Source organism: Melospiza melodia, chromosome 1 (assembly GCF_035770615.1).
Source record: "Melospiza melodia melodia isolate bMelMel2 chromosome 1, bMelMel2.pri, whole genome shotgun sequence".
In the NCBI taxonomy this organism is placed as follows: Eukaryota; Metazoa; Chordata; class Aves; order Passeriformes; family Passerellidae; genus Melospiza; species Melospiza melodia.
This window is the reverse complement of record NC_086194.1, coordinates 145104651-145393008: the sequence shown is the minus strand read 5'-3', so window position 1 is coordinate 145393008 and position 288358 is coordinate 145104651. Positions and strand designations below refer to the sequence as shown.

General features: G+C 41.7%; 5 protein-coding genes and 1 long non-coding RNA gene across 11 annotated transcripts; 3 read left to right on the top strand and 3 right to left on the bottom strand.

The window, feature by feature from the left end:
* The first annotated feature begins 36460 nt into the window (after positions 1 to 36460).
* Positions 36461 to 39846, top strand: LOC134425873 (fatty acid-binding protein, adipocyte). The gene is made up of 4 exons (XM_063170894.1): positions 36461 to 36617; positions 37837 to 38009; positions 38228 to 38329; positions 39614 to 39846. Exons 1-4 carry the CDS (start codon positions 36545 to 36547, stop codon positions 39662 to 39664), a joined length of 399 nt encoding a protein of 132 aa, XP_063026964.1. The 5' UTR covers positions 36461 to 36544; the 3' UTR covers positions 39665 to 39846.
* A 6695-nt stretch (positions 39847 to 46541) lies between these two features.
* LOC134430456 (myelin P2 protein-like) lies at positions 46542 to 50638 on the top strand. The gene is made up of 4 exons (XM_063178153.1): positions 46542 to 46699; positions 48257 to 48429; positions 48690 to 48791; positions 50376 to 50638. Exons 1-4 carry the CDS (start codon positions 46627 to 46629, stop codon positions 50424 to 50426), a joined length of 399 nt encoding a protein of 132 aa, XP_063034223.1. The 5' UTR covers positions 46542 to 46626; the 3' UTR covers positions 50427 to 50638.
* A 60594-nt stretch (positions 50639 to 111232) lies between these two features.
* Positions 111233 to 116903, bottom strand: LOC134415681 (fatty acid-binding protein 5-like). The gene is given in 6 exon segments (XM_063151384.1): positions 111233 to 112162; positions 112301 to 112405; positions 113351 to 113523; positions 116230 to 116418; positions 116421 to 116549; positions 116798 to 116903. Coding segments are annotated over 6 exon segments (753 nt in total). The 3' UTR covers positions 111233 to 112111.
* Positions 116904 to 126672: 9769 nt separating this feature from the next.
* On the bottom strand, positions 126673 to 130700 carry MRPL53 (mitochondrial ribosomal protein L53). Its single transcript, XM_063170889.1, has 3 exons — positions 130576 to 130700; positions 128718 to 128830; positions 126673 to 127090 (listed from the first exon to the last, which is right to left on the bottom strand). The coding sequence occupies exons 1-3, from the start codon at positions 130662 to 130664 to the stop codon at positions 126963 to 126965; spliced, it is 330 nt and encodes a 109-aa protein (XP_063026959.1). The 5' UTR covers positions 130665 to 130700; the 3' UTR covers positions 126673 to 126962.
* Positions 130701 to 152560: 21860 nt separating this feature from the next.
* LOC134425860 (uncharacterized) lies at positions 152561 to 176857 on the bottom strand. Its single transcript, XR_010029788.1, has 5 exons — positions 176759 to 176857; positions 175690 to 175776; positions 169345 to 169861; positions 153999 to 154054; positions 152561 to 153205 (listed from the first exon to the last, which is right to left on the bottom strand). It is a non-coding gene; the product is annotated as an uncharacterized LOC134425860 (long non-coding RNA).
* Positions 176858 to 177194: 337 nt separating this feature from the next.
* On the top strand, positions 177195 to 283640 carry PAG1 (phosphoprotein membrane anchor with glycosphingolipid microdomains 1). 6 transcript variants are annotated; one of them, XM_063170829.1, is made up of 8 exons: positions 177195 to 177429; positions 240675 to 240739; positions 266034 to 266245; positions 268936 to 268987; positions 269522 to 269618; positions 272679 to 273268; positions 277715 to 277774; positions 279838 to 283640. In XM_063170829.1, exons 3-8 carry the CDS (start codon positions 266121 to 266123, stop codon positions 280186 to 280188), a joined length of 1275 nt encoding a protein of 424 aa, XP_063026899.1. In that variant the 5' UTR covers positions 177195 to 177429; positions 240675 to 240739; positions 266034 to 266120; the 3' UTR covers positions 280189 to 283640. The 6 variants fall into 6 exon arrangements, with proteins under 6 accessions (XP_063026899.1, XP_063026915.1, XP_063026921.1 ...); XM_063170845.1 differs by lacking the exon at positions 177195 to 177429 and adding an exon at positions 218764 to 218859; XM_063170851.1 differs by lacking the exon at positions 177195 to 177429 and adding an exon at positions 224278 to 224299.
* Positions 283641 to 288358: the final 4718 nt, after the last annotated feature.

Below are 288358 nucleotides of genomic sequence, written 5' to 3'. Positions count from 1 at the left end.
AAATAATAAAAACTCCCTTCATTTCTGCTTCATTATACTTGAAATTGTGGTTACAGTTCTCGACAGTCCTCCAGCAAAACACATTTAAAAGAGATTAATGGTTAATGTTATTAGAAATTCCTCTTTCAATATTTATTTAGTTCTAATTAGCAATGTAATAGCCCTGTAAAAGTAAATTTTCCCCCACTTCATCTGTGGACCTTGTTCAGCTCACTGTGTTGAAATGGAATTCATAATGACAAACTGTCATGGCAGAGGGAGGTAAAAAGCTTTGCTTCTGTAGGCACTGAGATGTTAATAGCAGTTTCCACTGAAAGGGAAGTGCAAGCCTGGACATAATGATTCCCATCAACAGTCATTTTGTGTGTCTGACACTGAAAAACACTGCTATTCTGTCAAATGAATCAATTAGTAGAGAAAATACGTTTTCCACAGTACACATTCCAGTTCTGTTAACTTCTCCTATCTTTTATTTACGTATCATGGAAAATTAATAACTAGTAGTTATTAGCCAGAAGTTATTAGTCAGAAGCATTTCTTTCTGCCAGTTGTACCTGCCAACTGTTAAGCCTAATACCTGAGATTTTAGGAAATGCCACTCCAATTCTATATTCAGTTAGTTCCTCCAGTTCAGCAGATTCTGTTATTAGTGTTTATTTCTTCTTCCCAAAGTTTTCATTGCAATCTTCAGTGCATCTCAACTGAAATCAAGTGGATTATGTCCCCATGTTAATCCAGAGTAGAGAGCTGATTGTCTAGAGGTTTTCATTTGTTGGTTTGTGTGTTTTTGTTGTTGGTTTTGTTTGGTTTGTTGTTTTTAATTCAAATGAAAGAATTATGGACAAAATATTCAAAGGATTGGAAGCAGAGAGAGAAATCACAACCCCATTCCCTGTCTCAAGTAAACATGTTCTTCACTGGAGTTCCTTAGGATGGGATACCCTCCTGTCTTCCCTTTTAGAATGACACAACTTCAAGAAGTGAAGAAAAAAACTTTTAAAAAGGATGCAAAAGTACATCTCTTGATTTACTTGAGATGAGCCCTAAATGCAGTTACTTCCAACTCCACATGTGGCTCTGTTCTAGAAGGGTCTGTACCTACACAGAGCCCTGTGGATCTGATGTAATCCATAGTAAAGCTTATATAGATTGAGCTTTCTGGAAACAGATATTTGCATGTCTTTAAAAAATAATTTTATTTTATCTGAGCATCCAGGAAAATAAGTTATTAGCCAGTTTTTCCACAAATATTTAAAGCTATTTATTTGGCTTAACTTTCACAAGAAAAGGCACCATCTGCACAGAAGATAAGAAAGTGGGAAAAACTCAGTTACAGTTTAACCTATAAAGAGCCTAATGATTTTCTAAAGTGGCATCAGTTACAATAAAAACCTCCAAATCCAATTACATCTACTGAGGTAATGTAGACAGCAAATCAAATAAAAGAAGACATTTTTCTGCTCTGTTCATCTTTACCTGAGCATGCTGATTAAAATATTTTTTTGTTTCATTTGAAGGCTTTTTTCTCCCCACTTGCTTCATATCTTTCAACATATGCATGATGACACACGGAGGCAGTGTCTCAGATGTGTGACTCTACCATTACAGTCTGTGAAAATTTATCCCTGGCATTTCCAAACGCAGTGCAGGATCTGTAAATCCACTCCCACCCTGCTTGTTGCAATCTCTTCTATCAATGACTTCAGAGACAGCATGAACTCAATGAACTCAGACAGCAACACCATCAACAGGATGCATTTAGTTTTGCAAAGGGCGTGTAAGGGAGGGTTGAGGGGGTGTCTTATGGTGGCAGAGACCTTTCAAGCTAATGATAGGACAATTTGCAATACCTTTCTGCCAGAAGGAAGATATTTTGGTAAACAGAAGATTCATGCAACAGAATTAGCTTGGCTTGGTTCAATTTTGGCTCTTAGTACACTGGCTTTTTAAAGCAAACACATTCACAGCAGGCATGTAGGTGGGCCTGAAGAGACATACAGCAGGTACTTTGTCACATTAAACCAGATTGTAGTTGATGCAATTTGAACTGATTAGGTGAGTGAAGGCAGGGGAGGGAACCTAGATGGGTGAGGTAGTTCTATGTGTAACTCCACTGATTTCATGTTGACACATTCAGGAGCCACGGAAATGACTCCTGGCAGCATGAGGAGAAAATGCTATGTTAAGCTACTAGATTCAATACATCTGTATTATACATATTTATTACCTAGCCAATATCCACATGCACGAAGAGAAAAAAAAAGAGGTTGGAAAAGTTAAATTTCCTGTAAAAATTCATGCATAATGAAATTTAAATGTTTAAACTTTTACTTGATAAATGTTAATTTAACTTGTACCCAATAATTTGCTTTTTTTGTGGCTAGGCTAGGAGACCTTGAGTCAAATACTTTCTTCTGATCACCACCAAAATGCTTTACATCCCTGAGCCGCCACTTTCAGCAGTGACAAACCAGCACCATGCCAGAGAGGAGGAGGTGGTTCTGGTAAACAGTTCCTTTTCCCCCAGCTTCTGGGGGACAAGTGTTCAGATCACCCACTGCTTCTGGCCTTGTGAATAGCTCAGTGCTCAGCAGCCAAACCCTGCAACACCACAGATCTGAGTGAAGAGAGCAGCCTCTTCTCAAACACCTTCAGTGGGTGACAAGCCATTTGATTAATGCGGCCTTGTTTTCCCTTTCTTGAAGCTCCTATGTGACCCTGTCTCTAGTGGGATGTTGCTGAGTTTTACAGCTTCATGTACATCCAGCAAAACATTTTGTCACATCCTTACCTGTAGGTCACTTGTATTCCCAATGGCAGCATGAAACATGCTTAGGGAAACTGAGCACATGCCTGGGAGCATGTCACAACCCAATGGGCTCTCTGGCTTGTGGGTGGGTGGGGATCATGACTGTGGTTTTTAGGACTCCATAATACATGAAAACATAGAGACTTTTATCCTCTAGATTTCTCTGCCTTATTATTGGTTAGCACAAATAGCCCAAAAAATCAACAACAGCAAGTGGATGTGATTAATAAAATGAAGATATACATATATCAAGCAATGAAAATGATGATAAGCAATCAATCACTAGTAGATATCTGACATCAGGCAGATAATAGCAGCAGCCAGTTGTGTAGTGGCAACAAAGGGAGTATAGGTTATTACAGGTTATTACAAACATAATTAGTGAATAGATTGCAATAGAATATTTCTATGGGTATATAGTACTGGCTAGTATCAAGTGAATTAGACAGATTTCAGAAGGGGCCAAACCATCCCAAAGGAGAGGAAAAACTGATCCCAGAGGGCTACCCAACCATCCCAGAGAGGGTAGGACAATCTCCCAAAACTGTGCCCAAGGGAGTACAGTGCAATAACTATTCAAAGTTCTCCATTTGGAGATGATCAGTGTCACTGAGCCTGGAGTCAGCCAGACATCCCTGGTGAGCAGTCAAGTGCTCACTGGAAGTTTCTGTGAGATTTAACCTGTTTGGGAAAGAAAAACAAGTGAAGTACAGGAAGTACTTAGAGACAGTGGATTCACTTTGGATGAAAATGTCTTTCAGATCATAGAGGCATAAGGGACTGTGGTTCATCACCACTCCAAGCAGCCAATAGATGCTGTGAAGTTCCATTTTTGCACATGTAGCAACCAAAAAATGATTTTACTGTTCCTGCTGTTTGCTGTTCCTTTAGAACCGTTTTATTTTCCCAGACTGTTTCCAGTCTTTCAGACAGTAAGTTGCTGTTACAGATTCTTATTTTGGGGCCTATCACTAGTGTCTCAGGATGTCTCTGGTTTACAGGTACACAGCTGTGCTTCAAATATGTCAGCTGCATTTCTCAAGCATGTCTCTCTTTCCCAAGCCTAGTACCCTGCATCACAGTTCCAGGCTGGCAGGCTTTCCTCTGTCAGTATTTTTCAGCAGAACATTTTCTTTTGCTCAGCAGTATTCATCCTGCCAGTTCATATCAGGACATGCAGAGATTTGAGGGTGCTGCTGGAGCAGAGCCCTCCCTCCCAGCAGGGAGCAGTGCACATGCTGAGCCTAAGGAGGCAACACTGACATTTCTTTTTAATAACTGGATCTGCTGAAGCTCTCTTGTTATGCTCACTCATTGTAGTTATTCTCTCCATGTTGCTACTGCTTCTCTTGATAAATGCCTGCATTTTGATATAGCCCTTTTTCTCCCACAACAAACCCTTTTTAATATTCTCTGCCATCAATGTTCATTCTTTAATTAACATCACCAGAGACTAATAGGTGTCTTAGCTATGCCACAGCAAAGCAAGAAGCTTTACCATGAACCACAACAGCAATGCTGGAGTTTAATTATGATTGCAGCTGCTGGAAATAAAGATAAAAGATACAGATGAATAGTGATCTTTACATACATCACAGATATTTGATGTGATAGAGGCTTTGATTCTCAAAGCTGTGAAAGTGCATTACTCCATGAATTAATGGGAGGGTTCTTCTCTTTCTAGAGTTAAGAAAAATTATTTTTATTGCATTTGCATTCAATTTTTTTTCTTCGATTGCTTCTAACTACCACAAAAAGGAAGGGAGAGAAGAGTCAGAGTCAACTACAATTGTTCATCCCTGACAAATGTAGTGGATTCAGTCTGAAAGAGAGTAGGTTTAGATTAGCTACAAGGAAGACATGCTTTACTGTGATGGGGGTGAGGTACTGGGACAGGTTGTCTGGAGAAGTTGTGGATGTCCCACCTCTGGAATTCTTCAAGGCCAGGTTGGATGAGACTTTGAGCCACCTAGGTCTAGAAGAAGGTGTCCCTGCCCATGACAGGGGTGTTGGAACCAGATGGTCTCCAGGGTCCCTTACAATCTAAACCATTCCATGATTTCATGTTTATTTAAAGTGTTATTACAGACCTCCAGTGACACAGACTCTGAAGGTGTTTCCTTCTCTTTGTGACACAATTAGAAATGTTCCTACCAATATCTAAGATAAATCTTTCTAACACTCAAGCTTATTACTTCTTGTTCCATTCCATGTGAGCACAGAAAACAAAAATTGTTCTTATATCAAGTAGAAAGCTGAATTTAACCTAACTGACGACCTTGTAGAAAAACAAGTCCTTCAATTTTGACAATGAATCATGAAGAATTACACTTTTGCTTTTGATTTTCTTCTGGTTTCATCCTCCTTAATACCCCTGTAGGAATATTGAAAGGGAGTGTCAAAAGGCCCTTTTAAAGTCAGGACAGATGGCATAATACTCCTTCCTGAACCGTAAGTGCAATTGTCCTTTTGAAGAAGAAAATGTTGAAATTACATAATTTGATCTCGACATATAATTTGGCAAGTAATAGAATTTTTTTTCAGCAACGAAATACTTCAAATTAGTTTTCTAATTGTTAATAAAGCCCATTATTCCCTATCTCCCCTCCAGTTCTTTTTTTCCTTTCCTGTATGTTCTCCACTGATGTTGCTTCAGTCTGTCTTTAAATGTCATTCTGAACAATTTATCAGCCATGCTGAAACATCAAACATACAAGAATTTTTCCTTCCAGGATCTCCCTATCCCATCCTTCACCTAGGCTGAAATCTTACACTGTTTGGACTTACATTAATTATGAGCAGACTTACAGACTGCTCATCATTCAACATTTTAAGCAAAAGCAAAAGAAACAACTGAATATTTTGGCCTTCTCCACATAAAGCTGTTTTGCAAGTGATGTAGAGGCCTTTCTGTTGCTTGGTTCTTCCCTTACTAAGGCTATTTAAAGCCAAATTTCTTGTTATTTGACATCTTCTTTCATGCCTTGGTCCTTTGGATACTGTCTGTAATTGCTCAAGCTCATTCTTCTTTTCCTGTAACTATGAACATGACCTCCTTTTCATTTCTTTTTCCTCTTGAATTTGAGGGCAGTGATGAAATGACAGGGAGGCAAGCTGCCTCTGTGTTCTGTCTGATTGTTTCTGGACCTGTCTTTCCTATTAATCCTTTCTGAGTGACAGCCATTCTTAGCTTAACCTTCTCTCTCATCAACTTCCCATTAAATTTTCAGGATGAACTATCTGAATTTACTCAAATATACCTTTTTTAATTCTGGTGTTTTGCTTTCCTAGTCTGCCTTTTCTTCACCTCTTAACTGTGAATTCTCTTTCTTTTGTCCACATTTTTGCAAGACAATTTCAATATCAGATTGTCTCTACTGGTTATTAAGTAATTTCCAGAGTTAAATTCATGACAACTGAAATTTAAACAACAGACATGAGAAAGTCTGTGAGAATTAGGCTCTAAAGTGCTCCTGAATGGCTGAATTAGAAATGTGCTTCCTTAATTAATTCAGCACACCTAGCAATACCACAGTCTGAAACTCCCTGGGGAAAAGTTTGCCGTAACCTACCATAATTAGATAAAATTTCTTTGATGAAGAGTATTAAGAAGGTTACATTAATTAATTGGTGCCCTGATCTCTAAAATGCAGGATAACATTTTTAAAAGCTGTCAATATCCCCTAACACATTAGTGGTATTGTAAGACTAAATTTAATTTACCAAGACACAAAAAGTTTTCAAATTTATAGTTCTTTTGCATGTTCTTAGGAAGACAATTTAAATTTAACTCCAGTTGTTTGCAGTAAATTCAAGTCCAGTTTTTTAACCCTCAGCACCTGTGTTTGTTAGTGCTTAACCATGAAGGAAGGGGGGTTTCTGCAATGGTCTCCATCCTGCAGCTCCATTTCTGGGCCCATTGGGATGGCCAGTGCAGCTCAGCCCCTGCTCTCAATGTCTGTGTCCCCCCAGACATTTTTCTGCCTGCCTTGTGGGTAGGCAAGGTCATGCTGAGCTCTCAAGTTTGGATCCACATGAAGGAAATGGAAGCTGCTGTTTTTCTTCAAAATGTAGCTAGATGGAAAACATTTTAAACACTCTGCAACAATCACCAAGAACTGGGATACGGGGTTTGTTCTTCTCTTTGTGGGAAAGGATTAAAACCGCCGTTGCTCACCTTCCAAAGGGTGTGTAACCGAGGGCAGGGGAGGCTCTGCTTCACCTGCTGAACTTGTTCCATTGTGTGGAAAAGTTAAAGCTGAGTGAGTCACAGAAAGTAAGCATGATTCCTGAGAGAGGCAGTTGGGCTGGAGGGTGATGCTCTTTCAGCCAAAGTTTGTGTTTGCATTTTACATGAAACAAATATTGCATAAAATATTGATGCAATCCTTGTGGCCGGACCCAAACCCACAGTTCCAAACTTCACTGTAAGAATCTAATTGCAATACTGTAAGTCACACTCTTGCTTTCCAGTGCAATTAAACTTTTTTTTTTCCATGTCAAGCAGGGCATTGCAAAACCGGAAAACTGTGAGCAACCTGAAGACAAGGCAACTGAGTGCAAATTGTGAGTCAGGACTCACTAGGCAAAAGAGGGCATTGAACCCAATTTTCCTCAGCTCAAATGAATGCTCCCCATCAGAGTGATTTCTAAAAAGAGTTTTTTCCTCCTGCCAGTCTGTGTTGATGAACAGGAGTGAGCTCTGCCCTTGCTGCTAAAGGAGGTGCCCCAGGTGAAAACTCAGAGCTGTGAAATCTGCATGGAGGGAAGCATCACTTCATAGCACTGCCTCAGCCATCGATGGCCCAGAGAGGGAGGAACTCTAGTAAAATGTCAGAGCTCAGCACTTCCAGCCACCTTGTTTGCATAACTCCCTGTCAGTTTACTGCTGCCCTGCTCAGATCCACGTACGTTTATACTCAGGTCTCTCTGGGTTAGTGCTTTCAAGATACACGAGTGTGTCACTCTCTTATTGCAGTTGTACAAGTGATAAATAAGAATATTACCTTTCTCTGATCATACTTCTTTCTTCTCTAAAGATAACTCTGTCTAAATTATGCATTAAGAAAATGACAGTATAGTTAAGCACTGGAATAAATTGCCTAAGGAAATCTGTGAAAATCTTTATCATAGGAGACGTTGACCAAGACATAAGACAATTATCTGCCAGTTGTAGGTAGTTTATCCAGTGTCTGGGTGGGAGGTAGAATGGCTGATCTGTGGAAGCTCTTTCCAGCCATAATTTTCTATGATTCAAACACCTCTGACTGTAAAGATTGCTTCACACCCTGTGTGTATAAAAGCCTCTTTATCTTGATAACAGCACTATATCCAAACTTACTATGTCATTTGCAGCTTCACACTATATAAAGCTTTATTTAGTGAAAACGGCATCTAAAACCTTTCCAGCACAAGGAAGCTAGCCCTATGTCCAGGCAGCAGATAAGTTGCACTGGAAAAAATGAATATATCTGTTGAGTTCTCAACAGTCTGCTGAATTGCCAGTGTAGGTAGAGGAATGCAGGCAATAAATGTTTACAGAAGAGACAACATGATGCAAATCCTGGAGGTGCTCTTACCATTTCTCCCAGGTGATTGATGTAGTCAAGGCTCGATCTGCCTCAACCATCACCAAGTGATCACGTGTCAGGAGCACAGGCGTGGAACCAGCAGAAGCTCCTGCTTTGCTTTCTGGTGACAAAAGGAAAATATTCTGGTCATGGAGAAAATATTCCAGGCAGTGTTTGAACACTTTTAACTAGCTGAGTCTAGACTGAGCATTCAGTATCCTGTTCATACAGTTTCAAAGCATCACCTTGTGTGTTTGCATGCTGCAACCCCCAGATCTCTCTGGTTAGGACCAAATCGCTCTGGTTACGACCATTAATTCCTCATTTGGAAATGCATTTCTTCAAATTCTGCTCATTTTCCTCACAGCCCGCTTCTCTTTCTAAACATAAATGGGTCACTAATTGCCTTTCCTCCTTCTTGCAAGTCTGTACATGGAAGACTTTTGGAGCTCTTTCTGCTTAAATGGTGTTGTATTTCTGCCAGAAGGATGACTAAGAAAACAAAGCCAAAGACTGTAACTATCCTCATAATCTGGTTTTACACATCTCAGAATAAAAGTATATTTTAAACTGGTTTCTGCAGAAGGATCAGCCACAGAGTCATATTGAAGTTTTTTTTGCTAGCCATTACTGAAAAGTGTGCTTAGCATTGACAGCAATAAAGAAGCACCAAGTTGGAAAAGACCATCTTACTCTGTTTGTTGGGGGAGGTCAGAAAAAGGCAACAAGAAGGATCAGGCACATGAAATACTTGGACTCTGAAGGAGGAAATTTGTTAAACAGAAATGAGAAAACTGAGGGCATATTTAGTATTACCTGAAATATTCAGGCAGCTTCTGCAAAAAGTAAAAGAATGAACATTCAGTGAAGACAGAACAAGAGATCATAGATTTAAACTGTAGCAAGAAAGATTAATTCTCATAAGAAAAAAAATCTTGGGAAATATCTACTTGCAAGTTGTTAAGAACAAGTAATGCAGATATCCATCAGAAATGCAGTGTTAGTGCTGATCCTTTTGGGGTCAAGGACCTCTCAAGGTCTTTCCAGACATATTGCCTGACTTCTATGATAATATACAAACAGATGCAGATTTGACAGGAGAAGTTAGCAACTGGAGGAAAATCCAGCTAAAAACTTTAGAAGATTTTGCCCCTTTTCTTTGCCACAGAGTATTGTAAGTCCCTGGGACAGTGTCTGACTATAAAAGGCAAACAAACATGGAAGCAGAAATTAAAATTTCTGCTTATATCATAAGTGTAAGGACACTTAGAAGCTGGAGACAGAATCTACTTTCATTCCTCTAGGGCTTGCTGCAGAGTTGGAAGATGTATAAATATTTATAGTAACAAGTAATAGTAGGCTTCTCCTCTGCAGTGGCAGCAGGAGGGAATGGAGAGGTTCTCTAATCATCGGTGTGCACCACTACTACAGCAGTCAAGATTCCAACATCTATTATGGCAACACCCTAGCTATTAATTATGGAGTTAGTTAAGCCTCTAACAAAATGGTAGAATTTAGGTCACATACAGAAAATCCTTGAACCGGCGTGTTGCATCAAATACAGGGACTTGGGTTTTGTCCAGATGAAAGCAGGAAAAGAATTGTTAGTACATGCAAGAAGGCAGCAAAAGGTGTCCCATTTGTTTCTGCAGCTTAGCTCATTGAGCTGTCAGATGTGAGCCATTGGGAAGAGAATGGAGCAGTTACACCACCTGGGCACTGAAGTTCATTCTTTGCTGCTGTTTGCACACTCAGCAAAAAGCCTGTGGTGGATTCAACTGGCTTGTTAGAACAAGACCTGCTGATTTCTGATCTCAGGTTTTTGGACATTCTGTCTCTACTCTCCGCTACATTTGCAGCAAAATGCAAGCAGCCCAGCCCAGGCATTTTGTAATACAACCATACTCTCTACCTGTTATGCAATGCTGGGAAAATATAAAGAGATGCTCTTGTAAAAAAAAGAAAATTGTCCAGAGTCATGCTGACCTGAACAAAATTTGAAATTAATTTTACAAGTATTCTGGAACAGCTGGACTGAGCTAAAAGGGCTCACGGGGGCTCACTGGGCAACTGGAGAAATGAGACCCAAGTTGCAAAGCAGGAACTGACCCACACCACAGAAATACAGGGGCACTCCTGGCTGGGATGCTGTGGTTTAACCCCAGCCAGCAGCCAAGCCCCACACAGCCACTCACTCACACCAGGGATCAGGACAGAATCAGAAGGGTAAAAGCTAGAAAACTCCTGGGTTGACATAAAGACAAAAAAAAGCCAAAAGCCATGCATACAAACAAGGCAAAACAAGGACTTAATTCACTGCTACTCATGGGCAAGCAGGTGTCCAGCCATCTCCAGGACCACAGGGCCCCACATGCATGACTTGGGAAGACAAATGACATCACCCCAAAGGTACCCCCCCTTTCCTTCTTCTCCCCTTCATTTTATATACTGACCATGATGCCATATGGTCTGGAATATCCCTTTGGTCCCCTGTCCTGGCCATGTCTCCTCCCAGCCTCCCAAGTACCTCCAGCTTCCTCACCAGTGTGGCGGTATGAAAAGAAGAAAAGGCTTTGGCTCTGTGCAAGCTTCACTCAGAAGTCACAAAAACATTTCTGTGTTATCAATGCTGTGTCCAGCATAAATTCAAAACACAGCCCCCTACCAGCCACTGTGAAGCAAATTAGCACCATGCCAGCCAAAACCAGCACACAGGGCGGCCAAAGTGTGTCCCAGCAGCTCCAGGGACCCTGACTCCAGCTGCCTGGAGCACAGTGTCTGGCCTCAGGTCTCCTTCCTTTAGAAGTCAGCAGAGATGGCAGGAGCAAAGAACAGGGGGAAAGGAAGGGTCATAGAGGCAGCACTCACAAAAGCCAGAACACAGAGATGAGACTAACTGAGCATGGTTGGAGGCAGCTCAAAGTAGACAAGGAGTGGAAGAATCCCCCCCCCTCCACAGCTCAGATGCTCAGATTTACCTGATTTTTACCCAGGTCAGGGAAAAGCTCATCCACACACAGTTAAAGACCAGTTCTTTTCTTGGAGTCAGAAAATTTCTTGCTTGTGCCAGACAACAGCTAATGAGGAATCTTGGATGTCCATATCTGGCATCGTTTGAAATGGGAAACCCTGGTTAAATTACTTTCTAGCCCTAATTTGGCATATCAAAGCCTCCTTTTAGGAGTGATGACCTAGTTGAAAAGCTGTAGGACATTGTGGAAGACATCTGTCTCAGCCCACCTCTGTGATGCTGTTCTGCTGTGTATGAAGCACATTTTGGAGCAAAAAAGGAGAGATAAAAAATACTGGTTAAGTTATTTGGGTCTCTGTTATTTTTAGAAAAATGTTTCTTCCTAAAAATGCTATTAAAATCTGTTGCTCCTAGCTACAGACTGTTTAGTTACAAGTGGGTGATACTGAATATGCTGGATGCTCAGTAGTATTAGTATGTAAGATGAAGGAAGAGATGCAGGTTTATAAGAGTCCCCTGAGTTCAGACCCTTCAATTTTCAGTGCTCTTAAAATGAATCATCATCAGTAATTTCCAAAGCAAATTACACCCAATTTCACTTTTATATGTATGTGCTCTGCTTGGATCAGGCAGCTCTCTCTCAGTATCATGGGTGTTATTCACACTGTTCTTAGAGGCCTTTCCCTGTCCAGGTATTTTATAATTCATCCACAGTGAGCCAGACCCTTTCTTTTGTTTTTCTCCTTGTTTCTGAATACCAACAATAATATAGTTGACAATAATATACATCTTGTTTATCAAGCTAAAGTAAACCCCTTTTTTCCTGCCTAAACCATCAGTCTGACAGCATAATTTGGCTTCATAAAAATCTGCTGCTTTCTTTTTATGGCTGCAGTGCAGCTATGCTAACTGTATTGCTAACTGCACTAAGCTTGTCCCCAGCTGAAGAATGTTTCATAAATTTTGTGCTTTCTTGGTTTAGAGGATTTTGTCTTCTCAAAACCCGGTCAGAAGCCAAAAAATTTACACTTACAACTTCTGTCTGAAAAGTGCATTTCTCACTCTCCTAGATGCAGAGAAATTCAGAATATTCTGAAGGCACAGAAGTAAATGAAAAAAAAACCAAACTATATGATGAAAATGTAGTTTATTTTAAGATAATTTCATTTTAGGGGATGATGAGAGAAGCAGAGAGGCAAGGGACTGGTTTGGGGTCTATTTTTTTTCTGTTTGTTGAGTGCTCTGCCACAGTTTGTCTCCAAAATGCAAAAATGCCTCCCCTTACTTGACAAAATTAGAGAGCAGTAGGTTGGACCCTGTAGTTTTACTTCTCATGCAGTAACAAACAGAAGGCAAAGTTTAAAGAGCCTGGGAATTGTTTTCCAAATAACCCACCCAGCTGTCTGTGTATATATGCACAATGTGTGAAGGTGAGACACCCTTTTGAATCTGTCATTGTGATGATATCAGAAAAGTATTGCTTTATCAGCAGTAACTCTAAGGTTTCTTGGATAGTGGGTCCATGAGATAATGGGCCCATGAAATTACAGGGCCTGTGGGTACAGTTTGTCTGGTCTGCTCACCATCTTCCCATTCCCAGCTCTGGATCTGGGATCTGTCCTGGGGAGAGCTCCTTCTGCAGCAGAGGCAGAGGCCCCCAGTGATGGGTGAAGGGAGAGGCACCATGCACGGCTCACACTGTGACTGTGACCTGGGAAAGACAGGAGGGGACGAGGTCCAGAGCCATGGCTCCCATGGCAATAGCACGGGTGGCCAATGCTTCTGGCACTCTTGGGAACTGTAGTTGTTCAGGCTGACCATACAGCCCGTGGCTTGGAACCTGTCCAGGTCCAGGAGCTGACACTGACAAGTAATTTCCTTTGAAGGGGCCATGTCCAGCCCTAATGCCTGGTGGGAAGCCCTTCAAACAGAAGTGAGCAATCCAGCTCACCTGGATCTTGCTACAGCTCATGGACACACTGACAAAACTGCAAGTTTTAAGCTCCTGTTTGAGTTTGTGTGATTTTGAGCAGAGGGCCTTTTGCCTCATGGGCAGCAGCCCACAGGGCTGATGTATCTGCAGTTCTGTGTACATCAAGGACTGAAAATCAAAGACAACTTTGGGAGAGCTGGTGGGCTCAGAAGTTAGTCCACTTTTTTCTTTTTACAGATCAGGTTTTCTGTAAACACTGTTGTCATCCTTGCAAACCCCACCACTCTCTTACACATCTCTGTGGGTTTGGATCAGCAGAAATTTAGAGTCCTCTGATGGTACAAGCCAGAGGAGACTAGGTCTCACATGATATGAGCAAAGCCATGGTCAGTCAGCCCTTCAACACCAACCTCTGATTAGCCACATCATAGAGAAATAAATATATATGTAAGGAAACTCAGTATAGTCAGTCTCCCATATTAAAAAAACTCAACAAAGAATGGTGACCTCATATGGCTAATTTTAAAGATAGATATTTTAAACTGATAAATTAGGTGCTATTTCTTTTCAGGTACACATCTTTAGTGGGATTTTGGTTTGGGCTTTTTTGTAGTCAGCAAAGCTATACAGTCAGATTTTAAATGAAAGCCTCTGTCTGCCATGGGACTTGAAGGAAGCTATGAATGAGAAATGCAGGTAAAACCATCAGCTGGAAACACTGATAGCAGAGTAGAGATATTCTGTGCAGAAAGTGTGGAGAATAACTCCAAAACTGATGGAATCAGAAAATGGTCACATTTTCAAGGAAAATAACAGTCTAAGGAAAGCTACAAGAAAGGTCAGATCTATTATAGTGCTTTGACTGGTTTTAAATGCTTTTCAAGACCATTTAATAATAGCACAGAATAACTCATATTGAGAAAAATAAGGTAAATGGCAGAAAACATCAACATCTGTGTCATAACAGAATTTCACATCTTTTACTGTGCAGGCAAGAAATGCTCTGATGTTGCACACAGCATAATACATCCTGTTTTGCTAGGAAGATAAATGTTAAGGTACTTTTTCCAACCTTTTTTTTCCTTTTCTTTTTTTTTTTAATCTTTTAGTTCGCAGCTGGTGACAAGGCTTCCAGAGCACAGTTATGCTCACCAAAGGTGCAGGCACACAGCAACAGGCTCTTTTCATCATCACTTCCTCTCAGGGCTTTGGCACAGCTTGGACTGCTTTTCTTAGCAAGGCACCTGCTGCGTTTAAAAACAAACAAACAAACAAACAAACAAACAAGCAAAATTTAATTTCTCTGGAAAGAAAATGCTGTGGCTGCAATCTCCCAGCCTTGCTGGTGCATCTGAGACTTTTATCAGCCAGCCCTGCCTGCACATGTGAGGCTCCCATCAGGTGCTGGAGGGTGCCTCTATTTCCCCAGATATGTTCCCAAGGGCAAACTGCTCACATCTTGTGAAGGTGTGGGGAGAGTATTTGGACTGTTATATCCTACTGGTGATAGACCAGTCTGTTACAGACTGTTTAAAGGGTCTCTTCTTTAATAACATGTTTTCACCGCATGACAAAGATTTATCCATCACTGGGTTTTGAACATCATTCAGTGTTTTTTATACATGAAGTCTATGACTCAGTTAAGGATTGATTCTAAAACTTCAAACTCAGAGTACTCTTCAATTTCCTCAGTGGGTTTCTAAATGATTCTCTGGGGTATGTTTTTGGGAGTAGAGCCTTGGGTGAAACATCAGCAAGTTGTCAAAATCCTTTTAATCCTATTCAGCAGAAGTAAACTAAAGAGGCTTTCATATTTGTGAGATGCCTTCATTTTTCTGAGTCTCAGTTCATTGAGAAGATCAGTATTTTAATCCTGCTTTACCTGGTACTGCTTTCTCTCTTAAGTAATTGTTTAGAAAAGGATTTAGAGAAAAGAAGATTAGGGAAATGGTAAGGGCACCAAGAGCTGGCCACCAGAAATAACACAGTGGTATCTTGAATAATTGGTCAGCATTAGTGCAGTGGGATGTGTCTCACTGGGACTGAGCTTCAAGGCACCTGAGTTTCCCAGGTCCTTTCATGGAGGGTCCTGAAGCAACAGATTTCAGCAGGAAATATTAATCTTAGGAGCTGTAATTGCTTATATCACTCTCTGTTGCTTATATCACTCTCCTGTTTTGAGCACAAGCCCCCTGTGGGTGTCCTCTTATTGCTCAGTGCACTGAGCAGAGGGCCACCCACCCTCACCCTCCCCAGGCTTGAGTCTAACAAAGCTTCCTAAATCTCCAGAGTGGTGGGTGGGCTATGTTCACCCACCATATCATGCCAAATTTTACACAATGACAGGTTTGGACTGTCTGAAAACTCTTCAAGGTGACTCCCAAGCAAAAAGTTTTCAGCTGTACTGTGTGATTATAAACAGCTCTGGAACCTGAATGTAACACACAGGGGAAAAAAGGTAATGTGACATTTTTTCTGAATGTCTGTAAATAGAGCCATTCGGAAATAAGAAATTACTTGGAGAAAACCTTTGCTTCCAAACCAACCTTAGTTTTTCCAATGGTTACATCCATTTCAGATCTGAAGAAAAATCTTATGAAAGTTGAACAAGGCTTATCTTTGTCCTCAACAATTTTAGTTGATTTAGATTACCAATAATAAAGATAGTACATCCCCATGGAAATAATCCACTCCAAAAAACATCAAAGTTTTTGGCTGAATTCTAAAATAATAATTTCTTTATTTTCATTCAGCAGACATTAAGTCTTTAACTCCTATGTGCCAGGTGACTTACATTAAGTGAAATAGTTAGAACCCAAATCATGATGATAGTAAAAGGTCCCAGAATGAGCAGCTGCTTCTAACACCAAGGGAGGACCTAAGCAATAGAAAGCACAAATGAGAATCTCAGCACATCCCTCTACCCAGAAAACTTATTTTTCCTTCAGTTCCTCTATTGGGATCTTACTCAGAGGTTAAACTATTCACGTTCTCAATGGCTATTGCAGAAAAGGCAGCACTAACAAGCACTGTGGTGCAAATTGTGGCATGGCCAGACAGCCTGCTGGAACCTGCTGCTCTCCCAGCCCTTGGATGCTGTAATGGAGAAGCAGGATCAAAAACGTGGCAGCAGCAGGAGGCAAGGGCAGTTGTTTAGTTAATATTTAAACATATATACAGCTTTCAGCCCTTGGCAACAGCATCTCCATCGATTTCACAGAGAAGTCTTTGAATACTGCCTGGATAGCTCTCAACTCATGTTCCTTCTCTGGAAGGAAGCTGTTTGGGCAGGGTTTCCCCCAACCACTCAGGCTATCTGAGTAGAATCCTTAATACTTGTCTTCTTTTCTGTTTGCTGACAACATACAGAAGTGATTTCACAGTTTCCCTACTCACAGCAGATACCTGAATCTCCTCACCTCCTTTTCAATGGCAATCACTCCCTCCCAGTGCCCCCAGACATTTCACCCCTGCTTTGTCTTTCAAAGGCTCCAGAAGAAGTCTTTTGTCATTGTATAATCAAGTTCTCAAAGGCACCAGTTCTTGTCCTTTGAACTCTCATTTGTTCCTCTGCTCTTTTCTTCAGCATCACTCTACAGTAACCTTAAGCCATCATCTGCCATATCTTACACCCAGATTCACTAAGCATCCCCATGTCTCCATCTGATATTTCCCCACTCTCTCCCTCTGATATTTCCTGCCTATTGCTGATGCTCAGCCAAGGATCAGAGCACTGAACATCCTTTGCCTCTGGGAAGCCATCCCAGCATCACCAGCCTCCCTGCAAAACTGCCAAGCCTCCTATCTAGACTTGGCCTCTTATGCCTTTGAGAATGGAGCAGAGGAGTGGGAAGCAGATGAAGATTGTTAATGGGGATTCAGACACAGCTGAATTGTTAATGGGAAAAGTGAAATACTGTGGGTTGAAGACTGAGATGTGAAAGTGAAGGGGTTGTGAATTGGATTCTGAGACACTTTCTCGCATCAGTTTTGCCTAAGTAGGTTGTGTCATCATTCACTAGAAAATTCTGGTTTTTATGTGTTACATGGATAGGATGTGACAGAGGGCAAATGAGTCTTCTTTGGATCATGATACTGAAACAGTCGTTTCTTTTTATCCTTCACCATACCCAGAAAGGTCATTGATCATCTTTTGGGACCTTGAGATCAACCTCCTGCAAAAAATTATTGTAATATATGAATGAACTTAATAAATTTTTATGTATATTTTTATATGCACATACACACATATATGTATACATACTTAAATATAGAATATATGGGAGTTTATATGTTATATTCTTTTTAAAAACTTATTGACAACACTTAGAAATAAGAAAAACAGGGATAGAAGAGAAAGGATGAAATGTTTACTAACCTATTGGCAAGAATAATGTAGCAATAACTATGAAGACACAGAATATCCATAGAATATCTTGTAGGCAAAGAATAATAGATTCAGCAAAGGGTGGAAGTGAAACCACAGGAAGTAACCTGTTTTGGGAGGTTTACATGGGCTGTGTACTCTCCTTCACTTGGAAGTGAATGCCAGCTCTCTGCTATCACATCCACTTACTAATAACCCATATGTCAGTCTTCTGACACAAACAGTTTTGGTTAAAAGTTGTATGTTTATCACAGAAATAGTGTTAAAAGGAAAGCTAAGTTTTAATACCTTAAGGATCATTTTTATTTTCCGCAAGAAAAAATGAAAAATATTTTTGATGGGAAACATCAAAACCTTAATCTAAAGGATGAAATTTTGCATCTAGAAGGCAAGAAATCAATGTTTAATGAAAATCCTTTTAAATAACATGAACACTTTAAAAAGAACCAACATTTGGAGGACATAGAAGATAAGAGCAGAGATACTTGTTCTTCATTTGGTAGAAACAAGTAAATTACTCAGAGAGAGGGGTGGGGGAGTGTTGAATTTAGTTGTTTTGATCTTTTTTTGCAATGTTCCTGCTTGCAATCTAATATAGAGACATTTACAACTAATCTCAGATGTCCTTTCTACCCTGAGATGTGTCTGTTCAGTAATAATTTTCCAAATCTGCTTCTGGGAAGTGTTCTCTGAACACCAAGCTGCCCCAGTTTAAGAACACAACTGCTTTTCATTCTTGAAAACTTTGTCTCACCTAGAGGCAAAATTTTAAGAGAATGTCTCTAGGGCATTGCAAGCAAGATTTTCCTGTGTTGGTCCTTCATTCAGGCTTGTCTTTGTAAGGCATGAAGTTTGAAGGATTATTTTGTCTCAGTTTTTATGAACTGTAAAATCAGTGACATTTCCAGGAGAAAAATACTTGCAAAATTATTCTCTGTAAAACACCTTTATCCAGCACTGAGTGAGCCAGAGAGATTGGGATCTAAATATACTAACAATGTTCAGGAGAAAATCTCATCAAACAACAGATATAATGGCACTTGCCATAGCAGGAATTATACATTATATATTTTATTTTTGCTCATCTCCCACTTTTGAGAAGCTCATGCCGGAAATAAATAAAAGGCAGATGTGATAGACCAGGCCCTGGAGATGGTTCTTAACAGCTTTCCACAAAGCACACAGAGCTATAAATGTTGCAAATATTTTTCATGAGATTGATCCGTTGGAGCTGTTTCAGCTTGCTCAATCTAATTAGCATCTCTGGGAAATCCTGGATTTTTCCTTCAGGCTTGTGGTTCATCTTCAGTTGGCTTGGGAGAGATTTTGATTGTGCAGGTGCATGGTCAGGTAGATGCAGCTGTCTGCACAATGTGGTGCTGGCTGGCAGGGTCGTTTCTGCAGGTGTGAACAGGCTCCAGTGTGAAGCAGAGCTGTCATGGCCCCCTTGTCAGGGAGCATTCCCACTTCTGCGTCTGCAGCATGCAGCGACTGTGGTGGCTTTGGCTGTTTTCTGCTTTGGACCACCCAGGCACCTCGGGTGCTAGTTCAGGATAAAGCCTCCTGTTTCTTTTAACATCAGGCAACCTGGCAGTAACTTAGCTGGTATCAACCCCCAGAATTGGCAGGATGCTGCATTTTGCTCTTTGCCAATACTTTATGGCTTCTACAGCTGCTGTCCTTTATTTCTGATACTCTGGCTTCTCTCATTCAAGATCACAGAATAAGCTGAGTTAGAAGGGACCCACAAGGATCATTGAGTCCAGCTCCTGGCCCTGCACAGGAGACCTCAAGAGTCACACCATGTGCCCAAGAGCATTGTACAAGCACATCTCGAACTCTGTGGGGCTTGGTGCTCTGACCTCTTCCCTATTCCAGTGCCCAATCACCCTCTGGGTGAAAAACCTTATCCTGATATTCAGCCTAAACCTCTGACATATCTTCAGGCTCCTGAGTCCTGTCGCTGGTCACCACAGAGGAGAGATCACTGTCTGTCCCTCCTCTTTCCCTCACTATGGAGTTACAGGCCGCAGTGAGGTCTCCTCTCAGTCTCCTCCAGCCAGAACAGCCCAAGTGACCTCAGCCCCTCTTCATTCAGCCTCCCCTCAAGGCCCTTCACCATCCTTGAGGCCATCCTTTGGATACTCTCTAATATTTAATGTTTTTCTTAGATTGTGGTGACCAAAACTGCCCCTGGCATTTGAGGTGAGGCCACCCCAGCTCAGAGCAGAGCGGGACAATCCCCACCCTTGCCTGGCTGGAGATGCTGTGCCTGATGCCCCCCAGGACATGGTTGGCCCACCTGGACTTTGTGATCCTTTCTCATTTCAGTATGAAATGGGATGGGATGCTTGTAAGGTGCATTTTCTGTATAGCAAGAAAATGTTCACAGATTCTTTTTTCATGTAAGCAGCATCTCAGATAACAAGATTCAACCAGCTGGAATATCATGTGACCTTTATTCTTCAGTTCTCTCTGGACTCTGAAAGAGTACTGCTAGAGAAATGAGTCAATAGTCAATCTGCCTCCCTCCTTAGTTTGTTCTCAGGCCTAATCCTCATTGGATGTTTAAGTCTTCTATTTCAGCTTGTCTGGTCATGAGCAACTTTGGCAGTAAATGGAGCTGATGGGCAGAATCAGCTCTAAGTGTCATTATGCTCATGGTTTTCTTTATGGAGTCAGTACATGTGCCAAAAACATGTATTCTTATTTGTGTTCAGTTCCCCATGTAGTGATCACTTTTTAGCACTATTTTATTTAACTATTTTATTTCACAACTGTGGGGTCAGGATCACATTCAACACATGTATAGGATATCCTACAAAGCACTTCTAAGACACCTATAAAAACAGCAGTGGACGGCAGTTGTGGAAAATGTCTTTCCTACTTAGCAAATAAAAGTCACTGACTTTAATAAATGATAAATCCTATCCTCAGCAGGAAATTAAACATTTCAGATGTTAAGAGCATTTCAAGATCACATGCTGTGAAATATTTGCATTTCCCATCAGTGCCAGTTTTCTATTTACAAGATATTCAATTCCACAGGATTTTGCTATTTTTTCTGGCAGAGATTACACAATTTAATTTTTTTCTTTATTTTTATTTTATTTTTGAGTGGTTTTATCCTCAAAGAAACCAGTCAGACTAACCTGACACAGCATGACAATCAGTGCTGAAAGGCATATGATTGCCATCAAAACAAAAAATGGCTTTAAAGCAATACAATCTTCTTCACACTGGGTAAGGAATTTAAACAAGCCACACTACATGACTGTACAATTGAAGTAAAAATGAAACATTTCCACTGAATTGCCCATATTTCCAGAAAACTGAGAAAAGACATGCAGCTTATCAGCAAGAACATTTGTAAAACCCAAATGCTTTTGGAAAAAAATACTGAAATGGAAATAGGTATCCTATGCAGAGGAGCAGACGTGAGTAAGGATTTTAATAAAAACATAAGGGATATGTTTTCTACATTAGATTCATAGAAGTTAAGGTGTTCCTCTGGCCAGACTTCTGTATTCCCTAAGTCATTCAACTTCACACAGTAGTTACTGCAAGTGGAATAGATAATTTGAATTTGATTAAAGGATGTCTTCTGGAGATGTGATGACAATGATGATGATGATGAAGAAAGTAACTGGTACTGACATGTAAACAAGATGCAGAGAAAATCTGTCAACCTTTATTAATCTCAATTGCTTAGGGAGTGTACCTAAATTCTATTTCTAACTTGTCCAGTTTCTGCTTAGAGACACAGTTGTTATGCCTCAGAGTGAGGAGCTGTATCACCATAACAGGAACCTTTTGCTGTGTGTTTGAGTGAAGGCAAGATGACCGTACTGCAGTCTGCTTCCTTCTCAGCCTCTGTTTCCATAAGCAGCTCCTCCCTGAGAGACACTTTCTATCTCAGGAAATTTGTGCAGCTCATTCTGCATCCAGCAGTCTCTATCCTGAAAAAGTATTGTACTCTCCTTAACACCTTCAATAATCATATTAGCCATTTGTCACATTTGTAACATTTGGTGTTAACACTTGGTGGTGTGGTCAAAATCCTTTACAAATGTGCCATTTTCCAGTATTCCATTTTTATGGATACTGCAGCACATTTTGTTTGTTACCAAATCCAGCTCATGCTGCACTACCAACACTTCATCTGTCATAATTTATCATTCTGAGAGTATTTGTGACAGGATTTATTGGCAAGGATTTTATTTCTATTTCCATTTTTAATAAAGCTATTATACTGAGCCAGTACTGCCTGCTGCCCAGCAATTTTACACTAAACCAGTTAAGTGATTGATCTGCAGCATACAGGTTGGATAATCACTCCTTGATTCTGCAAGACCAAAATCTGTGCAGGAAGGAGGTTTAATTTTCAGGAACTTATTCATGTTCCCTCTGTAGCCAATGGAAAAATTAATTTACTTCCACATGGATCCCGCAGTAGAATATACACCATTAGTGTATGGCCTGGACCTGAATGTCTCACTGCCCTTTGTCTGGAGCTGGAGCTTAGTGGACTAACTTGGCTAAGCTGACCAAGTAACTGTGAAATGGCTGAAATTAAGTGGTGTGAGCCCAAACCTCTGTGATTCAGTAGAACAGAAACATCATCCTAAGAAGCAAACAGTAAGTAGCACTGTAATCTCAAGCATCACTGCAGCATGAACAGGAGGCTTGTGATTACCTTTGCATTTCCTCTCAGCAATGTGTCTGTGGAGAGCAGGTCACCCAAACAGGTCCAGAAATAGGACAACACAAAGAACATAATCAAGAGACAGTCAGCAGAGGGGGCAGAAGCCTTTTCAGCCTCCAGTCCCGTGAGAAAGTGGCTCAGTGTGTGCCTTGTTGGCATGATCCATCTCCTCTGTGTGGCTGGGTCACACACCAGGAACAAGATCCACTGAAGGGCAAGTTTGAGGTAAACTAACATGATGGAGTCAATGAAAATTAGATGTACATTATGAACAACAGGGTGGCTGAGGGCTAGGATGCTTTCTTGTTCAGTCATTAGATATTGTTTCTTAAATACTGCAGCACTTGCCCAAAACTATGGAAATGATGTGCTATATTAAACCTTCTACTTCCACCAAAGGGAGTCACAGCGTATTTACTACTAATTTGAAGGCTATTTCTCAACTCTTCAGAAGAATATGATCAGCTTTTATTAAAAAATAACAAACTGAGGCAGGGAAGTGTTAAAGACCACATTCTTCTATTAGGAATAGTTCTTCATTCCCAAAAGTATATAAAATTCTTACAATCAGGACTCTTTGCAATATAATTATTATTCATTGTTGACTTAAATTTTGCATTGCTGAGATTATTTCATCTGCTGTACTATTTTAGCTCCCTGATGATTACGGGGATACAAAGAAGCAGTTAGACTAAGGTATCATCTGGATATTAAAATTGCAAAGACAAAGAGAAAGCATTGAAGGTCAAGGAAAGGATTTATGGCTTCATACACAGAAGACTGAATGCTGACCAGTGTTTAAGTATGATTGGAAAATTACACTTAGTGGTCATGAAGATTCTGATTCAATAGAAAAATGCTAATTACTAGGGACAGGGACAACCATAATTTGATAATCCTCAACTGCTCAAGTTGCGTTAATGCAAATGGATGAAAACCTTGAGTGCATCCAACTCTCATCATGGTTGTCATCGTGTAGAATGTACCTCACTTAGGATTTGAAATGAAGTTACAGAGCTTCACACAGGAGCACTCTAGCTTATTTACAATATATTGACTCAATTGACCGAGTATTCTTCTAGCATAGGCAATGACCCAAAAATGAGAGCATTTGTACTCTGTAAGGCGCCATTGAACCTCTGTTCTGTATAAAGAAGAATCCAAGGTGACTTGCTTTGTTATAGATACCCATTTTCTAGACATCCACATTTATCCAGGACACTCTCATCCAGGATAACAGTCAAATCATAGTAATCATAAAATATGAAATTATTAAGCAACATTTTAGCAACATTTAGGGTTAAATCCTCTATTTGACATAAGCTGCGGCCACAAGAACATAGTCCAAGTACAGATTGTTCTCTTGGTGGCCACAGAGCAGCTGGTGAACTGCCTGTATTGCAGCTCAGCAAATGACAACCTTGTGACTGAATTAATGTTATCTGCCTTTAATTATCACAGCTGAAGCTGAAGACCCAAACCAACAATTCCTCCTGGTTTACAGCTACATGCTACTACTGTGATAGTGGGACATGTAAACTTACAGAGACATTTATTTCAGTGTTTTGGGAAATGGATTGCTTTAAAAGTCCAAGTATTCTTGTGGGTAGATCTTGGATTTTAATCTGATAATGAGACTCTTTTACACATGCTGGTTTGTTGCAGCAATTATTGCACAGAGCTTCCAGTAAGAATGTCAGATACAAGCCAGTAGCTCATCTTTCCCAGATGCCAGAAGCTAAACGTTGCTTTGAAATAAATCCCTGGATAATCCCCCAAAATCACTTAATGATAAAATGTAAGGAGTAAGAACCTTCTTCTTTGTACTGTAGAAATAGTTTTTCAGGGAAGGGGAAAGGGTGTGGGGGATTAGCTTGGTCCCTCTAGATGGAAACACCTTCCACCATGTACTTGTTTCATTCTTTGGTGAGGCAAACAAATATGTGACATTTTTTTACTTGCTTGCCACAGAAAACTAACCTGATTTTCAGCTTTTTTCTGAGAAAGGAAATTGCTGCTTCCTCACCTATGTTAAAAGAATTCTATAAAGTCAGGAAAAGCAATAAAGTTATTTGATTTTAAAGGAAATATTATATCAAATTAGTAAAAGGAATAATTTTACCATTCTGTTAAGAAAAAAGAAAAAAGAAAAAAGAAAAAAGAAAAAAGAAAAAAGAAAAAAGAAAAAAGAAAAAAGAAAATTCAGGAGCCTTGCCTTGCCTTTTTCCACCTTCATATATTCATCCAATTAGGTTCCTCATTTGATAGGAATGTGAAGGGAGAAAAAAAGTCACCAATACTTGAAAGAGGGATGTGAATATCTGGGCCTGAGGAGAGGCAGCAAAGACAAAGGATTAAAAATACAAGGACTGCAGTTTAGAGACTAGAAACATAAGCAACTTTAAAAAATATAAGGAACTTTATAGCATGAAAAGTTGCTAATATACACGGAGAGGGATAATAATGCAACAGCTCTTTTCTGTTTTGCCTTTCCCTTTTCACAAACTTGAGTGAGAAACAATTAAGTCAGTTTTCATCAATCTTGCTGATGTAGCACTCTGGAGTCAGTGACTTTCCATTCATCTTGATGGCATCAACAAGCCCTAATTGAGGAGAGAGAGGCACTCTCCTCCCTGAGCACGCTGGTTCCTGGCAGCACTCTGGCCCTCTTGCTCACACCGTAAAGCAGGTCACACATTGCTGGAATACTGGGATCTGCTGGATCGCAGACAGACACATGTCAAGCTCAACAACCGCTCTTGTTTTTTTTCAAAAGAGAAAGGTTTGTCTGCCAGCTTTTTGTAATAGACGAAAGAAAAGAAGAGAGATAATTTTGTGTAATTTGCTCTCCAAAGAGGCTCATTAGTACTCTAGCCTGACAGGAAGCAGAAACTAGGTTTTGCTGTGTGAGACATTCTTTCTGCACAAGTTGTGTGAGGTGTTACTTTTGCCCAGGTTGCCCAAACACAGACCACTCTCTTGCCTAAAAACAGATTGAAAATTTTGCCATCCAGTAACAGAGATTTGAGTCATTGTGACTTTGAGTAGTACTAACCCAAACAATCCAAAGAGATTTATTTCAGTCTTCAGAATGAATGTTTTCTATCAATGTGCAACACAACTTTTCTTGTTCAAATGTGTTCCTTTGAACAATACAATCAAATTTGAAGGTAAAAGGAAAGGTGAGGCAGGATGCAGATCAGCTTGCCTCTGAAATGCACTAGAGAGAATTTGAGATTGAAGTATTCTGGTTGCACTTGACACTTTTCCAGAATGAACAGGAAAGCTGCCATTTCAGTATGAAGACTAAATTACATAGTTGGTAACAGCTCCTGGTGGTTGTTGCACAAGAGCACTCAGTAAGGTGTTTCCATGGATTATTTCAGTCATTCAGGCAATATTCAATTTTGAGACTTCAGCTGGCTGACATCACTGCAGACTCAAGCAACTAGAAGTCATTACCTCTTCTTACATGTTAAGCAAACTTTTAACCTGGAATTACCCTGGTGTGCTTGCAGACCTGAACTCCTTTTATCTCCAGTATGACATTAAATGACCCTTTTAGAATTAAACTGTTCTTTTAGTATGCAATTTTAATAATCTTGCATGTATCTTCATAATAGAAATATGGTGCAAGTAGAATCATAGCATCACAGAATCTTTAAGGCTGGAAAAGGTATGCAAGTTCATCACGACCAAGTGTTAACTAGGCATCACCATGTTCCCAACTAAACCATAGCCCCAAGTGCCACATCCTCTTTTTTTCTTGAACACATAAGTATAAACTAATCAGGATGGTGTTAATTCTATAACTTTTGGTGTTAATTCTATAACTTTAGAAACAAAATTCTGCTAAAGTAAAGTATTGATATATTTAACACCAGGTTTTTGTTATATACACCAGGAATTGAGGGAATCTTACCCATTTCAACTTAAGTAAATGTGAATTCAAAGGCTGCCTCTTCTAACTTATTCAGGTTGATTATGAATGTAGGAATTTTACTCTAGATTCCACACTTGCCCATCTGTGTATAAAAGATACAGGTTCCATCTGGATAAGACTTTACTTATGGCCTCATCCCAATAACTTTGAAACAGGAGAGACAGCTGGTGGGCATTGGGCACAGCGTGGCTAGCTGGGCAAGGGAGGGAACTGTCCCACTCTCCTCTGCACTGGGGCGCCCTCACCTCAAGTGCTGGGGGCAGTTTTGTATTAAAAAACCCATTATGGTATTAGAGAGCATCCAAAGGAGAGCAAAATGATGGTGAAGGGTCTGGAGAAGAAGCCAAATGAGGAGCAGCCGAGGTCACTTGTTCTGTTTAGGCTGGAGGAGGCTGCAGGGAGACCTCAGTGCAGTCTACAAGTTCTTTGTGAGGGAGAGAAGAAGGGCAGACACCGATCTCTTCTCTGGTGACCAGTGACAGGACCTGAGGGAATGTCCTGAAGTTGTGTCAGGGGAGGTTTGGGTTGCATATTAGAAAAAGGTTCTTCACCATGAGTTCTAGGGCACTGGAAAAGGCTCCCTAGGGAAGTGCTCACAGCACCAAGGCTGACAGAATTCAAGTGTTTGGACAATGCTCTCAGGCACATGGTGTGCAGGGCCAGGAGCTGGACTCAATGATCCTTGTGGTACCTTCCAACTCAGGATATTCTATCAGTCTGTGATTCTGTGAACAGCACTTCCAAGCGCCAGTGTGGATACTGGGTTCAGTGTCTTCTGCCTTGGTCTTAGAACTGGCTACCAAATGGAAATTATTTTTTTTTTTAACAGCTACCATAGCTAGGTTCTGTACCAGCAAATGTTCAGGAAACATATGGGTAATTTGCTGCACCAGTTGATAAAGCAGTCTCCAATATTTTCTGCTTCACAGAGCAGAAGATGTTATGCAGATGATCTAGATTAGATCATATTAGGCACATAGTGTTTTTATGGTGCCAAACAACTTGTTTGGTTATGTTTGGTTATACTAACCCAAGATTGAACTAGTGTGTTGACCTGGGCTGGTTTGGATTTAGTTGTAGCTAAGCACTTCCAAGAACTTCCAAGCACTTCCAAGCATATGACAAATGTGTACCATCACTAACCCTATGGAATCAGAGAGATGGTAGGAGTTTTCTTTGTTGTGTCAGTATGGTTGCAAGACACAGTAGCTTCAGTACTGTCCCAAATTGCACACCTTCTGACTGGCAGCAGGTAGTGTAATCATTATCCTGCTAGATACTTGCTGGAACTGGCAAATGAACCTCTCTGTCTTGACTCTCCAACATTGTGTTTTGCAGCCAAGTTCTTTTATTGCTAATGGGACCAAATGCTTAACTCTGTGTTGTCTGAGAAGTAGTTGCAAGGCAAGACAAGAATGATATAATGCTGTTTCCACTTCACAAAATGTATGTTTTATGGTGAGACAGTAAAAATCTGCAGGGGGTGAGATTGTAAAAATTATCTCCGATCCTTTCTAAAGAAAAAAAGAGTTCAGCTTAAGTAGACATCATGGTAATCAAGGAACCAAACCATGTAACGCCCTAGGTTTGCAGCTAAAAACTCTCTCTTAAACTGAACTTGGATTGATTGGCTGAGACCACTGGTATGAAGTTCAACAAGGCAAAATGCCAGGTGCTGCACATTAGTTACAACCACCCCAATGAGTACTACAGGCTGGGGGGAGAGTGGCAGGAGAGCAGTCCAGTGGAAAAGGACCTTGGGGTGCTGGTCAACAGCAGCTGAGCATGAGCCAGCTGCGCCCAGGGAGCAAGGGGACCAAAGGCCTGTACCAGCAATAGTGTGCCCAGTCAGGACAGTGACTGTTCCCATGTGTTGGGCACAGGTGAGGTCACATTTCAAGTACTTTCTTCAGTTTTGGGAGTTGAATCAATTGAATCCAACCTTTGACTGATCTCCACTTAGAGCATAGCACTAAATGCCATGTCAAGAGACCACTGGACATGGCATTTAGTGCTATGCCCTAAGTGGAGATCAGTCTAAGTTTGGACTCAATGATCTTGGAGGTCTTTTCCAGCCTAAATGATTCTGTGATCTGTGCTTCTGTGAGCTGTTATATAGGCAGAGGAAGAACTATATAAGAACTATAAGTAACAAAAACAGCTTAAAAAACCTTCCCTGTCTCTCACTCTCTGAGTATCAGGAGATGTAGCTTCAGCAGACACTTCAGGCCAAGGGAACTCACGCCTACATCCCCTACCTCCCACTTACACATTCAGTGTATCAGCTTTCTTGGGCAAAGCTCTTCCTCATGGAAGACTTGGGGACTGTGCCAATGACTGAACACAGTCATGCCTGAATTGGGGTGAGCAGTTTGAAGCAGAAATAGGTCAGGCACGAAATTAAAAATTACAGAAGAAATTTTCAGATACTTCAATCAATTTCAGCAAGTTTGTATTGGCTTACGAGAAGCTACATTAACAAAGCTAATGGAGAAAATACTGTTAGAACAGAGATATGTACAACCTAAAGCCATCTCAGACCATAAAAGCGCTTAAGTTGTGTTCAGCTTAAATAATTTGTCAGCAAGACTAAAATTATATCAGAGGATGAGGAATCTGCAGGGGCTGAGGAAGGAACAGTATCTGTTAAAAAAGCATGCATTTAGCCTCATGGCATGCATCTCCAATAGAGACATACAATTTGTCATGCCTGGTGGCTGTGATGGAATCCTCCAATGGGGAAAATGAGGGCAGAGGGAATTTAAAAGTAATTTTTGGGTTTCCAGGTAGCAGATTTAGAATCTTTGTGTACCAAAAATAGGACTTGTATATAGTTAGGTCTTTGGGCAAAAGAGCTGTAGGGACATTCATTGCCCACATCTGCTGATGATGGTGATGGGAGGGATGCAGCACATGTGGCAGCAAACTCCATCCTCCCTGTGCAAGCTGCTCTGTGCTTCTAGTCCCTCCACAGCATCTTAAACAAGGATCTGCATCACTACCTTAGATTAAGGAATGCATTTCACAGACACTCCGTTATTGGACATGCGATGTGAGTTTTCACATGTCAAACATGAACAACATTGACTAGTTCCTGGCAGGACAGCTGTCCAGAGCAGGAAGGGCAGGAATGATGGATTGCTTTCGAAAACCATAGCATTTCTTTGCTCAGAGATCCTTTTGATTCCCAATCTGTTATATCTGGTACAAGGTGAGATGAGATGAGATTGGCAGTGACAATGAGATCCAGCAGTGAGGCTGCAGTGAAGGCAGCTGCAAGAGGCCACTGGCCCAGGCAAGGCCAGAGGCTGGGCAGGAGCTGCTGCCCCTTCTCCCTCCCTCAGCTGGCAGCACCCGGGGGCAGCAGTCAGCTGCAGAGGATGGGAGGGAGATCTGCTGTGGAGAGCCAGAGAGCTGCCAGCCTCCACACCCTCCAGCTCTCACCACGCTGCAGGGAGAGGGCTGCTCTCCAGAAGGCTTCAACTCTGAAGGGAATTGCATATTTGGATTTTTAAACTTTTACTAGGTCTTTGGATGTGATCTAAATGCATGTGTAATAATAGAGAGCTTTCTGGCAATCCCAAGGAGGACTTCCCTGAAAGTTTCAGAGCAAGCTGTCAGATTGAAGGCTCAGGAAGCCGGGAACTGCAGCGTGCAGAAAGAAGACATGAATAATCAGGGCTGCCAAACCCATGCATATTTTACTCAGAGTGCAGGTTCAGCAGAGCTTAAATGTTTTGTACAGGGTATTTTTATTCTTGTTGAAATATTGCTCTTACACTTTGTTCTTTCTTTGCTGGGTTAGAAACAAGTGAAATTGTGGGAGTGTTCTTGATTCACAAGAGGGCAGCTGTTAAGAGAAGGACAACCACTGGTAGGAATAGCTTAAATTTACAAGATAATACATGTTACCAATACACACTACTCTCTCATCCCTGTCTGGAGATTTTTTTGTTCAGCTTGATGAAAAGGTTTAACAAGAAACAAACAAAACAGTGAGAGGTTTCTACATGCAGATTTGTATGGAAATTAAACAGGTGGTATTGCACGAGCTGCAGTAACAAGGCAGAGCAGGGATGGATTCCTCTTGGTTAGTCCCAAAGTAGATGTAACCAACAGTGTTATTGCTTTGTACAGATGGAGGCTTTGAGAGAGGGTTTCAGCTGGATGATCTGGGGTAATTCGGAAGAGCATCTGGGGAAGGACTACAAATGGATTTTCAGAATAGTATTAGCAAGTCTAGTCTTCTAGAAAGTCTTCAAATTGCTGGAAGAAACCCAAAAGTGCTTGGGAAACATACTACTTTCTTCATTTGCATCTCTGCTGCGATACCTAAATTTAGAGTGATGTTTAGGGATAAAAAAGTAAGAAAAGAAAAGCACCTTTTTATTTGGGGGGTAGAGGGGAAGAACAATAAGGATTTCTGTGCTCTGAGGTAAGTCCATGGACAAGACAAAGCAGGATTCAGAAAAAGGCCAGCTTTCATTTTACACCCTCAAGAGGAGGAGCCCTGATGTTAGATGCAAGACTTGTACCATACATCCAAAGAAGTTGGACAGATTTGATTATCAGAACAACCTTAGACAACCTTAAACTTGTTCTTTAGATCAGGGGAATCTGTAGGTAGTCAGAAACATGAAGCATCTGCAATGCCTACATTATAGCCAGCAAGTTAAGATCTCTCATGCAAATATTCATAAGTCAAGAAGTTAGATTTATCACTAATCCCACTATGGCATTTGCTGGATACAGGATATATGAGGTGGACCTCTGACATTTCAAATATTCTTATACAGAAATGTCCACATTATCTTCTGGAAGCCCATCACCTGCATGTCTGTGGTAGTTCGTGTACCCACATTTCTTCTCACTGCAATTAAATAAAACAACAAACCCAATATGCAAATACTTGTCCTTTTTTACTTTTTTTGGTATTCTGATATCCCTTTTACCTCTCAACCTGCAATTCATAAAATTCACACTGCCAACTGCCTTGCTCCAGGAATGAGTGACGTACATGTTAAAGGAGAGTATGAGAAGTCTAAGTTTTCCTTAGGAATAGCAATCACCACCTGTATGATCTAAAGATGTTTGAGAGCATATATTATACCCATGCCATCTTCTGAGAAAAGCCAGAATATCAGCTGTCTCTCAGGAGAAGGCAAGGGCCCAGAGGTTTGCTCTACCCTCCAGATATATCTGCATTTTTTCTTCATCTTTAAAAGGAAGCATCTTTAAAGCAAGTTCAGAAAACATAATTATTTGCACGTTAATGGAGTCAACCACCAGTTTTTTTCTGGGACTTGATCTTCTATGTCTCAGAGTTATGAGATTTCATTTCTGTTCTTAAAAGCTTTACCACAAACTTAGCTTAGTGTTTCAGAAACACCTTTCAAATATTTTTAATTTTCATAGTCCTGATTTCAGATTTTGGAAACCTATTTAAGGGTGTGGAGACTCACTGGTTGGCCTAAAGTTCAGGAAGAAATAAAAGAATCCAGAATCATGAAAAGCGAAGAAGCAGGTGCCAGGGCACACCAGCCTGAGGTCTCCAAATGTCACAGCCCAGCAGTTGGACTGGGTAGAATGGTGCCAATACTCACTCAAGGAAACAGCACATCTGTTGTTGCTGGCAAATCTGACTCCTTCAACAAAATGGCCATTTGCAATAGCACCCTCAGTTCTGAGTGAAGTCTGAAGCCACAGTCACAAGTGGGGGAGCATCAGCTTGGTGCTGGGCACTGAGCACAGGAAAAAGGATCTGATTTTTCTCCTGCTCACCTCCTTCCCCAAGGGAGAGAAAAATACCACTGAAAACCAATTGGCCTCTTGAACTTTCAAGAAATTTGAAGACTTTCTAGAAGACTAGACTTACTGATGCCAGTATTTTGTAAGGTCATTTTGTCACATTATGAGTACTGAAGCTTTAGTTATACCTTTTCCTGACTAAGCAGAAGTCCAAGGCAATTCACCTGTTTCAAATGTTAATCACAAATGAGAATAGCAGCTTTGTGAGCAGAGATAGCATTCCTTTACCTATTCTTGTCTGCTCCAGAATCAGATCACCTTTCTTGTACCCTGGGGCCTCAGAACAAATTCCCAGTCTGGTACCCAGCCAGACAAGCATTCAGAAAGGTTTTTCCTTTGCCTAAGTTGCAGCAGTATCAGAATGTGATATGGTCCCTCCTTCCTAACATGAGGCTGGGTATAGCCCCTCTTCTCTGTAGGTGTTACTGTGCCTGAACAGAAGGAAAAATCTCCATTGCTACAGCTTTGCCAGGAATACACATTTCTTCTTGCTATGAATATTGCCACATGTGCCAGTAACAATCCCATACAGAGGCCAGGTTCCTTTTAAGGAAGTGTCCAAGGGAAGTCATTGTCAATGTCATCAGCTGTGGGATCGAGCTTGGGTGTCTTTTCATGTTGGTTTTTATCCAAAGAGTAGCACAACTATGGAGACAGCTGTGTAAGCACAATACACTGCTGCTCATTGGTAGTCACCAGCTTGACATCCAGAGCACTCAAAGGAGTTTTACTCTGTTGCCCTCCTGGGGCAAGGAGGAACTTGAGGAAGAAGCCTCCTTGCAAACAGTCATAACTGTTAATTCTGCTTTTCACATTCGAGAGTAAGATGCGGTTTTACTTTGGCAATTCCATCCTTACATGAAGTACAGGGAAGGTTTAGCACAATGCTCAATTGAAAGGTCTCCTAAGTGGCAGATCTTCACTGCAGGAATAAACATCCTCTTTCTCACATACTCTAGTGGAAGAGGTCATTGCTCCTGCAAGCCCGAAAGAGCCAAAGAGAGGTTACTATTGTGCTTATTTTTGTAAAAAGCAGTTTATCTCAAGTAGATCTCCACCTTTGGTCTGAGTCACAAAGTAAAATTTAACCCATTGTTGCTACCTTCTCATCTACTGATTTCCCCCGTGGTTTTATGAAGTGCAACAGCTGCTGCTTTGCTGTTACCCTTCATAGAACCAAAAATTCTGTGATCACTTCAGCATATCCTGCATCAGGAACTATCCTCAAATGTCACAGCACCCCAAGACCACATTGCAGACAGTGTGTCATTGTTATTTGCAGACTTGAGCTGCATCAGCTCATATCAGGATTGAGAAATGAATTTTCTTTGTCAGCATTTCCTGTACTGGACCCTCACCAGCTTCCTTTTCTTGGTTTACCTCTTGACTGCTGTGGTTTCTTCAAAATTTCTGCTTATTTTGAAAGAGGTTTCTACACTTTTGAGGATGCCCTTGTTTCTGGCGGTATGAGATCAGATCAGTGTCAATAACCACGGAGCTGTTTAGCCAGATTGCCCAGCTCTTGCTGTCAAGACACTTCTGCAAGTGACATGAATCTCTTGCTTAAACTTCCAGGCTCACAAACCTCACAGATTTCTTCATGACCATTGAGAACTCCAGTCTTTATCAGCAGACTGCTTGCATTTGCCCCAGAGAGCAGGGCATGATTTGTCTTAGATGACATCAGTGCCATAAGTTTATCTCTTGGTACAGAAGTCTCTCCTGAGGGAAAGGATACCATTGGTAAGATACTTTCCAAGAGAGAGCCATAAGTGTTCTCCCAGATAGCTGCTTGTTGAAGTAAACATGCAAGTCAACCCACAAGCTGGCTTTCCTCTTGCATTTTTGAGTCATCACATTCACAAGATACCTACAAATAGCTCAGATTCACTTTAAATAAGTGCAAGTAATTGTGTGCCTGGGGAGGGTACACTTGTCTGCTCCAAATTGATTTGCATGGAAAGGTGCTTCTGCTCCCCCCAAAAACTCTTCCAAAATCACAAGCATTGCAGACAGCTGTTAACACCAAGGACCAATTTCCTCTCTGGACTGTAATCTTGAATTAAAGGTTCTATTCCCCCTCCAAACAGAGGAATGCTGGTTGTAGTAAGCTGCGCACAGAATAGTTTCCAAAAGGCAAGGAAAGCACAAGCAAGAGCTGACTTCAGCTGCGTCACATCCTTTCTATCTGACCCACTGCAACAATCCTCAGCTGGTACTTTCAGTTCTCATTATTTAAATGCTGGATTTGAGTTTTCATGTTCCTACCATCTGCTCACACACAATACAGAGCTTCTCAAGCCAATAATCTGAAGTAAAAATACCTCAAGATAACGACACAAACTTGAGAGACCTCAGAATTTCCTTTTAAAGAACACTTGAGCATGTGACATTCTGCAAAAACCAGCCAAGGAAGGCATCAGCTGCTTCATAAATAGAATATAGTTTTATTTAATTTGAGATTAGGCCAAAGTCAGTGAATGTGCAAAAAACTTTTAAAAGAATAGGCCAAATCTAAGATTAGATATTCTAGTCCCCACAGACTGACATCTTAAAGGGACAATGGGGTAACTAATTATACATGTAAAACATGCTCAGCTCTCAGAGCAATCCAGGCTGGGGACACACTGCCGAGGGAGAAGCCCTGCAGAAAAGGCTCTCAGGGTCCTGGTGGGCAGTGAGCTGAGACCTGGCAGCAGAAAGGTCAGAAGCATCCTGCCCTGTATGCCAGAAGCACAGCCCTCAGGAGCTGATGGAAGTGATTGTGCCCCTCATCTCTGCAGTCCTTAGGGTGTATTCAGCACCCAGTTTTGAGGTGTGTTCAGCAGAGGACCCACAGGATCCTCAGGGGTCTGGAGCACTTGCCCTGTGAGAAGAGGCTGTGAGGCTGAAGTGGCTCATCCTGGCTCAGCTTTGGGAGTGCTTACAAACAGCCCTCAGCCCCGTGGGAGAGTGACCCAGGAGCTGGAACCAGGCGGTGAATGGTGGGAGGATGAGAAATTGTGAATGAAAGCTGAAGGTAGAGAGGTTCAGAGAGAAGGTAAGGAGACCCTTTCCCCCTTGGCACAGCTGGGCAGGGGGGTGTATTGCCCAGGGAAACTGCTGGCTCCATGCTGGGAGTTTCCTGATCCACAAAAGGGCACAACTCTAAGCAGCCTGATGTGGGCTCAGAGGTGACCCTGCCTGAGTGGAAGGATGCACAGGAGACCTCCTCACTTCCCTTCCCTTACCAATGCCCCTATGATCTTGCAATCCTATATGAATAACTCTTCTATAGCACTGTTATTTACAAAGACAACAAGTAGAAAAATATGTGCTCCAAAATATCGATGCCTAGAAACCAGCACAGCAATTCCTGAAAATCCACTTAAACAGAATTTCAGGGGCTGGACCATGCACTTGTTAGCTGCTTTTTGTCATTGGAATAGCATGTTACAGAAAAAGGAAGGTCTAAGAACTTTCTTGACTGCTTTCTGATAGTTATTCTGTGAACTGAAGTATGACAGGATGTGTCAAGATGGATCTATTATGTCAGGCCTGTGCGCAACTTGCCTCAAACAAATTAATGCCTGAACAGCACAAGCAGAAAAGAAATTAAGTGTCCAGGGAATTTTGGTAAGGCAATACTAGAGCTTAGGTTCATGCCATAACTACTCAAAATGCTCATCATTAGGGCATGGTTTGTCTGAAGTCATGGGAGTAAAAGGGAGAGAAATCCTCTGTTTTGTTATTTTTCTTCTCACAGAACGCCATATCCCGTCTCCATTACATAAAAGCATATTACAGATATATTGTTAAATTGATTCAGGGGTTGCAAGGACAAGCAGGTCCCAATCAAGGAAGCAATTTTATTGCCTTAGCCTTCTATAACCCCTGCGTTCTCTCTTTGCATTCCACTTCTTCCTGTAGTTCTGTATTTCTCTAGAGGAAATTTCTGATTGCAGGGGTGCTGAAAGCAAGCTAAATTATCCCAATAAGCCTTTTGGATCTGAAAGTCTAGGAACTGAGCTCTGTCCATTTGATACAGTGGACTGAAATGAAAGAGTGGGGGTGAGAACATTAATTTTTGTATGTTGAGCTTGAGCCTCCCTTTTTATTCTGAGAGGTAATTTGATTTAATTATTTGCCTTTCAGGCAGAGTGTTCTTGAACGACAAAAATAATTAAATAAAAACAAGTGAGTGATCTTTGTGCTAGTAAGGGCATATGAATAATAGCACTATGACCCACTGGCAGAGGAGGGGAAGGGGAAGAAGAAAAACACTGGTCACTGGGACTCACTCTTCATTGGTCATCCCAGAGCATCATGTGGCCACGGCTCCTTTTTAAAGATAAGTGCTCTTCTCCTGGAGCTCATTATATTCTCCAGTCCTGCACTTCTGTTTGAACCTGTGGAAGGCATCTTTCTAGCCTGACAAGATGTGCGACCATTTTGTGGGCACCTGGAAACTCCTTTCCAGTGAAAACTTTGAGGACTATATGAAAGAACTGGGTGAGAATTGCTATTTCAACTTCTTGTATCTGGAACAGGGAAGGAATGCCAGTTTTGATCTTTACTCTTTACTTGCTTTTTCTGGCTGTGCTGTTTGTCAAGGGGGGTTTAATCCAGTATTTTGATCAGATAGTCTTAAACTGGAGAATTCGTCTGTTTCAATAAGTGGTGTTAAAATCCTAAAAAGCAGAAAAACTTTACTTGCTGGGAATAATTTCAGGTAAGTCAAGTCTATGCATGCTTTATTAGTAGTTTTATAAATGGAAGTAAAACACATCACTGGATTATTTTGTGTGAATTTGCTTTTATCCTTGGACATGCAAATTGGTGTGATGCTAGAAAGCAGCAAGTTCCCTAATGTCTATGAGCAACACACCTAAACAGCTTTAAAATGCTGCTGGATTAGGACACCAGTTAATTGCCATGGCTATTATATTAAATGAAACTCTGTAGCTGGCTCCAGTGGATATTAATAAAGACAATTGCATGGATTCATGTAGATACTTGCAAGATTTGATGTCTAACACTTTTCTCTAAAGGTGTAGACTTCTAACTTAGAATTAAAATTGGGATTTAAAAGGTTTCAACATTCTGTTAGTGTGGAGGAAGCAGGGGGTGACAGCTAAAAGCTGGGGGGATTATTTGCAGTTTAGGGGTAAAATACTTACTGTGACTTATCCTGACAGCTTTCAATGAGTGAGACTTGCACTCCTAATCTTTACTCCAGATTTTACTCAGGACATAGTACTTGCCAGCTATTTCTTAATCATTTCCTTACATTCAACCTACCCACTTGTAAATATAAAAAGCTTGGGTTTTTTTCCTTGTTTGTTTGTGTTGTTGCTTTTGTGGCTCAGAAACTGTTATATATTCCTGCTTATTTACATTTAGATACAATTAGCATACAATTTATTGTACAAGCTACTAAAATTATTCTGAGCAGGTCTATGTGCAAATATCTGGCATTCATATATAATCTCAGTCTTCAGAATATTACTTTTACTGTTTTGACAATGACAGAGAACTTCCTTACAGCAACCCACCCAACTTGGTCTATAGCAGAATCAAGTAAGATTTTAGAAAAGAATCTCTCTAAAATAGAATTATTAACACTCAGAAGACAATAGCAGAAAAATCACAGAGGGATTTTTTTTCCAACGTATAAGACAAAAAGATTGAGGAAAGATAAAAAATTCATAGTGCCCTATCTTATTTACAGGAGTGGGGTTTGCTACCAGGAAGATGGCTGGTGTGGCCAAGCCTAATGTAACTATCAGCATCAATGGTGATGTGATTACCATCAAAACAGAAAGTACCTTCAAAAACACAGAGGTCTCTTTCAAGCTGGGTGAAGAGTTTGATGAGACCACAGCAGATGACAGAAAAACAAAGGTGAGTCCCGAAATGGCATTTTGCAAATACATCTCTCAGAAGGGATGTGGGAGCAGCAGGGCAGAGCTGTGATTTTGAATCCAGTGCAGAAATGCTGCCTCCACAGGTAAGACTGCTGAGGGTGCTTTGTGCTTTGTGCTGTTTGGACCTGGAGAGTCTTCTCCTGAGACCAGAGCGCCCTGATAAAACAGCCACACTTTGTTTTTTCACTTTGGTAGAATGTCATAACCCTAGAGAATGGTGTGCTGAAGCAGGTGCAGAAGTGGGATGGAAAAGAGACTATCATAAAGAGAAAGGTGGTGGATGGGAACCTGGTGGTGGTAAGTTAATTTTTGTTACTTAATCGCTGAATTCAGTGTGCAGAATTCATGTTTAGCTGATGTATGCCTTTGGATTCAAACACAGGGAGGGAAAGCATCTGAGAGGGCTCTGTGCACTTGGTGAGAAGTCTCTCTGATTGAGCCTAGAGCGTAGGTTAAAACTGAAAAGTTGTTAAACTTATGGAATGGTATGAAGGTGCCTGTTCTCCATAGCAAGACATGGTTGGGACATGTAGGAAGAAAAACCCAACATCCTTATGAGGGAAACTTATATTTCAGAACCTTTAAGTCCTGGACAGTATAGAGGAAGCATTAGCAAAGCCCACATTAAATAAGTCCACTCTATGCTGATGCAAAATACTCCTGTTCATCCTCAGCAGAGGCTTAGAGCCCTCTGTGGGAATCCTGCTCTGCATCACCAACAACTTTGTTAATAATGTGATGTTAGAGCAAGGAAACCTGTGTCCAAGCTCTGTTGGTTGGTTTTACCTGGTCAGACTACTGTGCTTGACCTGGTGCCAGGAAGGCCCACATACAGTCTGGGGCTTCCCAGCTCTGCTCTACAGTTTTAGAAAACACACTTTGAAGAATCTGGGACAGGACTAAATCTATGTTCATAAAAGGCAGCTGAGATTCCTACATGCTGCAAAACTATACACATACACAAAATTCCTGAAGAGTTCTGCCCTCCCCTAAGGAAAAATAATATGTCCATAAACTCAATACTTAAATTCCTTTGGATAGAGACCAGAGGAGAAGAAATAGAAATCGTTTTTAATAACAACTTCATTAAGAAAGACTGAACAAACTGGAGTTTGATCTAACTGAAAAATAGATGAGGACAGAGCTTAACATGCAGAGGCTGACACTGGCAGCTGCAAGTCTGAAAGCTCTCTGTGTGCGCATGAGTTGTGCTCACGTGTGTGAAGACAACCACAGCTGCAAAAGGTGAAGGGAAAAAAGGTTAATGCCCAGATCCAGGGACCAGTAAGCCTGCACAGAAGTCCCAGGAGCCTTCTGTAGAGATTTTAAAGAAAAGATTAGAAATCTCCCAGGGGTCAGTACAGCAATTCTTGAAAATTCTTTCACTCCTGTGCTTGTTTTCCAGTCTTCTGTTGCTAAAGCTCTCAAAACTGAGTTCCACTCTTTTAGCAATTGCCTTTCGAGGCAGAGAAATGCAATTTTTTCTTAAACTGGTTCCCAATAGATAAGTAATTCTCTACCTTCAGACTAACAAACATTTAGTAAGAGTTAAAAGCTTACTGAATTATCTTTTCTTTCCAGGAATGCACCATGAATAACGTTTCCTGCAAAAGAACCTATGAAAAAGCATGAAGAAGCCACCTTCACCCAGGACTAATGCTTAAAGCTGGAGTAAAACAACTTAACCAAAGGAGAAAAGCCCCACAAATCTGTTTTAAAGAGAACTGTACTTTTTTCAGATATATCCCAAAGCAGTTACACGCATTTAATCTAATTTGTTGTGCCTATTCAATAAAATGTTCTGCTTTCTACAACATGTGCTTATGCTGGAGTTTGTCAGGGCTTGGGCTCGGGGGCCATGCAGTGTGGGAAGGGTGCTGGGCAGGAAAGCATCACATGAGAGGCACTGCCACACTCAGCCATGTCACCCATCTCCCTGAGGAGAGAGCACCAGAGCCAGTGCAGGGAGTGGCACTTGTGTCACAGTGACAGGTGCACACCTGAACACTCATCTGGGAGTTCTGAGTGGGGGCTGTCCCTGCAAGGAGCCTGTGCTCAAGGCAATGGGGCTGCTCTGCTCAGCTTCCAGACAAGCTGCTTGTTCCTGGAGCAGGGAGCAGGATCATCTGTGGATGCCCAGTTTTGGCTTCCAAACATGAGCAGGGTACCAGGCACCTCCTCTGTGCACAAATGCAGACAATTTTAAACCTGGAGACCATTTGAAGCAGCTTGATCTTATCCTTTTTTCACCTGATCTTATCCTTTCTTTACCTCAACTGTGAAATTATAGCAGTTAGAGCTTTCACCTGTGATTATTTTGTCAATGTGCCTGTCTTGACCATCTCATTTTGACCTAGGTAGGCTAAAAGCCTGGAATTAATAACCATAGCTTTAAAAATACTCAGGTTGACTAAAAGTCTGTACAAGTTTGTTGGTGGAACAACCTCCTTTATTCCCTGCATGCATTTTCTACCAGCTCATTAGGCTTGATCAGTCTTGGGAGCATGAACCTTTCCAGATGCAAAGCCCTTTGGTACACCATGTTTTTCAACTCTGCTTATATCTGAACTGCCGTCTTCTACTGCCCATAGGCCTGATGTCCTATTTCAAAACTTTGCATCTACAGAAGCCATGACTTCTACACCTGGGAGGGCTTAAATTGAGGACAAAAAAATCGAGATTTCTAGAGAAAACCTGGACAGTATGTGTAAAAGTGTGTGTCTTATCCACTAAATGGGGAAATGAGTGATTAAGATCTCTGATCTAGAGTGATTAAGATCTCTGAACCAAATTCCACATATTCCTGACATTCCCAAAGTCAGCTGTCAAAGGTGATGGCTGAGTCCCTACTGCTAGCAGCAGAGACCTCTCATACGCTTGAACTTTCCACTGAATTACTCGGGTTGTTTCCAAGTTTTTGCACTATTTATACAACAGGATAGGGAAATGGAAGGACTTTTGCATTGTACATGAGTTGAGGAGTCATTTAAGAGCAATGCAAAAGACTATCAGTAAATTCTGCAGAAAGTGTTTAGATAACCATGAACAAACAACTCCTGTGTTTTAACCTTGGCTTCATTGCTTGTGAAATCTCACCACTTTAGAGAACAGCAGCTGCATATGGGATGGAAGAATGCTTCAGAGTATATACATGTACAACTCCATATATATACACTCCATACTAAATCTACTTAACACTTAACAAAACCAAAATTATTTATGACAGGTAAGATACAACTACACTTTAGAGGTAGAAAATCTATATGAGAGTGATGGTTGTAAGAAGCAGAATCATTGATTTAAATAAACTACATATAAGCATTAAATATCTGCCCATAATATTCTATCATCCACAGATTTGGAAATACTCTGTCAGAGGTAAAAGTTCCAATATTTCGATATTCATGTAGCAGATTTTATTTTTCAGAAATCTTACATTCTGAATGCAGCCAGCACTTACAATTATAACATTCACAGCCTAACATTTCAGCAAAGGGTAATCTCTTCTAAAAGCATCACCCTTTATTTTCATACCTGGTGAATGACTTTGAACTTTGTGAATTAATCAAGACACTTAAAACTTCTATTTTTGGAAATTTCAATAAAGTGACATTCTGTCTATAAACCTGAACAGAGATAGCTTCATTAGGAAGTATTAGTGATGCTTTTCCTAGAATATGAACATGTTTGGAATTTAGTCTCTGAAGAAGGACAAAATTTATTGTCTGGGAATAGCAAGCAGTCTAGGGACTGCTTGAATAAACGGAGGTGATTCCACTCTGTCAGCAAAAGGTGTGTGCTCTCAGACCCAGATGGAGGTGGGACACACATTTCTAAGGGCTAAAGTCAGATCAGTGTCTTGTCCTCACCTGCAGAGCAGCACAGGTCTCCCTCTCTCTCCTGTCATGCTGAACTATGGTCCAAAAGTCAGTAACCACCCCAGAGAATTCCTTTCTGCCAAAGAAGGATCCTACTAAACCCCTACAAACCCATGGACAGCACACTTATCACAGCAGGCACCTTGGATGCTGCAAGGAGGAGATCTCTGCCCCTCTCCACGTTCACTCACCACTCCTTTACAGGTTTCTTGGACAACAAAAGGGAAAGGTGACTCACACCCACAGATTATTGGCAATTCAGCAGAAAGATGAAAAAAGGCTTATTCTGATCATTGACCTATCAGTTGTTTTTCTCATTTTCTTTTAACTATTTGTTTCCATTGGAAAGAGCTGGAAGGACTTCTGTGTCCTGGCCAGTCAAGCCCTGTGTGTGCAGTGCAGCCTGGACTGGCTCCCCCAGCCCAGTTGTCCCAGTCTGGTTTTGTAGGATGCTCCAGCTAAGGGACAAGAAGCTCTTTGCGCCCTCCAATGTAGCTACAGGGAAAAGGGAGGCTGCTGGCCCCATGTTCAGGATGGATCCTTCAGCTTCATAGAGTCAATGCTAAAACATCCTTGGTGTCCTCACAGCAAGTCCCTCTTTGACCTCTGTTCTCCCCTTCTATTTCTGTTTTCTTCATTGCTCCCCTGAGAATCTATTTAGACTTTTTGGGCCTTGGATTTGCCTAGATCATATTTCCTTTAAATAAATTCACATGTTTACTTTCTGTATTTCTTTAAATGGTATCTTTAATTTATCTCTGAATTCTTAGTTCTCTATTTTTATCAAGTTTTAGCTTTATCTCTTGTGCTTCTTCACAATCTCCAATTTCTATGTTTTAAATCCTGTTTTACATGAACTATAAGCAAAACAAGGGAATCAAGGCTCTCCCTTATCATATGTACTCACAATCCTTGATGCTTTTTTCTGCTTTAAACTCCAAGGAAATATTGGTTTCCACAATTATTTCTACTAAGATATAATTCCCTGCTCTTGTTCTTTCTAAACTGCAAGTCCTTTAAATGAAAGTACTGTTTTTCCTTGGTGACAAAGAGATAGATGGTAGCAATGTCAACATTGTTTGAGACTGCTTAAGACTGGGGTTTTGTCTGAATAAATAATTCTCTGTTACTTTTGTTCTTAAGGGTACTGGTACTGCAGTGTAGCTGTTCTATTCTGACTGATTTGCTCTTCTTGAATTTCTTTGGGCCTAATTTTACAACATCCCAATCATCTTTTATTCCCAAAGGCACCAGCCTTGTCTTGTTAAAGTGTCTTTATGTGGATAAGACAATTAAATAAAAGAACAAGGAATGCCTGAGGAGCAACGGTAGCATATTTTCATATTATTTCTTGAGCAATAATGGATAGTTTCATTGAGAAGTAGTTTTCTCATTTTCAGAGATGGGATAAAAGACCTAGCTATTCTTTATACAAAATGTGATATTATTCATCTCTGATTTAGAGGAGTTTTGTGTGGACAACACCTTCAAAGACTGACATTTATTTACTTATTACAGATACAGCACCTGCTTCCTATTGTGGAGGAGAAAGAGTTCTTTGCTGTGATTATATTTTTAATCACTCCAGATTTTTGCTCCCCACACTGAGCTGTCATTAGACCTGTGCAGCAAGGGAAACTCTTTCCAGCTTCCCCTGCTGATGTTATTATTGAAGGGTTTAAAAACATTTGGCATATATCACCAAAATATGTGACTGAAGACCTTCTTATTTCCCACAACCATCATGTAAACCAGAGACTACAACAATTTCACTCCTCAGACTCTATTATTTACCTGTTCCAGTGTGTTCCCCTTCTTCCTTACGACAGCTTTCAATCAGGACCTAGACCTCACCTTCCGTGGCACACCACTATTTCCATCTCATTCTTTCAATTCTAAACACAAGAAACTTGGTCCCACAACCTATAATCCCAGTATCTCTGCCCTTAAAATGTAGATCTGAACAGTCTTCATAGGTTGCCATAACCCAGAAATTACAGTCATACAAAAAAGACAAACAGATAGCTATTGTTCACCCAAGTTGGAAAGAAGCCTCTAATCTTTGCATGTACCAAGCAATAATTTCCCCAGGAAGATGGTTTAGGAAGAGGAAGGACAGAATTACATCTGATGTGGTCTTGCACTAAATAGTTGAGATGTCTTTAGTTACAAAGCTTTAAATTCCTGCCTGTCACATACACATGTGGTTTATGATTTCTTTGTGTCTGCTTTTTACTAACCGTTAGACAATAGTTCTAAATGTGGATTTTAAAAAAAACCAAACCAAACCAAACCAAAACAAAAATCCACTTTTAAATGCTGAAAGCTCTAATATTTCAATCTTTCAATTTTAGCATCTCAGAAAATATTCTGCTGGTCCAGGTGTACACCAAGCTGAATATGAGCCAGGAACTGCATTGGCAGCAAAGGGTGAGTGATGTCCTGGGCTGCATTAGGAGTGTGAGGTTGAAGGAGATTTTCCTTCCCTTCTATTCTGCACTCAGCAGGCCACAGCTGGAATGCTGAGACCAGATCAGGGCTCCCTGGTATAAACAGTACACAGGCCCAAGGAGATTGTGGCATTTCTTCGTGGAAGCAGGGAAACCTGAAGAAATCTGACAATAGTAGGACACATTTGAATGCAGTGCCTTATATGATTCTGCTGGCTTAAATCTTCCCTTTACTTTATGATAGATTAACTACCCATGTGCAGAAAGATAAAGGAAACAGAGTATGTCCCCCTGTCAAGACAGCAAAGCTTCTTGCCTCTCATGACATGACTTTAAACTAAGAATAAGAACTTTAATGACTCAGCCTCTTTTCGTGCCGTCCACCTGTCAGGCACGAGAGCTGCTCTCCACTAATGCACTGCTCTTCTGAATATGCCAGGTTTTAAAAGGGAGCCAGCAAATATTGTCTGCTTCTTCCTCTTCTTGTGATCCCGTCTGGGATACGTGCAGGGAAGAACCCACAGCTTGGGATCATTTCTCTGATGCAAAGGGAGAAAACAGAACAGTAAAACTCAGTTCTGCCTTTAAATGATAAAAAATACAGACCTTTTCCAGGATGGACCATGAAAGTAAGAAAAACACCCAACAAACCACTTTGCACATCATCTTCTTGACCGTTCCGTTGCACAATCCACACGGCTTTGATTTATCTGACTGGCTCAGAGGTGACAATAGTGCTAACACTCTACAGCCTCCTGAGGAGGGGAAGTGGAGGGGAAGGTGCTGATCTCTTCTCCCTGCTATCCAGGGATAGGATGTATGGGAATGGTTCAAAGCTGTCTCAAGGGAGGTTCAGATCTGTCATTAGGAAGCACTTCTTTAGTGAGAGACTGGTCATACACTGAAACAGGCTTCCTAGAGAGGTGGTCAAACCCCAGGCCTGTCAGTGTTTAAGAGGCATTTGGACAATGGCTTTACAACATGCTGTAACTTTTGGTCAGCCCTGGCTTGGTCAGGCAGTAGGATGAGATGGTTGTTATAGATTTCTGTTCTCTATGGTGACTGCAGGACAATAGTGTTGGGAGGACAGTGGGAGCTGGGTTTTGTAGGGAGGCAGTGCTCCTGTACTTGTCTCTGTGCTGCTGACACCCCCCTACAGTGTGCCCTGACCTCTCTGCAGGTGCAGTGGAAACATCCTATCCCATCCCCATACCCATCCCAATCCCATCCCCATCCCATCCCCATCCCCATCCCCATCCCATCCCATCCCATCCCCATCCCATCCCCATGCCCATTCACATCCCCATCCCCATCCCCATCCCCCTCCCATCCCATCCCATCCCATCCCCATCCCCATCCCCATCCCATCCCCATCCCCATCCCCATCCCCATCCCCATCCCCATCCCCATCCCCATCCCATCCCCATCCCATCCCCATCCCCATCCCCATCCCCATCCCCATCCCCATCCCCCTCCCATCCCATCCCATCCCATCCCATCCCATCCCATCCCATCCCATCCCATCCCATCCCATCCCATCCCATCCCATCCCATCCCATCCCCATCCCATCCCCATCCCCATCCCCATCCCATCCCATCCCCATCCCCATCCCCATCCCCATCCCCATCCCCATCCCATCCCATCCCATCCCATCCCCATCCCCATCCCATCCCATCCCATCCCATCCCATCCCATCCCCATCCCCATTCCCATCCCATCCCATCCCCATCCCCATCCCATCCCATCCCCATCCCCATCCCATCCCCATCCCCATCCCCATCCCATCCCCATCCCATCCCCATCCCATCCCATCCCCATCCCATCCCATCCCATCCCATCCCCATCCCCATCCCCATCCCCATCCCCATCCCATCCCCATCCCCATCCCATCCCATCCCCATCCCCATCCCCATCCCCATCCCATCCCCATCCCCATCCCATTCCCATCCCCATCCCCATCCCATCCCATCCCATCCCCATCCCATCCCCATCCCAGGCACTCCCCATGTCCTGGTGTGCCCAGTGAAGGAGCCAAGGCAGCGTCACCCCGAGCCCTGCTGCTGTCACGGCTGCCCTGGACAAGGTGCACATTGTCTCGCCCTGGCACTGCCTCTCCTATTGGCCAACCCCCACTGCCACGGGCACGGGACCTCTTTAAAGGGAGACCACTAAACCTCCCTGGGGCACACAACCTCTGACTGCCACCCAGAGCTGCTGTGGCCACTGCCTCTCTCTGCAGGAGCAGCTCCTCACAAAGCCTGAACGATGTGTAACCGATTTGTGGGAACCTGGAAACTCATCTCCAGCGAAAACTTTGATGACTATATGAAAGAATTGGGTGAGAAATGTTCTGGGTTTGTTTGTTTGTTTTTGTTTTCCTTTTTGTTAGTAAGTTTTTTCTTAGTAAGTTAGTTAGTTAGTAAGTTTGGGAAGGCTCTGCTCATGGATGCTACCTTCTTTCTTGCCAAAAAAAAGCCCTTAATTACTTTTCTAACATAATTTAATGTCTTTTCTTTAGCGTCCGAATTGAAAAAGGTAGGTGATGAATTACTATTATAAATTTACTTCTGCCTAACTGATATGAATCAATTTAATAAGTTTTTCTGTCATGAGAGTAATCTATGGGGATACAGATTTTTTTTGGTTTCCTCTTGATTGTACTATTAAACTTGTGACTTATGATAATTCACAATATATAATGGAGCTGATGTCTCATGACACTGTAGTTTCAGACATCTAAATACTGTGAATGAATCTATCTGTTACTGAAGAATGCCAGGAACGTAACAAATTAGGCATTGTTTTTCATTTTAATGCTGGCTTCATTCCTGTGTGCCAAGTGCATAGACAGTCAGCTACTGCATTGCTTTTGCTGTATAAATGATTCACTGATTCCCTTTATTTGAAATGTTAGACTGAATAACAAAAGAATTGCAGTTAATTAATTAGCCAGGGCGAATGTGGGAGGGAAGTCCAGCTGCAGATATTTTTCTGAACCTCTGAACAGAATTGCTTAGTATGGAATAATTATTGCAAATAGTTTTTTACTTTGTAGATAACTTTATACCCGTTTTTACAGATCTTTTAATTTGAGCATGGCATAGCATTAACATGGCACTAACTGCAGCTATCCCTTTTCTGCCCTTATGAAGCAGTGATACATCACCAGTGGCTTCATTCCTACTTGCCCCAAACCTCACAGCCTGTAGACAATGAACTGGACTGGAGAGGATCAGGCAATACAAAAGGTTTTTCGCATGGGTTTTTCCTGGAAGCTCTTTGCAGCTCTCAACCCTCATACCTCCGTGTTTTTTATATTTCATACTTGTACTTTTCACCGAGGTTTAAATGCAAGGATCCTTAAAGGATGTTAATAACAACTTAGGAATTACCCAGTCTTCAGTATATTTTAATGAATAAGCACCAGCATATTGGCAATTCAGTGCCCAGTTTCTTCCTTGCAGCTATTAACAAAGGTACAAATTCTCAGATTTGTCAAGGATTTTTTTAAAGGATTTTTACAATTTTTTTTTGAGAACCAGACTCTTCCTATTAATATTTCTACTTATTCTGTCTATATTAAATTGATGCAGATTTGTAACCAACCGTGTTTCTTCTTAGCTAATTGTGCACAGCTCTATAATTGTGTATATCTTTATGTCATGCTGAAGGTGTACTCTTACCAGCTGGGGCTGCCTCAGCCCCTGAACAGTGAGATTTCCATTCCTACCTCTGTCTCAGTAGTGTCTCAACTAAAGAATGAGTGTTTCATCTAAATCAGGCATTGAAGTATTCAAGAAGAAACTCTTCCTTATTCTTCCACTGAAGAATAATGAGAGGATACTGAGTTTCTCGCTTCTAGAATGCAATGATTTTTTTTGTTTCTGATTTCCAGGAGTGGGCTTAGCTGCCCGGAAACTAGGCGGCCTGGCAAGGCCTGATGTGATCATCAGTATGAAAGGGGACATAGTGACCATCAGAACTGAAAGCACCTTCAAAAACACAGCCATCTCGTTCAAACTGGGCCAGCAGTTTGATGAAACAACAGCAGATGACCGGAAAGTCAAGGTAAGGGGGCTGATGATCTCTGAATGGTCTGAACATCTCATAGAACACCAGGGGAAATTTTACCTACTCTCTTAATTCACCTTGAGTTTTCCAAACTACTGAAATAAAGCACTGAAAGAAGACACAGTATAGTGCTGAATATAATGTTACTGAGCATGCCATTGTGCCCGAGTGCATAGTTTGCTGAACGCAAGGTGAATTGCTACTCTAAACTGCAAAGCTCAGGCTGCAGTCTGAAACTCCTCTCTTGGAATTTGCAGAGTGTTGTAACCTTGGAGAAAGGGTCATTGGTGCAAGTGCAGAAGTGGAATGGCAAAGAGACCACGATAAAGAGAAGACTTGTTGACGGGAAGATGGTGGTGGTAAGTTCATGTTCCTTGTACGCTGCTAAAGGTCAGAAGGATACAGCCTTCAGCACGTTTCTGTCTAAACAGACTATCAATTTTGGCTTACTCTTTGAATGATGAAACAAATTAAAGGAGAGAAAAATTGAACCAAGCTTAGAAAACAGCTGGAAAGAAATAAATGTTGTTGCATACAGCAACTTGTCTTTAAAGTCACTATATTGGCAGAGCTGCCATAAGTTGACAGCATACTTACCACTCTCAACATTATTGTTCTTAAAAGGAATAAGGTTTAAAAATAACAGAAACCTGTGAAATGGAAACAAAAGTTTACAAGCAGGGTACTGCTGTCCCTGAAACAGCTCGTTCCTTTTCACTACTTTGACCAAGCCAGAGAGATAAAACTCCTAGCTGTAATGGTCACTATTAAAATTAAGATTTCGCTTTGTTCATTGAAGTTTTTTAATATTGGAGTCAAACTAATTTTAGCAACTTGTTTGAAATCAGTAGCATTACACTTTTACATGTTAGCTTGTTCTGACTGTCTTTTGTTATAAGTTCTCATACACAGAATCATAGGATGGTTTGGGTTGAAAGGAACCTTAGAGCTCATCTAGTTCCAACCCACTGTCACGAACAAGGACAGCAGCTTTGACTAGACCAGGTTACCCAAAGCCCCATCCAGTCTGATCTTGAATATTTCCAGGGATGGGGCATCCACAACTTCTCTGGGTAACCTGTTCCTGTGCCTCACTACCCTCACGGTAAAGAATTTCTTCCTAGTATCTAATCCAAACCTCCCCTCGCTCAGTTTAAAGCCATTCCCCCTTGTCCTGCCATTGCACAGCCCTGTAAAAAGTCCATCTCCAGCTCTCCTGAAACCTCCCTTCATGTAGGAAGGTTGATTTGTTTTTGCATCTCCACATGGCCGCATTTCTGTGTAAGATTTTCTAATTATTAAACCCTCTTCATGAAGCAGAGAGGTAAAGGTGCCTCCTCTGTCAGCGTCCTGCTGCCTGCCCCTTGCCTCAGAGAGGGCTGTGGAGGACTCCTCCTCCTTTGCAGACCAAGGAAGTATTTTTTTAACATCCTGTTGCCTTTGTCGCATGCATCCTGTGACTGTGAGTCAACAGCAGCCACTGAAGGCTGAGGGTGAGAGGGGTGAGAGGGTCAAGAGAAATATTTTGTGACTCAGAGGAGCAAAGATTTTTTGGGCCTGTAGCCTGACCTTTGAGATACCCAGGCTACTTCTGCTTCTGCACAAAAAAAACCATTACTACTTTGAAAATTTGAAAGCGTTGGTGGGCCATGACATAAAAACTAGGTGAGGCTAACATTTCTGACAAGCTAGCAATAATAGCAAGGAAAGTAAATTTGTTTGTGGAAGTTGAGCCTAATTTTGCAATCTTTTTGTCATTAAATGCCACTTAATGAAGTTTAAAGCTGTTAAAATAGAAACAGCTCTATTTGCAATGTAAAAATAACTTTGCTGTTTGCTCTAAAAACATGACATCTGGATTTTCACTGACTTCAGAGGTTACGGCAGCAGACACAACTGCTGTCAGCAAAATGTTTATATTAATATTTTCCTTCATGCCTTAGGAATATGCCATGAAAGGGGTTGTCTGCACCAGAGTTTATGAAAGAGTGTGAAGATGTTCCCTCTCTGCACCGGACCAGAATTGGCTCTAAAACCTCAGCTTAGTTCAGTGACCAAAGCCTCATGCACTGTGCTTCTTTATTTTATTTTATTTTATTTCCTTTTATCAGGAAAATGACTACACCATAATTTGGTATTTCAGAGCCATAGTGTAACTAATCCAAAATGTTGTGGTGATCCAATAAAAGCTTCTCAACACAGAAAATAGTGTTTGGCTCCACATGAATGATTGGTGTTTACTTCTTGACTGGTGCTATCTTTTCTGTTGATGGTGTCTGTACAAAAGGTCAGACTATTTCTGAGTAAAACAGTGAAGCACAAGTAATCCATATCTGAGGGACGGCTAACACTGCTTCTTTGGTTTGTGTAAAAAAAAATCTCCCGAACTCAATATTCTTTTCCCACAAAAGATTTTATTGCTGAATATCTCCTACAGGGAAAATTATCTTTACCACCAGAATTTTTGACATTCAGGATGATGTGTCATTGTAGCCTTATAGTCTTAGCACATCATTGTTTCATACTAATCTCAAGAAGCTTATTTTTCTTTTAGTACCAGGATTTATATGCTGGCATTTATTTGGAAGAAAACAGATACTGGAGGGGAAAAAATTGGAATGTATTTCATATTTGTCTGCCAAAAGAGCAGATAAACCCGTGAAACAAAGTGTAGAGCAGGTGTGAATGAACTCCAGAAGCTTTAAGGCCAGAGGGCTTCATTTATAAAGTGCTCAGCAATCAAGCCTACTTCCAGCACAGTATTTAAATGTAAGCTCAACATTAACCACACAGAGGAGTTGCATTGAGTAGTTTGCTGTCAAGCCTAACTGAGTAGCTACTATTCATTCCTTCCACTTCCCTTACTCTACTTTTATTTAAGGAAAAAACCAGAAAAAGCAAACCTAAACTTCTGGAAAGCTATTTAACCAAAAAGCACTGTGGCAGGTTATTAATACTTGCCTCGGCTGGCCAGTGGTCAGTATCGCTGCCACATTCACGCTAAACACATTTCATCCAGTGTCACTGCCTCTGTGCCGTCACGCAGAGCTCCCACCTCCTCTCTGGGGTTAAAGCAACTGTGAGAGGCTCATGTGTTTATCTTGGCTCATTAAGAGCAGCAGAGCTGATATGAACCTTTGCCTACTGGTTTTACAGGCAAGAGCACAAGCGCTCAAGGTTAAGACAGATCCGGAATGTCAGAATCCAAACTGGTTTAGCCAAGCAGAGAGTGAGGAGATGGATATCATATGCAAATGAAAGATATAAAGGTCACCTTTCTTCTCTACCCACCACTGGAAAAGCCAGAATCTGGGCCCAGGTTTGGGTACATTTTTATGTAGATGCAGTCTAACTGCAGGCAGCTGCCAGAGGGCAAACAGGATGAATCCTAGAAAATACAAGCAGTGAGAGAAAGCTGTGGGGTTTATGGACAGCAGTTTTAAGGAAAAATTTATCCTGATCTCTGCGTTTGATGAAGGGACAAATGGCCTATCTTAAACCTTACAATTAAAACTCACCCCTGTGAGTGTCAGAGTTTCTGTGACTCCAGTCCTCAGTGACTGTAACAAGGAATGGAGGCAGAATGATGCCTCATGTATCATCTTTTGCAAACAGAATGTGATCACGTATTTTAATCGAAGATATTTTACCAGGCTTCCATAAGAACAGCCATACAGTGTGAACTCTCATTATACATGGGCCTCCAGATTATTCTCCTAGTGTCTTAATAGAGAGCCAGAGACATTTCTTACAGATCAGAATCTGCCTGAAATGGACTTGTGAATCTGGATTTCTGCTCTGCAGTTTCTTCATTCCCGTGCCTTGCAGTCTAACACAGTCCCAGTGTGTTAGAGCTGCTGGAGCTGCTCACCCAGCCTGGCTCTTGGAAGCTGGAACCTCTCCAGAGCCTTTTAAGCAGAGTTCACCTCCCAGCCCTGAGCCACAGGCAAGGGAGAAGATACTGCTGCAAACAAGCTCTGTGTTTCTTGGCTTTTCCTGATGCAACCTGTAAATTCTTCTTAAGTTAAATGCAAAATCTCCTCTCCAACAGGTATTAGTTTTCAGCTTTTTATTTGCTTAGGAAAAGGAAATAAATATTTCCTTCAGTACAAACTACAGTTTTTCTGGATCTGGAAACAGTAACAGAATAAAAACAAAGGACTTCTCATCTACTCTTCATTTATTTATTTACTGTCATCTCTGTTTCTGTGACATAATCCATCTCTCTCTTCCTCTTCTAAAGAAAATTTTAGTTGCATTTATTTTTCCAGAGATTTGGAATTAAAATAATGATAGCTAAATTCCTACCTAAATACAGATATGCTGTTTAGGAGCCTACTATTTGGCACTTTCACTCTATACAAAGGTCACATAAAAAATGTCATGAGAGCTGGAGACTTTCCAGAACAGGATAAGTGCAGCAGCACTGATAGTGTTGAAGGCTAAAACAATAGGGCAGGTGGTACAAATCAGCATAGAAACTGAGCACTTTGGGCTACTGCTGTCTGTAAAGCAATCTTTGGGGTCTCCAGGAGAATTTAGGGGAAATATGAACTTTTTAGTCTCAAGAAAAATTAGTTTTTCTTCTTTCTTAAACTTTTTATACAGGCCAGATACTTCTGGAATGAACATCTAGTCTGAGTTACAATGTGACTTTAAATGTACTTTCACATTGACAAACAATCCATTTGCTATTTTCCTAGCTTGCATATGGGCCTAGCCTAGAAATATTGGCAGGGTGATGCTGTGCATAAATAGCATTATTTAAAGCTATCAGCTTCATCAGGCACCCACTCCAGGCAGTGAAGTCCTGGCTCAGTTGAAAACACCACACTCAGATTCCTCTCCCCCTGGTCACTCTTTGTGTAAGTTTGTTAAGGCTCTGTCTCACCACTGTTTCGCCTGCATCTCCTGAGGTGGTGGAAATTGCCTGCATGGGGTACTCATCCTCCAATTGCTGCAGGTCTGGCAGCATTCCCTGCCTCTGCCCTCTCTGACATCTGCTGGGGAAGGAGAAGAAAGCTGTCACAGCAAGAGCCCCTCTCAGCCCCTGTGCTCCCATGGGGAGCACTGAAATCAAATGAAAGACACATCTGGACTCCATGTACCAAAGCTGTTTCCTTGGACTGAGCAAAATGTGGCAATTTGTGATAGAAAACATCTCCCGGTGATATATAGCTAAACCTGGAATACTGGATCCTGCATCTCAGTCTTTTCCACATGGAGTGGTGCAGAGAATATAGGCTCTCCTGCAGCTTTCAACTTCTCTTGTCCATCTCTTTGAAGTTCATTTTGGGAGCAACTGTATTCCTGTAAAGTGAATTCACACACATCCAGGTGCTCAACGTACAGACCTGCTGTTGTTTCACACAGAAGCCTTGTCACCTGCTGGGACAGTGTGACTGGACAGTGAGTGTGTGGCTGGGCAGCCCTAGAAACAGCAAAGATTTGGGGAGGGGAATGGGGCTGTGCTATTAAAGCAATTGTGCTGCATAAGAAGTCCTCGCTGCTTACAGCATTTTCTCCAAGAAGCAACTGTGTTATGCTGCTAAACACTGTGCTGTTTATAAATTGCTCAACTGTGCCTTTTAAGACATTGCTACCTTGCCTAATTTTCCTTTTGGATTAAAGATGTTCTGTTGCTTTCAGGAATACAAAGGAGTGAAAGGTTAGTGCTGAAGGGATAATCACTCAGAAACAAATAGGCTCATACCATGAAAAAATTGCCTTCAGAAATCCTGGAATTTAGATGTAATCAAGGTCTTTGTTAGGGAGGCAATTAGAGCATATCCTCACCATTTCAATGAAAAATGTTGTAGTTGGATATTGGCCATCTGCTGCAGATGAGAAACACAAGAAAATGTTATTTGGACTAAAGGGCACCACAACATTGGGAATAATATTGTGCCTGAGACACTACAGAGAGGGAAAGCTGTGTTAGACAGCCTTCATGCAGGATTTTCAAAGGAAAGTTTGCTTTTTTTTACTTTTCAAGAAGAAAATCAATGTTTAAACATACTTTCATCAGATGTTATGAAAAATTTTAAAACTAAAATTAGAAGAAATGCAATCATTCAGGGATTAGGAAGGGTGGGTGAACGCATTACAACTGGATTTGTGACTGTGATTTCTTCCAGTTTCTCAGTGAAAAATTAATAAAAATATTTAAAAATCTTTTTTATATTTGCTATAATGTGATCACCATTATTAATCATACTATTTGTGAGAAGACGAGGGAAGAAGAAAAGGGTTTTCTTTTTAATTCAAACTAAACATGCTCTGTGTCACACTCCCTTGGGGATAAGACTTCCTACTAGAGGTACCTGTGCCAGCAATGGGCTCAAAACCACTGCAAGGATCCATCTTGTCTTTCAAGCTCATAGATGTGGTGTCACAGCTAAAGCTGCATCAGGAGACACTTACAGAGGAGCTGAGGGACATGCCTGCTTCAAGCTTGACAGAACTTAGGGTTGCTTTGGAAATCTGTAAACATAATTACGGGAAAGGGGAGGTATGTAATGTGTCTAGCTATGTACAGTACTCATACATGCCAAAAACAGTCTCATTCATCTCAGATCCTAGTATGAATTTCCCAAGCTAAAAAATCTTTAAGTTTTACTTGGAAACTCTGCACATTTGATATGAAAAAATCTGCAGGACAGTGAAGGTAGGGCCCTCACTCTTCTTGTATAATCTCCTGGCAGAGGTTTGTAGCTTTCCATGGCATTGTGTCACCTTCTTGTATCTTGTACCATACTGCATTCCGAGTTTTATAGCCTACTGAGTCCTACAGATCTGTAGGGGCAAATGCATTGTAATTCCTTCACAAATCTCTTCTCCGTATGAACAGTAGGAAAAGAAAAGACTACAAAGCAATTTGAGACTGTAAGACGCAACATTCAAGGCCCCTAATTACTCGGTCAACACAAATGTTTTAATTTCATTTAATAAGAGATAGAGCAGTTAGATTATGAAAGGTTAGGTGCATAAATGTCTGTGCTTTCCAGATAGGAACTGAGCCCTCTGGCCAGGAGTACAGGAACCAAGGTTAAGACTCTCCCTGGTGCTTCCTTTTTTCTGGGGATTTTGGTGTAATCAAGAAGCATCATAACAGTTTATCCTGGCTCTGACTCCAGTTGGACAGAGAGCATGTTGTGAAATACAGGCACAATCACTATGGTCTAAGTTAATGACTTCAGAAAAGTAGTGTTGAAGAAGAAAATATTTTTAAAGCATGAGCACCTATTTGGATAAGGCATTTCAAACCTATCTCATTTTCCTCTCACAGGGTGACAAGTCCTGTGGATGGAAGAACAGTAGTAGACACCTCTGCTGACTTCTGAAATGTTGTAACAATATGACCAAAGCCATCAGCCTACAAGAAGGTCTACAAGAACATTGGAGAGGGACTTTTTGCAAGGGCATGTAGTGAGAGGACAAAGTGACATGGCCTTAAAATAAGAGGACAGGTTTAGATGGAACATAAGGAAATTCTTTACTGCGGGGGTGGTGAGGCACTGGGACAGGTTGCCCAGAGAAGCTGTGGATGCCCCATCCCTGGAAGTGTTCAAGGCCAGGTTGAATGGGACTTTGGATCACCTGGTCTATTTAAAGGTGTCCTTGCCCATGGCAGGAGGGGTGGAACTTCATGATCTGCAGGGTCTCTTCAAAACCAAACCATTCTGTGATTCTGTGTCTATAATTATGCTATAAATTACACCAGATAAAGCTGCTGCTACAGACTGATGCACAAAACCATGTTTCACCAGCCAATAGCTCAAAGTGGAAGGACAGATCTCATGGATTTGTGCCAGTCCAGTCCTGTTCAATCTTCTCAGTAATAATGATGTTACTATTTGTGGAATGTACAGAGCTGAGAGAAAGGGCAAGCATACCAGAGGGCAGGGTTCAAATTCAAATGACCCCAACAAACCCCAGTAGTAGCTTGAAAATCCAGAGGGATATTTAAGAGGAAAAAAATGCACCAAGCAATACGAGCAAAAACACAAATACCAGATGGAGAACAAGCAAGAAGTAGAGCAAACACTGGTTTTATAGCAGATCACAGACTGAAAGTGAGTGGTGAATGTGTCCTTACCAAAAAACGCAAATATCCTATCAGGATGCACAGTCCAGAGGATAGCCAGCAAGCTGCAGTCATCCACATGCTCTGCCTGTCACTACTAAAGCTTCTGAGATCATTCTCAGGTCTGGCAAGGCTGTCCAAAATGAATGGATTGATGCAGACAATTCAAAGAAAAGCAATGAGGCCCAAAAAACATTCTTTAAATGGAAAAGTGAAATTACTAGGGAGAAGGGATTCAGGGAAGTGAGACTGGTCAAAGGCACAGAAGGCTTGTGTTGACACACCAAATTCCTTGGATAGGTAAGATGTGCAATAAATGTAGATCTACACATGCATAGAACTACCTATTAATGCACATGGTTTAGTCACATCCAGGGATACAGGACCAAGCGCCTGTTCTCCACCTCTGAAACTGTCATGGAGTCAAAGCAGCAGAGCTAACTCACCTCTGCAGCACGTGCTGTGAGAGTCATCATTCAGTGCACCTTTCCTCAGCTTCACAAGTACATGTTCTCACAGGGCAACAGCTCAGTACATGAAGAAGAGGCAATTTGAGCAAGAACAACAAAAGAGTAGAATACTCAAAGCACACTAGCTCTTCTCTGCCTCTTCTTCTAACTCCATATTTTCCATACCTGCTTAAATATTTTCCATACCTGCTTCCATACTGGTTTAACTTAATGTCCAATTATGCACCTTTATCCTGATCATCAGGGAGGGAAACAGAACAGAACCTGTCCATGTTTGTCTGGGTGCTGGATGTTTCAGTCTGTGCTGGCCATGCATATAGGTGTGTGTGTAGCATGTGTGTGGCCAGGTGCACCTTTTGGCCAGTCTTGCTGCTGACTGTGTCTGAGGCAGAGATTTGCATCGGCCTCACCTTTGTAGGGCCACTGAATTCAGTAAACCCAGGCAGATATCCCTGTTGTGCCTCCTGTGACTCAGCCACAGAGTTCTTGTACATTGCCATCCCTCAGCCAAACCCTGGTTTCACAGTGAGTTTTAACATGTATACTACTTGATCTGGATCTAGGTGAATTGCTGAATTTAACACTCCTCTCCTCTTGAATCCTGGACTCTGATGTCCTTAATGCAGTGTAGACATTTTCCCTTAACCCACCATGGATATCAATATTTGAAATACATCCCTACTACAGTTCTTGGAAAATGGCAAACACCCTCAGGTAATACATTAGCTGACCTATTTTAAATATCTTCTTTTGGAGATGCACAACAGCTCAGAAACGTGCTTTCTTTTCAGTGCCTGATGAAGGATTTATGTTATTGTCTGATACTTGATGTAACAGCTCACTGAGCTGAAGGTTTGGTAGCTCTCACCACTATTTTGGCTGACAGGTCTGTGACTGAGCTCTCTTTGGTGTCAGAACCCAAGGATTGTACAGCTGGAGAGTGGTGGTGTGCTGGTGATGCAATGAAAACCCTCACACATCTCTGACGGTGTGCCAGTGACTCACCACAATGTCCATTTGGGAAATTCAATCCGTGTTCTCCTAACAGGATCAGTTCTGTTAACTGTGATCTAAACAGGATCAATTCTGTCAAAATATCTGAAGATCATCTACTGAGATGAGCAGAGAAGATGACCATTTTCCTTCCACTCAGCTGTGAAAGCATGGTCCCACTCGTACACAGGCATACGTGGTTAAACGTGGTGCTGGGTTTTGCCTCTGCGTGCCTGCACTGTCTTGCTTGCTGCTGCCTCTCTTCCTGCTCTTTCAATGGCTTTGACAGCCTGTCCTGCTTCTTGGGCTAAGTGGTTGGGCAGTACTGATGGCTGCTTTCCAGCTGATTTCCTATCCTAACTCAAAAGTAGCTTAATTTTGTATTATTTTTTATTAATTAATTTTAAATATAATTTAATATTAATATTTTATTAATTTTCCCAACACTACAATTAATTTTTAATTTTAGTGTTGGGAAAATGTGTGGGAATCCAGGAATGAGAAAGTCCTTCTTGACTAAATGAAATATTCTGTTGTATTGCCATAGCCTAGTTTGGGCTCTCATAAGGGGACTCTCACGAACCTGACAAACACTAAAAATACTGGAAGCAAAACCAACTCTAAATATTTGTTCCTCATTTGTTTCTAAAAATACAGCAGTTTTTCTACTCACAAAGCAGCAACAAAAAATAGAAACGAGATTCTAAACTTTCATTTCAGACCTTTCATCAGGAAATTACTCAGGACTCTCCAGAGCAGTCTTTGCAATGAGTTTCTCTTCTCTTGGTAAGTCTGTGGAGAGAACTTTCAGCAGAGGGGGAAAGGGTGAAACATGGAAATTGAGTTAGAGTTCAACAACATCATGATGTTTATGTCCCAGAGAAAAGGGGAACATCACCCCAGGGACTCAAGTTGAGCATCTACATTGTGATCACATGATGGAACATTGAGATCCAAAGCCAGGCAATGGAAATGTGACCAGCGTCACTCCCAGGTGTGGTGCAAGGATGTACCACAGCCAAGAGGAAGAGAAGTCCTTTTTTCAATAGCAGAAAATTCTCCAAGCACCATCTGGATTTGAATAGAAGCGCTTGTTAAAGGAAATAACTTGTAAATGATGACACTACCCTTTGCAGTTCACATGGCTTTCCACACACATCCTTCTCACAGCACACAAACAAACACACAGAGCTGATGTACTCCTACTGTTTACAAACACTGTGACAAGGACAGGACGTGGCCAAAGGACAGAAAACCTGAAGTATCTTCTTTAGAGTCCAAATGTGTGATAGAGAGCATAAACCTCCTTTCCTTAGTTAACCCAAGCAATCCATTCATTTTCCTTAGTTAACCCAAGAAATCCATTTGTTTTCCTTAGTTAGCCTAAGAAATCCATGAGCTTAAAATGAAGTAATTACTGTGATTGACTCCTGTGCAATGACTGATGGGGAAGAGGTAACCCTGAAGGCTTAGCAAGGCTATATCACTACACATTTTAGTCTTTCATTCTAAAGCTTTTCTATGACATCTGCCTGCTGTTTGGTCTTACAAAAACCCCAAGAACTCTCAAAAATTTGAGCTCAGTAAGAGTTTGTGGAAAAGTAAAAAAACTCAACAATATATATTGTTAATTCCTATACCCTACAATATTAATTGAAAATAACACAGAGTTTTCTTTTTCTTGTGTATTTGATATCTGTCCATAGACTGTAAAACAGTTCTTCATCCTTTTGGGAACTTCACCTACAATTTCTATAGAAAATATGCTTTTTTCTATCAAAATGTGTGATTTTTTTTCTCTAAATATATTCCCATTTTCTCTCTTGGATGTGACTACCCCCTATACTAATAAGACAAAAAGTACAGGATGACAATTTAAAAACAAACATTCCTGAAAAGGATGCATTAGCTGATGGAGTCCTCTTGTTGCTAGCAATATGAAAGCAAAGCAATTTGTTATTACATCTTCTGGCTAAATGTGAAGGACATTTGTAATCCAACTGCAACAATATGATGAAACCAGGACTAGCACCCTTAGTGGTAAACTGTATTGACAGGGAGGACAGTTTCTGTCCCAAGGAATTCATGGTGCGAGGAACCAGAGTATCACACATGTCTCTAAGAAGGCAGATTTTCTCCTGTGTGGCAGTAATGGAGAAAAAATTGTTCCTTTTGGAATCACTGGTTGTAACTGTGAGAGATTCTGAAGTAAATACAAGCAATTTCCATGGGCTGGAGAAGGTTCTCAAAGGTGAGGCTGCACATTTGTCCTTGCAAAACTGATTCCTTTCACCTTTTCAGAACTCATTTCTGTTGGGGTTTGTCCAACAGTGGGGTTCACTCCCTTGCTGGCACAGCCAAACTACAACATGTAAGTGGGTGAATATCCAAAAATGTAACAAGCAGCCACTGATAGCTGCTAATCACAGCATCTGGGAAGTGATGCTCATTTGGAAAAAAAGCAGATTAGATTTGGCAGACGACATGTCCTCTCCTCCATGAGCACAACATTTGCTGTTCTGTCATCTTCTTGAGCAGATCTGATCCAAATCTGCAAATCCACAGCAAGGCAAACTGCTTTTTACTGTGCCATGTTCACAGTCACTCACTGAGGGCAATCCAGTCATATTTATAGAGGTGGAAACCAGAACATGACAATTGGATCACCACAAGTGAATGGTAGCTGTGGCAGACAGGTGAAAAGGATGGAGTATCAAGATGCAGAGGGATAATTGTTTTGTAGGCCATTTTGTAGAGAACCCACCTTGCACTGACTTGTTTGTTGTTTGAGCACACAGAAAGCTCGCTGCTTCTCTTTTCCACTTCAGTCAGCATGACAATTTGCCTCCCAAGACACTCCCAGGTCACATTAAAAAAGCTGACATTGATTTCAATGTGAAGGAAGAAAACCCTTTCAATGAATATAAAATAGTATTTTCTATTTTTCCACTATTAATCCAAACAAAAGGACGTGCTCTGGAGTCTGGCTCTGTAAGTACTGGGCCAAAAAGCACCTCAGACAACGCTGATCTCCAGCATGGTAATTGAGTGTACACAGTCACCTGTGGCAAACAATAGCAGGAAATCCAGCCCACAGGCAACGGAAGGCTCCAACATATGAAATCCAACACATGTATTTTTTATTTCTAATTAGGCATGAAACCCAAGATGGATGAATGGTTGAAGAGTAACTCCATGCAATGTTTGTAGGCAGGAAATAAAAGCTATTTATAAATGCTTAATAAGAACACTTTCTTTTGTTCAAGAATAAAGTTTCTGTATAAAAACTGGTGAAATACATCATACTATTTTTGTCCTCTGAATGTTCTCCAATCAGAAACAGAAAAATAATAACAAAAAATTACGGCCACATTTGTTAGAAAGTACTACTGTTTATATTGAGAATACTCAGAGGAAAAAAATCATTAATCAGTAGTTTAAAAATACTCTTACAGGAATTTTTACAGGAAAAGGCAGAAAAGAATTCTTCCAAAGATCCCACTTTTGCTCAGCACTGGTTTGCACTTTCCAACATACTTCACTTTAGAGTTTCATGCCAGTCTCTCCTCTATCCAGGTAATGTACCCCTTTTCCTCACTTGTGCACTGCCTTATTGGCTGCAGGTCACTCCTTGTCTCGGGTTTTCCTCTCACAGAAGATGACAAGTTTGGGCATCTTGTGCTAAGGATTTTAGGGATTTCACTTGGATAGGACTTTGCTGTTTATGTTGAATCTTTTTGTGAATTTTCCCAAAGAGCTCTCAGGTAGTAGTTGGAAATATGATCCAACATCTGGGATGGCTTCCTCTGTAAATAGATTTGCTTGCATTTTTGTGTAGGCCTTTTTGAGAGTGTGGAATTTTTCATGTGGTAGCTTACATACACAAATATAATGAAGCCCTGTGAACTTTGGAGAGAATAGAGTGAGTAAGATGATTTCCCATTACCTAATTTTCCTGGAAGAAAGTAGCTCTGAATTAAAATGGAGAGGCCACAAGCTCCAGATTAGGGTAGCCTGAAGATAAAGTTCAGTGAAAGAGTGAAGGAAACCTACACTACTTGTGACTGAAAAGGTAAAAATCCTTTGATGAAAATAAAAGCAACAGTTGTAAAAGTCCATTTCCTGGGTTATGTCCAGCCTCTCACCCATCAGCTCCCCACAGCCCTTCTCAGCAGGGCTGCTCCTGATCTGTTCATCCACAGCCTGTGTTGATACCAGGGGCTGCCCTGACCCAGGTGCAGCACCTTCCACTTGGCCTTGTTGAACCACTACAATATTATTGATAGACATCATCACAATATATTTAGGAGGTCATGAAGGTGAAAATCTGTGACAAATATTTGCTAGCACTTGTAAAAAATGAAGGCAATGTGTATGACACATCCAGTTGGTGGACATGGGGTTGCCATTACTAAAAGCAGGCAACAATGGTGGTAACTTGACAGAGTCCCAGCATAGCTCCACCTCATCCAACTACAAAACAACTACAAAATGGTTTCATCCTCTACACAAAAAAGTGCACAGACAGTCTTCATTCATGCCCCACATCTTTTTAAAAGCTTCATTTCCTAGTTTGCTTTTGATGATTTTCTGAAGTTATCATCTTGCTGTTTTGCTGTGTCTGTTGGAAATTTTATAAACTATTTTAAAAGACTTCTGAGACAACATGTTGTTGGAGGAAGCTGGAATATTGTTCTCCAGACGGATGTTTTAACACAGCCAGCTGCCTTTTATGTAGTACAGAGACAGGGGAGGTTGATGCCACCTTAGAGGAAGGAAGATTTCCAGAAGTGCAGCTCTAGCACATGTTGCATGCCATTGCACAGAAATCCCAACTCTCAGAAATGCTTAACTAGCCCTCATCATTCCATTGTCATCAGTCCAAAACATAGGGAACCCTAAAAAACTGTCCAAGCCCACAGTACTCCACAGCCCTTCCCTTAGACCCAGTCCTTACATTGCCAGCAACCACATTTTCAAGCTTTCTCTGCTAATATATTACAGGTTATTTCATTGTTGCTTTTCACTGGTTGTTTTGGAGTTTTTTTATGAAACTGAGGCTCTGAGATATTAATACTACTCTGGGGGAGGCAGTTTTAAGAACAGAGGAGCAAAGTAATAAACATGTTTAAATAAAGTTTTAAAAAAAAGATGTGAAAAGAAAGTTGATTGACTCCATAAACACAAAACCTAGACAAACTCAGCTTTTACATACATATAAATAGCTACATGACAGCATTGATGGACTGTATGAGGCCCATTGTACTGAAAGCTCTGTTATAAAAAGAAGTCTGACATTTAATATTTTGTCTATTATTTCTTGCCAAGTCTTTCCCAGTCCTCTGAATCCACAGTGTGTATTGAAAGCTCAACTATGCCTACCAGTATGACAAGTCCAGGAATTCTCCTTTCTTTTTTTTTCTCTATTTCTGTTTACTGTGTGTGCTTGTGCATTTTGAAACACTGTTCATTGAGAGAGTATTTGAAAGGTCCCCAACATGCGATAGAGATTCATTAAGTCTCACTGAAACACAGCAGGTTGGAAAAGGAAGTGAAAGAATTAGATTTAATCACAAAAGACCAACAATAGCTTTTGGATGTAGAACATTTAAAAAGCCATGAACAAGGTCAGTCCATGTATTTTCTGAGCACACCACACATTGCTTGTTGCCAAACTCTCCTGGGGTGATGAGACTGAACACCTCTGAGGTAGTTTGCCATGAAAAGACAGGAATGTGCAAAGCTGGATGTCCAACAGACAAGCCTGCATCACTGTTCCTTTTGAGACCTGTCTGGGATAAAGGCCTCCTCAGGACAGACCCGATTGAGAAGTTACACAGACACACTGACCCTGAAATCAGTCTTTGGAGGCTACATTGACCTTATAGGATTTTGGTCTGTTTTGCAAGGCAGCTCCAGCCTTTACAGACATTTTGTGTGCAACTCCCTTTCCCCAGGTGCCCAGGGAGATGGCATTGCAGCAGGCAAGGCTGTCTGCAGGGCCCTCTGGGTGTGCAGTGTCACTGCCCTCTCACTGTGGGGAAGCCACTGACACCTCCCCTCACCTCCACTGCTGCTGCCACCCCTTCAGGGGCTTGGGTCTGTGAGCAGCAATGTCACAAAGTGCTTTAAAAACCTCAATGTGCTTCCTGGGCTAATGCAAACCAGCATGTTCAATATGCTGTCCTCATATATTCATTATTTTATAGCTGGTTCTCTAGAAAAGCTTTCAACTGGTTTGCACTGTCCAGTTCAAAGTACACTGAAAGGATAGGTATGGCATGAAATCAGAAAGAAAAAAAGGCAGAAAATAAATCCCAGATTATAAAATTAATTTCCTATCCAGCAGTGAACAATGTCCCAGAAGATCAGAAAAAGCAGCTGCACATATAAAGTCCTGGGTTTTTTACTTGTACAAGAGAGGAAAATAGTAAATCAGTGATTACAGAGTCATGTACTTTTCTTGGTATTTTAAATATGTATTAAATAATCATGTGAGTGCTTCAGTGCCCAGGATTAAGGTCTATGTTAAAAAGTCACATGCACCATAAGCAGGGACTCTCTTGATTGTACTTATTCTTTTACTTTAAAGTTGTTTTGGGGAAGATGCAGTTAACCAAATGTGACTCACAAAGTTTTTGAAGCCAATAAACTGCATTACAGAATATTTCCATTGAATTTGTGTTGGTGGCTGATTAGAGAAATTTATATTCATTAAGAATTAATTAGTGCTTTCCAACATTAATGGTATGATTTATTACCACACAGAGAACTCAGCATAGTACTAAGAAATGGGAGAAATTTCCACATTCAGAGCAAATGATGTTCAGCATCCCACAGCTACTACCTCTAGTCAGATAGGCAGACACTTCAAGACCCAACATGACCCATGACATCGAAAACATTTGCTTTTCAGCCTCCACTCTGAAGGTAACAATATTTGCGGTCTCTAGATATACTGAAATGTGATTCATTTCCACCCTGCCAGTTGTAACAGGGGCAAACGAAAAAGCTGTTATGAGAAACAGGTAGCTTGAGGGGAAAGGAAGGAGTAGGATTTTGTTTACCTATTCTTGAAAGTGTCAAAGTACATGAGTAGCCTATAAAGCAATGCTAATGCATAGCTTTAATTTCTTCCTCCAAATCTTTTTAGGTTAAATGATTTTCAAGGGCAAGAGGGCACTAAACTTCCTTCTAAAAATAAATGTGTAGTGGATGAGCATGAAGAAATGTGTAAGGTGACAAATAATTAAAAGAAAAATGAAAAGGCTTTGCTCCTCATGCATCTATGATCCTCAGTGACAACTCTGAGGAATGTTTTTCAGCTAAAAAAACCACCTTCTGAGTCATCACTAGCACTGACTGCATGGCACTGCTATTCTTAGTTATCTGAGTGACAGCCTGACCTAATCAGTGCAGAGTGGGACAGATTTTCCCAATATATGTTTGCTCTAGCCATAAGTCATTTCTGCGCTATTATTGGGGTGCATATGCCTGATGAGACACCTAATCCCTGTTACACCACTGGAAAGGCATGGCAGATCCTGCAAAAGCTGGCACTGTAGTAAGTTATATGGGAAATAGAAAATGGCCCTCAGTTCACCCTCCTTCTGAGAGCTGATGACAAGAAAAAGTCCTCTGTGTTGGATTCCAACTGGCAGGCTAGAAGTGCAAAGCCTACAGCTTCCTTTCTGTGCCTTGAGTCACCTAGACTTTGTTAGGAGAGGACTTTGTTATCCAGAGAGTGTTTCTAAATGTTAAAAGGAATGGTAAGCAGGAAATGGTCCGGGGCAGTGGGATTTTTGAGCTGTAAGAACACACCATGATCTGCTGTTAGAAGCACCACCACAGGTAGGGAGAACAGGCTCAGCACAGCCTCTGTGGCTGAAGGTGGGGTGGGTGCGCCAGAGCCAGGTCCCACCAGACAGACTTTGAAAAGCTGGTTTCTTGGTCTGCCTGAGTCAAGACATGAGCCTTTGCTCAAAGAAAATGGTAAGAAATATCTCCAAAATTGTGACATCAAAATGGCAATGGAAGAAAGGTGGTTAGAGCACCTGCTTTCCTGCAGGAGTCACTGGCCTGAGGCCAAGCAGGAATATTTTCACTCTCTCTCAGACATCACCTCTTCCAAAATGCAACATATTTGACTTATGCAGTACTAAGAAGTCTGAAATCCATGCATACAATCGTCCTTTCAGTACAATTCCTCTTCAGAGTTGAAGTCTACAGAAAAAAATAACCAAGCAGTGACAACATGGGCAAAGTGAAATATCTACTTTCTTTACCACAGCTGCCAACTCACTGGTAGGCAGGACACCTCCTTTTAAAATTAGGGAGCCCTGAATCATCACTTTGTGCTTCATTCACAGGTCACAGTCACCTTTTCTCTGCTCCCTAGGAAACTGTGCTGCTGCATGCTCATATGATCCTAAAAATGTCAGCCATGGGAGCTGTGATTTCCCAGGGACAATGAAACATCATTAAAGTTAGCAGAGAGTCCACACTGGGTAAATGCCAGCATCTAAATCTGTCTGTGAGAGACCTGTAAATCTGCTCCCCTACTCTCAAGTGAGGAGGGAAACTACTGTGCCTATAGGTAGGAGATACCCAGCAATATATCATATCTACAATGTTGGCTATTAAATGCCCTTTTTTTTCAAATTGGGTTAATAAATCTTCATGGACAGAAACTGATCTGTATTTGTGATACACTTTTATGGTCTGCCATAAAGATGAGTCAGAGGAAGTAAAAACAACCCTCCAAATGTGATACTCATGGCAGGTACTTGTACAGGCTCATGCCACTTTTGGGTAGCAAAACAAGAATTACTGCAATCGCCAAAGATGCCATATCTTTGTTAGAAACTCCCATAATTTCAGGGTCTTTACTAAGTTAAATATTTCAGTTTGTAAAATGTACCACTCATCTCCCATCTGGAGTGTTGTGGAACATTTCCCATTTCGGAGCATAGGGAGCCCCTCTAAATCCCTGCATCCTCTCCACAAGTCACCTGGAAGCACTTCCCACAGGGATACCCCACACTGCACCTTCACCTGGCCCAGACACAGCCCCTGTGGCAGTCCTTGGCTGAGCTGCCAGTGTCCCTGTAGGGGGATCCAGTATGGGTAAATGAAGGCGGTATAGAACATAATCATATTCCCCAAAGAGTTGCAGCTGAACCAATTACTAAAGATTAGGAGCAGGCCTGATGTTAACAGGCCACACCTGCAGCCAATCAGAAGAGTGTTATAAAAGAGTGGATTGGTGGGAATGGGAGTCAGTTGGCTGCTATGAGGATGAGGAAGAGTTGGTGCCTAGAGGAGATGCCTACAAGAAACATCAAGGAGGTGTGAAACTCTGGCAATATGGAACCCTTGCATGTGGGAACTCAGCACATCACTCCTGATGTCCAGAGTTGCTGAGATAACCCTTGGGGGTTCAGAAATCCTGGAATGCTGCCAGAAGTGCTTGGTGGTTGGATTTTGACCCTGCATGGGATGTGCCACCTGTATGAGGACAAGAGGATCACTTGGGGATAAGTGGTGAAGGAATTGATTATTCACAGGGTGAAAATACAGGTTTTGGGATTTTGGTACAGGGGGGTTTTTAGGAGACAAGATGGAGGAATTATGGTGTGTCTTGTCCTTCTTCTTGTCATCCATCTTTCGTGGTGATGCTGGGACTTTGGGATTGGTTCATGTCAAATGTGCACTTGTTAATAAGGGTAAAAGGTATTGGAAGGTAAAGGTAAATATCTTATACGTAGTTTTTGGTATAAAAATAGACAACCGCCCAGTGGGAGGTCAGTGTGCCCGTGGCTGTCTTGCTGGTCAGACCTCTGTCAGGCTGGGAGACAACTTTGTAGATAAGAAATAATAAACAATATTGAAGACCGAAAAATCTGAAGAGTGCACTCATCCTTTGGAGCGCGGGCTGTCCCAAGGCCATTCTACGCCTAACCGGGCAGAGACAACAGGCTGAGAACGGAGACTTGCACTGTAAAGATAACAGAACTTTTACAATATGACTACACTGTGTCTCTGGAGCAGAAGCAGCCCATGCTCCCTGTGCCAGCCCCAGTGTTCCAGAGATCACAGCCAGCCCAGGCCTCTTTCACACAGAGTCCCTGTGCCCAGCACAAACCAGGATTGCACAGGGATTGTTATAGGGATGTTATTGTCATAGGGATGCTGGGGAAAGGCAAGGCAGCCTGAAGCAAGCGCATCAGGATATTATGAGCCCACTTTCCTTTTCCAGGATATATTTTGCAGGGTGGGGTCCAAGCAGCATCTCTGGAAAGCAAAGGAAGCCAGCGAGCCCACCACCCACTCTCTTAGGACCATTCTCTGGGCTGGATGTTAAAGACAAACATCTTTATAGGAACCCTCAGTGAGTGAGGCCAGGACTGAAAGCCATTTCCTGAGCAGTCTGTCAGCCTGTTCCAGCAGCCTCCCTCCTTTCCCAGGGATTTGGTTCTGCTGAAGTGAGCCTGGCTCCTTGCCCCAGGCAAGCTGCTGTCAGAGCCAAGCATGGGCTTTCTGCCCCAGCCACACCACTGGTGTTCCCCTCTTTAGGTCAGTGTTCTCCCTTGTACCTCTGTGTGGTAAATTAGCAGCTGCTCAGGTACTGTAAAAATGCAAGAACATTCAATAAACATAATTTATAAATAGGTAACACCAAACAGCCTGGCTGGAAGCCTTTTGAAGCCGCTGAGAAGACTTCTGCTGTCCTCAGTGGGCTTTGGAACAGGGCCAAAGGCTGCTCAGCATTAGATAAAGAGAGGTTGATGTCAGGACTCTAACACTTAATCTGTATAGTAGCCAGACAAATTGCACAATTAAATTTTCATTAATTATCCCAAATTGTCTTCCCTGGGTTTAAATATTATGTCTTACAGTCTTAAGCTCTGAAACAGTGAAGTGTGTGCCTAACATTGAAAATGCAATTAGTGCCCTGGAATCTGTGCCCTTGTTCCTATTTTAGAGAACAGGAAGGGTTTGTAATGCTCCTGCCACTATGAACGATGGTTTTCACTGATACAGTATTAATTTCAAGGCACACTTAGGGTAGATGCCTATTTCTAGTGATCATGTACTCCTTTTGCTCTCACTGCTTGAAAGATAACAGGACTAAATATATTGAATTTGAGGACAAGCATGAGTGCAGGCTCCATATATTAGGGTCTATTTATTTAAAGCAGTGTCTGCTGTTTCATCAACAGTCATTAAAAATGTGATAAAGTTCCTATTGAGAACATTTTTATTCTATGATATAAATTTTTTCTGTTTAGAAGGGTATCTTTGTGGTTACTGACTGATGGTACTACACAGAGAACAGAGCTTTAGGGACTGGGTAAAACAGGCAAGTTCTCCAACTGGCAAATGAGGAAACAATTTTCTGGGCTACTGATACCCACCAGGCTAAGAATGTAGTCTGTGGATTAATAGTCTTTGGGCAGCTTCCAAACAATGCTGTGTTGTGGGAAGGAAGCTATAATGCAGTTGTGTCCCTGTCTTATATTGACTTCTGGGTCAAACAAAGCCTGGAGTGATTTGGAATTCACTTGCAGTGCCACTGCTTACTGCAGCTACTTTGTGAAGGAAGCTATTGTGGATGAGAGAGAGAAACAAAAAGCATTTGATCCTTGCAGTCCTCATGAGACAGCTATGAAATTATGGCAATTTTTTTCTTCCCAGGCAGCAAAGGAACAGATTACTATCTTATTATAGATCAGCATTTTTACAAATGCTGAACAGCAAATGCTCCTTGGCATTGCTTACTAGGGATGTGAAAAGGAATTATTCAAATTACTTAGAAATTGCCTGACAGCACTTTTGAGATAAAGATACATTGAAATAAAGCATTGCTTACCTAGAGATAACAAGGGAATTGCTGTACTGGATCAGACTGAAAGTGCTTTTAGGACCTGATCTCTAGCAGTGGCAATCTATGGGTGATGAGAAGAGCAAACAAGAGTAAGCAGGGCACGTACCAAGTGATCCTTCCCGCTCATACATCCCCCAGACTTCAGATACCCTCAAATGAGGCCCTACTGGAGCTCACATGAACATTCCTAAATGAAGAGTCTGGTTGCTGCTCTCCACAAATTAATTTATACATTTGACCTCCCCACCATTCTGGGGCGTCAGTTACCACCATACAAAAATTTGAGTTAATACATGAAAATAACAGTCATTTGCTGCTTGTCTGTTAGCTGCCTGAAGTGCTGGAATTCTGCAAAAGTTGCAGAGGAAAACAACCTTTTGTACTTTATCTTCCCCAGATAACTTTGTAAGTCTCTTTCACATCTGACCTTGATTATTTTTTCACAAGTTAAAGGTGGACTTTAGCTTGAAAGATCAAATTATTAGTCAATCAGTCAATCTTTCTGTACCTCGTTTTCTCCAGTTATAAAAAGGAGTTCTGATGTTAGGTGTATTTCTAAAATTTTATTGCCACCCCCACCTCAGTGTCCAGGAAAACTCAACTAACAGAATGGTTTGGGCTCTTCCTGATATTTTAGTAAACTTCCTGATATTGCAAAGTTAATGGAAACTACAGGATCCACAATTGCACTGAACACAGCGGCGTTGTAGAGAAAATGGTACTGTTAACTCAGTTTTCATGCAAGAAACTTGATAGATATGTTAGGGGGAAATAAATGCCTGACTGCAAAAAGAACTCATGTTTTGCTCTTCACTAGAACAGTGGGAAAAGCTGCACAGACATCACTCATTTACTTTTTTTCAGCTTGTGTACCTGAAAAACAGAAAGCTGACAAATGGTCAGAAACAAAACACTTGTGATAGATGTGAACATACCAGCCATGTGCAACAAAGGAATGAAAATGACCTCTGATGAGGTTAGTGAGCTAACCACTGGGAATGTGATCCCATCTTCTTGAATCAGAGGCAGAATTCCTAGTCAAATTCCCAGGACCATTTATGAACTTAATGGGTAAACCATCTTTAAAAGAGGGGTGTAGTGAGAGTCCTATGTATTGGATAAGTGGGTCCTAGTTGCTCTAAATGAGCCACAGCTGCTGCCCAACTAAGGACTTCACAGCTGTGGCTCATTTAGAGCAACTAGGACCCACTTATCCAATACATAGGACTCTCACTACAGAGGGGTGTGGTTGTAGCTTTTTGAACGTCATCTTTCAAATTCCCTTTAGACTTTAGCAAAACTATTTTGATTTCTGAAATTCCACTTCCACAAAAGAATCCTCTCCCATATGCTACCAGACTGCCTAGACAGACTAGCTAAAACTTCTGCCTGTCCAGAACCACATGTGAAACAAAATCATTTGCTTTTTAATATAAGGGGCACAAGTATCTGGAAAAAAATAAATTAAAATTGTGCTCTCACCTTTCAATGAACTTCTGCCTCATATGACTTGCTTGCTACATTTCTTTAAACTCATAAAAATATACCAAACAGCCCTGCCCCTGTACTTTAGTGAAATTTTAGCTGGCTGCAATTATTAGAAAATGACATGATTACCTATTCAAGGCTGAAGCATGTCCAGCAGCAAAGAAAGTTCCTGCCCAAAGCAGTAGGAATGTACTTGACTTGTGCCTGAAGACAGGACCATCAAACCTGCCTGTGTTTCCCTCTGCTGAGGTCAGGATGCTCAAGAAACAGTTCAGGTCACAGCAACCTTGGACTTCCTCGTGTCTGAAGGCAGCCATTTCAGGACCTTTGCCTCATTTCAAATTCCCTTCTAAAATCTGAGAGTATTTCTACCTAATTTATTTATTCCTCAGATTGATATTTAGGCATATCACTCTAAGTGTTTTGTTTAACCATTAAAAATGGGCCTGTATGTCCTTGCTCTGCAAATAAAAAATTCTTGTGAGCAGTTGTTTTGTAGAAGTCTTGCTCAGATACTTGATGAAAAACAGCAGTCCACAACCCGGGTCTTTATTCTTGACTGCAAGAAGAATAAAGTAGATGTGTGTAGAATGTTACAAGAAGCGTGACACTGTTGTGCACACTTTTTCTGTTTGCTCACAGCAGCATTACTGCACTCCCAGGAATGGGGAATTTGCCAGCAATGGGAGGATGCTGCAGGACCATGGCTAGCTGTGGCTGGAGGAGGGAAGCACGGCCAAGGTGCACATCCCACGCTCCCTGGCATGCTGAGGCTGCTCCCCAGAACATCCCACAGGACACTGCAGGCCTGCTGCTCCTGGAGCATGCACAGGAGGTAAAGCTGACAGCAATTCTGCTTTGAAGTTCCCTCCTGGTCACAGCATTTGAGGATTTAACCCTTAGGGAGATCGGGGTTGTGGTCATCGGGATGAGAATCAGAGATTGCTTCCAAGGATTCAGTTAAGTATGCCACACAATAAAAGTGCAGGCATGAGAGACCATTTGGGTTTGGTACCATGCATGGGACTAGAGTCTAATTAGACCTTTATTGCTAACAACATCTGGTTATAACACTGCCTGCATTTCACAATGGCTCTTTTGCAAGCTCTCTCTGTGTTAACTAACACAGGAATGCCTACACCACAAAATAGAGCTTGATGCAGAAATAAATCATCAAAGCAGCACTGACCAAAATCTGAATTTACACACAAGCATTCAAAAACCAGAGAGCTGTGATTCAGTTATGCCCACAGATGTTAACAGGCCATGAAATCCAATAATCAAAGAAACTTTTGGGTCAGGTTGAAGGCACGAGTACTGCAGCCAAGAGAGTACTCTTCCCAAACTCATGGTCAAATGAACTAATTTGTTTCTGAACTTTCACAGGGAATAACAACATTTGGACCTTAGGTCACTTGTCATTGCCCAAGTTCTGAGAGAAGATGACTTAAAATCATTCAAAAGATTTAAAAGCGAGACAGGAGAAGAAATAATCCCACAATACTCTCACAGGGCTAAGTAGGCATGAACAAACTGGAATCTTTCTTTCAAGGCAAATATTTCCTGCACAGTTGATCACCTCAGATAAGTTTTGTTTTCTCAGTATCATGCAAATTAATTTACAGGTTTCAGTCACACATAGCAAAATATTTTTGAAGGCTTATTTGTGTTGTTCCAAATATTTTAACTCTACAGAAAGCAGCAGTTAGGGTAGTGCATGCTTGACAGTCAGGTCCTGCTGGGTTTAGATTTACATTCAGCCCTGGAGCTTTTGGCTTCTTATTGATAACTGGAAGACTGGTAGTATTTGCCAAATACAATTTGAATTTAAGTGGTTGCTGCTGAAACTGAGTACTAATAGAGACATAAAGGCCAGAGCAAGATAAAGTTTCATGACCCATCAAAAAGAAACAGATGTCTATTTTCACTTATTTGTTTCAGAAATATTATTTAATGGCAAAAGAATAAGGACAGTTTTAAAGCTGGTATGATAGGAAAAGAGTCAAATTAAGAACTCTTTGAAGTGTGTCACCTGTGATTTTGTGGTAGTGCTGCTTCTATTGCTTTCTATTGCACCTACTAGAAGAGTATTTAATATCTATTATTCTCCACTGTATTTTAACAAGATCTAAAATGTTAATTTAATATTTTATTTTAACTTTGTTAATCTTTTAATAACAACTTTTGCTTCATGTCACAAGATGGTTGTGATTTCTTGATGGAAGCAGTTAAAAGTTGTTTTTCAGATCCTGCCAATCAATGTAACGCTGAACTTACTCTAGCCCCAAGTATTTACCAGAGTCTTGAGATCATCCACAACAACTCAAACTTCATAAATACTGCAAATAAAGATTAAATATTTGTTAGGGGCATCCATTTTTTTGGAAACATTGTCTTTCTGGTAATGTTTTCTTAGTTTTTGTAAAACTACATATCTTGAATAGTCTTACTGTACACAGACTGGACTCTGATTTTATTTTTTTTAAATGTATATCACAAAGGTTTTGATCAACTTTACTTCTGAAACACAAAAACCAAAGGCAGATGACGCCATATAGTTTGTGTGTTTGAAAAAAAATTTCAAACATTTCTATTAAGTCTTTATTTGTAATTCATATATTAAAGCAGCATAGGCTTACACAAATATTGTGACTGCCCCCCGTAGACCAACTTATTCCTGGATTCTTTTAATCTATTGTATTCTTAATCTTCAAGCAGCATAAAGATCATGAGGAATGTGCTTTACTTTCATGTGCTTATAATTTTCTCCATGTGAATACAAACATTGTAGTTACATGGGTATTTCGCAGTGCAAAACACTCTTTGTAGACTAATAAAAAGACAGAAGGCTGACAATGGAAAATATGTGTTAGCTGTACCTATATATTATAAATTGATTTATTGCACAACAATTTGCCAGTTTGCAAACCTTACATATGCTTTCTAAACAGTGAAAGCTATCCTAAATACACAGAGAGGTTGGAGAGTTAAAAGTAAAATGCATTAACCTTTCATTTATAATTATCTGCCTCATTTTGCAATAAAAATCCAATGCAACAAAACAAAAGAATACTTTTTTCCCTTTGGACTTGAGCACTCAAAATTTTTAAACAACATTTTATTAAAGACTGTTTCTAACTACACTGGAATCCTTACCAGTCAGAGATGGGCACCTGAATCACTCTGGGTATCAAAGTTCAGGAGCTCTTAATTTGTGCTGCAAGAGGTGACCAGCTTCCCCTGGATGTGATGTATTTTCTCATAAGTGGAACCAGGGAACACCCTTTCCCACCCATGTAACAAATTTATGTATTCAATAGATAGAGAAATCTGTGTTTGTTTTGGGAAAGGAAAGGTTAATGTCTGTGCTCTTGTCTGAGTAGAAACTAGACCTTAGCATGACTCTTTTGGTTCAAAGCAAGTCCATCCCACAGTTTGGAAACCGAGTATAAGAATGCCTCTTCTAGTCTAAATTGAAAAAGGCCAAAGTCCTGTCTCAAGTGCAAATGATAAATTGTAGCTGTTCCCTTAATTTCATTGGGGTTTTGTTTTTGTTCGGGGTTGTTTTTTTTTTTTTTTTGGGGGGGGGGGAGTTGGAGCTTTTTATCTTATTTGCTGAATTCATCAGTCATTTTCTTGGCTTTAAAATTGGCCAGAATCATACTTTTAAAGGTCTTGAGGAATTTAATTTTAAATCAGAAAGCTTAATTTTTATTGTACTGATATTTAAACATACTATTCTTTGTTCTGTTTTACAGTGTTCCTCTCCAGCATTTCCACAAATGGGTTTAACTGCTACAAAGTTACTGAGCTCTTGTTGCTGAGTTCCTTCCTCAATCAGTATTGTTGCTGAGTTGACTACCACAGAGAAAATTTACACCATGATTACACCAAATAGTTAACTACAAGAAGCCAAAATGTATGTTTATAAATCCTTTTAGGAGTTTGGCTACATAATTAATCCAGTCTAATATCACTGACCTCTGTTTTATAAAGCCTTAGAAAGATTGTTTCAGAAATTGTAGATCAGGGAGCCAAAACTTTCTTATATGTGACATATATTTTGCACAGACTGAGTAGAAGCTTATCTTTGAAGTACCTTTAAAAGCATCAAAAAGCAGATGTGAGCTGTGGGACAGACAACCCAAACCAGGGTGAGTACACAGTATCTGGATGAGCAGGCTCCTTGATTCCATCTCTCACTAGTTATAAATCCAGCTTCTAATTGATGACATCTGCCTCTGCTGTGCCATGGCAGCAGCCAAACCAAGCAGTGCAAGAAGAGGCAAATATGAGGAGTATAGGGGAAAGGAAATCAGAGATTGTATCTGTTGGTTTTTGTCTAAATATGGAAATTCTTATACAATAGACCATCAAATGTAATTTCCTATGTCTTAGAGGACAAGCTGTACATTTTTTAAAATAGTTCAAAAGGCTTCAAAACTTGAGCTCAGGGTGTGGAAGTGGGAGGAGGGGGCCAGAGGAGCTGTAGAGAAAAAAAGATGGAGCACAGGATATCCCCCTCAGAAGCCTTTGTAAAGAATCCCTCAGTTTGAGATTTCTGTGTAACAGTACCAGACAGTCTGCTCACTGGACAGGACTGGGCAGATTGATGACAGGGATGTCTTTGTGCAAGGACAACTGAGACATCCCTCACCAGCTGCCACATACAAGAGAAGACACACAGTACCAGAGCTGAAGCATCTTCCAGTGCCATTCTGCATCATGTGCTGCAAGAAGGAGGAGCCAGTAATATCACAACAATGCTCTACCCTTTGTTGCACTTTTTCTTCTCTGCTTGAAACTCCAGGTGTGCCTCGGTCTGCCCCATCACCTTGGCCCTGCCTCACAGGACAGTGAGCTCAGTTTGCTCACTGAGGGCCACAGCCCTGCTCCATTTCTTTTATTTTTTTTCTTTTTTTAACCAGGAGTGAATACAGTTAGTCCTGCTTCACTTCTTTTGATATCTCATTTCCAAACACTTTATCATATGAATTCAGAAAGTTGCCGGGCTCTGCCTCACGATTGCAAAACCTTGAAGAAACCACTGGTCAGTTTAAGGTCTCTGCTAGGTCAAAGAAGATTTCCAAAGAACTAGGACAACCTTTCTCCCAGTACTTGAAGAGTTGTGCTTCTTTCTTGTCTGGTAATACTTGCTGAGTATGTGGTAACAGACTTGTACAGGCATTCTTGCCTAATGTCATTGGGACATTACAGTACTGAGAAAATCAATGCAACTTTACAGCTATTAAGCAAAGTGTTGACAGTAGCAAGCATATGGATTCCTTCAGAAAACAATCCTGGGAGATTTGACTGTGTCACATGCATCCCAGTGCTCAGCTTTGTGAAATGTGAGGAAATGTGTTTCTCTCAAACAACTTTTTTGGGTAAAACTGAGATGCCTGAATGAGGCACAAACTGAGAGGTAGAGACTTTTTATGCAGTCACAGCCCTTCCCAGAATAGTGATCAAAGCTGACAGCTTGAATGACCAACAGGAGTGATGGTCTGTTTCCTTCCAGAGCTCAGGCTCATACAGCCTCGCCCATCAGTAAGAGAGCTGAAACAAACAACAGAAAATCATAATAATAGGCAGAACACAATGATTTTTGTTGAACTGAAGAAGGAATTCTGAGCCTGAAATGTCACCAATTTTTTTCACCTTTACCAGCCAGTTTAATAAAGAACAAAGCTTTCCCTGCAAATTCTGCTTCCTTATGCCCACACAGTATGGTAGCTATGGAAACATTCTCACCATTCAGTGGACCTGTTCTTGTGAAATAAGGATTTTGGACAGGAGACGAGTAGGCAGCACAAATATTTCCTATTCTTTATGGTAGGTGACGCTGCCTGTTTTGATTTTAAATTTTAGACAAATTTTCAAAGCTGTCTCGAAGGGCAGAAAGGTGGGAAACAGAAGATGATCGAGTATTATTTTATTATTTTGAGGATTATTTAACTTTTAATAAGCTAATTTTTCTTTATTTATAGTAAGTCAGGATTGTGGAACTACAGATGTGGATAGATAAAATGCAAGTTCAAATGTCTTTTCCTATGACCAGTTGCCATCAGGAACAAGAACTTACCTGGATTTGAACAGAGCATTTCTCTGCCCTCAGCAACCTTGTGTTGATTTGCAAAAGGTGCAAATCCCACACCTCATACAGAGGAAAAGGAAATAAAGAGTGAGATTTCCCTACTGACAGCCTTGTGCAGATTAGTGTAACTTCAAAGTTCCAGCACAAGCACTCCAAAGGAGGCTGGGAAGCTTTCTCAGGCAGGAGGAAGTTCTGAGTAACACAGATGCATGGTGAGATTGGTAGACTTGAATTTGACAGCAGTGCTGCAGCATACCTGCAGGTAAGGAGAAAAGGATATCAAAGCAGGAACATTGGAATGTGGGGAAGGGTCAATTTACGCATAAGGATTTCCAGCACAGACACCCCTGGAGCTTTTTGGAGTGGCTTCACAGCACACTCAGCAGTGCAAAGGAAAGAACTGAGCAAGTGCCTGATGAGGCACATCCACACACTGACAGCGGTGCCACCAGTTATTCTGCTCTGCTTCCTCCAGGCAGATTGAAACCACTTTCACTCCTGGCTTACAGTGATATTGTAGACAAGCAGGAAAATTTTAGACAAGTGGGAATAGTAATGAGCACTTAGCCTATCTCTTCCTGTGAAATCTTCCACATTATGTTCTTTAAAATCTCTGAGAAGAAGGTGTCCACACTTCTAAATTCCCATCTCAGTGAGACTAACAGGATCACACAATTTTATAGCTACAAGAGAAAATATTTTTCATGAGAAATGATATGGCACAACCATTTTAGAGTTATAACTTCATCCTGAAATGAGGAAAAAGAGAAGCTAATTGTTGGAAACAGCTCAGTTTTACTGGATGGATGATAGGCCTTGGGAAAAAAACATGAAAAAGAAAAGCAATGAAGCAAAAAAGATGAAGCAATTTTACCTGAAAACAAATGCAATCCTCAAGAACAAAACTTTGTTTTCACAATACCACTTTTCAAACTCATTTATTCATAAAATTTTTGAGCGATTCATTGGCAAAACTCACTCATTATCTACAGATGAGCAACTCATGGATGCAGTACAAGACAGTTGCATTTGGACATTGAATGACGCCTGCAGGTAGGTAAAATTTTATTGTAAGATTGTTTCTGCAGAGAGGATGTTGGACCATATTGAATTCTTGTTCACTAGAGAAAACAATTGGCCATCTTGGGAAATATATATACATGGGTTTCAAGAGAACAGTAGAACCAATAGCCACATTCTCCAAAAAGGCACAAAAGAAGGAGAAAACTCATGGGTGAAGGTTTAGAAGCAAACCAGGATATGAGGCAGGGAGTGGAAGAATCACTGAGTGGCTGAGGTGAGCTCGAAGGAGAGCTGCCTGTGGGACTTTTTATCTTGGTAATGATAAAAAGGGAGAGCTGACTGTGATCTGCCTGAAGCACTCATTCACAGGTGTCACCTTTGAAAAGTAAGAGCCATGGTCAGCAGGAAAGTTGCAGAAGATCCAGCTTGATGTGCCCTGCCCAGCAGGAAGCATGAGGCCAGATTCTTCTAGCTGACAACAAAAGCCAAAAGCACCTGAAAAAATCCTTTACTGGTGAAAATCTCAAGGTCAAGTTCTTACTGAAATCTTCTTTGAACTTCTGTGCAAGAAAAAAACTGGATGTTAAATATAGAAGACAAATTATTTCTTTTGAGGTATTTTACAAGATCAAAAGCAAACCTAAAAAACAATATGTCTGTCATTACCTAGGAAATTAATAGTTCTGCATTTTAATTTATTATGAAGACAAAGAATATTCTGGCCACCACGGCGTATTATATCATTTCCCTCCAAACAGTTTCATCTGTCTTGTTTGTGTCCAACAGCAGCAATGCCTTCAGCAAGGTGTTCACCAACACTATTCCATTCAGCTGACACTTCTGCCAGCAAACTGGATATTTCCTTCTCAGTGACACATTGGTGTAAGCCTTCTCACATGCCCTACAAACATGAAATTTAAATCACCTCTCCTCAATGAACAGATTAGATGGCAACAAGGCAGACATGCTTGGAAAGACCTAATAGGTACTAATAAGAGAGGAAGTCATCAGGAAACGGATAGTTCCTCAAGCTAATGAATTTGTCCCAACAAAACTGTGTCTATTATATTCACTATTCTTTCATGGGATCATTTTTAGAACATTTATTCTGAGCAGTTCAGCAATATTTAGAAAAACATGTAATGTATTTGTTCATTTTTCTCCCAGGCTTTCACTTAACAATGGGCGGTATGAAGGTTTTCCTGAGTTCAACATTTGCTTTCCAGATCTGCACCATTCTGATGGCTTGGAAATGTGACATAATCTTAACGATTTCCCCTTATTCTCCATTAGGCCGTTCCACTGCTCAGGAGTATTGTGCTGCATTGATAATCACCTTGAGAAGACTTTAGTGAAAGCCTGGTGGGTGGGGTGGTATGAAACGTGGAAAGACGCAATGCTCCTCAAAATGAGAACATAGCAAGGATTAAACACTCCTATCTTGCAGCAAGAGAATGCTAAGAATCTTGGTAGATGTCCTGGCATAGGGACCAGGACTGCGAGGACATGCCTGGGAAATACATCAGAACTGATCAATTTTTGGCTCCTGAACACCAATGCAAATATATGAAACGTGAGAGCTCTTTAAAAAAAATTAAATAAATAAAAAAAGAAGGAAAGCCAGGCCATCCTTTATCAGACAGGCAAAGACGTACATTCACAACAAAAAATGAAACATGGCAAAATACACCAACAAAAACCACCCCAAACAAAGCAAAACAAAACCCACAGAAATATATATATGTTGAAAAATTAATACATCTCATACTCTTTTATCGGTTTCATTTGGGGGTCATCAAAGCCTGGTTACTTAGGAGTAGCAGGATTTAGTTACCCTCTTTTGGGATATGTGTCTCCTCCCAAAAGGCTGTCCAAGACTGAGCTTTCTGCTTCAAGTTCTTGGTTTCTGCTTGGTTACCCTTTGATTGATTCTCAGATTGGACTTAAACTATTTTTCTTCAGGGAGGCATTTTGACAGGCCATTTAAGTACCACTGCTCACTACCCCATACAGAGGTCACATCCTGTTAGAGCCCAGTTTACCTTTGCTCTTTTCCCAGTGGAATTATTTTGCCCTAACTTGATATTCTTGGTGGAAATTGTCTAGGTATAATCTAGCCATTTGTGATTCACTATACCAGACAGAGAAAACCAAAAATCAATAGGGGACTGCTAACCTCATGTGTAAATGCTTCCTTAGGGTTGCTGAGATCCTTGTCCAGTGCCCACAGGGGAATCCCCAGTGGCTGTGCTGGGCTCTTCTGTGTCTGCAGTTAAATGAAATACATGTTCACCTTGAACACAAATTTGATCCACCCTCCTGCATCACAGATAAAGCTGTTTATTAAAGACCTGTTAAAACATCCAGTCTTCTTTGCTGATGAAACAAAACACAAAAGGTCATCTGATATTTGCTTTATAAAGGCCAAGGGTCACAAGAGATAGGATAAAATCCAATCATCAACTTATAGCAAGATTCACATGCCCAGCCTACTATTTCCAAGGGCATTGCAAAAGTCTAGCATTTTCATAATCAAGTCACAGATTACTAAAATCAATTACAAAGGTTAATGCCTCTGGCAACTCTTGTTGGTAGTGGATCTCAATTCATAATATTTTCTCTGATGTTGCAGTAATAATATATAATTATAAATTAAATCCTATTAATATTGAAATCTAATTTCAGATTTCTTACCAACTATAGCAATGCTAAACTCAACTCAGCAATGCTAAACCCTTTTTAATAACAAAATACAGCAACTATTCTGATTCCATCCTTTTTCCTGCAATAAAACCTTGCCATACTGTAAGAGAATTTTGCAAAGTAGCAAAATTTCATAGTTATTATTGGGCTTTTGTAGGGACCTCCTCCTTGATGTCAGTCTTTCAGAGGTGCCTCCATCCACCCTTTGGCTCATGATGTGGTACTCAGTGAAGAAATTTGTCTTTGGTGTAAGCCTGTGAGGATTTGCCAGCTAGTGGGTCAAGGCAAAAGCAGGAGGAACACAATATAGCTGGAACTAATTTACATAAGCAAAAATAACTTCTGAGTTATATCTTGTTTGTTGTCTCATATGAGAGAAAATTTTGCCTGGTCAGTATTTGGGCAACAATCTCTTTACTCCACAGGGAATACCCAAGGATACAGTAGTTGCTATGATTACAGTCTTCATATGACAGGCAAAATTTAGGCAAATTAACTCCTTTAATATTTCCACCACAAACTGAGGCTATTTACTTGTATGGTATCTTGATAAGGAGATCATACTGCTCATAACTGTATCTCCATAGAACTTAATTTTTTGTTTTACAGCTGATGGCTCACTGGCTCCAAATTATTGCATAAGTGTGGCTACAGGCAGGGCATACCTGGAGCAGCTTCACGTACTCCAAGAAGCAGCAGAAGTGCTGAGAGGGGTGATTGCCCTCTGCTTTCCCATCAGGAGTGGTGGGGCACTGCCCCAGCCTGCCTGAGGCTCATTAACCACACAGCCAAAGCTCAGCGCTGCTCCCAGCATAACCAGAGCAACAAATTAGGTTTGTGGTCATGGTGAAGAATGTTTTAGACTCTTTCCCCTATAAGATTACAACAGCCCATAGTCTGTAAACTAGTTCATATATGAACAGACATGGAGCTCCTAGGGCATGTCTCTGCCAATGATTAAAGGATCAGCATGTGGTGGGGCCCAGCTTTCTGCTGAAGTCAAAGAAATTGGTCACTGAAGAACCTCTGGAAGTAAAAGATGAAAATTGACAAGAAAAAAAATATATCAATCTAAATTGATATTACACAACATAAGTAGTAAAATTGCTTTAATGTTTAAGAGAGGCCATTATCATAATACCCTCATTTTCTAGGCTCTATTTGTTACTTGGGAGTCCTTTGTCCTTATACATTAAAAGCATCCTTAGCTATAGGAGAGGACCAAGGAGGCAGGTCTGACCTGTTAACAGGCAGAAGGAGCAGGCTGCTGCCTTTTGCTCTTTCTTTGCTTCAGTGCCATACTCAAGTGCTCTGTTCAGATGAAGTTGTCAAAGCAGTTCTTCATGCAGGATGTCCAAAAGGAAATCTCTTTCTGGAAGGGTTATAGCTTTTTGAATTCAAGCAAGGCAGCTAATAACATTATAATAAATGTGCACTTATTGATTTCCTTTCCTGAGACAAGCACAATTTTTGATTTTTTTTTTTATAAAAAGGAACATGGCACATCTCCTTCAGAAACAATTCTATATTCTCTTGTAAGTATTTTTTTAAAACTGCTAGTGGTTTCTTGCCAAAAGGGAGGCAGTCCACACTCCTCCCTCCCCAAATGTTCCCTCAGGAACGCTTTGTACTTTCCCTTAACTGTTCACTACGTCCATTGGAGTCCAGCTGCAAAAAATGGCTCAACTTTACATCTGGACTTCCAATCAGTCACAAATTCATGGCTGTTTTCCCAGACAGAGAGCAATTAAATGAAACCTGTGAAACCCATTAGCAAAACCCCTGGAAACATCAGTTGACCCAAACAAAACTATTCTCAGTGTTTCTCAGCCTAAGCTTTCAGGATTTAAATGAGATTTCATAAACATCTAGGGAGAAATCACTCTCAATGTTATCTGCTGTTTCTTTTCCTCTCCCATCTTGTTCACTAGTATTATGTTCCATTTTTTAAACTTTGCTTAGCATGCATTTTACTTGCACTATGCTGCAGACAAGTGTGCTAGTGGATTTGTCCAGATCTGCAGGAAAAGCTACATTCAAGTGACATTCTTCTAAATATATTGAAGAGAAAAGAAGAAACTTTTTCTTCTCCAAAAATAGAAGGTGGCATCTGCATAATGCCATGTTCCAGTTCTGTCCCTAAAACCACCTCTGGAGAGCTACTTTTAAGGTTTTGAAATCCTAAGTAACCTCAGAAACACTGTTGATCAACCAGCTGCAAAACAAAATGGTTCATCAAATGTTTCCAAGACAAGACTTTCTTCTTTTCTTTATACTCTGAGGCCTGGGCTGACAGTATCTTTTTGTTGTTGTTGTTGTTTTTTTGCATCAGGGCTGCCCACCTTGTAAGCCTACAGCTACAGCTGGTGTTTAGATAAAGGGGCTTAGACAGAGCTGCATCTCCTTGAGCACCATCAGTTTCCACAAGAGTCAAACACACCTTTTGCAAGTTGAGCTCAAAGAGTACTTTATGCAGGGCTTGCAATAGCAGTTCTCTTAAAGTCCTTATTTTCTCAAGCCAAAGAGCAGCTAATTTCTGATCTAACTTGCACAGCATATATTATCTATCACTCCTGCAGTAACTTTGCCTCTCCCTTCAATGTGGATGACAGACCAAAGGGGTCTCAGAGCCCTGACCTGGAGGACCATGACTGCAAGAATGATCAAATCCCAGCTGACCCTGGAATTGTGCAAGATCTGCTGCTCCAGCTGGATCCCTAAAAATCTATGGGGCCTAATTGGATTCATCCAAGAATCCTTGAAGAGCTGGATGATGTCATCAAAAACCTCTCTCGATGATTTTTGTGGTGTCTTGGGAATCCAGAGAGTTCCTAGTTGACTGGAAGCGTAGCCAATCAACTACATCTGGCTTGACGAGCTGGTTAATCTGGACCAGCTCTTCCTGCTCTCTTTCCCAAAGCTCCCACAATGATAAGAGGGGACTGCTCTGTAGTGCCAAACCAACTGGTCTGTCCAAACCAGCCAGCCTGGGCCACCAGCCTTCCACTATGAGGCCCCACTGTCCTTCCCACTGTAAGGTGACATCTGGGAATTGGCTGAACTCATTGCTCAGAAAATGGCAGCTTTCTCCTCAACCTTTTCCTAGGGTTTCCCAGAGATGGCCAAAAAGTCAGACAAACCAAGAAAAGTTCACATGTTTTTAGAGTTATATTGCATAAATTCAAGTCTTCAGGACATGGCAACAAGAGAAGGAGATGAGGTGAATGACTGTGTGCTTGTGCAGCCACCTGTATGAAGATCAGGTTCTAGGGACCTGGTCCATAATCTATTTTATTATTGTGATTTTCACTGCATTTATTTTTCATTAAAAGCAGCATGCCTATTAGTAGTAATAGGAGAACTTCAGCACTTAGTCCAGAAATTGTACAAATTATACCATTAACATAGTTGTATGTTATACAAAATTATACCATTAACATAGCAAACCAATAGCAGAAAGTTTGCAGGTCTCTGAATGCAGAGAGGAGACAAAGGAGTTTAAGCATATAAAAATAGGGTGGATATAACTACCACTTAAAGCATGTTCTAGCCATTCAAGCAGCTAAAAAAAACAGATACTTGTATTACCATTTTTTGTTTAAATGGTATTTGTTCGCCTCAATACAAATTTTTCAGTCATGTGGGAGAAATATGCAGAAAATGAGCAGTTGCAGTTTTTGTGGTTTTAAGGAATTATCTAAGATTGTAAGGCTGTGTGATGACATGTCCCCATGTAGGCAGCATGGAATATATAGCTAGGGTCAGCTTTTGTACCCATCAAGCTCCTTCTCAGCTTTTCTACTGGTTCGCAAAGCATCTTTCATGCCCCTGTTGAAGACTGCATCCTGTACATGGGTGACATTGTCACTGGAGCTCTCTGTTCACATTCCAGCCCTGCCATCACCTCTTTGGCTACCTCACATAGTCAGAGGTCTGAGATATTGCAGCACATCTAGTAAAATCAGCAAAAGGTTGAACAAAAGAAAGAGGTGTTCAATAACTCACTATTAGTCTGAACAGCTGCTTGGGGTTCTGAAGAAATGTAATTTCTAAGGATTGAATTTTCACACACATTCATTTATATAAATCATACTAACAAGGCATGTCCCTGTCCTGTGAGACAGAAGGAGAGAATGAAAATAATGATGAGTCAGTGAGGAAGCAGCATGTTTTTATTAAGAGGGTACCATTCAGAGTTCTTGACTATTATGCCTTTTGAAGTGCTGAGATCCCCAGATGCACATTCTTCCTTCATAGATTACATTCCCCTTGGAGCAATGAGTGTACAGCAGCTGTCTTCTTTCCATCAGCATGTACTGTACCAGACTTGGTAGATGGAGAATTTTGCTCTCTGATGCAGGAGACCCTTTCAATGCTATGAAAGGTTCAACCATGCTGACATGGATACTCCCATTCAGGGCAGTAAAGGGCACAGAACTGAGGATTACAGCTTTGTTCACACTACTGTAAGAGCAGTTGGTTTCAATCCCTTCTGGTCTCATGAGTAAAAATTATGGCTACTTCTCCCTTGCCTATTCATCCTATAATCCACCAAGCAGATGTGCTAAGCAATTCAGAGAAAACTGCTTTGCAAAATGCAAAATGTCATGTGTCATGCTACAATCCTCCTTGATGAGTTTAGCATTTGTACATCCCCAACAATTTAATTTCTAAGGTCTTTAGGATTTCCAGAACATTCATTTGTCACATTAGGTGCCTTAATGCACATGTTAGGAAAAAGGGCATTCCCATCTCAATTTCCCCCCTTTCTTCCCATGTTCATATTTTATGATCCCTGTAAATGCCAGGCAAAACCAAATGCCTATCATTCTCAGGGCATCCTATGGAATGCTCCCCCAAAGGGAGACAGTTGCATCCTTTGTGAAAATATGAAAACAGCAGCAGAGGGAGTAGGTGTCAGGAGAGCTTTCTCAGCCAAAACCTTTCCCCAGGCTCCTGCTGAGGCAGGGAGGTTCTGCAGCACTTCCAGCACAGCCAGGATCACACCACACTCTGCTGACTCAGGGCTGGGGCTCTTCCCCAGCAGCCTCTCACCTGGCTGATGCAATCACACTGTGCTTTCAAATCACTTCAACCACCTGCCTTTCACCTGGAGATGCATGCAGCATAGAGCGTGCACCATGACTGCCTTGGGTAATTTTATTCCAGGTTGTGAAATGCTGGCTATTGGGCAATGATAAATCCACTCTAAGCCTCATTATCTCACTTCTTGAAGAAGTGAAAGCGTGTCTGCAAGCATATCTGAATCACGCCTCCAAATGAAGACTGTTTTCAATAGAGCTAAGTTATATCCCTGGAAAATCACACCCTCCCCTCCCCAAGTATATTGTCTGCTGACCTGTTTTCAAATGTGGTTATAGTCTCATTTCATGGGCCTAGCAATCTCCCTTTATACCAGGCAAGTCTTAAGGAGGCTTTGAAAGCAGTAACTTCATCATAATATTGCCATCATAAATATGGCCACAATGCAAGGTGAAATCTTTAGTCACCATGTTCTCAAAAGATCAAGTAGCAATTATCAAAACAAATATCAACAAATCAAGAAAGAAATAGACTAAGTAGAAAAAAAAAAGTGACATACAAACTTTTCAATGTTATCAAAATGCCTTGAGATTTGTCATTCCTTCTTTCTTTTGGCCCCCTGATCTCTTCTATTACCTTTTCTATATCTCCCTGCTTGTTTTTGCTGCTTCTGGAGAATATGAGTCAGAGCATACAGACAGACCTTTGGGTTTTTTTAAAACAACACTTTAAAACATTAAAAGTTGCAATGTTTCACTAGGAAGATGAAAGCAAATTTAACATAACACCTTCCTGGCAAAGAGCTGAAGTATAAAATGCAAAATGGAGCATCACTCTGGTTTTAACTTCAAGGTTGCATCCTGTTCTGATGTCAAATATTTTCCACTCTTGGTACCTGCTGGATTCCTAGTTGCTGGATTCAGCTATTTTGTGGGACAGCTGTTTGGGTCCCCTCCTTCTGAGGGCTTCAGTCTGTGCTTGGCTCTAGACATCTTGCTCTAATATCACTCTTGCAGGACTGCACTTCTGGGTGTCATTGCAGTGTGACATATATATTCCCATTTAAATTATGGATTTTTCATGATTCAAAATTCTTCCTGTTCAGCTTCACCAAAGTAGCAGTAGATGAAAGCAGTGGGATTTGCCCTGGACATTCATTTTGAGGGCACAAAAATAGAAGGCATAGAGTGGGTCTGAAGAAAAAAACCCAGTGGACACTTCAAGCCAAGATAGAGATTGCCATCTCAGTTCTCCTCTACAGGGATCACTGAAATGAACAGGACACCTTTATGAATGAGGATGCCAGAATTACAGCCATCACAAGACTCAGTACAAGCTACTGTGCAAACACTTGTTACATAGAGTCAATCTAGAACAGACTATAGAAAACCATTATTATTATTTCAAACTTACTATTATTATTATTATTATTTCAAACTTACTATTGTTCCAGCTGCACATAGTTCTCCTTCTACAATTACAGTACCTACAATGCTTTCAAAGGATATTCTCTGGATCTGCAGGTCAGAGAGCTGTTCAGATATTGCACAGTGAGTCCTTCCCAAAAACAGTAACTTTAACCCCATCCCAATGGGCAAAAAGGTAGGACAATGGATCTGCCAGAGGATAGGAGGAAGCTCAGTGATGAGAGAGGAAAAAAAAAGAGAGGAGAACTTAATCAGAGTGAGAGTGCTTGTCTGGCCCCAGCAGGCATCAGTTCCTTATTCTGGTAAAGGCTTTGGCCTTTGGCCCACATTTGTGGGGCCTTTGTAAGTGCCAAAGTTCAATTAGTGATTCTAAAAGTACCTATATAAAAATGAAATTTTTGGCATCGCATTCAGATACTAAATGTCCCTACAACAGAACAGTGCCACCAGTGACCTGGTGACCCATGTTTTGAGGGACAGTCACCTGCCCTGGCAGCTCCCCAGCTCACTGTGCGCTCAGCATCCCATTGCCACAGCCCCATGGGCCTGCCAAGGAGCAGACTTCAGACTTATAACTACAGAAATCAAGTCCAATTTTCACTGGCATAGCATAATATATTTCACTTCAATAAAGCTTATGTTTGACTCACTCCATCATTTTAGGACTTTTGGTCCAGATTTGCTAAAAAAAAAAAAAAAAAAAAGTCCAAACATTGGGAAGTTATTTTCTCATTCTTTCCATAAATCTCAGCCAACACAAAAGAAATACTTGCATGAGTAATTCTTTTTCTTTGTTTGTTTGAAAGTCCAGATTCAAGGCATTTGAAAATAGAAAGATGAACGTTTTTGAGAAGTAATAATCATTCCCCTCATGAAAACAGAAGCATGGAATGGAAATGTATAAACAACCACAGGAGTTACGGGTGCTCCAGTTACATTCCAGTAAAAGCTAGGCAGATTTGTTGGTGTGCACACATGTAAAATGAAACTTCAAGAGAGTATGCACTTTCCTTTTAGATAAATTTATCACCTTCCAGTAACATGTATTATTACTGAAGAAAAACGGATTATGGAAGAAATAAATATATTTTGCTGGTAGATTTCTCTCTGATTCACAGTTATCACACTACATACGTATCTGGTTTTCCTCTTTCCAAAAAAAAAAATCAACATTCTTGAAAAAAATCTCAGTGTTATTTTATCCACAGGAGCATGCATGCAGCATGCATGAGATGTTTATTGACCTTCCTGCTGAAAGACACACAATTCTCCAAGCTGTCATTTCATGCATCAGTTCTAACATTCCTTCCGAGTACATGTATAATACATGTGCAAGCTACTCATCAGCAAGGCTGTTTTAGAAATAAACTATCTTAGATAGCATGCCAGTGCCTAGAGCTATGTCTCCAGCCCATTTGGATATGAATGAAAGGGATGAGGAAAAAAATGTTTGATTAACATTAAATTATTGAACTGAAAGGTTGAAAAACAGAAAGCATCTCTATTAGGGGAGGTAAAAAATCTACTATTTTGTTACCTAAATTAACATCTGAGTTGCCATCAGCAATCCATTTACTTGTATTACATGTAACCAATTTTATTCAGGAAAATATTAAAAGGTTTTTTAAAGTTTAAAAATACTTATTTTTTATATAATCTAATTATATCATTGCAATTTTTCATTTGGAAAATACATCTTGACATAAGACTGAGATAATTGTGTAATGGGTGTCCAGCTGTGCTCTGGATGTATAAATCCCTTCACGTTCTGCAGATATCTCCCTGGTACAGTTTGTAGAGCCTGTGCTGCTGTTTAGCTGGCCAGTGAATAAGGGTCTGCTTTATGGTGAGATGGAGCACCAGGCTCCACTGGCTGTGCTGACTTGAGGCTCATTTCAGCTGCCTAAAACTGGAATCCAGTGACCCCACAGGCACCTTGGGTACCTACCTGGCCTCCAGAACTTCAGCAATTTCTCTGAAATTTTCCAAAATTTTTATTCATTCATGTAAAAATTGAGTTAGCAAAAGCAAAATTGTCTACTTGATGTCCTAGGGAAAATTTCCTTCAACAGTATCTAAATGCTCCATTCAAAGCAGTAAAAAGTCCCAATCCAACAGTCTTTCCAGAACTTTACTGTAAATTTGGAATGCATTTTAAATAAATTTCAATGATCCATTTTCACTTGCTGAAAATTGCTAAGCTTTTTCTCAAAACTATTACAAAGTAAGTATCTAACTTTTCAAACTACTGCTTATGATATCATCCATTTCCCTGCCATCATACAGACACCTTTTTTGTTTTCTACCCTGACATCCAGTATTATAGCAAGGAATGCTTTGGAAACACTGGAAAAGCCACACAGCTCAGTTTACAAACACAGCCATTTAAACCTGCCATTGATTTTAATAGGCACCAAGCAGCTTTCAGCCTGTTCTGTAGTCCTGAGATGTCTGATCAGCCATCCTCACGTTCACCATCAGAGAGTTTACAGGCGGTTGCAGATGGCTAACTACCCAGAAACATGCTCCTTATCAAGGCAAAGTTTCTTCTTACATAAGAGTTAACCAAAAGATTGAACTAAAAGATTTTGTTAAAAGATATGGCTGAATAGGCCAGGTGCTAAACTGGAAGACAACAGCAGCTTGGAAAGACTGTTGGAAATTTTTAATAACTTCCATGTTTTGGCTGGAGAACAAATAATAATACAGAATAAATACTTTTGGAAATAAGTTGTGTAATTGCAAGTGGTTTTTCTCTTTGTGTTGATTTCTTTAGGAAAAAAGAAGTTTTGTCAAATAACCATGTAGATAATTCAGAACACAACTCCAAGAAGCACTCGTGGCCTTGCTGGAGGAAGAAGGCAGTGCTGGCTTCTCTAGTACTGAGGACATGGGAGCAGAGTGGATGTCCTGGACCCCTGGAGCCCCCCTGGGGATCATGTCTTTGGACACAGGGTGAGTGCAAGGCCTTGAACCAGTGCAGCTGCCTGGAGCAGTGAGTGCCACCAGGCCTCCAGCAGGACCCAGGGCCTGTCCCTCTCCCACCCCAGATGTGCCAGCCCATGGCAGTGCCTGTGGTCAGCCAGGACACCCAGACAGTGCCAGGCCCCCAGAGCTGTGGACCATCGGTCACAGACACCTCAGGCACCCACTGGCACAGCTGTCTGGAAATCAGATAAAATGCACAGAGCATTTGCTGGGGCTGCTGGACCAAGAGGGAGGTTTCCAGAGTTTCCATGGCTATTGAATGGAGCTTGTGCAATGGCAACTATTGCTCCAGGCTCTAGAGACCACCCAGCAGTGGGTGAGGGGCTCTTGACCCTCCTGCTGTCCCTTCTTTCCAGGCCAGCATGCTATCAAGAGAAAACAGGAGCTTGAAAGTGCCTAAGCAGGAATTTTGGATGGCCTGACTCCATGCAGTCCGTCTGAGCTGGAGCTGACCCAGCCCAGCTGCTCTCCCATGGGCTCCTCGAGGGCTGAGGTCCAACATCCATGTCCAGCATTCATGTCCAGCATCCAGCAGCTACCCTGAGCCCTGCTGCTCTCTGCTCTGGGTGCAGCCATCTCCAGCCACAGGGCTGCTGATTCCCCGTGCCCAGCCATGTCCCCGAGTGCCAGCTTGCAGGAATAGTCAGTTCCCCGTTCAGCACCCATGTAGGCTTCATTCCTTCCCCTTCTCTGATGGGAAATGCCTGCATGGCGCTGCAGCAGTGGTGGAAATGGTGCCTCCTGTTTAGCAGCTTTTCCACAGAAGGTTTCCACAGAAATGTTTCTGTCAGGCATGGACTTGAGCACCCACAGGTCAAACTGCTTCACAGCAGTCTGTCAAGAAAGAGCTTGTTCCCAAAAAGGTCTCCATAGCATCTCCTAAATGTGGCAAGAAAGAACCTGCTCTCCTCTTTCTTCCTTGGCTTCACACACATAACTAGGGACTCATCTCTTCAGTTATGGATATTTAAATGGAATTTACTTTCAACAACAGGACAACAAGGTAAAAAAATCTGAGTAAAAGTCAAAAAATGTTTTTCCACTGTATGGGCAGGAGAAAAAGGAGCTGAACTCAAATAGCCTTTTTCAAGGACAACTCTCAGTTTGAATGAGTTCAACAAAAGTACATCTCCAGAGAGACAAAATGTTTCTTTCTAGACAATAATTGCCTTTTTTCAAAATAAAGACTGAGATTCTGGCATTACCATAAATTTTGACCAAAAAAACCCCAAAACAAAACAACTGAAAAAGCCAAGTGGCTTTACTTTTGTTGCAATCACAGGAAATACTTTACAGATTTGCTTGTAGAAAGCAATTGGAATAATTAATGCTCTTTATATTTCTCAGAGATCTGGTTGAAATTGCATCCTCATTCAAATTTTACCTGCCTGTGCCATAAAATGCAATGTTGATGAAAAATCTGAAGGATAGATGCTTAGAAATATTTTTGTGAAGGAGGTAAACCTCATTTTCATATAATCAAATTCCTCATTTTCTAACTTTCACAGGCCAATTAAAAATGAAGTGTTGTTTGAATTCAAAATATCGAATTAATTTTACACAGAAGAATGAGCGTCATGGGAAAACAGAGTGAGCATTATAATTTTTCTAATAAGAAATTATACATAAAAATCTTCCTGGATATAACTACTTGAAAAAGTAAAAAAGCAACAAACAATATTTATTGCAAAAGCTGAGCAAAGTTATCCCCATCTTCAAAGAGGGCAAGGTGGAGAACCGGAGAAGACACTGACCAGTCAGCCTCACTGCCATCCCTGGAAAGGAGAGGGAACAGGACATACTGGAGGTCATCAACAAGCATAGGGATGAAGAGAAGGTCACCAGGAGTAGTTAGCATGGATTCACCAAGGGGAAATCATGCTTGACCAATCTGATGGCTTTCTAGGATAGATAGACAAGGCGGGAGCAGTGGATGTTGTCTCCTTCAACTTCAGCAAAGTTTTGACACCGTATCCCATAATATCCTTCTAGGTAAGCTCAGGAAATGTGGGTCAGATGAATGGACAGTGATGTGGATCAAGAACTGGCTGAATAGCAGAGCTCAGAGTGTCATGACCAGCAAAGCAGAATCCTCTTGGAGGTCTGTAGTCAGTGGTGTTCCTCAGGGATCAGTGCCGGGTCCAGCCTTATCCAACCTGCTTATCAATGACCTGGACAAAGGTATGGAAGGTACCCTCAGCAGTTTTGCTGATGATATGAAACTGGGCCAGTGTCTGACACACCTGAAGGCTGTGCTGACATTCAGCAGGACATTGACACCCTGGAGAATTGGGCAGAAGGAAACTGAATGAGGCTCAGCAAGGGCAGGTGTTTGGTGCAGCACCAGGAGAGGAATGGCCCCAGGAGCCAGCACAGGCTGGGGCTCACCTACCAGAGAGCAGCTCTGGGCAGAAGGGCCTGAGAGGCTTGGATGACAAGTTGGCCATGAGCTGGCAGTGAATCCTTGTGGCCAGGAGGGCCAGTGGGATCCTGGGCTGCCTCAGGAAGAGTGTGGCCAGCAGGCCAAGGGAGGTGACCTGCCCAGCCCTAAGGAGGCCACATCTGGAGTGCTGTGGCCACTTCTGGGCTCCTCAGTATGAGGAAGACAAGGAGCTGCTGGAGAGGGTCTGGCAGAGGCCACAAGGGTGATGAGGGGTCTGGAGCTTCTCTTATGAGGCGAGACCGTGGGAGCTGGGCCTGTTTAGTCTGGAGACAACTGAGAGGAATCTCATTGATACATATAAATACATCAAAGGTGGATGTCAAGAGGATGGTGCCAGACTGTTTTCAGTGATGTCCAGCAAAAGGATGAGGAGCAATAAATTAAAAGAAAACAAATTTCACCTCCTTTCACTTTACATTGAGGGTGGCACACCACTGGAACAGGCTGCCCTGGGAAGTTGTGGAGCCTCTCTCTCTGGAGATATTCAAAACCCAGAAACCCACCTGGACACATTCTTGTGTCACCTGATCTAGGTAACCTTGCCTTGGCAGGGCATTTGGACTGGATCTCCAGAGGTCTCTTCAAATCCCAACATTCTGTGAGTCTGTGAAATTACTTCTAGCCTCAGTTTAAAAGTTAAACTGGCACAGGCCAGCTGTGGGGAAAGGTTATTGATATATGATAGCAGCTCTTCTTTTGTCCCTAAGATAGCATTCTTAGTTTTGACTCCTTTTTATATTAGGAATGAGAAAAAAAAAATCATCACTGTGTTTGGTGTGATTTAGAAAATTGGCAATAACCTGAAGGCTTTAGGTATGGAGAGCAAATTTGAGAAGTGGATGGGAAAGGAACATAGACAGTTTTACTCACTCTCTGTACACAGAGGATCCACTGCTGGGGCTGTATAATTTTTCCATATCACCTTTAAGATAAATTTTGTCTTTGTTATGGAAGGCAATGTGTTAAGGAATATGCACTTTCTAACTGGAAGAAATCTCTCCTGCCCAATTTTTGTGGAATTTGTGGAGGAAGATGAAAGTCATTAGGAACAAGAGAAGCATTCAGCAAGGCAAAATTGGAGTTTGAAGAAACCTACTGAATGTTTTACATGTGACACACCTACATTATAAATTACATTTTTCCTTCACAGAGGAACACACAATTCAGTAATTCAGCCCCCTCCACCATAAGGCATTAGAAGCCAGCACTGCTTGTCCATTCATCCAAAAGTGCACATTCTCAGAAACTGGGAACTGTGTAGTTTCCAGTGGGCTGTCTGGATGATAATAGTAAGCTGTTTCCTTCTGAACCCACTTAATGGCAATTAGTACAGCTTTGGGAATGGTGATAATGATTTATTTATACTGTGCTCCAGTGAAAAAAGAGCTCTTAGTAGTATTTACCAGAGAGCAATAGCTGCAATAAGCAGGTTACCTGGGGACAGCTGCACCTGTTGCACAGACCCTGACTATAAAATGCCATTGAGTTTTTTTTTACCTAGAAAAACATTGGGCAGATTATACTTGATAATCTCTAGTGGCATATCACTTTCACAATAATTATCACTAATTACCAAACCTCCACTCCTCTTTGGATAAAATGTTCTCTGCAGGAAATAGTGACCCCCCTTGCTTCTGGGTTGGGCCCTTGCCTAGCTAATGGAACTGAAAATGTTTCTTTTAAACAGCATTGTACCTGCTGCCCAGCATAAAAACAAATCTGTCTGGGTGTATTCAAATGGAGCCACCACCTTGGACTTTTCAAGACCCAGCTAAAACAAATCTATGGCTGACTTGACACCAGAAATGTGGCACCACTTGAGAGTGGTAGTCTTGCTTCAAGCAGCAGGTTGGACTAAATGACCTCCAGAAGGGCATCCACTGCTGATATGAAGCTATGAGATGTGTATAAAAGCCTTAGATATTTAGAACATGATAGTTCTGCATTGGAATTGTTTTGCAACTGAACCAAGAACCCTGTATTTAATAAAGGTGGTGCTAGTTCAACAGTGTGCTCAGAACTTCTGATCATATACACTGTTGCACATCATACTTTTGTAGCTTGCCCATGCATTCCACGGATTGCAGAGGTCTTTTGATTTCAAAATAGTAAAATGAAACATCAACAACTTAATATGGTACCTCCCATGCAAGAAGGATGTAATTAACTTCAGTCACTGGCCTGACCTGAAAACAGGGGATCATGGCATCACAGGAGCTCCTGGCAGTGGGTAGAGACTGGAGGAGGAACTTCCAACACCTTGGAAACAGCACAGAAGAGAGCAAAATAAGTTCTAAATATAGGTTAAGTAGCCTCCTTGATTCAATGGGATGAAAATGCTTTGAATTCTAAGTGTTGTAATCCCCCCATTATGTTTTGATTATTGAGGTTTAATCTGAAGTGCTAACAATGGCATCAGCCTGATCAGGAATGAAAGGGGAAAATGGGAAAGTCATGATCCTTTCATGCTGGGCGCTTTCAGGGTAATTTTGGTTTGGGCCTTGTTCCCTGAGGCTGTTGTGTCAGTGGTACCTGGAAGCAGTACTGAGCAAGGGAAACTTCCCTTCCAGGAAAGCTGAAGGGATAAATTGTAAATATAAAAATTTCCTTGTTTTTCATATCTAAATCTGGACAAAAAGCAGACCATGTCTGTTTCTGCACATGCCACATTAGTATTTCAGTTAGTATAGGGGCAAAGAATATCATTTAAGGTGGGGCTAATGAAGGTGGGGGAGGGTTGTGTATTTTAAATAAAATTACTGGGAGGAAGTGATTAGCATTGTTTTTTTTAACAAATTACTAAGTTGCTCTCCTTCTTACAGCCTTTTTCCTCAGCTACTTCTATGACCCCATTTTTTTAATGCTGAGCATCCAGTAAATGCCTATGAGGTAGGGAAGTATTATCATTATGCCTCTCAGAGGATAAAAGCACATGTTAAAATACACTTAAGCACATAGCTTTGAATGTCTGAGTGTAAGTAATTCCATTTGCTGAAAGCAATACAGAAGATTAGTGTCAGTGTCTTCTAGTCTTGCTCACTAATCACTTTATAGCATTCTTCTCATTTATTGCTCAGAGAAAGGACATAATTACATGACCCTCAATAGTTAAAAGCACTTGCTCATTTGTCTGTATGCTGAGTTCTATTTATAGCCATTTTTGTGCAATTTACTTGCAATAGGAAATATGCTAGCAATGCATTGAGAAATCAAAATCTGACCTTGACTTGGCTCTTTTTCATTGTGTGAGTCTGCTCTAAAAGCCAGTGGGAAATCTGTGCACAAACTTTGCATTGTATCATTCCCCAAGGCAAAGGCCAAGAGTGCTCCCGATTGTAACTCTGCAGAATTTAGGGCACAGACTAAATATTTCTCAAATTGCACGGAATTTGAGTGACCTATCATTTATATTCTCTTTATACCAGTTTATATCACATAATTCCAGTAGGCTCAACCATTTGCCTGTGTGACATTTCCCTGACTGGCCTCTGTTATTAAAACATCTTTTAGTTTTCCATCTACAGTATAATTTAATTTTCATTCTTGATTGCAAATATTGAGTTATATTTTTTCAAATCAAGTCTTAAAAAAAATCTCACTTAAAAACTGTCTTCAGAGGAAATATTTCATTTTAAAGCTAGTGAAGTGTAGTCCATTTACTTAATTTATATATTCATCAATCAGCCATTCTTTGAGTCTCTTTAAGTTATGTTCCCATGTACCTGTGCATACTATCATTTTTTCTGAGTATTTTCTTGTTTTATTTCATTCTCACTCATATTCCAAAACAGATTTTACTTACATTTTCCCCACACACCAAGGCAAGAGCCACCACACCTGTGCCATGTCAAGTTCTCATAAGAACAGACATGCTTTCAAAAACTCTGTTCTGGAGGTGCCAGCTGAACCTAAATTTGACCCAGGTGTCTTATCAACATCTGATACAACCCTCTGTGTTATATCTTGTCTAGATCCTGCATTACTTTCACACTCTGCCTCTGATACATGGGCATATTTCTTGTGTGATGTTTCAGCATGAAAGACAGCACAGCCTCCCCACTCGCTTAGGCCTGAGGAGACTCTGGGATGTCACCATTCTACCCCAACACAAAATAGGGGCAGCTCTGTCTTCAGACCAGGCAGCTGAGGGCCTTGATCCATGCAGACAGATCAAAATCTCCAGGCTCAGAAATCTGAGAGTTCTCTGAAAAATTTCTTACACTGCATGGCTGTTCTCAGAAGGACAACGTTTTTCTTTTTATTCAGTCAGACACTGCCCTATTTCAGATTATGATAACTGCATTTCATTATCCCACCATGCAAGTTAGTATTGAGATTGACTCCCTGTTGTATGTAATCTCAAAAATATTGTAAGGGAGCACTTAGGTGCTCCCTAAGCCTTCTCTTCTCTAGTCCAAACACGCTTCAGTGGGTTATGAAGTGCTCTAGTTGTGGTATTCAACTTACTTTTAAAACTTATCCTCTAAAACCTGGGTTTCTCAGATAGGTCTTGTCTTCACCTCACCAGTGAAGGAAGAAGGAGACATTCTTGGGGGAATATCCTCTTACAAAATAAATGTGCAAGGGGGATAGGATGAACTTTCTGCAAATGTTGGAGATTTCCTGCTGATAAGGCGAAGAGGCTTAGCTAAAAGCAGAGGACTATTCAAATGGCGGGCTTCAGGAGCAATAAACCTTGCCAGAAGGCACACAGACTCTCCTCTGGTCTTTGACTGCTGTGTTTGTGTGACACTGGCCAAGAAATGGCACCTCTTCATCCTTTGTTTCCTCTCTCTTGGAAGAAGAGAGCGATGACGGATTTCAGCGTTGTGCCAAGTGGTTTGATTTTCACGCGCAAGAAGCTCCATGTGAACGGAAAGGGCGCTGGTCCAGGGTGAAGCCACAGGAGAATGAATGACTGGGCAGAAATCATAATCCTTTTAAGTGGCACACCCCAGTGGTAGCAAAATGTAACATTCTCCTTTTTTTCAATTATTGTTTCTGGTTGGCAAATGAAGAAACATCCCTAAAAAGGCCAGGCCCCATGTGTGAAGATAGACAGAGATTTCTGCCTGGAAAATGCCTGTTCTTCACAGAGCACTGGGCAACAAAAGTCCTTCCTTGTTACAAAGGTACCTCCCAAATCTTATCTTTGTCATTGCACCTATTACAGTTCAGGACACACCTTCATTTAAATACAAGTAAAGTTCAAAATCTTTCTGAATCAATCTGATAACTTAAATAAGTGTTGTAAGAAAATGACTCAACACTGCAATTAACTCTTGCCATAATTGATTGTGTTTGTTTACATGGAAGGTTATTAACAAAATATTATCTGGAACTGAACTCTACCTTTAAGCACAGTTTAGATTATTGCAGCAATATGCCAAACATAATGTCATAAAGGTGCAGCAGGTGGCTACTTAATTACAGTTCTTAATATTCAGCATTCATCCTAAATAGTGCATTTAGAACCAAATTAGCTGTCTTGAATGAATGATTAAATTGACTGATAGTGAACTGTATGGCATTACTAGTGAGTATTATGCAGCTTTAGTAAGAAATAACTCACAGCTACATGATGATGTCAATCATTATCTTTGAAATACTATTTTAGAAAAGGGGTGAATGGTCTTTGCTTCTTTCAGGGTGATGCATTCTATTCCAGGAGCTGAGGAGTAGTTTTCAGTGCCTAAATTCACCATCTGGTATAGCCCAAAGCCATTATGCCATCTTGCCATCTTAAAACAGCAGTATAATAGACCACTCCAGATTTACAATACTGTCTGTCTGTTTGGATGTCATGCAGTAATGCCACATTTGATCAAGCCCCTAACTGTATGTAATATTTTAAATTACTGTGTATAAAACTGTTCTAATTTTGAGGAAAATATTTTTAAAATATGGAAAAAGGAGGAAAGATATAATTCTGAATCTCCTCAGAACAAAACCATGGAAGCATTAAAACTTTTCATCCAGCCTGTTTCCCACACATCTCCCTTTATTTATCTAACCAGTTAAAAATGTTAGAATAAATTATTCCTGTGATGTGGCAGATAACAGGATACAGAGCCATTGGTACGCAGTTTACAGAGAATTTTTTAAATTGATGGAAAGGATCTTACAGGAATTGGAGAGGTAAGAAAAATAGGGAATCCTGTCTCTACTGCAGTGCCTTCAGAATCCTGCTGCAAGATATAGGGTGACCTTGAGGATTATAATACCAGAAGCAGGATTGTCATTAGACTAATATTCACACATACTCCTTTTCACAAGGACTCCTCCTTTTCTTATCATCTGTGCTCATCTCCTTCCCCTCCTGTGCCCTGCTGCAGCTCCAGACCCAACTGATGTACTTACAGCTACTTGTAAGTGTCACTGAGAAGCTGCAAAGGCTTGTGCCTTCCACAGGACTCAGCTGAATTGAGGCCCTAGATGGAAAGATTTGGGTTTCCCTCCACTCACATAGAAAATATTATCTTGTGCTGCTTGTTCAGTGCACAGTATAATGATGCACTGAGCCATGACTCCAAAAGCACCAAAAGGACAGGCTGTAGGTGGATGTGCTGTAGGTCGATGTGCTGCGTGCTGGGGGAGTGCTGGAGGCTTGGTTTTAGGTAGAAAAGTACACCTGGAAACAGAAACACCTATAATATAGACAAACAAATAAATAAATAGATAAATAAATAAAATGTGGGTTAACAGGGTTAAGGCTTTGTGACATTTGAAACAACTGAAATGCACTCTTCAGAACAGATCAGTGTCTTGGGGTCTCACAGAGTCAACTCGTGGTGTACTGTGGCTCCCACTGGGAAACTTGAGGATATACCCTCTCATCTAGTGTAAAATTCAAACTGCTCGGCAAGAATGATTGGTTAGTTTATAAACAGACAGGCTGGAAGTAGCGAGAAGGGGGAAGAAAAGAAAGATATGTCTCATTATTGGCATGTAAAACTCAGATTTAGTTGGAAAATTATCTAAATATAACCAAAGGATTGTTCTGTTTCTTAACCATAAGCTTTTTTTCAGGGTAGAGCTCTTTCTTTATTCTAGTTCTATACACCCTGTTTCACCAGCATATTTCCTTGTGTTACACACAGCCTGCCGATCTTTCGGATCATGTTCAACTTTTTAGTTTTCTCTGGTTAGCTGAGTTAAGGCCCTTCCACAACAGGTATAGCTCCCTTGAATGCTAAATTGTTTGCTATGAAACAACATGGATCTGCTCTGTAAGCACCAGATGGAAGTATCTGACTTTTTTATTACATCCAGCAGCCCCCACATACATGTCAGGTCTATATCAAAATTCTTGAACCCCTTGATCGGGGAATTTCAAGATGTCTGGACTACTAATTTAGAGGATTTTATAGTTTAGTTGTGAGTACTTGTGACACCTAGTGGTCCTGGCAGAAAAATGCGAATATTCTAGAGGAAGAGGAAGTAGGAGGTGGGTCAGTTAGAGGAGGAAGGGTTTCAATATCCTACTGGAAGATAGTTACTACAATAGTCTAAGAAAACACACAGCTGATCAAATTCTGTCCCTGAGGATGAGGCACACCTGTCTGAGGCAACCACCCTTTGCAACCCATCATGTAAACAATGGGAAAATTCAACTATGTGAAACACTTGTGAGGTGGGGTGGCACTAGGTGGTTATAGATGCTTGGGTAAGGTGGTCAGGCAATTACCCAAATCCTTTTCATGAAACAGGAGGTGAGCACAGGAGCTGTGAGTGATGGCGTTAACCTGGAACCAAAAGAACACCTGGTGTAGAGCAAAACTACCAAAGAAAGCCAAGGAAACTGTTGTACTCAATTCATTTGCCTCTTTTCAAAATCATCCTTTAAATGCGACACTCAACAGTGTTCCTTCATCTAAGATACTTTGTATATTCGACAGAAAAATGTGGGTGTTTCCCAAGGCATGAACTTGGAAGGACTCAGAGCTTAGATGGACTGTGAAGTCTGTGTCAACAGCTTAACAAAACCCCTTGAATTTATGAACTTTGCAGAAAGACCGGATTAAGAGCACACACCCACGTGATGCACAGAAGTGAGCTGGGTGCCATGGTCAGATGCAGGGACAGGCACACAGACTGTGCTGGATCACTGGGGCTGGCACCTAGAGAGGCATAGCCTGCTTGCTGCTGCAGGGCAAAGCTCTTCCACAGCTACCCAGGCTGCTGACCCAAGTGCACAAAATCTCCAGAACCTCCTGTGCTGGAGATTCCTAGAAGAAAACTGCTTTTGATGGTAGAGACAACATCCAGTGGCTTTTAGAAGTCTCTAAAAGAAGTCAAAACAATGGAGTCCAGCATAACACAAAACTCCTCAGAGACAGGTATTCACAGTTAATTAAGGACAGTGCCTATTTTTGTGCCACTGTCTGCTAACACAAAACACCCATCTAAAGGTCTTTAATTGGGATAACAAAACCAAAAATAATTGACTTCACAACTGAACAATTTTTGCACAGCTAGACAACAGATCTCCTGAAACACACCTTGCAAGCATGCAGTTCCAGCCATATACAGTTTGTATGTACTTAGTGTGACTCATGAATTGGAGCACGTTGTGTGATTCACTCAGCTCCTGTGAGGTTTGTGGGATGAGGGGCAGGCTCTGTACCTCCTACTGTGTCTTGGTTTCTAGTGCTAGAGTGTACCATCTATGTCCATGAAGGACAACAAAGTGTATTCACCGTGGGCTTGGCAGTTTGCCCCTCAGGCTGCCACCTGGCATTTCCAGGTCATGTCTGCCCTTTGTCACTGCCGTGAAGAGCAAAGCACCTCAGCTTGGCCCTCCAGTTGAGGTTTGGTGAGGTGAGTCTGACTCCACAGTGTGCCACAGTTGTTATAGCTCCTACACCTCCTGATAGATGCTATTGCTAGGTTTGGCTATAAAGGAATAAAACTCAAATGCAGTAACTGCACTGTTTAAGCATCTAGAATAAGTACATGAAGAAAAGATCTTACATCAGTCCCCAGGCTGTTCAGAGACTTTGCAAATGATAATTTTGCTTGGACTGCTTAGTTGCAAGTGCTTTTCTAAGAGAATTTTTAGGTGTCCCTTTGTAGATCACACTAAGAGAAATTAATGTATTTTCCTAGCAATTTTTTCTCATATGGAAAAAGTAATGCATCAGATGGTGAAAGCGAAGCTCTTCAGGATTTTCTAAGGGACCATCTGTTTCTTCATCCCATCCTAAACAACATAACCGCAGTTAAAAATGGAAACTGGATTAATTCATTCCACTCAGCACCACACTCCCATTTTCCCACGTGAATCCTGAGGCTTGCAGCAGAGCCAAAAAATGACGAGCCCCTGGGTCAGCAGAGGAGCAGAGTCACTGTGTGGAGCACAGCACCACCAGCGACAGGGGCAGCCCCAGCAGGCTGCTCTGGCACATCCCAGGTCTGAATGGACTCTGGGTTACGTAAACCCAAAGTAAACAGAACCTGGAGAAACAATCAGTTTGGTAGTAGGAGCTTATCAGTCCCTACTCATTGTCAACAACACAAATGGCAGAACACCAGACAGTGCTGTCCTGCATGCACAGGCAGAACCTGTAAGAAAGGCAAAATCATGGAGTGAATAATCTTGAGGGGGAGTTGCCAAGAAAGGATTTGTCTAATTGTGAAGAATGATTAGAAGAAAAATACCTTAATCAGTTTGTTGGCACTGACATTACTAAATAGTCCTCTGTTTCATAAGTTATGATGCAGGGTTGAACTCTGCAACAAGGGGGACCTGTCTTTTTCCTTGGCAATATTTGAATAATATTACTATAGAAGAATGTGGGATCTCCATTCATGGAGTGTTTTAAGAATACTTCGACTGTTACTTCTCAGGGACAACATAGACATCATTGATTCAGGTTTGTGGTAGCAGAAGGAATTAAATGATTTGTAAAAGATCCTTCCTTCTGCTTTTTATTATTTTTCTACAATACCCTTGTTTGAGATATAAGTGGAATAGTAATGAAGAACAGTGCTCTTCCTTGCAACCTCAAATGTCTTCTATAAGAAAAGGAAAAAGGAAGGAAGGAAGGAAGGAAGGAAGGAAGGAAGGAAGGAAGGAAGGAAGGAAGGAAGGAAGGAAGGAAGGAAGGAAGGAAGGAAGGAAGGAAGGAAGGAAGGAAGGAAGGAAGGAAGGAAGGAAGGAAGGAAGGAAGGAAGGAAGGAAGGAAGGAAGGAAGGAAGGAAGGAAGGAAGGAAGGAAGGAAGGAAGGAAGGAAGGAAGGAAGGAGAGAAAGGAGAGAAAGATCAAAGTATTGAAAAGTGCACAAGTAACTAGGAGACTGTTAACTTCAGTTAACAGTCCATAAAAAATAAAATTAGGTATTTGGGTTCAGTAGAATAAAACTTCATTTGCACAGTTATACTTGAGCTTAGCATCTGAGTCCTTTCAGCTTTCAACTTCTTTCAATATCTATAATAAATCTAGTATACAGCATTAGAACATTAAATACTCATAAACAATACTTTGGAAATTCTTCTTTTACAACTACTAAAGACCTGTAAAAAATGAAAGTTGAATTAATTTCATGAAATCCATCTTTTTACAGAACAGAAATAAGCAAAAGCCTTTTAAACCTCCTAATATAAAGATAAGCAAAATCAGCAAAATGTTCAAACTTACCTTTTGAAGAGTCCTTTCACTATGAAAAATGCTCGACCTAGCCTCACTGAAGGACAAAAACGGGACAGAACACATGCCATGGTTGCTTACCAGTTCTTCACAACTTTTTCCTTTCGCATAAATAAAACCTTTGAACAGTAAATGATATTTTTCTTCCAGGGGCCAGTGAATACTTTGGGGTCTGCATCTGAAGGAGAACTGAATGGTTGGCCAAATCAGACACTGGTCGTTAGAAAGCCAATCACTTCTAAGGCCCACCAGAATTCTCAAGAGACATGGTTTTATTTGATAGAAAGGCAGAGTTATAAAAGCAGAGGTTTTGCTGCTCTGCCCTACCAGAAGTGCACCTGTAGAATGCACCTCTGAAGTGCACATTTTCTCACATGAGAAAACTTCCACTGGTTCTTCTTGGCTTCAGTATTAAGAGTAATTGTGTTAATAAAATCATGCTTTTATTCATACAACCTGTTCTCAAATAACATCTGAAACTACACCAAGTTACCTCCAAGTGTATGTTTCAAAGAGCAGATAAGAGATATCTCATAAAGCATAATGTTGCTGGTAATGAGACCTATACACTAAATAAATCTGGCTTTTCCAAATCCATTGGATTCACAGTAATAACACAGCATAATGTTTTCCTTTTCCTCCTTGATGTATCTAAATGCAAATTACCATGCAAAGCAAGTTACTTATTAAATAACTGACATTTTATTATGGCAAGTTAATTTCAAGACTTGCAAGGGTAACCGCCCATTGTAAAAGGTAGTCAAAAATTAATTACAGCCTTGTTTCTGTGACATGAAGTAACTGTGCAGACATGATATTCTACAACGTGTTTTATTGGTGTTTTCTTCAAAAGATGTCCCAACAAGCACTAAATTAAAGAAAAAAGTAGATCAAAGTTAACAGTGAAATGTTAACTGAATATTCTGATGCAACTGCATAGTCTTCCTACTAAAATCTTTTGATACTATTGAAGGCAAGTAAGGGAAATATTTTCTCTGTAATAAGGTAATTAAATAAGAATAACACCAAGAGAATAAAATATGTTTTGTTCCCCACATGCTACTCTTTATTCCAAGAATAAGACAGGGAAAGCATGATAAAACCATACCAGCAGCAGTGATCTCTCCTTTCTGCTCTAAATATTAGGTTCATCGAAATAAGTAAAGGAATATATGAATTTATCAAACTTCATGTGCCACTCAAATTTGTTCCCAGTGAACTCTATTCCCATCATAAGTATTACAAACATCAGGAAGGAAGTTTTTATAATTTAAAGAGTCAATAATGTTTCTTAAAATGAATTATTCATACTTGATTTCTGATATTAGTTTTCAGTTACTAAAGCCTAATCCAATCACACTGCAATAATGCAAGGCTTTCCATTGATATCAAAGGCTGTTGCTTCACAAGATGCTCTCAGTGCCTCTATAATAAATGCATTTATCTCTTGATTTTAGCAGGAATCCAGCCCAGAAATCCTAATCAGTAGGATTCAGCCTCAAAGCAAAAGTTAACTCTCTAGTAAAATCTATAGAAGAAATCATGGAAGAGGGCAAAGCATCTCCTGAAATTTAAAGACATGAGTACAACACAACCAGAGAAATCTCACTGAATAGAGAAAAAAAATGATTTTATCTCTAAGAAAATAGTCAACTACAGTGGAATAAAGACACAGCTGACCAAAAGGATTATCAGCTGGGGAAAGGGAAATTCCAGTAGATGTCTGGACAACCTCTCACACAGACAGCATTTTTAATCACAAGGAGGGATACTAGCCATATCCAAATAAGTCACTATCTGTGAATTAGAACTATGGGTGATGACCTGAGTTTTCTCAGCTTTATCTAAGATGTTTTAAACATTCCTAAAGGTTTGGTACACTTCATTTTCCAAGAATAGGTGATTTTTCAGATTTTTGTTTTCTGTAACAGAAAAATCTCAGGGGAGATCTTTCTTCACAGATTTATTATTTGGTCATATTATATCAAAGTATATAATTTAATTTTTCCTTCCTTCTCCTCTGCAGACCTATGACTGTGTCTTAAACATTGATCATGGGGTAAGGATATAATTGAGTAACTTCCCAAAGTAATGTACATTTGACAGACTTGACTAACTGGGAGCAGATCTAAACATGAGGGGAAATCTCAGAACTCTGCAAATTAAGATAACAACAAGGCAGAAATCAAAAATTAAGCTATAAATTTTTGCATTCCATCTTGAAACTCGAGTTCCAGTTCCATCCAGATGTGATGAAATTTGTTCAGGTCTATGGAGCTTTAGCTGACAGATTAATAAAGGAAACAGATCTTTTCAGATTAAGTTGTTTACTTCATTTGATTATCACTAACTACATTCAGAAATTAGTAGCACTGTCACTATTTAAAAAATAAATTCAGCAGAGATTGGCTTTTTGGGTAAACACATATCTATCTACTTTCATAGGTCAGGACTAAACTGATTAAATACTGCAGAAAATTCTGCCTGACACCACTTCAGCACAAGCATAAGAACAAAGAGCATATGGAAACAATTAAATCTCTGGCTAAAATTGCTTAGACATTTACTGCCTTAAAATCAGACTTTCAAGATGGCTGCCATGGATACCATTGCATGTAGTTGGAGTGGAAAGTTGTGCACTTAGTTTTTGTCATTGTCTTGGTGCTGAAAAATAGACTGAAAAAAAAGAGCTTAAAAAAAATTTAAAAGGGGGAGACTGGACAAGACCCACATATTAATTCTTATCTTTCTTAAAACCTGTTCCACTTTACCACAGCAGCTGGATGTTCAGAACCAGAGTCTGAGTGACCTGGTAATCTTTTTTTTAAATAGGAAAAAAAGAATAATCTTTATGAAGACTGAGCATACAGAAGGATAATGCTTAGGCTCAGATAAGCATGGACTGTGTTGTGCTGACAACAAGGGGAAGGAGAAGTGAGGATGTTAAGGCACTGAGGCCTCTGTGATGTCTGTTCCATTCAATTGGCTTCCTTTGCTCTGCACAGTTTCAGAAAAGCAGCCAGCAGTTAAGGTAGCCCTTTGCAGCAGGACCATATTCCATGCAGTGGGCAATAAGAATACAAACAATATATTCAAACAGTACCCCCAGCAGAGAAATGCACCTTGCATTTTCATTCTGCATCTCACCAACAGAAAAAAATAAATGTCAAAGAATAGAAATGTCTCATTTTCTCAACTTTATTTATTTAAGTCTGGACAAAGCAAGGCAGTTTAGGAGAATGAGATGAGACAAATGAAAGCACTCAGAGCAAATCCCAGTATCAGAAACTGCCTTACGCAGTTTAAGAGATAGTATTAGTATTTTGCCTTAATTACACTGCACAATAAAATAGGAATAATTCCTACTGGTATATTCTACTGCTACTTATAGAATTAAATTGCCATAACAAAGCCTGGTCATAATTTCTAGAGTGAAGAGTCAGTCCGAGTTGCCTTCACCCCAACTTAGCATGCACCCAAGGAGCCTTGGTACTCTAGGGGTTCCCAGAAACTCCCTGTCATGGACTCTCTGATCAAGGTTTGCCTGGAGGTCAAGCCATGCAGGCCATGCTACCCTGAATGCTTTTGAATTTGCTGGCCACCATAGAGGGCTCTACCCCAGCCCCAGAAGACCATGCCACACACATGCATGCCACACACATTCAGGCCACAGAACACGAATGCCCCTGGGGTGTGCAGCTGCACCTCCCTGCCTTCCCAGCTTTAAAATTGCACTCCATTTTCTGTTGGACACTTGCACTGCACAGTGAGCTCACCCTTAGGTAACACCTTTTCTGAAGGTAGACTTGATGATTTCAAGCAGGAATTCCCAAGGGAAGCAGATGCTCTGCCTGGGGGAACAAAAAGTCAGGTCCTGGATAAGTGGTATGCATGGTCCTCAGACTGGGATATTTGTCTTCTGGTATTTAATTTCAGAGTGCACATCTGTGATTAATGACAAACTTCTTATTTATTTTAAAATGTCAACAATACTAATTGGGAGTCAGCAGATTTTTATAGGATATTATTTGAAACTAGTTCTAGGTTGCATGTGTTGCAGAAACTTTACATTTCTTCCGAAACCATAATGAACCTCACATGTAAATATCTTCAGAATATAATTAGGACCACCTGGGAGAGGGAATTGATTTTGAAAACATTTTTGCTAGAAAGGAAACCGAATTCACTCTTGGGAGCAGGGTCTCTCATAGTGTTTCCTTTTCCTCTGAAATAATAGTATGAAGTAAAGCCATTCTGGGAAGTGTCAACAAAAACTTAATTTGATGTACAAGGGCTGAAAAGCCAAAGCTGCAAGAACCATGGGACAAAAATGTGTTTACACAGATGCTGGATTTTCTCCAAAACCTAAGAAAATAGTGCTAAGTCCTCTCAGGGCTGAACAATGGGACTGAAATTAGGCATCAAAGAATAATTAATATATGTTAACTTGTTCCCACCCACTCTCACACTGGCTTTTTTCCCCCTACGATCACAAATAATCAACACAGTGCAAAGGTTTCTAATCCATTCATTGTGCCAGCACATACTCAGGCAGGGAAGGAATTGCCAGCAAAGGTCTGAGTGGAACTGCTCTGCATCATGGCTTTTATTTTTGTTAAACCATTTTATGTAGAATATAAACAATATGACAATATGGCACTTCCTTCATAGAAGTTAGTTTTAAGCATGAATTTTTTGTGTGAAATCTGAAGATATCTGAGCTGGAGACTTATCCTCTGGTAACCAGCTCAGGCACAGACTGACACCCCAGGCTGAGCTGAAATGGGGCTTCTGGGCAGAGACCCAGGTTTCTCTTAGGACCCTGAGAAATATTCACAGGCCACTTATTTTCAGCATTTCACCTTAATAAGAGTTACTTTGAATGGACTGCTTTATGAAGCCACAGAATTCATAGGACATAATATTACCTAGAAGTAGATAAGGTGGTTTATGCAATACTAGATTTTTAAGTCTTAACATGAAAAAAAAAAAAAAAAAAAAAAAAAAGAGTGCCTATTCAATTATTAATTTGCTTTTCAGATCTTTGAGTCTCAGTTAACATAGCCCAAGTGGCCAATGGCAGAGCAAAACTGCCTTCCTACACTTGATCTTCACACCTGAAGAAATAAGCACTCTTTTTTCTGGACAGCTGACAGCTATCAGTCAAAGCATATTCTCAGAAAACTGAGAGGTTTCCTACCATGGACCTTGTTTATTAAAAAACTTTGATCTGGAGGGCATGTGTGAGGTAGGAAGGGGAGAGGAAGTGGAAAAGCCAGTGTTAATTGCAGAGATTGCAGGCAGAGTAGGATAACAATTCTGAAATAAATCATAATACCAAACCATAACAGGAAAATCCTTAATAGTCTGAGCATTATCCAGAGCCAGTACACGCTCCACAGAGCACAGTGCCATTTTGTTAGTGTTCCTGGAAAGCTCAAACAAGACACTTCCCTAATGTGGTGGAATATCAGATATAAATTACTCAACAACTTCATTTTCTACTCCTTTATCCCACTTCACTACCAAAAAACTCCACCTGCCCATCCACTCACCAGCAAACAAACAAACACATCAACAGCAGCCTCTTCCTTGTAAACAGCAGAACTACACCAATTTGAGAAGCCAGTGAGATTTAAAGATATAAATTGGATACTGCCCATAACTTTAAATGAGTGTGTTTTGGACATGGAAAGTGCTTCTCTTTGAGCACGTTCTACTTGCAGCTTCCTTTGCTAAACATCATTCTTTCATCCCTCCAAAGTACTTAAAAAAACATGCACTAAAATGTGACAACAAAGCTTGTCTCCTCATTTATTTCTTTAGCATTTTATAGCAGACCTGGCTGGATAATGCACAACTTCTTCTTTTTCAGTTCTACTCAGAAGTCTTATTTTCTGCCTTCATGTGTGATACAGTGAAGTACAGCTATTCAAATGTCAGGACAATTGGTGGTTTTGCACTGATGGGAATATTGCGTGTATAAACTCATGAAGAGTGAAGCTTTTTCCTAGTATAATAAATAATAGGAGGAAACTGGGAACTAAATATATTTTCAAGTCCTGAGCATTATAAATGTTAGCTTGCAGTATTATAGAACAATCATCATTTTTAGTGTGTGGTCTAATCTAACACAAACAGGTTGTATACATGGCAGTTCTGGGTCACAGTACACTTACATTGAAGCTCCTGGCAGCTGAGGCTGGAGCTAACATCAAAATAAAGCAAATAAATATATGAGACTAGGTAGTTCTGGAAAATTAGCTCTAAAGAATTCCAGTGTCCTCTTGATCTGCCTCTTATCGTTGGTCAGCTTCTGTGCCTAAGATAATTTGTGTCTGCCGAGAGCTCTCGTAATGTTTTACTTCCATTTAATGTCAAAGTGTCACTTCCACGTGCAGTCTTTCCAGCATCAAGGTACTTTAATGATCCATCTCCTTCATCAGGCCACCTATTTTCATGACATTTGTGGAAGAATAGTTATCTTTGGGACCTCTAGCCTCTACTTCACATGTGGCTGAATTTGGAGAGCACAGATACACAGACTTTATAAGCCTTTTTTCCAAAGGAAATCACTCTAAAAAGACACTCTTCTGCCTTTTGTTTTACAAGAAGTGATCTCATTGTAATCAAAACGGATGTCCTAGAAAAGACATTGGACTGTTTTTCCATTCAAATGGAAGATAAACAATTAACACTACCCAGGATCAGGAGTAAACAAAGCATGGCTAAGTGAGGGACCAGTGACCTCACAGGAGGCTTAATGCCCAGCTGAGAGCAGCAACACTGTCTCTTTAGGAAGGGAGACAGGATTTTCATATCATGCCTGTTGCTGTTCAGTGTGTTTCTGATCTGAAATTTGGTAGGTCCTTTATCAGAGCAGTTTGTTTTCCATATTCCCATATTCTGTGGGTAGATTCCTTCTATTTCTAATGTCTGTGTAAGACTGCACCCTCTATCTTTGGGGCTCTTATTAAAATGAGGAGAAATACTACTACAAAATGATATGGAAAAGGACAACCCAAAAAGGAGTCACAGAAAGAAATTGCAAGAAATATTCTCCAGGGAGAAATGCTTTCAGATGACGGAGGTAAAAGGGATGACAGTGTAAGTAGTCATAAAATTATGAAAAAGATAAATGATCCAAAATGATGGGAAAAGTCACTTTCTATGGTTCACAGAATGAACACAACAGATTTTTCTATTTGAGTGAGCTCAGTAATATGATCCATGCACTGAGCAGCTGAAATCTCAGAAGTAGAAATTGATTCTGCAATGAGAGATGCAGCCAACAGGACCTGTGCGATTGCATGATCCCCCAGGCTCCTGAGTTCATGGAAACCTTCCTGTCACCAAATGGTTTCACTTTTAGGACATGCTTGTCTGGTATCACAGAAATTCACCTAAACCTTTTAAATTTTTGTCTCATCTGACATCTCTTTGGCAGAAAAGTAGCATTATAGGCTCTGTTTCCCAACCAGTGTAAAAGTAATACTCAAGACACTGATATTTCTGATTATTTATTATGGCACTTCAAAGCATATATGCTCCATTGCTAGGTGTTTCAAACAAGTTAAAAAAAAAAAATGAGGTTTTAGGTTTTAGGCAGTATTTCAGCAATTTTCGTTAAGAATTTTTAGAATGTTACTAGACATTGGAATAAGAATTTTGCTAGGAAAAGTCTTCTTAAAATAAGGCTTCTGTTCAAGAAAGTGTGTATGTGCTTGCTTAGATTTATCATGCTCATTGGCTTACTGGTATATCTTGAGATTAGGAAAACTGTTTTCTTTATTTATTGAGAAATACTGTGGGTATTATATATTAAGAAAACTGTGGGTATTATGTATTGAAATTAAGAAAACTGTGGGTTTGAAACACAAAAAATTCCAAACTAATCCTGAAAATCAATTCCTCTACTTAAACACCAATTTAGTTTCTCTCCTATTTATACCCACACAATTCTAGTTACTTTGCAACATGGAAGTTAGAAAAAATATTTGAAGTTTGGGCTGTGGAGTTGTTTCAATTTCAAATTTTACTATCTTAGAAAGTAGGAATGTTTGTGATATATTGGCTTGTTTTGTGCTGAAGGCAGATTGTACTATAGCCTAAAACCAAAATGGGGTTGGTTTTTTTGAAACCTCACTTAAAATTCCATTAGTAACAATGTTTCCACTTCATATATTCAACAATTTTATTTAATAGCCTAAGTTCAGAATAGTTACATAATAGTTACATCACGGCCTTTAAAAAGAATTGCACTCAGCTACTCAGTCCATTGAAATACTAGAAAACAGGGAAAAGGAAAATACGGAGTGAAAAGGATCTCTGTCCACTGAACTGAGTTGTTTGCAGCAAGTTCCTACTGAACCTGAAGATGTCCTCATGCCTTCTGGTAGACTCTAACACACTTGACACCATTCATGTCACACTCCTAGAAGATAAAGAGATTCATTTATTAATTTAATTTACCTCTCAGTGCAGACCAACAGGAGGAAAAGACACGTTAGGAGTTACATTTCAGGCTGCCAACCAGCAGCACTTGGGGATCAGAAAGTGGGACTGAACTCACCACCACCAATTTTCCATCCACGAGCTTCCTTGTTATTGTGGTCTTCTTGCCATCCCATTCCTGCTCTTGAAGCAATGAGCCATCATCTTTTAAGCTGACAAGGGTCTGAAAGAAGAACCTGACCATCAATATTTTCCCCATGACATTTGGGCAGCACCGAGGCTTTTCAACACTTTATTCCAAATGAAATCGAGTCCCACCCCAGCTCACTCAACAATATTTTATCACTGACAACTACAAAGCCAGAAATTATGTTAAACATTTTATCAATGCTCTTCTTACAGTAACTAACTCACTGCTCTGACACATTTCTGCATCAGACAAACATTTGACAGCATCCACAATTTCAATTAACAGGAGCAGAAGATGTTCTCTGTTCATCTCTTTGTTACATGGGCTTTGAGCTTTTGTGTAGCATTTATCTGATCTTGCAGGAATAGATGAACTGAGAGTTTGTGGCTGGAGGGAGGGGTGTGATAAACAGAGAGCACTCACAGGAGGAAATGAGATATATCCTTTGCTTTTTCCCTGCTTTGGGATAAATATTCTCCTTTCTAGATGCAAGGAGAAGCTCTGCCTTCTAAAACTGGAGTTTAGTGCCTGTAATTCACACTGTTACCTTGCTGTCTGTGATCCCACCCCACACTGAACCAGGCTCTCTTGTTATGCAAATAAGAGACAGAGCAGCAAGGTTAACCCTAGGGCTGAATTGCCTCTGATTAAACATCAATGGCATTTTTTCCACAGGCTTCAAATGAAGTGGCATTTGGCTTTAACAAGGATTTAGAGGTCTGTTAGTTTTACTAAAAAAATGCTTCTGCAACAAAATGAAAACAGCAAAATACACAAGACTATTGATTTCAGCACTCTCCCTCTTTGGAATGTGCTTAATCCATGTTAAAAAAATATTTCAATGAGACTTAGAGAGACAACTGCTCATTGAATAAAGCACTGCTAGTGTGAATGTTAAAAGTGATTTTAAAATAGCATCTCCATTAGTAAAACACCCAAAGAAATGCCTTTTTTCATCAGAAAGTCTAGTATACTGACCTGAGTTTTCCTGCCATCTAATGTGTTTTCCTCAAATTTCTCACCAAGCTTGAAGCTGAACTGTGAAGTTTTGAAGGTGCTTTCTGTTTTCATGGTGATTGTGTCCCCATCCTGAATAATGTAAACGTCTGGCTTGGCCATGCTTCCCATTTTTCTCATGGCCATACCCACACCTGCAAGGCACAGAGTGTCACAAAGTCAGTTAAACCCTGAGGCTTAGGGCCACACAAGAATTCAAATACCTAATTCCCATTTAATTAGGCACTTAAACACACTTGAGAATCAAAGCTCAAGAGCCACAAAGAAAGAGGATGTTTTAAATTTTCCACAGATGAGGAAGGAAAAAAGCTTATTTGCAGTTACTCTTTTGTTTCCTCAGAGAGCTAAAGTTAAATTCATTTTGCCCTCTAGAGGATTTCTAGATATCCCAAAACTCAGCACTGATTTTTTTTTCAAACAGAAAAAAATTGCAGAAAGGAAAACAAATACAAATGCTTAAACTAAAATAAAATTGCTCTCTTCAAATTCTGAACACATTAAAAAGTCTACAAGTTATTTTTATTGACAGATTAGTCCACTTTATTCAAACTTAATAAATACCCTTTTTCCTTAATTTGTACACCATTGCAAACATGCCATTTTTAATTAAATTCCATATTCTACATCCTGTTTACAAAGTATGGAGTTGTGAATTAGAAAATCATTATCATAAAAAATAGTGCTTACACAGACATGCAAAAGACAGAGAAATGGAGAAATGAGCAATTTGCAAATGGCTGAAAATTCATGATCTGGAGACAGCAGCCCTCAAAACTCTTCAGATTCACCCTGCTTCAGCCCCCGCATGCACTGTTTGGGGGGTTTGCTTGAATCTTTTTGATCTGAAGGATGAAAATGCAAATAAGAGGGCAGCAAGCAACCAACATGACTCCATCAAACTGCTAAGAGCATATCAGAACCATGAATTGATATGCAACCAAATGGGGCAGAAAACACCACCAAGTCAGTGAGTGCCTGGGTTCTGCAACTGCTCTAGTTAGAAAATGCTGTCAAGTATCAGCACAGCACTCCCCTGGCATGTGGAGGGAAGGGCTGTGTCCTGGAGAGGGAAATGAAGCACTTTCCAGACACTGCTTCTCCAGACTCAAATGAGATTCCAGGACTGTGCCTTAAGCTTGAGTTCACAGAGAAAAAACAGTTATCCTCAGTGCAGCTTTTCTGATCAGAACTGGAAATTTTTGCCACAGTAACCTCCACACACGTTCTGTTGCTGTAGTCCAGGCCAGAGTGATCTGGGAGTTATTTCATCAGCTACAGCTTGGGATCCAACTAAACAGAGATGAGCTGCATGTCTTCCATATGGCAAGAAGTGAAATTCCAACTTCTTTGTCCTCAAATGTTCTTTTGCACAGAATGAGCAGAATCTGCGTGGTCTCATTTGTGGTGTATCAATAGGATCAAAGGCAGAGAATTTCACAGGCAGCCAGCAAGGGTGAAATCCAGTAAATGACTGGCTCCTAAAATGTGGCTTGGTATAAATTTAATTGCCTAAACCATAAATGTAAAATGGAAAAGTGACTGGGTTTATGATTTCAATCTAAAACCAAACAACAGTCTGGTGCTGCCTACACATGGGAGGTGCTCTGCAGTTGCAGCACCTAATTTCTGCTTTGAAGTTGCAACTTGGCACACGCCTAGGTCTGGCCATTGGACATCAAGGCATCCTAATCCATGGCTCAACCAAGCCGAGCTTAAAATTCTTGAATTTCCTCCAAAGTCTCCCAAAGAGCTCAGTCCAAAAAGGATTTCTCATATCATACCTATCACATACTGACAGGCCTCCCAAAATGTAATTATAGCCACCACTGTCTGCAGAGCGTAAATGCAGTGATGCTTTTTGTATTTTATGTGAAGAACACAAGACCTGAATTCCTTCTTCTCCCTCTCATGATAAGCCTACATCTTCTGCCTCTCGAGAAAATATCATGGCTTTCATCTGTGAACAAATTGCAGAAAATAATAGCTCCTTGGCCATACAGACACTGCCAGGTATCTATCACCTGTCAGCCAGGATGCTCACAGGAAAGTGGTAAATCAGAGCTTGCAGATGAGGCTCCCGGTCTGTTGGGTGTGTTCTTCATCCGGTAACTTCACGTTACAAAATGTAGGGCAGCCTGGACGCAGGGATAACAAGCCAGGACCATCCCCCAGAGATAAAGGTGTGACTACCCGCAGAAGAAAGCAGGCAAACAGCCTCCGGCAGGGCAGCCGGTTACCCACAGCAGCGGATCCAGTTCGGCTTTCCCGGGAGGAGACACCCAAGGTGACTCGGCAGCCCCGGCCCGGCAGGTCTGTGTGCTGGCTCTGGGTGACCGAGCGGAGCCGCCGCCCCGGGCAGCGCCGGCTGCCGCCCGGCATTAGCGCCGAGCGAGGGGCGGGCCGGCCTAATCGCAGCCGGGCTAATGCCGGCCCTGCGGAGGGAGGGGGCAGCGCTGTGCGGCGGGAAGGTGCCGGCACCTGCTCGCAGGCAGCGGCATTACCATGCAGAAAGGGTCGCTGACGTCTTTGGGGCGCGGAGCCAGAGGCGGCGGCTCTCCCGCCGGGAAAGCTCTGCTGCCGGCCAGCGCTCCGTGCGCGGAGCCGAGAGGGCGCGGAGCCCCCGGCGCTGCATCCCGGAGATTCCCGGCATCAGCCCCGCGGCCGCCGCCCACCCGCGGCTCTCGGCCGGGCCGCGTCCCACCCTCGGGCCCGGCTCCGGCACCGCGTTCCCCGCGGACCTCGGACAGAGCCTCGCCGGCCGGCAGCGGCAGCACGTCCCCGGGGCGGCATCCCGGCATCCATCCCTCCCTCTCGGGGGCGGGGAGCCGCCGGCTTCTTACCCAGCTCCTTCATGTACTCGTCGAAGCCCTCGCTGGAGATGAGGCACCATTTACCCAAAAACGCGTCGATGGCCATGGCGGCGGCACTGGAGCTGACGGCGTCCCTGTGGAAACGTGAAGGCAGGAGGACGGGCTGCAGCGCGGCCGCGGCCGCCTTTATAGCCGGGCGGGCGACATGTGCTGCCGGCAGAGCCAATGGGGCTCCCGCCGCGCCCCGGCCCCTTCCCCGCCGAGCCCCCGCCCGGAGAGTCCCGCCCGCGGCAACGGCGGCGGCAAGAGCGGGCACGCCGGGCACTGCCCGCCCTCCGCCCGCACACACGCTCACGCACACAGACTGACACAGACAGACACACTCACAGACACTGACACACAGACATTCACACACAGACACACACACACACAGACACACACAGACACACAGACACAGAAACAGACACACAGAGACAGACACGCACAGAGACACACACAGGCACACACACGCAGTCACACTCACACACTCACACGCACTCACATGCACAGACACACGCACACACAGAAAACGCACACTCACACTCCTACACACACAGACTCGCAGCCCCTCTTGGCACCCCAGCACGGGAACGCCCAGCAGCGGGGGGACACTGCCCGAGCTGTGGATGCTGTGGCCTCAGCGCTGCTTCGAACACAAACTCCATCCGGCGTGGTGAAAGAGTGCCGCGTGCTGAGTGCCGGTACCCTGCGCTCCTAGCTGGACTCTGAATGCTAAATTATGCTGTTTATTACATGTCATGGTTTTTTTGAAGGCTAATTCAAAAACTCATCATATGGCACCGAGACAGAGCAATAAGGCATCAGCATCCCAAAGCAGTTTATTGGGTTTGATTGCCAGCTTTCCCAACAACTCCCACTGGTACATAACATATTATTGAACTACAGCTACCCATAGTTACTGTGACCCAGGAACAGACCTTCTACATACACACAGTGGTCAGTTTAGCAAACAAAGTCAATCAAAACACAGAATTAATGTGGGTGCTTGCAGTACTCACAAAAAATCAAAGCCTGAATGCAACCTCATGTCTTAGCATTGGAAAAATGGAGATATTATAGCTTGATTTTAGTCCATTTTGAACTGCAATTCCTACTTCTTAAAGGAAAACACTGCAGCTGCCTCAACTGTACACTGGCACAGAAGTGGCATCATAAAATATGTTGTCTCAACAGGCCCTGTGAGGTTTTGACTAATCTTTTGTCAAATTTTGTCAGGTGAGTGATTTACTGTCATATTCTTTGAGGAAGCTGCTATTATTAAGTCACCAAAAAAAAATATTCCTGATTCCAATGTACCCCCAAAATTTGTTTCCAACATCAGGGGTATGCCAATCTCTGCCTCTTTTGGCCTTGTGTCATACTGCATGAAAACCACAGCTACTTTCACCTGTCTGGAAAAAGAGAAATGTGGAGATACATCTGGTATCTCAAGGTTTCTTGGAATAACAGTTACTACACTTCTCTGTTAGTACTTTCATGAAGGAGTTTGAGATGAAGGTATCAAAACCATCAAAGCCAGAGAAGATAGCAAAGCAGGTTCTGTGCTGGCTCCAGCATTTCACAAAGGAGGGAGTGCCACAAAGCTAAATGTTTTGGAGCAAGGAGGACCTTTTTCTTTATGCTTTGCTGTGATACAACTTCACACAGCAGCTAGAAGTTTCAAGACTTTGTAAAAAGTCAGATTTTTCATACACAAAATATACAGATAATGTTTGAACTGAATTTTTTTAATTTCCTCTATCCTTCCCTACAAAGCTGTCTTTAATTACTTTCTGTTTCTCTGACTATATGCTTACTTTTAATATGCAAACAACATTATAGCCTCTACTCATAAGACAGCAAGTCACATTTCTTCTTTTTTGTGTTATTAAGTAGGTATATTGAAACACAGGACTTTCAACATTCTTCCACTTTTTTTTTAATTTAATTTTGTGTGTGTCTTGTGTAAGAGATTTCAGAGTAAATGTTAAATTAGGGTGATGTTTACTGACTAATTCATGACAGTTGAATCAACATGCCGTCCATGCTGCAGTTCTCCGGTTGCTTACAGAAAGGATAAATGAAAAGCCATTAGATTAGGGATCAAACAGAATCATCCTTCAGGAATTAGGAAGTCTTCAGTCTTGTAAAGCGGGGACAATTTCTAGAAATAGAAGCCTTGGCTTTACTCCATGTACACCAGCAAATAATTTTGGATCCACATTTCTGCAGTGCTGCCTGCAGATGGCTTACGATATGCAAATGGCAGTCAGGTATAAGTGCTGATAACGCAGCAGAAGATGTAAAATCCACTATTTCCATCTAGTGGTGAGACAGTATTCCTGGATCTGAAGTACCTGAAGATCCAGTTACCCACCTGTGCTCAACATTGCTACAGTTTTGAATCCTCCCACAAGTGATTTGCTCTGATTTATTCTCCTCACAAATTTTTCAGGTCTAGGCATGTAAGTTCATACAAGACACAAGAAGAAAAGAGACTCTTATCTCTCTTTTCTGAAATGCAGATTGTTAGTATACAGTGAAAAAAAATCTCACTCAATTCTTGCAAAGTTCTAATGTTTTGCAAATTACTCAATCCAGTGATGTGGCTGTGGTATCATCAATGCGACATCTCAAAAGTTCTTTGAAACAGAATAGTGCTGAAACTCTCCGTGTAGCAAATAAAGTATCTATAGGGGCCAGAGATGTATCCTTCTGGGTAAGGCACAATTAGCTGAGCTACAAAATTTACATTGTTTCATATCTCCACAGTGCAGTATACATTTGTCAAATACGGCTCCTTCTTTAGGAGGCAAACTAAAATGTTCAGACATCCAGAGGTGCTTGAGCCACAGGGATTCAATCCTGTAAATCTCAATTCCAGCCTGGTTTGAGGCTGACATCATAATCAGACCTTTTGTGTTTGTGTAGTCTCCTCTTTAGATATATGAAAAGAGAAGCAGCAAGTACATGCTACCTATGGACAGCACTGAATTCCTGTGCCATGTATTATTGTTTCGGTGCAGACAGAATAAATTCTCTGAAGTTTTGCTCATTTCCACAGTGAACTATATATTGTCCAAGAAAAGGAGCATCAAATTTACAATGAGAAGTGTAAATTTTTCTGAGGAAATGAGCTGCATGGCAAGCACGTAGCTGCATTTGGGAGCAGCCACCACCTTGGCAGCTTGAGCCTAACCAGGGTGAATGCTTTCCTCAGGTAGTCAAACCCTCGCACCTTGTCGGACGGGAGGGTATTACAGCTCTTCATTACCAAGTGCAAGGCAATGTGCACAGAGACCTTCCTTCTACTCCTTGGGGCAGGGGCAGTGATGCTGCATCTGACGTGGGAGCTGTGGCCAGCAGTGATTGAGGTTTCTCTTCACGTAGCCATAGATTCACCTCTTGCATGCAAGCTAAGCCATATTTTGTCTTTTGGAGTCACAATACCTGCTGCTTGGGCAGGGCAGAGCACCACCTCCTCCTCTGCAGCATATCACTAATCTGGTTCCATAGGAGGAGTAACTTTTTCCTTAGACCTTTACTCATTAAACTGCCCATATGTTTAACTTGGAGGGAACCCAATCTGATAGAGCTATGCTCTACTGTGTAAGGGAGGATCTCACTTTCCTTCTAGAATACAGACACACTGTGTATATAGACCACCTTTTCTAAGTGGTAGTCTTCGTTTAGATAAGATAACCTCTTGAGAAAGCCTTAAAAAATTGTCAGGAAAACTGGACATCACTGCCAAAATTTTACTCTTCGGTCTATCCTTAGCTGTGGAAAAAAGTTAAAGCAGTCTATGAATAATAGCTACTCACCCCCAAGGCATGGATGAGAAAAATTGCATATGTAGCAGAGTTTTGTTTCTGTTTCCTTGTTGTACAAGTGTGGTTTTCCCTTCCCAGCCGTGTCATTGCTGGGCAGGCATGATGAAACACGTGCTGCAGTTGCCAAGCTGGCCTAAGGAAGCTGTGCCACTCAAGAGAGGTTTGCTTGGGCAATACTAGGCCACGGATTATGAAGCAACAACGCACAAACCTGCAAGTTTTCCTTTGTATGTCAACGTGCACAAGATCTCCCGGCGTGTCAGCATTTCATTGCCTCTGAGCTGGAAGAGCTGGGCATAGCTTTGTTTCATCAATGAGCTTTGTGCAATACATCCGGGTTTGAGTCAAAACAAAGCCATATTGCTCTCCAGCATGGAGCATGGGTCCAAAGAATCCTTGCTGTGGATCTGGGTAGGCAGCCTGTCCTGGGTGGGCAGGCTCACGTGTGCTGGCGCGGCGGTGCTGCTGGGGCACAGAGCATTACTGCATTACTCTAATGCAGTACTGCATCACTATAATGCAATTAGCGCCCTGGCAGCCTGAGCCCAGCTCCTGCACGTTGTCAGCAGCACGTTCAAAGCAAGGTCAAAGGGAAATGCTTCTAGGGCAAAGTTTACTGTGGCAAAGGTGTCACAGCTCACTGAGTGTAGCCTGCCTCAGTGATGAGAGAGAAAGCTCCAGAAGCCTGCAGTGACTTGGAAGAGGACTCCAGGACCCATTTTCCTGATTCTCGACAAAAAATGATTGGATGTCAGATCCAGCCCAGGTCACAGTGACTGCAGATATGTGAGCTTGTACCTAACTTCAGAAGCTTTGAAAAGTCCTTTTTATTTAGCAGCAGTATCTACTCTGAACAGCAAACATCCACATACAAGAATAAAAATATTTTTATTTATCTTCAGAATTTTATAATCATCATAGTCGTTACAATGCTAAAAAAGATATTAGGGTGACTACAAATCTTCCATAGCTGTAGTTCTAGCACTGAAAAAGCCTTTGATCCACATAAAAAAAAAAAGTTCATTAGCAGGGAATACCTGCTCACAGAAGAAACTTTCAGAAAACAAATACTCTGGTATGGTTTTTAGAAACATCAGATGTACAAAAAAAATCATCCCAAATAATGTCTCTGTAAATAAAGACAAATAAAACTTCAACTTTGTCCTTTCTTTGCAGCCTGGAACAATAAGGACATAAGGGGAAGGACAAGGAATGTCAAAATTATTAGGAATAGGTAATGATAAAACAAATATTTCTACCCATGATAAATAACTAGATTATGAAATTTGGAATCAATAAAGTACAGATGCTCCCACTGGATTTTAAAGGTTATATAAAGCTGTAGCTTTTCCCCTTGATTGCATATCATCAGTAGAGTTCCATTACTGAGGATATTGATCAAGCACTGTGAAGGGAACCTCAGGAAAAAACAGTGTTTCATTTATAGCTATAACCATACTTCTCATTCTCAGGATATCACAAAGGAGAGCATCATAGTACAGAAATTTGAAGGACAGAGCCTGACACACTCTGCAGAGGAAGGGTCTTCTCATTGTGATGTGGATACCAACACTTTTCCCAGGAAAGCTGGAGAGGGGCTGGAAAGCTGGAGAGGGGCTGCAATTGCTCCTCTTCCTGTTGGCCAAAATCATGTAGTAGGGTGCTAGGAATACGTGTAGGCTGTCTTCCTGGCCAGGGCTCCCAAAGGGCTTTATCCTGGGCTAAAAGGTGTAAAACACCTGAGGCACAGTTGATGGGGGTTCCTTTTCACCAAACAGCACAAGCCTTCTCACACCTGCACACAGTGGGAAGAGACAGGCTCTCTGGGCTGCTGCTCTGTGTTTTAGCTTCCACTTCTGACTCACCTTTCAAGACCTCCTTTTTCATGGACTGTAGAACAACATTGGGGAAAACTCTTTGGAAGCTAAAGCTAGTTTTTACTATTAACACATTCCCATTGCCAACATGCTAAGTTTGCAAAAAGGGTTGACTAAATGACTTGTGTTCAAAAGTCTTCTAAGAAAATTCTTGCCTCTGGCATCTCAAGCTACCATGCAGGACAAGCAGGTATTTTCCTGCTTGCTCTTCTAGACTTGAAAAGTCTCACGCTATTTGGGTTTACATCCCTGATTCCATCTCAAGATTTGGTATTATATATCTAGCAACCAGACCAGAGAAAATCTGTGAGGAAGTAGGAAATTATACTGCAGTTCTCTAATTTGTTCCTATGTTTCTGCCAAAAGCTTTGGGTACTGACTGCCACCTTTTCTTTCATGTGCTTGATACTGATCTAGCTGTTTGAAAGAAAGAAGTAACCACCTGATCCTTAAATTTCTCATTCCCAGTAAATACTCTGAAATTCACTTGAGCAGTGGATTTTGAAGTCAAGTCCTATAAATCTTAATCTATAAAGATACTTTTAAAACTCCATGAAAATATTTTTTTTTTCTTTTATTCATGCAAGTAACTTGAACCACTCAGATTCCCCAATAGTGAAAAGACAATTCCATGCATTCATGCAAGAACTGTGTAAGAGAGGACAAACTTGCTGGCTTTGAATGCCAACCATGTTATTTTTACAGTAAGGCTGGTCTTTGACTCCGTGTTGAAAAAGGGGGCAGGGTTCAGAGAAAGAAAAGAAAAAGAAACAGAGCAGTAGCACCTGAGTAAGGAAGGAATGTGCTGCTTTGCCTCCTACCTGTCCTCTGAACTTCCTGCAGGGATTGTCAGTCTGAATTGTGAAAATCTGTCCAGTAAGGTTTGCTCTTTCCCAGGTTTGCTCCTATTGACCAAGCATTCCCTTCACAAACATGCTTGTCCACTTTTCCAGCTATTTTGCCTTAAAAGAAACATTAATTCGTATGGAAACAAGTCAAACTCATCTCTTCCAGTGAAGCACAATGCAAAGATCTCCTTTGATGTGCTATTAACCTCTGATATTAACACTGCCAGTAGGTAGGAGACTGCTTAAAGTCAAACAAAATATCTAGGCTTGCCTTAATTCTGCTTTCAAGTGCCACTTTGGAACTTCAGGAGTCATGATCAAAACAGGTCAGCAGCTCCTTTCCCTTCACACCCCTAACATCTGTCCCTAGCTGCATCCTTAGTTTTGTAAAATCCTGAGAAAACCAGCTCAGTGCAAAGACCATTTTTTGTTAAGTTAATCAGAAGCCAAATACCACCTCTAGCTGTTCATGCTGCTCCATCCCAACAGTTACCAGCTTACAGAGCAAGGCTGAGCAGGAAGCAGAGAACATGGAGTGGTCTACCAGCAGCAGAGTACCTTGGCTGCTTGAAGCCTCTCCATGCTCTTAGCAGACAACAAAAAGGGCTCAGAGGAGTGACTCAGACCTTCCAAGGGGAAAAGGGGAGCCTGGATGAGATCAAACAATACCAGTGAGGAAAAAGACTATTAGGCCAGGAGATGGAGAAGGCAGAGAAGTGCATGGAGAAGAGGCATCACTGATAGGCAATATGTTGGTCTCAATGGGACTCCAAGCCACTCAGTGGAAAGGCAGGGCCTGCATCCAGGGAAACTGGTTGCACATGGAGTTTGAGGTGGGCAGTGAGCCAGCAATTCTTAAAACTGTAAGGAGTGTATACATGTGTAGGAGATACATTTGAGAACAAGCATCTTGAGAACTGTTGAACACAGTCCCAGGATATTCCACTTTTGAAGGGTTTTTCTGGCTTCTTTATACCACATAAACTCCTTGGTCATTTAAAATTCAAACAAGCAGAGGTGAAGAACTTGCAATGTTCTCTAACACTGCGGCTCCTAGTTGAAATCTTTAATAAAAATACCATTATCTTTTTCTAAAACCAGTGCTGCAGATACTTAAAAAGGGAATACTTCAGAAAGGTTGTGTTATCTGAATGGCATATTCATCCATTTCAAGACTATTTTCCCTATGCATTGATAAGAACATCTAAAAAATGGGTATTTGTACAATGAAAATATCTAAGATTATTCCAATAATTGCTAAATCTCCAGGCATTAGAGATTTAGCCATTTTCATGTCATCACCTGCTATCAGACATCCTATGTGGCCATGCTATTTGCATGTAGGCAATCCTAGTTTTTTAGGGTCTGTTCCAGTTCCTTTTATAGTCGGTCAAGCACCCACATTTTTGGTGGGATACAATAATCAAGATTAGCGGGCTAAAAAATAACAACATGCAAAGTCAGTGCTCACCCAGACACGCTTTGTTGTGCTTGAGTGACCTTAATACCCTGTACATCCCCAGTGCTGGCCTGTGCATGTCAGGAGCTGTCAGAGCTTTGTTCCAGGCAATCAGCAGCAGGAGCTGGGAGTGCAGCAGCAGCTTGCAGCAAAGCTATCTAAATGCTCAGGGAAGAAAGTCATTACAGATTATCTTTAACGTACTTGAAAAATAAATTCCTACCTTTATCTCCACGATACAGGGAGAGAAATTTTCTACATATTAGCATAATAATCATCAGAGGAGTGCCTTCTTGCTCATCTTGCTTGTTTATATCACTCCAGTATCTTGTAGTCTCGAGTATGCACATTTTTAGCTTGATTTTTCTATCCTGTAGGTTTTGCTTTACACGTTGCATATTAAAAACCCAGTCATTACTTCCTTTTCATGCACAGAAGGTATCAGAGCTTTCTCACTGCAAACTGCAGCTCCCAGCACCCACAGCAAAAGCAGCACCAGCCTACACCTCATCCCCTGAATTGCTGGTGATCCCTCAAAAGCAGCACCAGCCTACACCTCATCCCCTGAATTGTCAGTGATCTCTCAATGGCAACGTGGCAGGCCTTTGGCCTAACCTAAGCAGGAAGGTTGGGGATGTGTGGATTAAAAGGTGTGTGTTTTTACAGAGCAATCCATGCTAGTAAAATAAAAAAATAAACTGCCTTTCTTCGACAACAGAAGGGATTCATTTTGATGATAAAAATCTAGCTAGGGTCTTCATTTTTCCCTTTTTCTATTCATAAATATAAGCCCCAATCTTGGGCCAAAATAAATACTATAGAAACTTAGTTATTATTAATAATTAATTATTAATTACTGTACTTCTGTTTGACTTTTTGAACACTTATAGATGGCTATTTAAGATGGATATAGGCAATTCAAATTAAAACGTAAGTTTTGTACACTAATGTACAGACTGTCAAAGAAAGAAAAAAACCTTCAAGAATCATTGATGTGTTACAGTAAGAAGGCTTTTGTGCATATGAATACACGATTAACCAGAGGAACAATAATTGTGCAGAGGTCTTCCACTTGAACAATTCTCACTTTTCCTGCAAAGCTTTTTCAGATAAAGTCATGGTATTTGATATTATTCTAAACTGTGGGAAAAACAAAACAAAATAAAACAACAAAACAATCTCTCCTTGAACATTCTTTTTTCAATTTGGTCATCTTCTGTGGTACTCCTCTAGCTTGACAGGATTTAAAATCCTCTCTGTTCCAAGTGCTCTCATAAACCCTCTGCTGTAATGGAGCTCAGTAGCAGGTTTAGCAGCTCAGCACTCTGAAGAGCTGGTGGCCTAATAAAGGGTTCCAGTGCACAGAAGGTATTTATCCCAGACAAATTTGTTCACATCTCCTGTTCCCATGTCCCAATTTCATTGAATCATCTTATCTCACACTCTTCTGTTTATTGCAAACACATGGGAAACACCCAATGTCTTTAGCACAGCTCTCCTTCTCCAACACAAGACATCACCTTGACTTCAACATTCTAATGAAGAACTTGCAAATAATTACCTTGACAGTGCTATTTAGAACCACCTTGCTTTCAGAATGGACTGTGTCCATTTAATAATCTTGGCAAAAGTAAAGTGAAACTAGTTTCAGATTTGTGTGCTAAATCTGCTGCCAACTTTGGAAATACATGTACTAGTTTTAGAGAAATCAGGCATCTGATTATAAAAAGTTAGAAGTAAAGCCTCTCAAGAGTACCACACCTGCAATTCTCAAAACTGGAACTACATTTTTATTATGAACAAAACTGATGCACATGAAACACATGAGGAGCTGACACCTTCACCTGCACAGCCTGAGGAGAGATCGACCCTTCCAAACCCACAGATGAGGGTTTGCAACACAGATGGGACACCTAAGCAGTTACTTTAATAAATAATAGGGTTGGACATGGGACTATAAACACCAAATAAAGCTCTGCCTTTGATCTTTCCAAAATAGTTAATGAAATATCCCAAGAGTTACAAAACCACTACAAAACTGAACTTCAAAGATAGCCCTTTTCTCCAATTACCAAAAACACTAACTTGAGCTAAACTTAGTTACTTTTATGCAGGATGAGTAACTCTACTGTGTGTTGACAGACCCATAACCTTGTTACTTTAATAGCTGAGCTAAATTTACATTTAGCAAATTTCCCACTTCCTTCAAAAAAAGAGGAAGAAAATGGTAGGGACTTAGCAACAGATGTATTATAAACAAAGTAGTACAAAAACCACTCTATATTTTCAGTCCCTCAGCTAAGTCAGTAAGTTCTCTTCAAATGTAATAAATAGCCTTCAAACAATAATAATAACCACTCTAAAAATGTTCTGCCTTATAGAAATTTTGTAGGAAATAAAGTCCAAAGAGATCTGGCTTCATTGCAGTATTAATTTAATAGCTGATGTGCATTATTCACACTGAAATGCAAATACATGTGATATTAGTCCAACATGCAGCTGCTTAGAAAGATGCATTCCTGCATCTTATGCCACTCTGACCCACTGCTGCAAGATCTGTTGATCTGTATGTCCTCCTTCAAGGGAAGGCAGGGAACATTTAAAGTCTTTTGGCCATCTCTCAGATTTTGTTGCATAGGAAAAAGCCTTCTGTGCAACCTGCTGTTTCTAACACATTTCAATGCAAACACAGCTGGTTTTCCATTCTTCAGGGATTCTTCTTCTTGCTTTTCTGTTCTTCCTTCAGGTCTTTTGCATTACATCTGGAAGCCAATGCTGTTAACATTTCCCCTGCGGTCAAGTGGGCTCCCTTCATTATCAGTCGATCTCCATCAGCTGCAAATGAAGAAAACCTTGAGAAGTCACAAAGTAACAAATCCTCTGGTGTGCAGTTGTTTTATACATATAAATCCAACTACAGTTCACCTTGTCTGATTAGAAAGTGCTCCAGCTACCAAGGAACCTGACTGTGCACCACTGCCAAACATAATATGCACACAATATGCATTTAATTGTCACTTCTGCATTGCGTTATTGAAAAATCCCAAGCATTTGTCTAGGTATGCCTACAGTAAGAACACATTTGATAAGAATGGCTCATACTCTGCCCCCAAAGTCACCTCACAAAAGGCAAGTAAGGCATTGGAAGGCACAATTTCCACACATGGCTAAGCATTTTAGTAGCCTGTTGTCAGTGGTCCATTTAACATGCTTCTTCAGTCAAAACAACAAATTGGTTCACACAATCTTGTGGTTATAATGTAAAAAAATAGGAAGCACGAGGATTTCTAGAATTCTGAAAGAATTTATTTTAAAACAGGCAGGGAGCAGTAGAAGGTGAATATTACTCAAGTTAATTATTTTGCAAGATTTGCAAATAAAAAACCAACAGCCAGACCCATATAATGAAATACAATGCCTGGCATCCACATTCCAGCCTCATTTTTGCCAACTACAAGGGCTACAAACACTTCACTGGAGAAAAATCAGCTTTTAGAATATGAAGAGTTTAGAGGTGTCTTGGCATTAATGAGATAAACTGGTTTGGGTTTACACTGTGAAAAAACATAGAGCTTTACTGCTTTAGTCTTAATACATCACAAGGATGAGAAAGACAGAGGCATAGGGGAGAGACAGACAAGCAAGGTTAACACTGCAATAGTTTCTTTCCTAAGCAAAACAAAGACCATTCAACACTTTTGATATTTCCACCAATTCACTAAAAATATGGAAGTTTAAACATAAGAGGGTAGCAGAAATCAATATTAATGAAAACTTTAATGGGCTACATGGCATATTGGTCCATTACAGCACAGCAGGAAAGAAGATGCAGCCAGAGAAAAGGACAAAAGCAGATTAGAGCCATCTGTTCACAGCCTGGAATCTGGGACGCTTCCAGAACTGATGAAATCTCCACCACCAATTCCCTGCCCGCTCCCTATACCCTCAAAGGAAAGCCAGAAATTTGTTGTACATAGTTGACCTCGTTCTGCAGGTCCATCTGCACATGCAGAGCCTCACCCAGCTGAGCAGCTCCTTCAGATTACAGCTACTCAGTTGCATAAGCAACTAAAGGTATTCAACTTTCTCTTCTCAAGACTGAGATGCCTCCACCACAGGTAACATAAAAAAAAATTATGGAAAGTAAACAGATTATTATATAAAAACAGAGCTAAATTTACCTTCCTGGAACTGTGCCTGACTGCAAGGTTATAAGTACATCACTAGAGAAGTACACTCAGCTCCAGTGTTGTGAGTTGTTGGATCTAAGATCCATTAGATCTAACAACAGTAGAGACATATCAGGCTGTTAGTGATACCCTCTTTCTTTTTTCCTCTGAGCTGTTCAACATCTAGTTATGAACCAGAGCAAAAAAAAAAGGCAATTATAAAAAAAAGAATACAATAACATTGTAACAACACAAACCCAGGGGTTTTGTTTCTTTAGAAACAAGCTCCTTACCAAATGTAACATCTACAACTGGTTCAGATCCATCATGTCTCACATCAGCAGTCACTTCACAGTTTGTATTAGTAGCTTGGATTTTTTTATGGTAAATTCTTTGGAGAAATTTTCTGAAAATATATTAAAAATATATTAAGTATGTTGTAGACAGAAATTAAACATACTTCTAAAATTAATTTGCACATCTCAATATTGCTAGGCAACAACATATAAACAAAATAGGATTTGGACTTAACTTCAGACAGGTACTTCTTATAAGAGAATCACTCTTAAACTCCAAAAATCCAAATTCAGTATATATTCCTTATATACTAACACGTTAAAAAGCACACCAAAGAACTTCATAAAACTTCAGTGTATATACTTTCTGTGTTTCTCTTAGCTAGATTAGTAACAATAATAAAAAAAATTAACAGCAAAGGCATTTTCATTTTTCTTTCTGCATCATTTGCTTGCCAATGTTTTCTTGTTTGGGTTTGAGACAGCATTTATTTATATGACATCTTTGGTCTCCTGTTGATTTCTGAAATGCGTGACAGCTACTTTAAGCTGCTATTCTGGCAGTTTAAAGATATTCTAAGTTAAGCCGTGTTACTAAATTCATTTTAAAAGTAGGTGCGCCTGTAAAGTCATTGAAAAACGGCATTTTGGAATTGTTTAGAATTGTTTGCTGTCCAGAACATCGCCGGAGAGGCACAATCTCTTAAATGTCTCCAGCGATTAATTACCGGGATAGAGGAGCTGCTGTTGCCCCGCCTGCCCGTCACCAGCACAGGGAGTGGATTTGCGCCCTCGCTACAGATCAGCCGCGGCGGGGCACACACACTGCGGGGCTGGGCGCTCTGCCGGAGCTCAGGACACACTGCGGGGCACACACACTGCGGGGCTGGGCGCTCTGCCGGAGCTCGGGGCACACACACTGCGGGGCACACACAATGCGGCGCTGGGCGCTCTGCCGGAGCTCAGGACACACTGCGGGGCACACACACTGCGGGGCTGAGCGCTCTGCCGGAGCTCGGGGCACACTGCGGGGCACACACAATGCGGGGCTGGGCGCTCTGCCGGAGCTCGGGGCACACACAATGCGGGGCTGGGCGCTCTGCCGGAGCTCAGGGCACACTGCGGGGCACACACACTGCGGGGCTGGGCGCTCTGCCGGAGCTCGGGGCACACACAATGCGGGGCTGGGCGCTCTGCCGGAGCTCAGGACACACTGCGGGGCTGGGCGCTCTGCCGGAGCTCGGGGCACACACTCTGCGGGGCTGAGCGCTCTGCCGGAGCTCAGGGTACACACACTGCGGGGCTGAGCGCTCTGCCGGAGCTCAGGGCACACTGCGGGGCACACACACTGCGGGGCTGGGCGCTCTGCCGGAGCTCAGGGCACACACACTGCGGGGCTGGGCGCTCTGCCGGAGCTCAGGGTACACACACTGCGGGGCTGGGCGCTCTGCCGGAGCTCAGGGCACACTGCGGGGCACACACACTGCGGGGCTGGGCGCTCTGCCGGAGCTCAGGGCACACTGCGGGGCACACACACTGCGGGGCTGAGCGCTCTGCCGGAGCTCAGGGCACACACACTGCGGGGCTGGGCGCTCTGCCGGAGCTCGGAGCACACTGCGGGGCTGAGCGCTTTGCTGAAGCTCAGGGCACACAGCTGTGAAAGGGGTGCACGGCTTGGCACGGACCCTCGGGACAGCAGCACAGGATGGCCCCGGGTGCCATAGCCCAGCGCCAAAGCCCGCCGGGAGACGCGCGGCCCGGAAGGCCGCAGGAAGAGCGCACGGAGGGCGCCGGGGCTTCTGCAGAGAGGGAGCCCAGACAGAGCGGGCAAGGGCAGCCCCCGCAGCCCCCTCACCTGGTGCTCTCCACGTTGGGCTCGAAGGGGCAGAACCGCACCACGATACTCTTCACCGGCCGCAGCACCAGGCTCACCTTGGACGCCATCTTCTCCCCGCCCCCTACTACAGCTCCCAGCAGCCCCCGCGCAGGGGCGCTCGGCTGCGGCGGCCGCGCCGGCCCGCTCCGAGGGCAGCTGGGAACTGTAGTCCGTGCACGGCCGTGGGGGCGGAAGGCCCACAGGCGCGCTCCCTTCACCGCTGCCGGCCCCACGAGCCGCGTTTGATAACCCGAGGCGCTCGGGGCCGGGCTCCTTCCTGTGACAGAGAATCATAGACTGGTTTGGGCTGGAAGGGAGCTTAATTTTTTTCTAAATGTAGCTCCAATCGCCCTCCCTGTGCAGGGGCACCTTTCACTAGACCAGGTTGCTCAAAGTTCCCTCCAACCTGCCCTTGAACACCTCCAAGGATGAAGCATCCGCAATTTTCTCTGGAAAAACTGTTTCAGTGTGTGAAAAATGTGTATTTTATGATTGGCCTTTCGCAAATATTAAAATTAATATTATATGTGTTAGTTATGCTGCATTAATTGACTTAAGTAGTGTGTTAAATATAGTTCTAGGTTATAAAATAATGGTAAAATAGAAACTATGCTGTGTAAGATACTTTTTTTAAAGAGAGGCTCGCACTGAGATAGCAGCCACAGGACACCAAAAACTTTCAGAGACAAAGAATTTATTGCTCTCTTATCAGAAGAAATGAACTTCCTGCCTTGCTTAGTCCTGAAGACACCATCAGGATTAAGAGGAAGAAGTTGACACTGACCAGACAGAATCCTGTGTTTGAATGGGAGTTATGCATCACATATGAGATGTATGAATATGCAACAGGCTTTTAAGGGTTAATCCTCTGTTAACCTGTGTCCTTTTTTGGGCTTATGCTGCGCAGAAAGAGGTACCTGGACTGTCTGTAACTCTTTGTTTTTTAGTGTCTTGTATTGTCCTAAATCCTAATTGTCCAGATTTTTATTACTCTAATTATGTTACTATTTTTATAACCATTTTATTACTATTAAACTTTTAAAATTCTAAAAACAAGTGATTGGTGTTTTTCACACAGTGTTTCACCATCCTCAGAGCAAATCATTTATTCCTAATAACCTAATCTAAACTTACTCTCTGCCGGTTTGAAGCCGTTCCCCTTGTCCTCTCATGACATGCTCTTGTAAAAAGTCCTTCTTCAGTTTTCTTGTAGGCTCCCTTTGGTGCTGGAAGGGAACAGCAAGGTCTCCCCCAGAGACTTATTTCCTCCAGAATGAAAAGCCATGACCCTCTCAGGCTTTCCTTGTAGGAGGGGAGCTCCGTCCCTCTGATCATGTTCATGGTCCTTCTCTGCACCTGCTCCAACAGGTCGATGTACTCCAACAGGTCCTTCGTGTGCTGAGCACCCCAGAGCTGGGGGCAGCACTCCAGGTGGGTTTTCACAAGAGTGGAGTAGAGAGGGAAGGAAGATAAGGATCAGCTAAAGATAAATTGGATCAGCTAAGATAAATTAGAGGCAATATTTTGCAATACATCAAAGAGGAAAGAGATTTGCAAGAGGACTGCTGCTGGAAGTGAACACGTTTTGGTTTTGGTTGATGACTGGTTATGTCCCGGTGCTGCTTGCCAGCCCTGGAATCAAGCCTGGAGAAGAGGAGGCTCAGGGGTGACCTGACCACTTTCTACAACTCCCTGAAAAGAGGGTGTAGCCGAGGATCGGCCTCTTCTCCCAGGCCAGTAGCACCAGGACAAGGGGCCATAGTCCTAAGCTGCACCAGGGAAGGTTCAGGCTGCGCATTAGGAAGAAATTCTTCAAGAACTGGAATGGGAATGGGCTGCCCAGAGAGGTGGTGGAGTTCCCATCCTTTTTAAGGAAAGACAGGACGTGCCCCTTGGTGCTGTGTCGTAGTGGACAGGGTGGTGTTTGGCCCCAGGTGGGACTCGATGGTCTCAGAGGTCTTCTCCAGCCTGGCTGTCTGTGCGAGTCTGTCCGGTGCCGGTGTCGCCGTGTGTCCGTCTGTCCGGGTGCCGCTAGATGGCAGGAACCTCCCCGGCAATGGCTCCGCAGCGCCGAGCGCGGGGGGCGGGGCAGCGGCGTTCGGGCGCGCGCTGGGAATGTCAATATTCAATGCGCAATATACCACACAGACCCACTATCCCGACCCACGGGAGCTGCGTTAAACAGCTACCGCCTCTTGGAGTGGGAAACCTATTCTTAGAAGCTTATCTTTGTATATTCCAAGTCGTCTTCCTTAAGAAACTCACAGTTTCTGTAAAACCATTGTCTTCAGTGAGATTTGGACAAGAAATTAACTGGCAAAAGTAAGCACAATGGAGTCAATATAGTTGTAATGTTTGAAGTTTTTCTCTCTCTCAAGAGAATAGAAAAAAATTATATATACATATATATGTTTATATATGTTATATGTAATAATACATATGTTATATATAATATTTTTCCCTTATTAAAAAAAAGGGAAAAATACATTATTGTGAGATATCTTTTAAAAGACTTCACTGTAACCAATAAATAGCTGGTTTAAATAGGAGTTTTTCCTATATAGTAGGCTTAGACACAAGGCCAGGTAAATAGAGTATTTTGGAAGGCAAAAGTAACTTCTGAAATTTCAACATCTCTTTCTTTGTTATAACACAGAGAGCTCAATGTATTCCATTTGAAATCTGTGGCTAAATTTCCATTGACTTCTATGGTAACACTGAAGGAATAACACCAGTAAAGGACGGGGGAAGAAAGATTGATCACTGATTTTTCTAAGGCTCCATTTTTCACACTCTCGGTACTGAGGCACTCACAGAAATATGCACAACCAAATCAGTTTTTTATTTGCTCCTATTGCATTTTGATAGTAATTTAAGAAGAATGTTTAGCTTATATTTCAAAATTAAATGAAAAGAAAATTTTGTTTACTCCTTTCCAGAGTCAGATCAGTTAATTTTTTTACTTTAATGTCAGCAGTAAAATTTGCATCTTTCCCCTTAAGCCATCTGTTCAGAGTAATTGAAAACTCACTCTGATATTTCAAAGTAATTTTTAATTTTTTGAAGTCTGAGAGATTTGCAGTGACACCATACAACAGGTATCTGTTAACTGAAAGGCTCTGTGTTCTATTTCTCCCTTCAAAGAACAGCGTGTATCTCTGATATGAAATTTCTACTCATCCCTACAAATAGGAATATCTCTTCTTTGGATGCTACTCCTACTTGTGGATGACCAAGTCTTTCTTGATATCTATTCTGAATGTAATAGTTTTAGGTGATGATAATTCTGGTGAGAATGTGAACTTCTACAGATACTAAATTAAATAAATGAACAGCTAAGTGACACATCTATTTAAAAACAAAAACAAGCCCCAAGCAAACAATAACAACCAAAAAAAACCACACAAAAACCCAAAACAAATAACCAAACCCAAGCATTTCCTCATCTGCTTTTAAAACCAGGTGGTGGTTAAGCACAGTACATTGGACTACCCTCAGTTTGTACCAGAGTAACTCCAACTGACCTCTGCCATTTCAGGAAAACTGATAATTTATCAGTGTAAGACCTTGAATCAGTCTCTCCAGCTCCAGCAGGTAATCTAGGAACTCTCAAGTGTCTGCATTTGAGACTCATCTTCAAGGGCATCCTTGGGAGTCTGAATGATTCATGATTCTTATACCTAGTGATAATCACACACATTCCTAAAGCATAGTAACATGAAAAAGCATCAGAAGATACAGTATTATAATGGAAACTATTTTAGTATTCCTTTCACTCGGTGGATCTTTTTTATTATAAATACTGCCTCATCCCAAGTCTACAGACTTTCATGTCATCAGTTTCACTGAAGTGTAGCCACGAGCCATAAATGATTTATCTCTAAGTACCATATACAGCAAGGAAAAACTGCAGCCATGCTTTTTACACTGTAGTTATGCAGAGAAAAGTTGCAGAAAAAACGTTATGCAGAAAAATGTCTGTAGTATTAATTATACTAAGTAAATTTTCCTCTTTTCTCATTGATCATTCCAGATCTTTTAAATCCTGGGAATATTCTTCTGCTTTTTTTCCTGTTTCTTACTCAGCTGCTTTCACTTTGTGTTCTGTTTTCTGACTATAGAAAGGCCCACAGTTCAGAACTCTTGAAATCTAATTTCTCTGTTGTTTGGACATGCCTGTTTTTAGCACCTTGGCTCTGGCTTTTGACTGTTTTTCAAATGCTGCATGAGAGAGGCTTCTCAATGCTGCATTTCAGGTGTGCTGCAACACCTCCCTGTGTTTCTTGGGTTCTGGAGACTTGGATCCTTATCTCTGACTGTCCTCAGCTGATTGCCTCCTCTGCATCTTCATCCTTTTTTTCTGCTGAGGCTTTCTCTGAGCCTTGTCACAAACGTCAATAGGCCTGGAATTTAGCAATCAAAATGTCATGTCTGCACATCTAGTTATAGTGCTGTGCAGTCCAGGAATAACATTTAATGCTGCCTTCGGGGCAGTGGGCAGTGCTGAGGAGAAGTGAAGCAACACAGAGCCAGCAGCCTGCCTGTTCTGCACCGAGGTGATGCTTCCAGATGACCACCCAGGAGAGGCTCTTTGGGAAAGGCTCTGTGCTCGGCCTGACAGGAGAAGCAAATTATTTCTGGGGACAGAAAACCACTCTGACAGGTGTAGTATCAGGGAGCATATCTTTGAAAGAGCAATGGACAGAGAGACAGTCAAGATCACAAAGGGCTCGCAGCAAGTCATTATAAAATACTAGTGCCACATTGAAGGACATGTTGGAATGAAATCCCTACCATACTGGAGGAACACTGCTTATACTCATAAAAATATAAACCAGTCTGTGTTTTCTGTCTGGCTTTGTTTCTTCCTTTGAACTGAATATTTTACACCATATGTCAGTTACTGAATTTTAAAAATATTTTCCCAAAGAGAAGAGCTGGAAAAGGTCCTTTATTCTCTGAAAATTGTGGAATCAAGCATAGTTTTCTACTAATAGTACAACAAATTTTGCATTTTATTTATAAACCAGCTAATAGTTGTATGCTGTTAATGTGATTTTCAAAAATAAAAACAAAAATAAAATCAACCAGCAAAGATGCCACTTACAATGTGCCTGCTTTATAATTAATTCTGAAATAATAACTCTCCGTATCAGTTCAGAAGAGCTCTTATGGGAGCGAATAAACAGATTCCCTAGTTGCTCTTTACTCCTCTGCTAACATGTATTTCTATAGCCTGAGGTTAACAACTGCCAGCAGAACTATTTGCTAAAATAATATGCAGCATTTAACTGGCTGAGAGCATACTGTGCCAATTCCTGACTTGTAACTTAATTTCTTGAGGATATTACCAAAAGCTTTATTTTGTACATTTTCTTCCCCATCTAATAAATACTACATTAAATATCTGCAGTTATCCTTTGGATTTTTACGTTGATTCAAAATATACACTTGCTTCCAGCAGAGAGAGTTTATTATCATAATAGCAAAAGTCACAAAGGTGAGCTGAAATGAGTGGTAACAACTCAAGGTTAGCACCTGAGTCCTTGAGGTCTGGGATCTGTTCTTGAAGCTCCAGGTAGATTTGATGTGTGTATTTTTACTTTAAGGGTCCTTGCACAGGTCACAGGCACAGTCCCATCTAACAGATCTGACTCAAAGTCATTATCATTGTTTGACGGGGAACAGATTTTTCACAAGCGCAGATCTGGGGAAAGCGGTTGTATTAGAATTTGATCTATATTTTCAAAGACTTCCAGAAGGTTTGTCTGTTCTTCAAATAACTTGTTAGGGGTTTTGAGGAGCTCAGCAGCATATTGACATTTGTACCACTTTGCTAAGGGCATGCTTCAGTGCTGTGAATACCATAAGCAAAGCAGTTTGTTTCCACTGTGTTCTGCTAAGAATAGCTGTGCCTATAGATTGATGGTTTAAGTTATTAGTATTGTCAGCAAAGTATAACAACTCTGCTCAATTGAACGTGGTGACCAGCCAAGAAAGTCTCTGTATGCTTTCATTTTTTCCATGTCAAGAACTTTCACTTTATATTCTACAAGCTTATTTATGCACCAAAACTTTTTCTTAACTTCTATAGATTTCTTCTCCCTACATGTAAGCCACAGAATACCTACTTAACACAGATAAAAGCTGAAACATAAAGAGTCTAGACATTCAGACATAAAGGAACTAGATATCAAAATAGGGAAGTTTTATGCAACCATTGGCTGTAGCAAGTTTCATACAATTTAATCTATTTATTAAAATAAGCAAAAGGTATCTCCTCAAGAGAGTCACTGTATTCTTACCGCCTATGTGAGTAGAAGACCATATTTCTTTAAACATGTATCAATGTCAGTGACATGCTACTACATTTAGTATTATAATTCCAATAGAAAGGTAGTTTGACTTACTGAGAGGCCATGATAAAAATACTCTTAGTTGTAAATTTAAATATGCTACAGCATCCTTTCTGTAAAGCTCTTTCTACATTTGCAGTCTTATGCTCAAAAAAGTTACAAAAAATCCCACACCAACCCCCCCTAATCTCTTGGTTTTACCTTGTACTAGAATAAAAGAGGCAAGTTTTGTTAAAAGCCTGCTTAGCACAGGAAGAGCACAACTCAGGTGGTGTCCCACAAGAATTCCAGGTACAGTGTGGTCAGTGATATGCACTGACTTAGTGCAGAAATTAATAAAGATCTGAGCCATTTTGAAGTTTTTGTTAGATATCTCCTTATATGATTACAATAGTATGTAATAATTACATTATTGTGTACTAATTGAAGCAACATGTCAGAAGATAGAGGAGAACAAATAAGATATTGCAAGAGTTGCTTGTGTTATACATACAGAAGCTACATTATAGAAACAGCAGGCAGCAGATGACAATTTAGATAGATATTCCCAGGAAATTTATGTTACACAGATGAAGCTAGGAATATGAAATGCCATATAAATAGCAGAACTGGTGAGTTTTATTCAGGCATATATTACCAGTTAATACAGGAATGAAGCAAGTATCATTTCTCAAAGCAATGATTTTCAACCTATGGACCCTTAGTCTTCCATGGCCTATGGGTTCATGAAGTATTATTTTAAAAAGATAATAATTCTTACTCTTGACAGAGTTCCAGTCAGGGTCAAGGAGTCTCATTCTCCCCTCAGACACTGTGAGGATCCAGTGTTACTGATCTTTATAGACCAGTAAAGGCTGATCACCACAGTGTAAGTGGTCACTGTCCAGCCCTGGTGATAAGAGATAGCAGAGTATTGGTTACCAATACTAGTAGTTCCAAATGGTCAGATTTTCCAGACAGAGATTCCTAATGTTTTAAAAATATCAAACTTTCTGCTCTGTATCACTCAAACCAGAAGAAATCATCACTATTTATGCCCAGTCTTGAATTACTGACAGTATATCCACATTTCATCCCTCTTGAACTACATTAATTACCTTGAACATCTCGGGACCTTAGGATAACCAATTCAGTTCTTACCTTTATCCAATTTCTTGTGTGACATATTAAACAGAGAATGTGCAAGCCAGAGATTTCAAACACTTGTGTTTAGTTTTGTGCATATAATACTGTTGTTCACCTCTTGAAATGGCTGGATCAAATTTCACTAAAGTCAGTCACATTTCTCTCTGTAGTACTGATGGGTAAAAAATATCCTGATGAATCAACACTACTAAACTAGAATTATTTCCAATACATTTGTATTTATGCTGCTTTTCTTTTTTCTTGATGAATGGGCAGTGTGTAAAGAAAAGAGATTAATAACTATAATATATGTAAATATATAAGATATAAAGAATATTTAAGATCTGAAATATAGAAAAATATATAAAATATAATTTATTTTCCAGAAATTGTTTCTAGCAGTAAGAAAATTTGTCTCTTATCAATGTCTCATTGAGAAACTTAGTGGAAATTAAACATTTGTGACTGGTATGACCATACCAAGCTCTAGAGCTCTGTAAAGGCACAAACAAATATTTAAGAGTTAACCCCTTCAAAAGGAAGGAAGAGAAGCTATGAATTCAGATATTTTATTCAATCTCCATCATGTCTGCAATGAGAGATTACATTCATTTACTGTAACCCCTCCCAGCAAATCCATATCATCAAACAAAGGATAAAACATCAGTTTCCAAGTCAGGTTTTTCTGGCAAAATACATCAGCTCTGTAGAGTAACAAAGTGAGGTTTGGGGGTCACAGGCTTTCCTTGTATCTGTGTCCCTTGTGCAGCAGCAGCTGAGTTTATCAGCAGTATTAAATCCAGGTGATGCCTTAGCTACGGCACAGAACCGATTTGTCTCCACAGACGCTCCATTGTCCAAACTAATAAGAGTGATGCTTTTGCCAGGGATGCACAGAAAGGAGCACAGCATTTGAGAAAGGCAGCAGCACACAGCAAAGAGGCAACTGCCTGTGGCCTCTCACCAAACACATTTATGGCAGCAGACAGCTCCAGAACAGTGGTGATGAGCCAGAGTTCTCTGTCGCTGCACCCTGCGCTGCCCGCAGCAGCCAGCAGCACTGCTCTGCCTTTTGTAGGGCTCCCACCTACATGTCTGCAATCCAGCAGATTTCTTCTCCCAGTCTTAGAAAAATATATACATCATTATTTCAGTTATTGATTTTTTCTATTTGGTAATGACACGTTTAAGTTTTAAATCCTCTGTGCTTCTCACTGTCTAAATAAGCTGCTCCTGTCTCCCCCTCTCTGCAGGCTTTCAGGACACAGTCAATACCTATAAACTGTAAAGATGTGAAGGGAGGTTTCATCTCATTAAAGTGTTCCGTGAGTGGAGATTTCTTTATTCCTTCTTGTGATTTGTGTTCACAATTTCTGACCTTTCCTATGCGTGATGTCTCACTCATACATTGTGTGCCCCTAGGGAATGTACTCAAGCGTGTCACGGATTTTTGCTTTATGTTGTACACCTTCCTTCTCCCCCGTCAGAGCATTCTCATCTGTTTATAGATTGTGCAATAGCTCAATGAGTAAAATCATTCTTCTAGAAGATCAGGTTCTGGGAAAATTACTTATATTGCTTTCAGATATTGCTTCTCTACCAGATTCTTCACTTCACTTATGTCAATAATGCAATTTTTTACTCTTTAATGCTACAATTCCTCAGTAAAACCCAATTATCTTTAGGAATATCATAGCTGTCAGGGTTTTTTTTTTTCCCACTATGCTTATCATACCTGAGGTTCTGACTGTGTTATGTTGCTAAGGTTTCTGGAAACTGGGTTATGACTCAATCTCTTTCTCCCTCTTAGAGCACCTCCAAAAGGCTTGAAGTGAGTCACAAAATTAAAAAATACAAGTGAAGGAAGAGTTACTCAGCTTTCTATCCCTACACAGAGTCCACAAACTTCAAATGTCCAGGATTGTGGGAATGTGATGACAATAGTTTCCCAGGGCATCCCATTGCTTTGCAAGCCAGCAGTGTTGGCTTCAGAAGTCTCCCATGGATCCCCTGCTTCTAAATATTCAAGTTGGTAGAACAGCCTCCCTCAGTTCATGAATGCAGCCCCAGCATAACAAATTACACTTGAACAGCTTGAGAGCTGTAGGTGGCTAAAGAGTCCCCAAATACCACCCACAATCTAAGCAGCCAGCAGTTTCCAAATTTGTTGTAAATCCTTGAAGCTAGTAACTACAAACATTCCTCTTTATCTAAAGAAATTAGGCTGCTGCCTCATCCTAGAAATGTGGGGAGAGCTAGTCAGAGGAAGGGCCTGTGGTTGAGGGAGCCTCACAAACACAAATGGGGCCAGAGGAAGTTGTACTCAAAGAAATGTAACTCTAAACCATTCTCCATTCTCTGTGTTGCTAAAATTTCATTTTACAGAGAGAAGTGTCTGATTAGGATTCTGATCCTCACCAGCAATTTGATGAAGCCACCAACAGCTTTACTAAAATCCTAATCTTTGAGTGGCAGTGCACACTCTTGCATAAAAATGCTCCTTCTATCAATATCCAGTTTGAATATATGCATAATGGGCTCCACATGACTTGGGAATGATCAAGATCTTGGAGCAAAAATCAGGAAATGCCTTAAAGCAAGGTGCCATGGGAATGACAATGTTGTGTGTATTTATGAAAATTTTCCATCAGGAAGAGTAGTCAAACATCAAGCAATCCTAGTCTGCTTTTCCATAGGATTTGCACAGCACAAGAGTATGCATGAAAACACATAACATCTAGATGAAACAGAAAAGGGATTTCCAACCCTTTGGTTGGTATCAATCCATAAAGGGATTGCTCTACCCCTTTGGGGGCAGAACTGATGGATATGGTCTGAGCAGAACTGATCAGCCAGTGCTTGAACCCTTGGCTGAAAAGGCTCATGTTTTGTTTTTTTGGTAACCATTCCAGAGAAACAATGGATCTGGTGAGCTGAAAAAGTTATTACTTTTCAGCTCATTCAATCCAGTTCAGCTCACTCAGGTGACATTAAATAAAGAGATGTCTCAGTTAAATAAATGCACTTTAAAACATTTATGTGTTGTATCAATCAGAGAATCAAAATGACGAAGTTGATGGAAAACTGCTGATTAATTGTGAAAGTCAGTGCTGATGCAGAAAAGAGAAGAAAGGGATAAACTCCCAGCCTTCCAAGGGGAAGTGACTCCCTGGATGAGCCTCTGAATCCATGGGATTCATAGGGTCACCATTTTGTTCAGCAAGAGCATTTGGGTCCATTGCCTTCCCTGCTTTCCAGTGCTCAGGAAGTGATTTTTCTGTGCAAATAAGGGAGCAGAGATAAATCCAAAACCTTCCCCAAGATACTCCCTGCACATTAAACACTTAGGCATATTAACCTGTCTCTGTGCTTGTTTCTGGGATGGTTTCTGGGATGGACCAGCTACAAAACCTGGGTTCAGAATCAAAGGTTTGTTGCCATTAAATTTATCCAGGAGACATTGGTTCAAAATTCTTGTTGAAATTTCTGAATACAACAAAATAAACTGTCTCTAATGCCAGAATAGCCTCCTAACTAATATGAATTTGGTATGAATTCCTTTAAAAAAGCTGAGTGCCACAGAAATAGTAACCGTGTCTAATTGTGCCAACACTATGTGTAGCTCAATTGTATGTTACAGCTAGGAAGTCATATCAGATTTGCTTTAATGGATTTTCCAGAAAGCATTTTCTCAAACTGGTGCACAACTTAACAACCAGAGCTTGTGTAATTCTTCTCTTGGCTGTTTCACAATATCATTTTTTGGTCTTCTAAACATGAGACTCCAACTAAAGTAACAGAGCAAGTAATGTTGGCAATAGAAGCAGGTAATGTGAAATTCATACCTCACACCTGCTTTTCTATGCCACTTTGTCTGTGCCAAAATGCTACTCTCTTGTTGGAAGCTAAGCAAATATCAGATGCCTTTCATTTCCCAGACGTGTGTGCCACATGCCACAATGTGCTCCAAGGCTTATTTGCATTTGAAGAAGAAAGAATCAGTCTTTTGTGTGCTTGTATTGCAGTCATTTCAGTTGTAAGGATATCTTTTTTTCTGGCAGGTATAGATTGCTTAATTGGTCCTGTCTGTCCAAGTCTCTGCTTTTTTTCTACACTCTCATCCTGTTTGTAAGAGTTGGGCTACCCTGATTTCTGTTCCTCCTCTCCTAAGCATGAGAGGGTGAGGCAGCGATGAGAAAATGTAAGTTGAAAGGACCCCACAGTCTGTTTCTTTGCAATATTTCTTTCTTCTTCTACTGTGTGCTGGCTGTTTTGCTTTGGGGAACACTGGCCTGCACAACTCCAGAAAGTCTTCTGTGACTTAAACTACTGCCAGTGCTGTGTGTTATAAGGATGCAGGACTTCCCTGCTGCCTCTTAGCTTCCCTGTTTCTTACAGACACAGGCAGCCTGGAATCATCCTTGACTAACTGTTGCCTTTGGATTTCTTTGGTGAAAAATGAATGATGGCAGGAGAAAACTCGCTGATCACAGTGACATCTCTCTCTCTGCCTTCATTTATATGAATGGGTTCATTTTTCTTGCTGCTGAACTCACCCAGAGTTTCAAAAGGATCCAAGTGAATAAAAACCTGATAGATTTGTGCACTCCTGGACAGGACTCAGCTGTCTTTCTATGTGTGCTTACTGTTATTTAAGAGAGTAGGTGCATCCTGCCTGTTCTCCTGCTGCCCACCTTGTGGGAAGGTCCAGCTTTTCTCCTAAACCCAATGCCATATCTGCTAGCCCATGCAAATGACTTGGATATCCTAAAGTACTTCCAAAGAATGTCTTAAAAAGTGCATTTATATCCTAGCAAGTATTTTTATTTAATTAATTGGATGTGGGAACAAGTTTGGACTGATATCACAAAAGTCATGTCTCTCTTTAGTAAGGTTTTCAAGATTCTGCTATTAGGAAACCAATCAGAATTCGGTCTCATTAAACATCTATCTGCCAAGATCTGCAAAACAGGAAATGAAAGAATATTTTCCTTTTTTTAAATGTATTTTTCGCTTTTTTCTTTGGAGTGTGGGGCTTTTTTTGTGAGTAGAGATTAGCATACTCAATAAAAAAGAATAATAATAATAAAGGATAATAAAAGGATAGAATATGTTTTAATGTCATTTTCTGTAGTCAGAAAATAATTGATAGTTTGCTTTAAAAATCTTTTATATGGGAAAAAGAAAGATCAGCATTAAGTAATTTTAAGTGAGGAATGCAACTAGATTTGGTGGATTTTCTGGCAATATGATTTGCTTTCTCCTGCTCCAACCTAAGGAGCAGAACAAAAGTAAACAAATGGCATCAGCCCATGAGTCAGATTTTAGTCAAGTCATTGGTTGACAAATCATCCTAATAGTATTGCCAGTATTTAACTGCTGGGTGATGTCAGAATGGCTGAACTTGCTGTCCAATTACCTCAGTTTGCCATTTGCCTACCATGCCTCCCCAGATAGACATAAAATCTATTAATTCCTTCTTGCCTGCCAGGGTGAATTTCATATTCTGGTATGATAAAGTAAGATCTCTCCAGCTCCAACAGGAGCCCATCTTTAACCTGTTTGGGTTTTTTCTCCATGAGCTGGCCCAGTTGGCCATTGTGGCCATTGCTATGCAAAGTAACTCACTAAGGTACGAGTTGGGTGAAGCTCTGGAGCAGTGTGGGCTTCACCTGCAAGACAACTCCCAGCCAAAGGCTCTCTTGGGATATGCCCAGAGAGTTACTGCAGGGCCTTACTGTGCCAGGTATGGTTTGTCCTGCTGACTAATATTGAATATTATTGAATATTAAATGAATATTTCAATACAAGCCAGTTTAAGACTTTTTCAGAGGCAAACTTCAACCGCATGATGTTTCATTGTAATGTGGCGTCAAAAAGCAAAGTTGGGAGATACAAAACAACTACACATGGGCGTTCGAAAAGGAGCAATCAAGATACAGATTCAACAGAAAGAATAATGGTATTTAACTACCTCATCATAAGAAACACACTTCAGACTCCTTTGACTTTTCCAGATCTAGCAACAAAACAGATTCAATGACACGGGAGCAGTGAATAGGCTTTAAGGGCACAGAGAGAAGAGACACATCTTTCCTCATTGGACTACTTCCAAAAAGATCTCAGTGTTGTTGCTTGCCACCATGAGAATTTATCTTGGGGCAAAGGTGCAGAAATGTCCTGATGTGCCTGGCAAGTGCTGCCCTGCCCTGGGATAGCAGTCCTTAACCAGAGTGAGGCAGCTCCTGTCCCAAAATGTGTCCACATTCACAGCTTCACAGTTCACAGCCTTCTTCATTCAGCTCTTATCCAGCAGGTTTTTGTTGTTGTTACAACAAAGGGCTTTTGTACTCTTTGGACTTAGAAAAACAATCAGATAATTTGATGAAGCACTGTAGGTGGAAACAATATGGGTTTTTTCCACTGCACAGTGCTTAATATAATAATAATAATAGTAATAATAGTAATAATAGTAATAATAGTAATAATAGTAATAATAGTAATAGTAATAATAATAATAATAATAATAATAATAATAATAATAATAATAATAATAATAATAATAATAATAATAAATAATTTTTCTTTCTTCTTTTAATTTGCTCTAATGAATGTTCCTTAGATAATTAGACTCCCAGGCTACTTAAATGTGGATCACTCCAGTGGCTACTTCAGCCATTTGGAAGAAGCACACAGCAGCTTCACACAGAGAGGGAAGTAATACCAGCTTTGCTGTCCCCCAGGAAACAAACACAGATGTTCTCCACTTGAAACTAGAGCAATTTATCATTTCCTGCACACTACAAGACTGCTAGGTAAGAAAAGGTAAAGGTGGAACACTGAAACAAAAAGGTAAAAGTGGAACACTGAAATAGATCTGGAGGACCTCAGATGATACAAAACAGAAATTTGTGCTGCAAGGCACACACAGAACAGGAGTAGTGTTTATTTGTTCCATGTCAGCATTTAAAACCAGAATGACAGTGGCAGTGTACTGGTACTGTCTGGAGGGGGAAGTTTCTGTAGACAAAGGTAAAAATACATGGCTTAAATCTTTCCAGCTCCCACAAGAAAAATTTCAAAAGATTGATCCATGTTTGGATGGAGCACATCTAAAGAAACTCATGTGACTAGCTGAATGCAATTGGCTATTTTCTGTTCATGGATTGTTCACATTTCCTTAAATTTATGTGACAAGTTCTTTAGAGGTGGATTGTTGAAATTTGAGTGATAAGATTTTGTTGTAATTGATCAGATTTTTCCCAAGGTATTCTCCAGCTGGGTGATGTAGCTCTGAATGCAATACTTCAATTACATAGATGCTTGTGAAACAACAGTTTTGAAATACACTCTCCACATTTCTCTGCAGGCAGGTAGAAAAGTGTGGGGCTCTTTTCAAGTTTCACAGGAAGGAGCCATAAAAGTGAGCTCAAAATTATAAACTACTTTAAAACAGGATTAGGGAAAAGTAAGAATAGGTTTATCAGGGACTGTTAAATACAGCAGCTCTGCTCCCTTAATCCTTGACTCCTGGAATGAACAAGTGCACAAGAGGGATCCCTCAGTATTTGTGGCTTTCTTGTATTTCATAAACTCATAGAATACCATGTTATGATATGTCCATGGAAAGGACCTCAAGGATCATCTTATCCAGCCTTTCTTGGCAAAAGCATGGTCTAGCCAAGATGGTCCTGCTGGATCTTAAAAGTGTCCAGTGTTGGGGAATCCACAGCTTCCCCATGGAGATTATGCCAATGGCTGATTGCTCTCATTGGGAAAAAAATTATTTCCTGTCAAAAGCTCTCTAGTAGTAACTTGTACCCATCACACCTCATCTTTTGCATGTGACTCATTGTAAAAGAATGGAGTCTCTATCTTTTTTGTAACCACCTTTTAATTACTGGATGATAATGATAAGGTGTGCCCTATGTGGTCTTTTCTCAAGGCTGAGCAAACCCAATTCTGATTTTCCTCATATGACAGACTTCCCAATCCTTGGCCTGGTGTGGCTGCCTGGCCACAGCTGAATTTGGAACTCGCTGGAACCACAGCAGGGATGTACTGGGCAGAACTCACCTGGGATCTGGATATTAACAAAAGCATTAATGGGCATTTAGTGCATAAATTCAAGATGATTTTGTTACTCCTCTGTGCAGCCACACCAGTCTGTTGTGCATATGAAATACATTCTTTGTGATTTACAGTCATGACAGCTACAGCAAAATCTGCACTTATTTTTTCCCTCTAGTTACCTATATGCATTTTGATGTGAGGTTTCTAGTGAGGTGCTTACTGCTGGAGAAAAGCTGTGTCCTTCTCTGAGAAGCAGCAAAACTTTCCCTGGCCTGAGCTGTGAAAATCAGGTCTCACACTGACCCTTGAAGGGCCTGGGTTCAGAGCTAGATCTTTGCCTGGTGTGTTCCATCCGTCTGCCTCAGCCACTCAGTCACAGGTGGATCTTTGGTATTAAGCACAACTAAGCAAACAGTTCTTTGAGCAGCAGAGCTAAAGGTATTAACTTCTTCATGTCTAAGAAGATATAAAAGTAGCTACCCAAATATTTTCTGCACTTGAGGCAGATATAACATTTCTTTGTGTGGGCTCTCTAAATTACCAATACAGTTACACTCTCCATGGTCAAGGCATTCCTGTAGTAAGGCTAGGAGCAGCTTGTACCTCCCGTCCTGCTGCTTATCTTCATTAAACTTATATGGATTTAAATAATTATCTGTACCATGTGCTTCCAACTGGGCACTGCATTCAATATAAAAAGATGGGGGATTACAGGCAGACAGGCCCCACATGAAGACAACAGGAACATCAGAACCTCATTTCTAAGTGAAAGTGAGTTTAAAATGTCACATAAGAGCTACTTTTTGACTGTTATATGTAAGCATCAGAACTGCCCCAAAAAATTCAGGATCTTGCTATTTTGATGTTAACATGAGATAGCACAAATCTCTGTGCCTGCAGAACCTTTTCCTTCCTTATCTGCTTTAAACAACTGTGATTAAGTGTGTGGTAATTTATCTCTGAATAAAGATGAAAAGTTGAAGTCAACTCCTTTTAACTGGAATGTTTTTAAGTGTGCAGCAACTAGCACATGCTTCAGCTCTAACTGGTGCTCGAGTTGCAGTCAGGAAAATACTCTTTGATTGAAATTTAGATTCTTAAGTATTTGATGTCAACTAGGACTTGAAAATGCAGCTCAATGAGCCATTACAGACCTGCTAATTAGGCTCCTGGTTACTCAAGAGAACCCTCTGGAGGGTTAAAAATTAACTGACAGCATAATATGAGTAAAATAAAGCTATTGCTAGAAAAGAAAAAAAAGGAAATGTGATTTATTTATACACATAATTGAAACATTTTTGTATGATTTTAGCTTCAACTGATCATTTGCAATCTACATATGGAGTGAGATAAGTAATTTACATAGTCATCTGTTGTATGGAGCATTGTGTGGCATAGGTCCACACATTAATAAAAAGACTACCACAGAGAGTCAGGAACTCCTCTGCTTTTCCTTATATATCCTTACAGTGTCTCAATGGCCTCTCTTACAGCAATTAAAAATATCCACTGTCACAAATATTTTTAACATCAGCAGTAAGAAGAGACTTCATTTATTGGAATGAATATATTTCACATTCACAAAGGTCAGGCTCCACTAGAATCACTGGGATGTATCCTGTATCCCAGGATGCAGACCAATACTCTGCTGTACCGAGGCAGGTCATTCAACCCCTGTCCTCCCAAACACCCTGAGTAAATTATGCTTTGTACAACAAAAGCCCTCTCACAAGGAAAAGCCATTGGGATCACACAATAGGCCCTTGACAAGAGTTCCTTCTATGGTTTTTCAAAGTCAGGCACAACCCAGCTGTTACCATCTGCTGGGAGGGGTTTTTGGCAGGAGACACCTTACAAACACCAGTCAAACACCAGCTCCTCAATGTCGGAGATATCTTTTATGAAAAATCCTTTCCTTAGGATTTTCCTTCTGAGAAGCTGGAGGCCTCAGGAACAAAATGTAAACAATGGTTATCTGCTGCTGTGGAATGCAACAGGTGCATCTGTGACTGGCTCATGTTGGTTGTTTGTAATTAATGGCCAATCACAGCCCAGCTGGCTCGGACTCTCTGTCCGAGACAGAAGCTTTTGTTATTCATTCTTTCCTATTCTATTCTTAGCTAGCCTTCTGATTAAATCCTTTCTTCTATTCTTTTAGTATAGTTTTAATGTAATATATATCATAAAATAATAAATCAAGCCTTCTGAAACATGGAATCAGGTCCTTGTCTCTTCCCTCATCCTGAAAACCCCTGTGAACGCCGTCACAACTCAACAAAACGGAGCAGCCTCGTTGTCTGAGGCTGAATCCCTCTGGAGCTGTGGGGTCTCACTGGCCTGGGCACAGGTGCTGCTGCTGCTTGCTGCCCACAGTTATGGACTGAATCCATAAAAGTGAAATAGTAATTTTTCATGGGTAATTAAGAAAAGCTCTTTCAAATTTTAAACACAGATATTGTCATCATTGCAAAAAGCAACACCTTTTTTTGGGACACATAATTTCCTCTAAGCCACTTTAATAATCATTATGTTTTATTAAATTTCTAACCCTAGTACTAACTGTTTGCATTGATTTAAAGAATAAATTACAGATTGAAATTTTTTTCCATCATGATTTCATCCCAGTCTCATTAAAATACTGGAAACTGTCAAGCTACCAGCATGAAAAATAGTTAATCTCAGTCTAAAATTAAGCAGTTTAATTTATTTGCATAAATATAAATTGACACCTTTAATCCCACAGAGAAAAGTCTGTATTCCCAATACCAGATCCTGTCATTTAGGACTGAATTAGTGTTGAAGTATGGAGATCCTCTTAATGTATGATTTATTTTAATGCTTTTGCTGAAATTATAAAACTATAATTTCTCTTCTACTTCTCTTTCTACTAACATTTCTCTTCAATGGATTTAAGATTTTTTTCCTTTCCAGCTGCACATAAATGCTACACAAAGACTTAAAAATGTTAATGCATCACCTCTGGAGTAGTCTTCAAAAGAATAAATGATTGCTTAACTGGCACTCTAGGAATTTGCCTTGGAAACACCCAGATAACCTCATGTAAAATTCAAGAGAAGAGGAACAGATAGCTGTAAAAGTAAACCATGGCATAGTCCAAAATGAAAAGTTCACCACAGTTTACGCCCCCCTAACTTGAATTGCTTTGGATTTGTTTGTTTTAAATGACAGCATTTAAGACACCAAGTTTTGAGCCTTTTTGGGGTATAACACCAGTTGTAAACTCTGTAACTGAAATCTTGATTTAAATTCCTCATCATTTATATACATGTAACTCCTTTTCGCATGACAAGTGTACACACTGCTTTGATACTTGTATTTGTTCCAGCTCAATAAACCAAGCGGTTCTGCACCTTTGCTGTCTTCCCCTCGTTGTTCAGTGGTTAGCAAAACCATTCTTCCCAGGCCCAAAGTGAAAAGCAGAGAAAGCATTAGCTACAACCAGCCAGGAAAACACTATTACCACTTTTATTGATTTTCCATGCTTAAGTGTAAATCTATCAGGGAAATGCACTCATTGCCCAGAAGCAGAGCTAGTTTTACTCAGGAATGCTAAGCTGTGCACAGAGATGTGCTGGCACACTTAACAGCATTGCAATGATGCATTCTGGCCAAAATGACAATGAAGAAGTTCTCCTAGACAAAGTGAGAAATCCTGGTCATATTCCAGCTTGTATCCATTACTGACTGTACCACTGTACTGTCCATGCAGTGAAAGACAAGTCTGATTCTTGTGACAAGTCTGAACTTGTGAGTACAAGTTCTCACACATACTAATGCAATCCTGGTTTTTCTCCCAAAGGACAGCTTCTTACCTAAGTTTAGGTAGGCAGAAAAGAATCAGACTCATCCCATCCATATGAGCAGTTATGTTCCCCCTCTGCTTTAATGAAAACTCATAAACTCAAGTAGTGTTACTGTGGCATTCCAAGGCTGCCCTTGGTGTCCTAGGGCAAAGCATGCCACATGGGCTATGGTCAAATTGATGCTTATGTATCCTACAAGGAATTCTTATCAGTTCAAGTTCCTTAAAACTGTCACTGCTCCCATGTCCCACCGAGAAATAGGTCTTTTTTCCTGTGGTCGGTGATTTAATTATATATATATATATATATATATACAAATATACATATATATACACATATACATATATATATATAAATGTGTGACTAAGTAGGCACCTTGTTCCCCCCTCCCTGTGGTGGAAATAGCCTGTTGGACAGGAGGCATTTGTGCACATACATGATGTAAGGAATTCTGCAAAGTGTCTTTCACTCCCCACAAAAAAAGCCCTCTCCTTAGAGCCCTTGCACCTGAATGCACAGGTGTGGTAGGCCTAGAAAGGTGGCAAAGCAGAGAGATGCTGTATGGGAAAATAGACCTAAAATCTTGTGAAAGCATTTTGACTGAAGCTTCCCTGTCCACATCGGGTTATTTGTAGTGTTACCACGGGCTTTTGTTTGGCTTTTACCCACACTGCACTATACCATCTGTCCACAAACATAGACCTTTTTCCAGGCTGCTATTTCAGGCTGCCTGCAAGCTAAGACATCAGGGATAATTTCCCTAACAGAAGGTTGCCAAAGGCTACATCCAGCATGGGCCCCACAGCCATATTGATGGCTGCTGCAGCCTACCTGCACTTCTAGCTGAGGATGAGACTGGCAGCAGTCTTAAAGCTCAGGCAGCTGAGGAAGCAGGATTGGATCCCAGTCTTTTGGACCATTTGGGTAAAATTTCAGAACAAAGCAGAGAAGGCAGGAACATTATCAGCACTGGAGTCACAGCTGATGCCAAGTTGATGCTGCCTGGAGAAATATTCCATGTAATCCCATGACCAGTGAGTGAAATTATTTCGGTAGCTTCTGTTTGCTATGGGATGGTTTTTATATCAAGGTCAAGGGAAGAAGTGATGTCTTCCTCTGCCATCACTAGCAAGAGTAATCACAGATGGAGAGTTATTATCCAAGCCTGCAGCTAGGGATTTTTTTCCTACTGTAGAAAACAGTAAGAAAATTTCTAATAGTCATTTTTCTACTGGTCTTTAATTTGATTAAAGGCACTGGCAAATGCTTGGGCCCCTTCCTGTTCTGCCCACTGCAACAGTGAGGGGAAGAGCAGAAATAATGGTGACATGTAACCCCATCACTGGAGAGTGATGCACAGGGCTGGGATCCTCTCTACAGGCACCATCACATGCAGGTTGCTGGTGATTGCAAACTTTGCTTGCTGTCTATGTATTTCTTAACAAAGTTGTTTCATTCTTTTTAAACGTTTTTTACTTGCTTTAATGAAGACCACAGTTCCACACTCTGCAGATGAGTACATAAGGAAACACAAGAAACAGGCAGGCTCACCCACACTTTTAATAGATTTCAAAATTGCATAAAGCAGTTGCCAGTTGGCACGGATGTGACACAGTAATGCAGCATCACATTTCCTTACCCTGTCTCACTGTGCACTGCCTCTTGCCACACAGAGCTGCAGGCACACAAAGCCCTTTCAATGCCTACCTCTTCTGGACTGCTCCCAGTGATGACAGATGAGCTCTTCAGTTGCCTGTGCCAGGCCTGCAAACTGATGGTGCTCACAGCCTGTGCCAATGAAAGCTCTTTGCATTGCCCTTGTAAATATTGTGCCATTTACCTCCCACCCCACTACTCTGAAGAGCACCAGGCTTCCTGGCACCTCAGCTGGGTTACAGGTAGTGTCCATTTCGCTTTCATTTTGCCTGAAACTGGTTCTGCATCCATCAAGCAGCAGATCAGTGCACAGCTGAGCCATCTCCTGCCATGTGCTCTCATAGCAGGGAATGGCCTCATCAGCCAGACTAGTAGAGGATACACTGACCAAGCCCCCCTCCCCCCCATATATAATCAGGTACTCATATTTTTAAAGGCAAAAAGATGTTTTCATATTCAAATAGATCTGGGCCACATAGTACCATGCACACAGTAGTATTCACAAAGTCTGTGCCTATAATAATAACTCAGATGTGCCTAGGAATGCTCCCAGGTGCAGGGGCCAGCTGGCACTGAGTGGCTTACATCCATGCTAATAAATTGCCTCATCCTCCCAGGCAGGGCTGCTGCAAGCAAACCACCCACACTGCTCTGACCATGCTCAGGCATTGCTCAGAGGTGTCACTGCCGTGGCCAGGGACAGCTCTAAGGTTTACCAGGAAACATACAGGGAGCTGTGGGCATGCTGGGCACGCTTGGAACTGCTCACACAGGAGCAGCTGATTTTGCCCATCTGGCCAAATAAGCATTTTCAGTGGCTTATTTGATTTGTCCACAGGACAAAGGAGGAATTGAGAATCTGACTCCAAGTTCTTAGAAGGCTAATTTATTATTTTATTATATTATATTGTATTGTATTGTGTTGTATTGATTATATTATATTACTAAAGAATAGAGAAAGGATCCTTACAGAAGGCTTAACAAGGCACTAATGAAAACCCTGTAACCTCTTCCAGAGTCCCGACACAGCCGGATGGTGATGGGTAATTAAGTCAAAACAATTCAGATGTTGGATTAATAATCTCCAAACCACATTCCAAAGCAGCAAAACACAGGAGAAGCGGATCAGATAATTATAATTTTCATTTCTCTCTGAGGCTTCTCTCTTCCCAGAAGAAGAAATCCTGGTGAAGGGATTTTTCAGAAAATATGACAGTGACGTAGCACAGCTGCTGTCCATATAGGAATGTTTGTAAATGCCATCACCAGCACCTGGTGAGGGGCACAGAGGGACTGTCCTCTCCTCAGGCTGGCTCTCACTGCAGGGCTGATAGGAGCACCAAATATTCTGCAGCCACAACACTTTAGTAATCATCTCACAAGCTCCCACCACTACTCCCACTAATCAACTGTTCACTGGCTGCCATCAGAGGGACCTGATGCTGGCTTGTAATAAAGTCATTGCCTGCAGATCCCAATTGCAATCTGCCTGGAGCTGCATTTTGTGTGGTTCCATGAGTTAGTGTTCTCTGTGCACAAGCTCTTCTGACAGTTCTTGTGGAGTAAATGGAGGCACTGCAAAACATTAAATCAAGGAGAGGTTAGTAGTGAGAAATTCCTTAGGCTTCAGATCCATCTACTTTAATATTTCCATTAGTGATTTCAGCACAATAAATATGAGCAGTGTTGATGAGAATTGTCAAAGTCCTGAACACGTGTGGTGACATGAAAAGAGAGGAGATTTGATATCATATTGGAGAGGTAACTTCAGTACTACAGTATTAGAGACAGGATGAATGTCAATAAAATGAAAGATCATACATTTGAGAGTAACATAGATCATGTGACCGCAAGGCCCTTACTGTTGCCATCCAGAGAGGAAGGCATGTGATTACAGATTGAAGAATGAACCACCACAAGAGGCAATCATGAGAAAAACATGTGGTTGCAGGACATGCCTGCAGCTACAGGGTGTTCCAAAGAGTCTGCTGGGCTGGTCACTGGCTGGGAGAGCAGTTTGTAGTGGCAGGAGGGGCAGGGCAAGGGGCTGTCTCTCCTGTGAGAGAAGGCTGGTGACTCTTAACTTGGCCATCCTAATGATAGGAGAGAGTAGGAGATGTAGCACACTTGTTGTTGTCCAAAACTGTACAATGGAGGTGAACCTTTTTTGTCTGGAAAAGGGACAGTCAGTGCAAGCCAAAGTTTGCAGGCTTGACATAAATATAGGTAGGCTGGGATTTAAAAGGTGCTCCTCTTCTCTAAACCAGTCTGCTGTGGAGTAGCTATTCAAGTAGAGCAAGGATGACATAAAGGAAGAGGTTTTTATGCAGTGTTCCTTGAGTTCAAAAGAACAGCACGACATACTCACCTGTGAGGGCAGAGCACAGGGCTGGCAATCCACATTCCCACGGCAATCCTTTTGTCCTACAACAGAGAAGCAGCAGTCTGTGCTTAAGTGTTCACTTGTTCCTGTGACCTGGGGAATGCAGAGGGCACCCAGAGAGGCTGCAGCTGGCGTCAGCAGTCTCCATGCATCCTCCTGAATGGCCTCTGTGTCATGGCATGCCCCACCTTCTGCTGCCCTCCAAGCATCTTTGCCAAGTTTCATATCCTTCATTTGCATCCATGTTTGCATAATTGAGAAGTTTTTCAGTTTACTGCTGCATATGATTAAATTCATTGGTGGAAAATGAGGCGAGCTCCCAGCTGGAGTCAGTTTGCCATGTCAGAAGGCTGAGATGTAACAGAGAAACTGCCCTGTGGGAGTAGGGACACCAGAATAGGACCCCCCAAATCTGACATGCCTGCCCTGCATTACAGCAGCAGTTTGGACCTGAGGGCTGGTTATGGTTGGGAATAGGGACTCCAGTAGGCAGTTTGGCTAATTTGGTTTCAGTGGGAGGGAAGATCCTACATGATAGCTGAAAGGAGACTCTGCTGGCAGTCAGGCTCACACCAACATCATGTGGAATCACTACAAGCAAAGCAAGTGGGAAAAACACCTGCCCCAGTGGTCATCTCTCCCCATCAGAAAGGACCAAGTGTGTCTGAAGGCATAATTGAAAAACCATCAGCAAAGCCCTGAGGGTCGTCAGTATGAAGATTTATTAATTGATACAAATTGTTTTTTAGGGAGTGACTCATTTGTCATGGCTTACACAGTGCCTTGGAGAAAAAACTCCTTAAAGACAGAATGAAACCATTTGCCATAGCTGTGGAGGAGTGTCTGGAACAAGCTGCACATTTGCTTTCTGGCTCTGGCTGATGCCTGCCAGAGCAAGGCTTTGCTGGTACCAGAATGGATGTGAAGTGAGTAAGCACCACAGCTGGTGACTGATGCCAGTTCTGGCAGGGAGGGATGCACAGAGTCCTAACAGCAGAATCAGGGGTGCATTGAGTGAAACCCCCTTTGCTGACACTGACAGCACCACAGACCCTTCTGGAGGACAGCACCCACAGTGGTCCTGCAAGGAAAGGGAGGGAAAGTACTACTGCAGCACCTAATTAATCCTGAGCTTCACTCTGAGAGGGAAGCCTGGAACTGAGGACAGCAAATTTTTTTTCATGCGCTCCTGCTTCAGCTTCCAGGTCTGACAATCAGATGTGCATCCTGGAGAACTCTACTAACCAGCAAGCTTTTATCATTTCAGTAACACACCTGACATTTTTTGCAGGTAACTCTTTCAGGTCTGTAACCCAGCTGCTTCACTAGCTTTTCTCTGAGAGGTGAAGCCTGTCTCAGATGGTGGTGGCTCTAGTCAGTCACTGCTTTCTGCAGAAGGCAGGCAATTTGACTTTGAAGACTGCTCCAAACACACAAAAAACATTGAACTGGAAGTTTTAAAATTTCTGTTGGTGGTACACTGGATGGAGGCAGATAGTAATGTAAATTTTGTTACTGATTAAGGCAGGTATTCACATGAGAGTCTGATCTGTTATCACCAGGTTGTCCCCATGATGAACTTGCACACATTTGCTATTAAACTGGAACATGCTGCTGCCCCTTTTTAAATGCAAAGATTGTTTCCAGAACAGCTCTCAATGCCTGTGAGAGATTGTGTTGCCATGATATTTTCTGAAAAATCCCTTTGCCAGGATTTTTCTCCTGAGAGGCTGAGAAGCCTCAGAGGAAAAGAAAAACATTAATCATCTGCTGCTGTGGAATGCAACAGGTGCATCTTTGATTGGTCCATGTGGTTGTTTTGAATTAATGGCCAATTACAGTTTGGCTGTCTTGGACTGTCTGGTCAGTCACAAGATTTTATTATCATTCCATTCCTTTCTTTTCAAGCCTTCTCATGAAATCCTTTCTTCTATTCTTTTAGTATAGTTTTAATATATAATTTTCTTTTAATACAATATATATCATAAAAAATCAGCCTTCTGAAACATGGAATCAAGATTCTCATCTCTTCCCTAGTCCTGTTCCCTCCCCTGTGAACACCACCACAGGCTTTCTCTTTTCCAGCAGTATCAGCTGGGCCTGAAGAAGGAGGCTGGGGAAAAGCACAATGACTGAGGGTATGGGCTCCCAGAGTAATCCCTCCATGGTCAGGCTGGGGTGAGTAGTTCCCTCTTCTCCCTCTCAATCTTAGAGATCCCCACCATCCCCTCAGCAGTGTCACCACAGGTGCCAGTGGGCCAGATGGACAGATGGACCAGGGAAACAATCAGCATTAAAACGTACCCTTTTCCCAGTGAGACCATTTCTGCCACGCCAGCTCAGAGTGTCCTAGCTGAGAGCATGACCAAGGCTGCCTTTACATCAGTGCACCTTCACAGGTGCCTGCCCTGCTGTCCCCCCAGCTGTGCCACCCTCCTCTGGCCCAGCCCTGCACCCTCAGCCCTTGTCTCCCTTCTCTGGCAGCAGGGGAGCCACAGTGGGCTCTGGGCTGAGCCAGCCCTGCTGCCACCAATGGAGAGGAGCAGGCAAGGTCCATCCCTACTCTCCATTCCTACAAAGAGGGATGGGAAGTCCTGAAGAGACCAGGAGTTACATGAAGGTTATGCTGATATTTGGTTTAGACCCCTCAAGTGAGCCAAATATTGCAGTTTTATGGCAGTTTAAGGTAAAAGGTGGGAGGGAAAAGATTTTATTTTCCCCTTGCTCACTGCCACTCCTGTGCTGTGGGTACCCACAGATCTGACAGGGGAAAATGGCTGTTTGGAGGTGGGAATTATGCAGAATATGTGTGACTGTGCAATAAATTACAGCTTCCTATCATAGATCAGTTCTGGATAACACACAGCCCAGTGAAATGTTTCTCAGATTTCTACTTTGCTGATTTTAGGAAATCAGAGATAACATATCAGTGCTCAATATATTCACTTGATCTTGTGTGGGTGAGGTCAAGCTACCATTGCTGATCAGGAGCAATTACTGCTGCAAAGGGAGAACCCTTTTCCACCTACAGAGCTGTGTGTTCTTGTAAGCTAAGATCAAGATCTGAACTTAAATTGAACTACCAGTGAGAAACGTGTTAATATAAATCAGTCCTCATAAGCCAAATACAAATTGTAACAGCAATCATTAAAGCAACACAGAGTACAAAAATATTACAGCTATGAAACTGCATGTTGTAATTACTGGTGTTATCTCAGTACTTTACATTCAAAGTTCTCTGTTCTGAATACTATTAATGAATATTGATTTGGAGAACAGAAGAAGAACTTCTCAATATTGAAAATGGTTTAGCTGTATTTAAACTGAGACAGTTCCTTTTTTTTTCCTGCCTTGGCTGTATCTTTCAACCCCCATCTAACAGCAGCTGTGATTTATTTTTAGTTTCTTTTTTTGCATATTTAAAAGGCTGTTTCTGTATGGTGTGAAGCATAAGCTAGTGCAGCAATTAGCTGGCAAAGAGACTGAGCTTTACAATTGCGAGTAAGTCAGAAAATAATTTTTGCTCTGAATCAGACATCTACACAAAGTGAACAGTATGCCTCGACTATACACATACACTTCAGATCTCTTCATTCCATGGGCCCAGTGGAGTATACAAACTGAATTCAAAGGAGGACATCTAGCAGCAAGTTTAAACGCCTATAACACAAAAAATATTGGCTGTGTTCTAGAGCTGTCTTTTAATTCATAATATATAAATAAAATATTGCAGAAATCAGCAATATCCTTTCAGAAGTACTACCCTGTACATCTAATGGAACTTGATCCTAAGGGTCCATTTGCATCTAAACACAATGATCCATGCAGAAAATATCTGGCTTTTACTTATAAATTGCAGTGAACATTTCTTTTTCTACTCAGAATGGTTGTCTTTAAAGAAAAGGAAGCTCTGTCTTCCAAGAGATGATGAACAACTGATTTCTTATTGTTTGGATAAGGTGCAGTGATCCTGTCAGTCAAGACAAGTTACACATGAGGGGTTGTAAGTCTGTGACTATATAAATGACTTTGCCCTGCCATCTTCAACTAGGGAAGCAGCCTCCAGAAAATAAATTATGTGGGTACAGAGTAAACTTGTTTTACACTGCATCTTAATTAAGAATTAATTAACAAGTCCTCATAAAGAAATAATTAATTTCTGGATCTTATTTGCTTTTTTGTTGTATAATTCTAAACAAATGTCTAGAGTTTCAGCCCTATAAGAAAAAAAAAAGCCTTTACAAGCAGGGAGCATTTTTATCTCTTATTGGTGTGCGTTAGAATTTTAAGAATATAAATCAGTGTTTGGGTTGGTTTTTTTCCCATAGATATAAAACCCCTCAGACTTCTCTGTCTGGTATTTCTCTTTCAGGCAGTTAGTTTCTGACTTCAGTGGCCTCATCAGCAGGGATGGGGAGGAAGGGCTTTGCTTCCCTATTCTGTTTTGCTTATTTATGGTGGTTTATTGGTTTAACCCGGCAGGCAGCCAGACCCCTCCCAGCTGCTCCCTCACTCCCCACCAGTGAGATGGGGGAGAGAAAAGGAAATAAAGGTAAAAGTCATGAGTTGAGATAAACAGTTTAATAGGACAGAAAAGTAGGGGAAAATAGTAACAATGATAAACGAATATAGAAAAGGAATTATGCATAATGCAATTGCTCACTACCCACTGAAACAGTGCCCAGTGAGTCCCCAAGCAGGCCACCTCCAGCTGGCTCCCTCCAGTTTTATCACTCAGCAAGATGCCATATGGTGTGGAATGTCCTTCTGGCCAGCTGGGGTCATGTGTCCCAGCTCCTATTGCCCCCAGTCTCCTTGCTGTCAGGGCAGAATGAGAAGCTGTAAAGACCTTGACTTAGGGTAAGCACTGCTCAGCAGCAGCCCAAACATCACTGCGCTATCAACATTACTCTCATCCTAAATCCAAAACACAGCGCTCTATCAGCTGCTCAGAAGAAAATTAACTCTATCCCAGCCTAAACCAGGATAACCAGCACTTTAAAGGAGTTGAGCTTCAAGGCAGACCAAGATTATTTTAGATCACCCTCAACCCTTTCCAAACAGGACACCTTTTTACACAGCCAATTAATAAAACAGCAGTGGAGCCTGCAGAGACTCAGCCAGACCCAGAAACCTGCCTTCCACTCAAGCTCCCTGAGCCCTCAGCTATCACTTCTGCTTGGCCCCTCTCCAGGCTGGATTAGATGCACCCAGCAGGGACACACACCCTTCCAGAGCCCTGCACTGCTGTGTGGCCCAGACAGGGACAAAACAGCCAGCTGTCTTCAGCATGCAAAAATGAGGAACCTTTTGGGGAAACACCTCAGAAAATACTGGGTGTTAAGCAATGAATTGCCTAGCATCATAGTAAATCCCTGGCATGTGGGAGAGACTCAAACTCCTTCACTGTTTGCAGCCACTCCTCTTTTGCTGTCCTGAGTATGTCTGCATTGCAGTCACTGTTCACAGAAACACTGCCAGACTGGGTTAAGCTCACTCAACTCCTGCTAACTCCTGCTGCGGCAGCAAAAACCTCTGTTACAAATCCTGCTTCAGCAGATTTCTGCATGGCTTTGTGTGTTAAAGTATCCACAGTGCAATTAGTCAAAACTTTTAAGAGTGAAGGTGCATAATCCATCAGCTGGGCCGAAAACCCAGGAATTCAGATGATCAGTCCTTAGATGCCGGTATTTTATTTGGGCATTGAATTAAAAGACCCAACCAAACCAAACACAAAAACTAAAACAACACCAGTACAATTTCATGAATTTCTGTCTTTGAAAAGGTAGCAATTATCTTTGGTAATTTCATTCCCATGGTACACACTGCCTTTCTGCTTATCTCTGCTGAAATGCATTTTTCTAAACAAAACAAAGCTATTTTATACCTCATACTCAATAGTTTTCAATTTTGATCTTCAAGGCTAAAGGTGAATTTGCACACAGTGCTCTCCAAGTCTCTATCTCTGTCATTACAACTCCGTTTATCCCGGGCTCTTCTGGGACCTGTTCCCTATTTTACTCCCTGTAGTGCTTCTCTGACAGTGGCAGGAATGAGAGAAACTCAGGAGAAAGATTTGGGATTTTTCTACCCCAAATCCAGGGCCAGTTTTGATTAAATTTAGACAATCCAGGACCAAAGTTTCTGCACTCCAGCTGCAACGTTGAAGACCTCCCTTACTGCAGTGGGAGGACCCCTACACCTTTGCCAGATTTCTGCAGAGGATCAGGTCCCTACATACTGCTTTGCATCTCTGGCAGATTTATTGCAGGCTGAAATTCCTCCCCCAACACAGCACAGCACTGTGCTGCAGGTGTGCCACAGGACAGGCAGCACAACCTCCATCTCTGGCACATCATGTCCTGCCTTGTTTGCATTAAACTTTAATGCATTTGCTGCCTTCCTGACATCAGCCCAAGGCACAAATGTGTTGATCCTGCAAGCGTGAACCTTCAAGGTTCCAGAAGTAGAGACCTGCTCTGCATTCAGATTTCAGTTTGAATATTTCACCCTGCCTTTCTCACTCTGCATAGTCTTGAGAGATGTCTTTTTATGGAGCAGGCACTGCACATAACAGTCAGAAAAAGGACACTGCTTTCTTCATCTTTTTGTGAACACATGCAGCACTCGGGGCCAGGTGAGGACACAGAGGAGGAGGCTGCTGCTACATTGCATGAGACAGGGGCTGGCAGGGGACATGCCACCTTGTGAGTGGGGCCAAGTCAAGGGCACGTGCATCTTCATACAAGTGCATCCCAGTGGTACATCCACCTTGGCACATCAGCTACTTCAGCCATTCATGTCACCAAATAACAACAGCCTGCTAGATTGAAAACTTGTCTTTGTGCATATCTGGTAGCAGCTTGTGTTACATGATGTAACTCACCACTTTTGCTCCTTGATCAGACAGCTGAGCAGAGGAACCTATAGCTGTGTTGAGGAAAAGGGGAGCCATATTCTGCTCTGCTCCCCACCAACATCTCCCATGTGGTATCTGTGGCACTGGTACTGACCTGCTGTTTTTTGTACTGATGGTCTTGCTAAGGAAATGAAATCTCTGCACTGTTGAGAAAGTTTTCCTCATTCATTCCTAGGTGATTAATTGTTTACATGGTCATCAAATTGCCCTCTGAGTGTGTGACAGGAAAATAAGTCCTGATGATAAAGTACACTGTCAAAACTGTCCCCATGTAGTTTTAATTACTTTGGGTGTTACAGCAGACAATTATTCCACATAGATTTTACTGTGGATCAAGACATACATATAAAATTAATTGATTCAAAATGGAATACACTGCTTTTGTTAAGGAGTGTGCTTTTATCATTAAAGGAGGGAATAGAGCTGAAGTAATTTATTGATGACAGCTGGAATATAGTATTTAATAGAAATGTGTAGAGCATGCTAGATATGGAAAATTAGAAAAATATTTTGATCATCTCTTTGCATCTAGGTAGTGGCTCTGTCAGGAGATATTCTTTCATCCTTGCAGTCACTTAATATGCAAAAACTGAATTAATGTCCTGTTATACAATTTCATCTGTGGGAGAGCCATGCCTGTGCTAATATAATAAGAAAAGCATACACTTCATCATTTCTATCCATTACTTAGTCTGGAAAGGTAAAAATGGCACTAGTTCTCTGTGTACTATGCCACCCACAAAAAAGAATTCCTAGCACAGAGATGCCAAAACCCCCCACCCTTGTCAGTACAGACATAACATCTTACCAACACTAGGGCACAGCTTCTCCTCATTGGTGTTGGGCTGGAGCCAAGACACTTCTTTGTTGGCTTTTTTTCATCTTTCAGCCTCGAAAAGAAGGCTGAAATACTTTGAAGGTAGTGTCTCCCAAATCAGCTTTGAAGGTAGTGTTTCCCAAACATCTCTCTAGACTCAAGACATGAACTTCTGATGTCATTACATAATCATATCATAAACTATATAAAAATACAGCTTCTTCACCTGATATGGACACAGGATCTCCAGCCCAGCTGCTTTGCTGTACAAACCATTCTTACTGACTGATAGCACAGCCTGTAGCACATGGACAAGTCAGCAGCAAAACACTGAAATCTGCTGTGCTTGCATGTCTGAGAAGAGAAACAGAAATTTATAAGAAATAACCCTTATCTTCAGAGTGACAAAAACCACAAGCACCATGATCCACCCTCACCCCATCTGCAACCAAGCCTGCTGAAACCTCCAGCACAGGCTGCTTCTGCTCCCTCACTGGAGGCATTTGCTGATGGTTTTACCCCTCTGTGCCCCTGCTGTGAGAGCCACACCAAAAGCATCAAAGGAAGGAAGACAGAAGTGACACTGCTTGAGTAGGGATTCTCAAGCAAGAAAGAGAGGCCAGAAAATAGTGCTACAGTTAAATTTCACTGAAGGCTTCTCAGGATGAGGTAACCTACAAGGATTAGCCCAGAAAACACAATGCTAAATGCATTTAGCTCTCAATCATTTACACTTACATAATGAAATTATTGGTATATTCCTCCTCATTGACCTGTTTTGATTATTATCACTTTGAATTCTTTTGCACCTAAATTTATAAGAGCAAGTCAGAATGTTAGGCCTTTCTTATACAGTTTAGGATATTATCTGCCTATAACCAGAGACATTCAGTTCCCTTGCTGTCTACCCTCAAATTTAAAGTCTGCAAAACTGCAGCCAGCTTAACTGCATTTTGAATTACACAGCGGTGTAATTCAACTACACAACATGTAAGCAAAAGGCACCTCTAAAATAGTTGAGTACATTTTAAAAATGTGTGCATCTTCCCTCAAGCTTTTCCTATTCCTCTCAAAAGTCCAACCTGCCAGAGCCACAGGAGAAATAAGGCTTAATGGATTAAGTAGAACCACCTTGATTTTTACTAGCTGGGTAGCCAAACTGGCAGCAGTGATGCTGAACTGCTCCCAGACAACTGCACGGGTTTCCCAAAGGTGTTGTGGGTGTCCCACCCCTGGAAGTGTTCAAGACTTGTCTGGACAAAGCTCTGAGCAACCTGGTCTAGTGAAAGGTGTCCTTGTCCAAATCAGGGGGGTTGGAACTTGATGATCTTAAATCCTTTCCAACCCAAACCATTTTACTATTCTATGCTATGCATTTCACTATCTGCTGCCAGAAGACAATCGTGGTGTTTGGTGTGGCAGTACAGCTTCCCTGTCCTGAATGCAAGGTTGCAGCAGTCCCTTAGAGTAAATGCAGGGTAGATGAGGTTTAGCAAAGATGATTTACCAGTGGTGCTGTGTAGAGCCTTACATTTGCAGACAGTGATCTGATGAAACTCTTAAAAAACAGGAAGATATGTGGTGTGGTGTACAAGACTTTTTAAAACACACAGACAAGATAAAGATCACCTCAATCCCCTTCCTGGCAACAAAGTTAAACTCTAGGTGTTGATGGTCACCCCAGTGTTTGCTAATTGGGAAGAATTGTGGAGAACATCTCATGTGTGAAATATGTTTTGTCACTGAATTGCCGATCTTTGCTAATACACAGGGTTTCCTGCTTGATAACTGGAATTAGATGGATAAAAAACCAACAATGATAATATTTACACACATTTATCCACATGTTCAGGCTTCATAAGACTCCTGTATTATAACCTAAAGCCACTGATGCTTCATAACTGGTTGGATGCTTCTCCTGTGTGCTGCATCCACCAGCTGATGTTGTCCCTATTCAAACAAATCCTTCCCAAAACACAAAAAACCCCATTGTCTGATGCTATTCATTCTGGTAACCATTCCCAGTCAACCAGACAGGTGTCAATCAAACTAATGCCTCTCAACATAAAGCAAATCTGTCTAGGGTTGCAGGGTTTGAGCCAATTTAATTTAATTTATTAGAGTTGAAAGGAACCTTTGCCTCTGTGACAATGGGTAAGACAGTTTGTAATCATTCTCATTTAATTGATGAATGTAAATTTGGCACTTGACAATTAACCAGACACATTAAGACACTAGGGATGAAATCCCAAGAGGATTTCACAAGCATCGACATGCTCTAAGGTTTACTTTCCTATAGCAAATTCATCTGCAGCCTTTCTGTGTTGGCAGAGCTGGAGCCATTCAGCTGTGTCTCACAGAAACCAACAGCCTCCACTCAGAGAAAAAACCCTGCTGGGAAGGAGAAGGACCCAAGTCTCATCTCTGCTTCCAGTGTGTGACTGTGCTGAAAATGTACAGCCTGATGGCAATTCTGTAACCCCACACAGGCTTTTTGCAGTTGATGTACCTATGCACAAGTGAGGAACTTACAAGTATGCATCAGCCACAAAAAGCCCACAATAAATTAATTATCTTACACAGGGCTGGTTTGAAGGAGCAATATTCCTCACTGGAAACACTTTTCTGTCCCACATATTTTCTAGTGCTGAAAGTTAGCTTGTTTTTATAGTTTGTCCTTTATGGTTGCCTGATTTACCAACCCACTTTGATTAGCTTTTCAGTGTTAATTAATACACATTTGCAACCCTTCTAATCACATATTGCTCAAGGGTGGGTATTCTAAAGTCACAGATTAAGCCCAGGGTGCATCATTGCAGGCTTCAGCATAACTCTCTAGTAGTTTACTCTTTGCCATGGGAGCAGAGTGCTGAACTGACTCTGCTGACTGAATGTGAGATTTTTTTTAAGGAAGGAAATCTAGTCCTGATTTAAAGATTTAATGTGAGAGAGAAGCTAACCACATCCTGTCATAAGGTGTTTCACTGGTCAAGATCTACATTTTATTTTTAGCTTGAACTTACCCAGCTCCAGCTTCCACCCATAAAGCCATTGTTAGAACTTTGTTTTCTGAACAGCGTTATTTATAGCCTGTGACAGATCACTTCAGCTATCTCCTCATTTACAAGCTAATTAGATTTTTTATAGATATTTCTAGCTCCATCACCCAAAGAAAAGCCCTGGAGGACAGCTGTGGTCCTCTCACTCATGCCTCTACCTCTCAGCAGTGTCATCTGATCTGCACAGAAGCTGCTGCTCACCAGTGCAGTCCCCTCCTTATGGGGACAAAACCATCAGGGCCACCAGACCGTCACAGCCCTGAGCACAGCCGGCTCTGCTGACCGTCCCAGCAGCACCAGAAGGGCTCTCTCGCCTTTTCCCACCACCCTCCTGAGGTGCAGCCTTTGGATGTTATTTGAGCAGTGGGTTGGTTACTGCTATGTTTCTCCTGTCGTCCCCTGCTCCTTGCAGCCTGCTGTTAGTCCTCTGAAGCCACACATCCCACCAGGAGCTTGTGTTTACCCACCACCTGAGAGGCCACCCAAATCCTTTGTATAATCCCTCATCTCCCCATCAGTCCCCACCTGAGGCAACCTGTAGTTACTTGGATATTTCTGTTTGTAAGTTATTGACACATAATTTGCCTTTTTTCATCATGTTAGTCCAAGGGTTTATAGTTCAATGGGAACTGCTCTGGACGGGACTCCAAGGAGTATATGTGAGTTTAGTGTGCTTACCCCTCTCTGTTCTCTGGTGTCAGTTCAACCTAAAAAGGCTTTAACATTGTATTTAAAGTGTTTACATGTTCCATTATGTAATGTTTGCATTCATTCTGACATACTTCAGATCTGCTCTCCCTCCTTCCCTCCTTTTCCCTTCCCATTTCCCTGCCTGCAGCCTACGCTTTCTGTCTGCCAGCTATAAAGAGATTTCAGAATTTTAAAAATAGCTATTTAAAAGCAACAAACCAAGGCTGAAATGAAATACAGCAGGCAAGAACTGCTCGAGGGAAACTCGCTAAGTCAGAATACACCAGGGCTTTCCTGCAGGGTTTTAATGGTGACTTTGTGTAGCTGCTTAGACCTAAATCTACAAATTTAGCTGAACCATCACCATGAGAGGTTTGTCCTTTATCTAAATAAAGCTAATTGCAGGTTTACTTTGGGAAGAGGAATTCCAGATATAAATTAATTTAAACAATGTTTTATTCTTCTTATTTATTACATATTCTTCTCACCATGAAATTTTATTTTCCCCTCATGAGAGTTAATGGGCTAAATCTGGATTTAGATGCCTCTGTTTGAACAAACGAGCTCAAGAGATTTGGCCCTGTGGTATTTAATGAAAAAGAAAATGTCATGAGGCCCTCCCCTTTGGAAATAACCAGTTGAGTAAAGATTAATCAAGATATATTCATGTCCACACTGTCCCCTGCAGAGAGTTTAGGAGGTATATTCATCATATACATCAGGATTAACTCAGTTTCTGCTGTGGCATTGCAATTCTCTTGAAACTGTATAGCTACTGACCTACTTTTCAGGTGGTTTGGTGGAAGTCACTACAAATCCTTCTGGCATTTCAGCACCAGCAGACTATAATGTTTTACAGGGATAGAGCATCTTCTGAAATGGCAAAAACTGAGTCACAAAATAGAAATTGAATTCTCAATGCTGGGAAAAACAAGGATAGTTTTCATAAGCACACACAAGGAATGAGCTGACTTGGAAATGCCCTACAGGAATTTCTCTCAAAGGGCAGTCTCTAAAATCCCAGATATGCTATAATCTTTGATGACCTTCTGCTGCTCTTCCTCTTTTTGCAACAAAGTTACTGGATGATCTTTTCCTTCCTTCCTTCCTTCCTTCCTTCCTTCCTTCCTTCCTTCCTTCCTTCCTTCCTTCCTTCCTTCCTTCCTTCCTTCCTTCCTTCCTTCCTTCCTTCCTTCCTTCCTTCCTTCCTTCCTTCCTTCCTTCCTTCCTTCCTTCCTTCCTTCCGACACTTCCTTCCGACACTTCCTTCCGACACTTCCTTCCGACACTTCCTTCCGACACTTCCTTCCGACACTTCCTTCCTTCCGACACTTCCTTCCGACACTTCCTTCCGACACTTCCTTCCGACACTTCCTTCCTTCCTTCCTTCCGACACTTCCTTCCTTCCTTCCTTCCGACACTTCCTTCCTTCCTTCCTTCCGACACTTCCTTCCGACACTTCCTTCCGACACTTCCGACACTTCCTTCCGACACTTCCTTCCGACACTTCCTTCCGACACTTCCTTCCTTCCTTCCTTCCTTCTTTCTTTCTTTTCTTTCTTTCTTTTCTTTCTTTCTTTCTGCAGCTCTACTAAACTCAGGCTTATGCGTATATAATATTACACCAGCTGAGTGTTGGACACCACAGCCTATCTCAGTTGAATATATGAATTCTTGAGGTTGAAATAACACCAGCTTTCTCCATAGCCCTTGCTCCCAGCTAAGGCAGCTTCTCAGGAAGGCAGTGTTGGAATATTCACCAGCCCAAGAGGGAGGTGGTAAAAGCCCAGGACAGACCCCTTTTGGCACCTTCCAGCCCTGTTTGCCCCTCAGGCTGTGCCCGTGGTCAATGGATGCTGTCAAACAAGGTGGTGCAGGGCACCAGGCCTGGGGACACAAGCTGCTCACTCTGAAACAAACACAAAGCAATACCTGACTCTGATCCAGCCGACACAGACATGTGAATTTATACAAAGCAAATCCTTAATCACTCTCTTAAACACAAGAAAGATTTCTCATAATTTAAGCCCAACCAGATTATCATCTAAAGCTCTTTAAGGATTTGCTTCTGATTTCATAAAATCAGCCTCAAGAGGAAAGTGGAACAACATTTTCTGTACCTGCATTGGGGAGTCCTGAAGGATGTTATTTCACAGCAGAATCTTGGGCAGACACTGTAACTGCTCTATCACTACCGCTGTAATGGCAAAATGATCTCCTGCATTGCTTTAGTCCTTTGAGGACTTGGCGATTAGAGAGCGGTTTCTGCTCCCCTGCACTGGCTGTACAAGGGCTGCCCCAGAAAAGAGGACATGAACAAAACACCCAGGCAGCTCAAAGCCCACATTGATTTGTCTTGGCCAGAAATTACATTAACATCTCTGTGGTTTGGTTATACAGGGCAGCCAGTGGGGAAGGGAGGAAAAGGATCTAGCGAAGAAGAAAAGACACAACTCAGCAATTCAGCTGTTACACTGCAGCTTGACAGACACATAAAGAATTTGTTTCTTCATAAATGTTTCTTCATCATCTCTTAAGATCTGGTCACCAGTTTGAGGAATTGAGGACAACAAAATAATCCCATTTTTAAAAATTATTATTTTGCCTCATTGATATAAATGCTGTGCTAAGTCAAAAAGTGGTGGCACCAGCACAGCACTGAATAAGGGAGCAGAGTTGTTTCAGCACTGCTGAGGCTTGCTGCACCTAGAGGGAAAGCCTCTGTTGCTGTGTCCCCATTGCTGTGGATAGGACCACTGGCTATGTGGAAGAAGGAAAATTTTGTCTCCCTCTGCCCCTCTTCCATTGTTTCCAGGCCATGTCCACACTATTGCTGCATGGAAATTCATCTGCTGGTGTAGGAGAGGTGTTAAGCAGGAAACACAGAAGGGAACAACCACTGTATATGGCAACTGGATTTCAGGGTTATACGAGTTTCTCTGTGTTTTTCTTGTTACTCTACCTTGTAGTTAGAGATGGGGAAACCAGATTTTACTGTAGTTGAAACACCCAGACAAAAGCCCACAAAAAGTGTCCCAGAGGGTACCCCATGGAGCAGTAAGGTAGCAAAGGCAGGAGCAGGCTATGCAGCCTGAAAGAAAACAGTGTCTGAAGATGTCAAAAAAGGGGTTGCACACCGGGATTGTTCCAGCCAACACAGGACAACTGATCCCCCTCTAACAGGTCCCTTGCAAGTGAGATAATATTAACCAAGAAAATAACTTGGCTTACAGTTTTTTATTTACCTTGTTACAAAAAGAAGAAAAAAAACCCACCAAAAAGAGGGTAGCAGACATTTTTGAGAGTGAATGTTGCATACTGGTATAGGGTAATATCTGACAGCAAAGACACTTGAGAAAATTGAGATTAAATATATTTCCTAATATTAATACTGTACTAAATCAAAAGCTTTACTCCTCCTCCTGTTTAGGTTTAGCTATATTACTGACCAGCTAGCCTTCAAGACAGAAAGACCCTTTTATCAAAAAGGAAATCATTCCAGAGTTTGCCTGAGGCATAAGTCCTTCCACAAGATTTAGAAAGGTGGAAAAAGAAAGTAGAAAAAGAAATCATCTACCTTATTTTAAAATAAGATATATATTGCATTTTTGTATTTCAAATAATTACTTGTTTCAATTTTATTCTGTCTATGTAATGGATTTTGTTTGCTTGTCATTTTAAATACATCCTTGTCTTGGAGCACCTGAGGTATGCATTTAGTCCAAAATTAATTTCTCTAGTTTTAATTAATTATGGTTCCTGTATTAAAAATTAACTTCAAGGTTATTTTTTAAAATCTCTTTTTCTTATTTATAGGACATCAACAGAAACAGGAGATATACATACCTGTAAAAATCACTCTTGCTGTTCAAAAAATTTGTTGATATTTTTCAGGTCTTCCAGGCTCTACTTCTGATTGCTTGACAATTCATTGCCATTTGAGAAGTCTGAAAACAAAGCAAAACAACACAAAACAAAACAAAACAAAACAAAAAAAAAAAAAAACCAAAAAAAAACAAACCAAAAACAAACCAAAAAAACCCCACAAACTATTGCAGACTTCAAGGGTAGAAAGGCAGCATGGAGCTGGACTCCATGGCATCCCAGTTGTGGAGCAAGCCTGGCTCAGCCCAGTTCCCTGGGGCTGCAGCTGCTCTCCGTGAGCTGCTGGCCCTGTGGCCACTGCCCCTCCTGCCGCCCTTTGGATGGTGCTGCACAAGCCATGGGACAAACCCCAGCCCTGGTGTTCAGCTGCCTGGAACTCAGAACCTCCAATCTGACCTCCAGCTTCCTGGAAAGAGAGGTGGGAGAGGCCAACTCCTTCGGGCTGCAATCCTTCAAGCCTCTTCCTGAAGGCAGTCAGCTGTGGAAAGAAGTCACGGTGGTGAAGCATTTGTCATTCAAAGGGAGCATTTGCCTGGACTCCTTTCACTAACGCCTCTTCCCCCCAGGACCTGAGCCCTCACTTGCCCAGACCTTGAACCACATAGACAGACCCTGCCCTTTCCTATTTGGGGTGGGAAGGGGTTGCATTTCGCCTAATTTCTGGTCTCAGAGCAGGGCAGCATTCTCCTTGAGAAATGTAAATCTCTTCATGCACCACCACAGCTCTTGCCCTGGACTGAGACCTCAGCACTCCTTCCTGCTCTCCACATTTTTCTGGTGTCTTTGTGAGTAATAATTAATCATTCTTAGCCTAAAGACAAGGAAAGTGTTCTAGCCTTTGCGAGAATCAACCTTTTACCTCAGTATGTGAGAGAGTGGCACTGGCATTGATTTGTCTTTCAACAATGTCTCAAGCTTGGTTTTGGGTGGTTTTTTTTTTGACAAAAGGCTACATTAGAGCATTAATGATCACAATATGTTCAGGTTTGTTACACTTAGCAGGTGGGCTATTAATTGAAATGAGTATTAGTGAATTTGAAAAATCTTTTTTTCTACTCAGTTTTGATTTGCTTCCAAATACCTGCCCTGTGGTCAGACCACATATTTGTAATAGGCTCCTCTGTGGTAATAAATTTCTTGAGAGGGTTTTTTGTATGTTTTTAAAGATCACTTCAGCCTCTATACAGCAGCACCTCTGTTCATATTTAGCAATAGGAAATCAGTCCTTCATTTCCCAAGGCCAGCAGAATGTCCTGAACTTTGCTGCAGCAAACTAAAATTTATAGGTACATATACAAAGAGTGGGAACTCAGACAAACGAAATATTTTGATTCAAGCATGATGCTTGTGACTGTCATTAGAAACCAGTTTGCCATCCTAGTAATTACATTCAGATGGGTTTTGGGCCAAACTCACTTTACTGTATTGTTTCTTTTGGAAAATGAGCTCTATGAGCCTACAAATTTCTGCCTAGCAGTTTAAATATATTGATGGAGGATTATATTACAGCAGCCTTAAAGATTTTATTTAAGGTAGTTATGAAAAAAATGAAATAGTTTGTAACTGTGAATATAGATTGCAATTATTTTTAACACTAGCAACCAATTTTCTGACTGAATAATTTTTATGTATATTTCTAATACTTGTGGAGAAAAAAAAAAAGCATGATTTTGATGTACTTTTGTGAACCAAAATATTTTCTCAGCCTGGTACAGTCATTAGTTTTAATTTCTTATTTTCGATCTCTTTCCCAGCCATCATCTACAATCAGTACTACAGATGAATCATTAGTACCACTTCTCCAGTTTCCTAGTGGAAGTCTGATAGATCAAAGCCCATTCAAGGATGCAAATTTTTCCCTTTGTCTCATCCAGGCCATTCCTGAAGCTAAGAAGAGGTAAAATATTAAGAACAGCCATATTTTTCAGCAACAAATCAAGATACAAAGAACAACTAAATACTCCTGAATAGCAATTCTGCAGCAGTGTCAGCTAAAATGCTGTCATGGACACCTGCTCATTCCCTCTAAAAATACATTTCTGGATTGTGTCACCAGAATTAATGAGCCTAAAACATCTAATGTCTCATGACAATAGGATTCCTGGGTGGAAAGCTGTGTGTGGAAAAGTGCTGGGCAGACGTACAGCAGCCCTTGCTCTGCTGCCCTGCAGCTGTGCTGCTGAGCAGCAACCACAGCCAAGCCAAGGCACTCCAAGGCTGGCAAGGTGAGGGAAGCCACAGCTGGCTCCCAGGCTGGGAGGAGCATCATTCGCTGAGGCTGAACGTGGGTCCAGGTGCTGCTCAGCAGACTCAGCAACTTCTCTCCTTCCTCCTTGCTGGAAATCATGGAAGTGAGCTACCCCCAGGAGTGGCATCACCAGGAATGGCTTTGTCCATTTGTCACCGTCATATTTTCTGAAAAATCCCTTCACCAGGATTTCTTCTCCTGGGAAGTTGAGAAGCCTCAGAGAAAAATGAAAACAATAATTATCTGATCTGCTTCTCCTGTGTTTTGCTGCGTTGGAATGTGGTTTGGACATTGTTTACCAACTGGCCATTGTTTCATTGGTTTCATGTGAATTGTTTTGACTTAATGACCAATCACGGTCCAGCTGTGTTGGGACTCTGGAAGGAGTCATGAGTTTTTCATTGTTATCTTGTAGCTTTCTGTAAGTAGCCTTTCTCTATTCTTTAGTATAGTTCAGTATAGCATTCTTCAATTTAATATAGTAACATAAAATAATAAATTAGCCCTCTAAGAACATGGAGTCAGATTCATCTTTCCTCCCTGAAAATACCACATCCATTTGATACATTTCTCTCTTTTGGAGGAAGCCTTGGCCCAGCACTTCAGGCAGAAGAAAGTTTCCTTGCCCCCAAGGCCTCAGCACTAACCAGGCAGCAGCACTAACAATGCTTGGATCACTCAGTCAAATCAAACACACCAGAAGCCACTGCTTTGACAGAACTATTTTACACACCTCAACCATAATGTGATTTGTCATTGCTTTCAGAGATGTGGTGTGCAGCCATCCAGGCTTTCACAGGGATTTTTGGCCTGTAAGAAAGTTCTATTAGATTATTTACTCTCTCCCCTTGGCTGTGGCAGCTTCTCCCTGATGTGCCCCTTGAATGGAAGCAATGCCTTCCCACAAGCCCCCATGCCTTCCTTCACATCCCCTTCTTGTCCCTAATGGCTTGATTTCCAGAGGTGATGCTATCCTCAGGCCCTTTTGCTCCCTGAAGAAGTAGGACTGCCCAGGCCTCTTGAAAACCAGGCCAACAATACAGAGAGGAGTAATTGCAGTCTTTGTGGGTAGCTCCAGGCCATGTCATAATACACTCTGTTAAGTGAGGACAAAGCCCATGCTGGAGGGATGAGCAGTTACAAGTGATGCAGGCCTGGCATGAGGAAGGAAACACATCAGTCTATTTGAACTTTTTTACCAGTGTGTGGTGAGAGGGAGCTCAGCAAGGATGAACATCTTGCCTGTCTTAAGGCAGGTAGGGCATGCTTCATCCCAGGAACTGGCAGAGATGAGGGATACTGAAAATGCTGATTTAAACCAAGGTACTGGTCTGCATTAGGCACTCATATGAAATTTACACTTGTGTTGTTTGAAGTTGCATTCTCTTTATAATGAGTTTTGCTTATACTATGTACAAATGATAATTAGGGGACATACCTCAATATATCTTCAAAAGATACTTGTTTCCTCAAAGTGCAGAAGCCAGCAGGCTGAGAACTGATTTTTGTCCGATTTTATTTACTAAAACTTCTTTAATGAGTATTTATATCTGAATAAGAGATGTGGAACTAGGATCATGTTTATATAAAATAGGAGTAAATTTAGGGATTGCAGCAAACTGCAGCACTTCCAGCTCCTGCAGAGTTTGTGTATTTCTGGTTTAACACGTGTAAATTGACCTCTCAACTGCATCTGTGAGCACCTAAGCATATCCAGTGGCTTGGTCTTGCCATAAGGGGGAAGTCTTGTTCCTTCTTTTCCTTCTCCTCTAACTCAAACTTCCCAGCCAAAGAGCCTGCCCCCTCATCTGTGGTGGCTCTGGAGTTTATTTGACTTGCCTGTGAGCTGATACAACTCAATGACACAGCAGAAAACCAGGCAGCTGTTTCATTCAGGATCACATTTTGTTTGGTTAGTGACCAACTCTGGTGACTGAAGGGTTTCATTCATTCACAGGTAGCAGGGCTGACAAAAGAGAGATGATGGGATTGCATGTCTGGAACAGGGCCTCCTCACTCTGGTGGAGGGGAACTGCTGGCTTGGGGATTGCCATCCTAGGAAGATGAAACCTAAGGTGTCCAGCTTGAGTACCAAACTCCATTTTAGGCATCTGAAAATGCAGTTTAGTTGTTTTACTTTGCTTTGCACAAGCACAGCTGAGGCCAGTCCTGTGCCCCTGGAGCGGAACATCTCCAGCAGCTTCTCTAAGCCCTGCTGCCCCCTGCCTGCCCCTGACACTCTTCCCATGCTGGCTGGCAGAAATTTGTGCGCCTTCCCTGGAAACTGGTGCAGCTGAAAAGTCACTTGTGTGGCCAGCTCACTTGCAAAGAGCTGTGACAGTGCAATGCAGGGCAGAGCAAGGGACAGGGATGGGCTGTTCCAGGCTGAGCCAGAGCAGAGCCTGTACATGTCCAGCTGCTCCTGACTGCTGCTCTCACAGAATGCTGCAAGTCAAAGGCTGTGACCCCTAGCAGGACATGCTGTGCTTCAGCTGTGCCTGTGTTTGCCTTCTGCCCTAACTACCACCAACAACAGGCCCTTGGACAAGAGGTTAAATGGGGTGCTTGGGATTTCCTCATTCTTGACTGGGAGAAAAAGGACAGTGGGAATGCCTGAAATGGAGGGTGGGTTGCTGCTGTGTGTGTACATTACTTGTATGTTACTTACTTCTGCTATAACCGTGACATTACAAAATGTAAAGTGCAATGTAGGCTTCCAAGGTTCCAGTTGTCCTTTCTCTTCCAGTCAGGTACAACATTTTGTTGCACTACTTTGCTGCATTTTGGGTCATGCTAAACTGTAAGCTCCTTGTGGCAGAGAGGGTGTCACTGGTGTGAGGCACAATGCCTCAGATAATGGAGCTCTAGCAGCAGTGGGGGCCTCGGGGAGTGCCTGTCACAGAAATGACAGGAAGGAAGAGTTTCACTCTTGTTGAGTGCAGAATTAGTCATGTCTGAGACTGCTTGATTTTTGCCAGCCTTTTTGAAGGATTTCATCTTTGCCTGTTGCCTATGCAGCTCCTACCCCTCGATCTCCACCAGCTACCCATCACCTTTAGACCCCCCTCCTACTCCTCTGTTTTGATCCCATGCCTGATCCTTCCCTTTTGTCAAGAGATCACAAGCCCCTGTCCCTCCTTCTCTGCATCTCTCCTTTCTGACCTCCCTGACCTTCCTGACCAGCCTGCCTGCTGACTAGGGCTGCAAATAAAGGTTAGGTAACGAGCAAACTCCACTTCCCCAGATTTAAAAGAGAAACATCCAATATTGTCTTCTTCTAAATGCAGAGGCAGATAAATTAAACCAAAAGGTATTTGGAGCTGGAGTGCAAAGGGGAGATGAGTGGTGGGAGAAGAGGCCAGCAAAAGCCACCCCTCTCCTTTGGAACTGTCTTTGGCTCTGTTTCCATTTTAGCAGGAGTACAGGTTAAGGTGAGAGTCCAGATTGCTTTGGTAATATCCTTTCATACCACATGTAGTGACTCTTGCTCAAAAGCAAGTATATGGACTTGATTAAGCTTATGATTGTTGAAAAGTTTTTTCCAACTAATTAAATCCAAATAAACTTACTATCTGGAGGAACCAGGAACGTCTACAGCAGGGTTAAAGAGATGGAGAGCTCCTCTGGGTTTCAGTGTACTGCCATGCTTTGTGCATCCCTTGTACAAGACTCAATGAAAACTGTATTTTGCTGATGACATCAAACTGTGCCAAAAGATACAGCTGAAGGGGAGTAGCTGCTAGAACATTAGTTTCCAGTCTTTTTGGACCTACAGCTTACTGCTAGCCTCCAAAATTTCCTACAAATCACAATTTCACAACTCATACTTTAAACTGAAAACACTACAGAGGCACCAAACGGCAATGACAGCCTACCACTCTCTATAGGACATCAACAAGGCTTGAGTAGAGCAGGAGAATCACTGGTCAAGAATGAAGGAATGCAGAGATGGAACAAAAGAGCTGATTCAAAACTCCACATGTGCAAATCTTCACTGACTACAAAACCAGTTGGAGGTGAAAGAGTCTCTGGGGTAGTTGGGTTCATTGCAGACTCACCATGTGGGATGTGGATACAGATGTCAGGGGTTTCACAAAGTCTTCTTTATTCTAACTAAATGATTTGGTGGGAACTTTTGGCAAGAACTGCAGGTAAAAGAAACCAGAGAAAACAAAGTCTGAGAAAAACATCATTAGGTCAGCTACAGTGCCAGTATAGTGGCATGTCAAGAACGGAGAAGAAAGGCAACACCAGACTGGTAAAATGGCAACCATCAGCTGGATATTACAGGAACTGGCAGGTTACATGCTAGAATAATATGCATTTTGTGGCAGGGACCACGTGGACAAACTGGGATGGACTGGACTCTGCTAATCATGGACTATGCCACCCAGTGCAGACAGAAGTTGTTGAATAAAGAGCTCAAAGAACGTTTAAAAATATTAAAAAAAAAAAAAAAAGTTAACAAATCAACAGAGGAACCCAACAGCTGGCAATCATGAAAGGTGGGATGAGGAAAGGATCAGCTCTGAGGATTCATTGGATAGATACACATGGAGATAATACATTGAGCTGTAATCTTGCCAAAGATTAGGAGAAAATGAAAATGCTGGTGGTACTGCTGTTTTTGGATTTCAAAAAAAACCCCAAGCAACCAACTAAGCAACAAACCAGCACTTTCCTGGAAAGGCAAATCCTTGCTTGGAGAATACCAAGAGCAGATCTAGACACAACCCTTGAATGCATCTGACAGCACTGCTACTGCAGAATGGCATATGGGGTTTAAACTTATTCTCAGGAAGAAAGAGCTCACTGGGTGTTAAGTCACTCCTTACATATGGGTGGAAACTCGTAGTAATTGTGCAATTTCCCTAAAAAAAATCCCCAGAGATCTCAGTTCAGTATTTTGCTTCTGCAGCCTTTCCTGCCTTTGCTGTTACAGCGCTTTTCACTTGCAGTCCTTGCGCTTCCCTACATCATGTAAAATACGATTATTTCTTTTGCTTAAAGACCTTGGTACAACACTAAAAAGCCACCAGTAACTGCGCCGAGGTTCCTTTTGCCAAAATACCTGTCTTCTTTAGTCATGCTCACTTAACCAGGAAAAAAAAAACAAAAAAAAAATACCCAAAAAAAACAAGACCAGGATGCTTCAATTCCTCCTTTTTTCCTCCTTTCCAGGCCGGCCACCGGAGCATCCTCCAGCCGCGCAGCCCCCGTGCAGCAATCGGGGCGGCGGCCGCAGCATCCTCCGCCGCAGCGCCGGCCCGGCCGCAGCTGCTCCCCGCTGCTCGGGGCGGCCAAGGCCCCCGGGGCCGCGGCACTGCCGCAAGGTGGGCAGCGAGCGAGGCGCTGCGGCGGGAGCCGTGCCCCGCAGCCTCCGCAGGGCCGTGCCGAGCCGTGCCCATGCCGTGCCGTGCAGAGTCGTGCCCGTGCCGAGCCGTGCCCGAGCCGTGCCGCGCTCGCTGCCGGCCCGCGGCGCCGCCGCCGCCTCCCTGGCTCCGCCGCCGGGCGCGGGGACATGCGCAGTGCCCGCGCCGCGCTCCGCGGCCGCGCTCCGGCCCCTCCGCCGCCTCCCCCGACCCTCCCGCCGGGCGGAGGAGGGGGAGGGAGAGAGGGGGAGGAGGAGGAGGAGGCGGGTAGGGAGAGAAAAGGAGAGGAGAGAAGAAGAGACGAGAGACGCGCCGCAACTTGCTGCCTCTCCTCCCTCGGCTCCGTGGCCGCGCCGCTGCGGGCTGCGCTCCGCGGGAGGCGGCGGCATCTAGGGACGCTCCGCTCCGCGGGGCCCGCGCCTCCCGGTGAGTTGGGGGCGGTGCGCGAAGTTGCCGTGTCCGTGTCCGTGTTTTGGGGCGCTGGCGCAGTCGCTGCGGGGCCGCTGCGGGGCTGTCCCTGCGCTCCGCGCTGCGGGCGCTGCGCACGGGCGGAGCTGCGGGCGGTGCGGGCGGCAGGAGCGGACGCAGGTGCGGGACACGGCCCCAGCCCCGGCCCCGGCCGGGTCAGCTGTGCGAATCTCCGCGGCGCGGGGTTACCGCGCCTCCCCGCTCCTGCCAGCCAGCCCCGTAACCCTATTTCCATTGCAATCCTATTAGGCAGTGGCAGGCTCTGGTTTGTGTCGCCGTGGCATCTGCTCTGGGCTCGGAAAGTCTCGTGGAGGACTGGGGCGAGCGGGGCTGCTCCTCCGGCAGAGCTGCGAGCGCAGATTGTCCCTAACGCCGAGTGCTGCGCGGGGCTTGCGGCTCGCAGGGCTCCGGAGAGGGAAAACAGAAACTGACCCCCGGGCACAGCAGAAAGTTGTGCAGCTTGAGATGCTACGGACGCTAATGGGGCAATTAGCTAGATAAACAAACGTAGTGATTTATAGGTGTCTGAACTATAGCACTTTGAAGATAGAGCTCTTTAACCTTTCATTCTCATCTATCCTTCAGAGATTTGGTTATAAGGAGAGTAACGTATCGTGTGTGGTGCTGAATGCACGAATTGATTACATTTGTGAAAGGAACGGCCTTTGAAATAATACTAAGCCATTAAGCAATAAATGCAGAAAAGGAGTGAGACAGAGGAAGAGCAAAGAAAAAATCTTGGCAGAAAATATTTCCCCCCGTCCTAGCAGCCTAGGAAGCCTTGCAGCTGTGCTTGATTAACTTTTATCCAGAGTTCTTATTTTATGAAATTAAACTTCAAAAAAACAAGCACGCTGTGTGAAACCAGAGGCAAATCCTCCTTAGTCCTCTCAAAGTCTGTCTGTGTTGCAGATAAATGATGATTGGAGCAGCGTCTGTTAAGAGAATTTGTAGAAGCAAACACTGCTAAAGATACCCAGTAGGTAAATGGAAGTACTTTGTTGTTGTGTTTGTTTCTCTTAGGTGATACAGAACAAGACATTTCAAATTCCACGGGGTTTTATTTTACATTCTTAAAAAATTTTCAGGTGCACAACTTCGTTATTGCAAAAGCGCCTCTCCTAATTGGAAAAGTGATTTATTCAGGTCTTAGTTTATTTAACAAAGGCCAAATTCTGCAGCCTGTGGGGCATCTCCTGTAAGGGGTGAGTGTCTTTTGCACTCATTGAAAAAGAAAATAGTACAGCATGTGTGACACCATGCAGGCCTGAAGTACTAGAGCAATTTTATACTTAACCAGCATTTCAACACAGATTTTTATTAACATAAAATCAATATTCAGGTCAGCAATTAGGATCTGCAACTTCCAAATGAGAACCGGACCTGGAGGCAACGCATTGCTCAAATGAGTAAAAGTTGTGGGACATGACAGTCATCAAACTCACCCATCTTTTGTTTGGCTCCTTTTATGAGATGTCATTTAATGAGGAAAAGAAACAGGTAATCCATTGTGTTTTAAGGCACTGTGCTCCTCATAGGCCTCATTGCCAGGCATTTGGAAGTGCACGTGGCTTTAGATCATGTATTGTGTACAAATGACTACTACCAGATAACTTTAGTTCTGAATTTATTCTACTATTACAGTTCTATTGATCTGAAAGTGGCAACTGGATTCCAAGTCCTAAACAAGGATGATCTGAGAGTTAATTTATATTTTAGGGAGCACTGAGGAGTCCACAAGAAAAGCCATCAAGTTTTTCTTGTTGGATGTGCAGTGGCATTTAGTTTAAGGAACTTTCTTTCTTGGGGCACTGACATTGACACACAAAGGAGTTAAATGAGTTTATCAGCTCATTGATGCCCATGGTGGAGTGCTGCAGAGTTCAATGGCTGGAACAGGACAGTTATTTTACTTCCAGTAAGGATGGGGATAGAGAACTGAGGAGCTTTTTCAAAGTAGTTCCAAACCCATGGAGTTTGTAACTGTAAAATATAATGCAAGAATAAGATTAATAGACCAAGAGGACTCAAAATCATGTGACAGTTAAAACAATAAATCATTCAGATAACACTACCCATACCCCTGCAGCAATGCCTCTGCTTCCAGGTGTTGAGAATGGGGCAGGTTTCAGGCAGAGGATGCGAGGGTAGCTCAGCCCTGGAGCAGCAGTGGGGAGGGCAGGTGTCCCAGAGTGTGGTGGTTGTGCTGGGGCTGGGAGGGAGCCCAGGCAGGGTGAAGGGGAGCAGAGGGCTGCCCCTCTGATTGCTAAGCTGAGATGGGGAGTGGCCCCTCCCATGATTTAGGGTTTGCTGAAGGTGTGGCCCTGCCTGGAGCCAGCAGGGAGAGGTGCTGGATGAGGCTCAGGTTGCACAGCCTGTGGCTTGCAGGCACGCTGCCCTGGCTGCTTGCTGCCCATCCAGCATCCCAGGGATGCCATCAGTACTGCTACTGCCTTATACTGTCTATAATAATGCCAAAAAAGTTCTGGTGAGGGGAGAAGCTCAAGTTTCTTTCAGGGGAAAATGGTCCATTTGTAAATGTTCATATGATAAGATACTGCTTGCATGGAGTGAAACATGGAAAGGCAAGCAGTGTACACTCATTTGTGCAATACTACGAGAAGTAAACTCCAAATTTTGAAATCACTATGCAGTCATGTGGGCCCATGGAGGACCTGTGAAAGCTGCAGCACAGATGAGGAAGCTGAATCCTGATTTGGCTGCCAATTTACTGCAGGTAGTTGAGATGTCCTTGGTTGCTGCTCCCCCATCTCCATCCTGGCACTCTTCATGCACTGAACTGCTGTGCTGTGCCAGAGGTTCTCCATCAGTCACTCCTTCCACTGGTCCCTCACCTCCCAAAATCCCCATGTGCCATGCCAGCAGTGGTGCCCTGCCTGTGAACTGGGGTGAATGGCAGCCTGCAGGTGTTCAGTGACTCCTTCAAGGCCCCAAACTGCAAACCCCTCTGCAGTTTCATTCTGCTTCTCTTCTGTGGTGAAGCAGTTTTTTTGGCAACACTGCTCCCTCAGTTACCTGGGCAGGGGTGGGCAGGCTGCAGGTGGTGGGACCTCCACAGCTTGCTCTGAGAAGGTGCACCCAGCACAGCTGTGAGGTGGATGACGAGTGACAGGAGGTGTGCCTGTGCTTCATGGATGTGATATAACCCATTTTTAATTAAAGCAGGCACAGCAGATTATTAGGGTAGATAAATACTGCCTTGTTACAGCCCTCTTGGGTCGTATGTAAGCAGTATTCGTTTAGAAAGGATGAATGAATAGTCAGTGTGAAGGATAAAGATCAGCATTGTTAATCACTGTGGAAGTCTTCCGTGGGAAAGTGTAAACTCATGAGGAAAGATAGTGCCCATAAATATCATTTAAATATTTAAATAAATTGAGGATAAAGTTTTGATAATAAAGGCATGCAAGTACCAAGTTATGTTTGGGTTCCTGTCCAAGATAATGGGACTTGTACAGTTGGCCTCAGTCATTGATAGGCTGTGCTTCTGCTTCATCTTCAATGCCACCTGGGGGGGAACAAAACTCCTAATTTTTCTTGTCAAAGCACAGAGAAAAACTTCAGAAACTTGGGGGGGCTATGTTTGCTTAAGGTCTTGAGCTTCAGGAGGGGTTAATGCTTCCCTCGTGGTGTTTGTGCCAGGTGCCTTTATGGGGGCTTGAGTCAGGGGCACTGAGCATCCAGCTGCAGCTTGTTGCTGTTGATACATCTGCAGGGTGGGAAGAATGAATCCAGGTGGGAAAGAGTGGGTTTCCACCTCCATTTATAAGCAGAAATTGTGCATCTACTGTTCCTTGATTTTGTAATTCTCACTAAAGTTTCTTTTGCCCTTTCATACCTCTCAGAATGCCTTACAACTGTTGGGAAAAAAAAATCTGTGTGCTTTCATGTAAATGCAATGAGGATGAGCCTTTGAAAATATATCTAGCTGATGTTGATGAATAAACAAACGTGGCCAGGGTAAATCTTTTCATCTAACTTCAAGAGCCACGCTGTAACGAAGTAAATATAGATGTACTTAATGGGCTTCTTTCATCCAAATATATAGCAAACCCTTTAAAGTAATGCAAACAAATCTAAAATGGATTTCTAAGTGGCTTTTTATTTTTTATTTTCTCAATATCGGAGCAGTTTAGTCTGGCTAGGCCAGGAGGGGAGCTTGCCCCTGGGGCTGTGCAGATATTGAGGTGAGTGCTGGCCTGAAGGGGAGAGGGCAGTGGGAATGTGAGAGACCCAGCTCTTCTCCTGGGGTGCTGTGCAGTAAAGGCAGGAAGTGCTCATTCCATGTGGAGTTTCAAATGTATTTACATGATGAGGGTCTCCCCAGACATTTCCCTTTGAAGGGCAGCTTTCAGACATGGCTCCAAGAGGCAGGGACCCTGCAGGGCCTGCTGTCTGCTGCCCCTTGGCTGTGCTCATTCCAGGCAGCACCAAGAGCTCCCCAAGCTCAGGATGACAGGCTGCCTTCCCCTGGGGCCACCTGGGCATGGCAGGCCACTGCTTGGCCAGGCACAAACCTGGCTCTGGGGCTGCTCTGCAGGACACGTCCTGGAGTGCCCAGGTGGGGTCCTGGCTCAGAGCACCTGAGCTGGGAGTGAAAGGTGGCCTTGGGGCCATCAGGACACAGCCACAGACAGTCATTGAAGTGGGACAGAGGAACCACTGGTGGTGGTGACTTTGGCAGCATCCTGTTGGCTGGAAGCTGTGGGAAGCTGGAGCTCAAAGCGCGGTTCTGCAGATCTGGGCATTCACTGCCTGCCAGTGGATTGGGTTTCATTTCAAGTCTTGCAGGATGACTGTTTCCAATGATAGCATTTGTAAACAGATTACTGACTTTTTGTGAAGAGCATTTCCTGCACATACAACTGTTCGGTTTCACTGCCCTTGCTTGTAAAGTGTGTGTAATGTTTGCCTTTCCCATATCACAGGACGAATTTTCAGATCTTCTCTTTAAAAAGCACAGTTGTAAAACAGTTTTATTTTAGAAGGAAGTCTTTGTTTTAAAAAAGATTAAACCCAGCTCTGGAGAAGAAGGCCTTTACTTAATAAGAAAAAGGTCTTACCTTTTCTTAATAAGAAAACTTCAGATCCATTTAGTCCTATTGTTGAGTAAGATCCCATTCACAGCTGGGCAATATTAGAATTTGAGTATTAGACTATTTAGACAACTGCATCAGCATAATTACAGAAATTCTTCAGGATGAGATTTTTCTTTGCTGAGATCTTGATGGATAGGAAATATTATAGAGAATAATTTCTATGAGTCTTAGAGGACTTTTGGGAAAGATATTTAAATCTAGAAGACCACTGTACTTTGAAAAACATAAGGGTGATTTACTGATGTTGGACTGAACTCACTGTTTGACACCTCGGATAATCAGTCCAGTCCAGTTTAGCTCGCATCTCGTTGTGTTGGGCCGTGTGTACAGAAGTGAAATGTATTAAAAACTGCTCAGCTTTGGATGTGTTCATCTGGGGATTTGCTCATAAATAATTGGTAACCCTCTGAAACGAAATCTCTTCATTACCCCGAGGACTGCTCACCTCTTCCCTCCCGCGCTCATTGTTCTTGCAGGCGGGGAAGGAGGAGGCGCTGCTTTAATGAAGGTGCACGTCAGCCTCTGCTGCTCCTGCCAAAGGTCATCCAGCTGAACAGTGGCAGTGAAATGCTTGACAAAGATAAACATTTTATGGAGATAGGTGGCATTCCAGTGTTTTAGAGGAGCCACTATGCTGCTGTATTTTAAGACTTCTTTGCATCCTAGCATAGTAGCAGCACGTACGTTGAATTACTGACTCAATGAAATGTTTGCATCTCCTGTGCTGCAGGATAGGACATCAAAGTAAGGACATCAGTTATAGCTGTAATATTTGGGCTTGATCTTTCATGATTTTACTGCTAAGGTGTAAGTAAGTATCCTTGCTCAGACTGTTTGCTGCAAATGGGACAAGGCTTGCTGAGCAGTGCTTTCTCATTTTTCATTGGAGCCAGAGTGAGTTCCTGTTTACCAGACATTGATGTGTAGTGATGAATTTCCTTTTCTGCAAAAAGAGAACCATTCTGTGTCCACTGACCTAAAGCCTGAGTTGATCTAACAAAATCTTGTTTTAATGGAAAAAGTGTCTTTAATGTAAGTTCAGTTCATCTTTTTGATGACTTGATTGCTTCAGAGTTATTAGCCAGATTCTGTAAGTCCTTAAAAGTGCTAATACTTGCTTGCATTTAATAGCCCTAACTATTACTAATGTACAGGAAATGATCGAATCACATCATTAAGAGAGAGCCCTGACAAATCTTAAAGCCATTTTCATGTGAGGTTTCAGATGTTACTCTTTTTAATTGAAAGGTGAATGCTGTAAAGGCTTTGTCAGACTGCTGTTTCTAGATGACAGCACTTTCTGTGGACTAACTGAAAGTCCTAGGGTGCTGATCCCAGCTTTCAGCTTCAGGATTCATAGCTCAACTCTTCCTTTTTTACTTGGCAGAAGCATCTGTGGTGGTGTCTGGATTTATGTCTTCCAAAGAAATATTGGATCAATCAAAGAAAATGAAAATGATTTTCTGAAATGGTAATCACATTCTAGCTGGTACTGGAAAGAACAGAGCCTTTGCTCCTTCTCTAAACCACGAGATTAAGCTTGCTTATAAAGGATTAACAGAGCTCTCTTCTGTTAATTCGTAGTGGTGTAGTCGAAGTGCTCGATTCTACATCAGTGGAAAATCCATTATCAATCAATGGGAGTTTTGCAGCTGAAGCCAAAGGGATTAGAGGCTCATGGTTCAGAAGTGACTGAGGGAGAGAAAGCCCTGGATATGCTTGTTGCCACACAGCTGTGAGCCACTGCTGGTGTGTGCCCACGAAAAATGGCAAAGCAAGTGTTCAGCTGCCTCAGGTGGGCTCTCTCCAGATGTGAAGGGGCTGGTGCCATGGGGCAGGGCTGCAGAGGGAGCTTACCTAGGGTGGTGCCAATATTGGGCTGCTCCTCATGTCCAAGCAAGGTGGTTTCCAATGGAAAAGGCAGAGAAGGGTAACCTGAAGCTTGCCCCTAGGGCTTGTGCTGTGGCTGGGGGAGAGTTAATGAGGATGCCAGTGAGAGCAGGAGTTAAGAGCATGGAAAAGGGGTTCAGCTTTGGGCATAAGGGGTGCAGAGGAGCACTGGTGCCTACACCACGCTCTGACACCTGCACTGCTCAGGCTGCCACCCAGGCACTGTGGTTTAGGAGACTGGAGTGTGAGGGAGAGACAGGAAGACATAGCTGAAGAGGTTGTAAAGAACTTGCTGCTGATGGTGTTGTGGGTGATTTCCCAACAAACTGCACTGTCTCCAGAAGTTTGTTCCTTCAATGAATAACAGCTACTTTTCCTTCTAGCAGAGTGCATAGACCAACATTCAGACTGTCAGAGCCTGCAAACTAGAATGCCTGTGGTTGCAGACTTACTTTAGTTTGGAATATTCACCAAGCACATTCCAAAATATAGTTTCGCTTTCTTTTGAAATGCTGTCAGAGAGGTTAGCCTAAAGATAGCCTAAAGATGTGTGGAATAGCACAGTCTCCATGGCCTCTACTGCAACATTTGGTAGTTACTTTTCCACAAATGGAAGCTAATGCTTAAAAAAAAAAAAAAAAAAAAAAAGCTATTCAGAGTAAAAATTTCAGAGTAAAAATTACAGAGTAAAAAATTAGTTTTTACAACAACTTGGTAAATGTACGTGTATTGTTTTGATCTGTTATAATGGGCAAGGTTGTGTCACTTAGTTTGGCAATTACAGAGATTAAATTAGTTTTCCTTTACTCTTTTTAAATGCAAAATAATTGAACACACGCCATGGAAGGTTGGGGCTCTCATGTTTGTAGCTTCATCATTTATTAATCTAACACATTAAATGAGAGGCTTTATAGATTTGCTTGCCTAAGGAAAAAGAAGAAGAAAATTCAGAAAGGCCAAAGTGGATGTGTCTGTATTCTGTCTCACACTTTGATGTGCTGTCAAATATTGCCTGATTTTTAGTACACTTGGTAAGAAAGGACACTGCTTTGCCACCAGAAAGGTAAATTGTGACCTCATGTTTAAATAGTCTGAGTAAGCTCATATTTGTGTAGGCAAAGTCAATTTTGCAGTTCCCTTCACACTTTACATATAGGAATGTAATGTTGTAATCAGACCAGCAAAATAAATTTCAAATGAGAACCCTGTAAAAAGGTGTATTTTGAAACTATCTTGGCCATCTTAATTGACTCCCCTAGTTACAGGAGGGGCTGTCCCTTCCTGCGGCTCAGCCTTTTCAGGAGATGGTGTTGGCAGCAGTGCAATAACAGCTCTGTGGGGGCGGATGTGCTCTTCTTTCTTACCTTCATGTAGCTGGAGGGGATTTGAAAATTGGTTATTTCTCTCTGTCTCTGCAGCTCCAAATAGCCCTGACGCTGCCAGCCATGGATTAGTGAAATAAATCCCACATATTTGTACTGAAGTGGAAAGCATAAAGAGCATTTCCTGTCTTTTCCCCCCCTTTTTAATGTGTCATTTGCTGGCTGGCACAGTGACCTCCATTTCGTGCCTTGTGAAGGGACTTGTCACAGAGATTTCTCTGTGGGTGAATTAATCACTCAGGGGAGCAGCAGCATGTGGCATCATGCATGGGGACCTGAGGTAAACACTTACCTATGGACCACCTGTACTGAATGTGTATTCAAATATTATCTGCTAATGCACTTGGACTTTTCTAATATGATTTTCTTTCCCTTCTGTTTTATCTGTTTTCTTAACTATGCCCTTGGTAATCAAAAGGGATGCAAATATCTAGTCACCTTTTGGTGTTTATAAGTATGACTGTATTTGGAAGAAAATATTCCTGGCAATTTAGTACATGAAATCTGACAGTTCATTGGGGAATGGTTTTATGCTAATGTAGAGGTACAACAGTTTGGTTTTCCAGGGTATCTTGGACAGTTTGTCAAGTCTTTTAAATTGTTCCCATCGATTATATTGAAGGAAGTGCAAGAATGAATCATCAAGAATTGAAAAAAAGAAATTAATTATATTTCATACTTTTGATTTACGTTTTGATATCAATTGTATATTTTAATTTGTGTGAGTGAGTCCTGAAGCTCTTACTCACTTGTGACTGCATATTTAATGTTGCTTGACGAATCCATTTCATTCCTAGAAATCTAATACACCAGGAATTGATTAGCATTAACAGTCAGGTGAATGATAGGGGAGGTGGTGATATCTGGTCTGGTGTGGGGTTATGGTGATTTAATGAATGCTGCTTTCCAGGTGATCCTGTTATTGTTCTCCTCAGCAGGTTTGGCTAAAACCACCCCTGAAGAAGAGCTGGGGAAAGTAAACCAGAAGCAAAGGATTGGTTTCCCACCAAAACAGGAAGCCATTATTATGAGACATAAATAGCTATATTATTTACTTGGCAAAGCAGGCAGGCAGCAAATAATTCAGCATTTCTGTGTTTCATGTTTACTCAGCACTCAGGCACAGCATGTACAAGAACATGATTTCTGGTTCTCAACGGACACATCAAATCTGGTCTGGAGAAAGAAGCCCAGGCTGTGAAATGGGTGATGGAACTTCCAAATTCCTGTAGGGATGGCCCCAGGAGCTGGTCGTAGCTACCGTGGGACATCAAAGCCCTGGAGGTTTGGACCTCAGGTTGGCAGTCTGGGAAGCTGGAAACCCTTGGTTGATTTTTGTCATTTTTTGCTTCTCCCAGCTGTGGGAATTACTGAAATATTAGTTCTTGGACAGTGGTGAAATTAGCACAAGTTGTTAGTTTTAATCAGCAGTGAATGTTTTATTCAAGAAACACAGTAAACAAGAAAACTTGTTTTCCTTTGGTTTTCTGAGCTAGGCAGAAATTATACATTGCAGTGGTGTGATTCCCTGAGAAGCAGAATTTCAAAGTCTTGGCAGTTTCCATGTTCCAGCCAGCATGATATGTGCCTTACTCCACAGAGCCATTGTATTTCCTATGTTAAGTATTAGCTTGTATAATTAATTACACTGGTGCTTAAAAACAGTCAACCACTTTAAACACCAAAGGCTTTCCTTCATTAGATTCTAGAGAAATGAGAGAAAAACCACAACCAACCAACCAATGAAAAAAACAAAATCCAAACCCCCAAAACCAACCAAAAAAGTGCACACAGAGAACCCTTGGGAATTTCTGGGCTTTAGCTATCTGTCCATAGGCAAGAGGAAATTAATTTTATGAAGTATAATGCTAATGTTTTAGTGTTCATCATTTAATAAAAATTATGCTCCCTGCGGTTCATCAGCAGCTGGCACTCAAAAAGACTGAATTCAGAAAAAATAAGTGTGAAGATTGCTGTGGGTAAATGCTCAGGACAAGAGCTGTGAGATTGATACCTTTTCAGCAGCTGGCTACCTGGTTTTATTTACACTCCAGTAACTGTGGTGTGTGTCTGCACCAGCCTGACTGCATGCAGAGGGGAGCAAGCTCTTGCAAAAAAAAAAAAAAAAAAAAAAAAGTCAGTTGTATGGTAAAGAGTGAGGTTTTGGCGTCAGGGAGAAGAGCAATGCTGCTTTCTCTTCTTTACTGTATCTGGTGTTTCAGTTTAGCACAAGAAAAGTGCTGGGGCTGAAACTTAAACTTGTATTTTCTCACCCTCCTGCTTGATCTTCTCCAAAGGATTGTTGTCCCTTGTCGGTTTCTCGGCTGTTTAGGTGACCTGGAAAGGCCCGGGGTGGCCTTGGGCAGCCCGCGCTTCAAAGGACGAGAAGAGGCTTCAGGTCTTTTCTCGGTCTCGGTGTTTATTAATTGTTTATCTAAAAGATTTTGTCTTGGCCCGACAGAGGTCTGCACAGCACGCCAGCCATGAGCACACTGAGAGCCCCTGGGGCGGTCACTTATCTTTATACTCAAAACTGCGTATACAATATTTATCATTTTTCCCCAATACCTTTTATCCTTATTAACCAGTGCACTTTTAGTAATAACCAATCCCAAAGTGCCAACATCATCACAGAAGATGGAGGCCAAGAAGAAGAAGGACAGGACACACCCCAATTCCTCCATCTTACTTCTTTAGACCCCCCTGTACAGAAATCTTAAACCCTGTGTTTCACACTCTAATTAACCTATCCCTTCACCATTTATCCCAGTGAGATCCTCCCATCCTTATACAGGTGTCGTCTCCCATGTAGGATCAAAGTCCAGCCACCAGACACTTCTGGCAACATTCCAGGACCTCCGAGCCCCCCAAGGGTGGTCTCGGTCACTCTGCACATCAGTCCTGAGGTGCTGAGATCCCACAGTCCCTCAGCTCCAGGAGTGATGGTGTTTGGTACAGGAAAGGGTTAATTCCAGAAGCACAGCCTGGCACTTCAGTGCCCCTGGAGCTGTGAATGAGGAGGTGCTGATACAGTGCAGGCTGTAGGGTGGGCCCTGCTGGGGCACACCAGGACCGAGGATCACAGGCCCTGACCAGAGCCGGCCTTCCTGCCGTGCCTGGGCCCTGCTGAGCAGTGCTGCCTCCAGGGCATGGCGCCTTCTGCTCTGCTGCACACAGAGGAGCTTGGACTTATCCCACATCCACAGCTGAGCTCCTGAGTGGTGGTGCTGGGAGCAGGGGAGGAGCACCCCCAGGCTCCGATATGTGCAGGGGGATGACTGTTCAGAAGGCAGAAAAGCTGCAGGCTTCTGGTGGATACCAAGTAGAACGTGAGCCAGCAGATGAGCCCTTGTGGCAAAGATAAAGTGTGTCCTGGGCTGCATTAGACAAAATCTTGACAGTTAGTGGAGGGAGGTGATCCTTCCCCTCTTCTAGGCACTTGTGAGGCCACACCAGTTCTGAGATCCCCAGTACCAAAGAGAAATGCACATATTGGTGGGAGTCCTACAAAGGGCCATGAAGATTATTAAGTGACTGGAGATCTCTCATATGAGAAGAGGCTGAGGGAACTGGGACTGTTCAGCCTGGAGAAGAGAAGGGTCAGGGGAGAATGTTGTCAATTTGCAGAAATACCTGAAGGGTGGACACTAACAGGACAGAGCCAGGCTGTTTTCAGTGATGCCCAGTGACAAGACAGGGGCAATGGGTAAAACCAGAAACACAGGAGGCTCCTTCTATAAATGCTTTTTCTGACTGAGTTTCTACTGAGTTTCTACTCAGGTGGCTGAGTACTGGCACAGGTTTTACTGGGAGGCTGTGGAGTCTGCATCCTTGGAGGTATTCAAGACCCACCTGGACATAGTCCTGGGCAACCAGCTCTGGGAGGCCCTGGTTGAGCAGGGATGTTGGATCAAGTTACCTCCAAAGGTCCCTTCCTGCATCACTATGATTCTGTGGCAGCACCAACTGCACTCTTTAGCAGCTGGGCTGGGTGGGTGGTAGGGACTACCTCCATACCTCCTTTGAAGGCACAGGTTTTTTAAGAGAGTCTATTCTAAAATAACAGTTCTCTTGTTTGTTTTTTAAAAATTTGAAAAAGGTTCTCCACTCTCACTGAAAAAAGGATAGCGAAACACTTCTCAGTTTGCTCCCACTTCTTCACCTTTTGTTTTTAAAATATAAAATCTTTTCCATGTTCCCTGGATTGTAAAGCAGAGGAGCAGTATCTGCTGTCTCCTGTTCCTGCAGGATGCGTGCAAAAGAGCAGTTACTTATCACTGTTTTGAATATGCAGGTGAAAAATAAGAGAAATCTCATTCTTTGCAGACGCTTGAGCCTGTAAATGTTGGACAAATAACGCTTATTGTGCAAACCCCTTGTCTTGCTTTTTTGAAGTATGTCCTTTCCTTTAAAGCCTTTAAAGCTTACTAACTGTTTCCCAGCAATTTGTAGCTGGCATCATGTCCTGTGTGCCTCCACAGCATAGCAGATGAGATGCTGAGGTTAGCTGTCATTAATAGGCCCTTAGCAGTGTCCTACCCAGGACTCAAGGCAGGAGACTTTTATCAACACAAGCCTTCTGTAAACCACAGTGGTTGGGTGTGCCACTGCTTGTTCCCTCCTCCTGGTGAGTTGACACCCCTGGAAATGAACCCGCCAAATGTGCTGCTTTTGATGCACAGGGGAGGAGTGGAGCTCTTATCAGTGACCTCAGCCTCCTCTCCTGGCCTTGCAAACTGATTTTATATTAATTACAGGCATAGCTTTAATCTTTGTTAACAGGATAGCAACTGTGGTGTTACCCTTGGACTGTTGATGTTCAAATTGTCTTTATCTCCTGATTCTGAAAAACTGGGACTGAAGTATTTTGCATATAAATTTACTTTGTATTCATGGTTTTTAAAATTTGCTGAGAGGCTGATCTTAGACATACACGTGCTGCCTTCTCAGTGTAAATATTATGGCCCTAATGCAATCCTTGGAGACTGTGGTGGCCTTTCCAGCTCAGGGATAGTTTTTTGAGGCAAAAGAGGAGCAGTCTTATCATAAGTTGTGTGGTTCTCCCAAAGGAGAAGGAGTCTTACTATTTTAGGATAGTATGAAATCCCAGCCTTTACATAGGTCTGCCTCAATTAAAGGCATTCTCAAGAGCTTATGTACTATTTAGGATTTGAATATACTTGCAATGGCAAAGACTTCAAAAGAGAAGCAGCTCCACGAGTGACAGAGTGGCTGAGATCTCAGTGAGCTGCAAATGGGTGACAACTTCTTTTTACATCTGAAGCTAGGAAGTGGATGTAAACTTAGGTAGGAACAAGTTTAGCCAAGAGAAATATCCCTTCCTCCAGAAAGGAAATTTTGTTCTTTGGCTTTGGTACCTAAATGTGTCATATAGTAAGAAAAATGCTTGGGAGGATTGGAGTTCATACAGTATTTTAGTTGATTTAAAAATACTTAGGAATGTTCAGAAACAGACTTTTTTGTTAACCACAAGGTTGCAAATGTTGACAGGCATAGGTGTATATGAGCAATAGCTACTGAGTAGATTTCCATGATAACTGAAAATGTGGATTTCATGTCACTTTTTAATTTGCATTTTATGCCCTGTGGTGGCTTTGGGGGGATTATATATATGAACCCATGGTGCAGAGAGATAACTGCATGGATGAAGTGACACTTGGTGCTACATTTGCTCTTTATTATACAAGAGGTACATTTGTTTTTAGTTTTGGTCATGTGAAGATGCTGCAGTCCTAAAGCTGAGAAGAAATATTTTGGTATTTGTGTCTTTTAATTGAAACCAATTGACACAAGTAAGACATGCTAATATCTGTAGCTAGTAAGAAAATAAATTGGTTTATTTTTCATTGTATGTTTTATTTGCCTTATGCGGCTGCACATGTTACTCAAGCAGTGAACTCAAGAATAACACTGCTGTTGCATTTAGGCAAACCTCTAATACAAAGAAAATGCACTTCAAGACTTTGAAGAGTTTCAGAAAATTTCTGAATTATTGTGTAAAAATGTATCGTTTAACCTCAAGGGCTTTTTATACACTGAAGTACTTGTCCCAGACACAAGTGACAGCAGATCAGTTGAAAACAGGAGAAAGTCAGAAGAGAGAAAATCAGTATCCTCAGGCTCAGCATGGGAAGCTGCTTAAACACATTGTAAAAGTCACTTAAGGCATGTGTATGTAAGCAAGCAGAAGCAGTGGTCTGCTGAAAGCACAAATGTTAGGAGTTACTCAGACTACAGAAATATCCTCGAGCAGATGGGTATCTGCCCCTAATGATTCCAACAAAAAAAACCCAGCCAGACTGTGTTGAATTGGATGCAAGCTGAGCATGAAGATCTGAAAAAGACTTTGAAGAGTAAAGAGTTTGCAACATAAAAGAAAATTATGAACTGTGTATATATCTATGAAAAGGCTGATACCTGTAAGGAAGGCAAGCAGGGTCACCAGGCAGGACATCAGAAAAAATAACTCAGTTGAATTGGTCATTGCAGGAGAATTTGGGCAGGTGTTGTGTTGAGTAACAAAGATGAGAAGGTGTCAAACTGCTGAGGTCTCACAACAGAAGTGCTGAAGAAAGCTGGAGAACTGAAAATTGAATACAGAGGTGTGGCCATGTGTTGTACAGAGCAAGGCCAATGCTCTGAAGAGGCATCGCTGCTGGCAGAAAACACAGCACACATGTGGATGCTGCAGCTGTGATTTGTGAATATGAGGAATTGATTGCATTTTCAAAACCCTGAAATATTTGATTAGGTGGTGATTTTGAGCAGGCTGGCAGTGGCAGTCCTGGGAGGCTGTGGGTAACCAGGTGGACAATTCTTTTCCTCAGTCCACTCATGCTCCCTCCTTTTGACTTCTGATGCTTCCCTTCCAGGCAGGTGAGCACAACAGCCCTGCTGCCTTCAGTTCTTGTTGTCCTGCCTGCAAGCCCCTGACTAACTCCACACTCCAAGTCCATCCTCCCCCAAACCTAGCTCATTCTTGGTAAGATATTCATCTTCAGTCTCGCTGTGATTTGTGGAAGTGCAGAAAAATAATGTGAAAAATAGGTGCTTGGCCTTCTGGATATTTCATGAGAAGGCTGTATTATTTGTAAATAATTTATGACTTTGAAGCCACACACTTTTTCCCAGGTTATGTCTTGTATAACTGAACTGTGTGATTTACCTTAAATTGCCTATCTGCCATGCATCCTGAATCTCTGTAGAGTGCTGTTTCTCCTCTCCTGTACAGCCTTCACCCGTGGATGAGAGATTTGCATAAAGTGATTTCTTCATGTAAATGTGATCAGGCTGCAGCTCCAGCATCTTCTTGTAATGGATGTACCAATCCCCTTGAATTGGGTCAGTGTCTATCTTAGTAATTGAATCTATTTGTTTGTTGATGTAGTTTTGGGAATTGCATGTACTGACACACTTTTGCTGCAGCCTTCGAAGCCTTTCCTGATCATGAGACTTCTTTGCAAAAAACAAGAAGCAAGGCTTGGGATGGGAGTTGGTCATGCTGCAGCTCAGGCAGGGGCTGGGACAAGAGCTGGGGGGCTCCCTGGGGACACCCTGGTTATCTGTGCTGGTCCTGAGCCAGGAAGCTGCCCCCCCCTGCCCTGCCCTGTGGGGACAGCCTGCCCAGGGCTGGGACAAGCAGTGTGATTGGAATGGTGCATAAGCCACAGAGATAAAGAGCTCTGCTGCTTTAGTTGGTGTCATTCAGGCTGTGACATGGGCCTGCTGCAGCCTCTGAGGTGCCAGACTGTGTCAAGCCTCTGCCTGAGAATAAAACTACCAAAGCATCTCACAGATTGTTCCTGCAGTTCTCTGCTCCCTGTGCACACTGTCCCCCCCATTTGTTTGGTGTTTTCTACCCCTAATCACTGGTTTTGGCTGACTCTCTTCATTCATGGCCTCACGGTCTTGTTTCCCTTGCCTCACTTTCCTTGCTTTGATTCCTTTCTGTTCTTCCAGCTCCTTCTGTACCAATCTTGTCCCAGCTTCTGTATTCTTCCTGGCACCCCTCTTTCCCCTCTGCCTGCGCCATGAATAACTGAGATAATGAGACACAGCACTTCCCAATTACTTTGTATATGTATGCATATGTATGGCCTCACCCACTGCCTTGTCTCTCATCCTTCTGCCCTTTTCTACAGCAGTCTCTTGAGGATGGGATTATCTGTGAGTGTGTATTTAGCATATTTTCACTGCCACAGTGTGCACAGCATTGAGTAATGGTATACATGCTTTGGAAACCTAGAGCTGTTCTGTAGTGTTCATAATGCCTGACAAGTGACCAGGTAGCCTAGCTTGTCATCACCTTCAGTAAGATGTTTTCCTGCATTCAGGTTGTCATTGCATAGTTTTATATTTTTGAAGTTGGGAGGATAAATTAATAGTCTGTATTTTTCATGCTTTATCATGATTTTTATGCTAGTGTTAATGTGTTCTGAATAATGGTTTATGGGAAGTGTCTGTTAATTTAGGTAATGGGGATAGTATTTTGATCAGGTGTGTGGTAAATGCAGAAGTTGGAGGGTATTTTTTGAAGGCTTCTCCATCTTTCTGTAATTACCAGATAGATAATAGAAACTTGCCAGATTCAACATGCTAATGATTGCCTTCCAGCTTTGAGAGAGACAGAAATTATATGCTAGCAGTGTCTGAACGAGATGCTGCTATGGCAGTGTAATAAAACATACCATACTGTGCTCTCCTGCCATTGTGTAAACATCCATGAATATGTCCTCGGTCTTTCAATACAGAGAGTAATGAAGATGAAGCTAAATTTACTTTGGGAGTACTCAAATGGCTATTGATGGCTTAGGAATGCTGGGTTATCAATAGTAGATGAACTGCTTTGTTGTTGTCTGTCACTTTGCGGGGCAGCCTCATGAATCATGTTTAGATAAAAGGTAAATGCTCTTACTGTCCCATTTTGCTGTTTAAAATTGCTACCTCTGCAGCCTTGTCCATGGATTCCCTGAAGCCAGGGAGAGCTTGCTGCATCTCTGGGCCTGAGATGCAGGGTATTTTCTTACTGGTGCCTTTTTCCACTGGCTCTGGCCTGTGCTGCCTGATTAAAGGCAAGTCTGCTAAGATCCCAGCATGTGACAGTGATCTGCTGTGATGGCTGTTCCACAGGCAGCTCAGCACTGCTCTGTGCTGGGCCTTCAGGAGCACAGGAAAGAAAACTGTGTGTGGGTACTATTCTTAAATATATCACATACCCTTGGTGCCTTGCAGCTGGGTCTAGACTGATGGGGAAGGGAGCACATTGGGTGTTTTGCCACCAGCTGCTCTATTAGTTGCCTCTTGCTGTATCTGACTTTTAAAGGAATGATTTGCAGCACATGAATCCCTCTGGGATGAAGAGAATTCTATCCAGTATTTTCTTCTAAGTTTCAGTCAGTATGCTGGATTATTACAGAAGAACATCGAGACCTTTAGTCTTTCATATTTATTACCATTGAATTGGGAGTGTGTAAGCAAAGGAGCAGTCTGTGGTAGCAGATAACCTTTGCGCAAAAGAAAAAATAACAGTAAATAGTATAAGAGGTAGCAACAGCATTTCTAAATCTGCAGGAAACAATCTAATCCTCAGTTAATATAAAGCATGTCTAAAATCACTGGCTTTTTTGAAGTTGATGTCTTTGTTTCAGAAGTAAGCTGTGCAGCCCCAGGTGGTGGGAATTTACTGGGATGTTGCTACAGAAAGGTTTCTGGAGATACAGGACAGGAACCTTGCCTGTTTGCTCAGGAGCTGTGAACCAGATCCCATGATGGTGTGTGGAGCTGATGTGTACTCTGCAGGAAAGGGAGGAAATTCTGGGAGAAAGCTTTTTTAAGCTTATCCTGATTTATTCTGAAAACCCCATCAGTTAGATACTGCTGTTAATGGTGTGTTATACTGGTCAGTGTTAGGAGCAAGGGGCAGGGCTCTTCCAATAAAGAAATAAATGTCACCATCATTTTTTCCAGGGCTCTACACATCAGTTCTGTGTATTAAAATGGACAAAGACTACAGCACAAGGGGGTGGTTGTGTGCCTACCAGTTGTAATAATTAAGGGCACACTTAGACCCGTGGGCCGGTACCAGATCTGGGTGTACAGTGAGTATGACCCACCAGAGTGAAACTGAGGAAGTGTCCCAGCACTCCTTGTCTCCCCATCCATTGCATCATGGTTTCTGCAGGAATAGTGCCTGGATGAGGGGTTCCAAGGGAGCCCCCTACACCCCTGATCTGTAGTGACAACAGCACCTCAGTATTTCTGGCAAGTTTGGGGCATTTGTTTACTTAGGTGGATGTTTTTCTCCTTCCATCACAAGCACTAAAAAGATCCTGCCACCCATCTCATGCAGTTTGCCAGCTGTGTCCCTGTCTTGTCTAGCAGAAGCTAAGGACCATTTTTTTCCCCAGCCCTGTGGTAGTCCTTGGAAAGCATTAGCTATGCTGGAGGCACTTCAGGGCTGAACTGTAGCTGCTCCCCACAGCTCCTGCTGGCCCTGGGTATGAGAGATCACAGGGCAGGCCAGCCTGGTTTTCCAAGGAAAGTCATGGCCCTGTGGCAGACCCTTGAGCCATTGGCATGTTTAAAGAAGTCAGTTTGAACAAAATCCATAACTCACATGGAATGGTGTCACGTCCTCAACAGGGACAGAGTGTCACCATTTCATTTTAAAGAACTAGCCTGTAATTGTCTATTCATTTTATTGCTCTACTGCTTTGTGCTATTGGTGCCAGCAGAGATGAGAAATTAGGTAAGGAAAAAAAATTTGTTCTAGCTTGGTTGTCCCTAAAGTGCATGTGTTACTGTGGCTGGATTGCTGCACCCAGTCATGGGCCTGGCTCTGGGGAGGAATATGCTTCTGTGATACAGGCTCTTGTCTAGTTCTGCCAAAAGATGGTCTCTTCTGACCTGCTTTTGACTTATACCTGTTTCCTTTCTACTTCTGCGTTGCTTGTCTTTTCCTAAGCCTTATTCTTGAATGTTTTCCTCACACTTACCTCTCTCCAAGGTGTATTTCTCCCTGCAGCTGCTGTTCCCATCTTAACAATCTGTTGTACATTTTTCTTTTTGTCCCAAAGGACTTCTGTTACTTTCCTGCCATTCACTTGATGCCCCATTGCTGCCAGTCTCCCATGCAGGCTCCCAGGTCTGTGCTGCTGCCTCCTTAGCCCTGTGTCCTGTGTCCCCAGCCAGTGCCAGTGTCCCCTTGTACCAGCTGCATGTTGGATGGGTCTCGGCTCACCCTGTTCTCATCCAAGTTACTCCTGATTTCACTCTCCTTTTTCACCCATTTTTTTCTCCTTGGATTTTGCCTAGATTGACTGGCTCTCACCATCTTTCCTCCTTGCTCCCATGCCCTCTTTCTTCTTGCTTTTCTCCCAGACTCTCCAGCCAAACTTCCTTGCCTGTTCTTATCCATCATCTTGCCAACACCTCTCAATCCCAGTTTTCCCCCTTTTTCCTTACTTTTCTCCAAATTCCTTACTCTTGTTCCTGTTCTCACAGGAGTACATCTATCTCATTTCAGAAGGCAGTAAAAAGCATCTCTCTAACATAAAGCTTTTTCCTGGGTCTTGTCAAGTCCTTTCTTCAAAAAGTAGAGATACTTGAGCTTCTCAATGAAAAAGACCTTTTAACTTGTGAAAAGTGCTTTTCTTTGGCTTTTTTCCCAGAAACATATGCATTGTTTTAGTGGGGATACCCAAAACTTCATTTAGCATGAAGCCACATTTTTTAACAATTGAAATTTATCAAGAAAGGGGAAAGTGGCCAACAGCTGTAACAGGCAGCACCACTGCTAGCCTCACCTCCTCTAGTTATCATCACAAAATCACACTTTGAGTGTCTTGAAAGTCCTTTTCACAATATTTTGGCAAATAGGGAGTCTTGGAAAGAGTTCATGTGATGCTGCAAATTTTCCAAGGCTCCCAGTAGAGTGAGTTGCCCAAGGAGGAGGCAGCACATGAGCAGTAGCTGCTGCCTGCCTTGCTGCTTTGGAAGTGTGAGAGTGAGTGCCCCTCTTAGGAGTTGGGCATGGTGTGTGAGTCCCTTGATGCTAGAATTGCATGTCTATGTGTATCTCCTAATCATCCTTCCTCTAAGACTAGTTCTACAAATGTAAATAAAAAATAAATTTAAAAAAAGTCACCTCACAAATTACAGCAGCCTGTATCAGCATAGTCTCACTGTTTTATAGAAGGGCTAGACTAGGATGCTGATATCTGGAAGAGGATTTGTGATATGACAGAAAATACACAGCTGTTGAAATATCTATTAAAAATTCAAATATCTAAACTTGTATAGCAGCTCTACCAGCCTTATATTGTTCAAGGTCTGTCTCTGTCTATCATGTGCTTTTTCACAGAAGAGTGAAGACATGATCCCCAGGGAGTTAATAATAATTCTTTCATCCCAGGGAAAAAAGTGAAAGGAAAAATGAGCTACATAAGATTTGCCTGTGACATTTAAAGTCCAAATTGGAGTTTGTCTGAGTAATTTATCTTTGGGTATTTGTAGGAGGGAGTGTAGGAGAATATGAATGAGGGAATCTTAGTTATGTCTGAGCTTTCTGATCATTGAAGAGAATTTTTGGGGGCTCTGTGTGGCTGGAAGGTCTATCTTTGTGATCTCTTCTCCAGTAAATGCAAGATAACATTAGGAGGAATACTTTAATTGTCAAAGCATGGGAATTACTCAGTATCACCCTGAGACACCATTTTCTTTCAGAGTGACAGGTGATGTGTTTCTGGGATGTTAGAGAGAGCTCATTTCCTGCTACTGCACTGAACATGTGTACACCACATTTTCTCTGGCAGTGTTAAACCTGTATGTATTGCTGGTGAGGAAAGAAATAAAAATACAGCATATCCTTGTAGAGAACATAACAAGTACAGAGAAACTGAAGGAAGAGGATGTGTTTTTCACTTTGACTTCTTTCACAATCTGCTTAGATTACTTGAGTTCCTGTGAATTACATGTAAAATATGATTAGACTGACACAAATTGAAATCTTTCTGCACAGAAAGATTATTTCTCAAAGCATGTAGCAATTTCTATTTCCCACTGCTGTTAGATTTCTGCTTGCACAGGTGTTTGTGCAACTTCATGTTTCTGTCAAGACTTCTCTTTGCAATGTGGTGTATGTGAACGTGCCAACAGTCCTGCATCCAGACCTCCCTTTAACTTCTAGGAATAGCATTCAGCATATTCTGGTGGTTATCAGCAGTTAACTAACAGAGGCACAGACAGACTTCTATGAATTGCCTCCAACTTGGGCAAGACTGGAGCACTGTGTTTATTCTTCAGCCTCTGCTTGCTTCTCAGCTGCTTTTCCCCACAGTTGCATATCACAGAGTCACTTGAAATACAGCTTTCAATGTCCAGTGAGGAGCAGCTAAGGACTTGGGGTTTGTCTAGTTTGGGAGAAAAGGAGGCTGTAGGACAACCTCACTGCTCCCTACAGCTTCCTGAGCAGGGGAAGTGGAAAAGGAGTTGTGGTTTCTTCTACCTGGTATTCAGTTATGGAGGGCATGGGAAATGGTTCAAAGCTGTGTCAGGGGAGGATCAGACTAGAAAATAGGAAGCATTTCTTTACCAGGAGGGTGGTCAAAGGCTAGAACAGGCTTCCTAGAGAGGTGGTGGAGATTCTGAATGTCAAACCCCAAGATACTGTTACAAAGAAGTTAAGCCAGCAGATGGGTTATTCTGCAATATATGATTGAGATTAACGTATTTATTACTTCCAAATTATTTTTGCTGTTTTGATATTTATGAAGCTTTTCCTGAATTAAGTAACTTTTCTATTAGTACCTGAATGTGGCTGTGTGTAATTGGCATGTGATTAATACATCTAATAGCGTTTCAGTCTTGAATGTGACTCCTTTTGACATGCTTTCTGACTTTTTTTCTGTTTGCTATTCATGTTGGCCACCTGAGACACTTGTTGGGTTTGGGTGGGTTTTTTTTGGCATAACATTAATTCTTGTTTCATAGTTGATAGCATTATTATTTTTTCAAATAACCTGATAAATTGGTACAGCACGACTGCAGCAGCAGCAGTCAAAGCACTGATGCTTTCTAATGGTGCACTTTACGTCTTCTCTATTATTGCTGCCCATTTCATTATTTGCGAGTTGATTACAGCTGCATTTCTCGGGGGCTATGAAATATTCAGCAGCCTGGACTAGCCATGGGAGAATTGCAGTCCTTGCAGCTGAACACCTGCCCTCAAAGGCAAAGAAAAACCAAAAAAGTTCTTGTGTTTACAAGTGATGGGGAAAATCCTTCTTTTCTTTAGCTTTCCCACAGCACCGACTCTAGGTATGCGCTAATTAAAAATTGCCACTTTACTTATGCTTGTTATTGGATGGGGGGGAAGGATGAGAATAAATATACAGTATAGATCTACTGCATTTCTGCCATATTTGCCTGGACACAGCAGAGAAGAAAAACAAATATTGGTATAATTGGTTGCCTGTGTGTCAGTGTGAGGTAGCTGATGTTCAGCGTGGGGTTGGGGAGAAAAAAAAAAACCCTCTCTGTTAAGGGCAAAAATGAACACTACCAGTTTTGTTTTCACACTGTGTCTCTCTGGGGGACTTGCCAGCAATGATTGACTGAAATGTGCAATATTTTACCAAGTAGGAAACAGATAAGATTTTTTATAAACAGGAAGGATACTTCATCATTAAAGTAAAGAAACAATTGCTTTGACCTTGTCACTGAATGGGTAAGGCCAGCATTGTGATAATTGAGAATGTAGCTAAGCAACAGTTCTCCAGGAGCATGCACTGCTTTATTTTTAGTTGAGTACACTAGTGCAGTGGGGGGATGTGGGACACACGCACATGGGTATGAATGAGCAAAACAACTGGGTAATTATTGCTAAAAAGGAAAAAAAATCTTTTTCCATAAAATTTGAGTTGTAATGTTTTCTTATACTGATTTTAATTTGGATTTACATCAAAAGCAACTAATTGAATCAATATATCCTTCTGTGGTCTGAACAAGCAGATAGCCTGACAGTATCTCTGATTTCTTAAACTGTTTAGTAACTTGAGTCTCCTCTGAAAATTAACAGTGTAGAAGAAATGGCATATTCCTTCAGAGAGAGTCTATTTTGTATCTGTTTCCCCTTAGTTTGGTGTTAATTATATTTTCTAATCTTACAGGTTACTATTTCAGAGCTTAATTTATTTATTGCTTTAATTTTGCTTTAAACCAGTCTAAAATACTCTAGTGAGCTAGCCCCCTCCAAAGTAAACAGTATGAGATCCTTTAAATCTGAAATTAATGTCCAGGGAGGACATTTAACATTCCTCCAGCTAAGTCAATTTACAAACCAAGTTAGTTAATTTTTCATGTAAGCAATGGGGAAAAAACAAAGTGCAAAGTTAGTAATTTTTGTTATATAAGCATTGCAGGACAAATTGCCACCATATGGCCCCTCTGTTTTCCCATAAACAAAAGTATGTGCTCCAAGGCTGGTTCAAAGGGAAAATTTGCATCCTTTTACCTTTTTCTGCTTCTGGTAAATATCTCATCACTGACCTGGATGCTTTTTCTTTAGATACTAAACCAGTACAATTTGCTAAATAACAGTGAGTTTCTACATATCAAACCCAAGCAGTTACAGAAATCTCTCTGAAGATATTGTCACTGCACAAGTATAAACCATCCTAACTTTACATATGGGAGCCTTTAATTCTGATTTGTTCTATGAAATTTGTATTATTGGCAACATTGCATAGGTGAGAGAATAAAAATGTCCTAATTCTCACCCTAATTTTATCAGATCTTTAAAAGCCAAAAGATAGTTTACAGGTGAAAATAATAAAAAGGAATTTAAAGATTGTATTAGTTACTCTTGGGTATTTTTAGTATAGTAAGAAAACGTTTTCATAAAGTGCTTTCCTCTGGATGTGATTTTAAACTTGATGAACCAGAGAATGTAATGTATATTTTCATATTCTTAAAGTGTGTCATAATTGAATTTGGACTTGTGAATTTTATTTTTTTTTTTTTTGGCTAGGAGGAATCATTTGTCAATACTGTATCTCGCTTGAATATCAAGCCCTACAGAGCCTACAAGGTAATTGTTTATACAACTGCTTTCTGTTTCCTGTGGTGGTCAGCTTGGCTTTAACTCATTTTCTGAAGACTCTTGTAATTTATGAAGGTGCCAGTGCTAAGCCATTAAAGTGTTTAGCAGCAATGTTACAAGTAGCTTTTACAGAAACTGATGCTTACAGCTTCACCATCCATGGTGAGCTGCGTGAGATTGCCAGTGTGTGTGCATAAAACAAAGATGTGCTACATTTTCAAAATGCACTTCTTGTATTTGTGTCTTAAGAGGGAGCAGTGCCAGTCCCAGCTGAAAGGTAAAATCTGCTGAATATTGTGTGGGTTTGTGTGTGGTCATTCAGAAAGTTGTTTCTCACCCCTCAGCATCCCAGCCTTTCAGCTGGTTTTCTTCCTGGGGCTGTGTGAGGCATCCCGTGTCCCGCAGTGCTGACACAGGCTCTCCTGCCCAGGAAGGTGGCTTTGGTCAGTGCAAATGGCTTGGTCAAGCAAAGCCATGACCATCTCATGGAAATCACAGTCCTGGCTCACTTTGCCAAGCTGATAAAAGCTGTTTCTGCTGTTGTAGTTGTGGGAGATGCTGCAGATCTATACATCAGCCTGCTCATCTCAAAGCCCATTTGGAAGCACAGCTAATGAGGTCTCCATGGGTGTGGACAGCAGCTGAACCAAATAGACTGCTGAGGTTCATATTTCATGGTCAAGTTACAAAGCTCTCCCCTGTGCTGGATGCAGAAAAGGATACTGTGGTTAGGGAGTTGGGGTGCAGTCTGCAGAGCTGGAACCTCCTCATGGAGACCAACAACATCCAGCCTTCAGCCAGTGCTGCTTGCCCTCATTTACTGGAGGAGCGATGAGATTTGAGCAATACCACATTTGTGTTGGGTTGCCTCTTAAATAATGTCTCCCAACACCTGGCAAAAGGTAAATTTCAAGGACTGGAGTTAATTTTAATTCCAAGTGTCCCAGCCTTTGCTGGGTGGCTGTTACCAGTAAGTGAAATGGTACCAGACTGGACTGGACTTGGTTGTGTGTAATGCACACAATTTGTGGCTGAGTTGAGAAATACTGGGAAGATTTCAAGTCTCTTTCTTAATGCAGTAAGAGCCTTGAAACTTTCTGAGGAATCAGTGCTTTGCTACTGCACACCAAGCAGGTGGTCTTCACTTACTACATATTGATAGCATTGCAAACAAAATCTTTCAGGGTAACCCCACAGTGCTAACTGACCTGCTGCATGTTCCTAGCTTTTCCTGAAGGAAAGGTGGATTATTCAGACAAACTTAACTTTTTTAACCCTAGATAGGTTTAATTTTTCCTTTCCAAAGGGGAGTGCACTTCTCTGGTAACATATTTGGCTACCACAACTTCTCTGACCAGGTGCCTCCTAAGCTACAGTGACTGGTTGTATGAGTTTGTGTGAATACTCTGAGTCCCTCTTTGTCTCCTTTTGTTCTCTCCATGTAGGACAGAGATGCTTTTGAGCTCATGAGAGAGGCATAAATAAATACAACATAAATATGGTTCATAAAATTATTGCTTCTTGGGAATAGTTGTCTTTAAAAGGAATATAGAAATCCATGAGCTTGTACAGATACCTCAGAGATAAAATTAATGTAAAATCAATTTATTACCACTCATGCTTCTAGTGTCTTACCTTGTGGAAGCTAGAGGTCTATGACAGTTGCCTTTAAATCTGTCAAAGATTAGGCATTTTACTTCTGAACTCTCATTTTTTGATGGAAGAAAGAAATTTTCTGTGAAAGATACTCAGATCAGGAAATGAAACACATCTGAAAGCTGAGGGTTTTCTCTCTCTTCTCTGTTTGTTATTGCAAATTCTGTTTGCAATAAAAGTGTGTTGATGACTGGAGCATGTCTGATGGACCTGCATAATCTGGACTCTTACAGAGGAAATCAGAACTTGTGAACAGATATTATCAGGACATGTAATCCTCCATCAGCATTAGACAGCAAAACAGTGCCATCTGAGGGCAACTGTAGGTCCAGAGCACTATCATTTCAGTTAAAAGCTGGGAACCTTAGAGCTGAGGAAAAAAAAAGTTTTATTTGGGATCTAGGGTCTTTCATAAATCAGGGTGTGCCACTCTGATGCGTAGTGCAGCCCAGAAGCAGCTGTCTGGCTGTGAGCAAGGCTGGAAGGTGGGACAGGATCCTCTCTCAACCAGCTGTGTGGGGCTGAAACAGTGTCAGTGTTTAGCCTGGCAGATTTGGGGCTGTGTAGAAAAACCAAATGACCTTCCATGGGTCACTTGATGGGTGTGGTTTGGAGCACCATCAGATGGAGGTGGAGAGGGGAGGTGTGAGAGGTGATAAAGGAGATTGCTGAACCAAGGACTTGTTCAGACAGGCAGGAACCACATCTGCAGGCACTGCACGCAAACACAGCTCTGGTGTTTCACTGAGAGGTTCCTCCCTGAGGTTCCTGTGGCTTTCAAAGGCAGAATTGAGAGCTTATAGCCAATGTCAGTTTTAGGAAGCTTAATTATTCATTTAAATTGCATCAGAAGGATAAGAATGTGCGAGTTGAGTGGTCATGAGTCAAGTGTCCAAGGCCAGGTGGTCCTGTCTCCTGGGGGCTGGCAGAAATATGTGTTGTACAGTCATTTTTTAGAAGCACAGGAGTGGCTTCTAACACAGATACACTGTGGTGGAGGGGTGAGGGATGCGTGAGGGGTGAAGAGCAGGGTGGGGTCTCTTGGGTAGGTGTCTACAGCAGGACAGCCGAGCTGTTGGCAGTCATCCCCTCATCCCCTGTGGCTTAGGTCTTGCAGAGAACGTGCAGGACTGGTGGCTGTGATTGGGCATCACACTGCTCTGCCCATGTTCAGTGTCTCTGCTCTGGGCTGTCTGGCCTGGTGTTGGCCTGGCAGAGGTGCAAGGCCAGTGGCTGAAGGACAATGTGTGAGCCAGGTGCCAGCTGGAGAGGGCTTGGTGGCATGGGAGCACTGCCAGGGGCCTGGAAATGGCCCTGACCAGAAAGGCAGTGAGAAGGGATGAAGGGCTGCTTCCATCAGAGTGACTTTGCACAGGATACATGATTTGGTGCTTACAGCTGACAGCTTGCCTGTGGTGGAAATTACTGTTCTGCTTTCAGTTTCCTTTTTGGCTGTTTTGCACCAAGCACCCAGGGACTGGGGTTTGTAGGTATTTGGAATCAACAGGGATCCATACAAACATCAGCCTCAGGCTTCTTCTTTTTGCGTGTGTGGGTTTTGAGGATTGGGTGTGGGGCTTTTTTGTTTGTTAATGGACTTTTTTTTAGGTTGAATTTGTTGGGGGGCTTTTGTTTGCTGCTTTTTGGCTTGTTTGTTATTAGAAGTTCCCTGTTGTCTTCATCATTTCACTTTCTTTGAGTTGGCAGAAGCATTTTCCATCAGTGTTGATGTTAATGGGCTCCACCATGTTGGCTGGTGTGAGCCTCAGGATAGCCCTGCCACTCTCAGTGGTAGCTTCTGCATGTCTGCAGGTTTCTTTGCCTGAGATGTCAGGTTTTCCCTCTGCTTCCTTTAGGCTGCCCTTCCAGATGGCTGGCTCTCCTGCAGGAGTGAGCACCCCCAGGCAAGGGCACTCAGCTGCAGCTCCTCAGCCTGAAAGGGTCATAAATACATGAAATTTGTGCTTTTCATTATACTGAGCGTAGCAGGAGGAGCCGCCTTGTCAGCAAGCTCCCATGGGGAGGATCTGCACTAAAAGGTTTGCATAACAGCAGGGGGGTGAAAAAACCCCCTTGGAGAGCAATGTCCATGAGCTGAATGTTGGTGACTTGGAGTCAGGGATCTCAGAGGTCATCCGTGGGTCTGCCTGCAGCTCGCTAGGTTGTCTTTGCCTCGCTGGTTTTGCTGTTTGTCCGGCCATGCTGCTGAACCTGGGTGCCTGTGGCTCTCATGAGGGCTCCTAGGAGCACTGGCAGCTTGCCCCTTGTCCCAAAATAACTTATCCATCTCCTTGTTTTCCAGCATGAGATCTGTTTTCAAGGAGCACGGTGGGAAGGCAGCATTTTTGAGGAGGTGAGGCTGGGTGGGACTTCAGCCCCCAGGCCATCAGTGAGCTGGGAGGGGAGAGATGTGCTGTCCCCTCAGCAGGGGCTGTGCTGCTGCTGCCTGGCGCTGCCCAAGGTTTCCTGGTGAGGAAGGAAGGAGCGTAGGAGTCAAGCTTGGCCACCTTCGCTAAGGGTTCTGTCTCTGTGGGAGAGCAGTGGGCAGCAGTTCCTACCGTGCTGCTTCCTGCATGGTGCAGTTCACATAACCAACCCTTCTCGGGCATAATGCAAAGGAATTTCAGAACTGCCCCATCACAGGAGTTAAGCCTGTTTATTTAGGCAGGTTCTGTAAAAGTGGGGGGATTCAAATATTCCTGTGGCAGGTTGGCATCTGGGCATGGTGGGGGACTGAACCAGGAACTGCACTGACTGCAAAAATAGGCTTGTGTTGCAGGAATGACTAAGACCATTACAGAGCTGCATGAATGATTAATTTACCCTGCTTTTGTTTCACTTTTGATCCTGGGTCCTCTGGAAAGAAAAAAAAAAAAGGTGATTTTGGAAGATGTTTTTAGAATAACAAACAAGTCAGTTGTAACAACAGCCTTTCTACACTACAGATATGCACCAGCACCACTCCAAGAGGAAGAGAATAAAAAATCGCTTGCTAACATTTTTCTGTTGCGTGAATATTTGAAATTTGTAGACAAATAATCACCAAATACTTTGCAATCAGAACATTTATTCACAGTTCAGGAGAACAGCATTATTAATCTTCAAATAGCATACAGAGTGATATAGTAGTAGTGCTTTCTTAATAGCTTTCTTTTAAGCTCAATATAGAAGGAATTTGTTTTGTTATTAAAATTACTCCACATATTTGAGACAGACTTCAGCTGAACAACTGCCTAATACGTGCTAGACACATATTGATTTTTTTGTCTTAGCCCAACGTTTCCCCTGGGCATCATTATTTATTCATAAAGCAGAAATGATGTCTGACAGGCAGTTAGAGGGGTGTAGAGCTGTAGGCCAGAAACAATGTGAAAAGCTTTGCAAGGACCCCAAGAAATCAATGTGCTGATGCTAAAGAGCAGCCTTTTAATTCTGAGCACACATTCTTGCAATCATTTAGTGTGGAGCAGGAAATTTAAATAACAAATAGTTACTATTAAAACTGCAGGCCTAAATTTTCATTCATCTTTATTCCAATTATTTGAGCCAAGGTGGAAGCAGGCACTGAAGGCAGCTAGCCAAGCCCAGCCACCTCTTAACCATAACACAGGCTTGCTGCTCTGGCCCTGATTTGCACATTTGTATGGAAATTTCTGCTGGAAGGAAGATATTTCTATCAATAAAGATTTAGAACCCAAACATTGTTCAGAGAGCCAAGACATTCCTAAAATGTGCATGATTCATCACCACTTACTCTGATTGAGCGTTAGACTGGTGTCTGTACAGCAGAGTAAAGTAATAAATAGCTGGTATTTTTAGAATGCAATTTGAAATATTTTGATGAGTTAGTCATTGTGATAGACCTGTTTGAAAAAAAAAAAAATCAGGCCAAATGAGATTTGTTCTGGTTTTGTTCATTCAAAACTAGATCACAGCATACTATCAAGCACTATTTGCTGGTGGAAGTTATATTTCCAATAATGTTTTTTCTACTGAAAAAAAAAAAATCAAACTATCAGGTAATCTTAGGAAAATGTTAATCTGACCTTATGCTTCTTTCAATAAGATAAATAACTACTGAAGTATTAGATTTGAAATGCAATGAACATCTAAACATCTGGTCCAATCAGGCCACTATGGAATTTGTTTCTTTTTCTTTAAAGCACAGATAATGCAGTCAAAAAATAGCATGTCATCATGTAATTAAATATTTCATCTTGATGTATAAGCGCAAGGGAGCTGAACTAAATTTGTTCTGGCATTTCTTGACTTTCTAGGATTTGACTTTGAACCTTTTTCTTCTTTGATATATATTGAATTGGGAATTTCAAAATTTGCTTTGCATATTTTGAGGAGGGAGGGGAAATGTAGGAAAATAATTCATTTCTACTCTATAGACATGAAAATTGTCTTTCTTGTGGTTAATAAGAAGGTTGTGTTACAGTGGAACCAAGACACACATTAACCTTGTGAAGATAAGAAGTTCACATGCACTCCTTAAACTGGCCTGCAGAACATCTTATAGTTGTTTTCCCTGAGGAAGGCTTTGACCTCTTCAATCATGAAGAATCACAATAAATCCAATTTTAAATCACTCAACTGGGACAGCATAATCTGAGTCCATCCACAAAACAAGTAAGACTGTCTGAAACATGCACACTTTTGTATTTTTCCCCAGGAAATGGTATGGTTTTGACAAGAAGGGAAAAGCAGTATCTGCTAGGAAATCAAATGTATGAACTTTCACATGTGGTGTTCTGACATATGATGGCATTGGGATGGCATTGGGACAGCATTGCAGTGTTTGACTCTGCCTGTCTCTCATGGATTTGAAAACCTCATTTCAGTTGACTCAATCTGAAGAAAGTGTAGCAAAGCCAGCATTTTTCTGGGCTATTGTGAACATTGCAATGGGCATATTTTTAATGCTTACTATCTGATGAGGACATAAAATACCTAATTTCACCCAAATGGATGCGTTTTTATTTGCTCTTGCCAGTACTTTTGAATGCTGCCAATAACTTGTGAGACTTGCTGTGTATTTACAAGTAGGTTTTAAATAACAAATTTACAGCATAGCATTACAGGTGACAACGTTGTGTAGTGACTTTTAAATGTCACTTTTCCAAACTGGTACACTACAGCTGTAATAATAATTCTTTTAATCTATTTGGATAGCTGATAGCCAGTCAGTTAATGAGGTTTGTTCATCAAAAGCTCATCTGAATTTCTCTGCCTCTCTGAAGTCTTTTCTTGATTTTGTCCTGTCCTTATTGTTGTCAGGAACATAACTGCTGGCTTTTGACAGCAGGGGAGTACCCAGCCCAGATAAGGCACTAAATGAATGAATACACACATTTTCTGCTTCACCAGCCTGGAGAGCTCTTCAGGACACTCAGACAGAGGATTTGTGCGCCAGAGCTGTTTGTCCAAGATCCAGCAGGGAAGTGGCTGCTCTTAGGACATGGTTCTTTAAGATGCTTTGCAGGCTTATTTTATTGCATGGTGACTTGTGTCATGTAAAAACCTTACAGGATGCAGTAGTCTGAGTGTAAGGACCCAGTTGTGGGGTGGAGTTCAGTTTCAGGCTGACACACACACACACTGAGTTCCTCTCTGAGCAGCTGTGTGTCTGTGTGAGCAGAGCATCTCCCTTGGAGTCAGTGGGAACATCCTCCCTGTGTCCAGCAGAGCCTGGAAAGCACTGCTGGTCTCCCTGAGCCAGGCTGTGCTTGGTGGAATCCCTCACAAAGGGTGAAAGACTGGGCTGGACCCAGCATTGGTGTTAGCAGGGTGCTGGGACCCCAACTGGTGTGCTTTTCCAATCCATTTGTGACAGTGATACATAGCTAGCTGCTATGTTGCCTCCTGGCTTTTTTTCTGATGCTGATTGCTAGTTTTTAAAGGACACGGTGAAGAGCACTACACAAAATAATCAAAGATAGTCCATGTTTTTAACAGGCCTTTTGTTGTTAAGGTTTGTATGAATACAGTGCAGCACAGCAGAAAGGATTTTCTAAACTTTGTGATATTGTTGTGTTCCTAAAATTGCTTTCTTCTGAGGCTTTGCTGGAACCTTTGATGAAAGGTAGTTCAGCTGTAAACCACTGTTTAAAAGGCCTTGTATGGGAAGATGATGTCTGCTGCCATTTTCTATCTTTTACCTTCATGTTTCAGTAATTTACCTAATGTGACAATAATTTACCAAATGTCAACATATCTCTGGTACAGGCACCTAGCCTTACCAAACAAACAGGTGTTTTCAGAGGCTTGCTAAGAGGATGGCAAACACCAGTGCATCTCATGGATAAAAGGCTGCACTTCTATTGAGAGTACCATCTGCTGAGAGGCAAATGTGTTTTAAGACCAAGGTTTGTTGCTGAGCTCAAATGGGCCCCTTGGCCACTGCTCTTTCAGCTTGGGAAGTGGCTGAGCTAAGGAGGTGACAGAAAAAGTCCTACCTTCAATATTTTCTAACAGAATTAAATAGCAAGTACATTTGCAAATCAGTTTATAAAAGATCAAATTAGTTATGGAATGCAGAAGTTTCCAGCTATTGCATACAGATATTTTAGGAGTCATTAGAAGACAGTAACTCTTTGTAACAACCAACATAGTTAAACATGTTTGGAAGCCAGCCCTAGGGATGCCTGTGGCCATGGAGCAATGCCATCCTTCAGTCCAGCATGGTCCACATATAGCTTATGTAACTTTTACCTTGTTCAAACCTGCTGTTAAAAGAAATGTGTTTTCTTGTGAATGTTTCTGTAATGTTCATATGTTTCTCTCATAGTAATGGTAGAAAGAAGCAGTCTGATTTCATATCCAAAGCTCTTCTGGCCACACAATCCCCCAGTTCATTTGCAATATCAGCTTTGTCACTGACCTGCTGTGTATTCAAAACAGCATCTGCAGGCTTTATTCACTGCTACACTGAAGTTAAGGATGAGCTGTGGACAGACATCAACACACTTAACCTCATTTTCTCTTTTTAAATCCGTTCTTAAGAGTCTCTTCTTCCATAATCCCTGGAAAAAAAAAAAAAAAGAGAGAGAGAGAGAAGTAGGTTAGTGAGGTGTTATAGCCACTGCCTCTTGTTTTGACTGATGTGGTCTCTTTGTTTTCTCCTACTTCCTTGTCAACAATCCATAACCTCTTACTGGACCTTTTGTTTTAATGTTTAAATGTGGCTTTCCAGGCAAGAATTATCTTTTTTTATTCTCACTGAGCACAGCTCTCAGTGTGCTTCTACCCTGCCTGGGACTGCTAGATGAGGTCCCCAGCGCAAGGGCCACCAAGCTGATGAGGGAGATGAAGCACCTTTCCTGGGAGGAGAAGCTGAGAGAATTGGGATTGTTCAGCCTGGAAAAGAGAAGGCTTCAGGGTGACTTCATTGTGGCCTTCCAGTACCTTAAGGGACCCTGCAAAAATGATGCAGAGGGATTGTCTTTACAAGAGCATGTAGTGGCAGGACAAAGGGGAATGGCTGCAACCTGGAAAAGAGTAGGTTTAGATTAGATATCAAGAAAAAATTCTTTACTGTGAGGGTGAGACACTGAAACAGGTTGTCCAGAGAAGGATGCCCCATCCCTGGAAGTGTCCAAAGCCATTTTGGATGGGGCTCTGAGCAGCCTGGTGGAGTGAAAGTTGACACGGCCCATTGCAAAGGGTTGGAAATAGATAATCTTCCTTTCCAACCCAAGCCATTCTATCATTCCATGATTCCATGTGACCATAACACAGTGAAGAGAATGTAACTGTGGCTCAGTGCTTCACAACTGTCACAAACTTTTTAATAGCACCATATGTGGAAAACAAATATCACATGGTGATAAAAGGTGAAAAAAGAGGCATATGTCCTTAATAAGGGATGTTCTTAAAGATTTCTAATAATTATGAAATATCTAAGCTGAAATAGAAATCTCCTTTTTTTAGCAACAGAAGGGCTTGTGGCATTCCTTGATATTTCAGATCACTTGGAGCTTCCATGTACCGATGTATGTGCAGCACTGCTGCACATCAGGAGCTTGGGAAATGGAGGTTTGAGTATGAATGGGACTTAGTGTTTTCCCAGGCATCCATAGGAGCTCTTTGCCAGAACCTATGTTCAAGCTTAATCCTCACACTTTCCCAGGTCTCCTGTGGTGATGACTTTTTGCCTTACAGATTATGGAAGAAAGGGAGCACAATCCTATGGGCTGGCAACACTCAGAAAATTAGTAATACAGAGCCTTCCCCTGCACCACTGTGTAGACCAGCAGCTTTCCTGTGAGGGCAGGGTGTGTGCCTGGCTCTGAGGCAGCACTGCCGACATCAGGAGCTGTGTTTTCAGAGCAGTGTGGGCTTTGCCATATTCAAGCACGTGTTTGGAAGAGTCATGGGCTCTGTGTATTATTCCACCTCTTGGGAGAGCATCAGCCTGTACAGATTTTGGTGGTTTTGCTCTGGAATCACAAAAAGTTCCTCCTCACCTGCAGCATTTACAGAGGATTTTATACCAGTGATATTGAAATATAAGTAGAAATATGTAAATACATTATTTTTTTTACATAAAAAACCTTACTGCTGTTACTACTCAGTAATTTTCTTAAACATTTAGTTAATTTTTTGTATCTTTTTTTTATTTCAATAAGGATTATGTTAATTGAAATAGTATATTTAGTCAGCAAGTATTTATTGAGGTTATAATAGCCTTCCTGTAGCCTTCCTGTGTACTCTGTGGTGTGCTGTTAAAAGCATTTGCTTCCTTTTATTGAAATGTAAGGCCTACACACAATACATGCCAGTGTAGGGTAGGATAAAGTTTTAGTTGCCATTTGGGATAATACTGTAATTGCCATTGAATCAATTTTTTAATGCCTCTGTTAGTAAATCTGGGACTTGTGCTTCTATTATACAGGGCTCCCTTCCTGAAATCATCTTAAATCTCAATATGTGGCTTTTTTAATGTATATACAAGCATCATGATACAAGTACACTCAGGAGAAACTAGATTTCCTTCCCAGTGGTGTAAATCCTCTTTGTGATATCTCTGAGTGAGGCTTTATTCACTGTCAGTGAAGCAGGTACTGTTGGATGCTTGTGTCTTTGGCATGGAGAATATCTCCATTTTTCATGACAGACCATGCATCCATGGTGAGTGTCTTGGTTTGAAAGGACAAGTGTCTGCTAAGGAAGGCAGGAGCCTTCCTTGAAATCGAAAATGCAAACCCCCTCTCTCCAAATTATTATAATTTTTATATTAAGGGGCTCTGAGGCAAAGATATGGGAATAGGAATAACAGTTCTTTATTAAGAAAATTTAAAAAAAGACAAATCACAAAGTACAAAAAAAGAAGACAAATCACAGTCAGAGTATGACCTGACACCCTGTCCCTGTGGGTCAGGGTGTTGATAGCCATCCCATTAAATGGTGGCTGCAGCCCTCCTGGAGGGCAGGGCTGGTTCTGTTGGAGCAGTGATCCTGTAGAAGGGGGCAGTTCTCCTCTGAAGGTCCAGGGGTGGTGTAGACGGGTCTGGTCTTCCTCTGGGAATCCAGTGGAGGAGACAGCTGCTCCTCTGGGAATCCAGTGGGAAAAGGCTGCTGTGGTGTTCCAATTCTCAGATTATATCCAGGTAGGAATGCTTGGCTCCTCCCCCTGGGCAGAGCATCTCACAGTGGGATGATGTAATTTCATCAGTCATGCAGTGACTCAATGGCCCATTCACAGAAGAGTTCTCCCCAGAGGGAGGATTGGTTGTGGAAGAGATAAAATAAACTGCCCCATTAACAGAAGATGACTGCCCCACCTCTAACTGATGGGAAATAGAATGCACACCCCCAGCCACACCTTTCAACCTAAGACAGTGAGTTATCACATTTGATGATGGTGGATTGAGGTTGCTGGCTAATGCTGCCAGGAAAGCTGGTGAATGGGAGGAGTGCATAGACATTATTTTTCTGTCTTTATGGGGTGTTTGTCAGTATGTGCACCCATACTGCATTTCTAATTGGTGCTTGAACAAGCATGGAACGGGCTACGCTATGATGCTTTGTACAGGTGTGAAAGGGGCTGTAGAATGAAAAGTTAAAGTACACAAAGCTCAGTCTTTAAAAATGGATTAAATAATACATTTCTTCCTTTTGAGAAAGAAATAAAATTGATCTGGAAATGGAAATAATTTCAACCCACGAAATTAGAAGAGGTCAAGCTTTGCCAAACTGAATTAAAATATATTTGAAAGGAAGATCTCTAAAATGCAACAAATTTCATTTATTTTTGTTTCTCTGGAGAGTTGGAACTGGGCATCCATGTTCAGGGTTGAAGAGGAGTTCAGTACCTGTGGGGCTCCAGCTGCAGAGGCTCACTTCCCTGCAGACACTGTCAGCAGGGCTGCCCATCACGATGGCACTTTCTGTAGTGCTCACACTGGGCGCTCTCTGCCCTGCTCAGAGCCTCTGTTCCATTTAAGCAAACATCAAGTCACAGCAGCTTGGGTCAGCAGTGATTTGACCCCTCAGTTGTGTTCAGTGCTGTGACTAAAGCCTACTGTATTCTCTTTGAGCTATTTTATACATGGCATCATTGCCACTTGGGAATCTAGAGTGACTGTTGTTTATCAGTTTAATCAGTTAAATATCCACATGATATTTACCTAGTGCTTCTAAATAAAGTATTGAGCACTCTGTCTCTGCCTTGGTACCACCTGGAATGGGTGTAGGCTTAGCTTTCAGCCTTACCTCTGCATGTTCTTATATCTGCATATTAAGAGACTATCTTGTCTGAAGCCATTAAAACCTTTTAACTTTCTAACTGTATGACCCTCCATTGAACAGAGAAAGTTGCAAGCATCCATTGAATGTAAACTTTCTTCAGAGCTAACAATGGACGTTTTTCAGAGCTACTGAAGCTGTAGTCTGCAACTTGCTTTGAGCTAACAGAAAAAGCGAATAGTAAGAAGCAGAACAGTAAGAAGCAGACGTATCAATATGCCATTGCTGTATTTCTGTTGAGAGGCCTTGTGACTATGCCTTTGCAAATAATTGCCTTGAAGCTTTTAATGTTCTTGCACTGCAAGAAGCTAAGCAACACTTTCAGTGCTTATTCACAGTATATACTTCTGCAGTCCACAACAGGCAGAAATCCCCCTCAAATTAAATGGGCTTTTGCCCAATACAGTCTCTCTAACTGAATTAGCAGTAACAGACTTAATTATAAATTATTTTTTACTCTGGGCAAATTCTCTAATAATTACCCTCCACTAGTAAATACTTCACTGTACCAGGGAGATATAAAAGCTTTTAATTTTTTAAATTCAGCAACTGCATTTAACTTCAGGATTGGCTCTGTTGGAAGAGGAGTTAGGTTTGTTTTTATGGTGAGAAAGATCACTTTAAAAACAAACCTGAGGGTATAATTAGGACACTACTTTATGAAATTACTACCTTATAATATGTGAAATTTGAAGTTCTTCCCCATTGAACACCTTCTGCTTTAGAGATTGGGGTGGCCAGGTCTAGGAAGGCTACATTTGTGGTGTTTTTTAATGCTTTTTGTTTTCCAGGTATGTGTTGGTATTGAGAAGAGGCTGATTCATGCTAGACTTCATTTTCAGTATGGATTTAATTCCTCCTGGAATCAGAGTAGTGAAACGTGCTGCATGGCAGCTGGCACAACAACATTTTTAATCAAATAATAGATTCCAGCTGGTGGGGAGTCACCTGAGTTCTGAAGCAGACATGACTTAATGCAGATCTTCCTTATTTCTGTAATAAAATGCCTTACCTTTGCATATGAAATAAGTGGAAGAGGAGAAGTGAGGGAAAGCAGGTTTGTAGGTTTGCTAGAAACAAAACTAGCCATTATAACCTTGTAAGTTGACTTCAACAAGGGACTGTATGAGGTTCTGAGGTCAGAGTGACAAATTAAAATGGGCTCTTCTCACATACCATGAAATGATTTCTGGTTTGCAAGTGAGCTTCCAACTGCAAGGGTCATTTCCTGGGCTCTGTCCTTGAATATTGCATTTTTTGCTCTTTCGCTACCTACTGTTGTCACTGTCACGAGGAATCATCCTCACGTTAGTTGTCAGCCTCTTCCCCCTACTTTACCTGGCCAGGTTACACTGCAATGGTGTCAACAGACAACCCCAGCAGCTGAGTTGGGGTCTTTCTGGTGTCACTGAACTGAATATTGTTTCAGACAGACATTTTTCTCTGCTCTCTTGAGAAGGGTAAAGATTTTGATAGAATTCAGATAACGAGGATCTTATCGATAAGCGGAGCTGAAACTGTAATTGTGCTGCAAAGCCGAGTGTAATGGTACTGGAAAGGTCAGTGCATGCTGGAAAATGTCAACAGATGCTGCATTTTCAATGATTTTTCTTGTTAGCATCTATCCCACTATCTAAGCTCAGTGGTTAGCCAGGACAAGCAACTCATTCTTCACTTGATGCTTACTGGGTCTTAGTTCATGCTATTGAAAGAAAAGTCAAAATCCCCATACATTGGCCGGGGCTTTTTCTGCTGGTTTTGTCCCTGACTGAGAGCTGAGAGTGATCCATGCTGGCTACTTGGCTTTCTGTTATTTCACTGTTGGGTGTTGTGCAGAGGTGAAGCTGAGCAGCACCCACCAGACTCTGCAGGTCTCAGGGAGAGCAGCTGTCCTGCTGTCCTGTCCCCAGCTGAGAAGTGTGAACCTTTGAGGAGCTGGTACCTCCCATCCCGTCAGCTGGAGCTGCAGAGATTTGATACTTCACGCAGTCCAGCCTGGAAGTAAACTGAGTTTGAGGAGACTGTTTCTAAGATGAGTGATGCCCATCCCCTCAGAGCCTCCCCGAGGTCACTTGGTTCAGCCAGGAGCTGCTGTGTGATAGCAAGATCAAAGCCTTTGGAAGCAATCAGACCTTTTTGTGACATTTGCTGAAAATGTGCTACAAAATAAGTTTTCCCTTAAAAAAATAAAGTAAAAAATTTCTTTTTACTTCATTTGTGGGGTCAGAATTTCATCCTTCCTATGGAACAGGAATGCTAAGAGGTGTTTTTATGTAGATGTCTGCAATTAACATAAATCTACTAATCCAGGCTAGCAGGAGAGAATATCGACTCCAGTGTTTTTACACTTCCTTCTGACAAGTCTGAAAAGTGATGAGAGGAAAACGAGGCCAAATTGATCTCATAATTTCAGTTGTCTTGAAAATAAAAGTAAATATTCACATAGCTTCAATTTATTGCCTGTATTATTTCCTTGATGTTTCTGTAGTTACTGTCTGTTGGTGACAACATTACAATATATTTTAGAGACCTTTTGTGGTACATTTTGGTTTTGTCTGTCTCATTCCTCATGTAGCTTATTGATGCCATAAAAAACCCTAAAATCATAAAAATGTTTCTGAATGTGGAAAATGCACAGAAAAAACAAAAATAATCAATGTATGGCAGATACTAATCACAGTTTGGAGAAGATATTTAGGTAAGTTTTTTTATTCAATGTTATGAAAAGTTCATATTAAGTTTCTGTTGTGCCCTGATAGTTCAGGGGATGCACTGGAAGTCTGGTTGTCTGTGCTGTGACTGGTCAAACCCCACAGTTTATTTTGGTGCAAAGTGAGAGAGCTGAAATTTGCAGGGTTGGGGTTTTTTCATACAAAAGCAAAACTGGACCTTTTGGAAACATTAACAAAACAATATGGAGAGAAACACTTGCCAGAGCAGCCAAGTGTATTTTGGCCAGGCACTTTGCTGTAGCAACAGGAACCGAGCCTCAGGTCTCTTGTCTGACACATCCTGGGCAAATACTGTTTAATGCAGACTGTCAGTGGCTTTTGGTCAGGAGCCTGCATCTCCCTGCTCTCTCTATTCATCTGGAAATCTTAACCCACATCTGGGAAATATTTCTACCTCAGCTTTCTTAGGAAGTGACATACTAATGCAAAACATTCCAGTCACCTTCAGTTTCAAGCTGTATTTGATAAATTTGGAATCAGCTTTTAAATGAAGCAGTGTGAGCAGTGGTTGTGTTCACATTTTCAGAAGGACCCTACGAGCTAACAGGCTTTACATTTTCTCGGTGTGTGCTGATGCACATCACACAGTTGAGGTTGTGATGACCAAGACAGAGGTACTAGTTTGCTCTCAGCCTTTTTGTCAGCAGTGGACTGGTTTTCATTTGGATGTGTTGAGTTCCATGTGCAAAGATTGGTGTGACATTTGTCGGTTTTAATGAAGTAGGGTCAGATTCATGAGATGTATTTAAATGAAAACTGATGAGTGGAGGTTATCAGATTGCATATTGGCCATGTAGATTAAGAAAGCAGCTATTTCAGAAGTAAGAACATTTCAAGAACATCAGCCTGTTTATGAAATGAACTAATAATATTGAATGAATTGTTTGATTCTTACAAATAGTATTTGTGCTTGTGGATGATAATTGCATGAGAAGACCTCTGTACTTTGCACAGGCAGAGTTATGTTTTTGTTGAGGTGTTTGTTGTATTCATGCCAAAAACAACCAGAAAACCTCATTAGGTTCTGATCCTTCAAACGTGCCTGCACTTAACTCAACTGCTCAAATGATGTTGCGTTGGCAGGGTTGATTTCAATACTTTGATAATGAAATAGCTTGTGTAAGGTGGTAGTGGTGGTGGGGAATTTATCCAGCAGAAGTGTTGATCTGAATAAACAGTTGTTAATGAGTACACGTTGCACCCTTCCCTGGAGGCAGAAAACCATGTTTCTGCTGAGTTGATGAGGAAAATTAATTTGCTTACTAAAGATACTTACTGTCTTGAGATTCAGTTTGCTGCTGCTCTCTCAGCCCAAGCTCAGACATCAGAGTGGCTGTTTCTGTTCTTTGCTGGGCAGAGATTTCTCTGGTGTTCAGGCATTTACATTGAACAGGCCATTTGTTCATGGCCTGCCGTGTGTCAGCTGCACCACCTTCGCTCAGTTCCCTGGGCTGGGCTGGGGGTAGCACAAAGACATTTATAAAGGTAAACAAGGGTATTGTTTGAGCGTCTTTACAAACAGAACATAATTTGTTTGCCCACTGGAAGGGGAGTGTTTACTATTTAGCAAGGAAGGAAAAGTACTATCCCTTCAGGCTTTACAGAGTAGAAAAAATTACTGCAGCTTAAAGCTGACTGGAGCCCCTGAACCTCTAATGTTAGATACCAGCAAGTTCTCAGCTGAGATTTTGGGATACCAAAGAAAAACCTGGGAGTCTAGCAGGGAATGAGCTCAGGTAAGACTAAGAGAGAGATGTGGGAATAACTAAAAAGCCACATAAAATGCATAAATTAAGCGTGGGGAAAGAGGATCAACAAGGACGTAACAGAGGTAGATTTCTGTGGTTGCTGCTTGGAAGAGTGGCTGGCAGACATTCCACCTGACAGCATTTCATATAGATTTTGCACGGCCAAAATTTAATTTATAATTATAACTAGATATTTGAATTTCTTTACTACTCCTGTGTGAAGTTGTTCCTGCATTGTTTTTCATGTATTTTCTCAAAGGAGAAAAAGATTTGCAGGCTCCCCAAATATTCTGAGAAAAAAAGCCAGCTGTTTATTTAAGCTGGCTCTCAATACACAGAAAGTTGCCTCCAGAAGAAAATGCTAATATTTGGCTTTGGACTTGCCTGGGAACACAAATAAACTGTTGTTTATTTTTTGTCTTTGGAGGTTTTGTAGGTGTTTTTATTTCTTCCTTGTTCTTTTAAGTCTTTCTACTTATCTAGCATCTTGCATAACTTTGATATTTATCTTTGCAGTACAGTAATTTACATGAAGATATGCAGGATTTTGAGGGTTTTTTTACCGGTAGACAGAATAGGAGGCTAAAAATCATCTGTTTTCCATTCAGTATCTATTTTGCAGTACATGTTGAAAGAGACATATGCTGCTGCATGTCTGATGAGGCTAATTCTGTCTTTGCCTTGGTGGAGTTGTTCACACTGCACTTGCATTCTGATGCATTGAATGAGAAATTCAGTGTTTAGGTTCACAGTGGGCTCTCAGGATGCTGCTTTGTTAGAGCACTGACTTGGCTCAAAGCTCTACAAAACTCACCCAGACTCAGGTCCCTCGCCAGCCTTCTGCTGCCACTGTGTTCTCTTTCCTGAGGCCATCCAAGGGAAGCTAGGGGTGGCTGAAGGCTTCAGGAGGCTCCAGCGTGGCTTTGGGCAAGGCCTTGCTGTGAAATTAAAACTGAGTTGTGGTGAAGTCACAAGTTCTCTTGTAGGCAAGTCTATCGTATCGCTCTGTGCATCAGAGACTCATGAAACTAGAACACCTGTGAAGGTGAGAGGTTTTGAGTGGGAAGTTCTTCCTTGGCTCCGGAGCATTTACAGATTATCAAAGTCAGGGATATTGCTGCGGGTGGGCTGTGGCCATGACCACATGGTCATTTGACTCCCTGCATCTGAGCCTCAGTGAATGGCATTGAAGGATTTCCTTTTAATGGGCATGTTAAACATGGGACAAATTCAATTTTAGCGTTGTCATTTAAAGTAATTTCTGATACAGATGATTTGCTGGCAAATGAGACATTAGGTCTGCCATAATTTGGGGCTCATCCAAGTTTCTGTTCCTCTAAATGCAAGTGATCTAAGTGATGGCTCAGCTGTGCACAGTGCTCTTCAGAACTTCAATGCAGATGAGCTGTTCTGACCATGATGATGAGTGCAGTAGCTAAAATTCCTATGCAGTAATAACAGAATTTTCCTGCCATCACCTCCTTAAAAAAAACCCTGAAATCCCAGCGTGGTTGGCTGTTACTTTCATCCACTGCAAGTGAAAACTGCTTAAAACAGACTCACATCTCAGAGTTTCCCGTGGGCATTTTTAATGCAGAATTGAGTACTGAATATCTGAAAAAAACACCAAAAATTTATTTGAAAGAATAATGAAAAATTCACCAAAAAATCTGAGTTGTTATCAAACAACTAAGGCTTGAATAAACCCTGCTATAGTGAGGCATATAATATTTTATACAGTAATCACAGTGTATAAAATATTCTGACAAAATTTTCCAGTTCACTGTGGGCTGGTATGTTAACAAAGATACTCATCCCAGCTTTACTAAAGTAGTGATAGTAAAATTCTTGTAGAACCTAAATGTGTTGTGCAGGTAGAGTAGAAATGTCTATCACGAGACTACACTGCACTTAGCTTCATGATGACCTGTCTTTTCTCTTTACTTTGATTTTCCCCTGACTTGTAGCTACTGAAGTCCCCAAGGATTACAGGGGCAGAATGCCTAAAAGTGCTCTTTAATGCTTGACAGCATGGCTCTGACAGTGTTAGACACACATTTTAAGCACACTAACAATTGAAGGATAATGCTGTACAGAGTGTAGCGGGTTTACAGAAGAGGCAGACAGGGATTTTGCAGCTTATAATAGAGAGAGTCTTTGATATAACAGTTTCAAATATTAGATTAGGATGTATATAATTTAAAACTCCTTTCCAGTTGTGCTGTAAATTTAATGGCAGGATTTGGTTGAAATGAGCTCTTGTGGTCTGCAAGGAAGAAAATCAATCATCAGGATGCACCTTATCATTTTGCCATATCGTTGGTAGGGATGCAATTAAATTCAGTCTGAAAGGTCACAGTGTGGGGTGTGCATTAACCTCACCCTAACCTGGTGCCTGATGCTGCCACTGAGAAGGAGTTAATAATGATAGCAGTTGGAGCTGCACATTTGTTCTCTCTTTTTTTCAAACCTATCTGTGTTCACACACGCTTCTAATTACGTCTTTGTGCATAATATTAGCAGATATATGGAATATTTGCAGGGCTGTTAATTAGGTTGTACACTAGTGTACAGTGGAATGTACAGCAGAGTTCCACAGCTGGTGGCCAAACCCGCTTAAACTCACTTGTTGGAGTTGATGTTAATGCAGGAATATGTCAGTGAGACAGGGCTTTGTTTTGTTTCCAGACTCTGATGATATTTAAAGCAGCAGCTGCAAAAAGTGGGTTCAGTAGACTTTTCAGAGAGTTTTCAAAGTGCAGTAGAGTTTCTGAATGCCATTTGCATTATGCACATTTGCTCCAGATGACAGAAATTAAATTTCCTATTGAGAATTGGACAAGTACCTTGGTGGTGAAGAGAATCTTGACCTTTTTAACCTAATAAATTAAGTTATGGGGAGGTATTTGATTTTAGGTTTGATTTGGGATCCTCTTTAAAAGGAATCAGGTTTCCCATATTAGCTATTGAAGAAAACCAGTGTTGTGCAACATTAAAACAGAAGGGGAGTTTCAGGGAGAAGGCAGAGAAACAATATCCATCCCTTCTTTTCCAGAGGCTTGCACTGAGAGGTCATCATATTTTTACTTCTAAAAAGCATTTTTGGTCCTCCCTGGAAAGCCATTTTTTGTTACATGAGACTGCAGACTTTTTTATTGAATATATTGAACACTGGGGCATGAGAATGAGAAATATAAAATGTAAACTTCAGATTTTGAGATGGTTCCAGGGGAAGTGGATTTGGCAAAATAACAGCCTGTTAAGCCAACTTCTAAAATACATAATATTTTAGAACAAATGTTGATCAACAAATTAAAGTCAGGGAAGCTAATGGAAAAGGGGATAAAATAAAAAATTATTAATAAATATTTTTGTGCCAGGGTTAGCTGTTTCATCTTCTTCAGTTCTGTTGCTAAATAAAAGCAATAGATGCAATTCATCTCCATCTTGATAAAGAATTTGAATGTGGTACCCACATGGAGATCTATCAATGTGGCAAGAGAAAAAGATTCATAGAAGAAATGTTAAATATGTAGAGAATTGAATAAAGAGGAGAGGTCAGTATTATCTTAAAATGGTGAGAGTGTTGGGCCAAAGGGAATCTGCTAATTAAATTCCTCAAAGGAGATGAAACATGTTTAGTATTTTTCTATCCTTGTCATAAATAAGCAGCAGTATGCTTATGAATTTGACAGGTGACAGAATTCTTATGAATTTATAGATGACTCAAAGGTAAGAGTCACTGGCATTTCAGAAGAGGATCATAGCATCATACAAGGATTGTGTTTTCTTCTGAGGTGTGTGATAGATATGGCATAAAATGTCATGGTGCAAGGCCATGCTTTTTGCTCTGGGTAAAGTGAGGCCAGGCAATAAAAACCAGTCCCTGATTATCTCTGAGGTTTGTTAACAGACTATTCCAGGTGCAGCAGAGGTAAAAATAAAGAGCAGCTTTAGGATGGAGCATCACGGAGTTCATAGAAGGGACTCGTGAGTTTCCTTGCAGTCCTGTGCTCCTGTATTTATTTGAGGTGTTTCTCTTGAGGAATGGGATGCGCATGTGCCTCTCTGTGTGTGGATGTTTTAATTAAATTGCTAGCTGCTTCCATGTGTCTGAAGCATTCCCCAGTGGTGTCTGTGTCTGTGCACTGGAGCAGTGGGAAGGATGATGTGTTCTTGTGCACGCAGCTGCAGCCCAGCTGGAAAGGGGGAGACTTCAGAGAGAGCAAACTCTGCAGCTCCTGGAGGGATCTTGTCAGCCACATCTGCCTATCCCAGGCCCTTTGCTGCTGGGGGAATGTGCTGAGTTTCTGCTCCTCTTTGGATCGTCAGCCATCACTGCTCATAAGCACAACCTAAATATTGGCCTGCCTGCAGAGAAATAGAAAAAAATCCCTTTTTACAGCACATAAGTTTTGCTCTTGGAAGACAAGAAAGAGCCGTGTCCTGATGGTGAGGTAAGTGCCACGTCCCACATTTTTGCAGTTCCCAGAGGCAAGCTGGAACAGTTAAATTGATTGTTTGGTCAAATTGACTTTCTGTGCCAGGCACGCTGTGGGTAAGTAAGGGCAGGCATATACAGGTACCCTTGGGTACAGTCACTGTGCTCTGGCCAAAGCCTGGTTTCTCTGCTGCTTGGATACTGCCATGGGGAGGGGACCTTGAGTGTCAGAGGAGGATGTGGTGGGTGGTCTGCTGGGCCCCAGGACCAGCCTGTGGCTGAGCTTGTGATGCTTGTCTTGGGTTGGAGCAAGTGCTGCTTCTTCCCCACTCTTGTGGCTGCTCCTCGTCCCTCCTTGCACGAGTTCCTTTGAGGTTTGTTGGGCTCTGTGGATTTCAGGAGGAAGCATGTGTCACTACTTCTGTTATCACTAATCTTGAAAAGGCAGAATTTAGGATTTCACCAAAAAAATCCAGCCATTAGCTTCATCTATTTGTATGCTAATGCTCATTTTGCCTTAACTGTCACAGAGTGGAGATGATTTACTCCACTTAAGGCATACTGGTTTTTGGTTTAGCCATTACAATGGTTATCAATAGTGGGATTGTATCTGCTTCTTTTTTTTTTTTCTCTTTTCATATTATTCTCACCCATTTTCCATGCTTGCGTTGTTTACCCTTGACATGAATGATTATTTCTTCCAAATATATTAAACACATTAATCAAGTTTTCATGGCTGAAGCAGATTTAATATGCATTTTTAGGAAAGTATTGGACAGATTTCAGTGTTGTTATTCCAAGAATTTTACTTGCTGATTTACTGTGCTTTGAGAGTAAGATTGTCTTTTGTGTCAGACGTGCAGCATGGCAAGCCAACAAACACGAGAACCAAGAGTGACTCGATGCTACAGATGAGAATGTGTGATTCTCTTTCTGCCATCTAGTTCTGTTTAATACCAACAGAAATGGCACATCTCCTGCTTCCCTGTGAGTACATCTTCTGCATTTCTGCAGTGAATCCAGAACAGTTTGATCAGGGCTTTCCCCAAGGGGTCAGAGGAAGCTGTGTCACTGCCCACTGTCCACCACTTCTCTGAGAAAAAGCTTCACAGTCCAAGTGAGTGAAAGGGTTTTATTTTTCATGGCATAAAGGCCTATGAATGTGCTCAGGGGCCACACATTTCACTCTATAATTTTCTACTTGATTATGCTTTTAAATTGCAGAGCAGTTGTATTATTTTTATATAGCAGTATCATGAGGGTTCAAGAATACTTCTTAACTGATGTTGAACTTTAACCTGAACACTGAGATTCATGGGTTTATTCTGTTAATATCCCTTGATAATCACTCTCTGCCTTATCACTGTCTCTTCTTGAGGAAGGCAGAAAAAATACAAACCAGTTTGTTCAAACTCATGAGATGAAGTGATGAAGGTCCTTATAATCTTACTGGATAAAAGGAAGAAAATTGGACCAGAAGTTCACATCCTAATTATTGCTGAAGTTCCAATGTAGTGTGGGAACTGTTCTGTTCTAGGCAATAAGGAAACACATGCTCTTTCAGTCAGAGGCATTATTATTTTTGCATTATTTCTATCAGCATCACAATTCTGCCAAGTGAAAATACATATCCAGACATTACATGGTCTTCTTGCTTTTCACAGTTCATTTTTTCTGTCTGTTGATGTGTGCAAGTTCTTTCACCATGATTTGAAACTTCTTAATGGTGTCAACAAACAATTGTGTATTCCCACACTGTCAAACAAGAAATTTGTGGTTCTTTTTAACCCTTGGGGTAGGCAAGGACCTAAGAAGATTACATTACAGAAGATTGATTTCTGTTCTTCATGTAAAAAGAAAATCTATTTCTAATCTGGTTTGGGATGGGAATTCATAGTGACCTGTGTGAATTCATAGATCTGTGTGAATATTTTACCCATAGTAATTTCATTTTAAAAAACAATCTGCCTCAAAAGTCAGTGCTTTTTTTGCTTTTATTTTTCTCTCCATGAGTAAGGTTTCCTAGTCTGGCATCTTAGGGAAGAGCATTTGCTTCAAAGGATGTCTTTGGAGGTTCTGAGTTCAAAGATGTCTTTGGAGATTCTCCTTATCTTTTTAACAAATATTTCCATCATGCTGCCTCATACAGACAGTAAGAAGTCTCCAGCTGTTATGGGCAAGGTCTATAGTATAAACATTCATCTCACTTCATCAGAGATACAATCATACTCCACTCCTTAATATGAATGTCTTGTTCATCTTATTCCTTAAAAAAATTAATTTGACATCGTGATTTACATTAATAATTCACAATTTTGACAGAATCTTTTTATTAAAAAAGATCATGCCTCACATTTCAGCCTATTAAAAACAAAATTACAATGGATTTAGACAGAAGGCTAATAATACTTAGGAAGCCCAGTCTGCACATGCATTTTTCATTATGATTGACAACCTGTTTAGAAATTCTATGTTTGTAAGTTCCAGCCCAGATTTTCACTAGGTCTCAGTGAATATTTATTGGAATTTGCAAACACCTCATAGTTAGGCTGCATTCTGTCCCCATGGGAACATTTTTCCACGGGACATTCAGATAGTTATCCTTTATTCACATAAATACTTCAACAAATATTCAGCATTCACGTTACATGAAACAATGTACTTACATTCATGTGCTGTGTTGATATTAATGTCACTACAAATGTAAAATGTTGATTGTGCTTGGACATTCTCACTGCAGCACTCTATTAGGTTAAGGATGCTACTGGGTATCAGAGGGGAGTGCTGCTCCCAAAACTCTTTGACCTGGTTCACTGCAAGAAAGCAGTTAAAAGCCAACATGGAGACGAAAATATCTTTCACAGCTGTGACAGCACAACATGTGTTAGTACTTTGTGTGAAAATGAGCAGAGACAATTTAAGCTCTGCGTTTGGCCGATTAGTCCTATGGCGTCTTTTCTTTGACAATAAAGATGCCGTTGGCAAAGCCGAGCCAGAAAGGACAGAGTGGGTATTCCTGCAGAGACTGCCTAGTAGATTGGGATGCTTCTGGCATACAGATACTTGTAGCAGATGTTTCCAATTAACTGTAATAATTCTGGAAAATAAATGAATTTTCTTCAGGATCTCCTTGATGAATACTGATGTGGTGGCAGTCTCCTCAGCCTGGAAGTGCTCACGGTGGCAGTGCTTGGTGTGGAAAGGATAAGAAATTGAAAGGTGATGATTTGCCTTAAAAGCTGAAGATTCAGATCCTTGCACAGGGTAGAATTAGGAAAGGGCTTTTGTCTTAGTTTCTCTCTCTGTTCTGGCATTTCCCCTCCAGTCAGCCCCACGAGGCAGGCCTGTCCACGAGACACCACGCCGTGGGCTCACACCCAAGGGGACATCCATTGCTGCAGGACAGAGTGGATGGGTTTGTTGGGGCCCTAGGTGAGCTTAGTGCCAAAAGGATTTGTTCCTGGAGTGCTGGGATTTGTGAGGAGCACAGTGCTGGTGGAGACATGTGAGCTCTTCAGGGACCCCACGGCGCTCCATGCGGAGCCGCTGGGCTTGGCTGGAAACACTTGCAGTGTACGGAGAGCTGAGCTTGGTGTGGCTGTGCTGTGGGATACCAGAGTGAGCATGAAGGCTTCTGGTAAAGATTTTTTCAGCACTTCAGGACTCTTGTTCTGTGCTGTCCATAAACAGATGGCGAGCTCTACTGTTTAATAAAAAAAAAAAAAAAAAAGGCAAAGAATCTTTCACAACTTGCTGAGAATTTAATATGGCTTTATTTTAGATCATTTCTTGTTCAGTCCATTTTCCTTTATTTTCTTCCTTGTAGGTGTATTTCTTTTCATACCTATAGCTAGCCTAAGTAGTTTTAATTTGAATTTGATGATTTATATAGTTTTATTTTTTTGAATGTACCAGTATTTTTACCAGTCCTATTTTTTACTGTCTTCATAACTTCGTTGCAAGACACGTTTTTGTGGTGATTTCACGTAATACTTTCTACACTTCTAAACTCTTGTATTTATAGTTTCTCAGATTATTTAGTAGCTTCCATGTCTTGAGAGTGATGGCAAGCATTGCTAGTGTCATATCTTTGCATTTATTTTTTGTTTGTTTCAAAAGCCAAAGCTGTGAATTGGGTTATTTGAACGAGGCATGCTGTGTTGTATGTTTTTCACATTAGCTCTCTGAAGCCTCCTCATCTGTAGCACTCACAGGGTGTCCTGTTTGTTATGTCACGGAGTCAAGGTCTGGTTTGGAGTGGTGGCCAAGCTAGCCATCAGGAACAAAACTTTCTGGCTGGTGCTGCTGCCCTAAATATATGCCTCTTAGCTGTAAAACCCACTGGGAATTAATCTTTCCTTTAATTCCTGTGTATTCCTCCTACTCTTTTATGCAGCAATGGTATTAGTGTGTTTGCAATGCAGACCCATTGTGTGGGGTCCTGCCTGCTGCTGTCCTTTGACACAAGCCTTCAGCTACTTCACTGCTTCTTTTGGCTTCTAGAAGTTCAGCTTCACAAGCTGTAAAGGGTCTGTGTAGTGTTTCTTTAGAAAAAGCCCAACTGACTGTGTATAATCCTAAGCCACTTCATTTTCCAGTACTTTACTTAACATTATCTGCTTTCCATAGAGAATTCCATGTTTAAGAGACAAAAACTTAAACGGTATTAAGCAATTCATTGCAAGGCTTTTTTAAATGGAATTGTTTGCAAAGCAAATTTCCTTGCCCATTGTCACCATTTGGGAGTGTCTCTAGTTTACTGCCGAGTCAGGAAAGTGCAGAAGATGGGCTCTTAGCAGTGATAGGAACCCTTCCCCTCTGACATGTGCAGCTCTGTTTTGTTTTCACACATTTATCCACCCTTCAGACACTATTAGTGAGAAAATAAAATTATATGGAGGGGTAGGGCTGTTTCTTTTATCTTTTTTATGTTAAGGCAAATTGAGGATAGGAGGATGATGCTGAGTCAAAATGATCATCTCTATAACTCTTGTAGGGCTAGCACTAAAATAAGAATGAGATGGGACAAGAGGTCTCGAGCAAATGGAAATGGTAAAGCTGAAAACACAAATGTGAAAGACAAATGGTTCCTGTGAGCTCCCATCTGTATTGAAAAAGACTGTCAAGAGCAGGGTTTAAACTTTTTTGGCTGCATGCTTGTGTGGGACAGAATGTATTTAAAACAATTCCTGTCAAGTTTTTTCCTAAGCAGGAGTGTCTGGAGAAATAAAGGACTGATGGAGCACCGCAGGCTCATGGTGGGTGAAGAGGTGTTGCTCCTGCACACAGGATCAGGTTCCAGCCTTTTCCACCTGCAGAAAGCCAGAGAAAGCTTAATGATTTCAACAGAGCAACTGCACAAAGACTTCATAGGAAAAAATAGGGTTGGAAGTGGCAAACATGATGGGAATACAGTCTTTCAGATTATTTGCTGTGATTTTTCACGTTTGTTTTAACCACCTCCTGGCTGGAGTGCTGCAAGAATAAAACCATGGTCTTCTAAAACAATTTTGTAGGCATTTTAAGAGATGCTCTTGCAGCACAGATGAAGTATTAATGTAGCAGTGCTTTGGTGTGCCTGGGGGATTTATGTTGTGTTGATTCAGTGATGAATCAAGTAGGCCATGTGCAGTGCTGGGAGATGCTCTGCTAATGCTGTTAGAGGAGAGGCAGGGAAGGACAGGGATGCAGCTGCAGTGAAGGGGTGGCTGAGCAACAGGAGCACAGATTAGAATTCAGAGAGGTCACAGGTAGCAGCAGACCTTGACTGGTCTTGTCTTTGTACCCATGAACAGTGGGTTTGCACATAGCTCATAGTGGGTGGTAAATATGAACTTTGTCTGGAGGCGTGACTTCAGGCCCCTATCCTTTTATGTTCTCCTCTCTGTTAAATATTGTTATAAAACCCCCAAACAGCACAGTGAGTGGTTTTTTTGTTGTGTTTTTCTTTTTTTTTTTTGTAAAGGATCTATTGGCAATTATTATTATATCAGTAAGGAGCAACATAAAAGCCAAAGCATTAAATTACTGCAAAGAGTGCCCCTTGTTTAAATGAGCAAATATGTAAATTTTATGTTAACTGCTTAACTTACTCACATTTTTGCATTAAGCTCTTCTTGTGTTTTATGAGCTTATGACCAAGCAACAAAAGTTTTATTTTATCAGGATTTCGAATTAATGGAAGACTGAAGTTAAAAAAATAACTAACTAAACAGTAAAAGCTGCTTGATGGAGAGAGGCAAGGAGATTTCTTTGTGTGTACAAGACTTGTAATTTTTGAAAGTGTATCTGCCAGCCCACTTATATCTCTGTCCTAATAGGATCACTTGGAGAATATCTGAATGTCTGGTATTTCACATTCTTAACATCTGAGTTTTAGTTTTGAAGTGGCTGGACATCTGAAATAGCAGACATGCACATGTGAAAGACCCTTATTTGAGTGTACAGAGTAAAATAGTGGAGACATCCACATTAGTTGGGATTATTGACTGAGATGCTTCCCATGTCAGGAAGAACTGATTTGTTTCCCAGGGCATGCTTTCCAGGCTGATGTTCCTAGGAGATTTGTCCAAGCAAAGATATTCAGGCTTTGACTCATGATGAAGTCTGGTAACTGGTAATGCAGAGAGGATGCTAACAGCCATCCAAGAATTGGATTTTAAAAATTATGGAGAAAGAAAATGAATGTTTTGTTTTTCGCTTCCTCAATTATTAAAGGCAAAGGTGGAGAGGGTGCAATTACCATTTGCTGAACATTATTCCTGAAGCACTTCAGAGGGGGTGAGGCTTTCCTAAACATTCTGCATGGTGAATTTGTTTCTTCTGCCCCACAGAATTCAGATGAGCGCTTTTCCTTGTTGCGGTGCGTGAGGCACCCTCGCGTTGTCCCTGCCTGGAGCACGAGCAGCGCTTTGCTGCCCGCATTCCCACGGCAGCAGCAAGCAATCTTGTCTGCAGTTATGGTCTCTCCATCCCCATGGCTCTGTCCCTGGTGTCTCAGAGGCAGCACTCAGGGTCCCACGGGGGAGCTCACAGCTGGCTGCAGCTGCTGCCCTGCTTTCTTCATGGAGCGAGGAATGTACGTGAAAAAGGGGGAAAACTGTAATGAAATCCATTAACAACTGCTAGGAAGGAAGCAAGCTCGTGCAGATGAATTTTAGGGGAACAAAAGCTATTGATACAAAGCCACTTTGTGTTGCAATAACTGATGGCTATGCCATGGGCTGACCCCTCTTCCCAGGGCCTTGCTGGATAGCAGGGTGGAGGTGGGGACCCCCAGACTCCTTCCTGCACCCCAGGTGCATTTCCCAGCTGTGGCTGAGGTGCTGGCAGGAGCACTGCCCTGGCTGCCAGGCCACTGCTTTCTCCATGGCCAAAGGAAAGGATCTCTGTGAAAAGAAGGTTCACAGTATGGAGGGGTGGGATGTATGCACTGGACTTGGGGAGAAGCATGTGGAGGTTTCTTTTCTTGTTCATCTCCCCTCAGGCTTAGCAGAAAATATTTTTCTCACATCCCTGGCTGTCCATCTGGCTGCTTTGGTGTGGGAGAAAACACATGCTGAAGCCCATACAATTTGCATGGATTTCATGCAAATATCAAAGCAGAATTTCAGGAGTTGGTTAAGTGTGGGTTTTTTTTCTAAAAGGCTAATGTAATCTTCTGTGGTGTGTGATTACATCTTCTGGCAAAGCTCACTTGATTAAGCAAATCCCATTTCTGGGATCTAGAGTTTTATGCTAGCATCTCTCCCAGTTCAATGAGTTGGCAGAGGAAATTCTGTTTACTGTCCTCTCTGGTGCATTTGGTCGTCCAGCGTGGAGTCTGGAGGTGGTGAACGTGCACACTAACACTCTGGCTGTCTCAGCCACTCATGTAAATGAAAAAGTCACATTCAAAAAATTAAAAATAAAAAAAAAATCTTATCATCCACAAGTTACTGCAGGTTTCCTTTAAACATCATAGTCAGTTCTTGCTGGCAGAGTAATTTTAAAGGTCATTTTCAAAAGAGAGAGAGACATACAAATGTTCTGGGGAGTCTTCCTTGTTGGGGCACTGGTCAGAGCAGCGATGCTCTGCACTCTCCAGCCACCAGTCCAGTGCACTTGTCACCTCCCAGGAGGTGCCCAGGAGGAGGATGGTGGATGGTGGCACCCAAAAGACAGCTATCTGCAAAAGTCCCTGCTGAAATGGAGGGGAAGGCTGCCCAGGGGTGCTCTGCCTCTGCTCCCTCCTTGTGGCAGCTCCTGCTTTACTGAGCCATGCTCCTGTAGAGCCTGGATGTTCCGGGGTCAGGTCTCCCTTGCAGGTGGCTGTTGTGTGCCAATGGCTGGTGGAGCAGGGACGTGCCAAAGGCTGGGCCTCTGCCTGCCAGCTGGAATGTATTCCCCATGCCCAAGATAGCTTTCATTATGTTGATATTAGTTATTTAAAAAAACAAAGCCAATCAGCTTCTGTCACAGCCTTGCTGTGTGACCAGGGCAAAGCCTTTATTAGCAGATACTTTGAGAGCTTTTGTGGAACTCCCCTGGTGGACAGACACCTCTGACTTACTGAGCCACTCCACTCCCAGCAGTGATTGTTTAAAGTAAACTTTAAAGTCAGGGCAGGGCCCAGTTTCTCAGCGCCCTTGCGTAAGACTCGCTATATCAGACACTTGAAAGATTTGCTCTTTTGAATTCCTTTTTAATTAGTCTATAAATTCTTTCACTTCAATCTTGTGAACCAAGCTGAGGTGAGGCTTTCAGGTATGTGTCAATGCATCCATGACAGATATCTCCAAAGGAGAACAAAGTATTGAAGGACAATATGAGAGACAAAACCAGGTCTCATCTCTCACAGGTGGTGTGGAGGGCAGGCAAAACAACAATAGCAGAGAGAGTGTGAAAACACCAGCTCTTACTGATCTGTTGTTCAGCTTCAAAAGCTGTTTGAACCTGAGGGCTCAGCAGGTCCTTCAGGATATTATTTTTTCTTTTATGTCAGAAGCACAGGTCAGACTTTGGGCAGCACTGACAGATTTCAGTCGAGTGTCACATGAAGCAGGTGCAGGGGCAGCCAGCGCACTGTTCTGTCCTGTGGGTACTTGGGAGGACAGCACAAAGAGCTTTAGCTGCATTAAGAAATTTTTGATGTAATTAACCAGATTTTTGTTTGGATTGGGTCGAAGGTTGTACATCTTGTTTTTCCTGATTTTTAAACCAGTTTTCGCTCTGAAAGATATAGTGATAATCAAAGAGAACAAGAACGGTTAGCTGAAGTCTACATCCCATCCTGCTTTTCCTGAAGTTAAACTTTGAATATTAACACTGTCTCAATTCACTGTTGTTAAACAAAGGTTTCTAAGAGTGGGGGGGGGGGGATTTTTGTTTGTTTGTTTGTTTTTGTGGTTTTGGGGTGGGTTTTTTTGTTGTTTTTATGTTCCTTGTTTTATGAATAAATAATTGCTGTGGACACTTTTGTCACTGATGCAATACTTAAATGTGATTCCACAGTTTCTATGTGGCAGTGGCTGTGGTAAGAGGACTTGTACAATTTGTGCAAATGCTTGCACAGAGAAAATCACATCTTAATAATTACTTTTAATATAATGCAATTTCCTGAGCACAAACAGTTTTATGTGATATGCTTTTGCTGAGTAAGATGCCAGCGTTCATGACAGAAAAACAGGGATAATTCGAACAGGTCTGAAGGGATCAGGACTCAGGAATGCAAGGCAGCCATTGGAGGTGAGATGCAGAGCAGTCATGGATGGTGATGAAGTACTGACAAAGCTTCTCTCTGTCACAGCCTGTCAACAAATGACAGGAGGATGACATTTTTTCTCTCTTGCGCTTGTAATCTCAAAGTTAAGCCCTTTATTTATTTATAAATAGATAAATATCTTCTCATGGCTGTTTTCCTGATTAGAGTGGTGTCACTTCCATTTCCAGAACCTCTGCCCACTAGGATCTTACGGTCTGATCAATTATTTTGAGGATACTCTAATCATATTTTACATTTTAAAAAAATGATTATATTCCCTTGTGCATGTGAGTTAGCAATTTGATTTAGATAATCAGATCTTGTCCATATATTCAAACAATTCATGAGAGTTTCTCCTTGTTGGATATAATGATACAGGATAATGGATTTGCACAATTTTTTAGCCAAATCTGAAAACATTTGGATATCTTGAGTCAGAAAGATCTTTGACCTGAAATTTAATTAAGGAATGGAAAATAGGAAAAGTGAGTGGATGCAGGAGAGGATTAAACAAACAAAAAAAAAAAAATCTCTGTTTCTTCAAGGTTTTGGTTCTGTTAAATGGTGTAAAAAAGTTTTTTCATAGACTAGTTGAGGCTTATAAATGGCATAAATTTGAAAATTAGGAAGAGTGGAAAATGGAAATTTAGTCATTTGATTACTTTCTTAATTTTTAACAAAAATGAGCAAGCTGCAGGGGAGAATAAAAGGCAGCTGAAGTTGAAGGAAGCACATTTGTAGCATCTATGTCCTAATGAGTAACATTAGGAAGCCATATGTGAGTATTTAGTCTTGAGTGTAATGGATTGAATACATTTGGTCTTGTCTGAAGGAAAAAAGCCCAAATCACTCAAGTACATGGGTGAAAAAACAATTGGAAATTCTGGTTACTACAAATGGAAACCAAAGAGCCATGCTCAAATTCTTTCACTTCAGATGAGGTGAAAGTTTCACTTCCACTATCAGTGTTTATTAGACAGGTGAGAAATAAATTTTTAAATTACATCAATTATTCTTAAATACTTTACTGGATGTATAGTAGTTCATAAGTACTGTAATGTTGCAAACCAGCTTCCATAAGAAAAATTATTTAAGAAAATTATTTGCATCCTTTTAGTACAGAAGATTAGACTTATATTGGTAGATGTCAGGTCTTTGTAAGGCTTTGACGTGACAGCTCTGAGAAGGGGCTGTGGCCACATGCAAGTTATGCCAAGCTAAAAATCCACATGACCTGAGTTAGTCAAGAGTTAAAGAGTTTTTAACAGAGAACACTGTAGACCCAAATGATCTGTGCCCAAGTGAAATACTTCAGTTTGATCAATAGCTCAAAATGAAATACAGATCTTTCAGCAGTAGGGGCAGCCTTCTGTATATTTGTCTTCCTTTGTGTAGGAGATTTGCACTTCCCAGCTCTGCCAAGCTCCCAGCCAGAGGCAGAGGTGATGCTTGAGTAAGTGTAATTTTGTGTTTGGTCTCCCATAGATGGAGAGGACCTGCTATGATCCAGCATTTGTCTCAGGCAAGTAGAAGGAGCTGATGAGGTTCAGGTACCGATGCCACGTAACACTACAAATAAAACAGCCACAAAATAATGCTCTTGGAAAGAAGGAATAGCAGTGACAAGTTTGACTGGAAAAACTGTAATTGAGGCAAGTCTAGAATAAGCAGTGTTATCAAGTTGGTTTTCATCAACAGCTAATCCAAATTTAACTAGGATCTCTCGGGTTCAGGCTTCATTATCACCTAATGCAGGCTGAACACGTCTATCTGGACCCATTGGAGATTTGATATAACACCTATTTAGAGAAGTAATTTACAAGTGTTAGTCTTATCTGTATGGCCAGAGATGTTCATAATTTGTTTAAAGATGTTTGCTTTGTATTTGTAAAGACTGAATTTGCTGTCAGGGAATTAGAGTGGCAGTGACTAAGTCTTGGCGTATGTCTTTGGAGAAAGAATCTCTTGGCCTTGTGTTTTCAGAAAACTGAATATTGAGTCCCTCTTCCTCTTAGCTGTAGATGGAAAGTGGCAGTCTGAACATGTGTGTGTTTTAAAATCCTGTAAGCAAACCAGAATTTTTAGAATAGCATCATACTAAGAAATCTCATAGTTTTTCTACATCTCCAAAGACACAGATGGCACCTTCCTGTCCCTGCCAGTGAATGTGTGTAGTGCTCCTTCCTCTTGCATGATTTTATGGAGAAGTTCTTCTCTGAAACTACTATTTTGTGGTTCCTTAATCCATGACAGAAGTCTTCTGCCCTGGGTAATATCCTTGTGTTTTTATACACCTGGAGAGCTAAACAGGTGTGAGGTAGAGGTGAGGGCTATCTCAGATTGATCCAAAGATACTGCAAGTTAATGGAATTGCTGGGAAATTACACCAGTGAAACTCAGGTCTTCTTCTGTACTTCTGCAATAATTGTGAGAATAGTCTGAAAGTATTCATTTTTTTTTTCATGGGGCCCTGACAAATAATATCTGCATCTTTACTTGCCATAGATGTGGGAAAAAAAGACAGTAAGGTCTTTTAAAAATGAAAACCAAGTAGGGTCACAAAGATTCAGAGGCAGAAGTATCTCCAAATAAAAATTCAATAAACTATGTCATATAAACAGCATACATGTAAGTGATAAATCTCTCTACATCTGTTGACCAGTGTGAAGACTGAGTTTTGTCTTTCACATTGGAGTTTATGTAGACTAAGTACTTGAAATCTAAAGGTACAACTTGAGATGAAATGAGATGGCACAGCCAGGCTCCTCCACTCCAGACTCAAGATTTCCAAGAGAAATAACCATCTTCAGTGTTCTTCACTACCTCCAAGCCATAATACACCATTTTTAGGCAGCTATTTATGTTATGTTGTGGTTTCTAAGTGTTGTGCAGTAAAAGACGAAAGTGATATGAGAAGAGTAACACTGAGGACCACTGATTTATGTGGACTGGACACTTAGGAGAAGCAGAAAAAGGGGAAGCAGAAAAAGGAGAAGGAATAAAGCTGGCCTGGTGCTCTTGATTATACTTGACCTGTTTTAGTTGAAGCAGTTCTGCTTGCCTCTGGCCACAAGAATTTCCTAATGTATTTTACCATTAGATGCTGCATCCTTTACTAGGACTTGAGTGGTGTTTGTAGGCTGACCCCTGCACAATTCTCCTTTCAGACATCCTTTTGATTCTGAATAACCACCTCAGCACTAATTTTTAAAGTTTTGACATCACTTATGTCATTCTGCAAAAAGCAATTCGTACTGTGAAAATGCCCCTGGAACCTACTCTGAAATATGTTCTAGATGTTTACAGTGTTCAGTCAAAGAACATCTGATTTTGTTTATTGCCATGGAGTTTTGGGGCTCTGCTGAAATAAAGCACTCTTGAACCTGCTTAAGTCCATTTGACAAGAAGCATAAGACAAATTTTATCTTATTAATATATAAAAGGAAATCCTTAAGAATTGTTATTAAATAACAAAATTAGAAGAGAATGATTGCTCATTCACAGCTGTCCCGTATCAGCTTAATTTTGAGTGCAAGATGCAGAGTTTTACAGGTCTGTTTCTATGCAGGTTCTGAACTGAGCACTACTGCTCAGTTCTCCTGAAGATTATTTTGGAGTTTAGCTTCAGTGAAATGCTTTAAAAGAACATATTTTTTTAAAGTGCTTATAAATTCCCTTTAGAAGTCACCCTCTTACTTTGCTGTCTCATGTTACAAACTCGAATATTTTAATTTGTAAGAGGTGTGTCTTTGATTTTTCATTACTCAAGACAACCCTTGCCAGAGAGCCCAGAAATACAAGAGCAAGAAAGAGTGCTGAGAGGTGGGGCAGCAGGGTGGCTGCCTAGCCCCGATCATCATCTCAAGGCTGATCTGGTAGGACTGGCTAAAAGGGTGACACAGGCCCCTGGGAGATTGCCAGCAAGTCACCAATTAATACTAATTGCATGGGAAAATACCGTGAGGGTGGTTCATCAGGGACTGGAATGAGTTCATAGCTGTGCTGCACCCAAGGGCTGTGTGTCCCTTGGTGTTTACTTCAAGAAGAAAACACAGTGTTGCTTGCTGCTCTATTCACTTGCAATGTTTCTAGATCTGGACTACAATTCATGTGGAGGAGGGTGAAACATCTCACATCTATCACAGAGCTTGGCTTGTGAATATTTGAGTTAAAGTACAATATTCTAATTGGTTTCAGCAGGAATCATCACTGTCATCTTGAGCCAGACCTTGCTTTTCATTTTCTCATAGGAAGGAAAACAAAGCTGAAGTTGCATGAACTATATGCACATGATAGTCCTTTCAAAACAAGAAAACTATGGAAAACTATGATTTTAAAAGGGCTTTTGGCTTTGCCTCTCTGATTTCCAAGGAAAGCTTTGCAGAAAACTGGGATTTAAGCTGCTGCTGTCTCCTCCTCTGCCTGGTGACAGCTGTAAACATCTGCTGAGGATGTCATTTATTGTCTCATCCTCTCGTTGCTCATGAGGATCATGAAGCATCGTGCCTCCTTGAAAATGGAGCTGGATATGCTGTGGGGCAGGAGCGGACAGGCAGCGTGCTCAGGGGCTCTGGAGTGTGGTTAGCGGGGCCGAGAGCAGCTGCTGTGCGTGTGCTGTCCCGGGGATCAGGCACAGGGAGAGGGGCAGAGCCGCTTTATTTCCCGGCAGGTTTGGAGAAGCAGGTGGCAGCAGCCGGGCTGGGAAGGGCACGTTGCCCCGTCGGGCACTGCGATTTCGCCTCTTCTTCCTCCTCTCGAAAAGGCAGACGAGGCTTCCAAGTCCTAAATTGCATTTTGTCTAACTCCTCCCCTATTCCGGCTGCTTGCTCATGCAACCACCCACGGATCCGAAACAAAAATGTGTGAAGCGAGGCAGGGAGGGCTCTTGCCAGCGCAGATCCCGGCTCCTCTCTGGGCCCCGCCGTGCGCTGCCCCTGCCTCGCTCCTGGGCACGGCGGAGCTGCGCCCGACCATAAACACATCGGCATTTCTCTCCCATCCCTCCTCATCACCCTGCGCTCCAAGAGGAAGAATAAGAAGCAGAAGAGGTGCGGGGCTGCGGATGAGCGTGTCTTTGTGGCGGGCTGACAGAGGCGGCATTGTTCGCGGGCTGTGCCCGCCTGGCAGCCGGGAAAGTGGGATCTGAGCCCTGCATTCGGGATCGGTGGGGCTGTGCCCGCCTGGCAGCCGGGAAAGTGGGATCTGAGCCCTGCATTCGGGATCGGTGGGGCTGTGCCCGCCTGGCAGCCGGGAAAGTGGGACCCGAGCCCTGCATACGGGATCGGTGAGGCTGTGCCCGAAGGTGGGATCTGAGCCCTGCATACGGGATGGGTGAGGCTGTGCCCGAAGGTGGGATCCGAGCCCTGCATACGGGATGGGTGAGGCTGTGCCCGAAGGTGGGATCCGAGCCCTGCATACGGGATGGGTGAGGCTGTGCCCGAAGGTGGGATCCACTCCCTGCATTCGGGATGGGTGAGGCTGTGCCCGAAGGTGGGATCCGAGCCCTGCATACGGGATGGGTGAGGCTGTGCCCGAAGGTGGGATCCGAGCCCTGCATTCGGGATGGGTGAGCGGCCGGGACAGGGTGAGCAGCTCCGAGAGCTGCGTTAATGCCCGGAGGGAGTTTCAGAGCTCAAACAGCTTCTCTTGGTCTCTTCTTCTGCACAATGCAAAGAGGGTCTAGGATGAGGAGTCCTTGTTAACCAAAGGTAATATTTTTGTCTGTAGAGTAGCATAAGTTAGTGGCCATTGCTGCTGTCTGGTTGTTTATTAAAATAAGAGTGATACAACAGGGAGGAAAGTTACGAAGTGCCCTGTGCTCTGCAGGAGAGTAAAGCTTCATTGTGCTGAGGGTTATTGAAGTTTGGCTGTTCCCCTTTATGTGGGCTTAGTTTGTGTTACCAGTAATAAGAAGATCTGTATGTGTTCCCATCAGAGGAAGAAAAGACTATTTAGTTTCCTTCTCCATCTTACTTTTTAAGCCAAAAGTTACTATTTATATGCAATATTAAATTAATTATGCTAATAGAAATACATTGATATATAGGCAAGGTAAATGCTTCTTATTACCAGAGACAGTTCCTCACCTCTCAAGGTACTCCCTGGAGTACAATGCATCCTGTACAGTCATAAAAACATTAACATTTGTTGCACATACTTCAGCAGAAAGAAAAGTCATTGTTGCATTTATTTTTCCAGCCACCTTGCAATAACTATGATTACACACTGTGCCAAGCAGATTTTTCATTGTTGTGCCAGTATTTCTCATGTGCTCTTAGTACATCAATCCTATTTTAGTGGGTTTTAAATGACTGTTTTTTTCGTTTCTAAGATATATTTTGTCCAAGTGTCGGCTGTTCATATTGCTGTCTGTTCTTTGTGGTTGACAAGTCTGTTTTTGAGAGTGTGTACTGCTATTTGGGATGATAACAAGTATGGTCTTAAAAGCACGAACCTTGTGGCTGTTGCTCATCTTTTGTGTCCAGGCTGACATGCTTTTGGGGTGAACGGGCTCAGCTGCATTGAAGACTCCCCACACAACTCTAAATCTGGAGCTCTTAACAACACAAGTGGTGTTTGGAAGGTCTTTTCCTAAGAAGGGGTTAAAATGAGGCGAGTGTGGTTTGTGCACTGAGGAACGTGACTGGGTCCTGCCAGTGCAGCGCCGTTTGTTCTGTGCGCTTTGGGAGAACACAGCTTGTACCTCCTGTTTGCCTGACGGCACAGAGCAGCCCCAGAGGACACACGCTGCTTTTGTGCTTCTGCTCAGTTTTAATCTTCAGGGAGCAACTGTTTCAAAGAATAAACACATTGCCTTGTAGGAGAAACTCCAGAAAACATCCTGCTGGTGACAGCGGCAGCCGCTGCCCATCATCCCGACGCTGCTCTGCCAAAAGCGGCGGGGCTCTGTGAGCTGGCCTGCCAAAGGCTGGGAGCTGCAAACTCTGTGTTCCCGAGGATGGCCAGAGGAAAGCAGCTTTCAAAGAGCTGAATTAAAACTGTGAGGCTGCTAGCTGCTGGCTCAAAATGCAGAATCTGTGTTTATCCTGGCCCCCTCAGCCCAGGGATTTCTGGCATCCCCTTTCTGCTGCAGTGTCTTGCCCACTGATCCCTACACACCCCTCAGGCTGCTTGGTGGTGGGGCTGGTTGGGCACCAGGCAGGCAGGTGATGAGCCTGCTCACTCCCTCCATGCAGGCTTTTAGGTTAAATCAAAATTAGTTGTTTATTATTTTGAATACACTGCCTCATACTGGTGTAGAGCCTCTTACTTTTCTTCTACTGATTGGTTTTAAGGGGCAAACAAAGTTTTATTTGCTGTTAGTTTAAAAAAGTGGAGTAAATACATGTCCCACACAAAATAATCCCACCAAATAATATTTGTTCGCTAGATGTTGCATGCCTCACTTATACAGAGACTTTAATAACCCATTTCCTTCAGAGTATATGACACTAAGTGGGCAGGGTCAATTTAAAATAAATAGCTTTTGCTTACGAAATTGACTTCAGTCTATTGTATATGTTTCTGTAAACAAAAAGATGCAGCAGAGTTTGGGATGGACATAAGCACAGACAGGGGTTTTGAGATAATGTCTTAACCAGTGTTTCATCGGTTTTTCAGCCCAGAAGCTTTTGCTTCCTCACTGGGAGAGCCTGTATGAAAACCTGTGTGGATGATGTTATAAGGTAAGGAATACACCTTAGGTGTGCTCTTTAACTTCTTAATTTTGCATTGCTACAGAGTCTGTGTGAGAAGTTGCCGAACTCTATCTAATTTCTTCTCAGAGAGACTCTGTTGTTTGGTAGTAACAAATAAATGAGCAAGACTGTTGATGGTGTAGATGATGATATGTCTTAAATGCTGTTGAATTTCAGCTTTTCTGCTACGAGCCTCAAACTGTCCCTGTGGGGAGAGGCTCTTGCTGTGTGTCTGGGGTCTTGCTCTCTTGCTGAGGTCTGGAGGACCTCCTGGTGCAGCATCACTCGCAGTGTTATATCCAACTTGGTAATGTTGCATTAAAACAGGAGTGTGCAGTGTGTTTTCTGATTCCCAGAAATATTGTCACTTTGTGGCATTCCCCTGCTAGCATTAGTGTCTCCTTTCCTTCTACACTGGTCCCTGTCTGGGTAGCAGTCCCCATCACCTCTCTTGCCCTGCAGACATGGTGCACTCCAGGCTTTTTTCCTCAGGCAGACTGATGATCAGTGAACAGCACCATTCTCACCTCCTCTCTCAGGGCCTCATGCACTGAGTCACCAAATCATTTGTCAATAAATGAAGAATCTGTTTGAAATAAATTGATGAGGAAATGTGGAACTCTTCTGTTCTGGGGTCCTAAAAGGCAGGCTTTCCTGCTAGGCAGTTCACAAGCCTGCATGCATATTACAAAGTCTAGCAGTGTTAGTATAGTACAGCTGTGCTGCATATTTCCTTCATCTGCTTGTTTAGAGACACCCAGAATATTCATCTTAATCATTTCCGCTGCATAGTAGGTACAGGAGGAAATACCAGGGAGAGCCCTGTCACTGGGAAAATGCATCATTTGAATGTGTAATGTAAATATTTTAGCTAAGCAAATGTAAACACTGTTTTGCCTTTAGGATGGGAAAAGGCTGTCGCAGTCAGAAACGAGCTGACATAAGAGTGACCCTGTATAGATGAGATACAAAATTGTGTTCACACATTTTGGTAATCAAAACAGAGCCCTTAATGAATTGCCTAGTGTGAAAGGAATTACAAACACAAATGTGCCTGACACAAGGCATTAGGAAGTTGCTGCTGTATTAATGCTAGAATGAAGGACTTTTCAAGATTCATGGGGATCCAAGGTCTGTGGGGAGGATGATGGGAGATAAGAGAGATAAGATGATGAGAGATGTGCTATGGTGAGGGCTAAACAAAGGCTGGAGACTCTCTGGAGGGAAAACTAAACTTCTAAGTGTGCTCTGAATGTCCATGCTTCTCTATGTCACTGACTATGAGTTGTTGAGTGAGTTGTGTTCATCATGCCAGGACAGTAAGTTCAGAAGTTTTTCAAGGGTTAGAAGATGGTAGAAGCAACAAATATGCTAGATTCAGTAAGAAGCCCCTTATTGCATTCACAGCCGTGCTGTGGTTTTTCAGCCAGTGGATTCAAAGGAAAGCAGAGTTCTTAGGGAGTTCAGAGTGGTTGCTCATCAGTTCTGCCTCAACTGGCTTTGTAAGTGTGTGAAGACTTACGTTCAAGTGGTAGTGCTTGATGGAAACCAAACATGTGGTTTAACTTTTGGTACTGAAATTGGTCCTGAAAAACAGCATGGGATCCAGAATCCTCCCAGATCCCACTTGACTTCATTGTGCAGTAAATGGTCTCTGGGCATTCATCAGATTGCTAAGCCAAAGAAACATCTGGAGATGATCTTGTTGGATGTATGTTCTAGCCCTTGAATTGTTAATGTCAGAGGAGGAAGAAACGACACAGAGGATTTGTCTAGACTCCATAGATTGCTAGTTAGATCTTATTTCTGAAGGCACAGGTTCATGTAAACACCCAAGTGAGTGAGCTTTCATTACTGGAATAGCTGGGGGATTTTTAAAGGTTGATTTTTGCTTGTATTACCAACAATGGATAATATATTAACGTCTGCCTCACATTTGCTATTCTTTTGTTGTAACAGCTGGAAATTTACATTTACACATAGGCCTCAGAGCTAAAAAATGTCATTCCCTAGTTTAAAAACCCATAATGATTTTTGTTGTTCTTCTTGATAGGGAGAACTGAAAACAAGGAAAAGACAAACAGGAAGGGTAACCCCAGACGATAAAGGCTCTCAGTTGGAGCAAAGATTAATCATGTAGAGTGTGGCCTTGAAAGTGTCATTGTCTGCCACTACTACAGCAATTTAGCTATAGCCAAATGAGCAAATCTATCTATTTAATTATCTAAAGAAAGTAGAAGAAATCAAATAATAAACATCATCAGTGAAAATACAATGGCTTTTTTTTCAGTACAGAGAAAATTAAAAGCCCCTCTTGTGTGGATGAAAAGTGTTCGGCATCGATGAGAGTAACTTCAGCATTATCACAGAATCAAACTTGTGTTGCTAGAAAATCTAATCATTTTGTGCAATAACTTCTTTTAATTATTCTCTTGAATACAGATGATCCAAATCTCCTTTTTCTCCCATACAGATGTATCAATTTGCATGGGAAAGCATTAATACAGTCAAGAGTAAGAACTTCATTTTTTTCCTTTATGGACAGGAAGTTCATATACGTTTCCTAAAGGGCTGTATTATGCCTTTTTAAAAAATAATTTAAAAAAAGGATTTAAAATTAGATGCTGTGTTTTAGCACAGGGAAAAAGGTAGGAACAGATTGGTCTGTAGCACTAAATTCACAGCATCATTTTTCTAAAATAAAGTTATATTATTTGAAAGCTGATGAGAGAGAGGGAATTTAAGAGATGGGAACTGCAATTGAAAAATTTTTGGAAGGAGATTGTAAACTTCAGGGCGGAAGGGAGTTAGATAAAAGAATCTGTGAGAGTGGGAATAATAATGTGAAGAGGAACAGACTGTGCTGGTGATATCTTTTGGCCAAGGTTTTGAAAAGAATTCAGAATATGATCTGCAATCCCTGTCTTTGAGGGGGGGAATGGGAATTTTTCCATTTACAGTAAAATTGAGTGAGAATGTCATTGCTCCAGCTGTTAAAATATTTTGAATTCTACTTCAAACTGATTATTTATTGCAGTGTTATAGAGTATTGTGGACAAAAGAAAAAGAGAAATTGGAATCAATCCCAAAAGGTGGGTTGAAAGTATAATTTATGCTTCCCTGAGAGGGAATGGGACTGCTTGTCCAGTTCAGCTCATTCCAACCTAGTTCTCTGAGAGACTGCTTTTTAGGAAGCCTCTTTGGATAGATACAGCTGGAGGTGAACAAATCTCAAGGTTCAAATTTGCAAGGGAAACTTGGAAGCCTCTGTGAAAGCCAGGGGTAAATAGGATGCATATTTTGAGACTGGAAGTGCCCTCTGAGTGTGACTTTACAAAGCACGTGAGGACCACGGCATCCCAGGCATCTCTGGCACACACTTGAGAACAGAGCTGTGCAAGGCAGAGTTCCTGCAGAAGGTGGATGGGCTACTTGGGCTGCTCCTGTGCCTGCAGCCTTTTCAGCAGCCTCTCTTTCCTCATGGTGCTGAGCAGTACACCATCTTTGCCTGCACAGTCATTTCTATGTAACACAGTCTTCACATTCATATCTACACAGAACCAGCTCCGGATGAATAGCAGTAACTTCCACCATTAGGTAGATATGTCTGTGAAATGAATTTATCCTTCTGCTGTTTGGACTGTCCCTTGGACAATCTGCTGTCATCAGACTGACTTGGGTTCTTAGTTTTGCTTCTGTGGCACAGCCAATTCCATTTCAGTGTATGTGAATTAGAGAAAGTATGCTCTAATAATATTTTATATTTACATGGCACATCTCATCCCAGAGGACTTTATAAATCATGTATATTCAACACCTCTGACCTTTCACAGTCCCTTCAGAGCTGGAGAACAAGCATTTTACAAAAGCAATAAAACCATAGGAATTTTTTCGCTGTAATACTGGGGGGAATTCATTAATTACAGAATGAATTGTATGTTCCCCTAGCTACAGCTCCACTTTGTAAAGACCTTTATTGAAAATTTCTTCAAGATAAGATGCATGATCCTGCATTTTGTGTATACCACGAACAAAGGGCTAATCCATCCTTTTAAAACTGGACCCCTGGAAATATTTCACTCTTGCGTCTAAATGAACATAAAAGTGTCACTGCCTCTATACCTTGGCTGTCATTTTACCAGTAAATTGTCGCCTCTTCCTGAAGGATCTGCCCAAAATGCCATAGTCTGCCTTCCCCCTCAGCTGCTACACATCCTCCCATCTCAGTGTGAGAAATACAGCAAAACAGATGCATCAGAAAAACTATTTACTTGCTTTTGAGGAAGTCAAATGTGACTGATCCTCTGAGGTATCAAGCTGAAGAAATTCAGCATGTCTGTGCATTTGGTCAGCATATGCAGAGGAGGGATGAGCAGGGCCAAAGATACAAGGCAGATGAGGAGGAGGATGGTGATGAATTCATTGTCCTGGCACTTGGTGCCTCTTCCTGTAACATCAGGAGGATGACCCAAAGCCTGTGGCTATCAGTGTCTGTCCCTGCAGCACTGGGTCAGTGAGGGACAGTGTGGGGCCCTTTGTCTTCCCAGAGCATCCTCCTTGTGGTGCACTGAGGCTCAGCTTATGTGCAGGACTACCTCAGTGGGATCAGATTCCCACTACTTGGCGAAAAAACTCCAGAGGAGCTGCTTTCCTGAAATTGAAAGAAGAAAATGGACATGCAGCCTGTCTGCATACAGTCTTTGCTTGGCCATTTTGTGGGTTGATTTGGGCCTTATTTAGTCTGTTGTTTCAAACAGAAGGACAACAACATTTCTATTCTAGTTGTACAATTCAGCAAGCGGATTACAAAACCACAGTTAAGTGTGACTGTTATGGATAGTAACTCAATTAATAATAGATTAAAGAATCTTTAAGTTTTCTGTGTATTGTTTTGCCATTTGTCTCTCTTTGTAGCTTGTCTGGATTTAATATAGTTTATTCCATTTAGGAGCATTACTGAGACAAACCCCATTAAAGCAGGCATTATAGTCCTTGTTTTGATTAGCACTCAAGGCCACTAGATAATGATGCTTAAAAAAAATCTCGTCTTTCTCCCATGGTCATTAGCACTGTGATCATTGCCAACCTTCATACAACAGTGTAAGTTGTTTTTTTTCCTAAATCTCAGAGCCAGTTGTGAATGTCTGTAATATAGTCTGTGACATTTGAACTGTAACATTTATCTCAAAAATAGCAGTTCTTGCTCTTTCAGTGCTCATACTTGCAAGAAATTGGATCTTTATATGTAAGACAGTCAAAAAATATCACTTAACTAGCCAATATTTTTCAAAGCTATTTTATTGGGGCGATTTTTGGTTTTTTAGTTTCGTGTTGTGGTGAGGCTTTTCTGGACATTCAGGTATGCACATGTTCTTCTCAAACAACACCCTGACCAGGGAAAGACATTTGCACCACTCCTAACAATACCAGACCATTTCAGCCCTGGACTAATATGGGCAATTAAAATAATTTCCACACATCATGTTTAAACCAGTGACATGTAATTCTAGGACAAAGCCTCTCAGCACCTCTTTCCAATATTCATCTGCACTCAGAGGATAAGCAGCTGCTATTACATGCTAATGTCTTTTGAGGGTGAATGGCCATTTTAGGGCATGTTATTAACTCTGTGCAAATCAGTGCATTTTCCATCTTACTGTACAGAGCTGACTTTACATGCTGTTCCTTTTACAGATTTTAGTTCTGTTAGCCAAAAAGAAAAATGAGAAAAATTAGGCATTTGATGAGTTTGGGTTGGCATCTTGAAGGATGGGGCAGGTCCATCTGCAATTACATGTTCAGGCTGTGGGGACCAGACCTCTCACCTCACAGGCTTGTCAAGTTGCAGGTCTTAGGGCAAAAGGCCAGCCAGAACAACTATAATTTTTAATAACACAGCTGACTTATTTTACTTTATTGCTGTGTTTTACCTTATGTAGATGTACATTGGGTACCTGGAAAGAGGCACTCACTCTAGTGTTTATCTTTTCAGACCCAAGTCACCCTATGTTCCCACTAACTTGCCAGATCCAGGTGCAGGAGCCCAGCAGACTCCTGAGATCCTTTGAGCTGCTCATTAAATCCTCAGAGCAAGCTGGATGCTTCTTTGCATGAGCAAACTTCTTTATTGAGATAAAAATTCTTGCTTTTCTCCCCCTTCTCTTCTTCCTGAAAAGGAAAAAAATGAGTGCCCACACACGCATACATACACACACACACAGAAAAAAGTGGTGTAGCATACAAAGCTTTAGCATAGACTTGCTTTGGCTTAAGACTGGCTTGTTACTACCAAGAGTTTGTTTCTTGCTGTGGCCATGATCCCCTAGCCTCTGCTCCAGCATTTAGAGGACTCATGTGGGATGAGTGGCAAGGAGTGCCAAATATTAATTTTGTTGAACTGTTCCAGGATTCTCCAAACCTTCTCAGCACAGAAAACTTTTTTTATCATATTGCAGCCCAAGCCACCTAATCTGTACTCTTCTGGTTTGGGCATTTAAATGAATTTTGCTCACTAAGGCATCCAGTTCTGTTCTATTCCTACTATTTGTTTTGTCTAGCCTTGCTCAGAGTAGATAATTAATGCAGTAGTTAAAATACCATCATCTTAATGCTCTTTCCCATGGATGAAAACCTGCTTGTCTCAGAAGCTGTTATGCATGAACCATGTAGAAGAATTAGCTTCAGAGTGGAATAACCCTGGATTTATTATTCAACCAGTCACCACACTAACCTGTTTTTTTTTCCTGTTATTATTCTTACCTAAGTAGTTGCTACAGTTGAAAGGCATCTCCCAAAACAGAGGACAGAAGCAGATCACTGGAAGATCTTTTAAAAAATCCATTTTAAAAAAATGTAAATCCTCACTTGTGAATTCCTGATAAATGCTGAATAAATTCCCACAGTTCATAATTTCTCATTATTTATTTAATTTATACACCATTATAACTGTGAATGAGGCTTTACAAAACCACAGGGACACAATCTTTGCCCTAAAGAGATTGTAGCTGAAATTAGACACAACATATGACCAATTATTTCGATAGACAAAGCAGGATTACACCAAATAAAAATGATTCTTGTTGCATATCTTGTGTATATTGTAAGCTTGTAATAATACAGTTATTTGGAAAAGACCTGTTTGTGCCCCTGAATGTGGTGATTTGTATCAAAGCTCTAGAATAAAACCATCATTAGTGTTTGCTGGTTTAAACCAGAAAACCTGAGACACTAATGACTAATGGTTGCTTTCCTACGGGCAATTTAATTAAAGAACTGGATTTAACAGAGGATGTATTCAGTATTCATTTCTAGCCGCTGTGGCCTCCAAGGATCTTCAATTTTAGGCCCATCTTGAAGATATTGTTTGCCTGGTGCATTTTATTGCATGGTAAAGGCAGAGCCTCTTGGAGGCTCTAACAGGACTCCACACTTTCTTCAGCCTAATCTTGGGCACACAGTGAATAATAAGATTTTTCTGAATTTTAAGTGAAGTGTCTTATTCCATACATATAGAGCTCGTTTCCTACTATTTAGTTACAAATACCAGTGTAATATTTTATATCCAGGAAAAAGCCATAATTGTGCAGTACATCATTGTTTAAGTGTTCCTCAGCAGAAGAGGCTACCATCCTCTTATAAATACGGCATGTACTTGTATCAAATCCTCAGGCTTTATTTTGACTTTGAATATTCAGACAGGACTTTTTCTTGACAGGACTTTAGCTAATGAACTGAGGTTTGACCACTATTTCCAGAGCTCTGCCAGTGCAGAGCTCGTCTGATCCCCTCTCTAGATGAGGAAAAAGGTCCATGGTGGGAGCAGGGTGGGCTGGGTGAAGGGAATGGGGCTGGAAACCTCCCCACCTTCTCCTCCCCTGCAGCAGGTCAGGGCTGGGGTTTTATTCCCCAGCAATTCGCTCAGATAAAAAGAGGATTAGGGTACCTGCTTGCCTACCCCACAGGATTCTGGTGTGGCTAATTAGTCAGTATTTGCACAGCTCTGAGAAGATGCTTTAAAGTGCCAATTATGAATAATAATTATCTTCTGAAGATGATTGGGAGTCCACGTTTGCATGTTGATTCAGGCCACAGGAGTCAGTCTTTCAAATAACAGCTCTTATTTAAATGCCTTGCTGCTTCCTTATCTCATGTTGTGTGTTGTTTTTTTAAGGATGATGAGAAACATTAGTTTACCCTCAGGAAAGGCCAGGTCTGACTGTTTTTAATAATGAGTTATGTACTTAGTCACAGTAGGTAAATTTGCAAACCAAGCAGGACACACTCGGAGATCGATTCTGTGTGTTGGGCAGATGGTTTTACACAAAACGTTCAGCAGGACAAGCCTGCTGAGACTTTAAAACAAACACTGCTAAGTAACATTGCCATAAGCCTCTTAATATGGTGGCAATGCCTGATTTACACTCTGCAGAGCTCCTACTTTATTTATATCTCATCTATTTACTGGCGTGTAATAGGTTTACTCTGGGAAGAGCTCGATCTGGGCCGGTTTGCTTTGAAGGCTGACATTTCCAGTTGGAACTTATTCCAGAAAACAGTAACTAGTCCTCAGCACCAACTGCAGGGCACTGAGCTATTTTATTAGTAACAGCACACCAGTATTAAAGACAAAGCAAGAACAGCATACAAAAGAAGTCCGTGACTGGACTTCAGATTTTTGAGATTCCTGGAAACTTTCTGTTGCAGCAGAAATATTTTTTTATTTTTCTTAACATCTCTGCCTTTTCTTGTCGTTTTAGAAATGTTGCTTGTCTCTTTAACTGGATAGTAAGAGGCTTAATTATTTATTCTACTTTTATATGAGCTAATTGGAGAAGTGTTGCCTGTAATTTAGTTTTAATATTTGAGTCTGTATATCTGTATGTTAATGTTGCATTAAATAAAAGGAAATCGACAGTTGTACTTAATTCTACAGAGAGAACAAAATTTTGCCTCCAGTTACTATACAAGAGCAATTGGGAACAAAATTGGGCCAGAAGTTCCTTGCCTTCTATCTCTTTGCAGTAACATAAAATTTTAATGGAGAAAAATTACACAAAAAAGAACACTTTGTTTAAAAGTGTTCATAAAGGGAAAAGAACTTTTTTTTTTTTTTTTTTGCCTGAATAGAGGTCTTTTGATAGTTGTTTGCTAATTTTATGCTTATACATGTGTTCAGTAGCTGCATAGGGACATTAAACACAGTGTTGATATGAGCCCACACATCGATGCTCCAGCAGAGGGGTCTTAAATATTCATATGATGACTGGATTTGTGTTGCTTTATTTGCTTCTTTTCTTTTCTACCCAAAGTCCTAAGCACCATCAGATAATTAAACATTACAGGGTCTGTGATAGTGAACATTTCTGAAAGTCTGGACATTAATTTTGTGTCCTGCTGGCTGGAAGGAATGTGATGCTCTGGCATTGTTTCACTTGGAGAAAAGTGTTTTTCTGATATTAGACTAAAATGTTTCATCCCTGAATAAATCTTTATGGCTTTTGGAGAAGGATTTAAGTGCTGAGAGCATTCAGCTTTGTATAGGAAAGTACGTTAGAGGAAGACGTTTGTGCCTGTGCAGTAGTAAAGCATACCATTGCTGGTGTGAGATTCAAGTGCAACTGAAAATTCCTAAATTTAGGCAAGTATCTGCAGGGCACCTTCAGGCCCCTTCAGCTGCTCATGCAGAAGCAGCTGGTGCCATTTGAGGTGCCCTGGTACATTTTTCATCGTTTCTTAATAGCTGTTTGAGAAGTGTGAGAATTGGCCCTGTGCCATGTCTGCTGACCTCATCCAGGTGCAGATTTCATCTGCCTAAAGAGAGGGCAGTGAATGGTGTTTGAAGTGCCATAAACTGTGCCCTTTGGCCTCCATCTGCCGCTCCAGAAGGACACACATACCCTGCAGCTCATGCATCAAGTTGTTCTCATGCCTTGTGGAGGCTGACCTAGAACAGAGACTTTAACTAGACAGAGTTAAAGTAGGTATTTACTAAAAGACCTCAATGGACATGCTTTGGGCAGTACAAGAACCCAGCCAGGGCTACACCCAAGATGAACCCAAAATGGTCACAAAATGGACAGCTGGTCACAGGGTCTCATAAGTTGTCCATTTGCATATTGGAGTTAATTGTCCAGTTATAGCTTTAGCTTATGAAGTCTCATCCTTCTTGTTTTTCTGTCTTCAGAAAAAGAAATTGTTTATGCTCCTGGGCCTGAAACTTGGATCATTTGTCCTTGGTCCCCTGCTAGAGAAAGAGTTGTTTTGTCTACCTACTCTGTGAAGAGAGCTTACTATCCCTAATATGAAGCTCAGAACTACACACTAAAGCAGTGCAGAATCTGAAAAACATAAAAGCTAAAACCTGAGGCATCAGTTCATCTCTGTGGACACCATCTGCATGAACATCCAGACATCCTGGATGCCTTTAGGCAGCTCAGGCAGTTCTAGCTGCCAGTGTTTAGGCAACTAAATGGCCCCCTGGGCTGCATCCTGCATCTTTTGTGAGGCTCCATTGCCTGGTACCCCTGGAAGCCCAGGAGGCTCAGACACGTCACTCACACACAGACACACTTGGGCATCTCACACACCTCACGATGGGTGGCTGACTGCCACACATCATGTCACAAGTGTGACACCTCCCTGAGCCTGCAGAGCTGCCTGGGACTTGGCTGGGACAAAACAAAAAAACTATGGAAGGGCTGAGGAAGGAAGGGGAGAAAACTGTAGTTCTGCACGTGTGACTGCTGTGCTGTGCTCTGTAACTCAGCACTGTGGGTTTGATCTGTGGTCTCCCAGTTGTCTTGCCTTATCAGCATAGCCACAAAACAGCCACTGGGCAACCCAGCCAAGTCAGAAAGCTGCACCAGAGGGATGTCAGTGGCCCTGAGTCTTGATCACTGGGCAGCCCCAGCCCAGTGGAATAAATTGTGCATCCTGAAATGGCTGAAATGCCTGTCCTTCTGAGACAGCAGTGGGTACCCTGTGGTGACTGGCTTGTTTTCTCCATCTCTTTGGGCTGCCATCATTTCCCAACATCATTTTGCCTTTTCCTTTCCTTCGCTTCACCTGCGTTTGTCAGCAGTGCTGTCTGTGCCTATTAGCAGTTGTGTACCAGCTGCTGTGCTTTTCCTTTTTTTTGGCAGTTTCCGTGCAGATTGTGCTTGCTTTTTTTTGCCCCAAACCTTTTTGGTGCATGTCAGCATTTTATCTGTTCACATGCACTAGGGAATGATAGGAGCCATGATCTATTTGGGTCAGTGCATGCCTGTAACAATTCCAAAAGGAGGGATTTTCTAAGAATAAATTCTCCAACACCAATCTAGTTCTCATTCTTACCCACATAATATCTGTTAGCACCTTCTGCTATTTTTATACTTGTGAAACTGGGGTAGCGTGATGAGTCTGTTGTTTTTGCTTTCTTCCAGATGAACTAAGTCTTGCAATTCTTCTGTTGGTTGAATAACTCATGGAAATACATAGCAAAGCATGTAGTTTAGCAGCTGCCCCAAACTAATGTCTGCAATCATACATTTCAAGTCAGTTGAAAATTCAAAAAGGACTCTCTAAAAGGATGGCATGGATGTTTTTTTCTGGAAGTAGCACATAAATTTGGTATTGAATCAAAGTAAATGCAGAGCTAGATGACCTTTGTTCATCAGGCAGTTAGCCAGGTGTTCATTGCAGTAAAGAAAAATTTTCAACAAAAGAAAAAATTCATTTACTGTCACGGCCATCAAATCAACCTGTAAATGTTTCAGCTTTCAATAACTAATGGTCACTCTCTTGACTTACAAGTGGTTTCTTTGAAAACTGTTTCCTTCTGCAGAATTGGATTGCTTTGCAATAAAACTATGTCCCAAAGTGATGAAAAGGGATGAAAAAGCTTTTTTCACCATATAGCATTAGGTTATCCTTTCAAATGAACCATGTTCAGGATGTATTACAAGAGGCCTGAGCATGGCACATTTCTCAAAGAATAAAGCAGATGAAATCCAGATTCCTTGGTTCAGGAACCTGAACAGGGTGTTATAACAGTGGTGTAATGATAAATTGTAAAAAATAAGTAGTTGTTGAAATTCCTGGGTGGGATGTGGTGTATTGTAGCTGTATATGTTCTTCAGCTGACTACTCATTATTGTGTATGTTTGTGTCTGGTATAGTGCTTAAGGCCATTTAGCAAATTTTAGATGAGCTCTTCTACTGCCTAACTCCTATCATTCCATTCTCTCTCTCAGAGAATGCTTTCTCAGCATCTGCTCTTTGTGTTTCTGACATGTGCTTTCTTCACCACTTGGGCATCCTGATACCAATAGGCCATAACCAAAGTAATCAATACATGTTGTTATCAGTGTTGGTAGTTTTTTTAAGTCTTTTTAAAAGCGTTTGTGTGGGTGTTTGATGGGCACGTTATTACAGAAAAATAATCCAAAGGAGGAGTGATAAACCAAAAAGGCTGCCCAGGGTGGGAAACACTCAGTGAATAGTCAGGGTGGCCGTGCTCTCTGCTAGAAGCACCGAGCTCGTGGAGCTGTGGCACTGTGGCAGCACTGTGTGGCCTTTGGAAAGGAGGAGGGGTCAGCTGTGGAAGGAAGAACAAGGTTTGGTGGGCTACAGAGGGTGGGTGAAGGTGCCAAGAGGAGGCAGGATAACAGAGGTGGAGGCTTCCTGGCCATGCAGGAGCAGAGGCAGGAGCTGCTTTTGTGGGCCCAGGCCTGCTGTCCCTGCTGTGGTCACACCCACACAGCTGGAGACTCCTCAGCTGCTGGGGGAATGACACCTGCTTATGTGATCAGTCCTACAAAGGTTTTGAGCTTGTTATCTGGTGAAAGATAACATACATCACTGGTGAAAGACTGTTCTTACCTGGTCTGTCTTGACTGTTTCTCCTGTCTCTGGAGAGCAGTTATCCTGGATCCTGACAGGCTTTCATCAAATCTCAGTCTTCTCTTTCAAAACCTTAACAGGACTACATTCTGTGGGGGAAAAGTAATGATTTGGGTCAGCACAGCAGAGAAACCTGGGAGAAGCAAAGCCAGCTGGTTATTGATTGCGTGAAGTGATGCAACACTCTGCTTATCCTGCCTATCTGCCACCTACCATGCTTCTCTGTCATCGTGCTTTGGCAGCTCATAACTCAAGGTAGCAGCAAAACTTTTTGCAGGAGGCTTGATGTATTTATCCTTCTCTCTGCAGTGCTGCCCATCTTGTAGGGCCTCCTGTGACAGTAATGCTGATGATGACACAGGAAAGCACAGAGGCAGGGGAAGTCTCGAAGCAATAGTGATGCTTAAACTGCAGAAAAACCCAATGCCAACAGGCAACAAGAAGAACACACTGGAGAAAGGGGGGGAAAGGGATTTTCTTTAGTCATTTGTTATTCAACAAATTTGAGTTTACAAGCTACAGGCCAAATTCTGTCTTCTGATTCTTGCTTTAATGCAGGAGGAGGGTATTTTTACTGGGGATCATGATTTATTCATGTTAAGGAAATGCTTTTTTAAGCCAAATTCAGGCTACAAAGGGGTAGTTTGTAGATGACATTCAGACTGGAGATTTCCCTTGAAACAATGTGAGAAAGTATTTATTTTCTGAAGTCCACTTCCCTTCACAGACAGGTTCCTACCATGTAATATCCAACAGCCATGAAAAAGAGCCCAATACTGTGACAGGCTGGATATGCAAATGCAATATTCATACAAAGCTTTATGGAGGGTTTCTTTTCCACGGTGTGTGAACAACCAGACATCTCAATTAAATCAAGAAGGGGAAGACCTGGTTTTCGTTAGCTGTGAAGACTTTCAGAATTACATTAGTTGCAGTTGATTAGATCTCATAATTGCATTTGCTGTGTGTCAGGATGAAGCAGTAAGGGGTTTGGCTGTGTTGAGGGGGGTGGTACCCAGCTCGTAGATCACGCCTGCAGGACTCATGATTAGTTTCTGCTGCCTAGGTGTGTTGGGGTCAAGCCCAAGGTTTTATATTTCACTCTCCAGAGCAGGAGAGAAGGTGGATGAAATGCACCATGTGTCACAACGTTGGTGTGGGGGGCAGGACAGGATTTTGCCTCCCTGCACCATGCTGCTGCAGGTGCCAAGCAGGATGCTGGTGAATCCACAGGATATTCTGGACTGTCAAAAGCAAGTGATACTTTCATTTACCCCAGCTCTGCTTCCAATTGAAAGGGCAGAACAATGTCATTATGCTGGTCTCAGGGAGAAATTGCAATGAAATTGTGCCACAGAGTGGGGCTGTGAAAAGGTGTGGTCTGTCAGGGCTGCTCCTGCTGCCCAAAGGTTTAGTTATCCGCATTGTCTGGTGTGATGGGTCAGCCAAGGAGGCCAGCTCAGAGGAGTGCATCTGAGGCCCTTCCCAGTGGGTCAGCACACATTAACCTCCCCTGGTTTTGTCCATGATTTATAGATATCTCCTCTCCTAATTCTAGGTCTCTGAAAGGTCAGTGGTCTGTCAGAGATGAGGAATGACCTTCACAGCTCACTTTGAAGGTACCCCTCTCTCCACAGAAAGAAGTGAGTCGTTACTGATCATGCAGAGCATGGAGGCAGCCGTCTTAGATGATTTTTACAAGATTGAATTAAGGTGGCACCTTCCCTCAGGGAACACACAGCTGTATTTCCAACTCAGAGAAAACAAAGATCACAGAGAGGCGGCACTGAGTGGGGACACCAGGTATCTGGATAAGTTGCAAGAACTCTTCAAAACCCACCAAATCCTTCTTTGTCTTGGATATTTTTTCATGAAAATGAAGTTATTGAGACAGGGATTCTCTCGTGTGCTGTCTTGGTTTTATCTTGACAAAAAGTAAACTCTTTAAGACAGGGACCATCTCCAGCAATGACGAAGGCTCTGCATGTATGCACCAAATGCTTCAGAAAAGCTGACATTCCTAATGAGATACAAATGCTCAAAAGTTAAAATTATTTTATTGAATCAATTAAAGTGAAATAAAATTTGGGCTTGAAATAACACTACACCTACACAGAGCACATTGTAAGGTGAACTCTGTTTTCTTCAAATAGATTTGTCACCAAGTTCAATCACAGCTGCCTCTCTTGTTGTGGGATATCACAAAGCTCAATTCTCACTAATTCCTTTTGTTTCAAGATTACTTAATCATAAATACAACAGGCCCTTCTGATTTAATTTGTATTCTACCTCCAAGGACCATCACTTAGCTTCCCTGGAACACTCCTGTCTTCCAGACATTTATATCCACAGATTTTATGATAGCATTGGCACTCAGTAATCTGGGATGTTTGCATTTAAAATTATTTGGATTAAATTTTTAAAAAATTGGGATGATCTTCATGTGCTTCATTTTGGAGGTGCATCTCACTCAAGGCACTTTAAAAGGCTGTAACGTCCTGACTGTTGGATACATTTTTTTTTAATTTCTCATTTTAGGTAGAGTTATTCTCACTATATACAATTTGAGCAATCTGAAAGTTTGGTATTAGTAGAAGTCATTTAGTCTTCCACTGTGATGGGTACAGGGGTGAGATCTCACAGGTGGGACTCTGTAGATAGCATCTGAGTAAACCAAAGACTGGTTTTAGGAATGTAAATAAGTGGAATCTCATTCTAAGTAGGAGTCTTTATTTTTCTTTTTTTTGGGGGGGGGGTGGTGGGGGAAGAAAAAGAGCAATATTTCATTGGGAACAATCAAAGCATTGTGTTTTGCTGCTGCATATTTTGCAATTTATACAGTTGGGGTCCTTTGGAAACTGGAAGTAGCATCTGGAAAAGTACCATCTATTTGTTGTATTATTTCATGGGCCTGATTCAACAGCAGTTTGAGAACAAGTACAATTGCCATGGATTTTAGAGGTCTTTTAGGTCAGATGACTGAGACAAACTCTGTGTGTGCCTACTTCCCAAGCTTGGGGGAATTTCTCAGTTTCCATTATTATTACCTGAGATGGCAAAAGGGTTGCTTGAAATGTGGTTGCACTGCAAAAACTGAAAGGGGACTTGGCATGGTAGAATTACATAAACAAAGCGAAATTATAAACAGGCCTTTTTTAATATGAAGGAGCATCTAGTTCCAGGAAAAGCAAAGCTATCAGGAGTAGTTCTGTCAGAGCTGGAAAACACAAAGACAGCTTTCATTTCTATATGCTCTAAAGTATGCAGAAATCGTGGTCTAATTGCCTCACTGCAGCCAGAAAGCAATATGGGATATTGTGGGGGTGTGGGAAAGAGCACAATAATGCTACAATTAAGCTGTAATCTTTGGCATGGTCACTCAGCAGATAAAGCTTTTCTGCTGTCACATTTGAGACAGTCATTATTTGGCTGCTAAAGCCTGGGGAAAATATGTGGTGCTGTTCCTAGGAGCTGTTTCACAGAGGCTTCATTATGGGTTTCTTCCTCAGCAGCTGGCCAAGCTCAGCCAGTGCTCTGCATTTGAGAGCTGTGGCCTCAGCACTCCCCTTCTCCCTGTTTGTGCTGGGGGAGGTTTGTACTGCTGGTAGTGGAATGGGGGGAGCCTTATTAGCCACTGTGGAATAAATTTGTGAGCTTTAACGTTTGTTACAAACCTCTTTGCTCAGGGCCTGATTTATAATGGAAACTGCATTTGGCAGAGATTTCTGTGTATGGCTTATACACAGAAAAACCTTGTGAATGTGGGAAATAAATGTGATAGCTCTGTGACAGGTTAGGTGCATAATTATGCATGTATATTAACCCCAGGATGCAGACTGTGTTTCACAGGGACATAATCGCATTCACGTGCAATTATGCTCACCTTCCTTTGAAAATTTAGTTTTACAGCCTGCCATGAAACCTTGATAGTGGCATCTCTTATTTTCTGAAATCCTCCATCATTTTAGGAAAACTATTCCACTGTCTTGAAGTGAGCCCTTGAATTCACACACTTAATTGTTCATACAACTTTCCTGACTCTTTCCACTTTCCCAAATTTCTTTCTTTCTGAGGAGAGGCTGCCTGCACTGCAGGCTTGTGTGCACTTACTAGAATTGTGGTAGGAATAGAAAGGAGAGAGTGGCAGGAGAAGTAAGGTCAAGTTTGAATACATTAACCTTGAGGTGACGTGGTCTGACAAGGCATGAATGAGTTGCTTGGAGTATGAATGCAGATTGTGGCATAGATCAGCCTTTACTCCTGCAAGAGGCTTTTTAATTTTTCTGCAGTGCCACAGATAGATGGGTGCAGGGAGATGTGGTTTCTCTCTAGAAGATGTTAAGGCTTAGAAGGGGTTAAAAGCGACCAGTGGTTTGGGACTGTTCTGTTTTGTCTTAGATCTGGTTTTGCATTATAGAGCGCACACATCCTTTGATAAACCAGCCATGATTTCTGAAGAGGTAGGTACAGGTACATTACATCAGAACCTCATTATTCTGCTGCCTTGCAAAGCAGAATCATGAACTGTTTTGAAGGCTTATGGCATGCACAGTCTCTGCAAGGCTCATCTGACAGCCTGCAAGAGCAGCTCAGTCCATGTCAGTAATTCCTTCCAGCATCAGGCTTTCAGGACCAGGCCTTAATTATGTGCACATCTGGTCTTCACAGCTTGGAATAAGATGTGTCTGTCTTGAAGTGTTCTCATAAATGGGTGCTGCCAAGCCAAGCAGCTCAAAACACAACTGCACCACCAGAAGAGCTTTAGTATTTGTCCTGATTTAGTGCATAGGAACCCTAAAAGCAACATGCACTAGGTACTGCATGAGAAAGCGGATCTTAGTCTTAAGGTTTGTGTAGCTCAGTACTGGATCTACATTTAGAACACTAGAAGCCAAAAGAAGCCATTGCAGATGCAGAAACAGCAATTTGACCAATTACAAATATGTTTTACAATGTTTTTAAAGTGCCTGTGAAGAAACTTCACTATCTTGACTCCAGTAACACTGTGGTGCTAGGAGACATTCTGCCAGGCAGCACCTCAGTCCAAACAGCAATCCTGTCAGCTACTGTCTCCAGAAGCATTTAATTGCAGTTGCTCTTATTCACTTAATACCAATGTAAAGCAAGGAACACATTTGTGTATTCAGGCTGTTCCACAGTATCATCTATTTTAATGTGGCAATGCCTGAGAATTATCTGAAATGTCTCTTTTTGATAAAATTTTGATATCTTTGTATTTATTTTATTAGGCTGTCATGCACACTTATTCCTATTTTGATATCTTAATTAGTCTTTGTCACCTGTAGCAGAGGTGGTTGCCTGAGGCAGCAAACAGGACTGGGAACTGAGAGAGGAAGAAGAGCTGGAGTGGATAGAGAGCTGGGCATGTCCTGTGTGGAGAAGTACTGAGAGAAGAGAAGGATCTCTAGTACAGGGGGATTAAGGTCCAAAGGACCCCCTGTTATCAGTTGCCCAGCATGAAACACAGAAGATGTGGATTTACCAAGTTAGAACAGCCTGAAGCATAATTTTGGCTGCAGTAAAAAGGCTCTTTCCCAAAGCCAATCCCATGCATAACTGAGGAGTTAGCTCTGGTCAGGGACCACTCCTGGAAGATGATACAATCCCCATTCTGTGGAGAATAAGAGAGTATGAGATTGTGGGCTTGGGCTGTACAAGACAGTTATCTCCAACATGCTTCATTTACTGCAATGGACCCAACCTTAATGTTCATTAAAGCACAACTCCCACCAGCTTCTGCAGACAGGCTCCAAAGCAGGACTTGCAGTAGGGAGATACCTATGAAGAGTTTGACCCAGGTATTTTGCCCACACAAGAAGAAATGCAGCCCTGATGATGCCATTAAGCATGTGTGTAATGTCTCATTGGGTTATGCTGTCAGGAATCCACCAACTGTGGCAAGTCACAGAAAGGAGACACTCAGGAGCTGCCTCCAGCTACTCTGCACTTAAAGCCTGGTTAGGCCACATAGTGGAAAAGGTCAGAAAAGACATTCAACTTAAAATGAAGAGGTTTAAAGGAAGGTTGTTTAGGAGAAGGAAGGGTGCTTTGATTTCATTTTAACACAGGTCAGCACAGTGCTACACTTAAGGGCTGTTTCAGGAGCACAAATGGCATTTCCTGCCAGCACCATCGTATTTGCATGCAGAGAACAGTCCTGACATGGAAATGGTTATGGATTGAGCAAAGTGCATTTCCACGTCCTCCCCCTTCTCCAAATGAGCTGTGTAGTTTGGTGTGAGCTGCTCTGGGTACAGGAGTTGGGGATTGCCTGCCTTCAGGTGTTTTCTTTAAGGTGGCCTTGAGGGTGTCACATACAAGGGAAGTGCTCTGTCTTTGGGCCCTTGGAGACATACTCTGCCTGCTGGTGCCTGAGCTGGGTCAGAAGTTGCAGAGAGAATTTTCTATAGTGGGAGTAAGGTAAATCCTCTGGTCTCCTGCAGGATGCTATCTTCATAGAGAAAGTGTATTTTCAGGATTTGGAGGAACAGAAGATGAAAGGCTCTTATATTGAGAGGTGTTAGTCACATGTGCAGGAAAATTTCTGCTGTTGCCTGTTTGTTGCAGCCCAGGTTTCTGGTTTTGTGGTTGAATGACAGCATTTGCAGCTGGATGTCGACAAGACATTGCTTCATACTTCTCAACTCCTGTCTCAGTTTGTGGGTCCACACATCTTGTACTTCCCCATTTTCTGGTTTAATACAGCTCTCTGGGGGATTGCTACCAGAGTAATAAAAATCTCATATAAAAATTCCAACCTTCTTTCCCACTCTCCCTGCTCCTTGCCAGGCCTGCTGTGGGGTGGAGGGGATCTTCCAAACCGTCTCATCGCCCTGATCTGTTTTGCAGTTTAGCAGTGGATAACTGAGAGCCCTGGGAGCCAGAGGGGTGCAGGGCAAAGAGAGCAGTAGGAGCCTGAGCAGTTCCCAAGGGAGTCCCTAAAAGAGCTTGGGGATGAGCACATGAGGCACCTGGGCAGTGCCCCCGTTCGCTGAGCACAGCCTGGCAGCCCCAGTCCCGCAGCCTCCGTGAATCCCTCCCGTCCTCTCGCGTTTGCCTTCTCGCATTCTAAGTCGCTCACTTGTCAGAACAATTCAGTCTCTTGCCTGTGCTCCATCTATAATTCATTAAGAAACCCAGAGAGGTGAAGCTGTTGACATTTCCCACTCTTTTCCCTTTGGAAGGCATGGGCTGAGTGTTCTTTGCAGCAGGCGGTGAATGAAGCTGCTCTAAACCCAGAAGCCAAGGGAGAGGAACACGCTGCCATCTCCTGCTGGGACACCAAAGCATGGCATCTGCCTGTCACAAGCACATCCTTTGCATGTGCCACCATCAACTCTGGCAGGACTTTGCTCAGAAAATCCTGGCCAGACCCTGGACCTGAAGTGCACTGGGTCTTATGGATGCACCTGTCTTTGAAGGAACATCTTCAAAGGTGTTTGGGTCTCACCCCAGACTTTTGCAGCAGCTTCCCCACCAGTTAAAATTTATGCTTCATGTGCTTCCCAGAGTTGCAGCCTATCTGCTTCACTCCAGATACAGGTCTTTTGGAACAAAAATTGCATTCTCCTCATCATCACTTCATCCTGAACTGCATCAGCTCTACTTTATGCCTGCAACAGCCGCAAGCAAAAATAACACATTATTCACCATAAAAGCGTGGGTTATGCAACAAAATATCTGTCATTTTGAAACCACAAATATAATTGGGCATTTAAGTGCAATTTTGAGGAATGGCTACAGGCATCATCTATCATAGGGATTTCAATAATGGCAAATATTGATGTCTAAAAAGCAAGAAGTTCCCACAAGCAGAAGAAATTTTATCTAAATTTTATATAGTGTAAAGATTAGTTTTCTGAACTGATAGTGACTTTGACGTGTGAATGCAGACTATTGTTTAGATTTTGCCATAGATGAAATAACCAGGTTTCTTACCCTCATGTTCCAGGCCTTTCTCTGTTACTCTCTTTAAGAGTTCAGCATCCCCAACAACTTGTGTGCAGAGTTCTGTGGAAAGGGTACAGTGGAAGAAATCTTTATCTTTAAATGGTTGTCACACCAGAAAATCATTTTAAAAACCCCAAACAGTTCCATTGACCACTGTTCTGTCTCAGCAGTGTCTGTCTGCAAGGTTGAACTATTTGACAGACTTCCAGGGGTGGATGCAGGACTATTTTGAGCCTGACAGATGAAGGGCCCCACTGAACTCAAGAGTTTGCACCGAGCTCTGAAGCACCTCATAGGAGCCACAAATCCCAGACCCCGAACAGAGAGATTCACCAGAGGGCAGCACAATATCACTTTCCATTGTAAGAGCAGGAGTTAATCCTTTCAGCTGTCAGAAAGCTCTTAAAAACTAGCTGCTTGTTGTTCCATCATGATGATTTGAAATAAGTTTCTCTTTAAAGCTAGCCTCAGGAACATCTCCTAAATCCAAGGCATTGATGTTTTAGTGTCCAGGCATTCACATAGTGGAAGCAGAGGGAGTTCAGGCAGTTGTGTTTTCAGTCTGTCTTTGCTAGGTTTCTGTCCAGGGCTGGCTGGGGCAGCTGATGGGTGCTGGTCCAGCTTCAAGCATTCCAGGAGCTCTCCTGGAATATTCCCCAGCCTGGGTGAATATTATTTCAGCCTCATTTTTTGGGAGGCATTGAACAGAAAGAGCAAGCTCTCTGATGTCACTGCATGGTAAGGGTTCACAGAGGGTGAATCTAGAACCACAGAATCATAGAATGGCCTGGGTTGGAAGGGACATTAAAGGTCATCCAGTTCCAACTCACCTGCCAGGGCAGGGACTCTTTTCACTAGACACAGCTGCTCAGAGCTCCATCCAAGCTGGTGTTTAACTCTTCCAGGGATGGGGCATCCTCAGCTTCTCTGGGCAACCTGTTCCAATGCCTCACCACCCTTGCTGTAAAAAAATTTCCTTTGAGATCTAGTCTAAACCCACTCTCAGTTTAAATTCACTCCCCCTTGTTCCATCACTACATACCCTTTAAAAAAAGTCCCTCAGTAGTTTTCTTCTGAGTCCCCTTTAGGTACTGGCAGGCTGAGATGTTTCTATGTTATAATTGTATTTGCTTCTGGTTGTCACGTGTGCTGAGCAGATTCTAGGCCCTTTAGAACTTATGCTAAACTCCTGCTTTCAAGGAGCTGAGAGGAATCACTTGTCACATTTTGCCTGCTCAGCTTCCTTCATTCAGGGCTTCACCTGCCATCAGTCTGTTCCTGTTATTTCTCTGTTCTGCTGCACAGGTGTCTGCAGCAGTCACCTCCCCTGGTTCAAGTGCCACTGTGCTTTTCCATCCTGTTCTGACCTCTTTCTCTCAGCATATAGTCAAGGCATTTCATGCTGCTTTCCTGTAAATTAACTACATCTTCTGGCCTTGGCCATTCCCTTTGCTGCTTTGACTTCTGCCTGGTGGGATGCCTCATGTCTTGTGCTTCACTCCTGACATCACTCATAGAGGTCTTCCTTCACTGACTCTTTCTGATCTCACTCCTTTTGAAGTTCAGTCTGAGCTCCATCTGCTCTGGCTCAGACCAGCCCTTCTAACTCTGTACTGAAGCCTTCAAAGACAGAGCTTTTCCATGGGGCTGCTCCCCATGTAGCCTGAGCTTTCCTTAGCTTAAATGTTATCTTTATTTAAAGTCCTGGAAACTTAAGAATATATATTTAGAATTTTAAAAACCCACTTTCCTTACAGTATTAGTTTAAGTTACATTACTTAGTCTTTTGAGAGTATAGTATCCTTCTTCAGAGTAGATACAAAATTATGAACTTAGTAGTAGAAATAATTTAAGTATCTTTCAAGACAGGTCTGTGTCTGCTCTAAAAGAAAATAAAAATGTGCTTCTGTTTTAAGAAAAGTACTTTAAATTCCTATTCCCTTCCTTCCTTCCTTCCTTCCTTCCTTCCTTCCTTCCTTCCTTCCTTCCTTCCTTCCTTCCTTCCTTCCTTCCTTCCTTCCTTCCAGTTTCTTGTTTTCGTTTGCATTCTTTTTATTTTCTTGGGAAAACTAAGGAAAAAAGATAACAAAAGTGCTGAAAACTTATTTTGCTCAGTTTCCTTTGTCTTTACATTACATTTTCATTTAATCTTTTTTTTTCCAAGGAAAAAAGAAAATTAGGGGGTTTTGAAGGCAAAAGGATTGGACGAAAGAAACGAAAAGATTTTTTATGAATTTTTTCTAAGTTTTAGCAGAGCAGAAAATGTCTTTGAAAATTCACAAAAAAGAAAAGCTTAGAAGGGAAGTACTTTCTATTCAACCATCTTAACAAGGGTTTGGAGCTAGTTAAGGCAGCCAGCACAGTGTGCTTGGTAATGTTTTCTGGATGAGGACAGTCCATCACCTCTGCAGGAATCCGTTCCAATGCACAGTGCCCTTGCATGACATCACAGAGGTATTTGTGGGCATTACACCAAGTTTTCTCCTGAATAAACCTGATTCAGTTTCCCTTAAGGTCTCTCCATTTCACAGTCAGTGACTGTGACTCACAGTTGAAATAACCCAACCTGGGCTTTAAAATAGGGATGAGGCAGAGCTGTGTCATCTGCTGTATACACAACTTTTAGAGTGATCTGCCGCTGCTTTTAAATGTTTGATTTTCCGGGCTCTGCCCAGATAAGCAGAGAGGCACATTGCTTGGCAGTGGTCATCGCTGAGGAGCGGTGGCTCTTGGCTGTCAGTGCCCAAGACTACCAGTGAGATGTTTGTGCTTTGCCAAGGTGTGTGGCACCTGTTCTTCCTGTGCATTTAGGGGTTTGGAGAAGTTACACAATGTCTGGCTTTCTTCTTTCTTGCCCAAACCGAAAATATTTAACTACACCTTGAAATTGGTCTTTTCAGGATCAGCAATTTTTCCCATCTTTTGTTTATTTCTTCCCATATCAATTAACATCCAATGCCATTATTACCTAAAGGGAGTTTTTTTAAAAAAACCATTTATTCACTGTGGATAAATTAGTAAGGTTCTTGTTGGAAGGTGTTCAGAAGTCTGATCCTGCATGGTTGAAATGAATGAGTTCATTTTATGCAGGAACAGAAATGTTACTTGTAAGAGCTACCCAAGCTACCCAGTCACCTAACTTAGTTGTTATGTGTAGCTACTATCTTCTCTGATTCACCAGATTTACTTTGATGTGAGTGGCTTTTTCTGGAGATAAGTCTTCTTTTCATGTAAGATTTTAATAAAAAAATGGTGATATGGTTTTGTATGCAAGTATGATATTAGCACCTAGTTGAATTTGTTTTTACAAAGGATGCTTCTGCTGCAAAGAAATAAACATATCTACATACAAATTTCCTATACCAAAAAAGAAATTCTATGAAAATGTATGCGTTAAAGTAAGTCATTAGTGGCTTTACAAATTGTCAACCTTATATTTGTGCTACTTTTTCATTCCCAAAATATATCTGCTCATTTTTTAGCCATTGTATTCTATTTCAGTTTTTATCAATCAAGTCAGGCTGAAAGCCTGTAAATAGGCTTTGCATAACCTGTTCCCAAATTATGGAGGAATTGTTACCTTCAGCAGTGAAGAATTAATAACTTATTTTTAATTTTGCCATGTCAACAGTATATTGCACTAAATGTATGTACAGAATTTTAGAATGTATTGTATACCAAAACTTGTATGTCACAAATAGGATTTACCCAGCAGTCTTCCCCATGGACTGCTGTGCTGTAGCAAAAGTTGTGTTTATTCAAGTTCTTAAAAAAGACCCTGTTTACTTTGCTCTATTGTTTTCTCACACTCGTGTGTGGAGAAGCTAAAAAAGAAAGTTCAGTATTGTTACTCTCCAGACACACTATTAAGAAAATAAGCATGTCACACTGAAATAAGACAGGATCTTATCTGCTGTGGTGTTTGTGGTATTCCTTTCAAAGGCTTACCTAGTTTATTTGTCACTGCACTTAAAGCCTCCAATCACAGGCAGGCAGGAGAGACTGAGAGAGGAGGAGGTGGATGTTTGCTGCAGCTCTTTTGGCTTGTTATCTTTGCAGAAGTTGTAGCTGGTTTCAAAAGCTCATTTTTCAATAAAATTTGCAAATATAACCACAAAATAGATTACTCTGGCCCTCAAAGCAGGTTTATAAGTCTTTTCCTGAAGATACAAGTACAGAGATGCTGTACTACCTTTTACTCATATTAAGATTGTAAATAGGTAACAGCTTGTGTTAATATTTGACAGATCTGTTCTATGTTACTGTCAGAAATGTAGCAGAAAATCTCTTTGGCTGGCTGGCTTGTATTTGAAACTGGTTTTCATAAGATCTGGATTTGAAAATCTCTCCTGCCAGACTTGCAGCTGCCAGATTCATTATCTTCAAAACTTCTCTTAACCTCTGATGGTGTTTTTCTTTCCTTCTGCAGAAACAGAAGGTGCATGCAGCACAGATGTCAGTCTTCTTCAAGGAGTAACTTCTTCAACCCCAAGTGATACCAGCTCCTGCTAGTACCATGGGGCTGGAGGGTGTTTTTTTAGGCACTGGACAGATCCACGTAATCCTGTGGGGAAGTTTGGCAGCCATGACAACACTCTTGTTCCTCACCTTCCTCATCTTCCTTTGCTCCAGCTGCAATGGGTAAGGCTCCAGGGCTTAATGGTTCACTTTGGACATGGCTTACGTATAAATAGTTAGCAGGAAACGCTAACTATTTATACGTAAGGACTAACTAACGTATACTAACAGGACTGAGGTACAGAAATTAAAAAAGAAAGGTACAGTTTTCAGAGCAAACTTCTGTTTGAACAGTTCTATTCATTCTAAAATCTAATTTTTATTTTTTTTTTGCTGTGAACGAAGTACACAATTGTGTTTATTTGGTGGTTTCTCCTAAGCAGAAGCCTGAAGCACAGGTAGACACTGAGTGTTAGCAAATCACACCCTTAAGCTGAAACTGAGAACATTAGGTGGGCTAAACAGGACCAAAAAAAAGTCTAGGTAAAAAGGAAAGGGAAGTGATTATGTACTTCAGCTTTGCTGTGGCCATTCCTGAAGTATTGGGAGCATAGTATTGATCCTGCCTTTCATGCAAAAGCGAGTAAGGATCAAACAGTGGTACTAATCAATGCCTTATGCCCTATCCTTATTTTCTTCTCCATAAGAGGATTCAGTTTCACCAATACAGGCACTGTAACTGGCTTTGTTTATGCATCTTTCAAGGCTCCTTCATGACGCGCGCTCTGAGCCCTGCAGGCCGCACAGGGAGGGGGCAGCCTGCGCTCTGCCCACGGTGCCCTCCACAGGCCGAGCAGGCTGACCCCTCACTGTCAGGAGGGGCACTGCTTGGTCCATACTGCTCTGTTTTGTAAGCACAGCTGAACCAGCCAAGTCTATGGGAGAAAAATCCAGCACAGCAGCAAAATCTGCAGTTTGGGTGCATGTGCTTGTAAGGAGCATGTGCTTTCACCCCTTCAGCTTTGAGAACATTGAGGAAATTGTGCAGCCGTAAAATGCACTGTATTGGCACAAGATGTGTCTACAGTGGAAGGCTTTGTTTTTCAGCAGGATTTATCTAATGCCCACCATGCAAAAAACAGTTGTGGGCAAAACCAGGTCCCAGAGTTGGTTGAAACCCTAAAAAGCCTAAGTTAGAACATGTAATTTCATGTGATTCAGGAGAAACACTTCTGTAAACTGTGAGTTGACACTTCAGTATCTTCTTATTGTCACAGTTTCCTGTGATATCTGTGTAAAAAATAGTAGATTTTTTTTTTTAATTATTTAAAAGTAGGAACCCTATTTTAAATACTCTTCAGCCCACAGACATTGCATTTAGGTACTGTGTATCATCTTTAAGGCCTTTTCCAACCCAAATGATTCTATAATTTTGTGTTTTGTTTTGTAATATACCAATCCTAGAACCTTTTCTAGAAAGATGGGTCAAACCACTGAGTGATCTTTGCAGTTACAGAGATACATTGCCTGAAATATTCTGGTGGTGTTTTTTAATAAATTATTGTGTTGCTAGTTTGGACATAATATCTGTTGTTTCAGGTCATTCTGTAGGGCAGGTTGTTTATGAATGCAGTTGTGCAGAATTTCTTCCTGGCTTCCTCTTGAAAAATGGATGAGGACATAGAAAACTGAATAAAGTTTGTTCTTTCTAAAATATCAGAGTCAGAAAAATTTCCAGAGAGGAAATTCAGCTTTTAACTTTCTCTGTTCTGCATTGGTGCATTCTCACTTGCTGTTTTGGTATTTCCCAATTAGGTAGAATTTTAACAGTTGCTAATGTGGAAGTTCACTGCAGTTCACTGCAGATTTTAGAAGAAGCAAAAGTTTCATCTTGTCAATATTTTCTCAATTTTTATTTGACTTTTCATCTAGGGGAAGGACTAACATTATTTTAAGCTCATACTTTATTGCAGTATTTCTGAATAAGAGCTATATTTCCCAAATGGTAAAAATGGAAATGTGATCCATACTTAGACTCCTTTGAAGGACCCAGGGAAGCAGGATTCCTTTAAAAATGTAGGCCCCTGCTGCTATGAAATTTGTACACCTTTTTGAACTGCTTATGCTTATTATCAATTTGACTGGCATTTTTAGTTATCTGGATTTTTTTGGCCTTTTCCAATTCCTCATAGGATACACACTTTTTTCTGACACAGTTTAAGGGACTTCCTAAATAGTCTGTAACCAGAATGTATATCTGAGAATTTCAGATATGATTAAAGAATAATATTTTTATTATCATAGAATCATAGAATGGCCTGGGTTGGAAGGGACTTTAGAAATCATCTAGTTCCCTGTCATAGGCAGGGACACGTTTCACTAGACCAGATTGCTCAGAGCCCCATCCAGCCTGGCCTTGAGCACTGCCAGGGATGAGCCATCCACCAGTAGTTACTTATTGGAGCAATTTGTTCCAGTGCCTCACTACCCTCACAGTAAAGAATGTTTTCCTAATATTTAATCTAAACCTACTCCCTTTCACTTTGAAGCCATTCCCACATGTCCTGTCTCTGCATAATTATTTTATTGCATTGTAATAACCATCAGTCACTTCTCACGGTGATCTCACATTGAGTGAGAAGAAGGTTTTGTGTGTTTGTTGTACCTCTTCAGTTATGTCTGTCACCATTCTGCCTCAGTGGTGTTTTTACACAGAGGTCATACCAATTGCTGTAATAATTTTCAGTTATTCCATGTTCAATATTGTTGTGAATCATAGTTCTGTTCCCTGCAGGAGTGTAAGGTCTATGAATGATTGGTATTTGTATATTAGCATAATTTGTAGTAAAAATTCATGTGTCTTTTTCATTAAGGGAAAAGAAGGCCAAAAATCAGAATGGAGATCATGAAAATCTGATGAATGTGGTAAGTATTTATTTCTGGCAGCTTTTGTCTATCTTGTGGTTGGTTTGTACCAAACTCCTTGCAAAATACAACAGATTAGAAAATAGCTCAGGAATTTCAAGATGGTTGAGCATGGGAAACTTTAAAAGTTGCAGAATGGGAAGTGGAGGAAAACTTGTGTAGATCCTGATAATCTGCATTTTCTCAGTGCCCTTTCTGCCACCACTGTACTCCAGCCTTCCCTTCACTCCATCTGCAGCCCAAGGCAGTGTACAGTCTGCCCTTTGTCAGCTGCTGTCCGCTCAAGGGTTAAAGCCATAGCAATGTCTAGTACCGTAAAGCTTGAGAAGGACATCACTCTGGACATCTTGGCATTTATTTCTATTTAACATCTGCAAACACAGGCACTTAAATCTTTGAATCTAGCTGGCATGGTTTGCTTCCCCTGCCAGTAATACCTGTGGGTCAGAGCCCCAGAGATGGGAATGCAGTTTGTCGTGTGTGTGTTCACGTGTGCGTTGATTGTGATCCAGCAGTCCCTGCTCTGTGTTGCAGCCTTCCGAGAAGGAGGTGTTCAGCCATTCCATCACCAGTTCTGTAACGGAGCCTCCCCCAAACAGCGAGCAGAACGGAGCCCTGAGCAACGGAGAGGGTGAGTCCGGGCAGCCGCTGCGGGTGCGATGAGCCGGCGCTGCTCACAGCTCCCTCCTCAGCTGCGCGCTGCTGATCCCTCGGGTTTCAGCGTGCCAGCCAGCAGCTTGCCGAGCACACAGGCAAGCCATTTGTCAGAGTACTCTGCACACCTCTGCAGGTCTGACACCACATCACACACAACTTAGAGCCAAGTTAAAAAATGCCATGGAGTTGTTTGCCTTGCTGGGAGGTCAGTGGAGGTGATCGTCTCATGGAGATTTGGGAGGTTTAGGCTGCATCTCCACTCCTGTTACTCTCGTGTTGAGAACGACACAGGAACAGGTGAGAGGCAGTATTGCAGAAAGAGCAAAGAAGGCTTTATTCTAAAGAACCACGTGTTTTTTATAGAGCGATAACAAACGATAATAATATAGAGTGATAATAAACTATAATAATATAGAGTGATAATAAAACGATAATAAAATGATAAAAACCTATAATAAAATTGTAATAAATTATACATTCTGTTTGATTGGCTAGTTAACAAAAACACCTTTCTCATACACCATCTTTGAGAAGAACAGAAAGACAAAGTAGCAAAACACCACCTGCAGATTGTTTATACTAACAAGTTATTACATTCTTACAACTCCCTGAAAATTCTCACAAGCCGCTGTGAGAAACGCTTGCTGTTTCTCTCTCTGTGTCCCATGGCATCCGCACACTCCTGGGCGTGCTCTGGCACAGCCCCACGCTGCTGCTCCCAGCCCTCCACGCCAGCCAGCACTGGGAGCTGCTGAGGTCCTCTCCTGGGCCACCAGGTGTGTGTCACCAAGCCACACCTGCAGATTGACCAGGTCACCAGGCAGAGAATGGGACCTTCCCTAACCTTGGTAAGCTGTGGAACTGGGATAAAACCAGAAATGAAGCTGCACCTTAGAGGTTCAAAAGTGCTCCAGGAACTTAGGGACATATTTCAAGTCCTCCTCCAGGGATTACAGCTTTGGATCACAGTCCTGTGCTGTGCTGTCACTTATATTTTTATATTTCAGAAAACAGGCAACATAAATAGGCTTCCTTTTTTTTCCTTAGTCTTTGCTTTGCTGAACACTCAAAATTATTCACCCTGAAGTATCACTGGAAAAATATTTTACTCAGCTGCGCCTAAAAATAAACTCACTCTCAGCTCAGAGCCACTGGGAGCCAACTGTTGTCTTCACACTAACACCAACACCAGGGGCTGCACTCCAACTTACAGCTCTTTCCTCATCTCCTGCAACCAGAGGCTAAGCTATCCAGACTTCACCCCTTAGAGACAAGCCTAAGTAATTTTTAAACTTTGTTTTTGCAGCTAATTGCTGTTCCCATCCATTGGCTTGTGTATGTAGGTGTGTGGTTCCCCGAGGACTTGATGTGCAGAGCAAAGCCCTGCAGAATGGAAGTATTTCTCTCTGCCATGAGTCACCACGTGTGCAGCTGTCAGAGCTGCTGCTAAAAGGTGTGCTGTCAACCAGCAGACAGTTTTCAGACAGACTGTCTGATATTATACTCAGCTTACACTCTGCATAACAGCCCTTCTGAATAACAGGAACCCCTGAGCTTTAATTTCTTACTTATAATTTATGCACTTTTTGTTAATACTTCTTTTTATTATTGTTTCTGCTAGCTTTTTGAACAGGGGCAGGGCTATGGAAGAGGAACCATCAAATGCTATGTTGTTTTCCTTTACCCAACCTGCCAGCATTGTCTTATCTATGCCAACCCTTCAGCTACACCAACCCCTTCTGTGCTACCACCCATAACCACAAAAATACAGAAAACTAAGCTTTTGTTGCTTTTGATTATCCCCTCCAGCCTGTATGGAGTGTGTGGTTTCTGGGTTCTGTAAGGGTGCTCAGCACAGCATAGAAATCCCTGGAATCAAGGAGCAGAAAGGCAAAACTCCTACCTCCCGTTCAGACAGTGATTATCATCTCACACCTCCAGTTCTGTCCTGAGTTTTGCAGTCAGGGTATGGCTCCCTGCAGGTGCTGACTGTGTCTGCATGCCCTGAACACAAGAGGAAGCAATGTCCATGGCAACCACCAAATCAAGGGCATCGATTGCTTTGGCAACGCTTCTGTCACCATGTCAAACACACTGAAGGACACAGAAGAATGGGTTGTTTTTGTAGAGATAGTGCCTTAGGAACTGTACTAGGAAAAGTAAAGCTGTTCAGAAGTGATTTTTTACAGAAATAGTGTGAGGTAAAGTTACCTGCCGTGCTTGAAACATGTTTGTATATGCCCGTGAATGCACACAGATGTCACACGTGTGCTGTAAGATGAGAAGCCCCATACATTTCAGTCCCTAATTCCTCTAGTGACAATGACATGTGGCCCACTTCTGGGACCTGAAACAACATGTTCTGCCTGACACTACCTCCTGAAGTCTAGTCTTGTCTCTTGTGCATATGGCCAGCTCGTTAGTAGGTTGTCAAGCAGCATTATGTGCTGCGAGACTAAGAAGGATGGCTCAGCCCTCGGTGGGGAGCTCCTGCTGGAGCCTGCAGGGAGGGCTGAGCAAAGTGCAGCTCCAACCAGAACTGGGCCAGCTTGTTAAACAAGCTGAAGGATGGTGGAGAGGAAGAAGGAACGCTTTCCTTTTGATTCCAAAGAGTGGGGAAATGCAAAGAGGAAAATCTGACGAGGATTTTTTTAAGGCACTTGGTTTGAGGCCTCCCACCTGTTTCCCATCTGAGACTACTGAGCACTCTGTAATCATTCAGTGAAACTGAGTACAAGGCAGCTGAATATCCCACCCCCCGTTCTGACAGTGAATGCTGTTGCCATATAATGTGACTTGGGGGCGTAAGACTATTTTAGATGTTGTGAGAAAGATATTTTACCAGTAGAGTGCAGAAATGTCTCTAACTGAAACCTTTTGATAAGCAAAAAGCATGCTAATCACTAGGCATTTCCAGGCATTAGCATCATTTATCCTTTCCAGCATGTCACAAAACCAAAGTGATGTAGAGAGTACCAAATCACACCTTTTAGTTACGCCTTTGTTTGTAATACTTCTCTGTAATTTTCTTTAGTTCTTTCTGAGGACAGTACAGCTGCCTGTATCCAGCCTTATGAAGAAGTACAGACATCTGATCTACTAGATCAACAGGATAGTCTTGGAAAGTCTATAAAATGTCACCAGAGCCGGGAGCTACCCAGTATTCCCCCTAACAACCCCATGGAAACTATAATCTCATCTAGAAATGCAGAAAATGATCAAGGTCTTGGAATGGAAGGGCCTTATGAAGTCTTGAAGGACAGCTCCTCTCAGGAGAACATAGTTGAAGACTGCTTGTATGAAACTGTGAAGGAAATTAAAGATGTTGGAGCAGTAGTCAGCATGGAAGGGAACTCTAGCAGCAAATCAAAGGCTTCACTGACAGTTTCTGAAGGTCAGAATCAGATTCCTGAGTGCAGAATTGAGTCAGCAGAATATGCATCTGTTGACCGAAATAAGAAGAGTCGCCAAAGTGCAAATTCAGAAAGTCCTCTTGACAGCATTCCAGATGTAGAGGATGAGCTTCCCCCTCCAGTACCCATGAAACTTCTTGATGAAAATGAAAATGTGCAAGAAAAAGAAGTGGAAGAAGAAGTGACAGAAGGAGCGAGTAAACCAGAAAAGGTAAATGCTGCAAATATTTGTCCTCATCAAACAGCCAAATAATGATTGGGAAATATGGGTGGGAGAGGATTTTATTTTTCAGTAATAAAAAATAACAAAAAAGAAACCCCACTCAAGACGAAGCAAGACTGTAAATGGAAATATGATAATGCATAGTAGAATCCTTGCTTAAGAGGTATATGCTCATTCTATTGCTGCCTGTATTTTTGATTGTTGCAGCTATGCAGTACAAAAGGCTTTTCCCAAATATTATCCAGGAATTGCATAGGAGGCTTCTGCTTCTTTGTTTGATGGTATTATACTTGTGGAAGCTATTACAAAGGACATCCAGTATCTCTGTCACCATCTATATATTGTTCTTTTTTGTTCTCATGAAACTGCAACTTATAAAAAGGAGAGGGGGGCATCCTTGGGGGATGTCCTTACTTTAGATGTGCCTCTTTCTTTGGGCTACCTTGACTTAGCTGTGCAAGTGTTAGGCACTGACTTTGGCTGTAGGAGAGAGGGATAGAAAGAGAGAGAGACTGCAGCTCTACACTTTTATATTTGTCAAATCCTGCATGTCACATATAAACAGAGTGTAAGGAATTTCTAAGTGCTGAAATCACAGCCAAAAGTGAAGTTTTCTCAGCAGCTTATGCTTCCTCCCTAGGAACGAGTGGTGGTGAATTCCTTGAAATATAGAATTATGACATTTTCAATGGTTTCTTTTCTCATTAGTAGATTTTTACAGGAAGCCACTTTAAGGATGCTTTCAGATCATAGCAGACTTTTCATAAACTGTTGAGTTTGCATTTTTGAGCATGCTTCAATATCTTCTTATTAATTGTGAATGAAAGGTTTAGGAGATTTTTGGTGTCTGAGTCATCAAATAATATTAGGTAGGTATTGATAAAAATTTCCAAAAAATTCTTAAGATGCAATGTGACTTTTTAATGTAAACATTTAAGTGAAAAATCACAGCAGAGCTGAGGTATTGTTACTTGGTTTTGTTTGTTCTCTTCTTTGAAGAATTTCAGTAATCCAGGAAGAAGGCAGAAGAGTATCTTGTTAAATAAATAACTAACCATGTAACTTGTAAAGCACAATATAGTCTAAATGAATAAACTGAAGACTTGCAGTATAAAAATTGTTTAGCTAGACTCTCCAGTGCACATTTTTACAACAATGAGCTCATTAAGCAAAAAATTAAGATGTGACTATCAACAATAATCCAGAAATATTCCCCCCTCTCACATTCCAGCCATAAGTAATTTCTAATTAAACTTTTAGATAAACAGCTTAGTGTAAAAGTGATATTTTTCCTACCAGGTGTGAAAAGACTAGCAGAAAGCAATTGTACTTCCCAGGCACCAATACAAAGGAAAAGCCTTTGCTGCTCTGTAGCTCCCCAGCACACCGTGTATGCAGTGTCAGTAACTGCCAGGAGTGGGAATTGATTAAAATGGTTCAGGTTTTGAAGGATTAATCAAGAGATGACACATGCAGTCCCCTAAGTGCCAGAAAAAAAGGTGTTTGTCTAATTAAAATTTATTCAGAGCTGAAGGCACCCTGAGTTCAATCTTGGGCAGCATCAGATCATGGCTGTGCACGCTGCTGGGTACATGCATTATGCATCGGGCGTGCCTGTCCTGTCCTTGAGAGCTACAGCTGCAGCAGAGCTGGAGATGGTAATTGATGGAATATATAAATGTCATTATTGTTGGCATTGTGTGGGGAGGGGGCTGGGGGATTGTTTTTCTGTTGTGATGGTGATAGCTTCTCCCTGTATTTTGCTGCTTCAAGCAAAGCAGAGCAATGCCTGGTTTTGTGATGTGGCGACCAGAACCAAGATGTTCATGGAAATGTATGTTACACTGATAACTCTTTTAGCTAGACCCCATAGGTGTTTCTGGTTTTGCTTCCTTTCTATGAGTCTACTCAGCTGCTTTGTTTAGCATGACATCTGTATCCCAAACTCTTCAGCCTTGTGCCCTGGCCCTGATGAAGACAGATGTTGTGTGTATATCATGTCCTGCAAGTCTCCCTCACTACGATGAGGGCATACAGAAGGGACAGGCAGGGAGGCTCCTGTGTAACCAAGGCTTGTACCTGCCAGCTGAGAGAACAGATTGTGTCCAAGCTGTCTCACTGTCTAAAAGAGGGCAGCCAGGGTGATCCCCAGCCCATGCCAGTCCCTGAAGCACTTCAGTCTGGGAGAGTACTAGGCAGACCAAGCCAGAGACCATTCCTGCATATAACAGCATGAAAACTACCAGGCATCCTTGTAAGAGCCAGGTGTGCAATAACAGATGAAAATTTACCTAAACAGGTTTTTGGCTGTGACCCAGCCAAATCCTTTGGAAAGACTAGGGAAGAAAGGCACCTTTAACAGCACAAGGCCTCTTACAGGTCTCTGTCACCTGCAAAACCTTGAACATCATTCTTCGGATAAAACTGAAAAAAGCAGAATAGATTTCTTTAGTTCTTTCTTTTATTTAAAAAAGAAGTATGAATCTCCTTTTTCACCCAGGTCTTTCCAGAGTGAGCACTCTGGGTAGAAGTGCTATCTGTGTGTCCATCTGGCTGCTGCCATGTCATTTCAGCCTTGCACAGCCTGAGGATGAGCAAAGCATCTCTTACAAATGCATCAGAGGAGAATGTCCTTGTTCTTGTGCCCAAGTCAGGAGCAGCAGCTGAGCCAAACAGCAAAATGTCGAGTGCTGTCGAGGAACAAAAGGAAAGTGGAAGGCAAATAAGGACACGTGTTGCTACTGTTGAGGTTTCAGCATAGTTTAAAATGTTGCTAGGTACAAAATGTTTAGGGGCAAGTGGGATTTAAGTTTCCAAAATAACAATATCCTCCAAAACGGATGCGTCACAAGCTTCACATTTAGAAGAAAGAATGCTGTATCAGGGAACAGCACAGGATGGCAAACACCCTGGGGTATTTATCAGTACCTGAGTGGGAAAGTGTAGAAGGGGTCCTGACACCTGGTGCTTATAGACACACTGATGACAGAAAAATCACTGAAGAATTTTATGAGCACATGCTTGTTCTAATGTGTGAGGATGAAATTAGCAACTTACTCCCCAGCAGAAATAGATGCAGATAGGAAAGACTAAACTAAGTTGCTGTAGTGAAGCAGATTTAATACAAGGCCAAAATATATTTGAACTTTTCCTTTTTCTTTTGTTCTTTTGGTTTTTTTTTTTCGGTTGGTTGGTTTTTTTAAGAGTAAACAAACCACAGGTTTAAGAGCACTGTTCTCCAGTCAGTGAGAAAGAAGTGAGGGAGCTTGTCAGTGTGAGGGAAGCTTTTCGGGTGCAGCAGGCAGAACTTCAGTGTGCTTTGGGCCAGGGTCTGTCAGAAGTGCCCAGGAATCTGAAGTTTGGTATTTACCAGAAGTAAAAACAACAAGAAAATGGAAGGAGGAAAGAATCTATCACAATGAGCCTCTGAGAAAAAAAAAAAAAAAAAAAAAAAAAAAAAAAAAAAAAAAAAAAAAAGAGAGAAAACAAGTTGTGTGCCTGGAAGTAGTATTTTATTAACTGTGCTGAAAATAGCTCTAGTCCTCCGTGTTGGCTTGCACTGAAGGTGGTATGAAGTATTTTAGTTGGAGAAGTTGTGTGAAAGTCCAGAATACAGCTTTTTACAGTGCTGGAAGGCTCCCTCTGAATCACTGTGGAGCAGGACTCTGGCAGAGCCACCTTGGCCCAGGGAGGAGCCATCCATGTGCAGCAGCAGGGCTGTAAAAGTCTGAAGATGATTTTCATAAGAGCAAAATGCTTTTCCCCTGATGTTTCATGACCTGTTCTACACAGAACACTTTAGATGCTTGAAATTAGACTTGATAGCAAACCAAGCCCTCCATCCTTCAGTGACTCTGTGTGTGTGACCTGGCTCCAGCTCAGGGTGGGCTGCAGCAGGTCTGAGTGGTTGTGAGGCCAGGCTGCTGAGCATCTCTGCACAGGAACTGCATTCCAGGGGTGAAGGACACATGCAGCACGACCAGGATCTACAGAATGAAGGGTAACAATCCTCCAGAAGGTGTCAGCTGAGTATTGTTCTTCTGTCATCTAAAAGTGTATCTGAAAATCCTGTGAAAGGGCAACTGGTGTATCACAACAGCTGACTTCTAATTGTTCAGAAGCCTCTGTAGATACTTCATAAGAGGTGTAAAGGCAAGGATACAGTGGTGCAGTGGTTTTTAACCATTGCATTATTTTTACCCTTTTCAGGTCAGGATAACAGCAGATACATTAAAAAAGCTTTACCAACCTCAGGGCTGTAATCTCCAGAGAAGTACTCTGAATAGTGGGGGTATTAGCTATGTATAATGGAACTTGAGAGCAAATGACCCTAAAATATAATGTATTGATTAAAATGGGAGGGTTTTATTATAGATTTCACACTGCTGATGGGTAATGAGCCTTTTATTTTCTTTCTTTCTTCCTTTTTTACAGAGGCTTAGTTCAGTGTCTTACAAGTCTCGAGAGGAAGATCCATCTCTAACAGAAGATGAGGTAGGTTTCTTGCATGAAATTCAGTAACTAACTAGAGACCAATTTTTAGGCACAAATTAGCATAAGCTCTGGTTGATTAAGCAGAATCCAAGAAAGGTGAAACTTGTGTGAAAGGAAAATGAAAGCCCAAGGTTCTCTGCACAGAGAACCATTCATAAAATCAGAGGTATTCTAACATATGGCTGTATCAGGCCCATAGGTTAAAAATGGTGTCAGAAAACAATAGGAGGCCACAGTTAGTTGATTGTTAGGGTAATTTCTTGATTTGGATGACAAAACCTTCTCAAGAAGAATAACCAGCAGCCTTTTGAAACATATGCTCCAGCTTCCCCATGCAAAGTGTTTGGGGCTCTGAGAAGTAAGCTGAAGCACAATAAAAGCACTGGAACATAAACTGTTCTTTATGGCCAACTGTCTGTTGGTCAGATAAATGGAGGAGTGTTAAACAAAGAGAAAAATTAAACATAAATAAGGCTGCTTGTGATCATCTCCAGTACACCCATGCCATTTATAAATATGTTTTCTGGGCATAAAACTAAACACAAACTTGGCAATGAGCTAGGTGAGCCAGTGCCTTCTGCTGGGAGAAGCATTCCCAGCCATTAATGAATAACCTGACCTTGAAGTGGGTTAATGTAATCTGATACTGAGAAGAGTTGAAGTACAGATGAGCAGAAAAGCCATTTTTTGTTAGCTGAAATCAGTAAAAAGTATTGCCATCTTCAAGATGATTTCCCTCTAAAACAAACAAACACCAACCAGCCCCAAAAACCCCAAAGCAAACCAAAACCAAAAAAACCACAACCAACCAATGAACCAGCCAAACCCAGCCCCACACAAACACACACACACACACACAAAAAATCCCAGAATTATCAGAAGTGGTCTGGTTTGTCTGCTTCAGTCTGTGTTGCCTATTGGTAATGGACATTTTTATGCTAATCTACTCTTTTAACTGGATTGATGCAAACTCAGAATGGCTTTGCATGCTTGGGAAAGACTTCAAATGTAATGGAAGAGCTATGTTGCATTGTGATATTGGGTACCAGAGAAGCTGTGCAGGGAATTTCTGCCATCTGTTTTGTGCATGGGCTAGGATCCATTTGTCCTGGGAGAGGGAATTAAGACTGATTCCTGTGCTTGGCAACAGCCCAGGTAATCCCTGAGCAGAGGGACATGTGTGGATGTGGGCTTCTCCTCACCTTTTCATGAAGGACCACTTTCATGCACTTGTTGAAGTGTACCACCTCACCAGAGGAAACTTTTAGTTAGGAATGAAATGCTGGCTCCCTTTCTGCTGTTTACAGCTGAGAGGATTCAGTCTCCAGTCTAAAGTTCACATGCTCAATGCCTGAGAAGCAGCTCTTCTTTGTAGGCAAAGTGTAGTCAACAGAGCAGGCCTTGCATATCAGTGTTGGCACTACTTGCTATTATCTGGTCTGAGTAATTTATCTCCAGATTTTTAATGTTGTCTTCACATGTGTTGGTGCCTATTTAGTCCTGCCTACAAAAACAATTAACTATTAATTATTAATTAACTCTTCTTCTATGGCAGTGTCTCTAAAAGCAGAAAAGTAGCCACTACCATTAAAAATAGTAACAGTAATAATTTTTAAAGCCCTAAGGACCAGACAGCATCCTTCATTACAGCAGTTCAATCTGATCCTCCCTTTGATGCCTCTGTCCCTGTTGAATCTAAATTGACTCCAGGACCATAATAAAACTTGCAAGAGCTCCTCTTACAAAGCCTTTCCCTTTTGCCCAGTTCTAATTTTCTCACCAGGGTTTTATATTCAAGGAAGTTCTGCATTTATAAACTTATTTTATAAAGCAGTCTTTTTTTTTAAAGAAAACTGATCTGTAAATGCGTGCCAGAAAAAGAAGGATTTGTAAGGAATAGTTGGGGTTTTTTTCCCAAGGAAAAAGTCATATCCTTTTAGAATGGATATCTTTGTATCAGAAGATCCTGTCTTAAAAACCAACATCCTTGTAGTGCAAGGGTACAGACTGGTGCACAAGCTCTGTGCCATGCTCCATACTCAGCAGGTGTCTCCTTTTCCTAGATCTCAGCCATGTACTCATCGGTGAGTAAGCCGGGACAGGCCATCAAGGCACTGGATTCTCCTTACACCTGCATTCAAGAAATTGCATCTCAGAGGTCCCCGTCCGTTTGCAGTGGCCTCTATGCGAGTGTGAAGGACTTTGAAAACGCCCTCAATTCCACCACAGTGCCTCAGCCAGCGGACAGAGCAAACGGGGAGCTGGAGCCGGACTATGAAGCTATCCAGGCAGTGAGCCAGGAGGAGGACAGGACCTTGGTGGTGCCCAGCACAAACCACACTGCTCTGTCAGGAGAGAGCGACTACGAGAGCATAGGGGACTTGCAGCACCACAGGGAATTCACCAGACTTTAACCACTCCTGCAGCAGATTTCCACGCCGTTATTTTCAAAGGACAATGAAACATGGAGAGGGAAGTGCTTTTCCTGTGGAACACAAGTTCTGAAGAAGCAATGTACATTTCAGCCAGGGTGTGATACCTGCTGGTTTTTCTGAGTGGTGGATCAAGGCTCATGGGAAAGGGTACATCAGGTCAGAAAGATGACCAGGAAAATGTAAAGGTTTCTTTATTGCTATTAGCTCCAAGGCAAACGTAATTTGGGAAGGAGTGCCATGCTTGTTGTCCTGATAGGAGTACATACCAAAAAGACTACCTTTACACAAAACTAGCTTCTCATTTTAAGAGATTATTTTATGTAATTTTCTTCAAAGTGTTTTTCAAGCATAATTTTTCATTCAAGTTTTGGCATCTGCAATGTTGAGCAAACCACGGATAATTGTACCTCAACTCAGACTTACTCTGCGGGGCTGGGGAAGATTCACTCACTTCTGTGAAGATTCACTCACTTCTGTGTCTTTTGGGGAGCTCTGGCCACCTTCACTGCAACTAAAGTGCAAACAACAGTAGTTCACAAGGGACTGACTCCAAATGTACTTGAATTAATTCTGCTGGCTTTTTCTTTTTTCTTTTTTTTTTTTTTTTATGTCAAGGGCTGTAGAATGTGATTTTCAGTATTTGAGATGTGTACTGGTATTTGTAGGGGTTTTGATTGATTATTTGTGAAATATCCCTTTAAAATGGCAGCGGTCACCCTTAGCATTCTTGCACTGTTTCCCTCAAATGGACATAAAGATGTACACACACACCCCAGACCATTGTCATGTTGCAAAAATTGTGCAATTGAATGCATTGGCATAATGTGTAATTTAACCTTAGTAGTGTTGAGGAATTTTTTTGCAGAATTTTGCCCTTTTTAAAGACTTAACTATTTTAATGTTTGTCTAGTTTCTTGTATAGGAAAAATTCTGTACTGTGTTCAGTGGGTAATACATTTTTTTTACAACATATTTTTCATCTTCAAAGTTTTTATAGATTAACTTACTAGGATTTGTAACAGGAGAAATCCCATTCTTTATTTGGGCTTGATTTTTGGTTGGTTTTTTTCGTATTTCAAAAGTAGATAAATGAAAATTGCTTTGGGGTTGTTTTGTTGACTTTTTCTGTCTCCTTGAGCAGGGAAATGGAACATGCCTTGCTGTTTTTAAGCTAAAATTATGGAGTCTATGTAAAAGAACACTGCCAAAGGGCAAAAAAGAGACAAAAGAGACAGTGGGATTTAGTCAGGCATAGCCACTGGTCCTCCTTGTTCTTCTGCTAAAAGGAGCAGGAGGGCAACCAAGACCTACTTGGGCCTCTAAAAAACAGTTTGAAACTCACTGGCTTTTCAAAAATGCTGAATTATTCTGTTACTGTGAAAAATGAAGTACAGTGCTTGGATGAAATAAGCAGGTACTGGATTGGTACCTTTTTTCTTCAAGAATAATACAATAAATAGTACAATGGTACAAGAATAGTCCAAGGGTAAAGAACTAGCATTGCGTGACATGCATGTGCACATATCCCCATGTATATAAGCATACACTTGTAATTTGGACACAAGTATAAGTTATAGTCCAAGCTGGCAACATTCACATACGTAATATCTGGCATGTGCTTGAAGAGCAGTTTATTTTTAATTCAAAATAAACAGTACATAAACTGAGGTTGGCTTATTCTGTAGTAAACAAAACAGGTTTATTTTCAGCTCAATTGGTACTGGGTTTTGAAGGTTGAACCCTTCCCGGATCCTTGGTCAGTTCTCAACATGACTTAGTACTATAAAGAGCAAGCATAGATCTGGTTACACACATTTATTAGAAAGAGCTTCATAACTGAAAGAAGTGTGCTGATTTACAGGCTTTGCCTGCAAGTTTGCTCTGAGGAGCAGTGCAGTTGTGCAGTCAGCCTCTGCCCACGGGGTGGTTCAAACTTTGTGGATCCTGACCTTGTGTGACAGTGCAGCACACTCTGATCTATGACTCTTCCTTGAAGGAGCAGTTCAGACCACTCCACATCCATCCTGTTCTTGACCATGCTGCCATGTTTTGACAGCTGCAGCAAACCCTTTGCTTCCACTTCAGTGCTTTTTAAGGATGACTGTGGTTCTGCTTTCTGGAGGTTTTCCCTTTATAAAAGTTTTTGTTGCTGTTTCCTTGAATGTGAATTCATGAAGTTCACCTTTGAATGTTCTCTCCTTCTACTTCACACTGTTTAAGGCCAAAGATAAGATGCGCCATTTTTCAAAATATTTGTCATGCTAAGTCTGAAGAATTTCTTTAGTCTTAAACTATGTGTTAGCTGTCTGTTCCTTGCTCAGGGGTACCAGTTTATATATGTAGTCCTCAGTCTGACCCCTGCAGTTTAGAACTCAACTCCTGATATTCCCAAATGCATCTTAAGGTGTAGTTATCCTTCTACATGGATGAGTGCTTTGGAGAAACAGTAGGAACATGAGGTTTGCCAGGTTCACTAGATTCAATTTCAAGACCAATTCAGTGATATCTTGAGATAATGTCAGTTGATAGCAAAGAATAGTGCTGAATTATTGATTGTAAAATTTTAAGGTGCAAAAGAAGAAAAGCAAACATCACTCTAGAAATACCCCCATTGAGACCAGCAGGTCAAAAGGTGGTGGAGGACTGTCCAGTCATTCTGTTGTCTTTCACAGCCAGATCAGATATGTTGCTTTGCAGGAAGGGACACGAGTCCTTCTGTCCTTTCTTTCCTCTGTTCTGACAACTGCTCCTGAGACCCCCTAGGCTTCCCTTTTACACAGTGAAAGAAAAATTTTCCTCCCCCTCTCGTCTTTCTTTGGTTTCTGTTTTTAACCTGTCTCCTACAGCCTTGCACTGGGAGCTGGTACCATGTCTGCAGTGCTGTGGCAGTGGCACATTCCTTCCTCTTTCAATTACTTTCAGACTGGTCACAACCTTTTAATGGTTCATCAGACCCCAGTCTCATGGAGAAGGAATTCACATTTTGGATTGCTGCTTTTGGCACGTGTACCTGCCCTCAGCCTTGAGACCCACACACACTAGACTTAAAAGCTGCAAAAAATAATTACCCTCCTGAACAAGGATGTATGGGGGAGTCCATAACTCCCCTGCAATCAGAATTATGTAGTTTAATGCTAAATGAAAATGTTTTAGAATTCAGATCAAGGTTGGTAAGTGAGTATTTACATTTGTTGACAATGAATCAATGTTCTGGTTTAGTTCTCTCTCCCAGAAGTAATACCTGTTCCTTTATGGCTGCTGTCAATGCTTCCTTTTCATTAATATATTTGACAGAAAGATTTTTCCAGTAGTAATCCCCAAAGAGATTCATCTGACTGTAAAGAAAAGGGAGTTTCTTCTACCTGTCTCTTTCCTGCTCTTTTTAATTCTTTCATCATATCCCTAAATAAAATTTCAACATCCAAAATGAAGTGTTTGTTACCTGGTGATGTTTTCTTGGAAGATTCACAATCTATTTCTTTGCTTCCTTTTTTTGGCACAACTGTACAATAAGATCTCACAGCAAATTGCCACAGTAAGGCCAACAGAAGCTGTAATGTGTATATAACTGCACTAGTGAAAAGGTCTTTTTGATTTCTCTCTGGGAACTGGTAGAAAACAGGAAATGCAGTTCACACATCTCTTCCACGAATCTGTGTCTTCCATGAAAGTTGTTCTTACCACATACCTAACCAGTGCTAATTCAATATGTAAACCAGTCATCCTATTCTACCATGAGTGTAGAATAACTTTCTCAGTCACAGAGAGATAAATTCTTTGCAGATACATGTAGCATGGGCATGTACCTAATTACCACAGTTAGATCAGTTATAGTGCCTTTTCTACAAAGTAGCTAGTAATTCCATACTCTTTTCCATACTGTATGTGTTTAACTCAAAAGTACAAAGGGACAACCCCAATGTTTACTTGTCCCAACTTGGAAACATCTTTATAGAGACACAGTCAATGTTAACTAAGTTAACTAGACCTCAGTTAGCCCTACAATAGCAATAGTCACTTACACACATCCACTAAAAAAAAAGCCCAGTAATGTAGCTCTGATGACCAAGCTTTGCAATAAGAATTATCAGTCTTCTTTTGAAGAACCTAGCTTTTACAATAGTGAGCATTCAGGGAAGTGGTGTTCATGTCAACTGTGAACAATTTGTTGCTTCAGTCTTTCTATTCATATAAATTGCAGGCTTGCTTACATGTAGCAGGATCCATGGGGTGAGGGATGAGTAGGTGTGGGGATTCATATTCATGAGTAACCCAGAGCTGGCTCATCCCCATAGTTTCAGCTGGCTGATGACCAGCTGCCTTTTCTCCAAGCCCTCATCCATCGTGCCTTCAAGGAATCCATCCCGAGGGGCTGCATGCTTCTCCATGGCTTTCTGAACAGCTCCTGCCCTCTGGTTTGAACACAATCCTGTGTACGCGGTGCTCTCAGTTCAACCTCTCAATGGTGCTTCTATAAGATGCTGCATAAATGGTTTGCATGTGTAAAGCTGTGACACAGAGTGCTCTCTCTGGTATTGTCTGCTTTCCAGATCTTCATGTTAACTGTGCTACTACTCTTGGCTACAAAAGCTGGCAGTGCTGCCCTGCCTCTTGCTCGTCTCACTGCAGCCGGGGTGGAGTCAGCCCGTGTGGCAGCCCTGCCCAGGCTGGGACACGGGTGTTTAAAAGCAGCCATTCAGGCCAGGGGACTTGGCTTGGAGCAGCCAGAGACAGGACTCTCATCTGTGCACTGTGGGACTGGAAACATCATACCCCAGCTCAAGGACTTTATTTCTGTCTCCTCTTGTGCATATACATTTGTTTGCCACGTGACTGTAAGAAATCTGTTTCTGTATCAAACATTTTAATTTGGACCACACTCCAGTGAGAGGCTCTTGCTCTTAGGCAAATAACCAGTTATTTCAGATGAGTTTTATTTTTTGAGGTTGAAGTATGCCTGAATAAGGCTTTTACATCTCTCACAAGTAATTTGGTGTGGTAGTCTGCTGCAAAACAGAAGAATGCAGAAAGAATGCTTAGCCTGACAGATGCTCCTTTGGTGGCGTGCTGAAGACTTTCAAGGGCAGGTCTCTTCCTGGGAGCAGGGAACATAATTACTGTTAATACAATTTCATGTCCTGGTGCTGAATTTGATTTGTAGCATCTCTTCTGGGAGGGTGGTGGCTGAAGTCATGGCCAGAGCAGATCTCAGCCTCCAGCCTTAGAAAAGAAAATTATATATATAACATACATCCCTTGCTGCTGGCAAGCAACATGTGTTCAGGATTATGTTAAAGATAAATGCTGCAAACATCACAGAACTAAAAATATAGGGTTCCCTTTCTTCAAGGAGAGACAACCCCCTTGGCTGGTCAGCATAAAATATCCCAGGCTTACAAAACTTACTAAACAAATTAATTGCCTATGTGGTGATTTTCCAGGAGTGCATTAGGATTTCACATAACAGTAGGCACTGTTCTTTTCTCCTGAACAGCAGAAAAATGACAACTTATTTGTAATACAAGGTTCCCATTGATTAATTGATAAAACTTAATTTACATATAATCCAAAGGTCAGCAAGAGTGTCTACACAATGTAGATATATTTTAGCTCTGGCACCCCAATTTCCATAGAAATGCACAGATTATCTTTACATTACGAACCCACTGGTCTGTGCCCAGTCTATAGGAAATATAAATCTTACAGTTCTGTTTGCACAAGCTATGAAGTTTTGTTTCTGGAGACCTTCAGTTTTAAACTGGCCAGAAGGGCAGTCACTACAAATATGATAGCAAAGTGCCTAAAAATATGGATGTTTCTGTAAAGGTAAAGATGCTTACTATTATTGCACTTGACTACTGTATGTGGTGCTCTCTTGCTATACACATTCCTAAATATTGGCTTTCATTTGTGGTGTTCATTTATTGTAATAATAGCACAGCCTGACAAGGGTTTTGTCTCTGCAAACTCATTGGTTAATTTTAACTAGCATGTGTTTGTACAGAAAATACAATTTTTTTTCTTTTGCTTAGAAAGCAGGTATGTTATTTCCTATAGTTTATGATAATGCAACAATTGGCTTAGATTATTTATAAGGTATGTAAGTAATTTGACTTCAGAATGCTTCATTTGAGATTTCAGAATGCCTCCTGTTCGCTACAAGACAATATCACCAACTCTTGTCCTTTTAATCCTGCTATATTGAGGAGGGGGGCTTAAACATTACAACTCTTATTACTTTATTTAAAAAGGGTACAGTTCTGGTGTTTTCAATTCCTAATGTCTAAAAAGAGAACAATTTTAACTCACATTTTAACTTTCAGCATAGGTGGTATTTGGACTACCCTCACATTTGTGGAACTGCTCTTCCCCACTATGTTCATCTGTCACCACCTGAGTATCTCTTTTGTCCTTAGTGAAAGATGACAGTTGTACAGAGGGCACAGAAACTGCATCACATTAACACTCCTGAATGGGACCTTTCCAATGTGCCTGTGAGATTCAGAAACCTGGACTTCAGTCTGATGTTTTGAGGTAATCTCATCCTGTCTGGAGGCATCTGTGGAGGTCTTCACTTTCTTTCCAGGCAAGAAATTCTGTAGCTTGCAAGCACTCACATGACAGTCAAAGACAGGTATAAGATGTGAATTGTCACAATGTTTTAAGTGCATTATTAAAGAGACATCTAAGAGCACAAGAACCTGCGTTCTCACATGTCTGAGGATACTGGAATTTGCTCTCTGTATCTGAGACTGAGAAAGGTCACATAACCAGTCTCCACAGAACATCCTGCCAGCAGACAGAGCTTTGAAATGAACCACTATGCTGGCTCCTGAGTTTCTAAGTTTCTGCATGTATGTACCAACTTCGTGATTTCCAGCAGGGTTCGTCTCATCTCATCATCTCATCTCATCTCATTTCAGCTCACCTCATCTCTGTGGCATGACTACTTAGGAATGGCCCTTTGCTTCACAGTCCCAACCCCTTTAACTCAGGGAAGGGGATGTGAGCTCCTTCTCCTCAGTCTGACCAGTCTTTCTAGATGAAAATGTGCTAAGAGCCCACCTTCAGAACCACAAAAGAGCATTCACTGTCAGGGTAAGACAGGTACAGCCCACAGCAGCAGCTAGGAAGAAAGGTAAAGTAACAATAGCTAAGTTTCATTTGCACTTCCCCCATCCCATACACAAGCTGTTTTGAAAGATTTTTAAGGTAGAAAAGGTTACAGTGAAGGGAGGAGTTGCTGAGATTCTCACAAGAGACAGATAACAATGTTTATTCTTCTCAGTATTCCCTATACAGAGAGAGGCAGGATCAAGTTATCACCACCCAACCATGATGAAACTGGATTATCTTTTATCAAGCCTCCATATCAACAGAATGGAAATTAATAAATTCTAAATACTTGTTTTTGTTCTGTTAGAAACTCAATATGGACAAATGTAAGTGCACTAAAGTAAGCACCATGTGCAGGTCTGGACTTGCATCATATGGGGTTTTTAGCAAAAAACAAAACCCAAACGAACAGAAAACCCAACTCTTAACTGGATTACTTTATTTAAATAGAATTCTTTGTATGAGCCAAGGCTGCAGGATTGGGCCCTAAGAGTTTAGAAGTTTGGTTTAGTGATAGGTACTTTTGTTTGTATTGTCAGTGAAATGTACTTTTTTTTTATATTAGTGAATTGATATGACTTCCATAAAAAACAACAAAAAATAGTCAGTTATAGGGATAATTATGTCTAATAGCTAGTTATTAAAATTGTGCCTCAGTAAGAGTCACTTAAAATTGGGTGCTATATGACCTTCAGCATAAAATTGCTTTATATATGGAACACTGCATACTAAGAACATAGTGAACGAGAATTTGTAAATACAGACACTTGTTTATTTTATCCATTGTTTTATAATGGAAAAAATATGTGTTACTGGAATATCTCCAAGCAAAGTTCTTTTACATGGTGTTCTAGCAACAAAAAGTGTTTTCTGGACAACTATTTGAGTCTGATCACTGACACAGAACAGCAAAACACCCTCAGAACACTATGAGCTTGTGCAAAGACAGGCTTAGGACTGTCCTGGCTGTCTTAGAGTGGATATAGGTGAATATCCTGCAAAGTTCAGCTCTGTGGGCACAGAGAGCAGCTCA

Coding starts and splice junctions, on each gene's coding strand:
- LOC134425873 (XM_063170894.1), top strand. CDS start 36,545: ATGTGCGACCATTTTGTGGGCACCTGGAAACTCCTTTCCAGTGAAAAC. Junction 36,618..37,836: donor GGACTATATGAAAGAACTGG/GTGAGAATTGCT, acceptor TCTTATTTACAG/GAGTGGGGTTTGCTACCAGG. Junction 38,010..38,227: donor CAGATGACAGAAAAACAAAG/GTGAGTCCCGAA, acceptor TCACTTTGGTAG/AATGTCATAACCCTAGAGAA.
- LOC134430456 (XM_063178153.1), top strand. CDS start 46,627: ATGTGTAACCGATTTGTGGGAACCTGGAAACTCATCTCCAGCGAAAAC. Junction 46,700..48,256: donor TGACTATATGAAAGAATTGG/GTGAGAAATGTT, acceptor TCTGATTTCCAG/GAGTGGGCTTAGCTGCCCGG. Junction 48,430..48,689: donor CAGATGACCGGAAAGTCAAG/GTAAGGGGGCTG, acceptor TGGAATTTGCAG/AGTGTTGTAACCTTGGAGAA.
- MRPL53 (XM_063170889.1), bottom strand. CDS start 130,664: ATGGCGTCCAAGGTGAGCCTGGTGCTGCGGCCGGTGAAGAGTATCGTG. Junction 128,831..130,575: donor CCCAACGTGGAGAGCACCAG/GTGAGGGGGCTG, acceptor ATATATTTTCAG/AAAATTTCTCCAAAGAATTT. Junction 127,091..128,717: donor AGTTGTAGATGTTACATTTG/GTAAGGAGCTTG, acceptor CTTCATTTGCAG/CTGATGGAGATCGACTGATA.
- PAG1 (XM_063170829.1), top strand. CDS start 266,121: ATGGGGCTGGAGGGTGTTTTTTTAGGCACTGGACAGATCCACGTAATC. Junction 266,246..268,935: donor CTTTGCTCCAGCTGCAATGG/GTAAGGCTCCAG, acceptor TTTTTCATTAAG/GGAAAAGAAGGCCAAAAATC. Junction 269,619..272,678: donor AGCCCTGAGCAACGGAGAGG/GTGAGTCCGGGC, acceptor AATTTTCTTTAG/TTCTTTCTGAGGACAGTACA.